The 239,706-nt window shown below is 40.5% G+C and overlaps 8 protein-coding genes across 12 annotated transcripts; 7 read left to right on the forward strand and 1 right to left on the reverse strand.

Moving 5' to 3' along the window:
- The first annotated feature begins 11,136 nt into the window (after positions 1-11,136).
- stk17al (serine/threonine kinase 17a like) lies at positions 11,137-24,533 on the forward strand. Its single transcript, XM_044331913.1, has 7 exons — positions 11,137-11,505; positions 15,217-15,429; positions 20,102-20,246; positions 21,139-21,265; positions 21,381-21,429; positions 21,730-21,909; positions 22,704-24,533. The coding sequence occupies exons 1-7, from the start codon at positions 11,381-11,383 to the stop codon at positions 22,987-22,989; spliced, it is 1,125 nt and encodes a 374-aa protein (XP_044187848.1). The 5' UTR covers positions 11,137-11,380; the 3' UTR covers positions 22,990-24,533.
- A 9,633-nt stretch (positions 24,534-34,166) lies between these two features.
- On the reverse strand, positions 34,167-48,979 carry atp6v0a1a (ATPase H+ transporting V0 subunit a1a). Of its 2 annotated transcripts, XM_044331020.1 has the most exons (21): positions 48,848-48,979; positions 47,449-47,606; positions 46,713-46,791; positions 46,528-46,625; positions 46,315-46,443; positions 45,374-45,456; positions 44,599-44,725; positions 44,385-44,467; positions 44,207-44,300; positions 41,970-42,182; positions 41,199-41,349; positions 40,778-40,917; positions 40,467-40,633; positions 40,276-40,366; positions 39,890-40,008; positions 39,564-39,780; positions 39,332-39,439; positions 39,112-39,219; positions 37,738-37,855; positions 37,419-37,590; positions 34,167-35,283 (listed from the first exon to the last, which is right to left on the reverse strand). In XM_044331020.1, the coding sequence occupies exons 2-21, from the start codon at positions 47,563-47,565 to the stop codon at positions 35,190-35,192; spliced, it is 2,508 nt and encodes an 835-aa protein (XP_044186955.1). In that variant the 5' UTR covers positions 47,566-47,606; positions 48,848-48,979; the 3' UTR covers positions 34,167-35,189. The 2 variants fall into 2 exon arrangements, with proteins under 2 accessions (XP_044186955.1, XP_044186956.1); XM_044331021.1 differs by lacking the exons at positions 46,315-46,443; positions 46,528-46,625; positions 46,713-46,791; positions 47,449-47,606; positions 48,848-48,979 and adding an exon at positions 45,681-45,686.
- Positions 48,980-51,638: 2,659 nt separating this feature from the next.
- cavin1a (caveolae associated protein 1a) lies at positions 51,639-70,394 on the forward strand. Its single transcript, XM_044330854.1, has 2 exons — positions 51,639-52,519; positions 67,124-70,394. The coding sequence occupies exons 1-2, from the start codon at positions 52,019-52,021 to the stop codon at positions 67,889-67,891; spliced, it is 1,269 nt and encodes a 422-aa protein (XP_044186789.1). The 5' UTR covers positions 51,639-52,018; the 3' UTR covers positions 67,892-70,394.
- A 992-nt stretch (positions 70,395-71,386) lies between these two features.
- Positions 71,387-84,495, forward strand: stat3 (signal transducer and activator of transcription 3 (acute-phase response factor)). Of its 2 annotated transcripts, XM_044332279.1 has the most exons (24): positions 71,387-71,629; positions 75,164-75,313; positions 75,952-76,195; positions 76,379-76,471; positions 76,579-76,660; positions 76,836-76,936; positions 77,104-77,255; positions 77,563-77,721; positions 78,088-78,180; positions 78,326-78,385; positions 78,496-78,525; positions 78,611-78,704; positions 78,798-78,845; positions 79,053-79,136; positions 79,955-80,053; positions 80,206-80,341; positions 80,436-80,488; positions 80,584-80,678; positions 80,824-80,963; positions 81,058-81,279; positions 81,382-81,424; positions 82,400-82,459; positions 83,042-83,139; positions 83,287-84,495. In XM_044332279.1, the coding sequence occupies exons 2-24, from the start codon at positions 75,186-75,188 to the stop codon at positions 83,325-83,327; spliced, it is 2,355 nt and encodes a 784-aa protein (XP_044188214.1). In that variant the 5' UTR covers positions 71,387-71,629; positions 75,164-75,185; the 3' UTR covers positions 83,328-84,495. The 2 variants fall into 2 exon arrangements, with proteins under 2 accessions (XP_044188214.1, XP_044188215.1); XM_044332280.1 differs by lacking the exon at positions 82,400-82,459.
- A 3,770-nt stretch (positions 84,496-88,265) lies between these two features.
- stat5a (signal transducer and activator of transcription 5a) lies at positions 88,266-145,397 on the forward strand. 2 transcript variants are annotated; one of them, XM_044332277.1, is made up of 20 exons: positions 88,294-88,417; positions 125,198-125,261; positions 128,303-128,440; positions 128,682-128,838; positions 130,216-130,305; positions 131,318-131,492; positions 132,134-132,264; positions 132,440-132,591; positions 132,996-133,151; positions 135,619-135,798; positions 136,750-136,837; positions 138,479-138,601; positions 138,932-139,024; positions 139,657-139,863; positions 140,628-140,722; positions 141,049-141,191; positions 141,690-141,845; positions 141,978-142,029; positions 142,910-143,020; positions 143,140-145,397. In XM_044332277.1, the coding sequence occupies exons 3-20, from the start codon at positions 128,313-128,315 to the stop codon at positions 143,261-143,263; spliced, it is 2,361 nt and encodes a 786-aa protein (XP_044188212.1). In that variant the 5' UTR covers positions 88,294-88,417; positions 125,198-125,261; positions 128,303-128,312; the 3' UTR covers positions 143,264-145,397. The 2 variants fall into 2 exon arrangements, with proteins under 2 accessions (XP_044188211.1, XP_044188212.1); XM_044332276.1 differs by lacking the exon at positions 125,198-125,261 and having other exon boundaries at positions 88,266-88,417.
- Positions 145,398-153,656: 8,259 nt separating this feature from the next.
- plcl5 (phospholipase C like 5) lies at positions 153,657-220,259 on the forward strand. Of its 2 annotated transcripts, XM_044330997.1 has the most exons (6): positions 153,657-154,452; positions 189,697-192,183; positions 199,645-199,848; positions 204,626-204,701; positions 214,311-214,420; positions 218,281-220,259. In XM_044330997.1, exons 1-6 carry the CDS (start codon positions 154,150-154,152, stop codon positions 218,731-218,733), a joined length of 3,633 nt encoding a protein of 1,210 aa, XP_044186932.1. In that variant the 5' UTR covers positions 153,657-154,149; the 3' UTR covers positions 218,734-220,259. The 2 variants fall into 2 exon arrangements, with proteins under 2 accessions (XP_044186932.1, XP_044186933.1); XM_044330998.1 differs by lacking the exons at positions 214,311-214,420; positions 218,281-220,259 and adding an exon at positions 206,691-208,457.
- A 170-nt stretch (positions 220,260-220,429) lies between these two features.
- On the forward strand, positions 220,430-223,429 carry hcrt (hypocretin (orexin) neuropeptide precursor). The gene is made up of 2 exons (XM_044330999.1): positions 220,430-221,660; positions 222,854-223,429. Exons 1-2 carry the CDS (start codon positions 221,577-221,579, stop codon positions 223,211-223,213), a joined length of 444 nt encoding a protein of 147 aa, XP_044186934.1. The 5' UTR covers positions 220,430-221,576; the 3' UTR covers positions 223,214-223,429.
- Positions 223,430-226,208: 2,779 nt separating this feature from the next.
- kcnh4a (potassium voltage-gated channel, subfamily H (eag-related), member 4a) lies at positions 226,209-238,561 on the forward strand. The gene is made up of 14 exons (XM_044331145.1): positions 226,209-226,284; positions 231,038-231,271; positions 231,589-231,720; positions 231,918-232,101; positions 232,723-232,973; positions 234,099-234,256; positions 234,494-234,701; positions 235,066-235,260; positions 235,350-235,549; positions 236,789-237,038; positions 237,146-237,360; positions 237,509-237,547; positions 237,981-238,348; positions 238,440-238,561. Exons 1-14 carry the CDS (start codon positions 226,209-226,211, stop codon positions 238,555-238,557), a joined length of 2,628 nt encoding a protein of 875 aa, XP_044187080.1. The 3' UTR covers positions 238,558-238,561.
- Positions 238,562-239,706: the final 1,145 nt, after the last annotated feature.

Consider the following 239,706-nt stretch of genomic DNA (forward strand, 5'->3'; position numbering starts at 1 on the left):
TGGCTGTGGCTCAGGAGGTAAAGTAGGTTGCTTGCTAATCACAAGATTGGAGATTCAATCCAAAGCTTTTCCCTGTCCGCATGTCGAAGTAGATTGCTGCTATCAGTGTGTGAGTGTGTGTGAATGGGTGAATGAGAAGCAAAAAACGCTATATAAATGCAGCCATTTAATTACTCCAATGGACAGTTTGGCCACTTAAATTCTGGAAAAAACAGCTCATTATAACATGAGAAAGATCACTTGCTTAATGACTTACTAACTCAAATATAACTGCAGTCACAATGGCTAATTGGAAACTGTCATCACTAAAATTTGCAGCTAGCTGCAATGTTAACAAAAACAAAGAAAGTTATGGCGGAGGAGGATGAACATCAGCCAAATGGATTTTTCACAACCCGCCAACCCAAAAGTTGGTTTTACAAATGGTTTATTAACATAACATATTAACGCAAAAATGATTGAGTTGCAATTGACAGGGCCACTATAATGTATGCCTTATGGGAAAACTATTTGTGGTGACCAAATGATATTTACACTACCTTGTGCTTCGGCTTCGATGGTAGCAGGATGTAATCTACTTACACTTGTTTTCACCTGATAAATCTACCGTTGAATACACATGTGCCTTTAATTTTCTGAGAGATTAAGGGGAGGAAAGTAATGTGGAAAGACTCTGCTTGGCCTCATCCTAGTAAGCTTAGAGCTCACTTGTGAGTTTATTTAATTCATGACTGTCCTGGCTGTCTGAGTCTCACAGTGGACTCAGCCAGATCATATGACTGATCTGTCTCAGGGGTCTTTGATCAGTGCTTCGGATCACATACTGCAGTGGACATATGCTGTTCTTCTCATTAACATTATACTCCAGACAAAGGTGAAATGACATCAAAGGTGCTGGAGAACTCTTACGTGACAGATATGTCATGCTAGATTTTGGGAGGTGATAGTTTTTATGGGATTTGTAATCTAATTTGTATGGCAGGAGTTTTTGTTTCCTGTGTGAGGAGCTAAATTTTGTGCTATTGTAAAATCATTACCCTGAAAAATGTGGACCTTGTCAAATATTTCAGTCAAATGATGGTATTTATTTGCTCAGTCTCAGTCTTGTCTCTAGTTTAACAGGGATGTGGCAGCAGATTTCTCCGGCCTGGCCTTGCGTCAGCAGGGAGATTCCTAGAGATCCAGCATCTGAGTGCTGCATTCTTGCCGTCCCTACACATTGCCATTGCGACCCTCATGAGACAAAACAATAAGACAACCGCAGTCACAGACAGAGTTGTTTCCTATCCCCCAGCTGGAGTGAGGGGTGTGAGAAACATGCCCGCTGAGCTCAGAGTTATGGCCAGAGAGGCGAATAGTAACACACAACCAAATTCCACGGCAGCGATGGTCCCCTCTCCTCCACAGACACTCCACTCAATAGATGAGGAAGACAGACAAAGGAGCAATTCTCTTGTTAACACAAGAGGCCCTGTCTATAATAAATACGAGGCTATGAATGAAGATAGAGATGTGTGATGAGGCTTTGAGACCAAACCTGAAAATCCAACTTCAATTCAAGTTAAAGAACTTAAACCCAACACACCACATACTCCACTCCTCAGATTGAATCATTGGAATTAATTAGGAAGATTATGTTAAAACCTAACAGATGGCGCTGACCCTTGCGTTTATGAGTGGGGTTTCAGGGTTTTCGAATTAGAGGAGGGCCTGTCAGGGGCGGGTTTCCCATCAAAGTGGGGACTCGCCCTCAGCGTGGCCACAGACGTCGGGCTGGAGGGCGGCTCTCAGTCTGAATCCCTGCCAGAATGTTTTATGTTCGCATTCAGCCCGAGCAAGGCGCTTCAGACCACTGGAATCCAGACACTCTCCAGCTCTTTACATATTATTTAAAGGGTAATTTATTTTACTTTACATTTTCTGTCGCCAGTTCAGGCCAACATTACTTAAACACTTAAAATCCTACATAGTGTTGTAAAACAGGAGTGTAAAAATGTTCACTTCTGTTTAATTCACCCAAAACAAACTCCTTCCTGTGGAAAATTAGATTGTCGGAGTGAAGTATGCTGAGAAATGATTCATTGGTGGCTGCGGGTCAGTTGTCTGATTTGTGATGCGATCAGCTGAAAAGCTGAGGAGTATTATAAAGAAGGCAGTTTTAACGCAGAGGCCTGAGGGGACGCATGAGTAACTAGCTGTCGACTCGAGCTATAAGTCATAGCTGTGGGGTCCTTGAGTGCTAAGCTAATGGAAACTTATACACTTTATAAGGATACACACACTTGAGTCTAGGTGTCTCCCTGGGAGGTCTTGCAGGGTTAAAGAAGGTACTGGGAGCAGAATATAAAATTATGGGAGCGAATGAGCAGCCAGATTCTCATTTAAGTTCATGGTAGTGTCAGGCCGCCCGCTGGATTTATTCAGGCTGAACGGAGTATTTTTTTGTGTTTGAATGAGAACAAAACACAGGAAAACAGTAGCAGGCTACTGGGCCGCAGCCATGCAGCGCTCAACAATATGGGATGAATGATTTCCGTAGGAAAGGAGGGACAGGGTCCAAACCCACTTCATCATTACTTCGCCTCTTTGAGGCAGCAGGAAGTCAAGAAAATAAATTTCTGAGCTGTGGATTTGATTTATGGTCATACAAGAGAATGCAGGTGAGGAAACATAGGTATGTGTTTGTGTAACAAAAATTAGCTGTCATGTGTTAACATAAGCTTCACCATGTGTTTTTTTATACTTTTTTGGTGAACTTCTTGTCTTCTGTGTTAGTGTTGGTGAATGTTGATTGGTTGCTTTGTCCAACATTTAATCTCGTCCACAATAAACCAACCATATTGCCACGAATCTTAGTTTGGCTATTTATGGTTTCCAGAGGACGACTGCTATATTTTGTCAGGATATATTTAAAACTTTCCATGAAATTTGATTATTATCGGTCTCTAAAAATAGGAATAAAAAGTGCTGAATAACAATAACAAATGATTAAATGATAACGTACTGCACATACTGTACATACCGATCAGATTAGTGCACAAAACAAAGTACATTGTTCCCTTTATTATTCACTGCACCTGTTCACAATAAGAATAGAGGATTGGCCACGAGGTGTGACAGTTGCAGCTAAAAAGAAGGTCATCCACTTTGTCTGACCTTTGACTTAAACCTCCCCTCCACCACATTGGATGGACATGCAAGTCAAAAAAAAAGAAAGGGCCACACAGTGACAGAGCAAAGCTGCCCCTCAATTACATGTGGTCAAACACAAACTATCACCACAAACACACACATGAACAGGCAAATCACACATTATGCATAAGCAAACAAATTTGATGCAGTGTATCTCACGCAAAGCTGTGACCTTTTAGCTCTTGAGATCTACCTCGTGCGGTCTTCACCTCACAAAATTTTGACCCTTGTATGTTTTATGAGGTATGTTATGATTTTTGCCTGTCTTTCACCTCTTTTGAAGTTGAGACCTTTCCATAAACCAAAACCACAAAGCTCTCCCCAATGGCCTTGTGGTGGGATGGAAATAAAGCCGAGCCTAACCCCTTTAAAGATCTACTTGGCTATGGTTTAAAGCAAACTTCTCCTCCCACACATATTTATTCTTTGTGGGGGGAAAAAAAATCAAGTGCTATTTAGATTCTGAAGTCATAGAACTCTTAGTCTAGTTATGTGTTGTATTCATCAGCAGTTTTGAAAGTCTTCACATTGTTTCTCATTGTATATTCTTTACTTGTTTGTCTACGTGCACTTGCGTTTTTAACCCGGCAGCTTGTTGCACCGTCACCACGGCTACGCAAACAAACACAGAGAACCAAAGCAACACGCTTCAGCAGGTAATCATTAGTGCCAAGTTGACCTTTGACCCCTGCAATGCCTCAGATGACATATGGCCACATCTACCTGCTGTTACTGGAGTCACTGGGCCGCGTCACCCAGCAGCAGGAGGTGTGGTGTAAATGCAGTGACTTGCGTGCCAGTTAGATTTGTTTTATGTAGGCTGTTAGCTCACTGATAGAGCATGCCACGTTAGGTGGTTTTCAGGTACAGCGGACGGTGTAAAGGTTGTTTTTTTTTAATTCCCAGAGGTATCACGTGTCAGTCTGTCATCTCCGATAGCTGTGTAAGGGAATATTTCCTTTCTCTTTTATGAAAGAAACCCACTTTTTTTAAAGATGATCAGGAAATTCCCTTGGCAAAAGCCAGCCACAACATAGAAATGTTAGCAAACGACTATTGCTGATTTCCTTGCAGACGTTCATCCTGTTTACAGTTCTTAATTTATGGGTGTTGGGTTTTACAAGAGGTTTTTTTTCAATAGAAAAGCAACGGGAGTTTTCTATTGTCTTCATTCTCCCTTTTAATTTGACTTTGTTTCTTTACATTTCTATTTTTTTTATCTCACTGGTATGTCTGTCTGCTAGACTACCCTATTTCTAATACTTATACCCCCACCTCATATTCTCAGTTGGCAATTAAAACACATTTTTTCCATTTCTCTCTTGAGTCAGACATTCCAAATGGATTTCTCTGTTTCCCCATTTCCTCCGTCTCCTACGCTCATCCTTCTTCTACCCGCTGGCATGTCTTCTTCTGTCACTTTGGAATTCTTCAGGTTTACACTATTATCTGACCATTTCAGACAGAAGTGAAAAGTCAAACTCCTCCGCCACTTGTATCTTGGGTTGTTGGGAAATCATGTTTAGTACCGTCAGGACAACAACTGCTATTTTTTACAACTCTATTTTTTCTGAGTCATCAAGTCCCTGAGACAACAGTAATTTGTTTTTCCAGCCAACCCACACAGATAAGCTTTTGATGGATAGTAACGGGTGCAGTACCGTTGTGGCCAGTATTTTTCATCTAGTTTAACAAGCTGTCTGTCATTAAAGTTGTTGTTAATCCCATTAGATACTATCTGAATAATAAGAGTATTATGTAGACATAAGGCATAAATGGGGCTGTGAAAGGCTTTATATTGCCTGTTGTTGGATTAATGATGTGGTTGTGAGGGGGGATGGAGACCGGAGACAGAAGCAACCCACAGCAACAGCTGACAAAACCCTTTCAGTTTCTAAGTTGGTCTGTCTGTCTTGTGTCTGTCCTTGGTTAAGCCTAGATGCATCTGTTGATGCCCACACCCCAACAGTCTTTAGGATAGTGTAATATCTAAATCTGTATGTAGCTATTTTGGCCAATCTAGACAAGTGTTGTTAAGCTGTTTGGAGACTTCCTGCATGTGTAATCAACCAGAAAAAGCCCAACAATATGCTGCCTCTATTCTACACTTTGTTGAGAAAGATGAAAAGATGGTCTAATTATCCTATGTGAATACATAGCATTTGTCATAATATCACTTACACAAGTCTTCCTAAATCATCCGCTTGTGTTGTACAAGTTTATGCAGTTTTGTTTTTTTTTTTGCCTGAAGCAAATAAGCACTTTACCACAATCACTGCCTTTAAGTGCAAACAGTGTCTCACAGACATGCATACAGCTATAGTTATGAATTCCTCCAGTCTGGGAGGTCATACAGTGCCAGAGAGCAAAGCAAAGCAAAGCAAGGCAGGATGTGGCAAAAAACATCTCCTCCATTTCACTCTACCTGAGTACACTTTCATTTCACTCTGTCTCATCCTTCTCTTCCTGTGTGTGCTCTTATCTGCTTTGCAGCAAACCCACACAGTGTGAAAACAAATCAGTTGCTGCAACCCAAGGGGAAAAAAAAAAGTCTGTTAAAAGCCTTTTTTCATATTTGTGGGCAAGAAAATGTGCAGTTCACACTCAACATTTCCACTGCAATCAATGGGTCTGAAATTTAAACACAAGCATTCCCAGTGCTCAACTCTGTCTTTCCTCAGTGTTTCCCATCTGTTGCATTTATCCTTAACATCTTGTCACTTTTTCCCCACAGATTTTCAGGTCAGGAGAGATGAACCAAAACCAGCTGTTCAAATTTGATTAACATCCATGCCTGTGTTGCCCCTTTGAGAATATTAACACACTGAGTAGGCGACTGGCAGTTGCTCATTGCAGCACCCAGGGAGTCAAATAGGGTAATGTTGATGACTGATTTGCAATCAGAGGGGTACATCTTATATGTATGTAAGCCCAGACGAATGCATTTGATAAATGAAGCCCCACTGGGATTGAAAGTAGTTGAAAAACATGTTAACTTCCTCACTTAAAACATCAGGGTGTAGGGTTTTTTGCTGAAACAGAAGCTTGAAACAGAGGCAGTGCCCTGTTAGTTCACTGTGAAAAACCAGAAAACAAATTATTACGTACAGAAACATTGACTGTTTCTCAACTACTGCTAATTATGTCAATTTCTCAGACATGAGACTAAATACTCACATGCTATAATTCACTAAAGCCATATACGTCTGGAGACTTATTTGCAAAGGTTAGGCAAGTCACAGTCACAGTTTAGGATGTTTGTTCTCGCTAGTTTATTTATTTATTCTTGATTTGGTTGGATCAATAAAATAACTGTGAAAGACTATGCTCATCCTCAAAGCATACGGAAGAAATAAATAAGTAACATACTGCCAGTCATTTAACCTATAGTTTAATCTGAAATTGCAGATGTGTCTTAACCCAATAAAATGAACAAATAAACAGAACATGCTAACTATTCATTGAAAAAAGACTGTATATACATTACCCTTAATCTTTTTTTTCTTTTGTAAAGTTTTGTAAAGTTTTTTATCTTTGTTCCTCAACATCATCAGCACTGTTCAATCAGAGCATCCAACTCTACCACACATGATAAGATAATGTGACTGCCTGAAATCCAAATGGAGGATTCTCAATGAGGCCACACACTGCTTCCTCTCCAGGCCTGTTTGCCATGTGTTGTCTTTAGATTACAAACAAGGCGATGTGATCTCGAGCCTATTCTGATGACTTATTTTTATCCCTCTTTCAGTCCTTTCTCTGTTGCCAAAAGGATTAGGAACTTATCTTTTAATACCGTTCGAGCGTCAGCTCTGCACGTCATCCTGCAGTCTAGAAGTGAATGACTTCCAGCACCGATGTTTGGGAACCCACTGAGGAGACGTCTGTCCTTTTTGTTAACCACAGTAGTTGATGTGGCAGAAATACCAGCAGTAAGAGAGAGAGAAGGAGTTAAGACGTGGGTGGTGCGTTAAGCATCTAAATCAACCGAAGCTATTGGGCTGTTTAATTTTATGAGGTGTGAGACCTTTGCGGCTCCATTCACTGAGGTCAGCGCAAACAGATTAGAGATCACACCAGTGTGTGACCTAGGCTCGCCATCATTACACCACTGCACCAATGATTTATAGAGTTGATGAAAGCATGACATCATGTATTAAATCAGCCTTCTGTTAGTCTGCCCTAACCCTCTAAATGGTGACATACACGCTATCCGACCAAGCAAATTAGGGTCTGGTCGTGCAGAGACATGGGGCCCTTTTTGCCAAAACATCAGTTGCTTGTTAATTACAAATTGCACAACACATGATACGATACGACAGATAAGATGTGTATTGAAGCACTGTATAAGCAACCAAAGAAGACAGGGAACACTTATCGACTGAGGTGAGATTAGCAAGTAGCCCTCCTGAGTCTGAACCCATTCATTACATGGAATCCTCTTTCTGCATAAACAATGGTTTATAACTAAGAACCATAAACAGAGAATTTAAACAGCTACCAATCATGCTCTGGAAGGACTCAGCATTCAACAATTTTGCAGATGTAGTCTTTTAGACCTTGTTAACAAGGAAAATTTCCTAAAAAAAAAAAAGGTGGATGGCGTTATCATTCTCATGAAATGTTTCCTGTGATGCTATCAGATGGAGCAAAACAAAGGGAAGAAAGGGAAGGGAGGTAAAGTAAGAGACTCAAAGAGACTCAGTAAGAGCTGTTTGACTTTATTCTTCATTACCTCCTCACAACACCTCATAAGTCAGACATTTGCCGGTGCCGGATGATGGCATACTTCCTCATTGATACCGCCTCAGTGTTATAAGCACCGGGTGGAAACAGGTCATTGTGGTCCTTCAAACAGAAAGGAAAAAGTCTGGGATGTTATCAGGAGATCCTGACATGATTCCACGGGGCCTCCAAGCAGACTCATAAAGGAGCTGCAGCAAACATTTAACAGCACTGTGTCACAGAGTCACAGGAGAAAAACACTTACATAATGAGGAACCCCCCTCTCTTTTTACACACCCATAGGCAACAAAAAGGAGAGGAGAGAAAGGACATCTTTGAAAATGTGGACAAAAGACTGTCTGTCTCTCTAACACATTTACCTAAGGGAGTCATAAGAGAGCTTAATAGTGTACCCTGATCCTGCGATGGCTGCCTCTTTAACTCCACATTGCCTCTGCCCCTCCACCCACAACCTTTTACCTCTGCTGGCTCTTTTTAGCGGCTCTTTGTAAGAATAACTGCACCTCTGATTATTCATCCTGCATGAGGGTGAGATGCCTGCTGCCACAATGAACGGAAGACGCATTCATTGGACTGGAATGAAAATCACTTCTTGTTTTACAGTTGAGAAATTATATTGTTATTTCACCAAATCGTCACATTTAACCTATCACATATCCTTTACGTCAGTCAGATCCATATCTTCAACACTTTATTGGAAGGGATCCAATCGTTACTCTACAGCCGAGGTCTTGTTAAAAACATGAGCTGTGTTTTCTGACCCAGTCATGACTAGGCCTGTTTGTTCCAGTGGTTCGGAAAGCGTTCTTGCTCCCCAGGTCATGGCTGAACTTCTCATATTTATGTTAGCTAAACTGCAGGCTGGCAGGCTAATTCACTGGTATGTGTTTTCATTAGGTCTCTGGGGCCGGGTAGAGCTCCCTCACTAACGTGGCTCCTCTGAACTCTGACCTCGGCTTTAATGGGATGGCTGGCAGAGAAAGAGGGTCATGGCTTCAGCGCGGGCCTGCTAGGACTTAAGGTAACAATTTGAGGAGGCGTAACAGGTTATGTAACCTTGACGCTGGATACTAATGACTCGGTAGGGTTTGTGGAATGTCCACTCTCAATAGGTCTCTTTTACATCAGTTGCTGTTTGTGGCAACAAAATTAGCTTTGGTATGGTAAGATAGGACAAATCCTGCTCTGTGTGCTAGATAACAGCTATGTAGGGCATGTGATCGACCACTAGCAATGTGCTAAGCCACGGGCAATAAAATCAGTACAGAAGGACCTGTCATTCTGTCATCTCCTCTTTTTCTGCTCGCTTCCCTCAAGGCAGCACAGATACCCATCTCCTCATTTAGAATCATGAAATATAAAGGCTGGTATGAGCATCTGCCTTCTTCAACAAAGACATGTGCCCAGTAGAGCTGTACGATTAATCGACTCATCGCCAACTACTTTGATAATCAAAAATTTATTTTAGTCATTCGTCAAGTCAAACCTTTGCTGGTTTCAACTTCTCAAAAAGTTGAAGCTTTTACGTGCCATACATGATAGTAAAGTGAATATCTTTGGATTTTGGACTATTGATCAATCAATATGAGACATTTTTGGAGCATGAAGAAGCATTTTTCACTATTTTCTGACATTTCATAGCCAAAACCATTGATAAATTAATCAAGAAAACAATTGTCAGATTGATTGATAATGAAAATCATCTCAAGTTGCAGCCCTAGTGCCTGCTATTATGATGAAAAGAGTGCCGAAACACTTACTTAAACAACGACTACACAATTAATCTCAAAAATAAATACAGGAAAATAATCATCAGATGCAGCTCTAGATGGCAGTGACTGATAGCACGAGTCCAGTTATTGGGTACAACAAAGCATTTGAGGAAGGAAAATGTCTCATATTGCCTTGTGTCTGATATTACCTCCTTACACAAGGCTATAACCACAGCTCCTACCACTGGTTCCTTTATTGTCTGGGATTGGCTCTCAGCTGGGGAAGATTTGCTGTGTGTGTGTGTGTGTGTGTGTGCTGTTTGCTTGGGGTCAGTCGGGGCCTCTGTCTTTCTAACAGCTTCACAGTTTCACAGTTTTAGCTGCAGCAAGCCCCTGGAGGTTAGGTGACACATTTCCCATGGAGTACAGGTCATCGTCACATTGGTCCACTCTGCAGGCCATAAATACCAATCATCTTCCCTCACAGGCTTGCCTTTATGTAAACTATCCTGACAACAGCTCCGTTATGATAGTGCGTCTTCTATTTCTGACTCGAATATTAGATAACAGAGAGAGAGAAAAAAAAAAAACTGTAGCACCTGGGTGTAAATCAACATCACTGTACTTTCCAAGCTAAATATCTTGCAATGCCTGATGAAGACTTGTCTAATGGGATGCTTTGAATTCTTCTTTAATGACAGTGCAGCTTCAGTAGGCAGACAAACAACTCTCCCACAGATGAGATAGAAGACGCTATGCAGAAAGCTCCCACACCTCAAGGGCAGCTTCACATTCATGACTAAAGTTGTGTGAGAAAAAAAAAGGCCAACTCTCACCTGAAGTACAGCCAAGCCAAACCCAGTGCAAGCAGCAGGAAAACAGATACCAATGTCAAACATGCCTCAAATGCTTGTGAGCGCATGTGTGTGTGCACGTGTTTGTATATGACTCTGGACATATTTTGCGTCTTTATGGGTTGTTTTTTTTAAATTTGGGAGCAGGTGGGTATCATGCAGGGTTAGAAATAAGGGAAATGAAGGGTCAATCAGCTTTGAGGTTAGGTTACCATTTAAATGCCTTATTGATTAATCTCAGCAAACACATTTTAATTCTTGCTTCACTGTTTTAGTGAGACTTTACTCGCCCTTAAAGGCTGACATATAGCTGCAATTCTAAACTGATATTGTACATCATAACATAGAAACTGCTGTAAATTATGAGGGGATAAAGTGCACAGTTCTTTACGATGTCATTAAGGATGTTTCATATTTAATCATTGCTACAATTTTATTGGTTTAAGTCATCATAATAAAAAAACTGCTCAACTGAAAGTAACGATTAAAGTGTTTGTTTACCTGCACCAAGATAAATTCCTATCACTTGAACGCACCACTGCCAGCTTGCAGAAGAGGACGGTCCTGAGTTGCAACAAGCTCCATTGGTTTCTACTGCTGAACGTCATCGCAGGGGGCGGGCGAGGAGTTTTCATGTCAAGAATTTGTAGTAGCACTCAAACCAATTTGCCGCACCGACGGTGTCACACTCCTGCAGGGCATCATCTTTTGTTTGGGATACGCGTTTAACCTGGATTATCTCCCGGTGGTTTGACACAGCTCCTGTAGGCTCTAGACGACCCTTTTTATCATGCGAGTCTTTACTTGATCGGATCATAAATCTTTGTCTTTGTTTTGGGTTTTTTTTTTTTTTTTTTGGTGAAAGAGAATTGTTTCATGCCAACTTCAATGCCAGATTCAGCAACGATGAACAAGAACGGAATCGTGACAAAAATCCACACGAGGATTAGAGCTGACCCGTTCACAGCCAATTACGACTTGGTCGGCAAAGAACTGGGCAGGTAAATCTGTTTGTCGCATGAATGGTTTCCAGCATTCATTGATGAAAAAAAAAAACTAATCTGTGTTGCTGACTTTGTTCGTGTGCTGGCTGAGTGGAATTTGCAACACCATGATGATGTAAATCGGGTAATCATATTAGATGTTAATCTCTGCACTTGGTAACGTGAAGCGTGTTGATTGAACATTTCTAATCTCGCATTCCATCTCAGAGAAAAGCTGCTGATGGAGTCGCGCATTTGGCATCCCCGGACGCGCAATGGTAATGCGCTTTCCGTGCGTCTTGGATGAAAGTTGATGAATAGTTTTAGGACTTTCTGATCTTTTGGATTTAAAAAACTTGAGTTGGACAGAGTTATGTGAAGATGCAGGGGGTCCAGAAAGCTTTGAGAAAGTATGAGTTTGCATAGTTGTAGAATGATCACTGAAGAGAAAGCGTGATATTGTTCTCTGGGTTTAAGTTCACCAACCTTTGTTATCGTTTCCTCTTATGCCCACCTGCGTGGTTTAGTAGATCCTCCTACATGAGGTGGTGAAAGTGTAAAATACCACGAGCTGAACTTAAGTATTGGTTTGGAGTCGTATTTTGAATGAGTCAAAGTATTACAAGTGTGAGGTAATGTGGACTAATGAGAGAACAGGTACAGCTTACACTTGGTAGACACTGTAAAGTCAACTATAACTCAATATAGTGTGAAGACTAAAGACAGTTTTCCTGTTTCATACCGGTTTCTCAAGAGATGCAGCGTCAAATATGCCATCTAACGTCATTCACTTCTCCCTCTCTCTCTCTCTGTCTGTCTGTCTTTCTCTCCAGCTGAATGCATTTTGTGGGTCACATTTAATGTGTTGGACTCAGACACTGAAGTGCACATTCCAGTGGTGTTTAGGCAAGGATTCCCCAGTATATACCAGACAATAATGACTTCTCACCCCAATTCAGAATTAAGACAAGTCACCAAAGTTGACAACCTGGATTCTGCTTAATGTTAACAGCTGTTTGATTGCTGCTTGAGCCAATTTTTGCATCTGTGTCTATAACTTTGCCCCTCTGCAGAGTTTGGGACAGGCTAAATAAAGAGTCAGTTGGTAGCGGCCAGTTTTCCTTGTCAAACACTCTGGGACATCCTGGGACAGCAGCCAGGACCTGTGTGTGTGTGTGTGTGTGTGTGTGTGTGTGTGTGTGTGTGTGTGTTGGGGGGGGGGTTGGCTGGAGGCAGCTGATGAAGTGTAGGGTACAGCAGCCTCTAAACACCCTCTCTTCCTCCCCTCTCCCTTCATCCTCCTCCCCTCCTCTTCCCATGACTTTGACCCAACAACATCCTGAGATCAGGCTTCATAATCGTATTAAGCGCAGGAATGTACATAGTGCCGCTTGCCAGGAGATCAGCTATATAGTTTGTACATTAGGAGGGATGTTGACCACATTATAACTTGTTGGTGCTTGATTTGATTTTTCCTGTAGTTGTTTCAGCTCTCTTGATCAAGTTGAAAGAAGCAATAAGGCTCATTGGCCTTATTTTCAAAGCCTTCTAATCAACAAGTTTTGCATTATGAGTTTTGGTCCCCTGCAGAACTGTGCACAAAAATATGTTGTGGTCAACTTGAAAGCAGGAAGCAGGAACCCATGTGTGTGTGTTTGTGTGTGTCTGTCTGTCTGTGAAGCAGGCAAATGAGAGCTGTAAGGACTGTCATTTCTCATCGCACTTCAGACATGAGTCAGTGACCCGCTGAGGGAGACAAAACGCAGACTCCACAGGAAACCAATTTCTCAATCAAATTTTCACCATCTCCAGTACTGGAGAGGAAGAGGAGGAGAGAAAAAGAAGAGAGAGAGAGAGAATTAGTTTTATGTGTCACAGTAAAAGCTGATTGATGACAGACTAGTTTCACACAAATTCTACTGAGAATAAATCTGCAAATTAGCTGTTTGATCTGTATAATTGTATTTGTGGTTCCAGACAGACAGCATGTATGAGAAAGGCCTCATTAGTTGTAGTTTTTCTACTCTAACAGAGCCTGTTGTCACGCGAAAAAAGAAACAAACTTAATGTGTAAAATATTGCATGAAAGTGTTGTGATGTTGTCACATTAAAGGACTGTATAACCAGCAGGTTCTATGCCCAGTAGTGTGAAGATAGCTGACTGGAAGATGGCTGTGTTTAGTAACCTCTGACCTGTTGTCAGCCTTTTAAAAAAAGGCCTCTTGTTGCTCCTTTCTGTGGCCAGCGGTCATTTCTTTTCACTCCATATGTAGTTCCCAGCCCACAGTGAGCTGCTCTGAACTTGGCTAATTAAGGATGAAAAAGCTCTGACAGGTTTTGCCTTTTCATTCTGAACAATGAGTCGTCACCATTCTGTGAGAGTGGGAAACAGCAAAAGAGAGGGAACAGGCCTCACAACGCCGGGGCGGTAGCCAAAACAGAACCAGGCTCCGGCCAGAACAGTTGCTGTTTTTGGTCCGCAGCAGAGTGGGCTTGGGGTAATGTGTGGGAAAATGACAGGCACCATGCTGACTGGACCTTTCTGACTTGGCCACTTCATTCAGATTCTGCCCAGTTCATAGTCATCTTTTCACATCCCTTATTCACTTTTCCCAAGCCTTCTGCGGTGTATCTGTATTGTGTGGCTCATAAAACGTGGGAATGTCAGTTAGCTGGATATATTTGTTAAGTTTACAGTATCCATTTTAGCATGTTGTGGCTCCAACCTGACTGTGGCAGCAGTGACCCCCTGCTTGGCCAGCCTTGGTCAGGTGGGTGGTCTTGGTCTCGGGGCTGCTGCGTTAGCCGACTGGTCAGCTTTTGTACGACTGTCAAAGGAGAAACAGGCTCTAGCCGAGGGTCTGGGTGGAGGCGTCAACACAATTCCATTTGTCCCTGCTGCTGTCAGCTGTGAAGAAAGGGAAGCGGACAAGGCCTCATTATCAGCCAGGGAGGGACTGCTAGTGATTGTGGTCAGCTTGACACAGAGAGGCAATTCTGCACACGTCGGACATCCTGCCCACACCCACAGCTGACCCTCAACACCTCCCACGAATCCATCTGGGTAGATGCAGGAAAATTAATGATAGCGGCCAGGTTGTTAACGTGACTGTTGTTTGTTTTTTTTTAGTCTCATGTTCTCCTAAATGGAGTGACACCCAGTAACAAAGTTGTTGCTTTGTGTTTGCTTGACCTATAAAGTGGCGTTAGCCTTATCAGGTCCCTGCATTGTTCAGGAGTCCTTGCCAAACCGTCAGCCTTATCTGCCTCATGTCAGACCCTCCTAGACGCTGGAGAGAGGCGGGGAAATCGCTCTACCTAATGTCTAATGACGTCTCTTCAGCTGAGCATGTCAGTGGTCAATAGCAGTGCTTGTATTTTCAAATAATGCCACTTAACCGTCTTATCTCTGAAACGTTCTTTAACCTCGCCTACAGTGTTGCACTCGTGGCCGGTTGGCGGGCTTTTCCAAATGTCTTGCACTGTAATCTAGGTTTCACCTCATTTAACTGTCTTGGGCTTGTCCAGTAATTTTAGCCTTCTTCTACTGCAGTTTGAATGACCTAAATTTGATTCAGTAGTCCCATTGGCTACTTGCATACAGAGCAGAACCATCTCTGACCAACTATTTTTAAAAAGCCAGTAATGTGGTTGTGATTATTCTGCCTCCTCACTAATCACTCTCTCGCTCTCTCTCTCTCTCTCTCTCTCCCCCTCTTTGTTTCCCAGGGGAAAGTTTGCGGTGGTGAAGAAGTGCATTGAGAAGGCAACGGGGAAGCAGTATGCTGCCAAGTTCCTGAGAAAGCGACGGAAGGGCGAGGACTGCCGCATGGACATCTTGAACGAGATTGCCGTGCTGGAGTCAGCCAAGGCGAGCCCCTATGTGGTGGCACTGCATGAGGTTTATGAAACCAACACCGAAATCGTCCTCGTTCTGGAATGGTAAGACAGTAGACGTTACAGAAACAACAAAAAAAGGTCTTTTTAAAAGTTTACTCAAAAAAAGAGATTCTACATCACATTTTGAACAGTCATGTCTGACTGTCTCTCCCGAGTTTGTTTGTGTTCAGACTCTCGTACACACACACACAGCTCTGACTTTCACTGCCCACAGGAGAAAAAAGGGATGATGGAACTCAAAATGGCCTTTTGAACTTTCATCACTTGTTGGTGTTTGAGCCATGCCAGGAAAACTAGGATAAAATGATCTGGTGCTAAATTACTAGGCAGATGAAAATCCATTAATCATCCCTTTAAAAACTTTCCATCATTGCAGTTTTTTCTTATGCAGAATTACCGAGATACGTGAGGACACCAAACTAGCTTTGAGAAAACTCCCTGATACTGTATATTCATCCAGCTCTACTTGATAACTTAATAAGCAGAGATTTAATCTTCATGGAAATTAGTTGGGGAAAACCTCACGTCAAATGTTACGTACACGTCATGCAACATCCTGTATTTTGCATAATGACAATGTCAGTTCTCTGATAATTTGACATGCATTGTCAGCCTTGTGCAGTTTATCTGTCTGACCTATGAAAAAATCCACCCACCCCATAGCTTACAGTTATGTTGTAGTTTCTGAGAATACTGTTGCGTGTCACTCAGGTCTTTCTCACCTCAAAGAAAAAACAGACACACGTGTGAAATGCATAGCCTTGCACTATTGTTACATGAGTTCTACCTTAAATGGAAATTCTCTCGCTCTGTGTGGTTTGTTTCTCGTCACATCAAAGCCTCAGCGCCTCAGTTCCTAGCGAAATGACTGTTAGTAACTGTCTCTTTAAATGCCCGCAGTAGCAGAACCGCATCATGTGTACTGCGTGTGTGACAGTGACAATATTGAGCTACAAATGAGTCAATCTAGACCCTGCTGTGAGAACTTAGTGCTCACTGCCAGACACTGTGTTGCCAGCATGCAGGTGAACTGGCTGGCAGCTGAGTCGAGCTGCTTGCTGACCCAGCAAGGTCAACTTGGCTGTCTGGCTCTGGTCTGTTGTGGTTGGGTGTTAAATGACATGATGCATATCCACTAAGTGTCCTCTGACTGCACTAATGACGCCGTCTAATTACGATTTGGAAAGGACACTTAGCCTCTTAATTACCTCCCTCGCCTCATTTCAGAGAGATAACACTGGGCAATTACTCTTGAACCACGTTCCTCTGACCCTGTTCCTGGACCGCTCGCTGCTCAGGCAGGAAACCCTCTCCTGCAGAGTTCTTGCTAGTCATCCCCATCACAGACATGGAATGCCTCTGCAGAACAAAGACTTCTCTGTAGGGGGGGGGGGGGGGCTGTGTTTGACCTCTGACTGAAGTGTGAAAGGGGAAGTAGCACCACAGTTCACCCCTGCATGCCTGCAGAGAAAACATAGCAGGAGGTCAGCTGACAATTGTTCAAGATCCTCTCCAGCTGCCAAATGGAGCTGCACTGAGTTTTTTAGTATGCAATTAAGCAGCCCGCACATGTGCCCGTTATAATATTTTGGCATTTAAAGGGCTCGGTTTTTAAATGTCACTTCATGCTGTTGTTATCCATTCTTCTGTACATTTGTCTAAAAGTTGCAGCAGCACTCACAGAGCGAAAACGGTGAATAGCTGCATCTTCAAACTGACTGACCTCAGCATGAGTTTCAAGAATCGCAAAAACCATTTTCCATTTCCTGTGGGTTTCAATGTAAGCGGCAAGCAATGCTCCCAAAAGTAGCACGCCACCGCGCTGGTATAAAGTGTTGTGTGCTCACATACACACACAGACACACACGTCTTGTAGCCGCAACCACTTCCTTGGTAGAAATGGAAGCGAGAAGTTGAATTCTATCATCCTCTTAAAGTGTAATGCCAGTGTGCGTCAGTTACACAAAAACCCTCAGCATAATTGAGAGATGGTCACTAGATGGAAAAATGAATGCATCACCTCTGAACTCCTCAACTTTGTGACCATCTGATAATCTAACTCTTTTTTTGTGCACGGCATAGTCCTTAATTTCCTGGTCTCTAGATACACTGGAGTGTACTGTAATAAAGCAATAAACCCATTGTAGCTGTATACAAGGTTAAATATGAGGTTACCTCTGTAGATAAAGAAATCCTAATGCATCCTAATGCAAATGTCAAATACTCTTTAAAAGTTAAATGGGTTGACTATGTATTAAGTTGCAAAAATATTTTCCTCATGAATCTTATTAAACACTCAGATCATCTCATTCATGCGTTTCCTCTCCTGTTGATATCACAAGTATTTACTTGACGCATGCTCATTGCACGCTCCTGACGGCATCTTTTCAAAACCCAACACACTGCAAGAATAAAATTCATTTTGGTTTACCACATAATAACCCTTGCTATGGCATGACTTGAATTTAATTTAAGATTTTTTTCCATTTCCCTATTTTGAATTATTTTGTTTAGAGAACATTGCCATGTTTTATGTACATTTAATTTCAATATCTCCTTGCGTTTAACCTAACCCATAGCCCTCATGACCTCACCAGTCTTAAATTGGACAATACTGGAGTATGACTGCTGTCCAGAAAATGTAGCCAACAGACAGGCTAAGCTTGTGGAAACTGGTTGACGGGGTGCTGTTAAGGTGACGTCAATGAATGAGCACCCGGTTTGGTGGTCAGCCAAGAAGGGATTTGACCAGATAGCTTCTCCTGCAAATGTAAAATGAGGTTGACTTGGTTTACCGCTTAAAGATAGAGAAATATTTTTGTCTCTTTCCCACTTAATAACCCCTTATTCCGAGTTTGAAGCTCATCTGTTCTCGGCTCTTGTCTTCAAATGATTGTTTAGCTTCACTGTGCCTTCACTTCACTCATGTTGACTACAGTAGGTTTATTCTTGCGTGTCAGTACAAGGGAGGCCGTCTGCCCACACACTGAAATAGTGAGTACATTAACTCTCTTGGAAGGAGGCAAAGCATGGAGACCATATTTAGACTTCAGGGAAGTATCAGATAATTCTTAAGTGCTTGGCCAGAAAGTGTGCAGTCTGTTGAATTTAAACAAGATGGTCTTTATCAAGATTTTAAATCCTCTCAGGCCCTCTGCTAACAGCTTAATGAGGCCATTTAAACACTTTGTCATTTCAAGCCTTTAACCATTCAGACAGGTACAGTAAATGCCAACAAGTCAACTCAATGTCTCTGTCCAGTTGACAGATTCAAGTTCAAGTTCATTTTCGATGTAACACAAACTCATACATGAGGACTTTTCAACACTAAAATCAAGTGTCCATCAAATTACACTCGTATGCCTCTCATTTCCTCTCCCAAATGTAAACACTAACACCAAGTTTGTTTGCCTTTTGGTATACAGTGCAGATCAGTGTAAACAGATTTGAGTGCAGAATTTCCTCGTCCATCTCCAGTGCTTCTAAACTCTTTAGGGGTTGTAAGGTGGGATTGAGCATTTTTTTTGCAACAAACGGGGTAGGTGGCAGGTCAAGTATTTGGTTCTAGGAGCGAAAAGATTATATGGACCAATGACGGATATCCTCAAAATCCCAAAAAAACATGAGTGCTATTTTCACAGCTGAGGATAGTAAAGGGTGCATGGTTAGGAGGCTAACGGGGGATTGGGTGGTGCTGGTTATGTAACAGACATGCCCAGGGCCTGGTCACAAAGTTTTCTTCTGAAGATAAAAAGCATGTGTGCGCAATCTAAATCCCCCACACATGGTTTGAGTTTTTTTTGGGGGTGAACTGTCAGCTCCAGGCATTGATCTGACTGATGGAGCATCCAACGTAAATCCTCCACTTAACTCCACTTTACTTAATGTTGTTACACAAGAACAGCAAGACCAGGCAGGAATCTGACTATTCCTCTCGCAAAAATGTGACAAGTCACCACTGAGTTGTCTGATTACTAAATTCCAAAAAAAGGATTCTCCCTTTAGTAGTTTTTAGGAGAATGAGCAAAAAACAATGCAGGCTGAGGCTCATATAGTATCTAGTTACCAACCTGACACTACTCCCCTGCCTCCCTTTATTCTCCCTCTTTGGCCACTTTAAAGCTTAGTATCAGTTCCCTCTCACTTTAAGAAAATATTTAGGCTTTGATTAGTTAGCTGTTGTTTGCCACTGCTTCCCCTGTTTTGATTTAGTAAGTGAACTTGCAGCATATCATGCTGTATGAGGCCTTATCTGAACCTGCTGTAAGCTGATATGACCGTTCTTATCTGCAGTAATATTCCTGTGTACGGGAAGGTACATGCAGAGGCGGGGTACCTAAAATTATACTGATTCACGTTGGACTCGTATGCCGTCTGTAGATGTGGATGGACTTTGTTTTTTCAAGCCAAAGTACAAGGATATGGGATGTTATATAATTTTAAAGAAAATGGAAACGACTTTGGGTTTGTTCAGTAAAATTGCACTAATGGGATCGGTTGGAATTTGCTATTGTCAACGTGTGCAATTCAAAATGAAAGGAAGGGTGTATTTGTTCAGTTTAAGGCAATTTATTATGATAAGTTAAAATGAATAATCAAAAATGAAAGTCAGCCAAAGTAAACTCTACTGGGTGGCTATCCATGTACAGGTCTTTTCTTCTCATCTTATCCTTGTTTTGTTTTCTCAGTTTTCCTTCCTGTGCTTCCCTTTCAGCGCTGCCGGTGGCGAAATCTTCGACCAGTGTGTTGCCGATAATGATGAGGCCTTCACAGAGAAAGATGTGGTGCGGCTGGCCAAGCAGATCCTGACTGGAGTGGCCTTCCTGCATCGAAACAATGTGGTCCATCTGGATCTGAAAGTAAGTACACTGAAAGATTATATGACAATATAGGACGGTCCACCCCCCCGAGTAGCAGACTGAGGCAGATATTATTTCTGTTATGCAACCTCACCTCATTCAGTGTGTCACAACCCAGTTCCCACAAGACATCGGTCAATAAAAGAACCTGACTATCATGTTTTCTTTATTGGCTCTTAGGTAACAAGGTAGTTAATATTGAGGGTATTTTTTTTTACTTAAGCATCTCACAAATTAACCAAGTGTTTGTTTTCTCTTTGCTCATAAAATTTTATTAATTTTTTAAAAAAATGAACAAGTTACAAAAGAGCTGCATAGGTTCTAGATAAAATGATCAGTTCCAATACACAAAATGCTCTGTTTAAGAGTATTGATTGTGTAAAATATTTGGGTGTGTGGCACTAAAGTATTTCCAAGAGAATCTCATGTACTCTTCAGCTGCTCTTGTGGTTTGATGGACTATAATGGTCCAGGCTTTATAGTTAGCCTGTCTTTTCCTCTTCTGTTTATCTCAGATGTTCCAGCCAACTCTGGCATAAGTCAGCCTCACCCAGAATTAAGCACAGTTGTCCGCACACTAAAGTATTTCCACACACTAACCATGGAGCCATCTAGCCAGTTGGCAGGGATACCCTACCTGTTTTCAGTCTCGTCTGATTGGATTAGTGAGCATCTGAGCTGAGCTTAGAGGAGCAGCTAGATGCTGACCAGACTTCAAATCCTCGTGGGGCCATTCACAGCAAATGCTCTGACTCATTCACACTGACTTGTAATCAGTGACGAAGATGTCAAATGTCAAAAGATGTTCAGATGTCAAACCTCAAGCTTCTCGAACGATCATTAGTCATTATGTAACATACCACTGTCTAATCTGTGTGTTTGTCCTCTCCAGCCCCAGAACATCTTGCTGACCAGTGCCAGACCTTTAGGGGACATTCGTATTGTGGACTTTGGCTTGTCAAGACGCATGGACAAAATCACAGAAGTCAGGGAGATCCTGGGTACTCCAGAGTATGTGGGTGAGTCCTGCATTCAGCCCTTAAATACCCACAATCACCTGTGTCTTTTCAATTTGAGTGCCATTTATCATGACTAACTATGTGCTTCATAACTAACTATGTGTTTCTGTTGCAGCACCAGAGATCCTGAATTACGAACCCATCAGCACTGCTACAGATATGTGGTGAGTGTGCTACTGTAGTTAATGAGACTATTTCCAGTCATTTCTGCCTTGTAGGACTCATTAAGTACTTATGGGAATAACGACACATTCAAGACAGTGACGTCACCTCCCTAACGAGCAAGAGATAGTTTTATGTCAAGACCTTTGAACACAAAATAACCTTTATTTCATACTTGCACATTTAATTAATTAATAACCGCCACATCTGTTGTGCTACAGTGTGTTGCAAAACATTCTGTAACTCTCAAAGATGACAAATGGCCTTATTAACTCCCTTCCCTTTCTTCCTCCCTCTTCCAGGAGTATTGGGGTCCTGACCTATGTCATGCTGACTGGTGAGTCTCCCTTCCTGGGTGACAACAAGCAGGAGACATTCCTCAACATCTCCCAAGTCAACATAGACTATTCACAAGACACATTCGAGGGGATCTCCTCCCAGGCTGTTGACTTCATCAAATCCTTGTTGGTTAAAAACCCCAGGTGAGTCTTTTTTACGGTAAAGATGCAGATGAGCAGATGTTCTGATTGTGGCTCAAACTGAAAAGTTTCCATCAGCATCACATCGATCTGATTTGCACACCGAGGATGTGAGTCAGGTTCACACCGGTGCGGAAGTACATCCGCATGCGTGGTTGTGGTAACATGATTTGCGTCACTTGTGCAAAAAGTCATTTCCTTTTTGTGTAAAAATCATGTCTATAAACTCACCCCATTTAACCCCCTAGAGAGAGAAAAAGAGGAATTTATAGGCCAGTGCGTTTTGTTTTGATATTACACCAGACACTACGCTGCATCAGTCGAAATTTCACCACATAAAAAACAAGAAAATTTAAACCAAGGTGGATTTCAAAGGAAACTATCTAACCATATTACTGATAAACTCACTTCAAACTCTAATTCAGACTGACTGCTCCAGCACAGAGCCCTTAATTTGTCAACACAATTTGTTGATGAAAAGTAGCAGTAGCCTCTGACTCTTGTCCAGAACCATAATCTCCCATAAGTATCGTTTAATTGAAGCAGATTAGTTGAGTTGTTGGAAAGAATGGAAGATTCCTTAGTGTCAGAGTAATAGTGAAAGATGGAGGGGAAAAACCTTCAGAGCAAACACTGCTTTTTTTTGTGGTTTTCCAAACCAAATGTTGAAAAGCAATATGGCTGACGACTATGAGGGAACGGATTGAGTGAATCTGAATATCCTGGAAATCCATTGGTTATGTAAACTCTTCGGGAATTTCCACTCATCCACAGTGTTATTGTGTTTGTATGTACAGGAAGAGAGCCACGGCAGAAGAATGCCTCAGCCATGCCTGGCTGAACCAGCTCCCCCATCCCCACTCCCACCCGCACCTCAACACCAGGTCATCTTTGGATGAGCCGGAGACGAGCCAGTCGGAGTCTGAGCCCGAGAGCCCGGCTCCCTCCCCTGAGATGGACTTGATCGGGTCGTACCTCATGTGCCCGGGAAAGGGTGAGCTGAAGACGGGCCGTGACGCCTTCTCCTTCAGTGAGCCTCCCTTCCCCACGCGACCTGAGATACAACAGGAGTTGATCTGCTGAACGACATCTGACAGGTGGAGAGACACTTAAGGAACTGAAACTCCACGGAGCAGATGCTGAAAGCCAGTGAGCCTGCAGCTTCTCGGTCTTGATTTGACTCAGGGCCGTGCTATATGGATGCTGTATGCCTTCTGCTGGCTGCTTCTACTGCTGTGATGTCTGTGAGCTGGGCTGTGTGTAGTTTGATACCTGTGTGTGTGTGTGCGTGTGTTTGAATAATGCGTGCTACTCCGTGCTGATTTTATATGATGACGGGAGGAATGTGAGAGGAATGAAGATGCAGGAGAAAGAAGTGGGAGAAGACACAGCACTCGACAGCGAGGGTTTTGTCACAGGACTGCACTGCTGCCTTAAAAAAGTGACTGAAATGAACTGGACGCAGCTTAACGCTGTGGCTAGTTCACTCCTGTGCGCACACTGGTTTCTCTTTTTCACCCAATTAGCCTTTTGAACTGGGTTCCAGAGGAGAGGCAGGTCTCCCGCTTCCTTGGGAAATGACTTCACTCACATCAAAACATGTTATGCTTCAGCTGACCCAGTCATACCTTATGTGATGAGTTTTGTTGAAGGAAGTTAAGGGTTTTGACAGATGTTTCTGTTAAACAAAGGAATTAAAGTAAAGGACAGCACCTACGCTGAAGCCAGACGTTAACTGTTCCACTGTTTTATATGTTAATTTATGTGTGTTTGTTCTACCACTTCAGCCCCTTAAATACACAAAGCCACATCAATGCCTGACTTAAAGATGGAAATAGTAGCATTCTTATTTTTTTTCAGGACAATCTTGAGCACTTTTTTTTTAAATTTTTGTTATTGGACTTTCATGTAATAATAAGAAACCAAAGGCTCATCAAGTACACTCCGCTGTCACACATTGTACTGTACATATTAACTATTTCCCACCAATCACAGTCGTCACATGATCTTTTTTTTTTTTTTTCACAAAGTGCCACTTCGTCAACCTCACTTCTGTGTTAATATTACAGTCAAAATTTTTATTTTGTTCGCTATTGCACCAGTTGCACAAATTTATTTTTTTTTGTTTGTAATTAATTGAGAGGTTGCCACTCAATTTCATGCTCTTCAAATATTGTCAAAACGACAGTCTTGGAAAGAGGGATCGACAGGGGTTAAAAAAGTCCGGCTTTGCTATTAGAATAGTAACAGATGAACAATGATATGGTGAACTGAAGGGCTCAGAGTTGTATACATATGTGATATTTGCCTTCAGATGCTCGGGAGCAGAGAAATTAGGAATAATTTCTCAAAAGTACTGAAATGTATATTGTGAGTTAGTATTAAGATTAATATGTAAAAATAATTGTTTTTTTTGTTTTTTGTTTTTTTTTACCAATGTATGAATGTTAACATCATTGTATCATGTCTTATTTTGTACATTAACTTCTACTTATTCCTTTTTTTTCTGCTCGTGAATTTCAGGCAGGTTTGCACTTCCCTTTGGACATTATGTTAAAATGAATAAATGTTGATGGCATGCATTGCAAAAATGTAAAAGAAAAAATACATGTACGTTTTGTATCAAACTCCTCTGTCTGTGTCTCATGTTTTATAGCAACAGTAACAATGACATTTTAACATTGCAGCATGAGTTTACTTTCCATAGCTTATCACTTTCTAATTTAATCAAGTTTAATCCAAACTACAGCAGTGAAAATGTATGATTCTATGGTTAGGGGTTAGTGTACAGGAATTCAACCTGATCCAGGCTTGTTTTTCAGACTACATACTGTAATCTCTGTCAGTAGAAGGCACACAAGTAATAGAATATCTTCAATTAAAAGTTTTCACATTTTTATAAACCCAAATTCAAGACTACAAATGAATCTTAGGTGGGAATGTACCCATTAGGATATAGAGCGAATGTCTGCATTTAGTTGGTCTTGAAATACTTCAGTAAGTGCTCAAAAACAACTGAAATATTCTCAGAATTTATATTTCCAGAACAAGGAGGCAGTGGACATCTCATCGACGCTCATCATGTTCACGTAATCTACTTGCACTCTCTGGAATTTAAGAATATAAACATGCGATGTGAGCAATTTGATCAAAGATATACAACACTGAGATTGCTTCATTTTAATGGGCCTGAGTTGGTATAAACTCTCCGGTATTTCATCATGAAACAAAACAAAAGACAAACGTCAGACTTGGAGAATTTGTTCTTCCTCTTATTTCCGTTCTTGTTAATCATCTTGTGACCCCTCACATCAAGCTGATGACCCCCTGGGGAGTGGGGAAATCTACACTCAAGGATACATATTTCACATTTTTGACTTTCATCTCTTAGTTTCATGATGCATGTCGTTATATTTTTGTCTCATCCCACCATACTGTTATCTCCCCTTATAAAAACCCCACGTTTTCATCATCTCATTTCTCACTTTCCATAGTGCTGATGATGAAGAACAATACCTGTCAGTGTTTCTGTTGACTGGTCTTGAGAATTCACCTGTGTGTGTGTTTGTGTGTGTGTGTGTGTGTGGTCAGTAGAAAAGTATATCTCATACCAAAACAGATTACCCACACTTGGACCACATTGCTCGTGAAGCATCTGCTTTTCTTCTCAGTATGTCTATTTAGAGAAACAGAGTATCATAAAGAAAATAAAAGTCCTCTCAAGGGCCAGTCTTCCATAAATATCCAGCAGCCTCTCTGTACAGGAAATACCAGCATCCTCTGAAGAAGAACACTCAGTAATGCTTTCCACTGTAGTAAAGTTTCTTTCTCTTTCTGCCTTTCTCTCTCAAGGGCACACATGTGCTTGTTTACTTGTCTCAGGTTAAACAACATCCTTGACTGCCAATATCCTGAATTCTTGCTTTAATGTGCTCTTCCTTGCGCTCTTGGCACTGAGCCAGTCCGGCTCTGCTTCGGCCAATAAGGAGAAAGCAGGACTCCCTGCAGGGTCCTGCTCCGGTGGCTCTTGGCTGGAGTGACCGCTTCCCCTAAAGAAAATCCTGCTGCTGCATGGAGCTGAGGAATGCCAGAAATGTTCATAACTGGCCTCCTTCCTTTATGCTTCTCTTCCCTCTTACTCTCTTTATGGGGTTTGTTTTCTCACTGGAAGGTAGTATTGTTTCCATACCGCAGCGCACACACACACACACACACATAAACATACGCTGGAGTGGTTGATTAAGTGGATGTTTCTCAGAAGGACTCTTTGGCTCAGTTGTTGTCACTTTGATATTTAAGGTGACCATTACGGGATGATTTAAAACAGATGTGGAGACAGTTAAGTAGAGAAAAAAAGCACTCGGCTCCTACAGATCCAAACAAATATAGAGAGTAGACCAAAGCTTCGTGTGACATCCAGATAACCTGCGCTCAGCAATCTCTGCGAATTGAAGCTAATGTCCAGCTTAATGGTTTTTGAAGGTTAACAGGCAACAAATTGCTTAGAAACATCACAATGAGGTACATTACTTTGCAAAAAATTAATTTGTCTCCCTTCAGTCTGTTGTAAGCAAAAGAACATAACATTTATATAGCAAATGTAGATCAGGAAAGTTGGAAAAGCTACACGTCACAACAATCAGTTATATAACCAGAGATAGTTTGATAGCAGACTATAGAAACTACACTACACAACTGGCATCACGACAGCAACCGACTGGTGCTCAAATATTTGTTTATGTAAAGCACTTTTCCTCTTCATAGTCAAATATTTTCTGTTTTCTGAGTGGACGAGAACAACATTTGTCTGTTTTCTGAGCCATTGAACAACTTAAAATAGCTTATCAGAAAGATGAAGGTTACGTAGGCGCTTTAAGTGAGTCCTATTAATTTACATAAAGTAGTGCACAGAGCCAGGTAGTACCAAAAATATCACAATACAAGCAGTATACAACAACAGCACCACAGTGTGTGACAGAGTGCAAGTACCATTGTGCCTGCAGTACTACAAATTCTCACAATGATCCTTTTCAGCACTATAGAGCATACATTTACCACTATGAATAATGTTTTTGCTTGGAAGAAGAGAACTTGAGACATCTTTTTTTTATTGGTACAAAGCGCATCGGGTATTTCTTGGTACATACTGTGGTACTTTGTGCCTTGTTCTACTTTACAGCTCTGTGTGGGGTACTTTGGAGGAAACAGTTGACTCTTTTATGATACGTGATTCATGATTCATGCGTCTTTGTATTTGATTAGATGTTCAGCTGCACAGACGCCCATGGTGCATTGCAGTTTGAGTGTTTGATCCCTTGCTGAAAAGCGCTTCAATAGATCACACATCCTCCTGGTTTGGCCTGTGGGTTTCAGTTGAACCCTATTTTTCTAGGCCATCATGCCGCCTCCATCAGTTGTCTGTTTCAATCACCGGTAAGGATTGAACGGAGTGTTCCCATCCCCTCGCAGCGTCTCTCTCTCTCTCTCTCTCTCTCTCTCTCTCCGTCGGCCTGACCTCTCGCTCCGGTTGTCTCTCTCTGCCTCCTCTAACTGATGTCCTTTCACTCTCCCTGTCTCTCTCAATCTCACAATCTCTAGATCTCTCTCAGTGCACCAGATTTCTCAGAAGTAGTTCCTCTCGCACCTTACATAATGGGGAAATTCCTTTACGCTTATGTTCCTGATTATACTGCTGTTATGGAGATATCGTTGGAGTCGGTGGGGGGGGGGGGGGTGGTCAGAAAAAAACAGTTCTCCAGGGTTTGGAAAACCTGCAACCTCCAACAGCCTCTCCAACTCTCTCTCTCGTTCAATTTCAACTCATAGTTTGTTAATAACCTCAGCTCACCTTTATATCGTAGACATATACCATCTTGATGATCATGCAACGTATGGCTAATCAAATAATTTTCATTTCATCACTTTTGGAATGTGCTCAACAATATCTTTAACACTCTGACCTCTCAGTCACTTCCACTAAACTAGTTAACTCCTGCTACATTCCAGTGTTGACCTAAAGCTTTTGGTGTAAACCTTCGCGAGGACCCTTAAGATCCACAAGCCTGCAATAAGTTCAAGCACTGCTGCCTGTTGATGCTGATGGATATCAGTGGCTCGTAAAGTGTACCGAAAGAGGATAAAAACAAGATGTCCTCACTGTTACCTTCTAAAAGACAGGATTCTGTCTCCAGTCCCAAAATCCTGAAGTAATTCATAGAGATAAGGCCAATGACAAATCAAAGCCTGTCTGAAATTCTCCATGCTCGCCTGCTAGATGCTGACCGGGACAAACGATGGAGAACATTTCTTTCACATGTCTCAGCAATGCTTGCAAAAGAAAAACAGAAAGAGGTAGAGAGTTTCCAGAGAAGGCAAAACACTCGTAACCACTGGTAATATGTTTCTCATGGTGGTGCATTCATTGCAGTGAGGGAGGCAAATGCCTTTGGTTAGGCAGAGCTATTTATTCTGTCCCTGGAAATGCTTGGAAAAACAACAAAAGCATTCGGAACAAAGAGTAGCATGACCTGATGCCGCTGCCTGTTTTCCCCCGTCTGCGGTGACTATATCCTCCCTCAACATGGGGGCACTACTGGCACAGATCACACTCAAAAAAAGCCACACAATAGTCACACTCAGCTAAGGGAGAACTTTTCAACTCAAAAGCGGTGTGAGGAACTCAACCAAAACAAGGGACACTGCAAGAGTTGATCCTTAAAAGGCTCAATTTCATTGAGGGTAAGCTCATGGAAAGAAACAAAAACACTGCCAGTTCTGTTGTTTGGGTTTGCAGGTTGCGGTGCGCACAAATGCCCGCTCACATGTACTTGAACTGTGGTTTATACACACACACACCTGCCAGAGAACACACAGTGAACTCCGTCCTCTGGCTTGGGAGGGAGTCCAGGTTTTCAGACTGACAGGAAACAGATTCTAGTGGTCTGGATCTTAATGGAAATTTTTTTTATTAGGAATAACCCCTTGAGATGATCTTGTTTACAAGGGGGTCCTCAACAACAATGATAATGAGACAAAACATTAAACCAAAAGCAAAAATAACAACAAGATAATAAATGATACCAAATGTGGCAAACAAACAAACAAAAAAACAATAAATATCAAATAATAAGACACACAAAATCAGATCATACTCCAGTCAGAGCATGAAAATAAATCATCCATTCATAGATTATAGAGAAGCATTGTCAGTGATTGCATTAAGTAATAAAGTTATAAAACATAATTACAGAGGTCTTATTATGGACATGCACAACTGATCCTATAATAAGAAGAGAGGGCATTTTTGAACAAGTGGAAAGATGTTATGGATCGAATATTTACAGGTATATTATTCCAATCAGAGGGGGCTTTAAACATAAAGGCTTTCTTAGCTATTGACTTAGAGGCTGCAGGAACAGAAAAAAAGCCCCCAAGGAAGAGTGTCTTAATAGATAATTAGAGGAGAAAGGTACCATAAACAGTTTTAAATAGTGAGGGTAATCAAAATGTATGCATTTAAAAGTAAGCTGCAGTCAATGTCAATGTATTCTTATGATGGGAGAAGGCCAGTTATGTGATTAATACTTTGTTCATCACTCACAATGATGAGTTATGAAAGGACAGCCAAGAATAAATCTTTCTGAGCTCTTGATTTGCAGCCCACAGCGCTCTCCTTGTTTACTACGCTACAGGATTAGGGAGTTATTTAGAGCACACACACACACACACAGAAAAGTACCTACATGGATCCAGACACGTGGTCAACTCTAGGGAGGATAGTCTACACTGATACTCTTCTTTCGAGCAACTTTAGATGATGCTTTCTGCCTTATCTCAGCATTAAATTCAAACATAATTAAAATACAAATATGTCAAACTGTTTTGGAAAGAAGTGAAATAAAGGATACAAAATTAAGATGTTAATTTTAGTAAATCGCTCTGCTGTCAGACTAAAACATAGTCTGCTGTCAAAGATAATGAGATTGGTGACGATCTGACAGTGATTTGTACTCAAGCGTTTCTTACACTTACTTCTTATATTTCTATATGCTTGTATTTTGGGTTTCTAGTCCCAAAATACAAGCCCATTTTTGTGAGCCGCCACCTGTTGATTTGTCAGTATTTTGCATTTTTGCACTGAAGATTTTGAAATGAGAGAGAAGCAGACGTCCTTTTCTGGAACTTGGTAACTTGTCAGTGGAACTCCAACTCCTCCAGACTCCAAGAAATGTTTTCAAGGTTTCCTGGAGCAATTAATTAGTCAAAAAGTCAGCTGTCACATCTTTTTATGTGATTGTCACTTGTTTTCTTTTTTTTTCTTTCTTCTCCTTTTCCCTCCCTTTTCCATCTCTCCTGGCTTTTTTTTTTGCGTTATGTAACTCTCTTCCACGGAGGTATGTGGAGGTGTGCATATTTGTGTGTGTGCCTGTGCGTTCAACATTGTCACCGCTGGCAGATTTTCATATTGTCTGAAGCTTCCTGATGTAATCGGCCAAATCGTCGTGTGAAAAAAGAGCCTGGAAACAATGGCTGGGGGTCAGATGGGTCGTGGAAAACCGTTTGAAGAACAATGTTATCTGGAGACCTGGTAATAAAATCCCACTGGTGTGTTAAGATACGAGCCCTTTGAGAAAAGAGAGTCTTCCGCTGTCCCAGACTCACCTGTGCCGTCTATTAGGCGAATGGACCTGCTTGTCAGTCAAGTCTGAATGAACATTTTTATCCTCTCTGTCTATCAGACACCATAACTCCTGATGTTGACAGCTTATGGCAGTCTGTCTTGACAACAAGACAGGCTTTATTTTGGCTGTGTTGCAGCTGAATGTCAAAAGGGATCAAGACCTAGAAATATTAGTGAGGACAGATTGTGTCAGACAGTTTTTACACTAAAATCAAACAAATTGAAGGTTTGGAAGTCTGCTGTTTGTGTGTGTGTGTGTGTGTGTGTGTGTGTGTATGTGAACTTTAAAAGTGGGCTAGAATGGAAAAAAGGGGTCTTTTCATTGTCCAACTTTTCCAAGCTCTTGTGAAATACTTTTCCAGTTGAGATTTGTTTATACACTCGCTGACCAGAAATTACTTTTCTTGTGGGTCTGATTAAAAAGGACTTTGTTTAGTCTGTGCCAAAGATGTGTCAAAGATATCGCATAAAAGACAAAATATTAGCCTAATGATTTCTTTCATAACAACAGCACAGAAGCACGAGCTATATGAGCTGCTCTTAAAATGTTATCATTTGTTTGTCTGAAAGTCTAACACTGGGCTTGAAAGTGTGTGTGTGGGTGGAAAACAGAAGAAAAGAGAACATCAATATTATTCCACAGCTGCAGAGTGCACAGTACCTTGGAAAGGATCTTGAGTCTGTCATCCCACAAAGATGTGTAAGATGTTTGAGTCTTGATGTGTGCCAGCAAGAACACAGCGAATCCAGATTTCTTGCAGATTCATAACACATACTGTAGTGTGGGCTCTTCACATGGTGGAGCCTGTGGTCAGCCACAAAACTATATAAACAACATTGCAATATTACACACAGTAAGGTATGGATTGCTATTTGTAGTTTATGAAAAAGTAAAGCAAAACATGACAGTAATACGTGGATCTTTAGTTGTTACCAGTGTAGCTGTTTCTAACTGGCTAATACATCTAAAACTCCTGTTTTCTGTGCCTGGATCAAGACAACACCGAGGCCTGCAGCACTAGAACAGCTGCAAAAGCATCTCTGTTATCCCAAAGAAAAATCTACTTTAACCTTAGAAGAAACACAACATTCCTTGAGACAGTTTCTGCCAAACGAAAGTGCACTTAATGTTTGCCTTAGATAAAGGAGTGAAATAATAAGCTCAGTCTCTTCGGGGTTTATGCTTTGAAACTGCAGAATAGAAGTCCCTGGAAGTGTAAACACAGCAGGATTTCTGGGGCTCTTATGCAAGCTTGCTCTCACCCCTGGTTCTACATGACACTCTGGGAAATATCAAATTAAATGAGCTTGCTCGAAAAAAAAAATTGTAGGATAAATAAAGAGCTCTATTATTACTTTGTGGCTAATAGCAGCCACCCCCCTCGACAAAATACAAAGGATAGGGAACATGATGTTCCTCATCTTCATGGCTAAAGGTTTTTATAGTAGGCCTCCCAAGGTGCAAGTAGGATGAGACACTGTGTTAGACTTTGTGTTGGCAGTGACCCATCAAAAAAAACCTTCCCTTACATGCTATGTGTTAAAATGCAATATTGTGTAAAGCTGGATGTTTCTTGCTGCTTTTGACAGGACTGAATGAGTCAAACAAGCCCTTTCAAAACGGGTGGAGGCACAAGTGGATACTCATTATAACATAATTGCCTGTAGACGGCTAGACTGAGCGAAACCAGTCGATTACACAATGATAACTGACATGTTAAAGAAAAGGCCCATTATGCACAGAACACGCAAGTGTACATCAGTTTCCTATGTATTCAATGTTCTTTCGGGTAATTTCATTTTAGTTTGCCAAATAAATCTCTGGTTTCCCGTTTCAGGCACAAAGTTCAGCAGTGGAGCAGGTAATCAAAATAATTAATCTGTCACAGACTACTGTAGGTGCTTTTATAAAAACTTCTAATATGCAGTACAGTGGGAAAAACAAAACTCTTATTTCTCAGGGACTGCTGTAACTGCACAGCCTGTTCAATAGCACCACCAAGAGGAGCGCTAACAGAATGAAACACTACAGTTTCTGGAGCCACTACTATATGTACAGAGATATGAGTTTACTCAGTATCATTACAGCCTTGAGTGATTTATTGCACTATGTTAATGAGGTACTTTTCTTTTCCTCCACTATGTCAGGAAAGCAACATTCAGTACACAAACACACGTACTGCTGTAACAGCCTGTACACATATATACGAAACAAACAAAAACTAGAAGAGTGCACTTGGTAGAGTGCAGGTTTCCACCAGGTGTGTCTGTTGCCAAGTATAGTCTCAGTTTTCTTTAAGATGCATAGAGTAGTGTAATGGTATTGTAAGTGAGAGTCCTGCTGTGTTCACTTAAACTTAATACGGAAAAAATAAACGGTACAATAAGTCCAAACTTCTCTATATTTAATTAGAACATTTTGTTGTAACACACCACACATATTAAAACTTCTCCCTACCTACCTAAGAAGAGAAATTAAGAAACTAAGAAGAGAGAGAGAGAGATATCTCGCTCAATTGTCCCTCCCGGCTCCCTTACAGTCAAGATGACGGCAACGCTAACAAAAACTGGGATTTATTCATCTTGTATCGTGCTTAACTGTAGTAGACTATAACATATCAGTTATGGAGTTAATCTGCAGATACTCCGGTTCAAGATGAGACTAAACTTTTCTATGGATGTCGGCTTGTTAGCTACGACAAAGGCCGAAACGTGGCCTGCAACAGACTTGTTTTTAGCCTAGCCGATTGACAGAAATGACTTTTGCCGCAGTTATTGATCACTTGCGTCCCCCACCGGCCCGTTAAGAGGAGTGAGGAGTCAGCAGTCAATGGCGGTATAAAACATGTTATAAAATAGGTTTTTCAACAAGTGTGAATTACTGCAACCACGAGAGGTCCTTGAGCATACAGTCATAAATGTGCAAAAAAAAAAAATAAAAAAATTAGGCTGATGGGTCCAGTAGTCTGTGAGAGTCGCTGCGGACAGATACACGCACGACCAAACACACGATCAATAAAAAAAAAAACCTCTCCATGGATCCTTAACTATTTTAATGCCACACAATTTTTCATTCTCTATTTGAATAGATGACAAGAAGGTTGATGAACACATTAGATGAAAACAGGTTGCTTTTGGCACATCTGGAACATGAATCATCATATTAACTATGTATCAATCATCTTATATTGTGTTTCAGGTGACTTTTTTGGCATTATACAAAACTTTTGTGCCAAGTATGATCATCTAAAATAAGTGAAGGCCAAAATCCTGTCCCCAACTATGTTTAATATTGAGCTTTAAAAATGTAATGCATAATATTGAGATTTACCTAATAATGAACACCACTGTGTATGTGTATATATATATGTGTGTATATATATATATATATATATATATATATATATATATATATATATATATATATATATATATATATATATATATATATATATATATGTTACATATATGTCCAGCCCTGCAGATTTGTATATAAACATCATACTTTTTAATCAAACATCTCCTATTTTGGAAAATAAATTCCATGACAGAAACAAAAAAAAAAATCCAAAAACAAAAGTTAAACCAGCTCTTTCCACTTTATTGACACCGAGATGCACAATCAATGTTGGTGCTTCACAATTTTAGAGGAATTCTCTATGAGCAAGTCTTCTGTACGCCTTTCGTACTCCCTTCTAAATGTCACATTTAACATTTTAAACAACAAGTGAAACCAGCATATGGAACAACAAAAATATGAAAGACTGATACTGTCAAATCATTTTTAGTATGTTGGATTATTAGAGAACATCCACCTTTACATCCATCTACAGATTCCCCTTCATTCTATCCATGTATATCCATAAGAAACAGATCAATAAACACAAAGAGCATCTATGGCAATGTTAGAGCACAACACAGGATTAAACAGTCAGTTCATCTTAATTTCCAAAGAACTGTTTAACTGTATTCCCTTTGGACCTTTACAGCTCTGTGTGCGAGGTCAGTATGCAGTCTAATAGCAGTGTCTGCATGTGCAGTGCGTTTCTGAAACCGAACAGATGAACTGAACTGCGCACGAAGATGTCGATTGAATAACAATGCCGATACAGAGAGAAAGAGACGACCTGGATACAACAATGTGGAGAAGATATAAAGAAAGTTAAATACAATGTTTGCTCCTGTGTGTAACTTAAGCCACTTTACTCTGAATAAGCATCTGTCAACATGTAAGTAGATCTAATTTATAATGATCTGCAGTGCAACACTCCCACAAATGAAAAAAAATGCAGGTTTTTATAAAAGGACAAATTTGCATAAATAATATTAAACTAAATAAAACACAGGTAAAACAAAAAGACTTCACTAAGACGAGACATATAACAGATTACAGATAATGCTATTTTTCTGAGGAATGAATAGTAATTTCTGAGTAGATGTTCCAGATTTAGATACTGATTCTTAAAATGGTGAGAAGTTTAAAACAAAATGGCATTTTTACAGAGGTCAACAACAACAACAACAAAAAAATCACTATTCATCACCACACTGATTCTCAAGAGATAAGTGACTTTAATAGAAGAAGAAGAAGAGTAATCAGATCTCAGTCTTCAAACCTCCCATCCAGGATGCTTTCAAATGTGAAAGGGAGGAACTTGAAGCCCTGGCCCGAGTAAAACTTGTTTTGGAACTCAACCCTGTAAAGGAAATAAAAGATGCAATCAACAAACAATGATCAGGACGCCTCTTTCACAACAACACAGACACATACTGTGATGACAGGCAGGCTTGGGTAATGCTGAGCGGAGCAGTTGCGGCTGGCTGATGATGACCTCTGCTCTCTATTTCACAGTCTTCCTCTGTAACAGAGTCCACCTGCACCCGCTCATGTCTACATCCCCTGCTCCTGGAACTGGTCCTGGGACCCAGACATCTAAGCCTCTTCCCTTCTGGTAAATGATCAGGCTCTATTTTTAAAAAAGGCCAATGCTAAGTGACAGCCGGATGACCTTTTAACTGAGGAGTCGCAAATACTCGCCATTCCATCAGTCTGTCTGGTGTAGGAAAGTAGACGAGGGGGGGAGATTCTCGTTTTAAAAAATTACTGTACATCACTTCTTCTTTCAAAAACGCTCCGACGTACGTCCTCTGTGTCTTGGGCTGATCAGAGTTAAAAGAAAATTCAAAATGCATACCAGCAGTCTTGTCTGTACTGATTATCCTAGAATTTCACAGGCTACATTTGTTTTAATTTCAGAGATATATTTTTATTCTTTTTAAAATACAAACACCAACTCGGGACATTTTTCTACATATATCAGAAAACTTTTTCTTTCTGATGCAATCACTGGAAATTTTATGATTGTTGTTTTTATTATTCGCTTCTCCGTGTTCAAAATTGATTGTCCCCGAAGGCCGTTTAGTGAGAGTTGACTCACCGAGTGTTCTTGTGCAAAAAGGACAGTTTACAGAGGAGACCCGACTACAACGTAGGCGTGCTCTGTAAATGTGCCAGTGGATTATAAAACCAGGATGACATTCAGCACAGCCAGACAAAGACACTAATGAGGAGACAACAAAGGCGTGTCCGTGCCATTCCACAGACTGTTCTGCACACCACGCACACACGCGGCATTAAATGGAAAGCACAACGCTGACAAGAGCCAGACATGTTCCAGGCTACGAGCCAGGAAAGAGAGCGGGAGATGGGAAGCCACAATCTGTTAACTTCTAATTGGGACACACCCAGGTTGACTTGCACATACACCCTTGCTCTGACTGATAACGGCGTTGCAGTGACCCCTAATAGACACAAAAATTTGAACTTTTCAATAAAACACTGGAAGTACTTTTAAACATTTTTATTCTGGGCTGCATGCCTAGAATATATGCAAATTGATTTTTAGACTGTTTATTATTATTAGTTTATAATATTTTCAGTATAGTAGGTCTTTTACTACAAACACTGATAATATCTGATGCCATGTTTGTTAAAAAAAGACAAATTCCTCTCCCTGACACCCTTTTTACACTCCCGACTTGTGTTCAAACGGACCAATTTTTTAATTTTATTTGTTTACTTTTCCCTAAATAAATGTCAGCAACACTTGATCTACAACTTCAGGACAAACTGTGACACTTATTCATTTGCCCCCTTTTAAATGCAAGAAGCTGGTCCTGGTTCTTTGCCCTGAAAGACAGACTGATATGTTGACCTGCTGTATTAAATTACTCACAGACTGTTTGTGTGCAACCTGAGATGGTCCACTGAAAACCAGTGAGGTCGGAGAAAAGCTCTAACCTGCAGATGGAGCTATAGCACTGTAGTTTACAGTGCTTGTAGTCATTTGGCATTCCCTGACTACTTCTTTTAAAATAGCAAATTCGATGTATGGGAACTAGGTTAGTGTTAATAATTATGTTATTATGTCTTATATGTTCTTTATAATGTAATTCAATCACATTATCCAATCAACACCCCTTTCAAACCAATAAAAACTGAATATTATAGTGCCATGTGCATTATGTTGTACATGTGTTGATGTAGTTCACCCCTCTGTATACACACAAAAATGTAGACACCTGTGATACCATTGCTTGTATCTTAAGTAGCAAAACTAAAACAGCCTTCATCAGTCAGACTTAAGATGTTTCTGTATGTGGTATGCTGCACTTCCTTTTTCGTAAGTATTGGTTTTGTGCATCTGCCTGCACGCGTGTCTATGACAGGTAATACGCGAGAGTGTGGCCGATGTTAATATCGAGGTGACAAAGACAGGAAGCGACACATACTAAAACAAATGCCACAAAACGAACACATTACTCAACTTACCAGTGCAGTCGCAACGCGTGCAGGAAGGCTGACAGACCTTCCATAATGAGAAGAATTGCCACTGTGAGAACAGCGAAGAAGAAAAAGACTATGGACAGGAGGAAGAACCCTCCGAGGCTGCTTGTGGAAAGGCCGATGTGCATCACCATGGACCACAGCACCTCTGACAACTCTGTGCATAGAACGGAGGAAGCACACAGATTTTACTGCAGTGATGAGGAAGGTGTCCGTTCGTCTTAATAAACGTGTCCATATTTATACTTAATTTATGCTCAAACCTTGGGGATAAAGGGAGGAAAAAATGCATTGTATAACTTACGTGCATGAGCCAGACTGAGGGCCCAAAGCCTCAGATAGGAAGCAGTGTTGGAGATACAACCCAGGCAGTACTCTATGGTGTGGATCGCCTGGTGCACTGCCACATCTGAAAAGTTAAACTGTGGGACAGAGACATGACATTGAAATGTAACTGCGTGTCAATGTGGAACTCACAACAACTCTACGACAGGTCCTGAAGTCCACATAGGAGGAGTCTGGTTCATTGTGTGTGCATGATCATTCAGGTAATTAAAAAGGAAAGCCATTTGTAGAGCAGCACACCCTCAAGATTAGAAGAGGCATTGTTGTCTTAGGACGCTGTGAACCCATAAAAATCAGTTGTGCTGCTGATGCCTCATGCACATCACTGCAACTGTAAGGAAGCACTGGCCAACAAGATGCTGCGCCCCCTGCTTGAGGAATCCCTGCAACCCATGTTTCAAAAAGACACCGACCACACACACACACACACACAGACTAACACATACATACGCACAACACAGACACGACTAAGAGCAGCAGGAATAGGTTGACAGCATCCACAGTCAACAAAGCTGAGGGGCGGAAAGAGAAAGGATTGCTAAGACATGCACAGGGAGGGATAGATTGCAGGGTGGAGGTGCAGTATGATCTCCTGTCCTACCTCTTCCTCCTCGCGGGCCTTGAAAGCAGGTGACAAAAGGCAACGCTTGGTTATTGACAACACACACACACATATATAGATGGACAGACAGACATCAGTAAACAGGAAAAGTAATGAAAGAAATCAGTTACTTGCTTAAAAAAGGAAAAAAAGATGAACATTAGATGATGACAACAGTCAAGACATTTCAGAATTCAATTGGGGGATTTAATCAGTTTAATGTAAAACAACTCAGCTTCTGCTTCCTGGTTGTATATGAAAAAAACAAAAACATGACTAGTTTGAAGTTCACAAGAAGTGAAACAAGGAACTGCACACAAAAGTGGATGGTATATGAAGCACAGAACTGTGCTACAAAGTAAACAGGTAAATGATGTTTCTTAATTTAATCTCTTAATAGCATTTATAATAATCTAAGGGTGGAATAATAATTTAGAAATTTAAGACACATTGGAAGACTTGTAAATCCTTTGTACCAGACCAGACCTTCATACATAATTGATGTGTGTCAGCGGCACAGGAGGAGTGGAAACATACAGGTATTGGTTTCTCTTTACAACTGTGTCTAAATGACTAAATTATTAAAAAGATGTGAGTAGATCATATAACCCGTTTTCCCTTCTCCTCTCTCACCAAACCGCTGGCCTGCCGTTACTGTAGCTTTGTAAGTAATGGGAATAAAACACAGTCAGGTAGAGGACAACGTTGTTGACGTGGACGTGTCTCTTTTACCTCAGGCTCCTCCTCAGAGTGCTGCGAGAGCTGGTCATGCTGGATGATTTCCGCCTCATCCTCAGTGGGTCCGTTGCCCACCCTAATCCCTCCAAAGTTTGCTGTGCCCTGTCAAAAAAGATGGGTTAAAATAACAAAATCACTGGAATTAATAATCACTTATTGTGTTTATAGCTACAGTACAATTATTGATGGCACTTGCAGGTCTGCTTTATCTTACCAGGTTTTTCCGCCACAAATACTGTCTCCGCAGAACCAGAGTTTTCACTATTAACATACAAGGAACACATGCCAAGGCGATGACCACCAAGAGTGATTGTAAGCCCATCTACATATTCGGGGGAGAAGAACAAGACAAGGAAAAAAAAAAAACACAATAAAAGGACAATTAGCTTGCAGAGGTTCATTTAGGGACAAAGAGATGACATGTAGAACTAAAATGTGTATCTGACCTGTCCTCTGTAGAGAGGTTTGTTACTGGGGTCATTGTAGTTGAAGAGGAACATGTTGATGAAGGCAATGAGGAGACTAGGCGCATCCTTAGAGGTGCGTGCATCGTATGACACCCACTTATAGAAGATTAGAAGGACTAGGTAGCCAAACAGACTGGACATGAAGATAATCTCTGGGATAAATCCCAAATAGATATTTAGTGGCTTCTTGAAATACCTGATGAGAAACACAAACAGCCAATTTGTCACAATCACATACAAATTCAAAGAGAAAGAAATACAACGAGAAGTGTGGCGGCATAAATAGAGATGAAAAAAAATCTCACAAGTGGTTGAAGAGACTGAGAGTGACTCCAAACAACATGTGGATGACTCCCAGGATAACAGACATCTTCATCTTGAAGGAGTTCAGGAATGTCAGCTTGTTGGTGGCAATGTTCCATATCTAAGAGACAATATGGTCAAAAACGGTTGCAAAAATCTGATATTTTTAACATTACACTTTGATAATTAATGTTTAAGTGCAAGTTTATGTTACCACTGCTACTATTCATTGATAGATTTTTAGCAATGAGTCATTATTGATCATTTATTTTCAACAGACATATAATAATTTGCCAGACACAGCTTGAAAGAATGTTATCATTAGCAACTAAGCAAATTTTTACTTGTCAGAATTATGAGACCACAGATGTGAAAGAAAAGTAATCACCGGATCAATGCCAATAGGATATGGCCCATTGAAAACTCCATCTATTGCTGGGTCCAACTGCAAAATTTTATTCCCCTCGAGTGTTTCGAACCTGAACAGGAAGAGAACACAGATCACTTTTCAGACTTGAGTTACTACAGCAGTCATAGGGTTAAAGCTCCAGTCAGTCAGTGATTACCAAAGACACTTACGTCCAGTTGCCTCCCACTCGAGCATCAAACATCGGCCTGACGCTCCAGCCGGAGCCGAACAGATTGAGGGACTTGGAGAAACAGTCGTTGTAAATGATGCCCGTATAGACTGAGAAGATTCCCATCAGCAGGATTATGTAGCGCCCTGCAAACACCATGCTGAACATCTGTCGCAAAACATTAAAAATTACATTAAAATCTCAAGTATAAACTAAATCCATGGCAGCAAGTCATGTGTAACTTAGGGGCTGGTATGTGTCACATGTAGGGAATGTCTAGGGCTGGTGAGATGGTCATGATGGGATCCGTACCTCGTTATCGTTCTTCTGGGCCATCAGCCTGCTCTCTCTCAGCACAAGGTATAGAGCAGCGCAGGTCATGAGCATCCCGTGGCCCAGGTCACCAAACATAACCGCAAATAGGAAGGGGAAGGTGATGATGGTGTATGGAGCTGGAGACAAGGAGGCAGGCATCATATGAGGGGAGTGTGGTGAGGCAGGGGAAACGACACATGCGTGAAACAACGTCATGATACACAGCATGTCTCAACATGGTGATAATGAATGATGACACAGATGCTGAAGCAAAGCCTCAGCTGGGTAGATAGATGTTTTTAGGAAAGAAGTTCAGTTGGCTTTGAAGATAAAGGTCAAAACTGATGGTCTAGGTAAGATAGACTCAGGTCAGACTTTTAGGGTAGTACAAAAAAATAAGGGTGTGACACATGTTTACCTGGATTAATCTCACGGTAGCTGCCGATCCCATAAGCATCCACAATGTTTTGAAAGCCTGAGGTGAACTTGTTTGTCTTGTTATAGGTGGGTGGGGTCTGCTTGGTCTGCATTCTATTGAGAATGGAAGGCACAGTGGAGCCGCTCTTCTCCTGAAGTGCACACAAGATTATGCCACAAATTTATTTACTTTCACTGAAAGTTGAAACTCTTTCTAACTGAGAAGACATGAGAGGTATCTGCTGCTTTCTCAGTAAATCTGATGCCCACCACTGCTCTGAGCTGTGTGTGAAGTGTGTGCACCTGGCTAGCTTAACTTGTAAATGGTGTCATACATCCTCAACTACCCCCCTTTTTACACCCACAGTAGCCTGTTTTGTTTTTTTCAAATGTTTATACAACTTTTCGAACAACTGTTTACTTCTTATCTGGAAGAACTTGCAAGTGGTGTCTGCCCCCGCCATAACTTATTAGCTCCTCCAATTCATGTAGACACAAGTAAATAAATATAATTTAAGTTGTGGAGAATATATACTGACCTTAAGTACAAACAAAAGCTTAAGTATGCTGCTGGCTGAACATCCTGTTTACACTGACCTAGTTAGTTTCAAACTGGTTCTGCTACATTCAACATATAACGAGGTAAACTTGAACCAAAGTCCACTTTCTAAAAATAAAAGATGTGTGTCTGTGTCTTTGAGATGTGAAGTAAACCCACTAAATGTTGGATAGTTTCCATTAAACATATAGTGCTTGGTGTTCAGTTACTCACCGTCCCCCTTCGCAGGGCAAACTGGATGGAGTCCAGGTCAGAGACAGGACACCACACCTCGGCGATCAGACACTTCTGAGTGACATCAATGTTGCAGAGGTTTAGGGTGTGGTAGATGGCCTTCATCTTCCTCACCTTGATGAACCACACTCTGACTGTCTTGGCTGCAGCCTGCAGGACCCTCTGCCTATGATCCTCTGTCTGGTTCAGCACCTTTAGGGGCAGACAAGAGTAGAGGTGGTCAAATCCCTCCAAGGTAAACTGATTAACCTAATCATCACAGCAACAGTCCCTGAGCTGAAAGGTTACACCACAAATGCTCCATGTGACTGTCAACACAGTTTCAGTTCATTTTGCTCCTTGTCATCTGTGACAGTGGTATTTGGCAGCTTGACATATTTTGTTTCTGCAGTAGAGACAATGGAAGATGCTTTGGACTCGCTTTCACTTGTAATTAATCTATATCCTCTGCGGCAGAAAAACACATTACACAAGCCTTCAGAAACTCCTGCAGGTTAAATTGGACTGACAAAACACTTTTAGGGCTGACTGACTAACACACTCAGTATAAAGACTTTAAGACACTCGCCAGCCTTGCAACATTAATGCTACAAACAACCCATAATGCAACCCTCCGTGTAGAAGTCATTTTATACCAGTACTTTATCTATTGAAAAAGAATATCTGACGTTGTGGACATGTAATTGTCTAGCCGTTGACGGACTGTGTGTGCAAAACCTATAGACCGACATGCATAACTGGTCAGAAATATTCTAGGCGGTTCACTGATTAACGGTTAACTATTGACATCCCTAGTCAATACCCACCCACCCACTTTGGATCACCCTGTGCTTTCCTAGAACTATAAGCGACAAAATGTAGATCCATTTCTTAAAATAGGAAATGACAAATTTACAATGTCCAGTGTATAGTAATCATCACCCAAAATGATATTGAAAAAGGTATGAAAGAAATCAGCATGTTCAAATTACATGTATTATAAATCATATCAAAATTACTTCACAGCCACGTGAATGATAATGGATCAGAAGACTCATAATGTCATAACGGGACACTAAAAACAGCAACATTTAATCAGACATACATTTATATTCATAGAGGGTTTAAATTTACTGGCGTGATCAGTTGAGTCATATATGGAAGGGAGCGGGCTGTCTAATCCATTAGGTTCTCCCATAAGAGATATAGGATAGTCTCAAGTGTGCTGCTGTATGACTCACATTTAAAGCCAACTCCCATGATCAGCAAATAGCAGGATATATAAGCTCTATGCTGTCTGCCTATAGAAAAACTCTTGCCTGCTGTTGAGAGGCTTAATGGTCCACATGCAGCTGATTGCTACTCAAATAGCTTGACATTCTTCCTCATCCATGCCATCCAGCTCTCATGCCCACGTAGCAACAAACATATATACAGCTGTGAGAGGACATCAATCGAATTGTCGGACAGGATGCATGCCATGAATGAAGTATCTGTCTTGTGCTGTAACTGTCAATGATCCTCCAATATTTGAGCACATCTATCTTGAACAAAAGGTGAAGTAGTATGTGAAAGACTCACATAGCAGTATAGCAAAGTTGAGCTCTCTGATATGCAAGTCTGTGCGACATGATGTAATACACTCCTGTGAACAGGTGTATCGTTACATGATAAAGATACAGGAGGGTTCTCGTTTGCAAAAGAAACAAAAGGAAAGGAGGATTCCCTGGGGCCTCTCTACCTTGCACTAGATAACAAGTCACTGAGGAATAATGCAACATGGCAGACACAATGACAACAGTGTAGTTTCTCTGTACAAAGATCCAATAGCATTTCAACTTATCTCCCTATCCTACATCATGGGTCACTTACAGTACAGTTATGATTGCAGACCACCTTTTGTGACATCTTTTAAGTATCCTTCTCCCTCCCATCTTTGAATTAGATCAGTGGCCAATGTATGTAACATTTTCTATGAGCTGAAAGGAACTTAGATCTCTACTGCTTACAAAATATCTTATACTTGGAGGCAATGTTGGAAGCTGAGAATAAATTGTATAGAACAGATGTGTAACCGTCCTTTAACTGACCTAATGACTTATGAAAATTTCTTTACCAACACTTTCCAATGAAAAGAAATTTGCTGACCAGGCAGACACAAAAAGGGGAACTAGCTGGTGTGAGCCAGTGTTAATGAGTCAACCGAATGTGGGTGCTTTCTCTGTCAACGTATTTACCATTTGTAGGTCATCAATGCGAGCATTCACCCCTGCTAGCATCTCTTTCCTCTCCTGAGGTGTTTCTGGACACGGGTACAACGTTGCTCTGAACCTGAGGACAGATGAAGAAACACAGATAAGTATCTGTTGGCCAAAAACACATCAGAAATCATACAAATATTGCCCAGTCACTTACCCCTCACAGATCTTCTTGACTCTGTTCTTAAGCTGGTCTCCTTGGAAGAAAATGATGAAGACAGACTTGTGGACCTGGTCCCCCTGTGGAAACATTATACAGTCAAGACTTTGGTCAGTATAGTTCTGTACTCCACTTGTTCTAAGTGTTAAACAATTAGTTTAAAAGTTTTTTTTAGAGACCACTGATTATAAGTTGGGTTTACAGTACTGACCGTGGCAGGGTCCTCCAGAGGATCTTCAATGTCTGCCTGCCTCAGGAACACATTTCCTCTGCAAACTCTCCACAGCATCCTCTCAAACGTGGGGATACGTTCCCTTCCAATAACTCCAGCCACAAATCTATAACAGAGGGACAAATTCTGTAACTGTTGGTGACGAAACATCTTAAGAAATGCCTTTGAGAACTTGATGACAAACAAAAATTAGGAACTACAATGTCACAATTGTCACTCATAGCCTCAACAACATAACAATTACTATGTAAAGCCTTGGTCATTTTTTCTACCTGAACAACTGGGATGGTCTTTATGTGAACGCTAAGCAACTTCAATCTTCACCCAATAAAATATCATATGAAATACAAAAAAACTTTATAAAAAATGTACATTCCATAATGTTTAAAGACAGCTTAGATTATCTTCATGTAATTAGTCAACAACACAAATTTGCTGTATATTGTCTGTCTAATAATGAATGACATTATTCTTTGGTTCTGTCTTAAAGAAGAGCTGATCATGGTGATAACATGAAGTGAAATATCTACACTAGTAGGATTTACACTTGTGAATGTGGATTCTGAAAGGATTTCCGTTTCAGATGACCTCTGTTGCCTGACTAAGCTGGGCAGCCTGAGCTGGTGTGTGGGAGGTGATTGGCTAGTTGTAACACTCCGGTTTCAGACACAGATGGCTGAAGTGCACAGAATGGAAATCTACAAGAAAGGCTTAATCCTTTTAAATTAGGGACAACCACAAAAAACAGACTCACCCCAGTCTGAGAGGAGCCCCTCGATTAACCTCATTGGGGTCCAGAAGGGTGGATGACTCCTCCAATAAACTGGGGTCCTCCATCTGCATGAGAGTCATTTTACAAATCATCAGCTACAATAGCAACATAATCATTCATTGCCACTAAATTACCAGACACGCATACTTGTAAACATTGCTGTTATTTACATGAATGTGACAGTTGGACAGAAGACAAAAAGAGCAACGGCCAGGGATTGTTTCCAACATAGACAGTGACTTTCACTAGTTAATGACTGACCAGCTACATGTTCTGCTAAATAATTCACCTCAATCAAAACTCATAACAACTTGTTAAAGATGACTAAACATCGGAAGTCAACCCAGTTTTGCTTGTGAAGGCAATGAAGTGGAATTGATGTTGGGCAAAGGTCGACAGGCAAGGAATTTGCTCTGGCAGATGAACAGTGTGTGCACAACTGACTCTGTGCAAAGTATTATACAGCAGTAACATCACAGCATATTGACTAATGTGAATAGCTGGTGTAAATGTGCCAAGGCCATGTGAGCAACTATAAACGGTCACGAGTGGAAACACCTTTTGCCAAATCAAGCTGCAATAAGCACTCCTTTGTGTATGTGTGTGTGTGTTTGTGTGTGTGTAAAATCCACACAGAAAGCTTTTCAGCAGAGTCTGTATAACACCACTACACTGAGTCTAGACTGAAACGTTTTATCTTGCCCACATCACAATAAATATATTAATGAATTAGATGGTCTATCAATAAATATTAGTATTATATAGTTCATTTGCCCCTCAAACTGTATTTAGTGGTTTCAGATGTCACAACCATAGACATTAACAGTTACAGTCCCACTTCTCTTTAAGGTCCCTGCAATACTAGTTAAATGAAAAACCTAAGCACATTGTTTTGCAAGGCCTGCGTGCACAATCAAGCTGACCTCATCAAAAAACTGTTGCGTGCGGCGCAGTATGTGCTTGAGCTCAGTCAGTTCCAGGAAGTTCTTCTTTAGGGCTTCTTGGTTGGTGTTTATTTCTTTCAGCTCATTCTCAAGCTTCTCAAATGTGGCCTGCAGGGAGACAAACAGAGCGGTCAGCTCAGGGAAGCAGCAAATAATAGAGCTCACTTTTAATCTTTAAGAGAGAGAAGTCACCTCCAAGTCGATCATGTCCCTTGGGAAAGGGACTTCAGGGTTCTCTCCTGTGTCAACTATCGGGATGTTGGCCTTCTTAATCTCTTTCTCCACAAACCCTGCGAGAGATAAGGAATAGTTTTATTTTCATGTAACTAGTGTACAACTACTTCCAGCCCTGGCAAGAAATATCTAAGCTCACTTACTTAGTTTGCGATCCATCTCTTCACATCGTCGTACTTCATTGACAAACTTTCGTTGGAACACATTCACATCAGGATTTAACTGCATGAAAAAAACAAAACAAAACAAGAAACATGGGTTAAGCAACAGAACGTAGACTGTCATGCTTGCAGGGACATTACATGAAAAATTACAAGAATTGTGCATCAATAACCAGAATGGATACCAAACCAAGTACATGCACTTAGATCAGCAAACTAAGATGCTGCGATATCAATAATTTAACTATGAGCTCAAATTCTGCATAGCCACATATCAATTACCATCATTCTTAAGAGTCTGTGAATAAACCTTTTGCGATAAGTGTGAATAAAGCTCTTTTCTATATCATTGTTTGTAATCTTTTATTTGTTTTTAATTGGTGGAGGATGTCAGTGTATAGCGTGATCACATGAATAAGATACCACTGTTGAAGCAAAGACCTTCTCTGTTAAAGCCCATCCTGTATTCTAGCAGAACGCTTCCCTCAGGGATTGTCAGGAATGGGCTTTCTCATGCGTGGAATGAGGGATCAGCTGTGAGCACATGATTAACATGATGCAGAAGGCATGCACTTTCTCAGCAGATGACAATGACCTACAGGTACCCCTCTTAGATAGCAAGTCTGAGATGGTAGAAAACAGTAAACCTAAAGAAGTCTGTAGATATTAAAGCAATCATGATTCAGAGGATAACGGGATGGGACAGAAGTTGACTTACATCACGGAACTGCACCATCCCAATCTCTCCCAGCTCACTGACGCAACAGTAGGCAGCTTCTGACTGGAGGAAGAGCTGGGCCAGCGTCATCTCTTCACTTCGGAAGAGTTCCCCCATGTTGTTGGAGGATGTCAGCACCCCTAAATCAACCAGAACCTCTAGAAGCGAAACATCGATATTGTCCATTAGTAACACACAACCTTGATTATCACTTTTAGTGAAGGCACACTACATACTGTATATCAGTGTACGTTCTATTAACATATGAAGGATCAAAGAAGTTCTACATTCAACACTTTTCTCTGCATGGCGCACTACAGTTATGGTCACTAATGAGGGAGTCCTTCCTCAGTTGTGCGCTAGTTTCGCACATGTGTGAGAAGTTGGCATGTGACAAAAAGAGAAAAGAAAAAAAATATCAGGTTGTCCCCATGCTGATCCCATGATCAGTGCAGGAATGTAGTTACGCTGAAAGAGAGTTTGCTGTGTAATTGCAATATAACTAGAGGACTTTTAAATGGACTCAATTTCTACTGTGGATGGAAAGCACAGGTTAAAAGCCAATGCAGTTAGTCTGCAGTTTCTGTAATTGCTATCATTTAAAACCAAAAAGGTGAAGATTTTCTCAGAATACTTAAAAGCTAAGCAGCATAACCTCCCACTGTAAAACGACTACACAAGGCTTATCTGTGGATTATGAGGTAGCATGTGACCTGTAGCTCTAGTAAGCCTCAATACTCTCACTGCATCAATCCAGAGTGCACATTTACAGATGTAACACAACAAAACAGGTTTCTCTGACAAAACTACCCAGTGTGAACACGTATTTATCAAATGGATTAGCTAACATGTCAAACAGTAACGTTGGCTACGGTAACTAGCTTAGCGACGTTCCCTGACAGCTATAGCTTCACCTGTCAAAACTGGAGATGTCATACCAATAAACCAAACTGACAAGCAATTATTATAGCTATATGGCCATTGATCCAACAAATCTATTAACATCGCTTAATGCAATAACGTAGACATAGCTATTAAGCTAAAAAAAAATTTACGTTAGCAAAACAATATTGGTTGACGGTGCTAACTAGTCAGAGGAGCAAACGTTAGAGTTTAACATTAGGAGCAAAATATAAAACAGGATATTAACTGTAGTGATGTTGATATTAACTTTTTCTGACATCAAGTAGTTGGTTAGCTAACTCAGATATCAGTGAAACTACCGTTAGCCCTCTTTGCAATTTAGCGATAAAGTGTGGCTAACAGCACAGCTAACGTAACTTAGCGCACCTGTTGTTCGATACTTAACTGACACCACAATAATAAAATAAACATTACAGTAGTTTAAACCATTTCTCATTTCAATGTATCTTATCCGTAAGTAATAGTTTTCACTCACTATTTAGGTGGAGAGTCCTTCCTCCCTTTCCTCTTTCCTTTCCTTCGTAGTTTCCTCTGTGCTGTTTATTGTGGACTCGGCTGCTTGAAGCAGCCAACTCGACTCCCTACCGACCTTTCAAAGCGGAAGTATCGCGTCAAACTGTGAGATTCGCTATCAGTGTCACAGCCAATCAGAGGCGGAGTAGGGGCGGGTCTTCGCAGAATTGTTGTCAGAGTGTTCAGCGCTCCCTACTGGTCACACTGCTTAACTACAATCCTCTCTAACAAAGATTTTATTTTATTCAAGTATTTATAAGATTGAGTTTCTTTTTCACATTAGTTTCTTTGAGAAGAGAGAAAGAAAGAAAGAAAAAAAGAATTGTAAATGAGTCAGACACCCCCCCCCCAAACAAACAAACAAACAAATAAACAAATTATCTCATAAAATTCATACATACAATATAAAAAGATGGACAGAATAGTATAGTACACATTCACCAGTAACACAATTTGTAACACATGGCAGTTAGCAAGGATAGGCACACAGTTTATCCACACATTTGGTAAGGCAGGGCAAGGCAATTTTATTTGTATGTACTGCTGCAACTGTCCATTATTTGCTTGATTAACCGATTAGTTGTTTGGTCTATAGAATGTCAGAAAATGCAGTGTGTAGAATTTAGTGGCATCTAGTGGAACGGACATGGCAGAAATGGAATATAATATATATAAGTACGTTTTAATTAGTATATAATCACATGAAAATAAGAATCGTTGTGTTTTTGTTATCTCAGAATGAGCCCTTTATATCTACATAGGGAGACTTCTTACAGGGGTGTTTGGAATGCATTGCAAGGTCCATGGATTTATATTGTCTTCAAAAACACTGGTAAACGTGAATATCTTTGATACTTCTAGGGTAAGAAATAATAATCAGTATAATTATCTGTATTATTTCCATTTATGAATGTAGAGCTGAAAACTTTAACAGCGACCACTTGAAAATAATGAGAATGATAAATTCCTGACTATTTTTCTCCATGAATTGTCGCTGACCTGATACGATGTTGCGTTGCAGTTCCTCATTGTGGCCACTTGAGGGCGGTAATGATTCTGAATCAAGCGGGCAGCTCAGGTCTGAAAATTGAAGCCAATGCGGAAGTGACTTAAACCTGCATTCTCTCTAATGGCCAGCAGGGGGCGACTGCCTGATTTATTACGTCAGTAAACAGTTTCCTAATGAGTTTATGGTCTCAATCGCTTGTTTCTAGTCCTCTTCAATACAGCTGCTGTTCATTTTGTAAATTATGGCGCCATTTAGAGTAAAATAAACAATAAAGCAGGGTATGATTTGGGGCGTCGCTACGTTGTGACTGACAAGTCGTTACCACGGTGACAACGTTGGTTAGGCAACGTAACCATGGCGTAACCCGCGATTCACAGAGTATACGCGTGAAATAGCCGTCGCTATTTCAGTGTGTTTTCAGCTCAGGAATGTTACTTATTAAATACTGGTCGTCCGGTAAGTAAGCCTGTTTTTTGCTAAGGAAAATTAGCATTAGCATTAGCACAGTTAACTATAGAGCAGTCATTTTCAATATTTCTTTCAAAACTGTAGCTCTACATACAGAACTCATCACTCCAGGGATATAACCAGGTAGTATCCAAATAAATTGATAAGGTATATTAATAAATAACATTTACATAAACTGCAGTTGTATTCACATATTGAAACGTATTCTAGGTTGAAATGCTGGTTGATCTGAATGTGTTGATGATCGGTTACTGTCCTCTAGTGGTCACAGTGAGGAACTGCAACACTACTGGTGAGTACTTTTACTTGTGGTAGCTTAAGATTCTTGTTTTATCTCATTTTATTTATAGGTTGTATTTTTTTAACTTGCTCATTTCAATCAACAAATTTGTGAAAGTATAAAGAAAATTTCTCCCCTTACACATGTACAAAATTTTGTAAAGCAATCACTATGTCTCACATGACCAAGTTTGTTTCAGACTTAATGAACCAAATAGGTGATTAACTGTAGTTTAGTTAGTCACCTAGAATACTACCCTGAGAATACTATCCAGGCTATCAGCTAATAGAGCAGTGTCCAAATTCGTTTTGTCAGAGACAGTAAAATTCATATTCACTGGTTTTGATTTGTTAGATTTAAAGTTCCCCTCCAGATATATTTGAAGATGAATATAAAATACTCTACTTTGAATAATAATTTTGTCTATGTTTTCCACAAAAAAAGTTCAATTATCTTGTTAAAATTCTTAAAATGACATCTCCTCCTTCTCCCTCATTACAAATTCCAGAATCTATGAATATGTAAATATTGTTCATCTTTGAAAGTTTAACTGCTGGACACAAGATGTCTCCTACTTCACTGTAAAGTCTGTTCTCAGTGTTTGTGCACTGGAGGCTACAAGTTTCCACATCACACTTATGTAAATTGAATATTGGACCAGAACTGGTCTAATATTCACAGCAGTTAAACACACTCCCCAACATCTCTGTTTCTTCCATAAAGTATTATTTTTCTTTAAAAAATAGAGTGTACATGCAGAAAGTGACCATGATTTCAGAGACTGGGAAGTATAATAATTAATGAATAAATAATTAATGACATCGTGCTGGTGGGAACTGATGTGTTTTATGGTACTGGAACCCCCCCCCCGGTGGCCCTCACCTTTCCCAGTTAAAAGAAGAGTGAGTCATGTCACTGGAGGAGGTGGAGTTTGGGACTTGGAGATATGCTGTCTTGTGCTTGGGGACAGAATGGGGTGGAGCCCCAGCAGAAGGGGGAGCCGTGGGCAGGGGCTGGGTGTAGGAAGGGAAAAGTTGGACTGGGTGGTTTCACAGGGAGCAGAGGCATTTGAGTCAGGGCACACATGCCTCAGCTGTGAGAGGCCCTACTCCCCTTGGCTGGCTGGCATCCCAGAGCAGAGGCAGAGAGAGACAGAGGCAGAGAGGGCTGAGAGAGAGAGACCGAGGGCGAAGAGAAAGTTAAAGTGTTAAGTAGACTGGGAAGAGGCAAACAAGTGGCAGAGAAAGTTTTCTGCAAGAAAAGAAAAAGGATCAGAGACTGTGTTGTGTGCAGCGTTGCTCCTGTAGGTAGTTTGTCAGTGGTGTATTTTTATCTGCAGCGAGTGTGCAAGTGGTTTGTATTTGGAGTTGACAGCTATGGCGGATACAGGTGTCAAAGAGGAGCATGTAGCCCTGGTAGAAGTGCCTTATGATGATGATGAGGTCGCCCTGGTGGGTGCTGCCACCGAGCCAGCGGTAGATGATCATCACCATACTGAGAAGGTGGACATGCTACTGACCACTACCTCTGGAGACAAGAGTGAAGCTCAGATGAATGGGGTCATGGTTCTGTCTCTGCTGGACAAGATTATCGGGGTGGTAGACCAGATCCAGCAGACCCAGAATGGGCTTGAGGCCCGGCAGGAGGCGATGGAGAAGTCAGTGTCAACCATCCAAGGGGAGCTGGCTAAGTTGTCCAAGAATCACGTCGGCACAGCCAACACCGTCAACAAAATGCTGGAAAAGGTACGCAAGGTCAGCGTCAACGTCAAGACAGTGCGAAGCAACCTGGAGAAGCAGGCGGGCCAGATCAAGAAGCTGGAGAGCAACGAAAACGAGCTGCTCAAGAGACGCAACTTCAAAGTCCTCATCTACCAGGTAAAGTGGGAGGGAGGATACTGCAGTGTGTGTATGAGCTTGTTCTTTATTGTTTTTGACACATAGACTAAGTAACAGCAAATATTCCTTGCTTGAGAACGTGTTGATAAGCAAAAGATGAAAATGAATTTACACGTAGCTATTAACACTAAAATTACATTGACAGTACATGTTAGTCCCGAAAATGGGTGTGTTGCATTCCCCGCATCACAAAGGAAAGTTGAAAGGAGGTGTGAAATGCACCTGAAAAGTAATTGGTGCGTCAAAGCAACCTTTTGACATCATCTCACCAGAGAGAGTTAGAGTCACACTGTGGCATGAATTGACCCTTGTCAGTGAAACGGGGAGTAATAGTTTCTTAGACGAGAGGATGCTGGTCAAAGCTTCAGCTCGGTGGTTTCCATGACATAAATATCTGAGGCACTTTTTCCTAAAACCGAACTGAGTCTTCAATGTTTACAAAGAATCAGACACTTCGGTACTCTTAATAGAAGCTGTTGTACAGTTTATATTTACGCGCAGTGTGAGGTAAAATGAAGACCGGTAGTGACCTCTCCCACTCCACAGGGATTCATGATTACCCAATGAAACTATATAAAGAAGTTGGTGTAAATAAAAATATAAGGCCCATAAACACTGGCATGAGGGGCTACTTGAGACAGAAGCAACGCCCCACTTCTAAGCACTCAGAGGACAGATAGTTTGCAGGCTGCTGACGTGTGCGATTAAGATGTTTTTTTTATTGTAAAGATTTCTCAGAAGTGAGACACACTTCATAAATGGTGCACAAACCTGCACTTGAGTATTCAAAATTGTATAAAGTATTGGGGCAGGATCATTTGCACTTCTCCTCAGGCCAATGGAAGAGTGTACAACAACAAGGACTGTGAATATCTTGGAAATGAAAATAGGAAGAAAAAGAAAAAAAAGGACACAATCTGAGTTCATGTGTGAGAGTGTGACAGTGCAACTCTGACCAGTCTAACTACCATTGTGAATTTGAGACTCATCTCTTTTTTTAGCAGGACGTGCATGCTGTCATGTCTGGCTGGTAAACTTTCAGTCTACAGCGTGCACGGTAGCACTTCTGCTTTAGTTTACTTTGTGAGTAAAAAAGGTCTCAAGGCCTCTAGAACCAGGAATTCGTCATAAGAACATAAATCAAATGAAAGCTCAAGAAAATGTCAGCCACTTGATGCGCTGCATATCTTAACCTCTGCAAAGATTTTCTTTCAAAAACATTAGTAAGAGTGACTCTGAGGGGTGCAAGCCTTGCATGAGTAGAACGTACTCCAGGATCTGTATCGGTAAGCACAAACTTTTTCAGATCCCCCCTCCTGGGATGTCCACTGTGGGAGCAGGTTACACTATTGGCATCTTGCAGAAATCCAATCATAGACGCTAGGCCTTAGTAAATTACACTTGTAAAGCAGGTGTCTCCTGCTGTTTGGGACACTGCACAGTTTACTGTAAGCCTCCTTAATTACATGTCTGTGTGCATTTGTCAGTGTGGAAGATACTGTGCATAAAAGGGGTGAACAGTCTGCACCTCTCCTCAAGAGCTTGCACCGTTTTATAAAGCTTTTATAAAGTGATTTTATATGTTTTTTTGATTTTTTATTTTGAGTAACGAGTTATGCTTGCGTTTCAGCAGACACTATGAATCAGTCATTTCCTTTTGGTATTATCACATCCGTAATACCCTTATTACTGTCTAAACCTGTTCACCGTCACATTTTCAAAGCAGTCGTAGGCGTCGTAGCCTCCATGTTGCAGAAGCGGTTTTGGGCTCCCACGATCTATTTATTTCCAGAGAATGGCTGCACCGTGTCCAGTTTAATTAGAAAGGCTGATCAGATATTGGCAGCATTTCAAATCAACACTGGCTCTCAGTCAGATTTCATTGCTTTCAAGCCTCTGTGTGTTAATGTGTTAGAGTAGGATACGTTTAGAAGTAGGTTAAGGATGGGATAAAGGTTAGGGTTAGGTATGTAGAGGTTATGGTTAAGGTTACGGTAAATGTCCATGGAATTAATGAAAGCTAGCTCAGTGTCCTCACAAGTAATACCAACATGTGTGTGGGTGTATGTGTGGGTGTGTGGCCATTCCTCACCAATATTGGCTTTCACCTGCAGTGTCAATGTCAAGCAAGGCAAGCATTTGAGTAAGACAAGTGAAACATTTTCGTAGCATTACTTTTGCTGTGTAGGACCATGTACTCTGCTTTGTTAAGCTGATGTTGGCTTTAACTGTGAGTGCCGTATTTTCCTCGTATGTCACTCTGTCTCCGCGCCCTGAGAATAGCCGCATACTTCAAAGTTTCTAACCGGAAAGATTTTGACACTGATGCTTTATAATTAAACCTGCAAAGATGGTAGCACGCAGGATCCCCTGACAACAGCTGGGTGTGGCGACGAAGACATATTTATCAAATGCTCATTACATATCAGATATGCATCACAATATCTTTAACATCTTCAATTGTACCCTCTCAAATTAGATCTCAGTGAGTAATGTTAAAACAATGGCGTTGCTATGGTTTCCCATGAAACTGACATATGAAACAAACTCACTGTAGTCACACAAGAGCAAAGAAAACCCCTCATTAGAATCGCTATTCTGCAGCTAAATTTTAAAAGATTGTGCTTACATTTTGGGAGTTTAGAATGTGAAATTCATGCTCGGGACAAATTTCATCAATAGGTGGTCTCTTTCTGGACTTAACAGGCTGGGGTCTTACAATTAGAAAGCACTGACTGTCCTTGCAGCAGCTGAGGGTCTTCCTGCTGCACAAGGCTCAAGCAGCCTGTCACCAGAGCTCTGCGGTCCACAAATGGCGCTGCTTTTATGCCCCCGCTGCGTGTTTCTCCCTTGACTGTACTGCATGTGATATTAGACCACTAGTCTTTCTAGGAGAGGCAAACATATTGACCCCAAATGAGTCACTTCATTTCCTTATTTCCTGTCAGTCTCATATAACCAGACAATTTACTATTTAAGTTTGGCCTCGTAAGACAAATTTCCTGTTGCAGTGTTCGCCAATAGCAATAGCTGTCAGGAAATAAACACGGACCCTAGATGTTTCTTAACAACACAATTCTGATTAAATGTTTTATAGATAATATTGATAATATTTCTAACTGAATTGTCACAATGGTTGTAATAAAATGGTTGTTAACATTTCAAATGTACCTCTAGAGGCCTTTCTGTTTCTGAAGCAACTCCATATTCAAGCAATAAAGAAGTTGCAATTGTCTTAGCCACTAACGGTGTTAGCCACTGTTAGGCATGATTAAAAGTGAAGGAGAAACCTATTTGCTTCTTCCAGTTTCTCAGTTGCCTGACATTACGAGAAAAAAAGAGGTATTGTTTTTACTAGACAACCACACTAGTGGTGCTGCTCTGACGGCTGAGCCTCGTGCTCATCCTCAGGCAGACCATGCACATCTATGTCATTGTTTAGCACACATTAATTGTCTTGGCCTTCAATTACTATCTCGGACTGTTGCTGGCTAAAAATCTTTAGAGCACTCTGGCTCTAACTTGGCTCAGCCCTCCACATGTTCCATATGGTCTGCCCAGGTGACAGAGGAAGACTTGTATGGTAGGGGGGGGTCCTGCCATAAGAGAGTAGTTTTTATAGTAATCCCTGCACTTTTTTCACGGCTGTTAAAACAAAAGAGTTCAGATGAGGCAGGCTTTGTAGTGATCCTTTTAATGCAAATGCAGCATAATTTTATTTTATTTTCATGAATTTATACAAAGTTTGGTACAAGGCGAGGCCAAAGTTTATTTGCGTAGCATGACCCAGCCCTTAGTGCTCAATGTGGTAGTTCTGTTAGCATACCTAAAGTGAGCTAGCCATTTGGAGACAAGTAAGTTATCCCCTAGAAAACAATTATACTTGAAAATCAGAGCTCTGCTAGTAGTGGGATTGAACTATAGACTGTAAAAAAAATAATGGACATAGCTATCGTGACGTCACCCACTGGTTTGTGGACTCCTGTTTTGAAGCCTTGAGTTCAGCTTGTTATTTTTTTCCCACCCGCATTCTGCGAAGACCTGCCCCAACTTTGCTTCTGACTGGCTCTGACCTTGATATTCTTACCCTACACCTAACCATCTCCTCATGCCTGAACTTAACCAACAAAGGCAACAAGTACTAGCCGATCAGAGGCAGAGTAGAGTGAGTCTTGCGAGTGTGGGTGGGGGAAAAAAATAAGGCAAGTTTGGCATTTTGACCATCGCCATCTTGGTTTTTTAGAGCCAGAAGTGACCATATTTGGACAACAGGGTGGGGCTGACCCTAATGCTAACTGCTAGCTTGATTAGCACTGTGCATTTACAGTCTATGTTATTAACTGTGATGTTCATAATGCTAATGCTAATTTTGGCTAGTGAAAAACGGGCTTAAAACCAAATGTACTTACTGGAAAAACTGAACAGCTGACTCCTTAGAGGGTTTAGTGCAACCAAACGCTGAACAAAACTTTTTAGGTGACCAAAATGTTACAATTAACTTTCATGAACTGAAAATCCACTAAAATGGCAACAGCTACACCTATACTCCTATTCTAATCTGGGGTTACGTTACGTTACGTAACGTATGTTACCAACATTGTCGCCATGGTAGTGACTTGTCAATCACAAGGTAGCCACAACCTAAAGCATACCCTGCTTTTTTGTCTATTTTACTCTAAATGGGACCATAATTTACAAAATGAACATCATGCTGTATTGAAGAAGACTTGAAAGTAGCGATTGAGACCATAAACTCATTAGGAAAGTGTTTACTTTAACTAAGTGTTTTAGTTATTGGCGTGTGTGTTCCATAATGCACGTTATCTATTAAACTATGCGGATTAATCCACTTTATGCAACGTGATATTGTCTGTCCATCAAAGTGTGAGATACTACTGCAGTGTGTCTGGAATCGGGGTGTGTTTGGCTGCAGCTCAAGGATGGTGATAGCCATGTGGTCACCTCTATCAGGGAGATGTAAGCCTTCTCAGTTACAGACTGCTTCTTCTATGCCCACCTCACAGACCTTGCAGAGCTCAGATCACAGCCAACAAGCTTCGCCACCAGCCACAGCCCATTTTTCTTTAATAGCTTTTAATCCTGCCCAGACTATATAACTCAATTCCACTTACTCCAGACGCACTTACTTCAGCTGCAGTTTTTGGCCACTACAGCTTACTGAATCTTTGTTTCCAGGCATAAATCAGATCTCTGCTTCATTACACAGAGGATAGTTATGAAGCACTTAACCAACCCCTTACACGCAATAGCAAACAACTGAGGAGCCCCAAAAAACACTCGACCAGCAGCACCAAGTTAGTGTTGTGATTCATCCCGCCAGCATTTCTCTGCCACTCCTGCCAGGATGCCAACTGGGTGTCCTCCCTTCCTCTAAGTTTCTCTCCCCTATCACTCCCACTGTCTCCCATTCTACTCCCACTCAGACCTCTAATCCAGAACCAAGGGCACGGCTCATTCAGTATTTCCTACAGTACTTGTATGTACTGTAGTATGTTGTTCACTTCCAGTCTGTCCTCGCCGTCATTCTCCCTCCCACGGTGGTCCTCTTTTCCAGGCTGGTGGAAAGATATCTGGCAGGCTCCACATTTCACTGTTGCATGTCATCTACTATGTCGAGCCAGTCCTGAGTTCCAATGCTTGGAGGCGTGTGAGCCTCTGCATGTAAAATGTGGTCCAATAGTTACCTTTTTAAGAGTGCATTCATGTGTTGCTTGCAAGGAATAATGCATACAGCAGCAAATTGCATGATAAAAAAGAAACATTTCTGATATATAGCAGTAACTGTTACATAAAATGTTTTTGGATGTAAAGATAACCCATATTATTTTATGGCAACACTCATTTTTGAGGACTGCAGGTCAGAGAAAACACATTACAGTGTCAGTGTGAGACCTGCCCTGCTTCTCATCAAGAGAGTTTTGTAAAGGTTTTTAAATAAGGCTTTTATTTCCTCATTTTCCTCCCATTTCCTATGTTGTGGTAAGAAAAGTGATATCATGAAGCCAGATCTAGGGTTTCTTTTGGCATGTTTGACCAAATTTGGGAATTGTACTGCTCTGATCCTCTCTATCTCACACACACACACACACACACATTTTGTACGCCTCAAGAAACAAGTTAATACAACACAAAGCAAAAACAATCCCTTTTTCATTTCGTTTGTAATTATTTTATATTTCAGAAATAGCAAAACCATTGTCCTTGCTTTAGAAGCCCTTCCGTCTTTGATATCACTTGTTGAAAATGAGTGTGCTCTGAAAACAGGAGTGTACCAGCCTGTATCCTCTGTTATTGTTCACTTTGTTTTTCTGTTTCCTTTGCTTTTCTAAAGCGGAGATTAAATTTTCAAGCTGACATGGTCAAAAAATTGTGCATTCATGTTGAAAGGATCTGCCATTTAGAACAGTTAAAACTCAATAAGAACTAAGGGTTGGTGTATCATAGTTGGACAGGTGTCATTTTACACTTACAGTGAATTTGCTTCCTGCTCTGGAGATGCATTTGCTGATAGTGTTAATGTATCCTTTCCTGTGCACCTGTCATTAGGATATACAGTTTGTACAGTAGAAAGAGAATCCCTGCTATTCCAACACGTGGAAACACTGCACATGTCTGTATGTGACAATTATTATCGTCTGTTAGATGTATCTGTCTGATATGGTTGTTTGTGTCTTGGTTCTGTAATGTTTTACTGCAATATTTTAGACTACATGTGATTCAATTTAGCAATGCATTTTTGTGAGCTGTTTCTCCGGCTCTACGAGAGGACACTCTGAGTCACTCCTATTAAAATAACTACATTTTATGTGTCCTGATGCCTGATCTCGGGACCCAGTTGCCTTCCCGTCTTACCAAACATCCCTATCCCACAGCAGCAGACAGATTTACCATCTGAGACTGATCAGGTAACCCCTCGATTTCAACAGTTGTAGTTGTCATCTAGCTTATTGGCCGGCTAACAGAAATGTGTCCTCATACCAAATCACAACTCAGTGGAAGCTGCTCTTACCCTTCGTGCTGTTTATTCCAAGATTTGTAGGCACACCCTTCATCTACGAGGCCAAAATAAAAAGTTAGCCAAATGATCTGAGTTGGTATATTAAAGGAGACTGCTACGTTGCTTTTGATTATAAATACACCAGCAGCGATGCAATGGAATAGTGTAGGGTCCTGTTTCATTGAGTGGGTCTGAATTTAGCAATCAGTAGCACCAATTGATTGATTAATTGCATACATTTGTTTGTGTGGGTTTATTTTCAGATGAAAGTGCGTGAGTATAAGGCTATGTAGCCTTAGTTTTGGGGCACATAATGTACTACTACTATACTTTATATATATATAAAGTAACAAAAACACCAATACTGGCGGTGGATATCTCAAAATATCTGCAAATAGTTATACAAAAAGTGTCTCTTAAAGTAGCTTCCATACATTTACTATTAATATAAGTGACTGTTATTGCTGTAACTTAAGACATTGCATCTGAAAGTAAAACCTGGTCTGTGCAAACATTCAGTCTGAAGTGCAACAGTCGGGTTACCCCCGGTGGTATATTTCCCACTGCTGCTGTGGCGGCTCACTGTTCTTGTTACAAGTATGTGATTTATAGTCTTTCACTGAAACTGTGCCAGGACACGCCGTGGGTTTTGGGTACCCTTGGGATTAGATTTTGCATGCACATGGATGTTTAGAATGATTATCTATAAATAATGATACTTAAATTATGTTATCAGGCGTAAAAGTTGATGGTGAAATATTTGACCTATTTTAAAATGTTATCCATATTTTATCCTTAAATTAGCCCATTTTTTCATATTTTCTAGTTTTTTACGGCTTACAAATGTATAATATTATGTTTTAAGGTATGATACATATGTCTCAGATCAACAGACAAAGACAGAATATTACAGTCAGTTTTTCCATCTATAGTATGCCAGTTGCATTATTCATACAAGCGACAGCTCAATTCAGAACAATGTGTGGGTGACTGGTTTGATGCCTTCCTAACAGTTTCCCCAGGTGTTATTTGTCAGGAGTTATTTGCCATTTAACATTATATTGGTCTAATGTAAGCCAGTAGTTATAGTTTCCTAAAGTTTAGCCCGACACCGTATTCAAGTTGGCAGGTTATTCATGCCTTCGCTTGATCCACCAACGTCACATTATCCTGAAACATGGTGAATATATGAATGATTACAGCACACTCTTTCACTTAAAAAAAAACAAACTATTTTAAATCTTTTTAATCCTTGTAATATTAATCATACTGCTTCATACTTAATGCAGCAGAACGTATGAATTCGTGTTTGCTCCTAAACTTGTTCCAGCACTTGGAAAATCTGAACTGAGTTGTTAAATTTGGGTGAAACGCTACTTACTGTTCCAAGTTAGTGTCAATATGGATGGCAGCGATAGAGGGAAAAGGGATCTTGTTATGTAACATATTCCAGTACTGTTGCTGCCAATTGACACAGAGATGTAAATGGAAAAGTAAATTTTCTATCTTTGCATGGGACTAACCCTGGGATTCCAGTGGTTTCAGAGTCATGGATGTGGGAGGCTAAGCTGTGGAAAAGGGTATCCCCATTCAGGCTCCAGTGTATGAAATCACAAATCACTATGACAGGAAAACCAAGGAACTCCCTTCCTGTGGTGTGTGCACTGTAACATGACATCGCCTTGTTGGCTATGCGGTATACAAAGGGCTCTCTTTAGATGAATCTGTCTATAGACAGAGCAGGATTGGTCGTTTACATTTCCATTACTCGCAGGACACTTAAACATAGTGCCATCAGAGTACTTAAGGGGATAAGGGGGGCTTCATGAAACAGAATTTGCACTGTGCCCTTAGTCACAAGAGTCACTGCAAAATGCCTGAGGTAGTAGGCGGCTGGATTCGTCCTCTGTAAATTGTTTGAGCTTTATTTAGGAGTGTGTGGGAGGCATCAATATTAATGACCAGAGTACATTAGCGTCCTTATTTTAGCCTCGGAGCACTTTTTAGGGATCAAAGCATCACGATTCAGACCTACGGCTAACATGTGAACCTTCACCTCCGTTTCATGTCAATCTCTCGTTTGGCCTTCTCCTATGCTGCTGGAGGGGCACATGGGTCAGTGATATCACTCATTGTGAAAGCTAAGTGCACAGCTGCAAGAACTGGATGGGATCAGACAGCTGGTCCTGTGACTCACCGTAGAGGCCTTTCATCACACTGCCTGAAAAGGAATGGTGTGGGTATGTCTGTCTGTGGGAGTGTTTATCTACAAGCAAGCGGGTTGCTAAATGTCTGCATGTTCGTATGTGTATCATGATTGTGAGCGTTCGTGTGCATGGATTTGTCATCTAAATAAAAGTCAGCCTTTGTACACGTCCTAACCTTTCAGGTGTTAATAAACGTATAATAAGTTATATTTCATATCATATACAAAACAGGAAAGTCATTTTATCAAAAAAAAACAACCCTACCAATGTATGCAATCAAAGCGCACACACACACACACACACACACATATAGAGTATACATATATATAGAGAGAGAGAACAGTATACAGTAAAACAGCCACCTTACTACAATTAATAGTGGGTGTTGCCATGGAAAGACAGAGCAGATATCACGGTCATTTTTGAACATGCATAAAACTCAGAAAACTCTTTTTTTAACAGGCAATCTCGCCTGTAAAAAATTTTCACATATCCGCCTTGATAAAGTCACATGCTGACACAGCTATTGTATTATTTCATTGACGCTGCTAATTTAAATATTTAAATAACTAAGCAAGAATAGATGGAGCGGTGATGTCCCTTGCGTCATCAGATAGAGAGACAAAAAGGGGGGATGGAGAAAGGTGGATGCCAGTGGCTTTAGTCAGTAAGCTGCCGTGGTCTCTGTATATGGCTGATTGAGAACACTGTTTGCTCTGTTGTCCATGGTAACAGTTGGTGGTTAAATTTTTCCCCGAGCCCTCGTATGAGTCAGACAGAGAACATTCTGCGTCTCATGAAATTTAGACCACGAAAAACATTTGCTGTCGTTATATGAATGAGTTTTGAGGGATTATATAAGTTTCACAATAGCTTGAGAAAATTCTGGTTAATTATTTAAATATACCCAGTTCCCCCAAAGCAGGAGACGCTGCTGATCTCCCATAGAGATGATGATGATGATGATGATGATGATGATGATGATGATGGTGATATCCTGCTTCCTGCATCTTTGCCTGTTCTACATTTCCCTCTCTCTCTCGCTTCCCTCTCACAGTATGTTTTAGTCTTAGTTGTTTACCAAAATCTTTCCCCTCAGTCTGCGGGGACTTTTTAATTGCATCTCCTATGTTGTTCCTTCTCAGGCAGCTTAGACAGTTGTTGGCTTGTCTGAGCAAATTAGTTACACACACACACATGCACATGCGCACGCGCACAGTTCCCACTCAAACTTGCCAACTTTTCCATGAGGTATGATTCACACCACTCCTGGAGGGAAGAAACATTAGTAACAGACCCCCTTCTCATTGAGGAGAGCACACATATACTCAGTCACCATTCCCCAGGCACCTGTCAGTTAATACACACACACACACACACATACACACAAACAAACAGATTACAGACTTTTCCATTGCCGGAGAGTGGGAGGAGAAAGGAAGGTAACACGGGGACACTAATGGACTTTCCATCTTTTTCCTCAAACTCCAAGTCTCTTTGTTTGCAATCAGTCAGTGAAACCCAAACAGGGTTCGCTGATATTATCACAATTACCTCAGATGCAGAGGGGAATTGACTCAACTTTTCAGAATGCAAACAAAGAAAGGTTCCAACATGCAGTGTCGGTATTATTGGATATTGGTTCCCACAGGCCTTAAAGCTAAGATTAGATATCACCGAAACATTTCAAAAATGTGACAAAAATATAACCAAAAATCACAAGTAAATAATAATGCAATGATAAAACAGCAGCTTTAACATGTAAAAAAAGTTAGTTAAAAGTTAAAATTAATTAAAAAATCCTTCAGTGAGTATGGAAATTCTTTGCAACGTGTGTGTTTTGTTTTCCGTTAAATTTAAGGTATATGTCAGAGGACTTTTGTGCAGTGATGAGGCACAATATGGAACTGACGTGTTGTAATTTCCCTGTTTTGTATGACCTCAGCTGTTCCCAGAATGCTGCGTACTGTGTGTTTCCACTTTTGAAGTTTCCCGTTCAGGCATCAGAGCTGCTAGTACCTCTTATGAAAGGTGTTCACAGTTCGGCTTCATGGAAAGAACTGCGGGTCAGTGTTCCCGTGCAAGAGGGCGGGCGTACATGAATACGGTTGCATAATCATGCATTTGTATGTGTGTGTGTTTCTATGGAAATGTCGTTTCCATATTGTCACCAGGAACACAAGAGATACACTCTTAACTGGATAGAACTGGTCTGGATAGAAACGCCATTTTAGGAATCTATACTTTGCTTCCCGTTTTTTTCCCACCAGCCAAATTTACCTCACAGTCTTCATTTAGATCTGGTCAGAATTTCCTGTCTTTTCCTGTCTTGTGTTTATAATATTACATCATTCTGACAGAATCAATGGAAAAAATGCTGCTGCAAAACTATGCGCTCATGGATTCAAAATATCTCTAACGTTACCATATTACAGCTCGGCCTCACTTTGCTCGTCATGTTATGTCTGCAAAGCAGGTGCAGAATTTATTTTAGTTTAATTGTAACACACTCACAACAACTGAGAACCTAATGTTGGTATATTGTTGTAGAGATGTCAGCTGTTTATCCAGCTAAACTTCATCACCCACAGGAGGCGACATGAGGAGTTGGTTGCTATGGTGACAGAGCACTGTGTTTATCTGTTGCTGTGTGGGAGGGGAGGGTGTTGTGTGGCAAGGGTGTCGGTAGGACTGAACGCCGCAGTGGCCGGTAGCCAAAGAACGGTAGATGGAATCCGGAGAGAGGGAAAGGCCAGCCCAAAATAAACCCATACAGAGCAGGATGGCCTGGCCCACTCCATACACAGCACCAGATAAGGAGGCAATGTCCATTTTATGATAGGATCGAATGGCAATATTTGGACTGCCCTGGGAGATGTGCAGTTCATGTGATCTGACAGGTGTCTGTCTTTCAGATATCTGACTTTAGAAGTCAGATATCAGGATTAAAATCAATTTTTTCTATACATACTGCAAGTTTCAAATGACTTACCCATCTTATTTGCCTTGAAAAAAGGTATAGACATGTCTTGATCCTTTTTCAAGAAACCCTCATAACAGATGAAACTGTATCAGGAACAAATTTGACCAAACTTTTTGAAGACAACTACATTTTTTTTTATATATGCTTATACCATTTCTTCCCTCAAACGCAGGCACAGGTACAGTTTTCATTAAAATGCATGGGGACTAGAGTCAAGCCTTGTGTCACATAAGATGAGACTCGTGGAGGTGTTGCAAAATCAACCAGCGAGAACAGAAGCAGAAATGATCTAATCTGTAGTGACCACTGCGCTGCAAAGAGTAAATACGATTCAAATGAGATCGGATGACGAAGATGCTGGCTGTGTGTCAGGAGCAATGCGTAAATGTAATCTGTTGACATGGTGATGATGGTTAATTTGACAAGTTATTGTTGCCTTAACTGTTTGTTTTGTACACTATTATACAATGAATAGCTTATGGTGGAAAAATAAACAGACATTTTCCTTCAGCTAGCAGTGCTGCACTGTACTGTGTCTATTTTCACTGAGGCCGTGCTCTGCAGGAAAATCAGTCTGCATGTGGCAAACAGGCTGACTCCACTCTCTCCACTGGGGCAATTTTGGACAAAAATGAATAGGATACATATTTAACTTTTCTATAAATTCAGCACAAACATTTGTTTGGCTTCAAATTTCAGTTTGAAGCCAAAAATCAGATTATGATCCTTTTACTCCTTCCTCCTAATATATACAATTATCTGCACTGTGTTTCCATTCTCAACAACAACAACATGGTACCACTAAAACACAGACATAAATCAAATAATGCTTTCATTGTTTCATTGTTTCTTTTTTTTTTTTTTTTTTTTTAAATATTTGAGGTAATTTGTGTTAAAGATCTGCCAGTCCCTAAAGATTTTAGATTACACAAAAGTCTAAATGCTGTTGTATTTTAGAGGTATTTCCACCCTGATAAGAATGAATTTGGATAAATAAATTAAATACTTAAAAAATACCAGTATAAGTTTTTGCCTTCAAAAATCCCACATTGGTCAAACTCTAGTTCATATTATGTGGCAGGCTTCTGCAGTGGGAAGGTCATGGTGACTTAGTCTTACATTTCTATTAAAAGATTATTATTTTTCCAATGTAACAACAACAAGAAAGCCAGTGAGGATGGTGATGGTGCAAGGAGTGAATCAAAAGAGAAGCAATGAGGTGTGGCACAGAGGTGCAGCATGATGGGACTACTAATCCCTCTAGGGGGTCACAGACATGCTGTTCGGAGGGGGGGATAACATTCCTAGCACAGTACTGAGTCTCCCTATGTGGATATCTGGTACCATACCAACAGTGTCAAGCAACATGGAATCAAGCCGTAGTGCTGATTGATTGGCAGCTGTCAGCATTACAGAAGAAAAAAAGAATAAAGATAATTACAGATAATTAGACAGATAATTTACAGAGTAAATAAGCTGCTTTTCTTCATGGAAACCATTTAGTTACTATGTGTGCACTGTGAAATTGAAGGCTTTTTTCATGTTCTAGAGTAAAACACCAGGAACGGGTATGAGTCTGTACTTGTGGGTTTACACATGTGAATATGTTTTGAACAGGTGCAAATGTTCTGTGCTTCTGTTACATTGAAGTTAAATTGAAACTGTACTAACCACCAAGTATTTCCCGTGAAGTGAAAGCAGAATTATTAATTATAGATCTTTTAAACATTTTCCCAAGCATTTAACTGTAAAGTCCTCTGAAAGTCTCCTTTGTCTACTCTTAGAGTTGAAAGGCCCTTAAGTCACAACAACGAAAGTGTGTGAATTCACATTTTTAGAGAAATGATTGCAAAATGGCAGGAAATGCACCTGTGGTTAGATGTAACAGCGTGTTGGCTTTAGTTTCAGTATGACTGTCTAAACGCAGATACTATAGGCTTTCTTTGAAGACTCATAGTTGTATTAATGTTTAGGAAATGTATTCTATGCATGCAAACATATCAGCCTCAGTTCATATATTTTTATAAAATAACTGTGTGTGGACTTGTTGGCATGTGATTGTTCTCAAATGATTGACACCACTAGATGGCACTCCACACCAGCTACAAGCAGTCAGCTGTAGCGTGCACTGAATCTGTAAAGTATCATGCATATATTTTCAGTTTTATTTCTCAAGACTATGCTAAACAAATTGCCATAATTTACATTAATCATACAATACAATAAGTGTATCACATTTCTGTTAATATTGTAATATTGTAGTAAATGTCAAATTGAAAATGTTGTTCAATTCCTATATTGTGATCCATTAATATCATGCTGCTGAGGCTAACTAGTCTCTTGTTTTTCCTCCTCTTCCTTATTTTGCTCCTCAGGACCAAGTGAAGGCCCCAAAGGCATCCAAACAGAAGACAGCACAGACGGTAGCTGAAGGTGGATCCGTGGAAGGCCTTGAGCAGATAGTTGAGGGAGATGAGGGACATCCTGTCAATCTCAATTCAGATGAGGAGGTGGAGATCGAGGAGATTATTGAAGAGTCTCGTACCAAGCGCTTCCAACGCACCACCAAGCAGCAAGTGGACAACATAAAGAAAGCCTTCTCCAAAGAGAAAATGGAGAAGACCAAACTGAAGACCAAGGAGAACTTGGAGAAGACCAAGCAGAGAACCCGTGAGAACCTGGAGAAGACAAGACAGAGAACCCGTGACAACTTGGAGAAAACTAAGCACAACCTGGAGAAGAAGATTGGCAAGCTCGGGACCCGCATGACCCCCAACATGGAACGCAGGGCGAAGATGAAGAGCTCCAAAGACAAGGTGAAGAAGTCCCTTACCCCTGACCACACGGTGTATGCTCGCTCGAAGACCACTGTGTACCGCGTACCCCCCTTCACCTTCCATGTTAAGAAGATCCGAGAAGGGGAGGAGGAGGAGGTGATCCATACCACAGAGATGGAGGAAGTGTCAGAGGCTGAGGGCCAGCCAGGGGGAGAGGAGAACGGGCTGGGTGTGCATGTGGAGCTGGAGGAAGCGGAGCTGGTGCGTGTAGACAGCCCAGAGATGGAGGCTCTGTTGGAGGTGACTGAGGACTCTCAGCTGGTCACGGTGGACGCAGACCACCTAAAGAAGGCCCAAAGCGAATAGAGTGTCCCAGCTCTGCAGGGCTGTGAAAGAAGAGAAGAGAAGAATGAAGAGGGAAACGGAGTGTTGATGAATGAGTTTAATCACAAGGACACAATATTAGTCGTGGGGACTTTCTAGACGTGATCACAATTTGTTTTCAGTTCTCTTTTTATTGTATCCAAAAGGGATGCCTTTCATATTTGATCCTCTTTAGCATACAAATAACAAAAACAAAACAAAAACAAAGCTCGCTTTTGAAACGCGCTGCAGCCTGCTTCTTTACTCATGGCTGGCTAGACATGCAGGTCTAGGATATTTGCTGTTTGTTATTGGTTTGATAAATTGAGTGGCTATAAGAACAAAAAAAAAGGTATAAATAGTCTTTGCTATTGAGATGTAATGTATAAAATAATATCTGCCATGTATGATATGCACATTAATAAGTATGGTAAAAGGAAGTTGTTGGCAAGATTTATGTTGTAATGGATGGTTTCAGTGTTGTAATGTGCACATGTGAAACTAAAAGAAATGAAGACGTAATGACGTTTAGGCCTTCCGAAGAAATGATGAGGAACAGAGGACATTGGCCAGACGTTTCCATGACTCGATGTTTACAAAAACATTACCCCTGTTGGCACAAAGAATTAGGACATAAAGCTTATTTACTACCAATTACTCAGCACTTCTGCCAAATGTTACGATGTAATGTCTCTCACATGTCAAAGACTGAAATGTAAATGACTGAAAATAGCTGTTAATGTCTGTTAAATTATAAATTATATTAAGAAATGAAAGGAGTATTAAAATATTGTCAAATTCAATGGTATTTAAACACTTAAAGATTACACCACAGTAATCGACTAAAGTTACTGTTGTCAACTTGTGCCAATCATTTAAAATAATGATTTTTGAAGAATAGGAAGAAAGTCAATATCCTGTATGTACATTTTTTTTTATAGTACAGTGCTTTGATAAAAAGATAGTGACAAAAGTAAATATCTTTCTATTCTGGGTCCTTAATTGGTCAAAATTTCAGCCATAATGTAATGAAAAACTCATATCTAACAACAATGAAATTTTTTATGTACAGTAACTTTTGCTGCGGTGTATCTTTACAATGCATGCTTGTTAGCATGCTCACAGTTTGATCATCATTTACTGTAATGTTTTGATGTATATTCACCTTTTCATATCTTTTTGCATCTGGGCACATTGTACTCGCCAAGTTCCACATATCGCAACGCTGCACAGAGGAGAAGAAAAATGACTGTGTCACCATGGTCACAGCTCATCACAGTACATTTGCACATCCCTATTAAATTTTCCCCAAGGTAATTGCAGGCAGAAAAATGATGGTCTGAAGAGCAAGATGACAGTTTAATGACTGACTGTGTAACATGTGGAGATGCAAATGTCATCCTAAATGCAGCTGGAGAAAGACAGCAGACTGCCAGGTACAATGAATGGTGTGGCACTTTACTAAATGTCAGAACACCAGAACAGCATGATCCAGTCCACAAACGTTTTTACAGAGACCGGGTGCAATCTTGTGTACTTCCTCTGAATTATAGGAGGAATGTCCACACTGATGATAAAAAGCTGCCTCACCATGATTTCATAAAATGTTTTTATCATTGGAAGTTAGAGAAGACGATCATAGAGGATTAGAGGATGATTGGATAGCAATCAGTCTGAGTCTAACTGACAAAGGCAATGTTCAATCAATTTTCGTACATGTAAGGGAAGCACACAGGGCTCAGGACAGGAAGAAGGTGAGCATACGGCGTCCATTTTCCTCCCTAGAGACTGTGTGTGACCTTGATGTGGTTTAGGCATGCAGAAGCCCAGTGTGTAGCATGGAAAACCATTAAGATAATCAATGGGCTGGGGAATGCAATTAAGGAGAGTGCTCCCTCTGAGCACAGAGCAGGGTAGAGAACAGTGGGGATTGAGAAAAAAAGTGTGTGTATGTGTGTGTGTGTTTGTGAGGTCTACAGTGTGTGCATATCATATACCCACACTGATATTTTGGTGAAACTGCAAGTTAATATTAAGAAATCCACTGCAGACTTGTGTCATCACATAGACATATAATTATAACAGAAATGTTGTTGTTTTTTTTTTATTGAATTTTAGACAAAAAATATCTACATTGTCTTGCACACCAAACATTGAAACACTTGTAAGATATTGGTCCCTGTGTGTGTGTGTGTGTATGTGTGTGTGTGTGTTTTTGCCATCATGTACATTTTGCCCTGTTTTAAGCTACTGGTTTATAAAAAACTGACCCAGCCTGCTATAAGCATAAGGTAGTTCATGCAAAGTTTATGTAGAGACATTCTTATCAAAAGAATAAATAAAAAAGAAAGATTAGTCACACTTCTGCAACACAAGATGTGACACATAATTGCTCTTGGTGTTTATGATTCATACTCAAATAATGAAACTTGTATTTTCTGTTGTGTTTAAAAGGCATATTTTGCCTAACCACTTCAATATAAATAAAAGCTTGCTGATTAATATATATACTGCCTATTATTTTAATTTTGTTTAATTTTATGAACCTTTTATATACTTGGTTGTGTGCCAGCTGTGAGACGTAGCTTAGGTAGATCAGGCACTGAATTACAGTGGTGGAATGTAAGTAAGTACATTTACTGTATAGCATAGTACATAATATAGTAAAGTATCATTTTTAAGTGTAGTTTAAGTATTTCAATTTTATGCTACTTTGTAGCACCACTCCTCTACAGGGTAATAGTGTACCTTTTTTCTTCGCTACATTTATTTCACAGCAATAGTTTCTTTTCAGATCCATATTTTATACACAAAATATTTCATGAAATATCTACCTGGACATGTACATGTCAATGAATCAGTATTAACATTTCAATAATAATAATAATATGGCTATCTATCTATCTATCTATCTATCTATCTATCTATTTATCTATCTATCTATCTATCTATATAACACTCTAAATGGAACCATTTTGCACATTGAGTACTTTTACTTTTGATTCTTTTAAGTAAGTACATTTAACTACCAATACCTGTTAATATTAGTATTACTACCTTCACTTAGCATTTTGAATGCAGCACTTTTACTTGTAATAAAGTGTATTCCATTAAGCTAAGGTAAAAACATTCATCCACCACTATTGAATTATGATCAGGAGAGAGTTCAATAATGAACAGCCCTGGTGTTATTAAACTCTTGATGACGTCAGCACTGCCAGTAACTCAGATGACTTCCAGGCTGGCTGTTCCGTCGAAGTGCACCCCCGCCCTCCGCAGCTAACGGGCTCACGGGCCTTCTCTGCGGACTTTCCGCGGGGAGGGTTTACAGCGAGGAACAGCGCGGTTGCGACAGCAGTAAACACGACGTTCTCAACCAACCTCGCTGTGAAGTCCCGCCTTCTCTGCTAATATGCTGCTTTATGATTGGCTGTAGTATGAATACCGACTAGTATTGGCTGTTAGAGGTGTCAGTAAAGTAGCTCATGGGGTTTGTCTGGCTGGAAAAACTGCAATGTAGGGGATGGGTAGGGTGACAAGGTTTGCACATACGTCGAAGAAGTGTTCCCCGTGTGACAAGATACAAACCTGCGACCTATTCTAGTGTATTTTCCTTCGCTTTTGTGTGTCAGTTTTTTTTAGCAAAGTTGCTAGTGACTATTATTGTCAGTTTTGTATTGGAGAGGGTTAAAATACTGTACGGAGAAACTTTCCAAAGGAGTGAGATTCAAAACGAGACAGGTAAGCAACTAAGTTATAGCGACCTCTGCTTTTGGCATTTGTTTAACATTTTTCTTAGAACTGAGATTGAAGGTTGTTTTAATTATCATATAACAACAGAGCGTATTAAAGCATGCCTCGCTATATTGTCCATAACGTTAGTAAACTGTGTGTTTGCAGAATTGCCATTAGGCTGTAAGTTATTTATGATGGAGGAAGCATTCCGTGTCCACGGTGTTACATAAGTTATTAAAGTGATATTACTGTTTAACTCTCGCTTTTCAGTTTTTCTTCATCCTATGGGATTGATAGCGATCTTGTTAGTTATTTTTTTATATTGCGCTTGTGATTTAATTGTTTAGTTTAATAATGTTCAATCTGTCGAGCAAACAGGACCTGAGCAGGAGCTCAAATTTTCACTGGGATAATTTATTTGGACGCAGTGAAATCCAGGTTATTGTTTTGTGTTTGCCTTCATTTGTCACGCCCATCTCCATCCCAGCTGCAGGCCAACATATCTTACACCTGGCACTGGGATTTAAACCTCCAATTTCACGAATTTAATAGATTATAGATATTATTATTATTAAAGAAAAGAAATATATTTTTGAGATGATCAGTCCAAACCTTCATAGAATTGTATTTTTGAGATGTATGGCAGAGTTTGTTATTAAAAAAAAAAAAAAAAAAAAACATCTTAAATGCAACCAGGACCGAGCTGTGGAATAATAGTAATATGGTGTATCAGATGGGCTGATACACTATTGGCTGTGATCACTGTATTCATGTTCAAAGCATGATTGTCATGATACATACATATATTACTTTGCTTACCAACATACACTCAGGTACTTTTTTTCTTATCATCTGTGTTAACAGGAACCATAAAAATGAAACTTGGTAGGACTACTGCTTTCTTTGTTAGTCTAAGGAAGAACTTCCTGGTTACATGATTTAAGGAATCACATTGTGCTCTTCTTTTAGAGCCGCATGCCTGCCGAGCTTTGGAAACTGGGCAAACAGCACACGTCTGGCTGGTCTGGCATATTTAATTATATTGACAAGGACTGCTTGCAGACGATGATGTAAAAGATGTCCTGTTTAGGCAAATGCACTTTGATCAATATTTGTGAAATCTGAGCATCTTCCAAGGGGCTCTCAAGGCTATCAATTTATAATGTGTGTGTGACTCAGACAAAATTTGAAAAGTTCTTTGACCATCAGCCAATTTGGTTTAGACTTTGTGGATCCCATGAATGCATGAGCTTACCATCTAAATGAACTTGTTAGATAGTTCAACTCAATGCCAAACATGATTTAAAATAGATTTCTGTGACTTTGCACACTCAAGTCCTTGATAATCATGCATAATTCTCACAGAAGCTCTGTGCCATATGTCGGAGAAGTCCAGCCATTTGACACAGGTGGTGAGCTTATTGGATTGAATTTATTGGATTGGGGATTGTATGAAATTACAAACTAATGAGGTTTGAAAATTGAACTTAATGAGCCTTTTGGCCTTCATTTTCCTTTTCTGGACTGGGTTTACCTGAGAAAGGAAAATGAATACCAAGTTGAGGCATTGGCTCTAAATATGGATGCTCTTCTAAGTTTTAGTAAGCGAAACAGAAATCCAAAATTTACCTGCAATAGAAAGTAGAAGACCCTTATTCAGATGATGAATAAATGAAATGTGTTCTCACAGTTTCGGTGATGACTCAGCTGCTATTTAGTGTTGTTCTCTTAGGGTTTTCACATGCCCAGAAATACACACCATGCAGACGCACCTTTTTCACAAGTCAGTGAAAGAGGAAGGTTTGTCATATGAAAACTGTCACGTTTGAGTTATGTGCCTTGCGATGTCCCTGAGAATAATTGTTTTAACCAAATTGTTCTGGTTTGCTTCTGGATACTGACATGATTCAAATGAAACTTAGCAGACATATCGATGTTTCAGATTACCCTAAATCAATTAATAGATGAGATGGGACCTTATACTGAGTTACCAGTTGATGGGGTACACCTTTACAATCTTGTACAGTCTACTACAATAGACTGTTCTCACAGTGGACATTTAAAGTTGCCACTAATGCAACAGATGCCACTAATGACATTAATCGACATGGTACTTGTGATTGTCACAGGGCCCTGGGATAACGCATACTGGTTTGCTGGGATTGCTTACTGGCCCACCTAAATTAGTGAAATCATCATTAAAGTTATAAGTTACACATGTGCTTTTTAAACATATACATTTTCAGAATGTCTGCTGTGATGGAAAGCAGACTAAAACTTTGCAATAAATGCTATTTTTGTAAAGCTTTTTCAGTTTTGTTGACATTGTGGTGAATAAGACTTGATTAACTTTATGATAGTTATCAAGGCTGTGGTTAGTGGTGGTGTTGTATTGAATTGCATTATAGTGAGAGGAGTATCTAATAGCGGATAGCTCTAATAGGATTCTCTTAATTTATGGGGATATACAAAACATCAAGTGCAAACTAATCAATAAGGAGGTGGTAATGAGTACAATGTGAGTGATGCAGAAACATGGACAGATGTAGAATGCAAATTTAGGTCTTAACATTTTGAAAAGTGTGTGGAAACAGCAGTATATTTGATATTTGTGCTTTGTGTTAGCAAGAACAATATATTCACTCTTAGAAACAGAAAGCAAAGTCTAGTTTCTTGTTGAGAAAGTGTTTGAATCATCATTTACCAAGGATCGGAGCTTTGATAAATGTCTCTTCTTGCATCTAAATTCTTCACTGTTTACTGCACAGCACAGTATTGTGTAATATCATGTCACTGTACAACTAACTACGTCAGACTTTGGTTGATAATGCAACACTATTAAAATGTTATGCAAGAGGCTTAAATACAGGCTTCAGTCGAAATTATTTACTTGGTCAGTCTTTTTAAAATGGATGCTGAAGGTGAAGCATTCTGCTGGATTGTCAAGAGTGTCTGGTTATTGTTAGTGTACAGTCAAGAGCCCTCTGGGGGACAGCGTAGTCTGGTATTGGTAAGATGAGAGGACTAACAGAATCTGCCATGTGGATCTGATGGATAACAGTGTTCCATGCAAGCAGCTGAGTGAGGATTAATAGGAGTATATTGGACAAGTTGGATTTGGCTCCTCAGAAAATGATAACAACCGAGTCTTAAAGTATGTTTGGGGGGAATATGTTTCTCTTGTTTCAAACCCATACCTACCAGGATCTTTTCAAGAACAAAGAAAAGGAATTGTGTTAGTCATCGTTTCAATCAAACAAATATAGGGCAAGACCTCAACCTAAGATCTTTAACTCCTGCTCGCTTAGAGAGTTGACAGCTGTTTATGTCGTCTATATCTCTTGTGGGAGGCGTAGTGTTCCGCTGAACAGGAAGTAACTCTGCTTAATAGGAAGCCTCATAAGAGCCTGTCATCATTTTCAGAGAAAAAATCTAACATTTAGCCATTTCCCTTTTGTGAGTGTGAGAGTTACTCTGTTTAGGCAGTGTTACAGTGTTGTTGCTCATTATCAGTCTGTGCTTTTCACTTTTTTTATGTAGGTTTTAGGAGGTGTATGTCAGGATGGCCCAGTGGAACCAGTTACAGCAGCTGGAGACCAGGTATCTGGAGCAACTCTACCATCTGTACAGTGACAGCTTCCCCATGGAGCTACGACAGTTCCTTGCCCCCTGGATTGAGAGCCAGGACTGGTGAGAAATAATTAAATTCCTGGGCTCTGCTCTGAAAGCACAATTGTTGCTCCTGTTTTCTAACATAAACCATTACATTGCTTTTATCCTCCATTCCCTTCAGGCTGGCAGTGAGCCACTCACCATGACTTGCTAATAATTTACTTTGCAGAAAGCTATTGTGTTTTAGCATATTGTCCCTACCTTCCTTATTATGCTTTCTTCTTCCCTCATGATACCATTACAGGGATCTCATGCATATCTTGTATCACACTGCACCTGAACAATGCTGTGTTGAGTGTTTTTTCTTTTTTGTAAAAGGCCAAATTAAAAAAATAAACTAAAGAGGTTATGTTTGCAAATGTCCAGTCAGTTAGTTAGTTATTTATCTATCTCACAAAATGCCCAAAAGGTGTGACTGAAATTTGTTGCCTCAGTGAGGCCATAGGCCAAGTAACAAGTGATTAATTTATTGCAGATAGCAACAACATTTGGCATCCAGCAAAATGCTTTTTACCCCCGAGTAGTCTCTCTCATGCAGGGTACAGAATTTTTTTGAATGTCACTGGATGTGAAGTGCCGAGAGTTGAGCTTTTACCGACTCTTAAAAGGAAATATAAATCATCATAACCTGATTACTTTATCCTTTCCTTTACAAGGGCTTACGCTGCCAATAAGGAATCTCACGCCACACTGGTTTTCCACAACCTCTTGGGAGAGATAGACCAGCAGTATAGCCGTTTCCTACAGGAGAACAATGTACTCTACCAGCATAACCTGCGCAGGATCAAACAGCATCTTCAGAGCAAGTACTTGGAGAAACCGATGGATATTGCCCGCATTGTTGCCCGCTGCTTGTGGGAGGAACAAAGGCTGCTGCAGACTGCCACCTCTGCTGCACAGGTACAGAATGCTATAACAATCTAGTTCCAGGCTTTACATTAAATTTTAAAGAGTTTCAGTTTATGAATTGTGATGTAGTACACCTTTTTAAAGCAAATCATATACACATCGGTAATCAGGTCATTAACAGGTATGTGTTAGTACTCTTTATCTTAGTATACTGTATCTTTTGTTCTTTATCAGGATGGCCAGGCAGCCCATCCCACTGGCACTGTGGTGACAGAGAAACAGCAGATCCTGGAGCACAACCTTCAAGACATCAGGAAGCGAGTGCAGGTTAGTCTTAATTTAGTATCTGAATGTGCGGCACCAAGAATAATGAACACTACCGTACCTTGATGTAAGTTGTCTATCTTGACATATTATCATCTGCTTTTCTACAGGATATGGAACAGAAGATGAAAATGCTTGAGAACTTGCAAGATGACTTTGATTTCAATTACAAGACATTGAAAAGCCAAGGAGGTATATTTTAATTAACATTTTTTTTTTTTAGCTTTAGCAGTAATATTGATGTTGGGAACATTTTTAACTCAGTCTCAGATAAACATTTATGATTTTTTTTAAAATCAACCTTCTGGTATATATTAAATGCATCCAATTTGTTAGCTGACCTATGACATGGCCACTCTCTTTCCAGAGTTGTCCCAGGACCTAAATGGGAATAGTCAAGCAGCTGCTACCAGACAGAAGATGGCTCAGCTGGAGCAGATGCTCAGCGCCCTGGATCAGCTCAGGAGGGTGGGTGTCTACACCTGACTATCATCTTTGCAACGGCAGAGGGATTTACGGATAATAATTTTTTAAACTTCGATAAAAACAATAGCACAGTGTGCAGAAGTAAAAATACCAGGCATGTCAATCATATTTACTTCTACTTAATGTATGCTTTGCTGGTTGTCTTGTAGCAAATTGTGACAGAGATGGGAGGCTTGCTGACTGCCATGGATTATGTACAGAAGAACCTGACAGATGAAGAACTGGCAGACTGGAAGCGAAGACAACAAATCGCCTGTATTGGAGGTCCGCCTAACATCTGCCTGGACCGGCTGGAAACATGGTAACAAGGGAATTTTAAGTTTATTACACAGTTTATTCAATAATATCTGTTGACCACATATGGTCAAGATGTTGCTACAAACTGTAAAAAGCGCAGGAAAGTTTTCGTCCTAAAATCAACAAGAGTCATAATAAAAAGTGTGATTATGATTTAAGTGTCTAGCAAAGTATTCATGGTTGTTTTTTATTCCAAAAATAGAATATTTTGGCTCTTGCACTGACTCTGCACTCGGTCTCTTTTGGTCAACTATAAGCATGATTTATCTTGTACAATGTTTGACTGGAACTGGATATTATTTTCTATCCAGGATCACATCCTTGGCTGAGTCCCAGCTCCAGATTCGTCAGCAGATCAAGAAGCTGGAGGAGCTTCAACAGAAGGTGTCTTACAAAGGAGACCCCATCATCCAGCACCGGCCTGCCCTTGAGGAGAAGATCGTGGACTTGTTCAGAAACCTCATGAAGAGGTACTGCATAGGATGAATCTAGTGTTATTATGAGCTGCATGGATGTTCATTCTTGACCTTTGGGAACAATCAATGGTGAAGAAAATGTAATCTCAAAGTTCCATGCACTAATAATCCAAAGCTTTCAACAGCATATCATGGTCTTCATTCTGTAAATGGAATTGACTCTGATGTAAAGTTCACGCTTTGGTCACGCGATGACATCAGAGCCAACTCCATTTACTGAATGAAAATAGTAACATGCAATTGAAAGCTCTGAATCATTTGTAAGTGAAACCTTTGACATAAGATTCTCACCACCTTATTAGAATTGTTGCTGGAAATCTTTTCTGAGATACGATCCACTCTATCCACTCTTTCTTCTAGTGCTTTTGTGGTTGAAAGACAGCCTTGTATGCCCATGCATCCAGACAGACCTCTGGTCATCAAAACAGGAGTGCAGTTCACAAACAAAGTCAGGTAAGATGCTGGCTTTTAACACTGAACTGAACAGAAACAACATGTGTAATTTCATACCTTTTTTGTGATGGAGGGTGCAAGAGTTACATCATTGTGTATCCTAATTAGTTTTTTACAGAGAATATTTTTATTCTTACTTTTCCAGGCTACTGGTGAAATTTCCTGAACTCAATTACCAGCTGAAAATTAAAGTTTGCATTGACAAGTGAGTTTTTTTTTGTTGTTCTAACGTTAAACAGTAAGTCATCACATGTGTTTGACTGAAAACCTTAGAGGAAAATACTGATTTACTGATTTCAACTGTGTATTTTTCAGGGAATCTGGGGATGTCGCTGCAATTCGAGGGTAAACTTCAGTTTTTTTTCAAGCCCGAGCATGTACTGTACACTATTTTAGAACAGCGTCTCACTTTCTGCCTTCAATTTCTTAGGTCACGAAAGTTTAACATCCTTGGCACCAACACAAAAGTTATGAATATGGAGGAGTCAAACAATGGTAGCCTGTCAGCAGAGTTTAAACACTTGGTGAGTTATCGAGCTGAAACACTAAGTGCTAGACAGTGATGAGGTTCTCTGATAAAAGCCTGATACAGAGTACTGACTTCCTGTTTGTTACAGACCCTGAGAGAACAGAGGTGTGGCAATGGTGGCCGGACCAATAGTGATGTAAGTACTATTTCTATTGCTTGGTGGAATAGTCATAGTAAATGGCGGTAAATGTAAATCATTGCTCAAATTGCTTGTTGGAGATAGCTGTATTATATGTGTAAGAATGATAGGTTTTGGTTTAACTACTTCAAGAAAGATTTCTTGACCCCTGATTTACATAATCAGTGTGTGAAATTTGATTTTTGAATAATCTGCTCTGTTTAGGCCTCTCTGATTGTCACAGAAGAGCTCCATCTTATCACTTTTGAGACAGAAGTCTATCACCAAGGCTTGAAGATCGATCTGGAGGTCAGTACCACGTCTCTGTGTCTTGAACTTGGAGGTGTAAGTAACGACGTAAGTCACCAGACAAATTAGTCATTAATAAAATCCTCCACCTCCAGAGACTGTCACCTCCCCTGCTTCTAAATAGGATGTTACTTAAAGACAAACCAAGTTTGATTTTTACAACTTTCCCCAATCCTCCGTGGGCGTCCCTCAAACCTCTTATGTTCCATTCACAAGTGTGTGACCTGTAGTCAAAACACAACAAGCTCCGTCAATCTCAGAGCAGCATCTGGTGTCTGTGACAGAATGACTTTTCTCTTTATGGCAAAACAAAGACCTCCCTCAGATTTATGGTATTTACTTGTTGTGAGGGCAGGCTAAAAGACAAGTTAGCTTGCATTAATAGTCAAAAGATACAATATTCCCACTGTTGACTGGCTAACCTTTTCTATTTCAGGGGTGTGTATATCTACAGAGTGGTTATTCTGCTGCTTAGTCATATTTTTATTATTATATTATATTATTATCAGTTCATTTGTGAGTTAACTATGTCATACTTTAAATTCTGATCGGGTGTGATGTCTGCATGGGTAGCTGAAGACACGACAACCCTTACTTCAACTTCATCTTGTGTTAAGAACAGAGCAGAAGTAATGAGAGGATGTCCTGTAGAAGTAATATTGCAAGAAAACATACTGAAACATAGACAGACATAGAGGAAGCAGAACATTTTTGCATCAATATACAAGTGTAAATGTCGGCAAGGAATAACAAACACTTTTTAAGAGAAGAAGATACAATAAACCATATTGTTACTGATTTCCCCTCTGTTTTCGCAGACTCATTCACTGCCTGTGGTAGTCATTTCAAACATCTGCCAGATGCCCAATGCCTGGGCTTCCATCCTGTGGTACAACATGCTCACTAACCACCCAAAGGTGAGACAGCACCCTCTGGTGGAACGGGGCTGAACTCTGCTGACTTCACTCACAATGGGGAGAATGTTTTACACATTACAATTGTAGTTCTGTTTGTTGTGGCAAAATTAGATGTTTTAAAATATGTTGGGTGTCTGTGTGTCTTTGTACAGAATGTGAACTTCTTCACCAAGCCACCAGTGGGGACGTGGGACCAAGTGGCTGAGGTGCTAAGCTGGCAGTTCTCCTCCACCACCAAGAGAGGCCTGACCATTGAACAGCTCACCACACTGGCTGAGAAATTACTAGGTGAGGTGAAATGCCTCTCAAGTGTCCAACAGCTTTTAACCAGCCATTGTGTCGTATACTAATGTGTGATATCATTCTTTAATTGTCCACCTAGGGCCTTGTGTCAACTACTCTGGCTGTCAGATCACCTGGGCCAAGTTCTGTAAAGTACGTCACCTATTGTACCAACCACATATGGTTCAACCCATCTTATGCCATTCTGTTGCTTCGGTGTGAGTTTATTTGTTCCTTCCTCTTTGCAGGAAAACATGGCTGGCAAAGGTTTCTCCTTCTGGGTGTGGCTGGACAACATTATTGACCTGGTGAAGAAGTATATCCTGGCATTGTGGAACGAAGGGTGAGACGCCACCCTTTGTTTACAGTCAAGTATTTGAGTGGTCACTGGAACTGTCTGGTCAAGAGTGGATATAAAACTAGAAGCTCGGTAATCCTGACTTAAACATTTGAAATGTATTTATCTGACTTTCCTTTCCTCTCTTCAGGTATATCATGGGCTTTATCAGTAAGGAGAGGGAGAGGGCCATTCTTAGTCCAAAACCTCCCGGCACTTTTCTGCTGCGCTTCAGTGAGAGCAGCAAGGAAGGAGGCATTACATTTACATGGGTAGAGAAAGACATAAGTGGTATGTATTTAAGGGTCTCCTTTTTAGTATCTGATAACAATTTTCAGGATCTATTTTCTTTTTTTGACACTGAGCTACCTTGTGGTGTTTATAGGAAAGACCCAGATCCAGTCAGTGGAGCCTTACACCAAGCAGCAGCTCAATAGTATGTCTTTTGCCGACATCATCATGGGCTACAAGATTATGGATGCCACCAATATCCTGGTTTCACCGCTCGTCTACCTCTACCCCGAGATCCCCAAAGAGGAAGCTTTTGGAAAATACTGCAGACCAGAAGCAGCTCCTGAACCTGAGATGGGAGGAGACTCTACGAGCAGTAAGTCACTTGTTCCTGGTATAGATGCAGATTAACAGAACAATAGAGTCTTTATTGTCAGCATTTTTTTTTTGATAAAACTTTTTTTTTTCCCCTCAACAGCTATTCAGCCATACTTAAAGACAAAGTTCATCTGCGTTACCCCGTAAGTATCTATTATTTCCTGATCTTTCAGTTATCAATATATACATGGAGATCTCTTGCCACCATCGCCAGACATTGACTTATGTTAGCTTTTATGACTCACTGGCATGTTGTCTTTTATTAAGACAGAAGATTCTCTCTGTTCTCAAAATCTATACTTCCTTTTTAAGTTTTTTTTTTGGTGTGAGACAAGTGTTGCCAAATAGTCAAAAAAAGGAGAACAAACCGATTTCAGTCTGACAGTGAGTTATTATTGTTGTCTTAGGACCCATGAGCCTCTTCAGACTAAGTATTCTTTACCAAGATATATGTAAATCTGTAGTCAATTTAGACAGACTGCAGTTCATGTCTCATCATCTATTCTCAGCATCCAGCCGGAAAACCAACCTACTCAAGATGATACATCTACTCTTAATCTATATAACAAGGAGGTTGTGTATTGTTGCGGCTCTCGCTACCACCAAATGTTGCTTAAGCATTTAAACTCCAAACGGTGTGTTTTTAGTTGAAGTTACACCAAAATTTAGAGCTGTTCATGTGTGATCAGACACATAAAACATTTTGCTGCTAATATGAAAAAGTCCAATATTACAATAAAAATCAATATAGCAACAAAGCAGCAACCTCAACGCTGATTGTATGCAGAATATTATGTTTGCAAAATTAATATTTAATTTAGAAATGTAAAGAATATATGAGTTAGTATGGACTCTGAGTTCATGTAGCTTTTCTTAACGCCATATATTACCTGAAGGGCATCTTCAACTGTATTTGTATTGGATATCTGGACTAATCAATAATAAATGAGAAAGAGGAGGATCAGCTGCAGGTGAGTTTGATAGGGAGAGGTCGACTGAGATCATAAGGGGTGTACGCACAGGCCAGTCAGCCATGTGTGCTTTGGTTGGTAGTGGGTTTAATGGCGTGCTGGTGCGTTGTGAGGTTTGCTCAGTGAGATCCTGACCTGTCTCCGTAGGTGTCCCTCCGTGTTCATGGACTTGCCGGACAGTGAGCTGCTTGGGAACGGATTCCCAGGGTAGGCGCTCGGGGGGAGGTGGCATGTAGGGCTGTGTGTGCATCTTGTCACTTTGTCTGTGTGTTTGATGGGGTGGGGGGTTTTTCAAGGACATTGGTGCAGTTCAGTTCCCCCACCTACGTAATTCCTGTTTTTGTTTCTAACTCACAGGCACTTTTCCTCGTTCTAATACTAGAGCATCTGCCTGCCATTCATCAGTTTTTCATTTGGTTCAGGTCACACTCTTGTTTCCCAGACATTTTTTGTCATCATTTTCTTTTTTACTCATTAACCTCTGATGTGTGTATTAAACAATGCAGCAGTCCTTTTGTTTTTACTTGTGGTAGATGTGCGGTCGGTTTGATGAAGACAAACACTGATGTAAACAAGTTAATAGGTGACTGTTAAGATATCAGTTGTGGTCAAGTGGGATGACAAAGATGTTGTCACAGTAGTGACATTGAAAGTAAAAGTACTTCTTCTGACGCAGACAGGAATGTGTGTGTGATGTGTGTGTGATGTGTGTGTGTTTATTTCAGTTTGTAATGAGTAATTATACTTTTTTTTTTTTTTTAACATATTGTGTTTTTTGTTTTTTTACAGAACAAACTCTGGAAACACCAGTGACCTGTTCCCAATGTCACCTCGCACCCTTGATTCCCTGATGCACAACGAAGCAGAAGCTAATCCAGGACATTTGGGTGAGTCCATTTCAAACATACTACCCATACGTACGTATTTGTACTTCCTCAAATTTGGTCCTCTCAAAGATACAAGTACAAGAACACAAGCGTACACCGCAGAACCTGAGCTAATATTAATGGTTGGATTTGGATTTTCCTCCACAGAATCACTCACTTTGGACATGGATGTAGCATCGCCTATGTGAAGAGATTTTTCAAGTTTCTTTCTTTCGTAGATTACTGTGTTTGGATTTAATTTTATGTTCTGATAGAGGATTTGATGATGATTTCCCTCTGCCACTGTACACACAGTCTGCCCTGTACATTTGTACTTTTTTTCCCTGTTCTTGTGTAAAATGCCTCGGTCCTACAAGACACACAAAGTTCAATGATTTTGATTTTAGAAAGACTTGCCACTCCTTTAGACTTTCTTATAGTTTTATGTTATTATTACTGTTATTACTGTTGATACTGACTTATTGTATTTCAAGCAGCATCTTACTCTTATCCAGTACTTCATAGATGTCTTTACATACAGTACATTTAATTATCTGAAAATTTATTTTTTTGAAAACATTGTATTTTTGTGTTATTGACTTTTAAAACTGTTGAAAAATTTATGTGTTGTGCTTTTCTTTGCATGAGAAAAATGTAAAGAGAATAATTGTTATATAAGCTATGCCGCTTTGAAAATGTACTTTGACAGGTTTCGATGCATTTAATGGTCTTTTTCAATATGTTATTTTTAAATCCCTGCCAAATGTAATATCCTGTGTGTTCCCCATTTTAAATGGTTTCTGTTTCATTTATTATTATTTTTACACAAAATGGAGTATTTCTTACTCACAGCCACACATGAAGCAGAGAGAAGAATAGACAACAGAACTCTGGTAAAAAAAATTTATCACAGTATTGTGAGCAATCACGAGATAACCTGTTAAAGTGGTGCTCTTAAAATATTTTTGTCAATCCCCCCTAAATACTGTAATTTGTGATTACATGCATTGCACTTACTTTTGAAATTCGCTGTTTTAATCTTTTTTTCTTGTGCCTGAATTTACCTGATATGATCTGAAATGTGATGTAAATCATTTTCATGACAGTTTAATTTAGGACTGACTTGTTATTGAAAATAACCATGGATGTGAACGAATATTTCACTCTAACAGAGTGTACAGAATAAGGTGTGTAGTAGTTGAATTTTAAACTTTCATACTGTTGATTAAACCCCGTCAGTTTAGTTAAACCACACATTGCCTGCCATGCCATGAAATTCTCTTCTGTGATGTCATGGCAAAGAGGGTTTCTGTAAAATATGCTGTAAGTATTCATTATTTGACAGAAGGCAATAAAAACAAGTTAGCACTAAAAGTAGTCTATTATTAATCTGTGTAATTATTGACATTCAATTAAAATATACAGTACCAGCATCATAATAGCGTCTGACAACTAAGAAACGGTTTTTGCAGTTGTGTAATGCGATGGCAACATCACATTATATACAAATAAATAATGTATATCACCATGGCACTGTGTAAACAGGAAGATACTGTATGTAAATTACTGGTGGACTCAAACAAACAGAATATCAAATAGACTGGCAACACCGACAGGGACAATAATTCATAACTTATTAAACACAGCCAGTTAAAAACAGCTGTCTGCTTAACTCCATGTTTGTGGTCACTAGTATGAAGGGCAAATTAAGATTCAACATGATGGAACAAACTGAAGTAGAAAAGACTCCCTGTGATGTGTAACCTGGGTCATGATTGCTCGAGCATTATTGTTGCAATCGGTGTTGAAATATTGGATTTTTAAATGAGTCACCTAATTATGAATGATTTTTTAGTTGATATGCTAACCAACCCCTACACTTGGTATTTTAACCTTGAGTCATTCTTACAACCTTATAGAATACTTTGGCACTGCATATGCAACATGTTTAAGATGTTAGGTGCAGATACCAGATCAAACAATGCTGGATGTGGAAATTACTGCTTATGGATCAAGAGTCTGGACACTGTTGCTGCTCAACTGGATGAGAAGTGACAAGCTGAAGTTGTTGAGCCCAGCAATCTCAGTCTAGCAAACAGACATTAGAGGACTTTGTTGTCAAAAGATAGTGTAACAGAGTTAAAATACGGTATGTTTTATTGGAGCAAACCATTCTTAGGGGAAATAATGTGCTGAAAGGCACCAATTTAGATGAGAAACCAACATCAACAAGTGATAAAGATGTTATCTGAATGCAGAATTTAGGGCTCCTGTGGGTCTTGCGCAACCTATTCACTGTAAAATGAAACTTACAACAAAGCAAAGTTCAAAGTATAATAATATATGCTACTTTTTTTTTTGCACTGAACTTGTGAAAATAAGGCATTTGACAAGAAATTTGTTGGGTCCTTGCATGTGCAAAGATTAAATATAAATTCAGTGGAGAAGTCCCATTTTTAACTGTTGTTGGTGGAAACAGCGATCAAACATACTCATTGTTCTTTTTTTATTGGTATTTTAAACATAATGAGAAAAGAAAACAAGATCCTATGAGTTTGAAAGTGTGTCAGATGTGATGATGAGCAATTCTATTGTAAGTGGGGCCGGAAAACTCTCATTTCTGGGATTTGAATGTTACATACAAGAAGTGGACTGACATCACACTTCCTATTTTCAATTTGAGTCCAACAAAAACAGCATTGATGAGAGATCTCTAAACACATGATTACTGGACTTTCCTGACTGGAAACTCCATTTTTGTGTGTGTGCAGCTCCACTGCATCTTAAGCTCTAACAGCACTGATGTGACTGCTGGGATTCCCACAGGTCCTCTGGAGAGTATGTGACAGCTGAAATAAAGCAGCTAAGCAAACAGAGGCAGAAGGAAGCAGTTTCTGCATCACTGGGTCTCTGCCTTGCTCTGCAGAGCTTGCTTACTCTCGGTCTCGTGTGCCTTGTTCGTCTGGGTGCTAGGAAATGGTTTGAGAAGACGAGGGGGTGTGGAGATGTACAGCTATTACTGTCAGCAGCTGCTGACTCAGCTGTCTGAGGAAGCAACTGTCACCCTTCAATTCTGGGCTGCAGCCAATTAATCTGGAGAATCGATGAAGCTTCAACAGGGCACAGTGCGGTGACTGGCTTGGTTGGATGTGTGTGTGTGAGAGAGGGGGGGGGGGCGGGGGGGGCTGCTGATAAATGATTCCTTTTTGACATGGAAGTAGTAAAATGAAATGAAGTCATCAATTTCTGCAACAAGACGGGGGACTTTTTGGTTTAGTTACAGTCAGCAACAACATCCAAAATGAACTTTTACCTCTTTGTTCATTTGTGACAAAGTCATGACATCAACAGATGAGACATAGCATGACATATATTTCCACAAACGATGTACTTCACAGGTTTAACATGAGTATTGTCCTCTTCGCTCCACTATTATCTTATCGGCTTACTTGTTACTTTGCAGATAACCTTTTTACATTTAAAACATATGATACACTCATAATATGACAGCATGTCACAGTTTAAACTCCCCAATATGATGCAGTTGTCAGAATTACGAATATCTGTAGCCTATCACCTAAAACACTCTACTCTTCAGTGTATCAGCTATTTATTTATATCTCTTTGGGCTAAAAGGTCTTCCAACACTCATCATACCTCAAAATGTAAACTTTTACCTTTTCATGCACATTTATTGCTAATTTTCTTAAGCAAAAATATTGATTACAGGGTTTTAAACTTGTAAACGGAGTATTTTCCAGTTCTTTTATTTAAGTCAAGGATTAAAATACTTCCCCACCACTGCACAAAGCACCACTCATCAGGTCAATGAGGACTATAATAATCCTACTATAATCCTCGTGTGTGGCTGTATAGGTTCAGTGAGGTAACAAAGAAACAATAAAACAAGATGAAATATATGAATGGCTGATACATTTTTCTGCTTTTTGTTTTGTTTTGTCTCACGCAGTGAATACAGTATGTGACTCTCTTTGCTGGACGAGTCTCAGGCAAACATTTCATTTTGGCATGTTTATCTTTGCTCTCTGCCATTTCATTTATCTCTCTCTCACTCTGTCTGTGTGTGTGTGTGTCTGTGTGGTGTGTGTGTGGGTGTGTGTATGTGTGTATGTGTGTGTGCCTTTTTCACCCAACAAACTGATAATGATTTGACAATTAAATAAACTAATTAATACAAAATCAATTACATAATAAAACACATAACCATCTAATAAAAGCTTATGTACAGTGATGGGAAAACCCAACTGAAAAACACAAACCTTTTTCCTATGTCCATGCCTGAATCTGCGTGCATATTTATTTATTTATTTATTTGAACACATTTGAAGTTCAACAGTTGAATTAAACTCAGTTTTGCACCAGAAGGTGTCGCTATTCTCCAGATGGCGGAAGGTAGACAGATTTGGGAGCGATGCTGCACGACATGGAGTTGGATTGAAGATTTACTGAAGGCTACAGTAGATTAGACTTAATCTAATCAACCTATCTGCTCATAACTATGTGCAGCAGAGAACAGCTTTGATCACAGCAAGTCAGAGAAAAGTGAGTCCGAGCTTAATGACCCGCAGCAATATGAAAGCAATTCAACTCAACGCTCTCTCCCATGTGTTTATTTATTAGTAATTTATTCATTTATGTACCACATTTTTATCATTATTATTATTTTATTATATGTTGTTGTTGTTTTTCTTTATTTTTACTTTTGTATGAATGCATTTATCAATGTTTAGTATAGCCTACATAGTCTTTTAAAATGTTTTAAAATCAAAACATTGTGTATATGACATTAAGCATAGACTACCAGACAATGTGCACAGAAATCAATGAAATAAGATAAAATAAAATAAAACAAGAAGTTTCAGTAGGCTAGATTACAAGTTATAAATGTTTTTTTTTCTGCTGTTAACTTACAGAAATAGTTCATCTATTTAAAGACTGTATGCAGCATTAGTCCCAAATCAATCATCACTAGCACAGAAATCAACAACAACAACAACAACAACAAAAAAAACTGTGTTGCTCTTCACAGACATGCGAGAACCGCCGGAAGTGGGCGGTTTGTCAGAGAGAGAGAGAGAGAGAGAGAGAGAGAGAGAGAGAGAGAGAGAGAGAGAGAGAGAGAGAGAGAGAGAGAGCAGTGAAGTGTGAAGCGAACAGTTGGAAACTAGACGACTGACGGACTGACTGAGAGATTCCTGCTGTGGGGTTGCTCACGTCGCTGCAGCCTCTCCCTGTATTTTATGAGAAAGGACAGCAGCGCCACAGTCGCTCCACAGAGGTAAGTGTGTCCACTTTTTTTTCTCTCTCCTTTTTTTTTTTTTTTTTTAAATGTGTTTGAATGGTGTTTTGTGCTGAGTGTGTGTGCACACGGACGTTCTCGTCTCGTTTCTCTCTGACGGTCCCCGTTGCGAAAGAAATATTCTGACAGCGCTTTGTAAACAAACTGCGAGTGCGGCAGCGCTCCTCCGCCTCTAGACGCTGCACATACAAGACTAGTTCGGATTAATGTCATGACACAGGCTATATGTGTTGGATTTTTTGTCTCTGTTACTTTTAATTAAAATATCTTTGTAGTTTTATTAACCCAACGGGGGTGAATCAACAGGCAGGACACCCTGCGCAGACGAAGGAGTCCCTGTAGTGTCTCTATAGTAATACGTAGCTATACAGCGTGTCTGTGCTGCCTGTCTGTTTACTGTCACCTTTTCTTAGGTTATTTGTTAGCACTTTTAATCTCTTGTGTTGTCTATAACAGCCAAATGTCAAGCGAGCTTTATGGCATGTGGCGATACGGTGTCCTCACTGCTATTATTATTATGGAACTATATAAGGACTGACTGTCATCTGTCCAATATGTGTAAGTTTGTGTATAGCGGTAAGCCTCTGTTTCAGCCTTGCATACATCCAATCTAACCTACATGAGGCATGAAGTCTCAGAAGAGGTGAAATAAGACCATGAAGACAAGCAGAAATGAGCCGTAATAATAGGCGTTAGACTGCGCTCTGGAGTCTAATAAAGTGTAATTGGTATGTTTCAAAAGTGTCACAGGTGAAAGCCTGCTGAGGGCTTTTGTTCAGTGACAGACTCTCTGGTACTGCAGCATGTTCAAGGCTTATGTCCTGCTGATAATGGAAAGTACCTTACTTCTTTCTACCTTTGCTCAAATATTGTACTCAAGTGTAAAAATTTCAGGTACTTCAGTTGGGGATTTCCATTTTTCTGGGAATATTATACTTTTACTTTTTCATTTCAGAGAGAAATTTTGTACTTTGCACTCCATGACATTTATCTGACTGCTATAGTTACTTTGCAGATAAATACTTTACATGCAAACACACAATAAGTTCATAAAAGTTGCTAAAATTGTGGCATTGAGGCCTTTTGTTTAAACTACGTCACAGTTTATGAAGTAATGTCATGTGGACCAGCTACAATATAATTTACTGCTTGAATATTTTTATACACTGCTGATCTGTGTGTTACAAATGCCAGAAATAGAAATAATATATACATTCCAGGCAATGTTACACATATTTCTTAGAAAAAGCATGTCTATTAGAAGAATGTAGGGATGACTTCATACAAATACAATTTAAAAACAACTATAAAGTACAATAAGGTCACTGAGTACCACATACAGTTGCAGTCCATATGGCAATACTGGAGATTTCCAAAAAGATATATTGAATACTTTAGCCCTAAAAAAAATGTTCATTATGAATTTGAAAGGTTTGATTGATTGGTGACAGATCAGGAGTAAATTTAGTGATTCCGAACAGGTCTCACTTTAAATGTCCTAAATATATATTACTGTAAAACAACAGGATGAATTGTTTCTTTGCATTATTGCCTAGAATGGCGAGTTGAAAAAGCATGAAAATAATGGTTCATAAAGGTCATTACAAAGCCAACTGTCAAAGCTGCAACACCTGACTCCTGAATCAAGACCCTGGTGTTTGTGCTTGCTTACAAACAGAATTGAAATGTCACTAACGCTTTGATGCTTCTGTGTCATTTCCAAGAATACGGTGTATTGTGCGTGTATCTTTGTGTCCTTGTGTATTTGTGGGTGTAGAGATGAGCTCACCTGCAGCGATTGCAAACTCCCGTTATGCATCCTTTGTCATTATGTTGCTCTGTGAATGCTAAGTTGCTCCGATAAGACTTGTGTGTGTGTGCGTGTGTGTGTGTGTGTGTTTTCCTTTGGATACGCTAGCTATATTTCTTGCTGGAAGTGACTTTCTCTTGTTGCTCTTAGTAATTGAGAATTACATGTTGTGATAATGACTACTGCCCACTGGGATAACATCCCTCCTTGAGGCTGCTGTGTGAAAAAGTTCAAAGGAGCCTCTTTGAGTCCTTTCTCCTCAACACAGAAATAGGAATTGTGAGTTTGGTGACACCTTCCTGTGTTTGGCTTCAGGCTGGGTTTTCAGCAGTCCTGAAATTAGCTGATTAATAATAATAATAAAAAAAACAAATTAAATCAATTAATTCTATTGGTCATTTATGAATATTTGTGGGAATTGAATACCTTTGCGTTTTGGACTGTTTGTCAAACAAATGAAGCTATCAGAAGACATCACCTTGGACTCTGGGAAGTTGCAATAGGAATTTTTAGCTTATCTTTTGACATTGTATAGACTGATCTTTCACTTTCTTAGTTTATGACCCAAGAACCTAATTTGGCTCTTGTCACAATGACAAGCCTTAATAATAATTTCTCTTTTTCAGTTCTCTTTTTATCTTCTCTTTTGTTGGTCATTTATGCGCGCCTTCTCTCACAATCAATAAAACATCTCAGTCAAGCTGTAATCTACAGGAAATAATTGTCAAAGCCTTTTAGCATTTAACCCTGTTGGCAAGCACCATGTCACCCTGCATGCTCCCTCTGTCACTTGTGCTGTAAGTGCTGTGCATGGTGCACGAGAAGGGAGGGTTTTCCCAGGTTTCTGTGAAAACGAGGGTGTTTTGGGTTGGCGTGGGGACATTGCATGCTGGCCAGGCATGAATTGGCTGGCAGCACACTGTGTCCTGACAGAAAGACCCAGATGCAGGAGGAGTAGCGGCAGGGGAGATAGGGGAGCCCAATGTTTTATCCTACAAGCAAATTGTGCCATGTGCTCACAGCATGGCATGTCCTTAAGCTTGTCAGTGCTTCTTACTCTTTCACTCGCTGCTGTCAGACAAGTATAGGGTCCATCCAGCAAGCCTGAAAAAGCTGATGAGAACATTTCAGTACTGTAAGTTGGGGGGGCTAGTTGCGAAGCACATTACAGGAGGCATTTTCTCAGCATTGACATGATGAGTAGCTGGAAGTAAGCTGATTACAGGAGTGGTTTTGATCTGACTGAGCTATGAGTCAAAGGTGTCAGAATCATTTATGCACTAATGACTGTGCTTAGCATGGGGCTTCTCGCCAGTCTGAATAGAGGAGGAGAGGATGGACTGACGAAAGAGATAACTGGAAGGAGACCAACAGTTTTATTTGCTTGTGATCCAGCTCTTTGGTGAAAGTTTGGTGCAAATGATCAAAGCCACTCGACTAATGTAACATAAACTATCAAAGACAAACAGGGGGATGAGGAGAGCTTCAAAATGAAAGAAAAAGGGAAACATTCAAAGGGAAGTGATCAGGAAGCATGTGGTGACATGCACCCTAACCTCCTCCCCCTTTCAGTTGGGCTAACGCTAATCCACTGGTCACGTGACCATGAGCTTTTAGCCTGGTCTAGGCCAGGAGTGCTCTGATCCATCTGTCGAATAGCATTGCTGATTGTTGGCATCTACAGAATGCACTCCTGACCCATGATCACTGCCTGCTCCACACAAGACTCAAATTTGATTGCCATCAGCTAGTTACTTCTGCATGGTTTTATCAGCAGTTTTATGAAATTTCTCTCTCCCCCCCGTGTCAGTGTCTTTCCTGTCATCCGTTTTTTTTCTCTACTTCTCTTTCTGTTTAATTGAATTCCTCTTCTCTTCCCGTCTGCAGTCAGTTCAGTGAATAAGTGGGAGGAGGATGACAGTCAACCCTTCTAGACACTGAGAAGCATGATAAGGCCTTGGGTTATTATCTCAGTGACACAACAATAATAGCAAGAGCGCTCAAAGGCGAGTTTTCACTGAGCCATATGAAGGAAGTCACAAATCAGGAGACGAAAGTATGCGCTTCAATTCCCATAAGTGTTGTTAAGGGCGCTTCCTATTTTGTCGCTGTGATTTTAAATTGTGTAAGGAGACATTGGACAGAGGTCAGCCCAGAATGGATATACATGGTCTGGATTAATCATTTTCTCATGTTTACACAATACCTCTGCAAGACTAAACAGACAGGAGCAAAATCCTGTTGCAACTTTCTACTGTGGCACCACAGCACCAGGCTTGACTTGAACTTGAACTAATGCGACTTTGCATTCATCAGAAGCTTACTTGATTTAAAATGTTGAATAAGGTTCATTGATGTGACTAATCTGAGTATCACTATCTTGTTTTATTCAAAAACTGCATTTAAAAGCTCACTTAAGATTATAGCAATTTATGTTGCAAGTCTCCAACATTATCTCTTGTCCTTGATTGAAGTTGTTACGCTTCAGTAGGAACACACACGCCCAGCTGAGGGTCGGTAGCTCGGATTTTAGCAAAAGCCTGCTTGTGAGCGACGGGCAAGTTGTCTTTTTTTAGAATCCCCAGAGCAGTTTGGGGAATCTGAGTTAGAAAAGAGGAGTTGTTTTCCACCCCTCTCCAAAACTAGCATCACTGTGCTCTTTCAGCTGGGATCTTAACCCCAGAAATACCCCAAGAGTAGCTCAGTGACCAGTACTGTAGCTCTGGAATATGAACATTGTACAAATACAAATCTCCCTTTGGCTGTTGATGCATGTGTGTCTGAGTTCAACTGTTAAATAATAAAAGGATGACGTGCTGTAGAATCTTGGATTTGTCATTTGGTGAGTTATTGATCTCTGACTTTTTTTGGGTCATTTTCGTGTTGGAAAGTTACAGTGTGCAACCTTTTTTGTGTTTTATTAATGCCTTGGGCCCTGAGTCATGCTTGATCTCTCATGCGTGAATTATGTGAACGAATGGCTTCATCTAGGCCCTAAAGGAAATTGTATCATGTGAAGTCTTGAATCTGAAAAAGAAAGAGAGGCACTCTGTTTGTTAAATACAGAAAATGTGTGGGACATATTGTTAGTGACAAGTAGTGCAACTGTCAAATGTTGTATTATTGCAACTGCTCTTAAGTATGATTGACAAAGAAGGCATCAGTATACTTAAGTGCAAGTTAACAGAACTGATAGATAAAACTGTGTAAGATAGTAAATTGAAAAAACAGCTTTTAAATTCATTCTGACAAGTGGGGTAGAACACAGGATTATGCACAAATCCTTTTCATATTATCAAGTCAGATACAGTGATTCCTGTCCTGGCACCAAAGCTTTTACTCTGTTTGCAGAGTGTTAACAGTTAATGTTTTCATTTCACACCCACACTATTCACGCTGTGGGTCGTGACCTTATATAGCCTGACCTGCTGGCCTACTTCTTCTGGCCGTGTAGTTTATCACACAGTATGGAGTGACCAGGAAGTTGTACCGTATTTAGCACACTGTTATCTGACAATATGTTTCAGTTAGTTAGTCTATATTAATGCTGATAGTAACCAAATTTGAAGCATACATACATTTGGCAGCAATTAAGAAAAAAAAGTCCCAGACTTAGTGAAGAGATAAACGTCATTATTCTCTTGTCCTTGAATGCTCCCTCTGAACTAATATAAGCTCTTGAAATGGAGTAAGGAGTGTGATACTGTGTGCTAACCTTACTCGGCATAACACCACTGCAAACTCATACATACATTCCCATATGTACAGAAGTTTGCAGTGAGGTTATAAATTGTCTTATAGATTGCCATGATTTAACTGGATTTTATTGATAAATGTCAGATGTTTTATTGGTGTGGCAGATCCTTACTGCAGCGTGAAAGTGTGCTTGAACAGCCTGCATACTGTCTGTTAGTAATACTGTGGTAGAAATGCACCAGAGACAAATTATTCTTAACAGCTCTGTAGGTGATCAGTGTTGTAACTTTAACTTCATCAGCTCGATGGTCCGCCTTTCAGATTTTGTGCAATTGTGTAATTTCATTTAATTTGAACTTAAAAGTAACAACTTGCCTCACTCTGAGGCAATAAAGTGTTGCCATATGCTGCTCTCCTCAGCTTCATTTGGTCATGTTCACACCCCAAGACTTGTCCCTCGCTTTAATTAGGCTGCTAGTCTTGATATGCAGTGTAATCTGAGGCTGATGTAACTACATCCGCCACCACAGGTGTAAAAGAAGCAAACAGAAAAGAAATCCAGGAAGATTAAAAAAAAAAGCCACTTCAGTACATGTTGAAATTGTGAATAAATTATAAAACTTACAGTCAAGATGCAATCACCAACAAATAATGGTCAGTGCCTTTTTGTGTTTTGCCCTATTGGCATTACTAGTGTGCCTGGTGCACAGGTAGGGCAGGACTCCCAGATTTTTCTAAAAAAAAAAAAAAAAAAGGCTGTGTATTCAGGTTGACCCGGCATGAACTGGCTGCAAATTTGTGTCCTGATGACCCAGATAAAGAAGAAGCTACAGCAGGGAGATGTGGATACCCCACTTGGTGAAACTATTTTCTTAGTCCATTTTTATTGTATTATTAACTTTTCCGTTGGTGTCCATCCTGGTACCTAATGTAACCTGAGGCTGAGGTAACTGCATCTGCTGCTACAGGTGTAGAAGAAGCAGACAGCAGACAGGAAATAAACCTAGAAAAATGCCAGTTATCACTTACATAACTAACATAATTTTGTATGCAATTTCTTTGAATTTTTTGTCAAAATCTTTTACCTCAGTTTGTGCTGTGACGTGCTGTGTGAACACTGTGCTCCCTTTGCGAGCCACAACTCAGCTCGCTTGTTTTTTTATAACTTACTGTAGATAACTTGCAACAGGAAATAGGCCCCAAATGCAGACTCCAAGACTCAGCAGGTAGGGTTAAAGCAGTTTACTAGGTCAGTGTTCAGGCTTAAAGTAGGCAACAGACAGACGGTCGAATCAGGCAACAGCTCAGATAATCGACAGGCAGGCAGTGGAAAACCAGAATAGCTAATGAGGAGCAGGTGTGCACGCAAGTGATGACACAATGACAGTCAGGTGATCAGAGGAGGAAAACTTACTAATGGTGCCTCTTGACACTGATGGTGTGGCATCACCAAGTGGGTAGCTCCAGGTCTGAGAAGTGAAGCCAATGCCAAAGTGCCTTAAACTTGCGTTCTCTCTAATGGCCAGCAGGGGGCGACTCCACTGGTTCCAAAAAGAAGTCCAATTGTATAGAAGTCCATGAGAAAATGACCTTACTTCTTACTTGATTTATTACCTCAGAAAACACTTTCCTAATGAGTTTATGGTCTCAATCGCTAGTTTCAAGTCTTCCTCAATACAGCATGATGTTCATTTTGTAAATTATGGTCCCATTTAGAGTAGAATAGATGATAAAGCAGGATATGCCTTAGGGCGCGGCTACCTTGTGATTGACAAGTCACTACCATGACAAACAACGTTGATAACGTAACATAACCATGGCGTAACCCCAGATTCACAGAGTATAGGCATTGCTGTCGCTATTTCACTGTGTTTTCAGTTCTTGAAAGTAAATTGTGACATTTTGGTCAGCTAAAATAGTCTTGTTCAGTGTTTGGTTGTACTAAAAGACCCTCTAAGGAGTCAGATGGTCAGTTTTTCCGGTAAACACATTTTGTTTTATTGGTTTCAAGCCTGTTTTTCATTAGCAAAAATAAGAATTAGCATTATCAGAGTTAACCATAGACTGTAAATGCACCGTGCTAACCACGCTAGCAGCTAGCGCTATGGTCAGGTCCACCCTCTTGTCCAAATATAGTTACTTCTGGCTCCAGAAATCAAAGATGGTGATGGTCAAATCCAAGATGGAGACGGTCAAACTGCCAAACTCGAGGTTTTAAAATGGCAGTCCACAAACCAATGAGTGACGTCTCGGTGACTACATCCATATTCTTTATATATATATATATGTGCATGACTGAAATAGGTCCCAATCCAGAAGGCAGATCCTTTGAATGACATGGCTCACAAAGGTGTGTCCTTTGGAGCAGCTGAAGGTCAGGCTGTGCCCCACCCTCCCAAAGAGGATAGTCTAACCTCATAGAGCCCAAAATTTATGATGCTTTCCTCACTAATGGATAATGTCACATGCTGTATTTATAGTTTCATCAGCAAGACAATCCCCTAAAATGATCAACAAATTAGTCAATACCAGTGCTACACTCAGTTCATGATTACAGTATGAGCTGTTGTGTTTAGATTCAACACATTATGGACAACTGGTAAACCATTCCAGGTTAGTGGTAAATATAACTAAATGACCTATATGTCTCTGGAATGTCCCGTGATTAATAGCACACAGGCTGCTTACAAGAACAATGGAGTCCTGGCTACCATTATTTTTATACAATGCAATGGCTTTTTCATTTGAAGTGAAGTTGAAGTGACATACTGTATTCACCAGTGACTCATCACCATCTGAGATCAAGTACATGATAAATACAACAATGTTATATGATATTTCCTCCGGAGGCTGACAATTACAGACAGATTTCTGAGGTGGATATGATATTGATATTTGAGAGTTGTAAAAAAAATCTGATACAGATATATCAACTGATTTTGCTTTTTAACATAAACACATAACATAAACAAACATTTCTCATGCAGTGGAGACATATATAACATATCTTTGGTGTTCCTGTTCTGCTGTTGCTTATCGATTGGCATATATGCCGATACTGATATATGCATAACAAAATCATATTTGCTGATAATATTAACTGTGAAAATGTATTGGTCAGGCTCTAACAGACTCAAATGCAACCTTACTGTTTCACCAGGACAATTTCAGACAAATGGCCAGGCTTATATAGGGTCACAAACACACAAACTAAGTATAATTAATGTCCTTTATTGTTATTTTAATGTGAGAAAGACACTTTAGGCACTGAATGCAGATATATGTTCAGCGATGGATTTCTTTAGGAATACCAGTTTTGCTGCTTTTAGCACAGCAGCATCATAGCTTAAATCAGTTTTTGCTGCTGTAGGGTCTCTATAGAGACACTTTTTTGTTTTAATTGAGCAAGATGTGAGGAACAGTAGCTGCTACTATGTTGAAGCTTATTGCAGGTTTACAGCAAATGAGATGGATTGGAAAACCAACAGATGCCTCACAGACAAATAAATACCTGTGTTCATAGGAAGACATACTGTAGAGGATGAAAATGTGTTGAAATGCTAAAAACAGAAAACATGCTGTTTTTTTTAGCATTTCAAAAACAGCATTATTGTTGACATTATTTCATTATTAGCATGAAATAGTGTCACCAAATCTATCTACGCTGGCACAAACAGCCAGTGTTTGCACAAGGGAGGAAAAACATAAACAGTTTAGCTCAGTTGTTTGTGCTGTCATTATTCATGATCCTTGTAACGATGTGTGTGTGTGGGGGGGGGTGTGTGTGTGTGTATTACTCATGTTCTGGGGACATAAATCTGTTTACACTTTCACATTGAGGGGACTCGCTTCCCTTTTGGAGATGAAAAGTGTGTGTGTGTGACATGTATTCATGTGTTTTGTTCAGATAAATTTAGGTCATGGATGCTCTGTTATGTCTGGGGAAAGAGCTAACATCTGTGTAAGATTATTGTAAGGAACATCTGATTTTAAAAAAATGATTATGATGACATACCAGGGGAAAAAAAGATTTCTCAGTGATTGATTCTTATGTCTCATTCATAATTGGTTGTACGTTGGATTAAAGTATGATGGCTTAGAGAAGAAAATAAGACTGTATGATCAAACACAAATACTTACCTTTCTCCCTGTATTGCTATTGTATAAGTGCTCTATTTTGCACAAATTGACATTTTAAAAGATCATATCATATATTGATCTTGTATAAACCAACACTAAAGGGTAGTATGTGATCTCTAAGTCTCTCCATTGCTTGTAGAGGCACAGGAGCAATATAATGCAAAGTCAGAGTTTGGATTTGTGGAGCTGTTATCCCGTATTGATCCTGTGAGCTCATCTGTGTCCGCGGCAGCGTCTGCCTAACAAGGCTCTCAAATGAGCTCTGCACGACATCTCCAGCCATCCTGGCACTCCCACAACAAAACAACTACTCTTTTTTTTTTTTGTTTAAAGAATACTTCCTCTTTGTATTTTAGATGATATGTGGTTTGCTGGTGCTATATGTTAATGAAACAAAGATAAAGATTCCTCTTTTTGTAATAAGGAACTTGTCCATCGTGTATCTGAGTGCAAATGTGTGCACGTGTTTGTTTAAGTGTGTGGTTTCAGTCTCTACAATGAAGCTTACTACTGTTTGGTCAAAGGGGGGGTCTATGATGAGGTAAAAGTGTAACTATTCATAAAGATGTCTCAGTCATAATATCAGTGTAACTGCATATTTCAGGCTTGTGTAATGTTTGCTTACATGGGTTTAATCTCCACCTTTACATTTAAAGAAGCCTCCGGGATTCCAATCTGCCCAGGATCTTTGACTATTAGATCCCATCTGTTGCTGTGTTCATTGTCGCCTGCTACCACCCCTTTGAGGCATTTGGCCATGTGAGTCAATCACATGCGCTGTTAAATATACGCTGAGAGAGGGGGGTAGACAAGACATTGTGTGCATATTGTGTAAATATATTGTGCAGCATCACCATGGTTAACAGTATGTTCCATTATCATCAGACCTCATTTAACACATTTTGCATTCTCACACGATCTGCTATCCATGCCCTTTGTTTTGCAGACAGCAAGGCATGAGGCAGCATTTCTACAGAATGATGTATTAGAAATAGATCACACAGCGCTGGAGGGTTTCTATTGTTCTCTTCAATATTTACATTTGTTGGGATGCAAACTAAAATGCGTATGAAATGACCTCTTATAAATGCAAATGGCAACGCTAGCAAGAGAGTTTACCTGTTTAGATAAATACTACTACAGAAATGGCCTCAAGGCATATGTGACTGTAAGAGGAAAATGAAAATGCTTCATTTGCAATACAGTTTATCTTTATTTCACTGAATAGTTTTTTCTTTAAATGTAATTTCCCATCTCCTGGCTGCAGATGGTTGAATTGTGCTTGTCCTATTCTATTCTTCTGCTTGTTGGATATTATATTATCTGCATTCACAGATTGGGTGATGATAAAGTACAGTAATCAAGACTGAATAAATTATTTTGCTCATAGTAACAGGCAATGATCTGCTCTGTACACATTGCTTCTACTGGCCTTACTGGTGATTTAAGCCAGCCAGAATCCACACCATTTGTTTTATGCTGATTATTGGTGACACATGCATTTGGGAGGGACGCGATAAAAAGACCCAAAGGCTTTTCATGAAACCTAATATGGAATTAGATTTTGTGTGAAGAGGCCAGCAGGAGCATTGTCATGACACATTACTTGACCTCAAGCTGCTGTGCATAGATTTCACATGAATACACATTGATTTAGGAAATCATCTCATGCAGGGAAAGCAGGGGAATGAGGGTAAGGGGGTGGCTGTGGCACTCTGTGTTACTTCAGTGTCCATGCTCAGCTTATCCAGATTATCCCTGTGCCACTACCGTAATCACTCAGATGCTACCATGCATACAGCACCATAAGGTTGATGCCTTTGTTTTCCTTGTTTAATGTGGTAGAGATGAGAGCTCTGTCTCATTTTCCTGTCCACCCGTCATGAGTAAATCCACCACACCCAGCTCCAACCACATTACGACATTTGCATTTGGAGTGATCAGTTCTTTGAGGACACTGTTTCCCATGCTCTGTGTCTCACAATAATTATTATCTAAACTGAACCTATGAAAAGGACACTACAGCTATGACTTAGTTAAAACACATTGATACATTGAATTATGTATAAGTTCATCTTGTAGGGAATACATCTGTTTTAGTTATTCTGGTGGTCAACCAACTTGAATTAAGAAAAAGGAACAAATATATATAAAATGCTATATAACTTTGAAAAATAAAAACAATATTGGTGCATATCAGACAACATATACACTAATACCAATATATACCGATATATCTGGGATAGGCCAATATCAGCCAATAATATTGGCCAACCAATATATATTGGTTGGACTCTAATATATATTTACTGTATGAAAGTCATTAATTCATATGTTCTCAACCTTACCAACTGTGTAAACTCTGATGTTGGTGTATGAAATCTGGCCTCTGTCTTACAGAGAAGCCCAAATTGACCATATCTTGAAGTCCACAAAACACTTGAAATTACTCCTAAAAACTTGTGCTTCTGTTTTCTGATGGGCGCAGTCCCAAATTTACCAGGCATATTGCACTTTCGACTTAGGCAAGATCCCCAAAAAACTGACGGATTGACCAAGGCAATAGCTGGTTCACATCTGCCTACTAATCATGCATTACAAGAATGACTTCAATCTGACTTTCATCATGGCAGCATGTCTGTTGAATGTGCAAAAGTTTCTACCATCAAGAATGAATTGCTCTACTGTTTCAGGAACAACCGCAGGGAGCTATGAGTGTACTGCTGTGTGGCAACTGTGGTGACAATTGTCTCTGGCCATGATGTTGTTGGTTGACACAGACATTTTCAATCATGGGGATGTGGAGGCAGATTCTTTGATGGCCTTTAGTAACCTAATGGGTCGGATTAGTTTCCTCCTTAACCTGTTGATGTAAGCTAGGCCACCGTAGTTCAGTTTAGTGTGTCATTGTCATTTAGTAACAATAGGTGTTTTCAGACCAAACAGTTCTGGGGACGTACTGAGAAGATTAGGAACGCTAAAAGTAACGTGGCCTCCACACAGCTCTCACCTCTGACATCACATGTAAACATGGAGGTGGCTGGAATGGCAGCAGCTAGCAGTGCTAACAGTGCTAACAGGGGTTACCAGTGGAACATGAATAACCTATTAGCTGCTGAAGTGGAGTGTGAGGGCCTGCTCATGAAGTGGAGGCCAAGGAAGAGCAGGCCTCGGGCACTGCCTTCCCCTTATTCGCCTGACCTGGGAAGGAAAGGGGAACTTCCCCTCCAACCCAGATGGGGAGCCTCTCATGGCTAGTAGTGCTAATACCTGAACCAACCTTTGTGTGAGAGTGTGTAGTGCTAGGAAAAAACTCTCTCGGAGGCCATGTAACAGTTATTTATTAACTTTATTGAGGTAATGTTAAAAAGGTTGCTGGTGCAGTCTCCAACTGTGGTCAAGTGAACCACTTTTGAAAAACCGTGGTCAAGTCAGCCGCCTTTTAAATTCAGTTCAGCTTCTACTACGATAAAGGCAAAACCGAATGAGCACCTGAAGGCTACTGTAATTACTGCAGTAGCAGTGCAACTAAATTTAAAAGGCGGCTGGCTTGACCACTGTTTTGCAAACAGCGGCTCACTTGACTGCATTTGTCCCCGGCCGGAAGCAGCAGCACAAACAGGCCCAGCACCCCTGCCTGGGAACGGCTGAGCAGGCGCGGGATGGCTCACGCTGGCGATGGACCTGTCACCGGGCCTCTCCCTGGGGCAGCTCTGCTGCTGCTGCTGGTGAGGAGGGTGCAGGGGACTGAGGTGAGAGCCCAGCTGCTCTGACACCTTCCGTGTCATCTACAGCTGGTCAACCATTTGTCTGTGTTTTGTCGTTCTAAAAACTACAATCATACCCAGTTCCTGCGGTGCGGACATGATAACAACTGTTCTTAGAACTATGAAAAAGTCTGAAAACGCCTATTGGTTTTCCTACTCTTGTTGCACAAGTGTTACGGCTTTAAGCCTTAAGTTCTCATACACAACCATGCCAAACCTCAAGCACTGTTTGTGATGGTTTGTAAACGTTAGTGTCCACATTTTGCTCTTCCACTGGTTAGGCGAAGTGCTCTATCCCAGCTCAATCATTGGCTACCCTGAGGCTTTGCTTCCAATGGCTGAATAGAGGCTTTAACTAAAGATAAAGACAACTTAACGCATGCTTTGTGTGTCCAGAACGAAACAGTTCTCTGAAACGTTAACTCAGTAAAGTTCATTGAAGTAACCACGTTGCTGTCCAGATGCCTTCTAAGAAGTGAATGAAAATTCAATCGTGTAGTAGTAACAAGCTGCCTTGAGTGTGATGTTTTGATCACAGAGGAAGTGACTGCTTGAGGGATGTTTCTTGGAAACAGTCAGTAAACTAAGATAGAAACTTAGTCCAATGAAAGTATTGGATTCAAGTTCATCAGACCTTGTTTTTCTCACTTTGAATCAACTGTCAATCATTCTGGTCATAATATGTCTTGTAGCTGGTTGTCTGTGTCAAGGTTTATACCAAAATATTGGGATTTTATGAAATACCTGTGAAGAAAATTTTATTTGTGGGACACCAGATACATAGGTGGTCTCATTTTAGCTCTTAAAGTAACAGAACTTACTACAATACTCAGACAGACCAATGAAATATATCACAATAAACTGTTACAATAAAAAAAGATTATTTTATTCTGTCAAAAATGATTGAACTTTGTTGCTGTTACCAAATTAAGTGAGAAATTGTTGCAATTTACCAACCTGCTCTACCTGTTATGCTTTTAAGCATTGGTTGTACCTAAGCACTCACCTCTGGGCCCTGTTAATGCTTGAAATCAGTCCTGCCTGTCGCTGTGGGCAAAGACCTCTTCGGCGTAAAGGTGGGGTTGACCTTTACTGAAAGCAGTCAGCTTGCCATGCAGGGTGGGGAGACATGGTAAGCGGAGCAACAGCTTGGGGGGGGGGGATGGGTCTCGAGCTCTGGTGACTGGGTTAGATACTGTGTGTGAGAAACTGCAGCTATCTGACCTCTGACACATGACAAGCTGGGAAGATCAAAGGGCAGAGCTCTCATAAGCTGCCTGCATTGGTGTTTACAGGGGAGCCGATGGAGGAAAGGGGAGAGGATGAAAGAGGAACGAAAAGAGAAGAATACCAAAGTTAAAGCAGAGAGTTAAACTTAGACAAGCAACAAAGAAAGACTAAATATAAAGCAAAAAGAGCGGAACTAAAATCAGATTGTGACTTAAGTGCTCTGTCATTCAGATGCTCTATGTCACTGATGTTGTTAGACCAGTTTGAAGATGTTGAAACTACAAATAACCCATATTTGCCCTACCACCCACCCTCCCCCTGCCACACACACAACCACATTCACAGACTGTTCATACATGCGTACACGTCCTCTTCTTGATTCTTACAGCATGATGTGCTTCTCTGTGTTAGCGCAGAGACACGCAAAGATTGAGTCTGCATGACTAGAAAATGAAATGGATGAGCCCTGGAGGTAATTGTTAGAGTCAGGACATTCGAACACAAATGAATTAGGTGAAGCTTTGAATAGAATCTCTCAGGTTAACTTTGTTAACGTTAGGCTAACTAATGCAATCACATGTAAATGCCAAGTGATTGTCTCTAGTAAACTAATTTAGCAGCACATCCTTTTACAGCTGATGAAAAACATTGATTCAACTGCCTGAATCCAATCATTATCCTTATGGATGTGAGCTCACGCAGTGTATGTTCGTCTCCTCCCATCTCCTCACACAGCAGGATGGCAAAGTCCACACCAGCTACGGGTATGCAGCAGGATCCTCTTACCATACATCTGCAGGGCAATGGTTATAAGTTACTCACAGCAGTCTGGTTTTGCTCTCCGACACTTAGGTTTTCAATAGAGCAGAAAGCATAGAAATAGCCTGCAGGATAAACTATGTGAATGGGATTAGAAAAGAGCTACCTTGTAGCAGGCAATCAGCCGACCTCCTGATAAACAATGTTTTGGTGAAAATATTTTTTTTTTGTTGGCTGGCAGATCAATATAGAGTTTAATGTCCTCACAGACAGCACTGACAGAGTACATAGTTTACATTTGCAGTTGCACGTTTGAGCGGTGTTACAGTTTTTTATTAGCTCCCCCACAGGGCAGGGAAAGTCTTGCTCTGAAATCTGCCCTTGGCTCTTTCTTTAGCTTCTGTCTCTACTGGCCAGCTCCTTTGAAGCTTGTTGAGCTAAGCTTAAGGGAGGTCTGTAGCCATGGCTGCTCGTGCTAAGTTACCACTGAAAACCCTCCAAGAAGAGCCGCTGCTCTGACAGGACAAGTTGCAAATCGGGATGCTGTAAAAAGATAAACATTAAAAAGGTGCCATATCCTAATGACTACGCAAAAGTATCCAAGTGAAAATAATAACAACTGAAACAAAATAGTACAGCAACAGTGATCTAATAGAACTTCCAAATTCCAACCTTGATGTGATGGAAATTAATAGAAAGTCATATTATGTCTCTATTGAATTAAGCTTACAAGATCAAGTCAAGTCAAATTTTACTTGTATAGCCCAATATTACAAATCACAAGTTTGCAAATCAACTAAACAACCAGGGAAAAGCTAAAACTGACTTAAATGTATTTATTAAAAAGTGAAAATATATACAGCAACAGCATAGAAAACTTGGAGATTAAAATGAATACAATTTTGCTTTTCTTATTATTTGGATAATCTCATGCCTTTATATAATATTATGTTAATACAAAACATACGTGTCCTAATTACTAGCTGCCAACACATTGCACCATCGGCATTAGTACATTGTGAGAATTTTGTACTTCACACAATTTACAAGTGTGGAATAAACAGGGTAAAGGAGAGGTAGAGGAGTGATCATGTGAACACAATCTACCAGGTAAACAGGTGAGGGCAAGAACCAAAGAAAGAAAGACACAAAGGATTGATGCTGAGAGAGAGGAAGAGGAAGTATAGTGTCTGCAAGGGGTAGATAATATAGGGAGTTAGAAAGATTGTGATATCATGATAACAAAATAGGGACGGATGTTTTATGTTAATATAAATATTAGGCAACAATTAATCACAGAAAAAAGATGTCATTGTGTGGTAGGATGATGTTTCCATGGGACACTTTAAAAATATGAATATCTATCTACATTAGCATTAGTGAATCACTGTTACTGAGTCACTGTTCACACACCCCATCAGTCACCCGTGTGATAAAGGGTGCAACATTTTGAGCAGCTGTGGTAGCAAATAGTTGGTATTTGGCACAATGCATTTGCTTAAATCCCTCAGAAGCATCTTGTTTTGAAACAGAGATTTCTGACTGCAGGCATAGCTTTTTCCTGTTTTGAGAATTATTGTTTGCCATGATGTCCCCTCCCCTGCCTTCAAATCAAAAACGTGCATCTAATGTGCATGCATGCTGTATGTAATCATCTATTGTGGAAATCCCCTGTCCCACCCATGAAGGCATGACTGCCTGCTTACTTTCAAGCCTGGTCCAGCCGATGATAAAACAGCATTTTTCATTTTCTGAGATTTACCTTAAAGTTTCATTTCCCCTCTGTGTCATCCCATCAGACAGTAGCTTCTAAAAATCCAGTCTCAGCATTCTGTGAGCCCGGGGGGGGGGGTTTACAGGAAGGCCTCCTCATGTGCCCTACTACACGAATATGTAAACAACACCCTCATCTGGGCCCTCATCACAACTCATCAATGACTGTCCCTGCAATCCCCCCGAACACACACACTTCTTACGGGTCCTGTATGGGGCATCCCCAGCCCCCTGGTCCCTGTTAGACGTGGAGGGCCCCTATGGTGTTTGTTCACTTGTCAGATGGCATTTAACACACTGTTTGGGAAGATAACAAAGCTGGTGCTACAGGAAGAGGGTGAACTGTCAGGGAGGTCCGGTGGGGAGGAACTTGTAATCTGTCATTTAATCCTTAAAATATCATAGTCTTTTGTTATCATTACCTGTCATTATAAAACAGAGTTTTCAACGACTACTAATTCAAGTGGGATAGAATTCTGCAATGTTTTATGTGTCCTATCAGTATTTTAAAGGATAAACAGAACAATTTTTTTCTACCGTGAAATTAATGGAATATGTGTTATCATCAGATTATATTAATCCTCTTGCTTACATTGTTGGACAAGACTCTGTAAACAACGTATGAGCTGGCAGATAGATGAACAACAGACTGGGTGTGAGTTGGTCATGGCAGCGTGTAACAGAGGTGCTTCACTTGAAGGCCAGATTCTGCTCATGACCCCAGTGTTTTTCAGTGATTAAGTGATTTACCAGAATGAGCAAGTTCTAACCAGTGTGGATAAAGGTTAACTGATAAAAAGCAATACGATGTTGATGTGTAAAACAATGACGCAATGCAGAGATGTTCGTACACAAAATTAGTCATGTCTTAAGTCTCTATGTTGGTTTAGACTTATTACCAATACAGCTGTTTTTTAGATTTTCTTTCTGCCTATTTATATTATCCTATTTTTAAATTAATAAGGGATTAATAAGGGGTAATGTGACTTATTTGAAGTTTAAAACACATTTGACAACTGTTTAAATACAATTTTTCAGATTTGTGTTTGGAAAAAGTTTTTAAAAAAGACTTTTAACTCTATACTAAATAAAACAACTTAGTACAATGGACATTTGATCTTTGGAGTGGATCGTTCCATTTCCTGTACATTTCACATATTGTACATTGTAAACAATACAGACTATAACATACAACTATTATATTAGTCAAATAAAAATGTATTAGGCAAACCTCTCAGAGCCCTATTGTATGAATGTTAGGAAACTTTATATAGATAGCCTCTAAGGTTTTCCCTGCAAACTTTTGAAGCAAAGTCATTACAGTTTATCAGTATGGATATGAGAATATTGGATGTTTCAAGAGAAAGGAACAGAAGTTCTCTTTTTCAGTATTTACTTTGCTACTTTGGTTGCTGAGAGCTGAACTGAACTGATGTAAGAGTCTGTGTGTTTGTCTGTGACAGGTACTAATTTGGCTTGGTCTTCTCTTGAAGGGGCCCCGCTTGTCCAGGCCTAGAAAAATGACTGGTGGCAGGGGGCCCTGTGGCAGGTCTTGACTTTGAACAATAGCTTCAATGCTGATGCTTCTCTCTGCTCCACTAGCTTAGGAAAATAATTTCAATCTAATTAGAGGTACATAATTGTGACCTGGCATAAATGATATTGTTAAGAATTTTGTTGAAAGAGTTTTGTCTCCCTGTGTTGATTGTGTATAGATTCAACAATTAATACACCAAAAAAAACATCATCATTCTCAAAGATAATTATAAGTTTAGATTTGCAGACTTTTTTTTAGTTATGCTAGAGAGACAGGATAACTTGACAGTCCATTGGTGTGTCAGTCCACTGCTGTCATCCAGACTGAAATATATCTCAACAACTATTAGATGGATTGCTATGCCCCTATAATTATACAAGCCTGGTGGGCTGCCAGGCCAACAAGAACCCCCGCTAGGCAAAAAAATATTTTTAATGCCAAAAATAATGACAAAAATCCATTCATTCGGAAATCGAAAGCACTTGGGAGCCTCTGTGCAGCACTGTTGCGAAATATGACTCAACCTTTGTGTTGTTGCCTATGAAACTCTTGATTGTGTAGCTCCTTTTAAGGAATAAGGCAGTGCGTAATATGTGTGTAGTGGGTGAGTGAGTGGTTGAGTGAGAGTGAGTGGTGGAAAAGTGACAGTGAATGTGAGCGGAGCAGAGGAAAAGGTTAGCAGTAAGTTGTCAGCTTGGCAGTAAATGTACAGTACAGACTACATTGTGTCAGTTAATAAATGCTGCAGCTTGTCAAGACCATGAAAAGTCACGTCTGTTGTTTCCCCAAGTGCAGGAAAACTAAAGGGGGTTAGCTCCAAAGTTAACAATGGGTTAGCCTAACCTGAAGATGCTTAACAGAAATAGAGAACGGTGAAATATGTGGCCGCAGAGTCTCCTGACTTCTGCTCAGAAATAGAGAACAGTGAAATGTGTGGCTGCTGAGTCAGGCCAAAGCAGTCAACCTAGGGGAAACACTGCTATGAAACTTTGTGCAGGAATTCATGGTTCTTTGAGGATGAATCCCCTCAATTTTCCTCTAGTGCCATCAGCGGGATGACATATTTGATTTGTAGTGGAATATCTCAACAACTATTGAATGGATTGCAGTTGCATTTTGCACAGATATCCATGATGCCCAGAGGATGAATCCTAATTTCTTTTGTGATCAAAAATAATCACATTCCCATCAACCTCAGCTGTGGTTATTTCTAATAAGCAAATGTTATAATGCTCGTACACTAAACTAAGATAATGAACATGATTATACTCCAGCATGTTATTATTGCTGTTGAGTATGTTAGGAAGCCATTAGCATTTTGCCAACTTTGGATTTACTGTACAGCCTCACAGAGCCCCTAGCATGGCTGTTGACTCTTTATTTAGCCTTGGATAGCCATGATTATCCATTACACTAAGAGTGAATGACACTGACTTACTGATATTTAATATTGAGCATTATGTCAGCAAATTTATAGATAGTCTAACCTTTGTTTTCACGTGCTTTTGAGACAACAGAAACACCCAGTCATGCTGTACGCATGTGGAAATGACACAGCAGTTGGTGTTTAAAACATGATGTTGCCAAAGGTCTGTGCTGGGAGATTAGAGTTCCCACTGCATGTGTTTGGTTAAGGAGAGAAGGGGGATGGGGCATTATGACAATTACCCCAAATGCCCTCCGCTAACACATGGACCAGTGAACTTATTCCTTTGGATCTGTTGCATGTTCTTTGTTTACAATTCATGCTGGATTTAGGTTAAGCTTCTTGTTGGGTGATTATTTTAGAAAAGGTTTTTCTTTCTCACCAATGAGCCTAAAGCCTTTTGCTCCCTGCATGTTGTCATCCCAGAATTTGTTATTCAGATGGAAGAGCTTCTGGTGGATATAGTCGTAATGTCACAGAGCAAACCCAAGCACAGAACACAGACACGGGAGATAAGGGTGAGGTTAAGGTTTATTTGTAAAGGAACGCTGGTGATGGCTGGGGGTTGGGGAGCGATTGTGAATGGCGTGGGCAGGCAAGAGTGGCGCGAGGATTAGCAGGCGAGCAGGTAGGTAGATGAGGAGTGATCCTGAGCACAAGGGAAAAGACAAAGGACAAATCACTTAAACTAGAGGAGCCTGAGGCATGTCTCTACCACAGTAGCTGAAACAACAATCTGGTTAGGAGTCATGGTTGATATACTGGAGAGGAGATGGGCTAATGGATGACAGGTGTGTAGGCTGAGGGAGGTGATGAGGTGATTGAAAGCAGGTGTGCAGGTAAAGCAGGGATCCAGGAGCCATGAGAGTGAGGAGTGCCACACAAATACCACAGGAGACACAGGGGAAAAGGAAAACACACAGAAAGACAGGGGAAAGCACTGAGACACGGCCATGACAGTTATTTGCACTGGTTTATATTATAACAATGAATAACAAAAGATGTTTGTCACTTATTAAGTGAAGGCTGGAGGTAACAATTGAAGAACATGAATTTGAAGCAAACAATAAGATTAAGACTGAGCCCAACAGCAGGAAGCCAGATGAATTGCTGGATTGCTATGAAATTTTGTACAGACATTAATGGTTGCCAGGGGATGAATATTATTGACTTGGGTGTAACCCCTGACTTTTCCTCTAGCACCACCATGAGGTTGACATTTGTGGTTTAGAGTGAAATATCTTGACAATTCTTTGATGGATTTACATGAAATTTACAACAGGTATTCAAAGTCCCTAGAGGATGCATTCTAACAACTTTGGTGACCCTCTGACTTTTCCTGTAGCGCCAACAGTAAGTCACATTTTTCACTCATGCTCTGATATATCTCAACAAATACGGTACTTGATGGATTGCCTTAAAAATTGGTACAGACATTCATGTATTCTAATGACTTTGGTGATCCTTTGACTTTTACTCCAGCGCCACCATGAGGTTTACTTTTTAGTTTATTATTGAAATATCTTGACAACTATTGGATGGATTGCTGTGAAATTTGGTACACAGATTTATGGTTCCTGGAGGATGAATTGTAATTGTGGTTATCTACTGACTTTTCATCTAGCGCCACTATCAGGTCAAAGTTTCTATGTTTCCATGCTTTGGTTTATGACTACATGTCCACAAACTGTACTTTTTGTTTAGTCCTAATTGCTTAGTGTTTGCATGCTAACATGCTAAACCAAGATGGTGAACACGGCAAACATTATACTGCTATTTATACTGCTATACTGCTAAACACCCACATGCTAACATTATCGTTATGAGCATGTTGGCATGCCGATGTGAGCATGTTACACATGTACAGCCTCACAACACTACTAACATGGCTGTAGACTCTCAGTCTTGTTTAAATGAATTGATCATGAGAACTTTGGCAGAACAGCTCGTTTCTTGTTTGTCCAGGTCCAAAATTAGAAAGGAGGAGCAATAACAGCCAAGTGAGTGATGTATTCATCAGTTCAGGTATCAGATGTTTTCATGTTGATGTTTGAAGAGGCACACTGTTAATTATCCATGACCAAATACCTCTTAAACCTTGCCAGACCACGCTGAGCAAAGTAACATTGGTGGGCTGGCTTCACAGTGCTGTTGCATGTGTGTTGACAAGTATTGTCTTTATTGAGAGAAGAGGATTGTGATACTTTGTGAGAATGTCTGTTAGAAACATCCATTACATTGTGAAACTGAGTGAGCTTGTAAGTTGAAGTCAAAAAAAAGTTGGCTCTACAATACTAATAATAATAATGATAATAATATTAATACTTATTATTATTTGACTTAACATAACAATTTAGAGTATGCCTTTTCATAAAAAGTGCTTTAGATAATATGGTGGTGCATCCACTGCTGTCATAAACCGCACCCATTGCTCTTACAGCACTGAATGGGATAATTTAAGACTATAACTAATTAGCATTTAAGCACTACAAATCTGAAAATGCACCATGAACTAGCCTAGTGGTGGTTGTTATGTGGTTGGACATGAGTGGATGTAAAGGGTAACTGTTCAGGCTTAAAAAGGTCTGTTTTTGTGAGTGGACTAACATTATCCTGCACTGAAGTCTCATTGAAGCAGACTGCTGGACAGTGACAACTGGCTAGCTGGTTGTTCCTGCTGTCTGTCTCTGCTCAATGGTTTTCTGGCTGCAGGGTTCCACTCCTAAAGTGGCTCAACTCCAACAAGCTGGCATTCCTGCTGTCGCGGACTTGAGCTTCAGGCCATGTCCACATTTAACACTCCCTCCGGGCCTCACGTTACATAATGTCACCCACTGCTTCTCCGTAGTTGACACCAACACGCATGGATGCACACATTTGCGTAGACATACGTGCGTAAACACACACACGCACTTATACTGTTGTCTTCTGTGCATGCACAAATTCTGAAATATGACATGGGCCAGATTCGACATCTAAAAAAGAAAAGCAAAGGTCAGTGAGTTGTCACTGTCATGAACAGGGCAGGGACACGTAAGACAAATACTGAAGTAGCTGCTTTCATACAATACCAACTTAACTGGACTACTGCAGCTGTTTGGTGGATCAGAAATCATCTAAACCTTTATGATATGCTTTATAGAATGATTAGCAGTAATACTAAGTACATGTCATTTCAGGTTATGCATAGGTAAAATATGAAATAAATACATTTAGGGGCTTCATGCAAGGAGGTCCTGATATACTGCATTAAGATGTCTTGACTGTCTTTTGTGTTAACTGTGACATGCAGTACAGTGGAGAAAGGGAAGCGAAAAACAGATCCCAGCTGCTGACTTGTGTCATCTGTTTGCGTGATATCTTCATGTCTTCCTTTATGGTAAACAGGTGCGCACAAACACACACAGTGATTGGTTACTAGTTCACCTCTGTGTGCTTAGTTTTAAATCTGTGCCTCTGCAGATGTCTATCTGCTGCATGCTGTATATACAGTGTGCAAAAAAATTATGCTAGGTAACAAACTTCATACAGTACCACTCAAAAGTTTGGACACACTTTCTCATTCAAGTGGATGGGAAGATGTGTCCAAACTTTAACTGAGTGTTACTATATTTCAAGGTGAACTGTTGCATTTTGGTCAAAAAGCTCATTTATCAGAAAGTCTGTGCATTCAATGTAGCTAGCTATTCTTTCTGAAATTCAGACATTTCATATTTTTTGCAGTTTATTTTGCCTCAGTGAAACAGTTCTATTTTACACCTACAGCATGGATGCTGTGATGCACAAGAACAAACTAGAGCATGGTTCTCAAAGTGGGGTCCAGAGACCCCCATGGGTCCTTAAGGGGGCTCCAGGGGGTCCCCAGCAAAAAGGAGAATAATTACATCCATAAGTAACACAATGACAGAATGTGTGACTATTTTGGTTATGGGTTTCACATACTTTCTGTAATAAAACATCTAAAAGCAAAAATCTTATCAGATGGGAGACCCTGTGACAAAATTTTATGAGATGGGGGTCTGTGGTCTAATCTGTGTCAGTTTAAGGTCTTTGATATGAAGAAATTTGAGAACCACTGAGCTAGAAACTCAGTCTCATACTTGAAAGTATTTAAAACTGCACTGTTTCCTTTTCACATAGAGGCTGCAGCCCTTCTCACCTCAAATACCCTGACTTGCTCTTAGGCGTCTGTCCAGATGGTTGGAGAGTGTGAGCTGGGGGAACAAAGCAGATCATTGGTTGGTCAAGCTCTGGTTTGAAGGGCTTTAGGGCGGAGGGTTCAGAGGCTAGCAGGCCAGCTGAGCACAATGAGGTCACACTGCCAGGGACTCAGCGAGTACACAGAGTACAGCAACAGATCTGTAAGAGGCATTCATTCCCTCCCTGTGAAGCACTGAATGACGCCATATGCTGTATATGTTGTGCATTTGTGAGTTTCATTCCAAAATGAGACATCTGACATTTGAGATAGCACAACTCACTAAGGAATACTTACTATACTTACTACTGACTACTATTACTATTGAATAGTAATAGTGTTCTGTTTTATTCAAAACTACTCTAACAAAAACACTGGGTTGCGTAAGTGTACTAAGCAATTCTAAATTATGAAATATTTCCTGGACAATAATCAGTTGTTTAAACATGGATGCAGGTGTTTATAACCACACATTTGTTTTTATAAATAAACAAGGAGATTTTGAATTTCACCATGGTCACTGTAGACTTGAAAAATCCCCTTATTATCTTAAAGTTATGATCACAAAAGAATGAAATACAGCCTCTCTTTACCAGGCCAACTCCTTTAAATAGTCTGCTGCTCTCTCAAGGTTGCAAAAGGCCACCATTGCCACATGTCATCGCAAGTGAAGTAAGGCTTCTCTGTCACCGAAACAAGGCTCAGCAAAGACAGTAGCAGTCAAAAGTTTAGACACACCTTTCCATTCACTTGACTGAGAAAGTATGTCCAAACTTTTGACTGAGGTACTGTATACCTCCGCATAAAGTTGGATGCTAAAATGTTTGACTTGCTTGAGTCATTTCCAGCCACGTATTGGTTAGTTTGTCAGTGTAAGGAAGGCCGATGACACACATCGTTATTTTCCAGGCTGGATAGCGGAGTCCGGCAGGGGGCTGTCACTAGCAGTACATTATGACTCCCTGATTGATCCCACTTCATACTGACTGCTGCTCCATCAGTCAACCTGCGGGCTGCTATGCTCACTCACAGCTCCAGCCAGTGACACAGAAATAACAGATTGCTAAGTCTGGTGTTTCATCAAGGAAGCAGGGAAGGTACAAGTAGAAGAGCAGAGCACAGAGGCAGTAGTGGGACCACTATGAATGCGACAGCTGGTAATCTGGTGATCCGGTTACTTCCAGAGATATACAGATCAAGTGCTTGGATGCACTAAATTGTTGTTGTACTTAATGTTACTGGAAAACCTTGCAGCCAAGTGTACAAAAACACAAAAATATACAAATAACATAGCACCAAAAACATTAATCATAGCACAAAACACAGTAATGATAGATCAAGTGCATCACATAACAATATTTAAATAGACTCCATTAACATTGACCTCTTGGCAATATTTAAATGCCAGGGTTCAGAAAGTTAATGGGCCAGGAAATGAGAGTTCCTCAGCCTGAGTCTGTGGTCTCCTGTCAGAGAGAGGAACATTCCTCTTAAAGTAGAGGGCAGTATCACACTGCTATGGGACTTCACACTTCAAAAGATAATCCAGGAATAATAAAACATAACACAGTTCCATGATTTTATGTTTCCAGTAATAATGATAATTTATTTGGCAATACTCAAGTATCTTGGCTCATCCGTTAGCATGAAAGCAAATACATTTTCAAAACCTGGGAGTAAAATCAGGAATATAATATGTAAATAATTAGTTCACAGTGCAGTTGCTTATTCCTTTTTTTGTCCTTATTTCTCATTGCAGTCAACAAGAATATTCTCTCACAGTTCAATGATTTTGTTTTTTTGTTTTTTTTTCATTTTTGGCTCATCTGGTCTACCTCCTCTGAGAGTTTGTGTAATCCTCACCATGAAAGTCCAACATCCCTAGGGAGTCTACTGTAAGCTTGTGAATGATAACTTTATTTTCTCTCTGGAATAGCATTTCTGAGATGACCTTTACCGCACTTTTACAGTCAGTGGGAATCTGCTTACGTGTGTGCGCATGTGTTTACTGTTGCCAGTGTCATTATTAACACTGTGGCTATAATGCTGGTTATATCTTCATGTGTAATTTTTTTTGTCCTCCCCATCTGTCTCCCTGCTCTGTTGGTCAGAGTGTTGTGACTTCAGAGATGTTTATGGTAGTTTCTGATAACTTGCTGATTTGCACTGTTGCCTGGTCAGTCAAAAGTAGGCTGGAAATTTCAGTTTTGTATCACTACAGGTAAACAACTAACAACATCTGATGTAAAAAAACAAACAAAAACAAAAACTCTGCATGTTTGCACAAGGTGCTACATCCAACATGAAAGTTAACTTATTGGTTTACACTAGTCTGCTACTACACCTTTATTATTATGAGGATATTAAAATACATATTTGCTTTTTAGATTAGCATTCTGCCACCATGGAAGTAAGCTAACATTAGCTTGCATAGGTAAGCTAACAGTTAGCCAGGTTGCCATCAGCCAAAACTGATTTGCTATCTTCCTGGCTCAAATTCAAACAATGTTTGTTTGAGCTTTAGCCAGAAAGATAGCAATGCTCATCAGTTTTGGCTAGTAGCAACCTGGCTAACTGTTAGCTCACCTTTGCAAGCTAATATTAGCTTATTTTTATGATGGCAAAGTGCTAATCTAAATAGAAAATGTGCATTTTAAAATCCTCATAATAATAAAGCTGTGGTAACAGTCTCTTTGAAGTCTTTCATGTTGGTTTCACTTTGTAATTTGCGCCTCTTTGCACAGCCATTTTTCCCTCCTTTTTTTCTTTTTTTTTAAATTTTGCAGCCATCGGCAGCAGGGCTGGTTGTGATGACATCACAAACATTAATTGGCTGAGATAGTTGTTGTCCCAGGGCTATCATACAAAATGTTGGTCTCAGGACAACAACCACTTGGCAAAATCGGGATGTGCTGTTGGGACTGTTGTTCAGTTGATGTCTGCAACACTGGTGACAATATCTACACGATGCCCCCTTATGGGCCATTGATCACCTATGTGAAAGCGGCTATATAATGCCTGTCAGGGACTATCTTGTCCTTTTATTTGTAGTGGCCCATCATTGCAGCCTGCAGACAAAGAGTTTCCTCAGACCCCCACTGTAGCACTGTGGGTAACTGGCTTCCTGTGGGCATATATAGGCTAGTCTTGCCTCTTTACGCAATTACATTTGGTCTGCCAGCCTGAAGTGTGTCTATGTGTGTTTATGTGTCTAACAGCACAATATAAGAGGCAACATTTCAACTCTCTTGTACAGAAGTGCTTGTATTTGATGATAATGACAGGAAGAGTGGTCACTCTGCTACAGTATCTGTTTAATCAAATTGACTGAAGTATGTCGTTCAGGCTGATCCATGAATCCATTAGTGATTAGTTGTCAGTTGTTGTTGAGTTCTTCATTTTTCAAATGTGACATTTTCAAATCGTCAACAAAGCATTAACAGTTGTTGATGTGTTAACGATGTGTTCAACCCACTCAATGCAATTTTGAATTTGTGTTTATTCTAGTTGCTGTTGCAATTAGGACTGCTATGTTACTTATTTTTAGACACAGGAGAGTGGCTCATATCAGGTTTACAATGTCCCCTTGTTCTGCACCACATTTAAAATTCTGCAGCAGAACGTTACAAAGAGCCACATTTTGTGCTACGCCATGAAACACTTACTGCATTTGCCCCCCTCACCCCTCTGGCACTGTACCATGAATTTTTTACACATCTCTCTGTTTGGTATTCAGACATAATTAACAATATGACAATACAGTCTTACAAATTATACTGTGGTTTCAGGCAGAGGTTCTTTTGTTTAAACATGCCTTTTTATGTGATTAATTTTCATTTATCTGTGCTACTGGTAGTTATTTTCAAATTTAATGTGTGTGTGTGTGTGTGTGTGTGTGTGTGTGTGTGTGTATGTGGGTGTGTATATGTGTAAGCGCACAATTTTTCCAACTTGCCTCGAGCATTAAGTGTCTGTCTTTACTGAAAAAATATTCTCTCCTACTCTCAGGTCATCTCACCTGCATAAATCTTTGATGGTCAATGGACTTCAGCAGTTATCCTTCAATGTTTGTGTGTACTAATTTACTTTTGGTGCACCCTAATGCTTCCTCTTAATCTTATTTCTCTTAAGTTCTTCTTCAGTTAGAGAAAATTATATAAAGCAGAACCCAGAGTATTTTCACACTTTGAAAAATATAGACCTACTCCTCACTGTACAGATACAAAAAAAGAAGCTATTCAGCATTCATGTGAATCACCACCGTGTAATAGGTCTTATAGGGTGGAGTCTTCCTTTAAACAATCACTCAGTCTTGATCTTAAACTGTGTCACATGTTCGTCATGGAAATTCTTTTAGGAGCGGAGAGAATCAAAAGCACCATAACTCCATTAACTTACTGTAACTAATATGACCACATACACATAAACTGACACACAAAAACACACAATTTATCCTTAACTGCATCTGACTGGTGCACATTTTGACTGGTTATAGGTGGTTGCAACACAGTATTGGTTCATTTTGGCCAGTAAATTGGCTCATCTTGCTAATGTGAGAATGTGATGGTGACAGCCATATTCAGCTCTAGTTCTTCTTTAGCCTGTTGCATGGAGAAATAACCACAGGAGATGATACTTTGACTGATAGGAAAGGCCTGCAGGGCAGAGATGTTCAGCTCACAATGCGATTTACCCATCAAATGTGCTCCTTTTTTGTGTGTTAATTTAGTCTTGTGAGCCGTACTTAATTTAAGGGTCTCCGCATTCAAATGTGAGACAAAAGACAAGCCATGTGTCACCACCTGCACACTCAAACACACACATAAGTGCATTACTGAGCTAATGAGTGATCTTCCTCATGTTGACAGCGTGATGGGATGTGGGCTGGAGCATAGCAGCAGGACCTCAGGGCAGGTTGGACAGCACAAAGACCCTCTTGTAGTGTTTTGTCCCCCCCCTTCAAGCTCCTTGCACATTCGCTTGTCATGTGCTCTTCTGTGACAATAAGTCTCCCATGTCTTCTTCTACTTTCATGCTTTGATTTTGTGTATTCGTTGTGAATTCACTGCCACATTTCTTTGACCCTCTGTCAATGATTGTTGTCAGTTTCACTTGTGCATGTTACATTTTCAGCTTCTCTCCCACACAAGCATGCAAACGTCAACGTCCACAGATTATGCTGACGTGTACAGTAGTTCAGTGTTTGATCAGACTGACACAATCAGACTGATTTAAGTGAAATTGGTCCAGTTCCTGATTTCAAATTGAAAGTTCACTTAAATGTGGAATTTAAATAGTAACATATTTCAGTCTGGACATGCTTCACGATGATAATTGTGTTTGTGCTGCCTGTCTGCTGGAAAAGTTGATGAGTTGACAAGATGTACTTTGGCCAGCCTGTTGTGTTTGTATGAGGTTGAGCAGTCGGCCAGATCTGTGCTGGTGATGTAATGAGGATGTTTTTTGGCCTGGCTTGAATAATGTGTTTCACTCTGACTGCTGCTTTGCGCTCTGGTGTATTTCAAGGCTTGCTCCATGTTCCTGCTCTACCCTTTGACCCCTAAACAGTCCTACTATTTAAACTATTCACAAGCGTTGTCCTTTTCTTACTGCTCTGAAGATTTGTGGATTTTATACCTTGACTAGCCAAAGGTGTCTTGTAGCTCTTTTTAAAACTATCCCTGAATGGACCACAGTTGGTGTGAAAATATATGTGACCACATGCACTGGACATAACACCAGATGAAAGTTATGAGCTAAATTTTACACTCGGCAGTTTTAACTCTGAGATGTTATTTATATATGCTGGCACTGGGTAGGTGTGATAATGCATAGACTCTGTCATGGAGCAGCTGAACTGAGGGGGGCAGGTAGGAGGGCAGACAGTGGAGCCAGTTGTTTATTTTAGGTATCTTTTATATACCTCGGTAAATAACGGTATGTGATAATAATGCATTTTTCCTTGCTGCTGTCTAGCTCTCGTCAGAGGCCAGCATACAGTATGTTCCTTTTGTTCAGTCTTTTCTTTTTTTTGCACACCCTCCATTAACATTGTAGACTAATCAAAATGCATTCAAACTTCAGGTTCCAAGTGTCAGCATAATAATTAATTCACTAAGCATGCCTAATTTATCTTAATATTTATTCTTTGGCCCAAACAGATGATGCATCTGTAACTTTTTGTGGCTTTGTTGACAAATAATATAAAAAAATATAAATAATAAAAACAAAACAAACTAGATCAACTTTTAAATCAATTTCTACATCTAATCAAGTGCTGTTCTTTTCAAGTTGTGCCTGCACAGTAATGACAAGACAAATCAAAGGCTGAAGGAGTCAGTGAGTCAGCTCAGACCAGCAACAATACAACTTCTTCGTGTCATAATTTTTAAAAGACTAAACTAGTGGTTTGCACGTTTTGCACAGCTCTATACAGCTTCTATACTTTGCAAATTTTACTGGCAATTTTCCAAAGTATACCGCTAAAGCTATGATAGACCCAAAGATGACTGAAACCTTCTGTACAACAGCAACACAACCCACACAAAGGCAACTAATTTCCGACAAATTACATATTTCTTTCCATCGGGACTGTCAGAAAGAAGCACATACTGAACAATATAGAAAATACAATGTACAACACAGTGAATGAAATGTAAGAGTAGAGTCCTGTTATTACTGTACCAATACAGAAATTGTTATCAAAAAAAAACAAGTTTGCCATCCTCATTTAGTCTACAATTCTTATGGAAAAGACAAAGAAACATAGTCAAAATGAAAAAAAATTAGGTGAAAAGATGAATGCAGAGATGTGGGCAGTAAGTAAATTCTGCATAGAAAGCTTGAGGTGAGTGAACTTTTGCTGATGAAACCTGGATGAACTGGATTATGAAATAATACTCTGTAAAAACGTGGCATGCTGTTCTATTTTCTCATCTAATTGCCGTTTTTGGAGAGGGTTTTTTAAAATAATTTCTCCCTCTTTTACCTCTGATGTAATTGGTCCCGACTGCAACTCTAAAACTGAAATATGTCTAACAATCTTTGTAGGAACGACAGGCATCAGAAGATAAACAATCAGAATTGTGAAACACCCCAAACTGTATGATTTTATCTCCCGACTGTCAGCGGCACCTGGCTCAGACTACGACACAATGTCTAACTTGGTCCGATTTGTTGGAGTGTCTAAATCAAGGCTAATGCTATAAATAACTGATAATTCCCTAAACAGTTGTTTGCTCAGGTGGATGTTTTCCTACACAGCCTTCCAGGCTGCCATGAGTTTGACTTCATGTCAGTACAGTATAAAAATCAACTTGCACAGACTTCAGATCTGTTTGTTTTATGAAATTAAGCTGAAAGCATCGATTGGTTTAAAAAGTGTTCCAAGTGGTGGGAAGTTTCAACATCTGAGAGCAGCATGATGAGCTGCACTAAAAATTAAACCAAAAAAAAGAAGTAAACATGGGCACTGGGAACAGGATAATGTGAATTAGATTATTGTATTTAACAGGCAGTTGACTCAAGTCTTGGGTGCCAGAACTTCCCCCAGGCACTTTTAACGCATCTATCCAGATAACAGTCTGAGCTGTCAACTGCAGCACTGCGTAACACTGACAGAGGAATTAAAGACAACAAAAGCTTAACTGAAGTAGATTCCCCAAATCAAAACACAGTATTAAAACCTGGTATTACTACTGTACCAAACTGATGGATAGGTCTTTTGATATAATCTATTAAATATACAGTACCAGTCAAAAGTTTGGACACATCTTCCCATTCCCTTGAATGAAAAAGTGTGTCTAAACTTTTGATTGGTACTGTATATTTACATCAGTAATGTAATAAACATAAGATTAAAATGAGCGTATATTTTCAATTATTATCAGTTTAGACATGTTCTGAAGTGCCTATTTCTAATGTATAAATAATAGTCTTCAAATTCCGGGAATATTGTATATTTGTAATTTATAAGGTCAAATAAATACTGATATAAACAGAAACCATTGCCGCCTTGGAAGTATGAGATAAAATGCATCCATCATTCCAAAAGGCTACGCTGTGCTTTGGAAAATGGTCGGCATAATGTTAACTAGGCATGATTTTTAATGAAACATGCAAAGAAAACCCACCATTGTGTTCCCTTAAAAGCACTATGAAACTAGCTGCAGCAACCTATGGCATGTTGTTTGTGTGAGCCCTTTCGATTCTGGCATTTAGACGGCTTCTGTGTAAAGGAGAGCGGTAAGATTGCTTTGAATGGTGGGTGGCAATTCAGTTTCCTAACAGGAAGTGCTTACGTTGATAAATGGCAGTTTTTCCTCTGAGGAAAGAGTGGGTGATGTGACTTCATGTTAAATTTTCTCTTAGTTCATGTCAATGCCAGCATATTCTGAGGGCTTTGGGAATTGAAAAAAAAACAAACTCTCAGCTGAGCTTTAAACACACTCGTCACATGTCACTACTGCGCTGTGATAGTGGCAAGCTAATTGAGGATAACAAAGAGGATGATCAGGGCCAGTACAACAGGGATTATAGTGTTGTGCTGCTTGGACGGCTAAAGTTGCAATATAGCCTAATGCACACTGGCTCATAAGTGAAGATGATGGGAACATGTCACTCAGCAGAAGAGGATGTCTGCTACATAGATTGTTTGGTCTCTCCTCTTACAAGCACACAAACCAAGAACCTCTCCCTGTTTTGAAGCTCATAGTGTACTGCATGCTCTCTCCTTTTGGCAGAACAATCCAGTGAAGACTTGGCTTAAAAATTAAATTTCTTTTTGCTGACTTCTCCTAGAGAGATTTTCTGTCTTTGACAGTGAGAGCGGATTGGCGTGTATGAAATATCTGCAAGCTTTCTTCTCCATCTTCTGTGTTCCACCTGCTGCAGGAATCAATGAGTACGACCAGATGCTGTGATTTGGATTGATACATAACATATGCACCGTTTTCACACACTGTAAATCTGTGTCTCAGTCTACACAAACGTGCGGCATAGAATCACACTTTACAAGCTACTGTAGCTTGCCTTTTGAGGCAGAAAGTGTTGAATAATGATTTAGAGCCTGCTTTGCTGTTTTAAAACCGCTCTCAACAATTGTGAAATAGGAATTTTTCTGAGCTTTTCAAGGACAGCAACAACAGCTAGTTAACCGCTCGAGATGGAAGTGGGGCTGCTTATTGTGGTTCCACATCCTAACAGAGAGAGAGAGAGAGAGAGATTTTTCTCAGAAGTGACTCTCATCACGTCACCCCCCCAACCTGCGCGAAAAATGTGACATGTTATAAAGATGCTGAGGTTGTATGTTGGTTTCTTGATTGATATTACAGGAAACTGTATTCCGTAAAGCAAATGAAGGTATTGAATTTCTAACAAATTTGTGTTAATTATTTTAAGCTTTTTATTGATACTGTGCCTGTACACTTATAATAACACATTTACTTTCACCCTCTCTGGTTTGGTATAGAGAACCCAGTGCAGCTGGGTTAAGACAGGGTTTTGATTTGTTTGTTTTTAGCAATTGCGTAAGGCTAGCTGGAACTCATTCTCCTGTTTTCTCATCTAGCCATCCTCGGCTCATAAATTTGCCACGTTTCTGCACAGTGGGTGAAAAAGAAAACCAGTATAGTTGTTCCTTGCATCTTTGCCAATGTTGTGTGAAGGAACTGAGGGAGAAGACTGATTTAGCTATAACTTTAAACTGTGAGTTGTTTGGTATCTGAAAGAGTAGAACCAAAACACTGGAAGCCAACGTGGAATCATTTATTTAACTGGCAATTCATGAGTTGGGTGTCTGGTGTTACCATGGTGTTGAATTGGTTTAGCTGCATTTATTGTCTCTGTGTGTGTCTGAGAGAGAGAAAGAGAGAGAGAGGAAAAAAAATTCTGTTGGCAGTGTAGTTTGCAGTAAATTCAAAATGAATAACAAAAAGTATGAGTGAGTGTGAAAACACTCTTTGGAGATAGAGCCAGGGTCTTTCTCCTTCTCCCTCCTTTGGAAAAGAATGGCAATAAAGATAAAAGAGCATGACAACTGATGATCTTTGAAGGGTGAGCCAAAGTAGAAGTCAAGTGTTTCAATTTCAAATGTATGCGTGTGTGTGTGCATAAGCTCATAAATACAGGGAGTGGACAAAATACCGGGAACACCTTACAATGACCGTTGCAATCCAAATATAACACCATGAACTAAGGTCTCAAAAAGAACGGAACATTCTAAACTTGGCTTCACAAGAGAAGATCATCGGAATATGTCACTCAGCAGAGGAGGATGTCTGCTACTTAGATTGTTTGGTCTCTCCTCTTACAAGCACACAAACCAAGAACCTCTCCCTGTTTTGAAGCTCATAGTGTACTGAATGCTCTCTCCTTTTGGCAGAGCAATCCAGTGAGGGCTTGGCTTAAAAATGAAATTTCTTTTTGCTAAGGTCACAAAAATAACGCTCTAAACTTCGCAAATACTGTGTTTATTACAGGGTTTGTTGTATTTAATAGCACTGTAGTGTACTGTTATTTTGCCTCGTCTTTTGGGACATTGTGAAGATGTGTGTGAGTCGTCCAGCTGAGATAATTACCTCCTATGTAGAGTCAGAAGGCTTTCCCTCTGAAGTAGCATCACTCTGTTTCCAGAAAACAGAGCGACAGTGCTTCATAGTTTCTTGTATGGGAAGATCAACACATTAGTGAGCATTAATGTGATGCCTATATTGAGCTACAATAAACATCTTTGATCATTTCTTCAGTAAACCTCTCCAGTGAGTATGATCGATGTTTACTGTCAACGCTGGTATCAGTACACATGACTCATCCATCACTGGCCACAGAAGGATATTAAAATCAGATTTGTCCCAGTGCTCAGTTGCAGCTTAGTATTTTGTTCCTGTTAAGTGTCTTCCATCTATTTGTTCTGTTAAATTAGAGCCAGGCAGATCAGTATTTTGGTTTGAGATGAGACACAGGTTGATGTGGGCTCCACTAGGTGGATCTGTGCACAGTGCGAGTATGCTCGACATGCTGAGGAGATCGTAGGTTGCTCTCTTAGCGGGTCCACTCTTATCTTACTTTTCCTCTGCACCATGAGACACACACAGGATCTTGACAAATTCTAGACACAACGTTTAGATGAAATTATCTGTTGGGATGAAAAAGGAGGTAATGTTTAGCTCATCAGTCTCATCTGGAGGGGAAGTTTTGGTAGTGAGAGAGTTAAATTTAACAAACAAGCGGAACGACAGAGAAGCGAATAAGGATCGAGCCAAGGAAGACAGACCCAGACAGTACAATAAAGATACTGTAAAGATACTAATATTTGTCTGGAGACTTCTGCCAGCATGTGGGCTCCTGATGTTCTTCCTCTTCAGGGTCCAGCCAGGAATGAGCGCTGTCTCAATCACGATAAGCCCAACTTTAGAGTCTCTGGCTCCGTGCGCTTCAGGATGACAGGCATGGCCTTCTGTCAGGCCGTAGTTCAAAGCTTAATACAGCTGCCATGACACTTTCCAGTCTCTTGATCGGGCCAAACACCATAATGTCTCTTGAAAACAAACTTATTTGCGAAACAGAGAGAGTTAGTATAACGAAGAAAAGCTTTGCCCTTGATTATAAAGTGGATCTAGACTATCCTGTATATAGAGCTCTATTTTCAATCAGACATTCTTATTAATCCATACTATATACTTGTATATGTTTGTTATGAACACCCATTTAGTTTAGAGACCAACTTCCTGGTTCAACTTTGACCTATTTTACCTAACATTGTTGTGTGCAGTCATGGTTTTCCTGTGCTATGAGGTGCGTTTAACTCCCAATAAAGCGATAGCCAATCTGGATGACTGCTTGTGTTTCTTGCCCTGTTAGACCTCTTAAGCAATGTCACCAATATTCCAAGATCTCAGATCTAAGAAAATAAAACAGCAGTAGTGATGAACCTTTTTTTTTTCTCGAAATGTTATAGAATTGCAGACAGTCTGGAGTATATCTGTTCATGCATTTACATTTGAAACACTGTAGCTTTCTGACCACATCTCTAATATCTCTGTGGTTCCTGTCATTTGCCCACAAATGTCTTTTTAATTGCAGCTTTAAGATCCCTACTTATTATCACCAAGAGAGCTTTGTCTGTGTACTTCACAGCCTTGGGAAGAATGTATCCATTTTCATAAATTACGTTATTACGTTGACGTGTCCAAGATAACTGGATTAAAGTGAAATCTGTTCAGTGGACTTTCCCTTTTACCCTTTCGGCTCTCTCTCGCTCAACCTCTCATGCTTTTTGTTAGTGCTCCAGTCCCTGTGAAAAAAGATAGCTTCCTCAGAAGCACCCAAGGTTGACTCACTTCCTCCTTTTACTTTCTCTCTCTCTCTCTCTCTTTTTCTCTCTGATTCTGTCTGTCTGTCTCTCTCTCTGTCTGCCTGTCTCAGGTTTGTGGCTCTCCTCTTTAGAGTTTCCTGCTGTTAAATGGTAACACAGAGCTGAAGGCAAGAGGTAAGATGGAATTACTTCTTTCTTTAAATTTGTAGTGAAGTCGGTGGTTTGGATGGGTGATGTATGATGTGTGACAGCGGTTCAGTTTCTTGTAAAAAGAGGAAAGTGAACGAGAAGGAGAATTGTTAGTGTATCTCAGGTTCATGCCAGGGCATTTTGGTGTTGTGGTTAGTAAGGGTGAAACAGCTGCCGGGAAGCATCTCATTCTCCTGTTGGAGCGAGAATGGAGGTGATTATGGTTGGCAAATAGCGCCTGGGGCCACTGCCTTAAAGAGCTGTTAAAGAGACATGCAGACAGCCTGTCATCTTTTTCTCCCACAGTGTTTTTGCAACACAACAAACACTGTTTTAATCTTCAGATCCCAGCTTTCTCTCTGTGCCTGTTTGTGTGTCTGTACAATACAGGTTGGTGCAGAAATACAGTCCTGCACCCACAATGGGTGTCACAGAAAGAGGTGGTAGAAAAGGTTTTTGCTCTTCCTGTTAGGTTCCTCCCCCAATCAGCTGTGCTGATGCTCGCTACTGATGCTCTCACAGATAAAGTTTGTGCAGGTTACTCATTTGAAAAGCACTCAATTGTCTTTTGATAATACGCTGTGTATGACTAGTATTACAAAGTAGTTTGCCTCAGTACACACAGTCTGCACGTTCAAACTACAGCAAAGATGGCGGAACATCTAGTGTTGTGTGTCACCTTTAGTTTCACCTCATACTCACCTGATCAATATCTCTTCTTAATAGCAGAGGAAAGAAAACATCTCCAACTGCTGTCACGTATGGTTTAACACTACAGATGGATATAATAGCTGTATGTAATAGCTTGAAGCCATAAAAATCTGAAGGTATTTTGCAATTTTTTTATAAAATAGAAAATGACCAAATAACATTCATGATTGGTTAACACTCACAGTCTTTTGTTCCTATCATATTATGAACCAAGTCCTTTGTGTTTTTATTTGTCAGTACAAAGTTCCTTTTACTGTGACAATTACAAGTCCCTTAAAATCATCTGCCAAGTGCAGTTGGTGTGATTTCTGGACGCAGCCTACTGAAGCCATCTGTCAGGATTTATGGATCAAAGCTTTTGCTCCATGGAGAAATGAACGGTTCATAGGACAGTTTACTACTGTAGCTGCATGAATGTGAATGTGTGTTGTAGTCTTAAGTGTCCAGTGAATATGAACAAGCTGGAAGGTCAAAGGTTAAAGTTCAGGAAACATTCAGAGTGATATGGGTGCAGAAGCATTAGCATAGGCTGACAGGATTACTGTCTAAATACCATAAGGAGTGGTATTATCTTTCTGAGCTCATCTCACCTAGACACACGCACACATATAGTAGGTGAACATGCGCACATGTGGACGCAGCTATGAAGGATGATTCATACCATGACACACACCCACATACACACAGTTTGCTTGGTGATCAGATGAGAAGAAATGTTTGTAACAAGGTTTTTGAGTTTTTCATTAAATTGATTTATCATCCTGCTGGCTCATTGCGTCATTAGACAAATGACTGAAGGTCATTTATGCAAGTCATGGGATGCTCATGAATTTGAAGCAGTTTCTTTTTCGTGCAGGGAAGTGGTTTCCTGTTTTTTTTATGCAATACCCACGACAATGTGCACAGCCCCAAATTGCTGTTAATGCAATTACTGACTAGCTTTTGTTCTGAAAGAGGAAATAAAGGTTCAAAATAGGAAAAACAAAGGAAACCTCTCTCCAAGTTTAGCAGCAACAGCATGGAGAATGGCTTATTGGTATTGTGGATATTGTAATCTAGAGGTATGATTAAGGAAATGAGGCAGGGAGATGAAAGAGAGCCAGACAGAAAGATACTTTGCTTTCTTCTTCATTGCTCTGTGTATGTTAAGATGCTACTGTATGTGTAGGCCTGTTTGTGTCAATTACAGTCACAATGATGCATAAATAATGCTCACACATTCAAACAGAACCACTTATACCACAAGCACCTAAACATGCACACACACACACACACATACACACACGTACACACACATGCACTGCAAACTTCCCGCGCACTCATATCACTCAGTGTTTTACTGACAGTGACTGTGCCACTTTTGAGAAAGGTGAGTGGGTGTGTTGACTGGAAACAAGTAGCAGTAGCCCAAAACAAAGTCCTCTCAACCAAGATACACTAATACTGTGGAGCCTGTTAAATCTCTCGACATGTTCAGTGTAAAGAGACACGACTGACCCAACCACTATGGTTTGGAGCTGCAGTAGTGGAGGGAAACCAGAAACGTTTGCAAATGTTTCGTTTCAGATCTCTGTGAACTGGAAGTGGTGTGTCAGTTCACAATGCTGATGTCAATATGAGTGTTTTTCTATATAATGTGTTAAAGCCAGACAGTTGAAAACGAAAGCCTCATAATTATATGATGTAATGTCACCTTAAATTATGCCTACTTCTCATCACCTTACATCTCCCTATTTTTTTTATACTCTTTTCTTTAAAGGACAGGTTTACATTTTTTAAGTCTGACTAGTTGACATTTCTCCTGTTCACACTGGTCATAACAAGATCTCTTCCTAATGCAGTTCCAATATAAGTGATGGGAGATAAAATTCACAATCCTCGTTCTGCACAAAAACAAATTCCAAAGTTTATCAGAAGATATTATGAGACTTCAGCGATCTGAAATAGACAAATCAAGCGAGTAGTGAGCTTAGTACTAAATTCCCTCTTTGTGTTACTATGTCTAGACTACAGCTCAGCACAGAAACACTGTCTGAGGAAACAAAAGAGGGAAGTGTGCATTAAAAAGACTATAATGTTGGAAGATACCACTTGATTTCATTAAGTCAGACTGCTGGAGCTTCATATTAGCTTCAGATAATCTTTGGAATGTATTTTTGCACAGAATGATGACTAAATGAAACATACTAGGACATTCGAGGGCTCTTTTAATGGCCAGTATGAACAGCGGTTTCAATATACATATGGGTAGGGGAGTATTGCCTAGGGGAGTTCCAGGCTCTTTAATTGATTACTAACCCCTCCCTTACCTTCAGGGTGTTGAAGATGGCAGTGTGGATCCAGGCCCAGCAGCTCCAGGGAGATGCTTTGCACCAGATGCAGTCTCTGTATGGTCAGCACTTCCCCATTGAGGTGCGACATTATCTGTCCCAGTGGATAGAGGGCCAGCTCTGGTGAGTTGCTCTGCGAGGAAGTGTGTAGACAGTCATGCCCACATGTATGCCTCTACAAATGTTTATGTTGAAAGTTGGCCATGAGAACATATTTAGGTCTTTTCTTCTCATCTCTCTCTTTTTTTTTTTTTGCTTTTTAAACACATTTGAGTTAGTTCTTTAACAGTGTGCATGTACTGATGCATTGGTCTACATTTTTTGTATGTGTCTTACGTGCATATGTGTGTATGTATGTTGTTAGGGATGCCATAGACCTGGAGAACCCACAAGAGGAGTTCAAGGCCAAACGCCTGCTGGACAGTCTGATACAGGAACTGCAGAACAAGGCTGAGCACCAGGTGGGAGAGGACGGCTTCCTACTCAAAATCAAACTGGGACACTACGCCAGCCAGCTCAAGGTAAGTCTTTTGGAAAAATACCTCACCAAACATGAAAACAGCACTATATAACCCAGGAATATACAGTATCTTACTAGTTGTATTTGTTGGCTCACTTGCCAATGTCCAACAATCTAAAATATGCCAGTGTTGCCTGTTTGATTGAGAGACTTTCTGGCTTTGCATTTCTTAGTTGACAGTCAGAGAGGGCAATTGCATCAGGGTCAGTAGAGCCAAAGTTTGAGAACGCACAAAGACCAAAGGCAGTATGGATGTCATCTGTGGCATTCAGTTATTATTGTCTTAATTTTGTTGTCAATGAAAGAGACATTTTCTTGGCACTTGACCTTGATTTCCTTTGTCATAAGCTAAAGTGCCTAAAAAATATTAAAAAAAGAGCCCCTACTGTTCAGGCAAAAAAAAAATAAGCCATAAACAACCCCAGAGAAATATTTAAGGGAATTAGATCATAAAACTCTGTCACACAGTGACCAAATTCCACCTGCTCAGACTGTAAGCTTGTTTTGAGCAAATAACTCATATTTTAACTGTGTTGTGAGATGATGTTAAGCCAGTGTTTGGAAGTTACAGCTGTTCAGCTCCAAAGTCTCCCTTGCTGTGCTTCTTAGAAATCTTAGAAAGAGCACACAGTGCACAATATGTTTAAGAACAGGTTGTATCCACCATGAGGAAAACAAGAGGACAGCCCAAGTGAGGGCCTTGGTAGCCAGCCAGCGCTGCTATTTATGATTGAGCTCCCTGCTCACAGATCCGTTCTTCTGTTTGTTTCTCCCCTCCCCGAAACCAAGCAAAGAAACAGGGTGAAGGGGGGCCGGCTGTGCAAGATTAAACTGCAATCCCGAATTCCTAACGCTGTATTTTGCCTTATGTGATTGTAAGCATGCATATAAAGAGCGTGATATATTAAATCTGTCCTGAATGTCTTAGATTACTTTTCAGTAACACTACAGTAAAACAACTCAACTTTTAATGCAACTTCATTCTCCCACGTAAAAATAACAACAATAAGAATATCATCAACTGACTTTCAACAGTATTTTTTAAACTGAAAGTGAAACAGCAATTTGTTACACTGCTGATCAGTGGAAAAAATATTACTGTAACATGTAAACCGCTAAACTCTGGTGTGTGTGTGTGTGTGTGTGACAATGTGTGTGTGCATGCTAATGAGTCATGTCTGTATATGAAGTGCGCTGTGTTTCGAAGATGGGTATCATTAGGCTTGTCTAATGAGCTTTAGTGTGTCTGCGAGGTTGGCGCCAGAACTTAGCGAGCTTCCTTGATGCGAGTAAATTGGTGAGTCCTGTGTGGAGCGACCGTTCTGCTTGTCAGGGGCTAACAGGCCTTAACACAGCACATGTGCTCCTTGTCTTCCAGAGCACGTATGACCGCTGTCCTCTGGAGTTGGTCCGATGCATCAAACACATCCTCTACACAGAGCAGAGGCTCGTCAGAGAGGCCACCAATGTGAGTATAATGCATGTGTGTGTGATGTGAAAACACATACGCATGCTGACACTTGCATGAACACCTTTGATCATCCATCTAAACACACTCAAACACACACACCCACACCGAAATACGACAATTGTGGCTTCTCCATACATTATTCATTTCGTAGCCCATACAAAGACTGCAAACCGAAACAGAAGCTCAACTACATAATGGTGAGTGACTCACAGATGAGGTAATTGGGTAACCGCTATATATGTCCTCCATTTATCCCCAGGTCTGCAGATTCCCTTGCATTATTATAAATGTGATACCTACAAACAGCCGTACCTACACGTACCTACCCAATATTGCTCTAAAATTGCTTTTTTGAAAACAAACCTTTTGTATTTCCCTGCTGCAACACTGCAATAAGAAAGAATGTCAAAAATGTCAAATATTTCACGGTTTATAAAAAGCAGGGAGTAATAAAACCATAAAGCCAGCAGTGCGTAAAACATCTGACTCTCAACAACTCCTGGGGTGAATTGATTTCCAGTCACAACATGCCTTTTCTATTAATGGAATGCATATTTGGACTGATTGAATTCCACCCTGTTTAGTCTGAACCTTTGGGGCACTATAGAGCTCTCGTTCAGAGTTTGAACTGATCACGCAGTCTGCCTGAGTATGATAAGCAAATGCATTTCCTCCTTCTCTATTTGCAGTGTTCCCATCAGGTTTGTGGTCACTTGGGATTTTACAGTCAAATAGCCCAACTGACACACGCAGGGGTCATTGCATCATGTCCAGCTTGGTTCCATATCTCTGCTCCATCCCCCCACGGATAGACCTGGTAGCTCAGCACTCAACTTACCAGTGGCCAGCCATTTCCCTTAACAACTATCATAAACAATTCAGTGACAGACTATATACGGGCTATGCGCCACCCAATGGAAAAGCAACCCTACCAATTGCTGTTCCCAAATCCGCCATTTCCTCCATCTCTCTCTGCGCCTGTCTCTCAATCACACTTTGTAATTGACAGTCAAGCTCTCCGGTGGGCGGGATGATGGACAGCATGTCTCAGAAATACCAACAGATCAACCAAGCTTTTGAGGAACTTCGCCTGCTGACCCAGGACACCGAGAACGATCTGCGCAAACTCCAGCACAACCAGGAGTACTTCATCATCCAGTACCAGGAGAGCCTCCGTATCCAGGGTGAGACCAGAGGACTTGCATCTAGTTGTTGCTGCTCTAAAGTAATGCAAGAAGACATTTTTCAGTGACTAGACTGTGAGAAATGAATGCAGTGCTGAAACTATGAAGGAATTCTTATTTTTAGACATTTTGTTAACTAAATTATGAATCAGTTAATTAGAAATATAATCATAAATTCACCACTATATGAAAATAATCATTAGTTGAAGCTCTAAGTTTGTTGTTTCTCAAGTGTGCCATTCAAAAATTATTTGACTCTATTATATTTTATAGGTTTGAAATATCAAGGTATGAAATTGTATAAAAATGAAAACGTCACTTTGCAAATAGTTTACAGCTGTCTGAAATGTTATGCTGGATTCTGTAGATCAACAATGGAAAACGAGCACCTGGAGCCATAACTATAACCCAGCAACCTATATGTTACATCATTCAAAAAAAAAAAACCTTAGCTCCAAATGACGTCTGCATAGTGCTTGAAGAGGTTCTCCTGAGTAACTCATTACTCCTCTCAGGGGATAATGTACACTGTATGTGCACAGGTTACAGATTCAGATTTTCACCTCCTCTATCTTTTCCTCCCTCCATCTGTTCCCACCCCTCCCCCCTCTTTGGATGGCACCAACCCCACCCCTCCTCAGCTCAGCTGACCAGCCTGGCCACGCTGCCCCCTGCTGACCGACAGGTACGGGAGCCTACCCTTCTCAGCAAGAGAGCCACTGTGGAGGCATGGCTGACCAGAGAGGCCAACACACTACAAAAATACAGACTGGTAGGACACAAACATGCACTCAACAAAAACACTTTTCATCTTGTTTTTATACATAATATGACTTTTGTTTGTTTTCTTGATGTGTGCATATGCATAACTGCCAGTATGTTATTTCAAGTCAACCTCTCCACAAAGGGAAAATAAAAAACCTCACAATGATTCTGTTTGTGTCCAGGACTTGGCAGAGAAGCACCAGAAAACACTGCAGCTGTTAAGGAAGCAGCAGACCATCATTCTGGATGACGAGCTGATCCAGTGGAAGAGACGGCAACAGCTGGCAGGCAACGGGGGCCCGCCAGAGGGAGGCCTGGACATCCTGCAGTCCTGGTGAGTTCTCTTCCACCTCCCACCAAGATCACAGCCACTAGAACTCCCTCACAAACCAGAGGTCACAGGTTTACAAGCTTGCAATTGACTACTGCTGGGTTTATTTCCAAGGTTTATTGGCTCCTAATCAGAGAAACATAGGTGGACCAGTTTGACATGTCTGGCTTCTTTTCCCTTATTTTCAAAATGTTCTCTTTGCCTTTCTGGAGTCTCAAATATCCCGTCAGGAATTTCACAGTTGTTTTGAATTATTCTGAATGGATATTGTTCTGCTGCAGTGGAACCTTTTGCAGTACAAGTTTCTAAAAGCAATAAAGAAACACAATGTCCATGTGACTATGTCTTTGCATAGGTCTGATACTTAACTTTGCTTGTCTTGTGTGCACATCTATGTGTGCCATCAGGTGTGAGAAGCTGGCAGAAACTATCTGGCAGAACAGGCAGCAGATTCGGAGGGCAGAGCACCTCAGACAACAGCTGCCCATCCCCGGCCCTATTGAAGAGCTCCTCAATGAACTCAACAGCACTATCACAGATATCATCTCAGCGTTGGTCACCAGGTGTGTATGTGTGTGTTTAGGTTTATATTTATTTTTAAGGACTTGTCTGTCTCAGTTGCAAGGATTTAAAGGAAAATATATAAGTTAGCATATAAATATATCAGCCCCAGCAATTATGTAAGTGGATTGTGCCCTTTACTGCTCTCCATGTTGGCCTTTATGCAAGCAAGTCCTACTTACACGACTTTAATAGTTACTTATGTGGACAACAGAGTGAAAGAAATCCTCTGTTACAAGAATTTAATTACTTTGGCATTCAACACACATGAGTGGAGCTGCTGTAAATGACTGTTAAGAATGCGTGGGTGTTTGTGTGTATCTATTTGTGTTCTCTTATGTCAGTGCTTACTGTATTGTAGTAAGGAACATTATAATTTAGTGAGATGAGACAAAACAGGTGATACAAGACAAGACAGAACGTTATACATTGGATGACATGAGACAAGACAAAACATGCATTGAGGACATACAGCGGTAAAAGCAGAAAAAAAAAGAAAAAATTAAATGTCAGTACTAATGATATGGAATGTGCATAGGACAGTCTGTTGCACAGGATGACTGTGTGTGTGGGTGTAAGTGTGTATCTAAGTGTAAAGGAGCAATAGAGGGGAGTGGTTATAAGAGCAAAGAAAAAAATGATAAAAAATGAATAATAATGATAATAATAATAAGTAAATAAATAAAAATAACTTAATAAAGAGAGAGAGGAATGGAAAAGGAACAAAGAAAGGAAAAAAGAGAAATTTTAGAATTAAAAAGAATAAGTATGTTGAATTTTCTTTGCAGGGGTGCTCATGATGTCCCAGTTACAACCACTTTCCTATTCCCTCATCTCCCACTCCCATCCGCCCAACAAGCATAAGGAACATTTGCTGAAAGTGGAGGCATTTCACTTTAGATTACATCTTGTAAAAAATTGTATTTTAGGGTTTGGATCTATCTCGGTCCAGGAGAAGACTAAGATTGTAGTGGTGATGGGGTCCATGGTTAGAGAATAAATTTATTCAAAGAACACACGTTTAGTTATATAAAGTTAAATGTGTGTCCTGTCTACATGGGTGAGCAAATGCCCCCTTGATGGCTTGGCTCAACTAGAGTTCACATTTTACACAGTACATCATCCAGCCTCATTCAAACCCCATCAGTACAGAATCAGACATGGACAGAGTGCGAGATAGGGGTCAGGAGTGAATGCAAATGTGCTCAGATGCAGAAGGAACCTAAAGAGACAAATGGCATGAAGTGTGCAAGAGTTTAAAGAAAAGCAAGGACATATGCAACTTGTTTTAAGTACATTATCTTGGCCCCAAAGGCACATCTGCCAGGGTCTTTTAGCCCTCTAGAATCTCTGAACAAGTAGTCATCTGAAGATATGAGAGCTTTCTCTCCCACTTTCCTAGAAGTTTGTCCCTGCAGGGACTCATAGTACATTGAGAAGCCATGTCACTGTCACAGCGATTTCTGATTAGCCACAGACTGTGCCCACTCTGCTATCATGCACAGTGCAAACACAGGTTAGGTTTCCCCAACAACAGCCGCTCTATATTCTCCAAAAGCCCCAGGAGGTTGTAGGCTGGGGATGGGAGAGTGTTGTCTTCTCATCACCACTCAGCTCAGCTACAGACCAGAGGGCTCGAAGGCTCATAACAACATGTGTTTGCTTCCAAGCTCCCTCTGAGTTCTCTCTCCCTCTCTAGTTCTCTTTTCTGTTAACGTGGAAATTGGAAGACAACTAGGCAGAAAAGCAGAATAACATCATCAGAAGAAAGTAATTGTTTACCATGTTGGTTGACTGATAAGTGATTACTTTCATGACCTTCCATTAGGGCGCATGGTTACAATTAAGGTCATTTTCAAAGGCTAATGTTCTTAAATCTGCTAAGGTGAAAAGAACCTTGTGAAATTTTCAATGTAAATAAACTTTTACCTTTTTTTTTTACATTTAACATTTCACACCAAAACACAGTGTATGAGTTTTAGTGGTAAAAAACATTTTACTGTATGGTAAAAATGTTTTGTTTTTTTTTACCACTAAAACATAAAAAAAGACTGCACATTGTTTCATTGTGTTCATGCCAGTTTTCCAGCCTTCTGCAGTCTTTGTTAAGATTCAACTATTAATACAACCCATTTTTTGTTTTAAAATGTATGCTGCATTGTAACTAGCTACAGTATATTATGTGCTATATGAATGCATCCAAATAATTTATGGCTACGAACAAATACATTTGATGTGTTTCACACCCTTGCAGAACACAATCAGGTGGTCAGAAAGTCTTAAAAACATTATTTTTTACATATTTTTGGCTACATTTTGTAAGACGCTTAAAAAGAGTAGAGTGGGACATCTTAACCTAACTTGTTGCTGTTACATGATATGCACTTAAACTTAAACTGAGGCTTCAAGCCACCTAATCAACAAAGCTTTGTTCTGTTGTTAAGTCTAACTCTCCTGTTGTCTCCACAGCACCTTCATAATTGAGAAACAGCCTCCACAGGTGCTAAAAACCCAAACCAAGTTTGCTGCTACAGTGCGCCTCTTAGTCGGCGGGAAGTTGAACGTGCACATGAACCCTCCACAGGTCAAGGCCACCATCATCAGTGAACAGCAAGCGAAGGCCCTGTTGAAGAACGAGAACACAAGAAAGTAAGACTAGTGTCCCATTAGTCCCAGTTAGGGTAGAACTTACAATTTCAGCCAACTATAAGGCAGATATTTTAGATTCTTTTTAGGTTCAGACTTCTTATACTTGTGCAAACATGTCAACTTTTTGTCAATACTGCACTGCTTCTCTTTCCTCTTATTTCTTTTATTAGTTTATTAACAGGGAACATACAGATAAACATTGCTACATAGCGTGCAGATAAGCAATGCAACAGATGTAAATAGGGCGTGTAGTTGAAGCTAATTTGCAGCCTGCGCCAAGTGTGGTCAACAAGATTGTATATGACTGTATACACAGTTGTTTATTATACTGACTCCCTTTAGTGGAGACACTGCACGGAGCTCCCATGGTGCCATAAATATAAGGAATCTTAGTTTTTACAGGAATTATTGGATCACAAGATGAACTCTGGCCTAGTGTGTTTCCAGACCTCACCACAGAGACATGGCTGGAACTTGAACAATGCCTCTGTGGAATCTATGGTGTGGATGCAGAATCCACATTTAGCCTGTTCCACAGCCTTGTTCCACATTCCTTCTGACTAATAGAAACTTTCCAAGGCTGCAGGTCAGCCAGAGAGCCAGTGGTTAAATTGGTGAACAATTTAACAGCTCAGCCATTATATGCTTTTTTTCTCATTTAAACCACTTTGTATGACACCCAATCTGCAGCCCATAGACATCTACTTGATGTTTTCTCATTTGGCAACAGAGAAGTTGGAAATGGTGGTGGTTAAATAATACCAATTATATAGAAAATGAGTGTGAACGTCATTCCTACACCCTGCATGTTTTTCACTACGTTCCTGCCGTCCAAACATGCATAATTTTGTTTTAATTTGTTCTGAGAAGAAGAAAATTCTCAGTACTCAAGTGCGTCACAGCAGACAGTACGTCTAATTGACTCTCTCCTTGATTGTCTCTTACCTTCAGTGACAGCAGTGGGGAAATTCTCAACAATAACTGTGTGATGGAGTACCACCAGACTACAGGCACCCTCAGCGCTCACTTCAGGAACATGGTGAGTGGGACCTTGTGGGCTAACTGAGGAGATGAGTTTATGGTTGGTTTAAGGTAGCAATAGGAAATTAAATTACAAAAAAATATCACGCACCACACTCCAGAAAGTGTCAGAACAGTTCATTTGAAATCATATTCAAGCATAGATCTGCACTTGTCAACCTAGCTTCCATTTTTATGCCTCCATGCCAGCGACAGCCATGGCTGGAGGCATTATGTTTTCGAGTTGTCCATCCATCCGTACGTCTGTCCATCCATCTGTCCCATTCTGGTGAACGCAATATCTCAGGAATGCCTTCAGGGAATTTCTTCAAATTTGGCACAAACATCCACTAGGACTCAGGATGAACTGATTAGAATTTGGTGGTCAAAGGTAATGGTCACTGTGACCTCACAGAGCACATTTTTGGCCATAACTCAAGAATTCATATGCTAATTATGACAAAGTTTCACACAAATGTCTTATAGGGTAAAATGATGACATTTTATATCCAAAAACACTTTTCTGGCCATTATTCAACGCCATAACTCAGGAACAGAAGGGGAGATTATGACCATATTTCATATTTGGTCGGATACTGAATTGATGGCACTAATCTTGGTTCCCACCTTGAAACTGTGATGATTGTATTGATCTTCTGTGCTGCCGGGTTGAAGATGTGTGTGTGAAGCATCCACGTTTTAGAATTTGTAGCTTCTTTGCAGCAACATCCATATCTGAAGCTTTGTCTGTTGTCATGGCTACAACTTTGCGTTCTATCAGAAACAGCTTTATTGGCCAAGCATGTGAAAACATTCAAGGAAAATACACTTAATACCTTTTATTTAATTCCTACAAAATCTTCACTACAAATATTATATGAGTCTGGACAGATATGGATGTAAACTGCAACTTGACTGGTTGGCGAGGCGGTATTTCTAGTTTTGCCTCAGTGTGAATATGAATATTTAACTATCCTGAGTTAAAAGTCTTGTTTTCCATTGGTCTGTGCCCGAGAGCTGCTCATCCAGGCAAGACAAAAGTAGCTCTTAAATAAAGGAGTTGTCAGGATTTGTGTAATCATTCGGTCCATCAGTATTATGGAAATTTATGGAAAAAATGTCTCTAGAGCTATGCTTAAAATGATAATAACATTTTTGTTTTTTCCCCTATAATAACTAAAAACATCTTTCCCTGGAGTGAAATAGCTTCATTTGTTTCTAGTGCAGTTCTCAGTTTGGGGATTTCTAGAATAAAGCTACAGTATATTGACATAAAATTTAAATAATATCTACTAAGATATTATTAAAAATTGGTTAAAAAAAATGAAATAAGTTGATCTGATCTAGAAGCAGCAGTGTTGAGCTGCACTGCCGCACCCAGTTTCATAGTGTACTGTAGGTATTTTAGTATGTACTGCACAAACCCAACGCAAATCATCAAAACCATAGAGGATTATTCTGAAGCATCAGTGGAGCCTCTTTCTACATCCCATGTGTTGTTAGAAACAAGCCCTCCATAGATTATTTACATGACAGCTCAAAGTGAATTATGCATGCATGTAATATATATATGATGAATGCATTATCAGCCTGACTTTGTAGGCAACATGTACAGTATATCCAGTATTCCTCATTTGTACACATGTCATCCTTCATGTAGTCTTTGAAGAGGATCAAGCGATCGGACCGGCGAGGAGCAGAATCTGTCACAGAGGAGAAGTTCACCATTCTGTTCGAGTCCCAGTTTAGTGTTGGAGGCAATGAGCTTGTCTTTCAAGTGAAGGTAAGAGGGCGCAGACAGACGAGGTAGAAGAAAAGACTACATTAGGCTTGATAAATAAAAATACTATCAATTCTTACTCCGACAATAGTGGGAATCAGTCCATTCTTCCACATCCACTCCTACATATACTGTAATTTTCAGTTCGACACTACTTTACTCATGCCAATGCCTCATCTGTCTTCTGAGCTGTGGTTTTATGATGTTTCAAAATCCCTTCTTTGGCAGTAAGTCCATAGAAAAACTATATATGTCGTTTTGTTTTGCAGTTCAGTATGTGCAGAATTTATTGTTATAGCTTATATTGATGGCCTCCCTTCTTTCTCTGAACAGACATTATCACTTCCTGTAGTGGTGATAGTCCATGGTAGTCAAGACAATAATGCCACGGCAACTGTGTTGTGGGACAACGCTTTTGCGGAGCCGGTACGTAAATGTCTGTGTGTTCATGTGTGTCTACGGTCAAAATGTAATTTAGAGGTGGCTAAACATTTGAATTAGCATCAGTTTTTATCACATAGACTTTAAAGTTTCATGCACAGTAGCCACTGAACATTTATCCATCAGATTTTCAGCATATTTTTTCTAAAGCTCAAAGCACACTTTTCATAACCTTGACACGTAGAAATAGCGCCAATCTACATAAAATAATAAACAATTCTAATAATTCACCAAACACTTCAAGAAATTCGAAGACACAGTGTGCTCAGGGAACCTTCAACTTTTGTCATTTTTTCTCATTTCAATCAAGAATGTAATCAATTGGTTAAAAAATATTTAAAATAATCATTAGTTGCTGCCTTGCATATGAGTATGAATGTATATATACATGTTTTTAATTAAGAAGGTGAAGTTGGTTGTTTTATTTTAGTCTGGATCATTTCATGAAATATCTGCTTAAACTCTACCACTCTGTATATAGATAGCTGTGTATGCTTTAGTTTATGCGCTCATGTTTGCACATTTCATCTATGGCGGCGTTATGCATTCTGTTGCTGCCTCGCTCGCTTCGATAAAGCTCATGTAAATCCTCTGCTGTCTCCCCCCTGTGTCTACAGGGACGGGTGCCTTTCCTCGTGCCAGATAAGGTGCTCTGGCCTCAGCTGTGTGATGCCATCAACATGAAGTACAAGGCTGAGGTGCAGAGTAACCGAGGCCTGTCTGAGGAAAACCTGGTCTTCCTGGCTCAAAAGGCCTTCAGCAGCTCCAGCAACAACCCCGACGACTACCGCAACATGACTATGACCTGGTCACAGTTTAACAGGGTCAGCAGCGGTTTCTTTCCTCGTGATCCTCTGTCTTTCCAGATGAATATAAACACACAGCTATTATATAGAGCATACTAATTATCTGATATCATAAGTCAATGTACAGATTCCTATCATGCCGCACTAAGAATGGGTTTTCTCATCCTTACATTTTTAAAATGCCCAAAGGCCAGTTTCAGTAAGCCATTTCAGCTGCATGCTTGTTCTCCATTGAGTGATTTACTATTGGTTATTCATACATAGAAATAATTCTTGCTCCATTTGCAGTGTCCCTACAGCCCTATTCTGTAGTTGACTTGAGTGAGGGGAGCCTCATTGGTAGCCAGGACTTCCATCTTAATGGGCCTGTTTGTCCACACAGTGAAAGGCTGGAGGCTCATTTTCTGGCTCAAAGCAGCTGGCGATGGCCGAAAACGCACTCACATTCACCACACACCATCAGTTTCATTAGATTACGGGAACATCAAGTTTCAGCCGCTTCACAGACTTGTGTATAGGCTACACACATACACACAGTTTAACCGTCTTTTCATTTTCCACCTTTCTCACACACACACACAACATACATACACATACATATCATGATTCAACCAAGTGTGTAACATCATGATACACGACTGGAGTGACTGCAGAGGTCGAGCACACGTTGTTCTCTGTATTTATGGACGGGATGGACATGAGGGAATTTGAAAACCTTTTAAAAGATGTACATGTGTGTTTTAATCCTTTTTTTTTTTTTCCAAAACCCCTTTCCTCTACAGGAAAGCTTGCCAGGGAGGAACTTCACATTTTGGCAGTGGTTTGATGGTGTGATGGAACTCACAAAAAAGCATCTCAAACCACACTGGAATGACGGGTAAGGAAATTGTAGAGGTTTTTGTCTGTTACAATATGAAACTGAAAAAACTTAAAAAGAATTTTAAAAAAAGCCTCTCTTTTTTCAATCTGACAGCTGGACTACATGTTCTGTAAAAGTAAATGTTTTCCTGTCCCCATTTTGTCAGTCTTAACAACGGCAACGGTTCGTTTTCATGATTTTCCATGGCAACCTGGGGAGCTGGATGTGCTCTCCCTCTCTAATAAACTAGGATTGAAATGAAGGAGACAGGCATGAGAGAAAACACATGACATTTTTTTTTTTATGTCTCTCTCATTCTGTATTTCTCCTTCTCCTCTTTTTAGTGCCATATTGGGCTTTGTGAATAAACAGCAAGCTCAGGATATGCTGATGTCCAAACCCAACGGCACCTTCCTTCTACGCTTTAGTGACTCTGAGATTGGAGGGATTACAATCGCTTGGGTGGCAGAAAATCCCAACAAAGCAGGTATGACGTGTAAATGCTTGTTATAACCCCAAATTTGAGGTTTACATAACCAGAGGAGAGAAGCCAAATACAATTTAAGGTTCTTATCGTATTGCTAAATTCTAATCTAGGTCTCATTGGCTTCCTAATTATTGTTTCACCATTTGTTAACTCGCCTCTGTATGTGTTCAGTCAGGTTATGTTAGCTTACATGCTGCCAACAGTTTTATAAAATGGGTTTTGGTGAGAGCTGTTAGACTCAACTCTATGAACCAGGAATTACAAACAATGAGCTTAGAGTGGCCTAATGGAGCTTTAAGTTAGATCAGTGTCAGTACTTTCACAACATGAATTTGCTGCTACTTATCATCTAAGATAGCTTAGTGTGTGAGAATGGTATATAATTTGTAGATTATTCAAGTCAAAACTACATATTTTTGTTCGACTGGTGACTAATGATATTGAAATTCAAAATGTTCTGGGGAAACTATTATTGATGATACTGTGGTATGTCTCCAGGGGAGAGAATGGTTTGGAACCTCATGCCCTATACAACCAAAGACTTTTCCATTCGCTCTCTGGCTGACCGCATCAGCGATCTCAATCACCTCCTGTTCCTCTACCCTGACAGACCGAAAGATGAGGTTTTCTCCAAATATTACACCCCACCACTCTGTAAGCAACCATGTGCTTGTACAGGCTGCTGTTACTTTCAAAAATTTAATATAGCTGCTTAGTCTCCTTAGTGGACAAATGTCTTGATTGTTGTGTGATGATTCTCTCTCTCTGTGCTTGTTTGTTTTAAAGCCAAAGCGGTGGATGGCTACGTGAAACCACAGATTAAACAAGTGGTGCCCGAGTAAGTATCTAGCTTCCTGTCCACCTTTCCTCCTGTTCTCTCATCCTTGCTCTTTCTCTCCTTTCATTCCTCTCTGCCGTCCACCCACCAGTTTTTCCTCTGTGGCAACATTTAGAGTTAATCACTAAATATTGGACCCTGAATTCAGATCAGCAATTAGTTAGCTGTTACAGTTGGAGGAGGCCAATTAAGGATGAACAGGGTTCCTGAGCGAGCCTGTCTTCCACTCATCATTAGAGTTAGGCTTGTTAGTTAGCAAGCCCCGCTCCCTGCCTGTCTCTGCGGTTGGTTCACCCGCAGTACAGAGAATGGCCATAATGATGCAGTGAGGCCTGGAAAACACGCTGAGGGTAGTTGCTTAGGCAACTGCTGAACATAGACTCATACGCTTTTATCTTGGGTTAATGTGTGTGTGTGTGTGTGTGTTTGTGTGTGTGGCTGCTGATGTTCTACAGCACGGCGGCTCAGCGGTTAACACTGTTGCCTCACAGGAAGAAGGCCCTGGGCTCGAACCCTGGCCATTCCAGGTCCTTTCTCTGTGGAGTTTGCGCGTTCTCCCCATGTTTGCATATGGAGAACCCTTTCATTCAAAACCCCACCCAAGCTACACACCACCTATCCAGTTACCAGACACTCAATTTACGTGGTTTCCACTGGGTGCTCTGGTTTCCTCCCACCATGTATGTAAGACATGTATGTTAGGGTTAATACTCTGTCAGCGCCCCTGACCGAGGCACTGGCAAAAAGAAATGGAGTTGGTCCCCAGGCGCTGCACTGCAGTTGCCCACTGCTCCTATTGTGTGTGTGTGTGTAAAGGATGGGTTAAATGCAGAGGATCAATTTCCCCATGGGGATTAATAAAGTACTTCTTCTTCTACAGTTTTGCTACAGCCAATCCAGATCCAGCAAGTGGAAACCAAACCTATATGGATCATGGCGCCTCTCCAGCACCTGTCAATCACCCTCACACCTACGGCATATACCCACCTATGTAAGTCAATAAGCCATTTGACCATAATGAGCAGCTCTGTGTGAGCGTGTATGTACACTTTGGTTATGTGCTGCTGGCTTGTCTGAGTGTGGGTGGCTTCTCTCTGTGTCCTGTGGCAGGAGTGACCCTATGTTGGATGCAGACGGAGACTTCGACCTGGATGACACCATGGATGTTGCGAGGCATGTAGAGGAGCTCCTCCGGCGGCCTGTAGAGAGCCAGTGGGGCGGCCAGCAGTCCTGACCTTTGACCTGTTAACTTGTGACAACACCAAATGAACCCTGCCTCCCAACTTGCCCCACTCGCATTGACATTTCTCATGGTTTAATTCCATTCATTTGTCTCTTTTTCAGATAGCTATAATGTGAAATGTTAATAATGGTTGTGATTTTTTTCTTTTCAGCATGAGAGCATGCATGTCTGTGACTTCCCTTAGTTTTATTTGTGTCCATAAGTGTTTGTAAAACAGACTAGGTTTAATGGAAAACCTACAATGTTACAGTATTGTGAAAAAGAGAAGAAAAAATAATATTCATTCACATTGTGCATGCATTTCCAATTGATTTTGAACAGATTTTAAAAAAAAAAACATATGCTACTGTATGAAGACATTTTAACAGTTGAATGTTTTTGTTTTATGTTTCCTTCTTTGTAAATGGGTTATCAGTATTTTCCGTGACATTGAACTTGCCCTTTGCCACATAAAATGAAACTTTAATGAAGAGTTTTGCTTTTGCTCTTAACAACATAATCCGAGTCATTGCTCTGCAGAGTTTCAGTCAGTTTTTTTGTTTTCAAATCCATATACACTAACCTAAAGGCAGAGTAACTCTTAGCGCTCTGCAACTGAGAGCACACACATCAGCACACGGTACACATGCGCAAGTATATGATGGATTTGTTCTGATTTTTTCACCAGCTGTAACCCAGAAAGGGGGGTTAATGCACCTCCCTCACTCTCACAGGGCTATTTTTCTTCTGTTTGTACACAGAAATGCAAATCTAAGCATTTACCCAACGCTGCCTGCTTGTCCTCTCAGGTCCCTCTGTTCCCCTCATAAATGCTACCTCGCATTATTCTATTGTCAGTAGTTGTTGCTATTGGTTCTGTTGTTGTTTCTGCACCACATTCACACCAGTAGGTACGCTCATTGGGTTTTGTTCTCGTAATTTGTATTAATATGTGTGAAAAAGATCCCTTTCTGCCTGAGGGTTAACTGTCTTCTGTTGGCCGTTTTTATGCTTGAAACCACTCACCTGAGGAAGTCCAGAGGCATGGAGTGTCATAAATCTGGTCGTATGCCTGAATATTATGAGCTGTGCTTATTTTGCCTATCCGTCCGCTTGTCCCTGTCGCTGTGTCATGTCACTGTGGCATAACCGACTTGTGCATGTGTCTATGTGACCACATGACCCGCGCCAGCAGCTGAAGTTGCGAGGCATAGATAGATAGGCGCAGGCTTTGAATGCCTGCACAGACTCACCATCCGCTGCATGGGTCACATATAGAACTCAAGGAGATGGTGTCATTTGTTTTCATTGTGTGTCGCCTTTTTGCTACTCACGTAAAAGATAAACAAACAAAAAATGAGTCTAATAGAAAATATAAAAAATATTGAAACTATTACCCTACTCCCTCCTCTGACACACATACACACACACACACACACATACAACGCTGGATTGAAAACATGTTGATACAGCCTTGCACCTCAGGAATGAATCGCTTTGCTTAGCTGATGCACAAGCTAAATAGAAAATGATCTATGTATACTGAATATATGAATTTATTTTCTCTATCATAATTCTATTTTATTATTGTTTCTCTGGCACTCCCCTATTGAATGTAACCCCTTTGCATGACCCTGTTGAGGATTTACGTACAAATACCTCCTCAGTCTGACCAGAAGTTTTAAGTCATGTGTCACGAGAAGAACCAGTTGAAAAAGGACACAGAGCAACTGGAAATCGGAAAAGAATTAATGATGTAGTTTTTTTGTTTGTCTGACAGACATTACAGTATTTAAACTATTCCCTCGTCTTTTCATTTTCTTTCTTTTGTATCTCTTCTATCTCCTGTTTTTGAAATCTCAAGCTACATGAGCAGTCTTGTGATATATCCTTTATTTCCATTATCCTCATCATTTTGAGCTTTGTTCCACTGTAGACTGTGTATTTTTCAATGATGTAGATGACGCTGTGTGTTGTTCGATGTATGTACCATGTTTGTGGTTTGGGTTTATCACTTGGAGGTTTTCCAAGAGAAACAACTGTTGAGTTGAAAAGAGGAAAATAAAGTTTTATAAATAATTTGAACTCAACCTGTAGAAGTACAGAAGATTTTGATGCCACTACAAAATAAATGCTATTTTTTTTATGTGTGAAGTCACCACCATGGATTCAATCCCCGAACAGCAGAGCCAGAGACCTGGCACAGCCTGGATTCAACAGGAATACGCAGAGTAAAAGTATTAAATGCATTGTATAAAATATGTCAGGGAGATCTGGCATACACTTAAAACATCCACAAAGATTCTTGTACATGGAAGTAACTAATTCCACTATAGTAAATATTACTTTTACTTTAAAGGACGATACCACCAGACTATCTCCAGTGCTGTCAGCCATCTCATTTCATACCAATTTAGAACAACATAAATATCAACTTGTAGACTGCAATAGCTCATAATACGTAGAAAATAATACCTCCTTCTATTATGAACACTAAACTGAATGTGACCTATAATGGTTGTGCCAGGATGGTACTAAAATGTATCATTTTATATTTGGAATTTCAGTTTTCAATTTTATTTACCTGTAGTAAATGGTAAATGATCAAAACAGAACAATCAAAACATCAATATGGTAGTCAAATTTGTCAAATTTCAACATCTGCGCTTAAGAGAGGGTAAGTATGGAAAGCCAGCTGGAAAAATAATGCAACAGTTTGTGTATGTGCATACCTGTTTTTACTACATCATTCAACCGCACTGCCCTTTGGCAGCAGTAGTTTTTCCAAATCTACAGTAGCAGCACTAATCTCAGCACAACTGTCTGAAATAAGCACACTTCTGCCATCTGGTGGAAAGAAAAGAAACAAGCTTTATTTCTTGTGCGTTAGAGCTGTTGCCTAAATGCCAATTATCTGGCTGGTGTCATGCCTGGGAAAAGTGATAAGGAAATCTAATTTGCACGGAATTCAATAAAATGTGGCAGTTAATGCCTAAATAATTTTAATGATCAGTTTGGAGAATTAGAAATTGACTGGCTGCTTCCTCAACAGGAAAACTAATTATTACAGTTGATTAGAATGTATTGCATGCCTGTTGGTGCTTTATTATTTATACATCATCTGCAGGCTACTGTGTCAAAGGCTCAGGATGAATTGTGCTCTGCAGCCGGGTCCCTCTCAAGATTATTTGCTCGTCAGTGATAGTAATTCAATGAAAAGAGCTCCTAGAGGTCAGTGGTGGGTTGTTGCTTGGATACTGAACCGTCATTCATTACAAGGGCTTTAAAACAGAGGCATGAGCACAGCAGCTCGAAGTTGAAGTGATAATCAACTCACAGGAAGGTTTTTCCTGCAGAAATTTAAGTCTGTATACAGAAGATTTGTTAATATCCTTTGTTCATTAATACGACGATGAAGTCTTAATTATGAACAAACATATTTTAAATTTCTTAAATAAAACTTGCTTTAATTGCATGATGGTAATTAAGAATCGTTTGGCCAAAGCAGGTTGTACAAGCCAATGTTAAGCATAATGATTCAAATATTTTTTAACAGTTACTACATAGTATACTATAAGCAAATAAATAAATAACAAAAGCTGCCCTGGGCATATTTTGCTGCTTCCATGGCAATGTCAGTTTTTTCTTTTGCTCTGAGAATGTAAAATGCCATGTGGCCTGCTGTTTATTTTGGTAAATAACTTGGTCCTTATGCAGTATCTTTTGCAGTTCAGTCTTTGGTCAGTCAGTCTGTTAGTTAATTTCTGTCTCACTTTCTGTCTCACTATAGTGCTCAGATAATTTGATACTCACATTACCTGTGGCTCAGGAGGAAGAGCCAGTCGTCCACTAATCTTAGTGTTAGTCCCTGGCTCCTCCTGTCTGCATGTTGAAGTGCCCTTGAGGAAGACACTGAACCCAAGTCGCTCTTGATGGGAAGGCTAGCATCTTGCAGGGGTGTGTGTGTGTGAATGGGTGCATAAGAGTGTAAAGCGCTACATAATGCAACCCTAAAAAACCTCAAAGTTTATTATGAGTTTTTGTAAATTATGACCAATAGCTGATGTACCTTTGTTTCTCTCCATTCTCTCCTCTTGGTAACACAGCGCTTTGTGATTGTATAAGGTGGACTAGCTTTAAGGTGTTCATGGAATTGTATAGCTCTTTTGGGGGTCCTGATTATTCCTTTAAATAGTTATAATTGACAAGCATGTAGTTATGGACACATTTGCTAGGCAGTATCTTCTACTGAGCGAGATAAATCTAGCAGACACACAGGTATGGCCAGCCGAGTATGAAAAATATGTCATCCACCATTTGACATTTAAGATAAGATAAAAAAACATTTTGTCATCGTAGGCATAAAACAAAATTATGTTTGGTAACTCTCGGAGACCAGAAGCAATAGAAAATGAGATAAAAACAAGATACCAAGATAAACACAAGATAACGAGATAAAAACAAGATATTAAAATGGTATTGTATAACAAGTTACATTAAGAACAATACAGAGACATGTGAGTGGAGAGGTACTGTCCTCTATGTATACAATACATAAAAGGCACTTATGCATGGCAGATAAACCATAACAGTGCAGTATAACAGGGATTTGCACAATGAATGAGGTGCTCATTATTACAACATTGATACAATATAGTATGAAGATTTGAAGATTTTTTATTCAGATGTAATATGTATTGTAAAGTGTTGGAATGCATTGGCAGCAGCACAATCTTCTGTGCCGTTTTTACCACCCAGACCAAATCCTTCTGGCTCTCGGCTTGCAGCTGGCATACCACACCATGGCACACTGGTACTTCTGTAAAAAGTTCACTAGGAGCTGAGAGAGAAGTTTCTTTCTTTCTTCACCAGGTGGGAGGAATTAAGGGATTATTTCTGGGGGATTATAATATTAAAAGCGGAGCTAATATTGTTGACATTAGCTCCGCTTTTAATATTATTATTAATAGCATCCTGACATGTTTGTTTGGATGCTCCAAGTGGGACAGGGCTGTATGAAGTGTGATTGAGACCGAATCCTCTGTACATCTGTTTCCTCAATAAGCAAACTGGTGTCTGTCCAGATCAGTGATGGTGATGGTGTATTAAGTTTGCACTGTTTGCAAAATTTTGAGACATCAGTGCAGCAGACAGTTTAAGAATACAAGAAAGTAATTAACCGGCTGAATCATTCCTGCAGTCTTTTGAAAGAACCACATATCTAGGTTCTTTATTGTAGTTTATCTAAGCTATAACACCACCAGGTGTCAGTGAAATCTCATATATCTAACAGGAAGTCATGCACTGATTGGTTAGATTTGGGTTTAAATCACAGCAATGATTTTCACATTAAATAGTATCATTGATTGAGAGCAAAACGTTCAAATTAAAATACAAGTCATTATAAGATATGCATGTAATGTGTTAGTTGTCCTTTTTATCAAAGTGAATAAAATGCACTATTTGGATTCATACTTAACATGTTGTCATCACTCTATATGCAGCAAAGATTGCTGAATAGTCTGTCCTGCTTGTTATGTCTTCATCTTGTCACTGTTGGTGTCCAGTTATAATATGTCACCTCACTTCACAATCCTGTCAGTCTGGACAGGATTGTGGACCCCAGGAAGAGTAACTGTTGCCTAGTGTAATGGCTAATGGGGATCCTAATAAAGTAAACTAAACTAAACAGGTGTGACCCCATCATCCCCCTAAACAAAGAAATATATACAATTGCTATTTAATGATTAAATAACTTAAAGGTACCCTATGGAGTTTTTGGCCTATAGTATTGCTATGTAGTATTGTTTGTGGGTCCCTGTTTTGTTTGTTTCATGAGGACACGTATGCATGAATGCACATGAAACCCGCCAGTGGTTTCGCGCTATTTCACTGATCAACAGGTGGTTATATGTGCTAAGAAATGCAACAATGCTTCAACAAAGGCAGAGAAGAAGTACACACAATGCGACTGTCTGACGAAGACCTGTCTGGAGTGACAACAGATCCCCATCTTGTCTTTTGTTTCGATCATGGATTGTGCCTTTAAAACTGAGAATTGCACAAGCAAAAAAGATACAAAAAAGATTTTATATCTGGTTTCTGTTCCTGTTGGACTGATTCTCACACGAGCCAGCGCAGGAAGTGCGGTGGCAATACTCAGGAAGACACACCCTTAGCTCCCCGGCTGAGAACAGCAGGAACTTCCTCTATAGATACCATCATTCGAATGTACAAATCACATTGTGCGTCTGTGAAAAGTTGAATGTTGTTCTTGCGGTTTCATTTTTGTCTCGGTGCCTGCCTTTGAACTTATACAATGATAATTATAACTCAACTGATGCTATAAAAAATGAGAAACAAAGGTGTGAATGAACAATTGAACAATGGCTTTCAACAAAAATCTTGTGTGGTAATAAATCCTGAACGTTTGACTGGATGACCCCTTCTTCTTTTCCCCTGTAGCCAGCTGGGATTAGGAGACTTGATCAATAGCCAGCTGTCATCAATACGATAGCCTAGCTTCTGTTGATGGGCCCCGGTGGGAGGAGGGAGCCGTTAGAGCCCTGGAGGTATGGCAATGGAGATCCATTGGTCTGAACCTGACAGCTGCTGCAGCAGGAGGGAGAGGTGCCTTACTGTACACAGCCATAGCTGACATCCTGCCACAGGAAATTATAGCAAACCTCATTAGAAAACAACTGGGGTGTTATTTTATATTATGATCGAGAGTGCTGATACTTCGTATTTCACTTCCTTTCTCACTGTTTTATTTTAGCTCTTTTTACCCCCCGACAAACAAACAGTATGTTTTAATCTTCTCATCAGTCACTCATCAGGCCCCGATGTCTTCAGTGAGTAATGCAATGCTCTACAGCTCAGTGTAACAAACAGTATTTGCAGATGGATCACTGAGGGGCGCTTTCAACCAGGGTGACTGGTCACATCTTGTGGACTCATGTGAACTGACCCTCCTCCCCCCACCACCACCACTCTCTCCCTCGGTTTAGGTCCACGTGGAGCTGATGTTTGAGTTCGGAGACTGGTTGTCAGAGGCCTTTTCACATAAGAGTGAGACAGCTGGGCCAGGCGGGGAGGCTTTTAAAAGCAGAACTTTTGCTAAATAATTTCTGAGAATGCATAATACATGACCCTGAGAGATCACGAGGGAAAGGATGGGGGGAGGGAGGGCAATGAGAGTGCGTGAGGAAAAGGAAGGGGCATAAAATCTCTCCAACCTCCTCTCCCTAGACATTTACTGTCTCAGTCTACCAACAAGGCTTCCATTCCTTCATCCTCTTTTCACTCTTCTCCTGCGTTGCGTCACACATTCACAGATTTCATTCACTTCTCCCTCTCACTACCTTGTCCTTGAGAAGTAGCCGGGCTTTAGCTCCAACAGTACTCACGCGTCTGTAAGTCATTTTCATTCATAAGACTGAAAGCGATTAGGGAGGCTGTGTTTTGGCTGCAGATTATGCCACTTATCATTACCAAGGTCTGCCTCTTGTGAAAATATCTACACAGAAACACTAACACCCTTGAATAAGACCCTTAACTTCAACAGACCGTCCCGCCCTCTGACAAAATACATCAGATAATTACACAGAGTACGTAGTAATCTGCTGTGTGTCATGTCAGTGCTGCTATTTACCAGAAAGAATTTCCCCATTGTTTGCAGCATTTACATGCAGAATAACAATCTGAATATCAAGCCTGACCATGACGTAAAGACATTGCTTTGGCTCTGATTAGTCTGGCTATATTTGACAATTATGAACAGACAGTGAGCTCACACTCTCTGTTGCACATGACTCCCTTCATACAAATTGGCCATGATTTGATTTGCCTCCTTAGTGGGTTATAAATGGGGTTGCATTATCCCAGCTTATTGGCCATGTCTAGTCTGATGATGTGAGTTGGCCTGATGTTGAATATGCACCCTCCATTGTTGAAGTTTTTTTGGCCTAGACTCAAGAGGTATCAGCAGATGTTCAGCTTTATGGTATGTGAAACCGGGGTGCCAAGGTTAGCCTGCATGTAAGGATGTTGCACAACTACAGAGTGCAATCATAAATGACTAATATTCTCGGTCTCCTCTCTGATGTTTCCCCTGTTGATTGTCTTCAAATCAATATCTGTAAGAAGAGGGATGGTGGGGTGGAGGAAGAGCATCCCTGCATCTTTGATGAAGAGTCAAAGTACAACTGTTACAGGCCTTTGGATTGTCCACTAAGAATACCACTCCCGGGAACTGTGAAATATCGTACTGGAATACCTACTTTGGCCAGACATCATTTTTTTATAAAGGGAGAAAATGCATGTAATGTGCTACTTACTGAACTCAAAACAGACCGACATTGTGAACATTTTAAAAAGCCAATTAATTATGTAGGCATGTGTAGGGGTGGGGGTGAGGGGGTATGTATGTGTCCGTATATATATATGTGTATACCGACGAGTCGTACTGCTGTTCCTATAAGGTCAACAAAATGTGCTACATAGTTTTACTCTGTTGTCTGTGAGCATTTTTTATTTTGAAGGCCCTTCTAGAGATGGGCACTGGAAATTAGCAGTATCTATACATGCTGTGATGAATTGCATTGTATAATTGCTGTGCAATTCTCAATGTAGATTGTATCTGTCCCTACCAAACAAACATTAAAATGAATTGAAATGAGTGATACTGTGAGATAACAGAGGAATGTAATTTCATGTGTGAAAAGGTGCTTCAGGGACAGATAGTCAGCCTCATTATAACCATTATTATTATTCGTCTCTTCTATGCTCATTTATTTCAGATATATTCTAGATGTTACTGTAAGTAAAGTTACAATTTCAACTTTCTCTTAAGGATTAATGTGTTTGTATTATTTATTATTGTGAGCAAGATTCCCAACATAAACGCAGTTAAATTCTGGTACCAGCAGACTTATTGAACGAGTACCGGATGAGTCTTTTCTCTGTGCTGCATAGCAACAAATTACCTTGACAGAACAAGGACATGTTGTATTACTTATGCATCTACAGCCCGACTCAGTCAGTATCTGATCCAGGTTCAGACCTGCATTTTGGACCTGCAGTTCCAATCCAACCTGTGCCACTTATAGACAAGGAAAGTAACAGCTGCTGCAGTTTCAATAGTTGTGTTACTTGCTCACTTTACATGTTTATAGCGGTTGGTTATGGGGTTGTGGCTGTTTAAAATTTAACACACAATATTTAACAAGTTTGATGCCTAGAATATATTTTCTGCTGAATTTTAAGAAGGGTATCAAGTTCACCCTGCACGTTATCTGTCCTCTATCACTGTCTCTTAATTAATTTTTTTTTATTAATAGTGCAAGTGATTACCAGAATGACACAAATGAGGCAGTCATTGTCTCATAATGACTTTGGAAAGGGGTAGTTAGTCCTAGACAGGTTTTATTTGTGGAGAGGAAAAAAGAGGGGTGTAGAGGTCAGAAAAAATTAGGATGTCTGAATATCTAAACTGCAAATCTTGCATGTTGTTGAAATATTTTACATATCTCCTGTTTATTGGTGCAACTCTGGACATGCAGCCTTAAGACATTCCACATTTTATTTGCTTGTATGGCTGTCGAGTGCTTAAAAAAACTAAATGCTGGGTTGCAGATGTTTAGAAGGTGAAATAAATACTAAATTAATTTACACGTGTTTCAAAAGCTGCAGTTGTTGCCTGCAGATAATTCATTAAAATTGCAACAGCAGTTTACTTGCCTTTGGGTGGCTGCATATCTAAACTATTACTTTCCTTTCCTGCAAGTAAGATCCATAGTTTTTATTTTTTGCCATAAAAGAACGAGGTTTTTTATTACTCATCCAAAAGTGGTTTTGTTTTCCTTTTCCCAGAGGACACTGTGGCAATTTACAGTAAACCAGCTCTTGTAAACCAGCTTCCACTGAAATTGAGTGGAAGCATATGTGGAGAGAAAAGTGAAAAAACAACCATACGAATAATATTTTTAAATTCTGATTTGACACAGATTTTTGTATGGCGATTTAGTTATTTATGTATTCATTTGCTATTTTTAAGGATTAAAAACAAAATGAATCACCATACTTTCAAAAAAAAAAAAATCTCAAATAACAAGTCTCCTTTGAGCTCCCTCTTATGGAGAACCTGCAGCCTGCTAAATGGCAGAGTTTAAGTTTGAGTCTCAATAAGCTCCGTGGGATACTTCACATGATAAATAACGTTGATATTCCTGTAATATAAATATTACAGTTCTGCCTTTAACTGACTGAAATAGTCTACTTTGCACAATGCGCGCGCACGCGTAACGAATCAAACTGCTTGAGCGCGAGTAATTGGGTTTAATTGTACATGCGCGCGCGCGTGTGCACGCTTTTGTGGGCTCATTGCGATTGCGCCCTCGCAGTCTTGAATTTGTCCCGCGGATGCATGAGAAAGAGAGGGGAAGCTCTCCCGTTTGCAAGCACTGCAAAAGTGTGCAGGACGCAGAGCGATGCGCACAGCGAAGACTCCACAGAAGCGGACGTGGAGAGCGAAACAGATTTTTCAAGACAAGGAGACGAAAGTGCAAGCTGTAAACACATACGTCCGCAGCAAAGCCTGGCCATAAGTCCGTATTTCCAGTATTTTTACTACTCTAAACGTCTACATAAAGCTAATCGGAGGAGGTCGCGTGTGGGGAGGACATTGTCTGCTCATTATTTCACCAGGACGGTTCAGTCTGACCATCCGCTACCCGGCTTCAGAAGATACCGTGCGCTCCGAAGATGGACCGGCAGTGGTGATCCGGTGAAGAAGACAAACCGTCCTGGACGTCAACAAGTCCACCGTGCTTTGAGAAAATGGGTTGTTTTTACATTGTGGAGGGGAGGGCTTTGCTGTAGCCTAACACCGGCGGATCATGGCAGGGGTACACGCTTCAGATGCTGTGTCGGGACATTTTTTGGATCTTGCCATCGGCGCCCCGCCAACACAGGGTGAGACCAACGCTGCGGGAATCACCGGCGATGCGGCCGCGCTGCCTCCGACCGGTACCCGGGCTTACTTGGAGGTGTCGGCCTCTGCCCAGGGCTACGGGGCTGAGGGAGTTTACACCAATGGACGGTACAGGGAGCACGGCAGCCCAAGGATCGGGAGTGGCAGCCGTGATAATTCCACCGAGAGAAGCCAGGGAGGTGGAAACACACCTTGCGGCATCATGAAGGTTCGTTGATTGAAACACTTATTTCCCACCCCTTGTCATCGATTCTCAAGGTGACACACCGGCTTGTACCACATTATAGTCTAACTGAGCAATAGATGGAAATGTGTGGTAAACCGAGTGTTACTTAAACTGTGATCAAGAGACTTCCAGGGGTCGTTAGAGTTTCAGTGGTTACCCCAGAATAAATTAGATTTAAGCTACTTTACTAAATCTCCTTATAAGTTTGGCACGAGAGAATGCATTAGGGAATTAGACTTTATGTCCCCGTACAACAGATCTACAATTCACTAGTCAAGAAATAAATGCCAAACTCTTCCATCTACTGTAGATCTCCTGAGAACACAACCTGGCGGGCTCATATTCTGTTTTTTGGGTCCTTCACATGTCCCTGCATATTTTGTGTCAAACAAAAAACACACAGACACTTAGACAGGAAGTTAGCTCTATATGTGCTGCACCAGTCTTCTTGAAAAAACAATATATATATATATATATTTACCAAGATCCAAAACTCTTCATACAGGTTGCATCATTAATGTCAATTCAAACAGCAGCATGTTTAAAAGGAGCCTGACAATGACATTCTTTGAAGTCGGTTGCTATTGCTGCAGCTACCTTATTCCTCCCACAACACAGCACACAGTGTAGTTAAGCTGTGGTAATACAAATGCACACAATCAAGAAATTGTAGAGTTGTAGTGCATTTGTGGTTTGTGAGAGTTCACAGAGGCCGTGTAATGATTTATTTGGTGGGTTTGGTGTTTATAGGTTTAAATTTTCACTATAAAATTTCTAAAGTATTCTGCTGCTGCATCAATGTATTACAGGAATAATTTAGTTTGGGTTTCTTTTTTGGATGAGTTTATATTTTTTAACAGTTGAGAAAGTAAAAGCAGATCTTGAATTTTGGTGTGCTTTAAAAGTTTTCTCCAATATAAACTTGATTTGTGGGCTGGGAGCAGGCCATCTTTCTCCGTGTAGCTCTTTCATTAATAGATAGTGTGGTTTTAATATTTTTAATGGTTGGCTAGTTGTAATTAGTGCTCCCATTACTGGAGGTTAATTAACTGGTCTTCTACTTATGGACAATATTGTCAGTTCCTAATGATACCCCATGTTATACTTTTATTACACATGAATGCCTTGTTTTTGACAGACTGTATCACGGGGTCCTTGGTGCACATTGAAATATTGCGTAGGTGGGACACACTGGAGAGTTGCATTCTGTCATATCAGTCCTAGTTTGCTTAGCAACTGACACAAAACACTGGCTACTTCTTCGTTACCCCCATCATTGGATTCCCAGTGGTGGTGGGCAAACACAACCAGTGCTCGCTCCCTCAAACAACACACACACATCTATGGACATAACGCCAGATTAAATCTGCTGCTGGTTGTCATCTCAGTGAAATCCAAATAAAGGTAAACTTCTCTCGCTGTATGAGCCTTTCATCCTGAGCCTTCTCCTTGGTATTTACCATGAACACATTTATTCTTTCTATACAAAAATAAGAAATATTATATGAGTCAAAAGCCCCTAAATCCCTCCTCTCCCTCCACAACAATCAGTCCACCTCTGTGAAGCTCATGAGCAATACATGACAGGAAAGCTGGAGGGGATTGCGCTGTCTAAATATGATTGATATCAAAGCTTCAAAGGCTCATTCTCTGAATGCTGTGTTCATATGACGTTAGAAAGTGATCCTGCTGAGCTTCGCTGGTATAGTGTGATGAAATTCTCATATACCGTCTCCTAGAATAAACCAGGGACAGCTTTAAAAGTAAGTTTAAAAACAAACTCATGCTGTCGTGTGTAGTTTCCATAATTGAACCTTGTCCTGACTACATGATTTGTGTGATATACTGTATTTGGCATTCAGATGAAAAATCAGCATGCTGTGCTGCGGGTGTTTTAGTGTTAACCTCTTGAATGACATGAGGTGTTGGTGGACAATGTGTGTCACTTGAGTGTGACTCTCTACAGTTGCAGGTAATGACCCCAGTCCTGATCCAATATACTCTCCGAGAGGTAAACTGACATTTTCAAAGCTCCCCCTATGACTACGTGCACTTGGCTGCAGCCATACATGTCCTTGATGATAGAAAGAGAAATCTCCGGTATGTGAAAGACATAATTTTAGACTGTGTAGCTGACTAAACTGATGAAGTGCAGGGAAACTGTACACTGTTTAATTTTGCATGGCTTGTGGAATTCACATCTCTCATGTTTGAGAGTAAGCGAAACTACTTTTTGCTGCAATTTTAATAGATTGCAGTTTTCCGAACACTTGTCTAACGTTTTCTCTTTCTCTGGGGCAATTTCAAGTAGTCAACAGTACCTCGGTTATATCCAGGAAACAAATGTTGTTGCAGTCTGTTTTGTGTTGATCACACAATGGTTTTGTAGAGCAGCTCTGAGAGTTTAACATAAATATATTTAAGGCACAGAGGTGAAGCATTATTATCGACAAAGATTCAGAGCCTGAAGTATGTCTTGTACTTTTTGATACTTTTTTGATATTCAGCAGGTGTGTCCAAAGAGGGTTTATAATTTGTCTGGGCACCTCTAGAAGGATTCATTGCACATTATAGTCACGACATGATACACACTGTTTAAGCAAAGCAGGGTAGGAAACTGGGTCAGCCATTCAGTAGACTTGGTTCATGTATAGCTTTAGCACGCCCACCTACACTTGAGCGGCACTTTGCCTGTGTGTTTGAGTGGAGTTTTTAAAAGGTGAAGAGGCTGTGGGTCCATGGGAATAGGGAAGCAAATGAGCAATTACAGCATTGCATTACCTCATTAACTTGGCTCTCAACAAGCAAATCTTAGAAGAGAGGAGTTTGCATGTCCGTCCCTTAAGCGGGGCATCCAACTTTGTCCTCTTGTCATTTCCTTAGCAGGGTGACAGTGTCATGGTGGAGAGGCTGCGAAGTGGCTAGAGGGGGGTTTGTGATGCAGCCTTGTTATGTAATGCTGGACTGTGGACAGCTGCAAGGCTGGCTCCAGCCCGGCTGCTGGGTGGAGGGAACTGACAACCAGCAGAACTAGTGAAGGAGCAAACCAAGACTTGAATGGTGACACCATTGCACCTTAACAGAATCTCCAAAGCATTTGCCATGTTGTTTTTCTTTTTTTTCTTATTTCTTCTCTCCCTTTCGCCCTCTTCCCTTCACCCTGTAGAGTCCTTAACCTTAGCAGCAGATAAAAGGTCAAACATTTATTTTAAGAAAACACAGTTCATAGTCGGGTTAAAAAATAATCCAAAAAGAAGGAAAACACATCAGTGATGTAACACTGTTAATGTCCGTTGGGGAATAAAAATCAATAAAGATCACACAGTTATCAGTCTGGCTTGCATAAGGTCCTCTCTCCCATCCCCCTCTGCACTCTGCCTCCATGAGTGGCAGGATATCAATTCATCCTGTCATTCACGACCTCATATAACAGATTTTAACCAATCTGACCCAGTGTGCCCCTCATCAGATCAAGAGCATACTGGGATGCTTAATTAAGGGCTGACATATATGATTGGCTTATGGAGGAGCAAATCCTGTCGACTGAGAGCAGAAGCTTCTCTGCGTGAGAGAAAAAGAGAACATCCTAGAGGAGGAAGATGGGAAGGTGATACTTTGATTTTCAGGAGGTATAAGAGACGAGAGATTCAGGTTTTGCTCTCGAGAGTTCTTCACTCATTTATATTTAGGCCAGTGAAGTCTGGTATGTAGATTATAAGGAAGAATGTGAAAGGATGTGAAAGGACAAAACATGTTCTGTATAAAAACAGTAACTTGAGTGGTAATTTTGGCACGCTCGCATCTTCCAAGCTCGCCTCAGGTGAAGTGATGTAATCTGCTACATAGTTGCACCTTGGCAGTGAATAAATAAAAGGGATGTCAAATAACTACAAGCTCTATAATGTTCCTTCCAATCTCAAAGTTTTCCTCCTCCACTCACTAAAATAGAAATGGAACTGTGTTTGACCTCTTCTGGGCCTGATAACGGCTGCCACACATCACGCCGGTGACCAAACAGTTGACCTGTAGTGTCGACCATGCAGACCAAAGTGCCTTTCATAACTGCCTCAGGTTGATTGGTGGATAGTCTTTTTTTTATGGTTCATTCACGTTAATCCCACGGGTTCAGCGAGATTGGTATAAGGGATGGTCACTAGGTCATTAAAGTCATTTTACCTGAATGTTCCTAGAATCACTCCTGAGGGATTCTTGCTCTAGTAGAGGTTAGTGAAAATATCTGTTCCCTTGAGGGTTCATAATGGCCATGAGGGATGGAACCTGGGTTGCTACGGCTTGTGAAGGCATCGATTATACAGGTATTAATAGACCCTGTGAAAACAATTGGTCACTGTTGTCTAAATCTTTATTGTCAGGTTTACTGTCATGGCAACAATTGAGTTGAGGCATCCGTGACTATGCCTTTTCCTGTTGCAGGGCTCTGAATGTTGATCACGAGTTGTTTGGGTTTGCTCAGACTTCTAAACTTGGCATCTGTGACCAAATGATGACGTCATATCCTCAACATACCACGATGTGTTTAAAGTCACTTTAGGTGTAAAACAAAGACTGTATTTGTCAATGATTAAATGATTTGTCCAAGATCAGCCTAATGATGATGATTGTATGACCATTAATTTATTAAATGGTGCATTGAAACAGTGCCAAGTTTGTGTTTATGTTGTCATCTTCAAGCAGAAATAAATACAGCAGCAGTAACTTGATTAGTATCACAATTATTAGTATATATGCATTGTCTTGTAATGCCAGTACACCATCTAACAGTAGAAAACGCACAATAGTGACAAGTTATTAAAGGACTAATTTTTTCTCGAGTTGGTTTGATTTAGCTACAATATATTTAATTTACAGGTGGCCTACCGGTGAAAGAAACACAACAAATTAACATTTTGACATTTAAGAAGTTTCCTTAAAACCTGTCTGACACCTGGATAGAAACGTAACTGTAGAGGATCTGTCAGACAAGAGCACAGAGTCTTAAATTTCTGCCCCTTGATGGATCCCACTGTCAGGCTGCCTCCACTCATGGCTATTGTTTCCCTAATGTGAGGTTTGGCTGATCCTGTCGAGGACATCTCAGTACAAGCCTGAACTAATAACACTGATTACATATAGTGGGATCATCTCAGATGATGATGGTGATGAGAATTGGAATAAGAGCCTATCTACGCCTGACTGCTCATATCACGGGCTTTGCGTAGAATAAGAGCTCCCTCCAGAAATTTAATTTAAAGTAATGGAATATGGCCACAGATCTCGGAAGTTCGGGTAAAATGCATTTCTCTTTTAATTCCCATGTCTCCTGCAGCAGCACCATGTACTGAACGCTTAGATATTTTTGGAAAACAGAGATCTGCACTGCGTTGAAAAGGAGGCAGCAGAAGATGTGAAGTGGTGATTACAGACGTCTAGGGCTGCTGAATCATCGCTTGCTCTCTTGGCTGATTCTTTCAAAGCAGCAATCTGCAAAACACAAACATTTCTAATAGGCCTCTTTGTATTTGAATCCACTGCTTAGTGCTAAACAAGGAGCAAAAGCAGCAACAGTTTTATAAAGGTCAGTCACTCACAGAGAAGCTCAAGAGCCCCAAATGCATTCCTAGAACAAGAATGATTAACATCTCGCTGGGTTGAATTTAAACAAAGAAAAGCTGTGATTTATGTATGTTTTGTTTTTGTTTAACGTGTAATGTCAAGGGTATTTGATAGGCCTTATAAAAATCTCTCAGATCTCTCAGAAATCTGTTATTGCTTCTTTGCCATTTAACTCAGATAAGAGCATCCAGAAGACAAGGAATCTAAGGACGAAAAACTGAGCAGACAGAAAATTTGTGATCAAATTTAAAAGGTAATGATTTGAGGTGTTTTAGCATAGCATTGTAATAATATGCGATAATAAAAACTGGGATGAAAACTGAACAGTAATCACTCTCTCTTGGGTGATCATGGTCCTCCAGCTCTTTAATTTCAAAGCGCTAATGCTAATTAGCAAACACTAGACTACACTAACTGCTTTTACAGCTCTGACAAGGATTAGGTGTTTTTGACTTTAACTTCATTGCAAATTGCTAAGAGAAGACACAGCACAGTAGAGTTTTTCTTGTCCGTGTGGCTATTCATCGCCTGTTTCATGGGGATGGAGTTGCCCAAAGTTGTCTCCTAATCCTTCCTCCTCCTTTATTCCCTTAAAGGATAATGACTTGACCTGGAACCTCAATTAATCATGTGTCAAATTGGGTCCCAGGCTAAGAGAGGCTTTCAAACAAGAACAATTGATTTGATTGGACACCACCAGGGTGTGTTTGGGGTGATGCCTTATCTTGATGATCCTTGTGGGACAACAGTGCAACAGCGGTGATATCACAGCGGAGGCAGGCGTTTTAGTGTACGTGTGGTTCTGAAAAAAAAAAGGTCTGGTCAGGACATACGTTTGATGAGGAGATGATACCGCACTGTATTACGAGTCTTGCAGAATGGTCTTGGCTCTCTCAGGATAGCTGTTGTCATTTCAAGGACATAAGTAAGGATGAGTAATATTCAGATTTGTCATGCTGGATATTTACCAGCTTCATCTGGACGAGGGGAACAAGGGTCTGATGGATGAATAGGACAATCTGTCTGTGAAAGCTGCTCCACCGGGCTCTGCTCTGACATGTTTTTTACTGCCTGTAGAACATACGGCACTTCCTTTCAGTCACAGTTTTTCTTCTTCTTAATGTGCAGAAAGACAGGAAGGGAATGTAACAGTAGTCAGGTGACTTTGTGACTACAGACGATGAAGCGCTTTGCGATCATAAAAACAATCCCACCAAAATATTCTTTTTTTTGGTTGTTGTTTGAAAGCAATTTGAAATCTGTGTAATATCCCAACAATCCATTGTTTCACTGAATCCTATAATGTGGTATTTGTAACAATTTTAACACTGAGTTTCAGGCTATTCAGGAGGGACAAGTTTATTTTGTGCTACTCTCATTCTCCCACTTTTTCTGTCATGATGTGTACTGTAGAACTTGTGTTCATGTTTTGTATCCTGTTATATTACAGAAGTAAGTGTAAATCCCAGGTCTTCCCCAGGTAATCCCACTGATGGGAAGGAAACATAGCAGATAGAGCCGGGCCCTGTTTCTTCTGGCTTCTTTCATCACACAACTTAATTAAAAAGAGCAGAAAAGGGATGGTAAAAGGTAAGACCTGCGCCAAGTCCTCATCGGCCTTGCTTTATTTACTCAGACAGTCAATCTGTGAGGTTTGGCCTGTCGGAGGGAGCATGCTGTCTTCACGTCCGCACCATTTCATTCTTCTGTTCCTCCTCCTCCTCCAGCTGCCCAGGGTGGTCTGGTGGCGATATCTCCGTGCCTGAGATCAGAACACAGAGAGAACGATTAGCAGGAGGGAAGGCTTTGATGGATGAATTAGGATGAGACGTGTGCGCGTATGTGTGCCTTTGGTGCGAGCGCGTGGTCACTTTCGATATAGGAAGTGACAGTGGTGGATGTTGATGTGAATTTTGCAGCCTTCTTGCAAAGTGCGCAACAGCTTTTCTCACAGAAGCGGAAGGAAATCCCTAACAGAGAGTTAGTCGGGACAGAAGACTAAATCTTTCACAATTGCTTCCTGAGAAAATAAAATAAAATGACGTTAAACTAATAACGGCCAGAGAATCACAGAAGAAAGGAAGTAACCTTTGATTGGATTTACACCAAGGCATGTGAGAGGCGTATTACTGCATATGATATAATTATAATATATCTCATTAGCCACAGTCAGCACTACTTTAACTGAAAGCACATACTGGTGCATTTTTTTGGTAAATTCAGTGGTTATGCAATAGTGTAAGGTTGGGTTCGGAGGTTTGAACTCCCATATTTAAATGGAGACTTCTCTTCTGGAGCTACTGAAAAAACACCCCTCTGGCTCTCCTATGCCGTCTGGTTTCTATATTTTCGTCTCCCTTGTCAGTGTGGATGCCAGTGTTGTTCCTGGGCTCTGTCTGCTCTGCTTTGCTGTATTTGTTTTCGTTTTTTCATTGCACTCTTCCAGTCATGCGTTATGTCTAAGCTCGCACCATGTCAAGCTCCAGTCTACTACAGACCTCAGCTTATTTATAGATTTTATAATTGCGGGCTTGGTCTTATATTTATCCATGTTGAAGGCTGAACAACACAAAGTGCTTTTTTTTTTTTTTCCCCCTCTTGTGGGTTACCAAGCTGAGCAGTCTGTTGCATTTTCAAGTTGCCGTTGAAAGACAGCATGATGAGAATATTTCATGATCTGAACATGACTGACTTAACGTTATCTGATCAGACAGTTGCATCAGAATTTTGCGACTTTATTCCTCAAGTAGCAGGTATTATATCAACAGCAGTATCAAATATTTCAAATAATAACCAGCTGGGTGCCGAGAACTATTTCTTTCAAGTCAATTATCTTTGGTTTCTTTTTTTCAACAGTGGAACTCAGTGCACTGCAAAAAAAAAAAAGTATGCAAAGTGCACAATGCATCATGCAAAACAGAACATAACTCATACAGGTCTTTCGATTGCCAAATATAGTACTAATGTGACCAGGCTCCTTCCTAACAAGTGTTCAACTGGCAAGGCGCTGGTACACAAACCTTGCCAGGAATTCACAGATGGTGCCATTTTTCTTTTTGCCCTGCATGGCACAGATGGCATAGGATGAGGAAATTTTGGGGCTTTGAGCACAAATTATTTTAAAATGATGTCTTCTGTTTGTTTAATGATTGACCCTTTTTTGACATTTTAGTGTTAGAAGTCAATCTCACCGATTCGATTAGAAAATAACACTAGCAAAAGAAAATATCATCCAAGATTTAGCTCTTCCTTTTATAAAATACTAGTGGTTGAGAGAGCTGCCCACACATTAAAATAAATATCTCTTCTGGTGATCCATTCTTAAAGTCAAACACCTACACAAGTCATGAGATGCAACTGAATTTATCTCAAACCCCTCACATGAGACTTCCTCTTCCACAGGAGACATTGCTTTTCATAATTTCAGCAATTACTTTTCATCCCAAATCTTGCGCAGATGTTACTGAGCCCATCTGCCTGGTTTGTTTTAAACATCTGCTTGTTTGTGTCCTCATTCATGCCTCATGTGACGTAGTATGTGTTGCCCCGGGGGTGTCTTTCTGCAGGTATCCGTGCAAGCACAGACGTGTCACTCAAACATTCCACTGATGCTCTAAACTTACACACACAAACACTGCTAGCATTTCCCATGCAGCGACAGTTTGTTTCTCTGCAGATTAAACAGAACACGTTGACGGTTTCTTCTTCAGGGCTTCACTGAATCACTCTTTTACATTGAACAAGTGTGTTTTCAGCTTAGCGAGGGGAAAACTGCGTCTGTGTTCATCTTTACCTTCCTGTATATGTGTCTAGATGGTTCACAATGTGTGTTTTGTAATACTGTATTATGTGTGTAGTGGTAGTTACTGACAGAGAAAGGCTTTAGTCACTCTTGAGAATATATAAAATATGAGTTTGGGGATTGGAGGATTAGGTACAGGGGTCTCATGTGATCCAAGCTTTCTGTCTGCTCTGGGCCTCTAGTCCACCAGACCTCAGCTGCTGAATGTTCTGCAAATCAGTTTGTATATTTATGTTTTCTCTGAAAGTATACAGTTTGTGTGCGAAGGGGGGAGCAGCCCGGGCTTTGCTGTGACTTTGCACTGAGGGATTTCATGTTTGTTCTTTCCGTTGCATGTGTAAGGGTCTTGAGCGAGAGATAGATGCGGACTTTACAGTGGGAAATGTGATACTGCGCACTGAGCTCTCCCCCGGAGCTGGGAAAATAAGGGAGGGAGAGGGAAAAAGTAGGAGAAGCCAAGATGACTGAGAGGGAGTTCAGTGATGTTAGTTTTCCTGAAATGAAAAGGAAGAATTGTGGTTAAGAGAAGGTTCAAATTTTCATTTAAGGATCTCCAATTTTATGAAATACCCAGATTCTTTAAGTGAATTGCTAATCTGAAGTTTCATCCCATCTTTTAATGAGCAATGTGAAAAGCATTCAGGTAGTCATTTAACTAAATATTAATACAAAGATACAAAGAAAACCAAAAACAAGGCCCTCCATCTTGAACCGATGAACTGTTCCTCAAACATTTCCAAGTGCGGGTACGCTTCAAAGTAAAGTCATACAAAAACAAGAAAACATGATGACAAGTTCTCAACCACAACCTGCCAGTGCCACTGCGACCACATCATCTTTGCATAAGTGCAACATGGTGTGACAGTTGACGCTGGCTAAATGCTAGAGGGAATATTATTTCCACCACCTCATGTTTATTTCAGCTTCTGTGGCTGCTGCAGTTCCAGCTGAGCCTCTCAGCAAGGAGCAAACACCTTTTTTCCTCACAGCGAGAGGAAAAATGAGTCAGGAAAGGGTCGATAAAAGTCACAAGAGCAGTAACAAAACAAGTGGTAAAAACGCTGACGTCGTCTCAGAACAGTAGAATCCCTGAGGTTTACCCTTCTCCTCGTCCCTTCCAAAACCCTTTCCAAGTTTTCCATATTTTAGCCCTTACTGCCAACAATTTTTGACTACTGCATACTGTAAGATTGATTACCTACCTTCCAGACAGCCATTAATTGCAATCGGTGCCAGGATAGAATAAAAGTCAACTATCAAAGACTTAAGATGAGTAATATATCACAGGGAACATGTTGGCTCCATGGTTCTGTCAAAGTTTGGTTGTCATTGCGGGACAACACAGGATTTGTTTGATAAACTCTCCTGGGTGGTCCATTCAAGGACACCTCTGACAATCCTGAATATTTTTTATTCACGAGCTATGTTGTTTGACAGTCATCCCCAACAATAAAGATCAACAATAAACAAACGGATGTTGTGAATAAGACAGGACAGGATTTGGTTGGTCCTTAGAATAAAAAAAAGTTAGCTGTATGGCAGCCAACTTTGAAGTCTTGAAGGACGAGATTTCAACACAATCTGCTCGCAACTGCAGTACCATGCAAAAATAAGGTTACTAAAAAGTTACAAGGTATTCAAACTAGATATTCATAGCAGCGAATGGAAACTAATGGCTGCCTGAAACCCAACATGCAATTTGTAGTTCCCGTAATGGGCAGAAAACACGCTGAATGTCAAGGTGTTCTTTTTATGTGGGCACCTTATTAATGCCATTGCATAATGTCAGATTTCAATTAGCCCGAACAGAGCAGGTCAGTCAGAGTAAGTGGGTACAAATTCTCAGCACAGAGTGACCCAGTTGTCAACAGCCTTGACAAGGTGTGTGAGAGGAGCACTTGTTGGCACGAGCCTTTTTTTAGATGGAATCAGAGGTTGAGAGAGGGAGAGAGAATGGGAGAGAGGGGGAGACTGCTCACCGGTCTTCATCTGGAATCCAATTTTATTTGTGTGCTTGTGCATGAGAGCGTGTGTATGCATGTGTGTGTGTGTGTGTGTGGGGAGCGGATGTACACACATGAGTGAACGTAACCTTGAGTGCATGATTGTATGATTGTGTGAAAAGGTCAGACACTCATGCAACAGGGAAGTCGGTTTGGTAATCAGAGAAAATTAAGGTCAGTGTGTAGCTGTGATTGTTAGTGGGTTGGCTGGTGCTGAGAGGTGTGGGTGGCACACAGCACCGACCAAAAATACACATTAAGAATCGCAATTAAACTCATTCTGAGCTCGCCGCTCATCCTGTCGACGGATGCAACATGGTATCTGAAAGATTTATAGCTGTTGGATAGCGTTCAAATAAAAGTGTTACATGAGAGGAAATGACAGTAATCAACTTCACCCTTGGCATTGCTTGTTTACTGTTTTCAGTATTCAGTGATTTAAATATACCCTGATCTTTTAAAAGGACAGATTGGTTTTCAACTGGGTTTAATCTTCCCACACATCCAAAAGCTGTACGGTAAACAGGGGGCTGCCACTGTGACTATATTTTCATAATCACTGATCATTCTGACTCACATTAACAGATTAGAATACATCGACGTGTTTTTTTTTTTAAAGAACAAGAGTGAATAAAAGAAACTGCATGGGTAGGTATCTTTGAAATGAACAATTATTGGTTTCCTTGTACAAAAAAAAGTAGGGATGCAACTAACGACTGTTTTCATTAAAGATGAATCGATTAGTTGTTCGCTCTACAAAATGTCGACGTCCTCGAGTGTCTTCCTTTGTCCTGACCAAGATATTTAGCTTACTCTCACAGAAAATCAGAAAATATTAATATCTGAGAAGCTGCAATCAGAGAATTTGGACAGGTTTTTCTCAAAAGGTGCCACAAAATTACTTATCCATTAAAAATAGTTGGTGATTAATTTTCTGTTGATCGACTAATCACTTAAACAACTAATTGTTACAGCTCTGCAAAAATACTAATAATAGAATTTTGCAACTGAAAGTAAACAGTTTAAGTCATTAAAAACACAAAATAAAAATAAAATCCACTAAAATGTTGCTTATGCTTTCTTAAAATGCTGAAACCTATTTGAGTTATTTCAGTGTTTTATGCCACTAAGTATAAAAATAAATTATATAAACAGCGTCTAAACACAGAAAATTCCCATTGAAACCAATAAATTAGTGTTGGAATAAAAAAATCTAAAATAATAAATTGCTATTTATGAGGCTAAATCCAATTGTTATCTGATTACAATCAATAGTTCATCGCTGGTCATCTTTACTTGCATCTGGAGGAGAAAAATTGAGGCCGCTTGTTGATCGCCTCACTCCTATAGTGACTGCTGTGTGAGGTCCTTTCAGCACTTGGACATACGCTTTACTGCATACTGCTTATGTGACTTGGCCTGCATGTTAAGTGCCCAGTGATGTACCAGCAGTGAAGGAAAAAAAAACATACCGACATGTTCAGACTGCTCTGTTTAATGCCTCTCACCAGTGAAGAGAAAATAAAAGGGAAAGGAGGAGGAGGAGGAGAGAGTCAGTCAGTCAGAGATGGTGAGAAAGATAACAAGAAAAAGGTAGAGGGATTGATATGGAGAAATAGATGAACTGAGAGGGCACTGTCTGTTTTACAGCTATGGGCCATTAGCACCTTCAGTTGGCAGTAATCCTGAACAGGGCGGACTGCAGTCTTCTCCCAACAGCACAGTCACGAAGCACAAGGATGCAGAAAGAGAGAGAGAAGAGAGAGAGACGGGAAAGTGAGACACAGATGAAGGCAGAGAGTGAAGATGCGAAGCCATACATTTTGCATGTACATGCTTCAGTGAAGCCACGAGGGTGCTCCTCTTCTATCTTCCTGTCCTCGTTTAACCTGTGTAGTTCTCGTCTCTCGGTCCTTGAGAGGTTTGAAATGACTAAGGCGGCTTTTGCTTCTTACAAATGTGTGTTGTTTGGCAATTGTTATGCGTCGTCTTGAAATGAATAGCTTGTTAGACAAAGCAAGGTGGTGTAAGAAGTGTGTGTGTGTGTGTTTGTGTGCTCAGCAGATTGAGATTCTCTTTCATAAATGAATGCATTGTATATTTGTGTGGAAGTATGCCTCTGTGTATTTGTGTGGGTGCTCAATATAATCTAAAACAATTACACAGTGAAATGATTTATTCCTAGATTATATAAAAACAAGATGACTCGTAATTGTCTACTTTATTTCTTTATTAGGTTACAACCACCACAATATATTAGTTACACGATGGATTTGAAATCAAAGCTGCAATGCAGTAATAGTCTGTGTTCGTCTCTTTCTTAGTCTCATGTTTGAGAGACTTGCTGATGAAGGAACCAATTGACTGTTTGTCTGCTTGTGCTTTTAGGAATTTTATTTCTGTGCCAAATTCCACTTCTCTTTTTTTTTTTCATTTTTTTTTTTCAGTTTTCACAGTTTTATTCAAGTCACATGCTTTCCCGTCATTGTTTACCCAACATGCAGCGTAAATATCCACAACCTATTAGAAACCAAATCCGAAACAGAAAGCCCCGCTCTCTCATCTGACGCTCACAGGTATGAATACACATGTAAACAAACGCATGTGTATCTGTTTAAACACAAACAAACACACTCACATAATCACTAAAATATGTGTTAGTTATTGCAACTTTACATACTCCTTCACATCATAATCTTATAGTACAGTTTTATATTTAACTTTTTTTCTTTTTTAAAATAAACTCAAGAACCCCTCCGGACATATTTTATGAGATATAAAAATACTCTTTGAAGAATCTTGAATAATTATTTGTGTCTGATATGGTTTTTTCAGTAAAAGGTTCATTGACCTAGTTAGATATTCTTAAGATTGTATTCATCCCTTCCCTCTTTTTGAAAAATCTGTTAAAAATGTAACTGCTGAATGCAAGATGTCCTCTACTTCACTGAGAAGAACATTATCAGTTTATCTGCACCTTACACTTTCTCTTCTTCTCTCTCTGTCACTCTCGCTCAAACATACGCATGCATGCACACACGCAGCGTTATCATTAATTTGCGATTGCGGTTTTCATCAATGCTTGTGTTTCAGGGTGTTGAGGCTATACCTATGAGTATTTTCCCTATGTGGTATCTGTAGCTTACTTCTCACTCACTTTGCTGTAGCCTAAAGTTGATGGTTTGCGGGTTGGTTCGGGTTCGGGTGGTTGATAAACACATATTTTTGTTGGATGAGCAATGTGGAATTGCTCTCATAACGGCTCGGGTGGGTGCGGGTATTAAAAAACCCTGATCTGTGCATCACTGATGCACATACAACATTCTGCACAACGGAGGTCAAACATCTAAGTGAAGTAACAATAAGCAAAACACATTTTTGAGTGGAGTAGGTATTATAGAGTATTATGGGGTACTTTTTTCAGTAGACCGTAAGAGAGGACAGCAAATTAGATATTTAATTGTGCAGTGCAATTTGTTCCCGATAAGACAATGACGCTTTGAATCTTTGAATCTTGATTGACTAATTGAGGGCACTGAGGGCAGAAAACTTGACAAAATAACCAAAAAGCAAATAGAAAACCCTCATCTCTCTGAGCCAGCCTTTTTGTACGAATTTCTTATCGACAGAATTAATGCTTCCTTCATTTTTTCTTTGATAACGTTTATTTACTCAGGTTTGGTGAGAATGTGTTCAGAGTGTCTGTACCGATGAGCAAAGATCATTACTGTTGTTTCCGATTGAAGTTTGGGTTCTGAGAAACGCAGGAAGTATTTCAGGAAACCAAATCTGGTAAATGAGAAAAACACAGCAGACATATCTAATACGTGTCAGTCATCTCCATCACCTCAGGTAATTAGTATTCACACTGTATTCACAGGCACCTCATGCTGAGACTGATAAAACTCCCTCAGGCCTTGCATATGTGCCTGTGTGTGCTTAAGAGTGGGAAACAGGTGTGCCATTCCCCATTTGCCCGTCTTTGTTTACCTTGCTTGTGGCTGTGAGGAGGGTATAATGTGTGTGTGGTTGTGTGTGTTATTGTTTATGTGAAAGAGCATTCATGGTGCTGACGACAACGCCAACCCCTGTGGTGCAGCTTCTCTCATACCTGCCACTTACACTCCAGACTCCAGAGACCCATAGACCCAAAATGTGTGTGTGTGTGTGTGTGTGTAAGAGTGTGGTTGTACACACAAGTGCAGACTCACACAATGGCACCGCAGTGGAGCTGCCTACTATCACAGACAGAGCCGAGGGAGGGGAGGAAAAGAACAGAGATGACAGGATGAGAAGTAAAGGGGGTCTGGCTAAAGATGCAAGGAAAGTAAGCAAGAGAAAGAAAAAAAAAAAAAAACAGCATTGTATTGGTGGTGGGGGGTATTTTGATTTCCCAGAAATGAGGGAAAGGAAAACAAACAAGTTGGGAGAATGAGAAAGAATAATTCAGGTAACGCTGGGGAGAGAGAGAGAGAGCGCGAGCTAGCGTGAGTCTGGAGAGGTCAAGGTGAAAGCTAGAGGGGGTGATGGGTGTTTACAAGACAGAGAGTGACACAGAGGGATGGCGGAGGAAAACAAATGGGAAGGAGGGAGAGAAGGACTTGAGGGTGGGAGTGGGAGGGTTAACGTGATAGTCAGCTAAATCTTGAGGCTAGCCAGGCGCCATTAGATTAGCAGATAACTGCGCAGCAATCCGATTAGAGGCTAGTTTATCAAACAGTGATGCCAGAGTACTGAAGCGGAACACAGGTGAAGGCCAAAGTACACATCCCAGGACAACTTCAGGCTACAAGCACAAGCATACATTCAGTCACACACATACACGTGCACTGTTTGCTAATGTTGTTAAATGCTTTCCTGTCCGTGGAGGAGTTTGTCCTTGTGAGAGGATGTGCTACTCCTCCCTCTCCTCCTGTTCGGCCCCTCCTTCTTGTATTCCCACTCACCGCCAGACAAGAGAGAGAGATAGAGGAGGAGAGGAAGGAGGATCACATTTCCCAGAGTCAACGCTGCATAAGTGATATAGGAACCTCGCAGCCAGCTATCAGTCATAAGCATCTTCCAGCCGGGCCCGCGCCGAGCACCTCCACAATCTCCTCCCCCATTTCAAGTATTGATTTCAGACTGACGGGAGTTGTGATCGCCAGCGTAGATGTGACAGTGTGTTTGCCTGCCCTGCCTTGTGTGATACCTCTATATGTTATGGCTGTCATGTATGTAGGGCCATTAGCGTGCTTGCAGTATCAGGTCAATTGCTACATCCCTTATTGATGGAGCTCTTGACTGGAAATAAATTGAAGTAGAGGCCTGCACATTGGAAATGTGTCATTGACTCTGTTGGGGTCGTGAAGTATATCCATGCAGCGCCCATGAGGTAAAGGGGGCACGCATGCCTGGGGTCCTGGCATTTAGCAATGCAAAATAAAGATATGAATTACATTAAAACTAGATTAAAACTACATGCCACATTTACCTTTTGTTACACACATTATGCATTAGTGTGTTTTGGTGAAATTGAGACATCAGATGGCAAATTTGCAACGTACTGTTTGTTGGCAGTCAACATCAGCATAGAGACAACCAAACCGAAAAGAAAATACCAGACTGGTTCCCAGAATTGACACAATTAAACAGGAAACGGCAGAATTTACTGCCAATCTTCTTAAAAAAACATTTTTTTTTTCTTTTAGAACAGCACATCCTGTCAGCAATGGAAAATTGCAGCTAGAATAGAGATAGCAGGTAACTGTTGGCTTAATAGCCGACTGACAACTGAACCTAATATTATTTTATATCAGTCAATTACCTGAGACCCTGCTGAAAGAGTTGGATCCATACCACCTTTAAAACAAAAACAAAAAACAGCTTGTTATTTTTATAGTGTCCTGTTCAACATATTTTAATTCTTTGTGCTTTAGGAATATTAATATATTGTGGATATACTTTTTTGTTATATAGTGGTGGTGTGAAAGCAGTTTGTACACAATGTGTGCAACTATTGAAGTCATAGTCTAGCTCTGTAAGTACTGTTGCTACTTGCATATCAATGAGAAATATCGCTCCTAAATTTCTTCACATTTGCAAGATGTTTGATGGAAGAGACACATCGTTTCATGTCTCTGGTCAAACATCCATCGTGTCTCTATGTTCTTATCAATTCCCCTTAACGGAGACAACGTTCAGTGCCACCTGACTGGTTCAACTGGTTGGTTTTTCCACTCAAGTCAAATCAAAATTCAGTCTTTTGTTGATTTAAGCTCAAGTAGGCAGCAGCGTGTGACTGCGATCATCGATGATATCTGTTGGGGGAAAATAAGCCTGTGACGATGCTCATAAGCCTCGTCGACCTGAAGCCAGTCATATGAGCACTCCTGCATGCTCTTTATTACAGGGTGAAGGAGGCTATTTAATGGAAAATAGCACTGTGATGTAAAGCTGTATGAAAACTAGTGCTTTACCAGTCTAAGGTCATTATTACATAGTGGAAGGTTAAGAATCACCTGCTGTTATCCTTGACCTCTATACATATTAGTTGAATGGGTGGTAACAGGTAGAAGCTCTGTTGAGCTTAGAGTTTTAGAAATGAACATATAAAAAAAAACACTCACTAGACCTAGATGATATTGGAACCATCATATAAGCTCTTTTGTTATTTTTCCGTTCATATTTTCGGCACGGAAATTTTGTTTCTAGTTACAGAATCACGGCTCTGTCTGGTTTAAGAGCATGACAGAAAGTGAAAGAGGATGTGTAGTCAGAGATTGTTTTCTCTTCACTTTAAAAAGCAGAAGCTGAAAGCTGAACAATCAGCCGGAAAAAGTGGCGAGTCAACTGTTTAGCAGATCCCTCGCTGTATTTGTGTGTGCATGTTTGTGTGAGAGAGAGACACACAGAGAAGGCAAGACATCTGTGAGGTAATGCCTCATAAGGTTTTCTCGGTGCGTCTGGCTTTGTTTTTTCGGAGGGATGAGGGATGTGGCTTGCCGGGGAAGAGACGAACTGACAGCTGCACAGTGCCTGAAAGGACAAACAGTGACCTAAAGGCTAAGAGGGTGAAAAATGCACATACTCTGAGGCTGCTCAGTGTCCTTTGACCAACTAATGTGATATTGCAGCAGGCTTTGGTGAACGCTGCTTTATTTTGCATGCTTGCATCATGCTGACTCATCACTTAGAAAGAGAGAAACAGAGACGCAGAGACAGAGAGAGTTTGTATGCTCACTAATTGTTTCTTGCTGCTGTTAGACTCTTCTAAAGACAGCTTTCCCATCACTCCGTCCTCCTTGCATCCTCACTGATGTAACGTTATGTGATCGAACTATGCGTAACTGAAATGAATCCTGACAGATTGATGAGAACATTGACAGAGTGAGGAAAAAACACGTGCTTTTATTTTATTTTATTTTATTTTTTTTAACTCTCGCCTCTCAACAGAGCTCCATCCATGCCACTTTTGCGCTTTTCAGCACATCTGCCCTTTGTCAGAAATAGCAACCGTGCTGGAAAACGTACAAGCAAACACCTACAGCTTCACCTACCTTCTCTCACATTCCCATCCACCTGTGTATTGATTCTTCTTTGCATTTTCACACTGGTCGGGTAAACAGTTAAAACAGGATGACTCATTTTGTTGTGTGCATTGCTTTTCTCATGCACCAATGGTATACACTGAGTTTGGTGTCCTTCAGACCACCTCTGCACAGCTCAGGAACTGGATGTACTAAGCTCAGTGAGTGGTGCACAGTAGCTTTTAGCCCTCTTCCCCACTGTTAGTGAGCCGGGCTTCTGTTTCACCTGCTTTCGAGATATACATCTTTTTCTTGGCTGATGCACATCATCCTACTATTTCCCTGCAGAATCCATTTGATTTCTCCTAAGTTTCAGGTGCTGTGTGTAGAAATTATGCTTGTGAAGAATTTTCAGGTTTACAGCTGAATATGACACACACAGGTGCCAAAATTATAAACAAGATTTCCATATTCTTGTGTGCTGTAAATAACAGAATTCTGTTTATGGTGTGTGTGTAATGTATTGTAATGTTTTTAATTAAAATTAAAATTTAATGAGACTTCAACCTGGTGAGTTAAAGGTTAAAGGAGAATAATACGAATATCACATAGATGATAGAGGTTATTAAGGTAGAATATAAAGAGTTCACTCTTGAGGTAGCAAATGCTTTCAGAAATTATTATTATATTGACTGTACGTGTCCATATTTCCAGACTGTTCTTGTTCTTTTGTGCCAGATCACAGTCATTCCTTCTCTTGTTGGCCCTTGAGTCTCTGACCTTCTTTGAGTGTAAATTAACAGATGAAAGGCATCTTTGAGTCGCTAGGCAACCAGGCCACTCTATTAACCTTTTTACATTTCTCTCTACATTTCAAATTAATGAATTACAGTAGGAATGCTGGATGAACACATAAACATGTGACTGTTTATATTGTGTATATATATATTGTATATTGCATAAAGTCTTGGCAGCTCATACGTTGTTACAATTTAAACAAAATATGACATTGTCTGACCATATCTCTCAGACAAATCTGTTTTAGCTGGAAAGTTCATTAAAATCACTTTGGATAAATTTCTTGTAAAGAGTAAAGCCTTTATCGTTGCTGTGAAAACAGATTTTTTTTAGATAAGTTGCTCTTTTCATGTCTTTATGTGCAGATTCTCTGTCAGAACAAACTGCAGCACACTGCATTTGCCATGTGCTAATTGTTGCGACTCAGCAGCAGCAATAATACATTCAGATGATGATAATACGACCACAGACCTCAAATGTATCTAATCTAACTGCTATCATAACGGAAAATATAGACTATACATCCGTACTGTTACGCTTGACTTCAGTTGACTGTTTACACCTCAACTCTTATCAGTTATCTTGATAGGTTGTCTGATTCATATCATTAATCTGCCCATATGTACGTTGAAACATGTTTTGCTCGCTTTAATCATTCCTCCTGTTCATACCGGCCATTTAGAGACCCCCTTCCTAATGCATTTCCAATGTAAGTGATGGGGGACAAAATTCACAGTACTTGCTCTGTGATAAATTGCATTCCCAAGTTTATCTGAAGTTAATATAAGGCTTCAGCAGTCTGAGTTAGACAAATCAAGTGGGTATCCTCCAAAGTTAGCCTTTTTAGTATGAAATTAATAACTAATAACTGTGTGCGTATAGGCATTTGATTGTTGTTTTAAGACCAATGAGTTCAGTTTAACAGTTCATCATCGTTGTGTGTTATGCTTGCTGTTTAACCTCAGATGGAAAAAAAAGTTCTCTGTAGGTGAGAACAAGGTATTATATAGTTTCACAATACTTGGGGAGGAAGTGGGTGGGAATGCTGGCTTCTTAGTCTGCACAGAACATGTAAGCTCTTACATTGAATAGTTGTATGACTGTCAATAGGCTAAGCTTCTTCTACAGAGAAATAACAAAGTGTCTTATCTCAAAAGGCTTCTCTCTTCTCATGACGGAGGGAAGCAGATCAGGCCACTTTAGGACTCAACTCACCCCTGTATTTAACTTGTCTCCTATTTGGTCCATTGCCAGTTACCCTGTATTTTTGGATAGGGCCTTCTGGTGTCTGATGGCCTTATTGGTTTAGCAAGTAAGATTCAGGGATTCCCCAAACCAAGATCCCTGCTGTTTGTATGACCTTGTAGTCCGAGGAGGACTGGAACAGCAGCAGCTAAAGCCAGAGAAAAGGCACCCGTACAATATATTTGATAAAGTCCTGATTCTTCTGTTTTGTTAAATGTGGTTTACAATGTTCCTTTGTCTGAAATTTCACTCAGTTGGATTTAAATGAATATTCAGCATACCAACACATTACCTGCTAATATACCCCCTTTATCACATGTAACAAAGTGTTTTCATTCATCACCTGATGAGTCCGGCTATCTGCTGTTCCTCTGAACTCCATTAGCATGTCAAATAATGTCAGAATCTCCCCCTTATTTCTGACATTATCATTTAATTAATGTGTTGACAATGTGAAAAAAGAGTGAGAACTTTCAGTATGTGGTAGGTCTCATTTCCTTTTCCTGCTCATAATGTCTCTGTTATCTGTCACAGACAGGTTTGTGAATAATGCTGGATGCAGCTATGCCTAGCTCCCCTGAAGAAAGGTCACTGCTGATGAATTTCAATTACCTGTTCACCAGAAATTGGCAGTCGATTTTAATCTGGGTTCAAACGTAGTCAACTGCATTTTGATTGACAACGTTGTGCACTTGCAGCTCAAAAAAAAAAACATCTGTGTATGAAGGACAGGATGCAGATGGAGCCGGTTAGGGTGTGGGCACGGTTCGGGATGCATTTCTTAAATCAATAGAATGAAGCGCTATGATGAAAAGCATTTCGCTCGTAGGCACCCCCTGCTACAATCTGGTGCAGAACTATATAATATGTATGTATATGTATGTGGTTTTTTGCTTCCTGTTTTTCTTGAAAGTGAACAAATCCCTTGTCTCCTCTTCCCAGAGTCCTGCTTTAACATAGTGTTTGCACACTGATGACAATCTCAGGATTATGCAGCTGGTTGTTTTTTTTTTTCTATCTCCCTTATGTTTGATCAGATTAGCTGCTGAGCATTTGCATTATGTTGTGTGTGCATGTGTGTAAAAGTGTGTGTGTGTGTGTGTGACACTTCTTGTCCTTCAGGTGCCCCCGCAATGCAAACAGAGAGCTAAAGGAAATAGAGATTAACGGAGATAGAAGCAATGGAAGAAGGCCTTACATACTTTCTCCTAACATCCGTCGCAAACATGTTGTAAAATTCTCAGTGATATTATTATCACCTTGCTGCAGTGTTACAATACCGTTAAATTTCCTCCTGCACATTAAGCCTGTACAGTGGAGCAGTGCAGAGCTGGCATTGCTGTCGTCCTTAATGAGTGTGGTAAATCAGCCAGGATGCTCACGGATGCAGCATGTTAAATCGCAATAAGCCCTTTGTACAGGAAGTGACAAAGGAGCTTCCACTTTGCATGGCCCAGTGATTGAACAACTTCTGGTAAACAGCACAGGAAGAGGGAAATGACAAAAACACACGACAGATTATGGTCAAATTTAGCTCCGTTGAGGATGGTACATCCTGCAGATCAGTCTGTTCAGACGTGGAAAAGATATGCCAATAGGAAGGAAGGAGGGAAGGAAGGGAGGAAGGAAGGAAAGGAGGGGTCGGGGGAGAACAGCAGATGGATGAAGAGAGGAGTGCCCTGTAGGATCCCTACTGCATGTGACCATCCGGTGGACTGGCTTCATGCTGCTGAGTTCACTAAGCTGGAGAAGATTTTTCAGTGTTGAATTTTCAAGCTCACATAGGAATTTCATTCACTATATGTGTTAGCGTACAAGAAATAGATATTTTTTTTCAGGGTAGAAGAATTATTAGGTCTTCCATTGTTAAAAGCAGAATCTTTATTCTAAGCCATAGCGGAGTGAGATTTGTCACCGCAGGGGGAAATTGTTTATTTGAATTAATGGTGCTTTGTGTTATGCTGTTCTCTCCTGCTGCCCCCCCCCCCCCCCCCCCCCCCGAAGCTCTCAACAGCTGCTCTGACCCTGGTTCCCCCCTCTCTGCCCTTGTAACACCCACACACTCCAGCCTGGTATGTCAAAGCAGCCACTCCGCAGTGGGATTTTTATTTTTCATTTTTGAAGGACGTTGAGTTCCACATTGTGCACTTTTTTTCATTCCATAATTAAGCAAATGCACAACAAAACCGTTGTTGTCCTTGGAGAGATGTGACTAATGCTGTGACTTTAGGCATAGTGTCTACCTTTGAAATAAGGCCTCTGTATATGTTTGTGTGTGACCGTGGATTTCATATTCCATTTCTAAAGAGTCTCAACACAAACGGTGGTGGAGAATGTGAGGAGGTTGCAGGTTTCAGTGTTCACTTATATCATGCAGGTTGGGGCAAAAGTTGTCTCCCAGGCAGTCTTCAGGCGCCAGACGTTGGAGCTTCCCATAGAGAGGTGTGATAATGGGTTCTGAGGGCCCAACCGGGGCAGGTCTACCCTTAAACACCGATGTGGTACTGCTGCCAGAACTACTGCTTCTGTAGCTGCTGGCTGAATGCTTACAAGGTTTTTTGTGCTCCACAGGGGGCTGTGAAGTCAACCACATGAAGGGATAACGTAACAGAGGACCAAAATAACTTAATGATGCCTCACTCACTTATGACACTCATTATAGGTGCTTCCTCCCTTTGATATGGATTTCAGAATCCCTCTGAAGCAGTGTGGGATTGTGTGTGTTGTGTGTTGGGATCTGGGTAGCATGGGAGTGTAATAGCATTGAGATGATCACTTTTGAGGCTGCATTACAAGGCAGAACACATACAACCACAGAGGAAAAAGTCAATGATTCTTTCTCGAAAGACAGACTACGTGATTAGGTAAAATAAACCTATATAACAAGTTTTCTCACTTTTTGAAAAGCATACTGAAATTGTGGGACTCGTGGAGCCCAATCCTGAGAGGACTGTGGCCAAGACGCTCGTCTATCCACTAGTTTTTCTTCTTTACAATAATGCAGCAAGTCTTCATACAGCATTTTTTCATACCAAAGAACTCCAGAGGATAACACTGCATATGAGTATATATAATGCATAGATTGTTTCGTGCCTACCGCATTCCCACTGTGCTGAGAATAACAATCATGCCTAAGAAACAAGGACAGCATGAGAAATGACGCTAGTCATAGGTGACACAATGCAGTACTTGCTTTAGATCAGGATGGCTGAATAGTTGAATAGGGCTTCATCTTCCCACCAGTCCTTGTCTTCCTTCTCTGTGACACCTTCGCATGACCTTTAAACAATAGTGTGTCCTTGCATAGAAAAGATAGTTCAGTTTCAGTGGGGGTCTTGGCTTTTTAGTGAAACTGGGTCGGGTTGTAACATGGCATGGATATCAGCGTGGTTTTCTTACGCATCCTCATCAGATTCATCTCCCCCCCTGCTGTTCAGTTCTCTCCTAGGGAATCCTGACTCCCCCTCTTCACAGTAAAGGAGAGAGGCCAGACCTAAAAATAGGAATCGTTGTTCTCTCTGTTCTTCCCTTGCATGCCAACCGCCTTCTTTATTCCTGATGCAAGACACCCCCCAGTTTTGCACCCATTTCTTTTCCCCTGCCGAGCCATCAATCAACCATGCCCACTCAGATCAGGATGTACCTGATTTTCCCCACTGCAGTCCTGCCAGTCAGGCTTTCCGGGCAAACACAAAGGTCACCTTCACCCAGAGCTCTTCTGCAAAGTGGGAACATTGAACCACTCTGCTCCCGCGTCCTCCACCCTCCCTTCACTGTGCATTTACACAAGCACACCCCCTTCCTCCCATGTCCTACATTTGTGTCCACTTCTGGGAGTAAAAGCTAACTGCAACTGTAACTGTGATTCATCTCAGCAGCAATTCAGCCCAGTTCCACTCCCAGCTCTTACTAGTTAGCACTAGTCAGCCTTAACCAGTGGTGGAAGAGGTGTTCAAATCACTTGAGCAAAAGTAGCAATGCCACAATACGAAAATACATCATTAAAATAAAGGACTAAACATCTTGTTTAAGTAAAACCATGTAAGGATTATCAGCAAAATATTCTGAAGTTATTGTGCAGAGTGGATCATGGCAGTAGTGCAATACTAGACTCAGTTACCTTCCACCATTAAGCCCTAACTAGCAATATGATAAAGTGATCATGTAAAACATTCAAGGCATGGTCTAAGTGTGTTCAACCACACGATTATCTCATAAAAAAGAAGAGAGAAGAAGCTGTGTAAGAAGGCTCATCGTCCTGTAGATCAAAGATAAGCGAGTGCAGATACCACGCCAGGGTTCTTTTTTTTTCCACTGGCACTGGAACAGTCCACGAGTCGGTTTGCCAGCCTCTTGACGAGACAGAAGGAGCCCAGCCAAGGATCAGGCTCACGGGGATTATTTATAGAGTTGAGTGGGCTTCACGGACGCAGGCGTGGTGGAATGTGTCAGAGAGAAAATGCATCATTGATCAAAGCCTGCTCAAAGACGTAGTCTTATTTTTGCCAAACGCTGAGCAGAGACGGAGGTTTGGAAGAAAACAATAGCTTGTACCAAAGGCTCCATGTGTGTTGTGCTATAGTAAGCTTGCTTGCTCTTCTACCCACACAGAGTCCTCTGCACCTACACAGGTGACTGGACTTCACTGAACACTTGCCAATTTTAGCCTCTTTCTCTTCTTTCTCTACTCCAGCATCTAAATAGCTTTTCAGCCCTGGATGTTTAAAATACACACATGGTGGGTGTTTGGAAAGTGAATGTACTGCACTCGGAGGCAGGTGTGTATCTTCATAATGATATGTGGGTTTTGTGTGCAGAAGACAACACGACCTCTTTTGGAATTGTGTCACAAGAAATGTAGGTATTTCACAGTTGCGGATTTCTCTCCAATATATACCTCAAAAGAGATAGAAACAAACACGGAATCACTACCAAGGACAGGCTGTGGTTGTGCGTGTGTGTATATATGTTTGTGTGGACACCACGAGGCACATCTGTCAGAGGACAGTGCAGGATGTTGCTCCTCCTTTATCTCCCCCTCTCTACGGTCCCGTACAGGGAGTAGAGAAGAGGGGGAAAAAGAGAGGTGAGGTGTAGGGAGGGAGGAGGAAGGGAGGGGAATATAACAGAGGTGTCCTGTACTGCAGCAGCAGCATAGCTCTCTGGTGGCAGGCGGGGGCACTTCTCTCTCCCCACCATTCGCTGCAATGCAGACGATAGTCAAGGTTATGCCTGTGTGGCCGCATTGGCAGACTGAGGTATTGAGGATGCCTGGTAGGCAGTCCAAGAGACAATGATTATATTTTGGGAAACTTGCGGCCTCATTGTCCTGTAATGGCTGTATTTATAGTCAAAGAAGCTTTATTCTCAGACTTGCAGATCCCATACCAACTCCTTTAATAGTACCTGATGTTTCTGGGCCTTGGAAAACCACATTTTGCTTTTTCTTACACTGTACAGATAACATCTTTATTATTTGCCTCTTTGCTGCAGAGTTGCCTGTAATCTTTTGGCAGGCTGTCATTCCATACAAGCGTCGTGTTTGAGGTGGAGGGTAAATGCCGTGGAGATGTGTGGCACGGGACTGGCAGGGTGACATTTATTGTTAATCAGCCTCCCGCTCTTCCCTCAGCTTCCACTGTCTGTTTGTGATAAACATGTCAGTCTCAGCTACACTGCAACATGGAGGACCGCAGGCTGTGTGTGGTCAGTGCTTCAGCGAGGTCCTGTGTGAACTTTCATTAGAAGTGGATCAGAGAATGGCCACATTTGGCAGCGTTGCACGTAAGAGCTACTGAAACATGCTCACTTCCTGTGAGCTCTAGTCTTACATAGACACACTGAGAAGAAACAGGAGAGGATGACCAAATTTCCACATCCTGTGTGTGTGTGTGTGTGTACGTGTGCCCAAAAGAATTCCTTTGGCTTCCACTTTTGTTGCGCCTGAGGCTTAGGCAGACGATTCATTGTGAGCGGGTTCAAAACAGCTGCCTCTGTCAGATATTATTGAGGAAGTGATAGATCATTTCCCACAGGGTGGAAAACATTCAACACACCGTTAGTCTGACCTTAATTGTTTCCCAGTATCAATCTCATCTCTTTATTGGTCCTGTACGAAGGGATCTATGTAGCGAAAGAGACAGAGAGAGAAAGAGAAAGAGAGAAAAAAGGGAAAATTAATTCAGGAACCGAGACACAGAGATTGAGTGACAGAGAGAAACACAGAGTGAGAGAGCAAACAACAGTGAGAGAGTGAAAGGACAAGCAATGAACAGAAAGAAAGGGACCGATGACAAGACCCAGGTGTCAACGCACCACTGTCAACTATTATCCTTTCATAGGTCATCATCGGGAGTTGGGCAAACACACTTTCATGTCACACTCCCCCATATCCTCCACATCTTGAACAAACACAGCCAACATCCGGCGCCTGTCGCTGAAAGTCATTTGGGAAAATGAAAAAGAAAACGCTGTGGTAATGAATGTAATGAGAAGAAAGCTTTGAGATGAGAAAAACACAGTTTAATTAAGGCAGTGCAGACCATGGGGGAGTATTAAACATAGTTATATCTGATAGGAGTCAATGAGTGCCTCCAATAGTGATAACTGTGAGGGGCGTGGCGCTCAGCAGTCAGTTTGTTAGCAAAAGGCTGGTCTGCACCTTGCTGTGTGTGTGTTCTCACATTAGAAAAATGTAGCACAAGGCTGTTGCCAGACAAAAAACTCCTATTTTATTGAATTGTTTTGTTTGAATAGGAAGGTAACACAGTCCTCCTTGTCTTGTGAAATTTGACTAGTCTATGGCTTGCGGAAAAATTACTGAAACTTTATGAACCTTAAGACACTGTACCCACTCACCAAAAGAAGTTCTCCAGTCGATAAAAGCTTCCTATTCCTAACTGAGACTACATACTTTCAGCCTGTTTTCCCAGATAAAATTAAGTAGTTTTTTTTTCATCCACAGGAAGTAACTAATCCAAGCCTAAAAGCAAAATAATAAACTTGTTACTAAAGAGAAGCAAAGCAAATACTCACTAGACCTCTCTTGTTCCTTTGGTGCCTTTTGTATGAAGTGAATCCAGAACAGCCCATTTGGTAAATATGAAGATTTCTGCGAATTAAAGTTCTGTCAGAACTTTCAAATTATTTTCTCTCACTGTCACTCGCTTATCAAAACACCAATGTGCAAAAGTCCCAAGTGCACTATAAGTAGTGACAGATGCTTTAGGAGATAAAGATTTTTACTTGACAGCAACAGCATGCCATTTTATGGACTGTTTTGTCCAGAGTGCCTGATAGTGCCACGGGTGCATGCATTTTTAGATCTATGGGTAGTCCCGGTGAGAATTGAATCCTGTAATCTTGACACATTCTGTTCGGAGACAGTCAAACACATTAACTGAATGGGGACACACAGCTTGTGGTGTGAGTTAGAAATCATGAATATGGGCTAATAAAACAACCCTCAAACATCCTCCACTAAACCAGGGAAAGTAAAGTTGGCAGGGGATTGCAGGGGAATCCAGGGACAAACAACCCCTTCCTGTGTCTCGCCCTCTCATATACAAGGATAATTCTGTTATTATTTAACACAGCTTCTGCAGAATTACCAGCATGACCTGACAGACAGACAATCACTCAGAGTGGGAGCTGACCGACGCTGAGATTGACAGCGGACACCTTGCCTACGGAAGAGGACGATGACAGACTGATTAGACGTTGACCGTGAGGAAATCTGGAACTGGATGTGACTTGAACCTACAAGAGAATCTCTCTCTCTCTCTCTCTTTCACTCTGCCTCATGCTTAGCAACAAGCATGCACACATGTACACGCGCAAAAACTAACCTGAACTCAGCTTATGAAATAGGTAGTGCAGGAAATAATTGGCCCCATTGGTGGCGCGAGGCGATGGAAAGCATGAGGAAATCAGCTGGGGACAACAAGGGCAGTGCAATAGCCACAGGAGAGCCTGACATTGGTGTGCATGTATGCATTCAAATGTGCGGTGAACTCAGAATGGTGTGATATGATTTATGACCAAACCTGTAGATGTATTGAGTGGCCTCATGACTGATAAATCATAAGTAATAATAAACAAATGGTCTCTTAAACACAAATGCCAGTGTTTTCCCTACCATTGCCTTCCCCAACAGGACTCCCTGCCCCCCCTGAAAGAAACAAAATATGTTTATTCATGTCTGGAGAGAAACTAGCACAATGCTGTCATTTATGGTCAACCTAAGGACCGAAGCAGTCAACCTAGGGGAAACACAATGCGTTGTGACTGAAGTATCTAAGCTGGATGGCAGCACTTTGTGCTTTTTTCTGTGCTTCCACAGCTCGATAGCATTGACCTCCACTCTCTCTGTGGGCCAGTAATTAGTGAGATTGTTTGGTGTGTCTTTGGCTTGTTCAGAGTTCTCTGGGGGGTTTCTACTTATTATCTGAGCACGGAAGGAGTCTTAACAGCAGACTCAGGGTTTTACATTTGAGGTACAGGGAGCGTCATGTTGTAGGAGACCACCTGGATGAAAATGTAAATCCATTTGTGCATGGGACAAACGCGAGCATGTCTGCACACACTCAATTCACGCATCTCAAATTCCCTCTCCGACCTTTGATTTTCTCGCCTATTCACACATTATGTTCGTGCTCTGCAAACTCTAAGATGGTGCGATGAGTTGCACAATGTGCGGCTGAGACTACCGCTGCGAGAATTCAAGCAGTCGCCCACATGAGAGATTACTGTGACAAACGGTGACAGGCCCGGCTTCTCTCTCCCTCTGACTCTCTTTTCCATCTTGTCTCTCTTTTGTCTTCTTTTCTCTCTGCATCCCTCTCTCACCTCTCCTATTTCCAAAATCTGTATTCAATACAGAGATGCTTTATTGGCATGACAGATAACAATGCCATGTTGCCAAGGCAAATGTTACTGACATCTCTCTATCCATCTCTTTCTCTCTCTTTCTCCCCCTATGAGAATTTAGTTTTTCAATTTGATTTGATTTGCTTTATTGGCATTGAGGTTGCACAGAATTGCCAAAACATCTAAACAGATTAAGTTAACATTAAGCTCATTAAACTTGCTCTCTTTCTCAATCTCTGTCAATCTTTCCTTCTTTATCTCCTTTGCAAATACACAATCTTCGCATAGATCCGCTTTACCTCTCTTTCGCTCTCTCTTTCTCCCTCCCTCTCTCCCAATGGATGCCTCTTTCCACACAGTTTTAGGGAGTAGAGTCTGTTAGAGGCTGAATGATGGCTGCCTTAAGCTCTGTGTGGCAGGATTCAGATGTCAGTTTGTGTAACCGTCTCGGATGTGGGAAGGAGGAGGCACTGTGGTGCCTTGGGGTAGTGGTGGGCAGCCCAGACTTGTGGGGGAGAGGAGAGGAAGGGGGGGGGGGGTGTTCTGATGATGACCTCCCACCTACCTCATCCAAATAGACTGGGGCTCACTGAACTGTGAAATCCTTCAAGGCAAAAGCCAGAGCTCTTTGATTCTTCACATCTTTTGCCTCAGCAGGGAACTGTGTTTGGCTTGCCCCCAAAAAAAGATAATATACATAAATATCAGATGACCTTGACTTTTACTTGTTTAGTTTGTGAAGTAATAGATTCCCTGTTTGGTTGCATTTTTGTTTCTTTTGTTCCATTAAAAGCTGGTGAAAATCTTGGCCTACCTTATTTGGGGACAGTCAGGGAAACAAATCGCGATGATGCGTCATATTACTGTCATTGTTTAGGTGGATAAAAACAAAGAATGTATAAATAATTCAGCCTGCTCAAAAATTGCGAGGACAACAGCTGCTTTGATGAAAATGATGAATCTGATAATTAGAGAAGGACATATTTTTGCCTTGACTCTAATATCAATGAGATTGAAATAGTGAGTAGTGATTTTACCATCAAAAGACACAGTAAGCATGTGTCTTTGTGGTATCTATGTGTGCTTGATTTCTCAACCTTTGTCATGTGTGCATTTGATGTCTAATGTGGCTTAGCTGTGACTAGTTGTCTGTCAGGGCATTCTGTATGTGTGTAGACATTGATCCTATGATCCTCCAGCACACATGCAGGCAAACACAACGCACATACTGTGACTCATGTCGTGGAGAGCACATCATCAAGAGGGCCCTGCTCTGCTCTGTTCTGTCTTCACTCCCCATTACGCACGCTCCCCTGTTGCCTTATTCACTGATTCACATTGCACATACACAAATGACACAGTTGCTCTGTGGGTGAGAGGAACTGAGCCGTGCTTGACTTCTTTCTGCAGACAGAGTTGAGATATGAGAGGAGAAAAGAGTAGCGAATGGCAGGCAGCCAGCACAGCCATGACGAGGAGGTGGGATGGTTTGAGGTTTTGTGGGATGTGGAGAAAAGTGGGCCATGGTAGTGAAAGAAGCGGTATGTCCAGAGTCCCACAGGAAGACCTGTAGGGGAAAGATTCATCTTCCATGTGTTCAAAAGCAGGTTGAGTTGCTCAGCACTCTGATCATTTAAGATTTACCCTTTTTAGCCATCACCTGATGAACTCCAGTACAATGTTGCATTTTTCCATGTGTATCAGAACATTCAAGTTGTAAGCATTCAGAGCCAGAGGACTTTTTAGGTTTGCTTGTGCTTTCTGACATTACAAGAGAACAGATAGTAGGAGAGGCCCTTGAGGTTTTTTGTTGGGGTGCTTGTGTTGCACCCACACACTCACACAAACAGACACACTCTATAGAGATTAAGCAGACATTCATTTTTCTGACAGTGCTGCATTCCAGGATGTACAACAGACTAGTGGCGTACAGGAAAGCCAACCAGATGCATATGCATTTAAAGATAGTATACCATATAATCGGGAATGTATTGATTATTAAATTATATAAGGATAGGAAGTCTATAAAAATACTCTGTTTTTCCATTGCGCCCTACACTACCATTTGAAGGGGTTATTGTTTTGGCATGCCCACTCAGTAGGGTACTGCAGTCTAACAGGCAACCCGAAAGCTCATACTGCTTACGGCACCCAGCATCAGAGTGTGACAATAGTGATGGCAGGGAGAGCGAGTGTGACATACCGCTGCCCTTCAGAGGATGCTGGGGACCCGTCTCGCAGCCTGTCCATCCCCAGCAGCTTCAACCTTCCATCAGGGAGTGTTTGACCCAGCCCGAAGCAGCCAGTATCACCACAGGAAAGGGGATGGGGGAGGTGTAGAGGATTACCAAAATACTCTCACATCACCGCAGCAACAGCAGCAACAGCAGCAACAGCAGCAACAGGCAGTCAAGTGAGAAACACTCAAGCACACACACATAAACAGGGATACTGACATCTCTACTAAGAGAGACTTCTGGAGGTGTTGAAAAAATGGTAAGAGAGTGCAACAGAAGTTTGGTCGACCGAGGGGAAAAAGACGGCTGCATGTATGAAAACACATAGCAATTAATTGTATGCATGTGTCTGCAACACAAATATTGTTGACCAGGCAAGTTAATTCTTTAGGTCACTGTGTTTATGATTTAGCATTCAATAAATGGAATTTTGTTTCAATAATATGTGAAATGATTCCTGGAACACACATATTTTGACCATTTGGTTTTGATTGAGAGGCTGGAGCTGAGGGTAACAGCATGTTGTCTTGCCTGACTGTCTGGCTAATTGTAACAAAATGCTAATAAGACACAAGATTACCCCTCACACCCTTTGACCCTCTGTGGCTACAGCACTTCCCTAAAGAAGGGATGTAAACAATCAGACCTGAACAGATTTCCGCCTCCTGCCACTCGCTCAGTCTGCTTTCTGTCTCACAGAGTTTTCTTCACATACCCCCAATACCCCAGTCAATGTAGATGTCCATCTGGTTGATTTTGCAAACAGCCCCAGAAAGTGCAAAAGACCAGCTGTCTTTTTGGTCTGTTTTAAAAATAGGCCAGAGTTTTTAACTGCATTTTTCTGTCACAGGAGGCAAAAGGAGTGGGTTAGTGAGATTAAAGAGCACATCATTCGGGTTGAAATGTGATCTGTTGATTATGGCCTCGATATTAATCTCCCACTACAAGCACTATGATGGGTGGGGGGGCAGATGATCTTTTGGAGGAATCAGGGATGAGGATGACAAAGAGAGACAAAGATAGGGTCAGCATTAATGTCCTGCCTCTTATGTGAAGTGGTTGACAAGTTCATTTCACTCACCTAAGCTACTTCTGTGAAAGAGTTGGAATTGTATTACCCTCCAGCTGAACCAACAGCACTCTCCTCATCTTCACAGTCTTGGCAAGGGTACATTACTTACCATGTTCCTGTGGGTCTTGGCAACAGCTCTCACATCAATTGCATGCAAGTGTTTTTGAAGGGGAGAATATAAATGTTTGACTAAATCTGTTTTAACCCATAGTGAACAACACTTTTGACCTGGGTGGTACCAACATCACTAGGCCACAACACACCATCTGGTGTGAGGCCAGTGAAGGCACTATAGAATTTACAAAAGGTGTTTTCATCTACATTAAAGTATGAACTGTCTTTCTAATCAATATGATTAACTTTTTTTCCATATCTGAAGAATTATACATTTGGAAATAATGATATTGAGTGCTCATGTGTAGGGAAAAGAGATAGAGGTCATCAAACAAGGGCAAAACCAGAGAGTGATGATCATGTCATTTCTTCGGCTTTGCGTCAAGTGGTGCTCATTTATCGGGATGATGTGCCGGACGTCATCTGCCTCTGACCATCAGGTGGAAGATAGATGGCCCTGAGGTGTTTCTATGTGACTAGCGTTGAACCATGTTCTGGGGAGATCCATCAGACCTGTAAAGGCAGTCATTGTCTTGGGGGGAAGGCATACTTAATCCTCTGTAGCCCTGTGGCCCTCTGCCCTTTCTAGCTTACTTTGAATTAAAAAAGACCAACAGACATGAGAAGAAGACTGAGATTAGGTGGCTTTGGTTACATTCATTTCACATTAAGGGTGTTGCAAGTAAACACACATCTCTACTGACATGTCACCATGGTAATAGATGTTTTCAGAAAATTCTTTTAAAACAGACTTTGTCTTCTGTCCGAGTTTCAACAATGACAGTCTCACAGGCTTTGTGTCTAGAATCTTTGATATGTAATAGTAATTTGTGGATTGGTTTCGGTTTGACTTTAATGTACTGTTCTCTGTGGTATGCATTATTCAACAAGCCCATTTTCTGAGCCCTAAACCAGGCCATCTGCATTCAGGCTATCTAGCTTACCACAGCCCTGTGTGGAGATAGGGCAGCACTGTCTGTCTGCTGTCTACAGCTAGCTGCAAAAGTTCAGCCGTGTCATGGCAGGTGGTGTGTGGAGCATCTGTTTTACTACTTTCACAAGTTTGGCTTTTGCCTTGGTTGTTGTAGAGAGGCAGTCCACTTAAAGCATCAACAAACTTTTCAATGTATTTTGAATTGGCTGGCAGAAATTTATTTATGAGAGGTTGTCCACAGAATGAATATTCAACCAGCAAATCTAATTTGCAGTCCTAAGGTAATGTGAAACTGATTTTAAAACCCTTAACTTATTTGGGAGATGAAAAACCATTGAGACTTGAGCCAAGCCGAAATTGTATCCCAGTTTTGTAACCTATAATTACCGCAAGCAGCCCAGTTTTAAAAAGAAACAGACCTCATGTGTCCTGCATTACTGTATATTACGTTTTGTTTCAAGTGAAAACCCCAGAAGTTACTCTGCCCTCACTTGAAGTTATGCAATTTACAATAATAGAAGAAGACTTAGACAAAGAGATGTGTATTTTAAACAAGTGTGCAATTATCTCTCAGGCTATTGGCCAGTTGTAAATATATATTTATATATATATTTATATATATTTAAAAGACTCATGTGAAAGAAGTTCCTGCACGGTGCCCATCCACCACTGTGTCCCATCTCCATAAATATAGGCCCTAGCATGTTGACTCTTGTTTGGGAGAAAGAAAAATAAAGACTCCTAGCAGTTGATAACTGGGTGTTTCATTGCAGTACATTGATACATTGATGTAGTCATATTTGTGCAACCAGCAGCTCAGCAGTAAACTCATGTTTAGATTTAGGGTTTTTCTTTCAGGGGTCAATGTGTGTAGGTTTAAAGTTGCTCTGTCATGAGGAAGTAAACTAAGACTTTTGTCTCCTTTCTCCTGTTCTATACATTATCATCACACTGTGGTATTCACAGGTGTTTCCTGAATTCAGATATAAAGTGTAACCAAAAATTATTTTCTGTACCCCATTGTGTTCACAGGATGGTTCCAAACAGAAGCAGGTGAGGAAGAAGACGGTTTCCTTCAGCTCAATGCCAAGTGACCGCAAGATCAACAGCACAGCTGCTTGCATGGCCTTTATGATGGAGGGTTGTGAGATGAAGAAGGTGCGCTCTAACTCACGCATGTACAACCGCTACTTCCTTCTGGATCCAGACATGCACTGGCTCCGTTGGGAGCCATCCAAAAAGGATTCAGAGAAGGCCAAACTAGAGATCAAGAGCATTAAGGAGGTCCGTTTGGGAAAGAAAACTCCAGTTCTTCGCAGCAATGGTCTCTCAGATCAGTTCCCTGATGAATGCGCCTTCTCAATCATCTATGGAGATAACTATGAGTCATTAGATTTGGTAGCTAGTACAGCAGATGTTGTCAGCACCTGGGTGATGGGCCTGAGGTACCTGGTGTCTTATGGTCGGCACACCGTGGACATGGTGGATCCCAGTCAACCAAGTCTACGAACATCTTGGATTGGGTCAGTGTTTGAGCTAGCAGATATGGAAAAAGAAGGCCACATAGACCTGTTCAGGGCCACACAGATAATCAAGGGGCTCAACCCTGGAATGAAAGAGTCTAGGATAGAACTGAAGTTCAAGGAACTCCAGAAAGCTAAAGACCAATACGGAGAGGCAATTAACATGGACACCTTTGTGGAGGCCTACTGTGAGCTCTGCACACGGCCAGAGATCTTCTTCCTACTGGTGCAGTTCTCCAGTAACAAGGAGTATCTGGACAGTAAAGATCTGATGTTATTTGTAGAGGTGGAGCAGGGTGTGGAAGGTGTGACAGAGGACATGTGCAGGGATATTGTTCAGAAATTTGAGCCATCAGCCGAAGGCAGGGAGAGGAGCTACCTCTCCATTGATGGCTTCACACACTACCTCCTCTCCTCGGAGTGCCACATCTTTGACCCCCAGCACAAACGTGTGTGCCAGGATATGACCCAGCCCCTGTCCCACTACTACATCAACTCCTCACATAATGCCTCCCTTCTGGATGACCATTTCTGGGGTTCGTCAGATATCAGCAGCTACATCCGAGCACTAAGGATGGGTTGTCGCAGCATTGAGGTCATTGTTTGGGATGGCCCTGATAATGAACCAGTGGTGTATGTAGGTAGTTCTGTGGCCTCACAGCTAGCATTATCTAAGGTCCTGGACATTATAAACCAATATGCTTTTGAGAGCTCCGAGTATCCCCTCATTCTCTGCTTGGTGACCCACTGCTGCATCCCCCAGCAGAGGGTCATGGCCCAGCACATGAAAAAGATTCTTGGGGACAAGCTGTACATTGAACCCCCCAACAAAGAGGAAAACTACCTACCCTCTCCTGAGAAACTCAAAGGTAAAATCCTCCTCAAGGGCAAGAGGCTACCGCCCAGTTGCACTGATTCTGAGGGTGATGTGACGGAAGAGGAAGAGGGTCTGGAAATGTCCCGAAGAGTAGGAGCTGATGAGAAGGACCAGCTAAATGGCTTGGGCTTCAAAAGACTCAGACTGTGCAGGGAGCTATCTGATCTTGTATCTCTCTGCAAGTCAGTACAGTTCAGGGACTTTGAGATCTCTAAAAGGGACCAAAAATTCTGGGAGATTTGTTCCTTCAATGAGGTAGATGCAAACAGGTTTGCCAATGAGTTCCCAGAAGAATTTGTCTGTTATAATAAGCGCTTTCTCTCCAGGGTGTATCCCACACCAATGAGGATTGATGCCAGTAACATGAACCCCCAGGATTTCTGGAAGTGTGGCTGCCAGATTGTGGCCATGAACTATCAGACACCAGGCTTGATGATGGACCTCAACCTAGGCTGGTTCAGGCAGAATGGCAATTGTGGGTATGTGTTGCGGCCAGCCATCATGAGGGAGGAGGTGTCCTACTTCAGTGCCAACGCTCGGGACTCCCTGCCAGGGGTGTCTGCTCAGCTCCTCCACATCAAGGTCATCAGCGGGCAGAATCTGCCCAAGCCTCGCGGCTCCGCTGCTAAGGGTGACGTGGTGGAGCCCTACATATATGTGGAGATTCACGGCATCCCAGCTGACTGTGCTGAGCAAAGAACCAAGACTGTGTCCCAGAACGGTGACAACCCTATTTTTGATGAGAGTTTCGAATTCCAGATCAACTTACCTGAACTTGCGGTTCTGCGCTTTGTGGTGCTGGATGATGACTACATTGGAGACGAGTTTATTGGCCAGTACACCATCCCATTTGAGTGCCTACAGCCAGGCTATAGACATGTCCCACTGCAATCACTGACAGGAGAGTTCCTACCCAACACCACCCTGTTTGTCCATGTAGCCATCACAAACAGGCGGGGAGGAGGAAAGGCACATAAGAGGGGTCTATCTGTCAGGAAGGGAAGGAAGGCCCGAGAGTACACCAACACCAAGACTACAGGGATCAAAGTAGTGGATGAGCTCTTCAGAGCTTCCACCCAGCCCCTCAGGGAGGCCACAGATCTCAGAGAAAATGTGCAGGTAAGGAATTATGTACTTATGAAATGTAATCACAAAATTATCACAAGTGGTGGCGGAGGTTATGTTAAGCGGGAGTTTTGTTTGAGCCTCTTGCCTTTTGATTACCTTAAATTGCTTTGTGATGATGGGCTTTGTGTTTGGTTGACTGGCCAGTTCTGTTAAACTACCCCTACATTTTTGTATTTTTACAGTCTGGTGGACAAATTATGATGCTGATCTTGCAGAGCAAGTAAACAACATCATAGATCACTGTCAGTGTCAGTGTACTCTCTTGAGTGAATCTTGTCCTGCCTAGCACAGTGGTAACCAAACTATTATTACTATCTACTACGATCGGGTTAGCTGATAATACACAGATGAAGTAAGTAAGAGTTCCCTTCTTTGGATTGTCCTGAAATCGGCTAGAATACACTATTTACAGACACTGAAGCCTCATTCATCAACAATTTGGACGGCTGTCACAGACCACAGTAACAGCAGCTGAAGCTCAAATTTGGCACAAATGTCCACTTGGACTCAAGATTGAACTGATTAGATTTTGGTGGTCAGAGGTCAAAAGTCAAGGTCACTGCGACCTCATGTCCATCCCATTCTTGTGAACGTGATGTCTCAGGAATGCCTAGAGGGAATTTTGTTACATCTGGCACAAACATCCACTTGGACTCAAGGATGAACTGATAAGAATTTGGTGGTCAAAGGTCAAACTTAATACCTTTTCTTAAATTCCTTCCCAGTCCTCACTACAAATATATGAGTCTGGACAGACATGGATGTAAACTGCAACCTGATTAGTTGGCGGAGGCATACAACCGCAAGGCAATATTTCTAGTTTAGACTAAGCACTTGATCTAGGCAGATTGTAGCCAGCAATGTGATATATCTCATGTATGAAAATGGCTTAAGATATGACAAGGCAGAGAAGTCTGCATAACTATTAATTGCTTCAGTGGGTCCAAATTGATGTAAGTGTTTGTGACTGGACTCATTTCAGTTGCTGCTGTGGATAGAGGCTTGTTGCTAATTGTACTCTATTAATGTTGTAGAAGAGAACAGTAATAAAGTGACATTGTTGTACAATTATGAGTTTTATAAATAGTGTAATCATTAATGAGGGACAATTACAGCCCAGGGGAAAGGTCTGTGTTGCTAGGCACTTAGAGCACTACTTGAAAACTCCTTCTTAAAAAATGACGATTAGTAACCACGGTGTATATTTGGCTGTGCAGAAGCCTTTCAGTGCAGTTTATCATTTTGTTTTGATGACTGAAGAAGGAAGTAATACAAAGTTTATCTCTCATTTTCTTCACACATGAGCCTGTGAGCCTTTTATATGTCCTGTGTAGTGTTGTTTAGTTGTCATTTTAGGCTGGCAGCCTCTTGTCTTCTCTGACAGCTTTCAAAATAAAAATAATCTTGCTTGAACTGTTGACAGCACCATCAGCTGTCAGTGCTCTGTCTACCTTGTGAAAGATTGTGTTAATAGAATTTTGTTAAGCAGTAAAAAACATATATACTGTACATATAGGCTGTTGTCTTCTTAAAATGTATGTAAAAGCGCTTTGAAAATCAAATAAGCAAACAAGCTTAGCTTACTCACTTATTTGATAACACACTTAAAACAAGCCCCCCATAAAGGCAAAATAAATAATTGGTTATACATGTAAAAACAAAAACAAAAATCAAATAAATAAAAATCAAGGACTAAAATAGTGATAGTGACATTTTCCTTGTCTAATTGTCAAAAAGAAAATAAAAAAGGAAAAACCTGGCAGCCAAATATACTTGTGGTACTTGAAAAATGTGGAAGGTAGTTGACAATCTAATAACTGTCTTTGATATCCTGCCTTAACCTGATTTCTCCAGTAAACTGGTTCCTTTTGTGCATGAGTAGCAGATGATGGAAGAATGCAGGCTTAACAAAATCAATTGTAATGTTGATGCTTTGTAAAGGAAGACATAAAGTTAGACAGACTCATGTGTGTTCTTCCAGAAGCTAATGTAACACACTCCTCTTTGCATATCCAGGTCATAAATACCAACGTCCCGTCATGTCCATTTGACTGCAGTAAGCCGTAACCTCAGTTTAATGACACAGCAAACAAAAGAGCAAACCAAACTAAATAAGGAGAGATGTGATTAGAGATCTTGTGGCATGCTGTCATGCATTCTTCGGTTGTGGAAAAAGGCACATTCTAAAAGTGGACATCATTTCCCTCAAAAGGACCCCAATACAGAGCAAAATATGTTTGTGTTTGGGAGGTGAAATTGAACCTGTAATTTTAGAGGTAGTAACATCAGTAAATTACAGCTTGAATGGGATAAGAGGAAGGTAATTTCAGGAAAATCATCGGAAATAAAAGTGTGAATACAAGCAACTAAAGAATGAAGAATCCTGACAAAAAAAGTGTTTCCCCACTAGACAACAGATTGTTTCTGGCATAGTCAGTGTTACTTGTTCGAATGATGGCCACCTTAATAGTTTGTCATGATTAGGTCCTAATGTTTGCTCAGGTGTGAGTCAGCATGAACATCTCATGAAAAGACTTGAAATATGGCTCACTGTGAAGTAAGCCTTGTAAGTCTGATAGACTAATGAAACACGTCCTAACCATGGTGAAACTCCAATCAAGTAACTCCAAGTATGGAAATAATCACAAGCATGCCATGTGTCACAGCTGACACTCCAATCTGTTTTGTAGCTTTGAATCATCTCTCATCTCTTAAGAATATAATTTATAGGCTTACATGAAAAATGGCGATAGGTTGATAGATAATCGTATGTAAATCTGTGTTTTTTTAACCAGATCAAACAACTTTTGCGCCAAATTTTCCATGGGAAATGTAAATGTATCTTTTTGAAATGAAAAGATAAAAGTTGATGAAATAAATGAAAGAGGTGGAGTTGAGAGGAAGGCTTTAAATAGGATATATAAAGGTGTTTTGGAAATGAGGCCTTTGCCTTTTAAATGTAAAAAAAAAAAAAAAAGACAGTTGTGAAAGCTTTGTAGAGGCCATCTGTGTGGAGCCTGGCGCCTTGGATCTGGAGGGAGCTGCAGGGCAGCAACAGGGCTTGTGGCCAAAAACCCACAAGACAACAACCAGGGCAGCTCTGGAAGCTTCGCCACTCTTGACTTGAAGCCAAAATTAGACGTTAACGTGAGAAAGAGAAATCTTTTGTACCCACACTCATGAAAGTTTTCTGATATCATGGCATACAACTATAGCCTGAAAACAGAGCACACACACGTCAGATGATCGCCATCAAAAGAATCATTTCACCTCACCAAGCTCTTTTAAGACTCCTTTCATCCTCAAACGGCAAAGCTTCCAGGTGGTCTGCTTTGAATAATAACAGACGGACAAGTGCATCGGACTATTAAAAAGACTGAGGTGATACGTGAGCATTGACCAGTAGGCAGTTGGATTGCCATGTTTCATATGTAGATCTAGGCAGCAAATCAATTATTCTGCAGGAGACTTGAATGAAGGCCCATGAACTTTATAACTGATGGAGCTGCCAGCTTGGGGGTTTTTGTTTTTATTATTTAATTTGCTAAAAAGTGTGTGTGCCCTCATAGGCTCTTTAAGATTTACCACTAGTCAATACTGTTGCCCAGAGAGAGGAAGAGGGAGATACACAGATAGAGACAGAAAGACAGAGAGAGAGAGGGGCAAACAGAAACAAAAGCAGTGTTGTAACCGGACACGAAGCTCTCATTTGGGGAATGTTGGAAGGGGAGTTAAGTGGGGGAGGGGGCTAATTAAAAACACAAGCTTCTCATTGGGTTTTGTAACACCATGGCTGGGAAACAGTATGGCTTTTATTGCACAACAATTATCGAAAAACATTTATGCATGTGGTCCCATGCACACATGCTTGGAATTATACAAAGCATAATGAATGCTAATAACTTCAGCTGAGGCTACACTGGGACAGAAACACATGCAGTCACACACACACACACATAATCACACACCGGATTTTAATCCAGAACCCCAAAGCTGTCCCGCTTCCACCATTGTGTTCAGTGGCTGTGCTCAATGGCCCAAGAGGTGTTAACTACGGCTGAGGCTGAGCATACAGATGCCGACTGTGTCCCCTGGCCACCCTCTCTGTCTACAGGAAGGTCGGGCCCCGCAGTGACAGCACATCCTCTAGGGTAGGGGGTGGTGGGGTGGATTTTTCTGCAGGCCTGGAGGTCTAGCCCAGGGAGACAGCTGGTTCCCACACTGTGGAGTGCTGAGTGTGTGGACTGCTTCCTAATAACAACACTGGCTTGTTCTCTTTAAAGGCAAACTATGCAGAATTTTCCTAAAAAAACAAGTTATAGACTCATACAAAGGTAATCCTTCTTAACCATCACTTATGACTCACTAGAAGTGTGTGTCGGAGTATTTATCTGCACAGACGGTGCTCTCTGTCTGTATTTTCTTATTATTTTGCTTTGTTCAGGACGCTTCTGGGTGTCAACCTTTAGGCAGTGGGTGTGTAGCCTCCAGCCAATGACAGCGTGCATGGTGTGAGGTCGGACTCATAGCGTAGCAACCAGGTTACATCGCTGTCTCCGTCTCTCTCCTCTGCTCCGCTCTGCTCTCTGTCTCTGCCTGCTTGACTGAGGGTGGGGTTGAGCTACACACACGCAGACCAGAGAGGCTACAGTGGACAGGTCAAAGCTCTACATCCACACAAAATCTGGCAATGCCATGGCAATATTTGGTGCGTGACCGGATGAGACTGCCCTGAGTAATAACTACGTTATTGCATTTACAACCCTATTGGCAAGAAGGTTAATTCTCTTCAAATGCAAACACACATTCCCTCCCACACATAGCGGATGGGTGTAAGACGTGATGATTCACATCGAACTAGAAAAGATAAAATACTATTTAAGAGGCCCTGTGAAGAAGTATCGCAAAGTATAGTCTCCTTTCTCAGCTTATTATGATAGACTCCAAATGTCAGTTTGGGATAAGGCATTGGCTGATAGCTTATAGGGCATTGCACATGCAACAGTTTGATTAGGATGAGATACATCATCATACAGTGATATAAATTCTTTGCATTCTCTATTTGTATACTTTTACCTATCCTTAATTTCTCTCTTTTATTATTTATGTATTATAATTATGTACAAGGAAGGGTGGGATGGTAAGTAGTTTGGGGTTCATAAAGGGCATAGTTGATTGTAATGTCCATACTCCCCACATTGTCATCCCGTTGTTTTTACATTGCCCAAAACAACAAAAAGATCATTAAAAATAAATAAATAAAGTTGTGGACATGTTTATTTGTACATTAGAACGTGACTGCCATGAAACAATCTGAAAATAAGGTTTTATTTATCTAATTCATTGCTTTGTTCTTGCCAGCGCCACTCGCTCTCCTCATTCTCTCTCTAGCTTGTCCGACCACCGCTGCTATCTATCTCTCTCAGGAGGGAGGAGGGGCCAGCTTTGAATGTTGTGTGTTTACAAACACACTGACTAACAAATTCTGCAGTGTACCTTTAAATCGTTTTTTTTTTTTTTTTTTGCCTGTTCCTTTTATGCCCCTTGTTTTTCCTGCATTTATTTCTCTCTCTCACACTCTCTGACCTGACTTATGTTTCCTCAATACTTCACATCATTGCCCCACTACTCTTCTTGTCTCTTTGCAGTTTCAGACTTGCCTGTTCTTGCCTCAGTCCAGATTGCTCTTTCGCACTCTTTCACTGTCCCTTCCTCTTCTCCCAACTCACTCTGTCACACGTCCTTTCTTGCTGTCATTTAATCAAGCTAACTGATGGGATTCCCTGTGAAAAGCAGTGGGCCCTGTTTAGTTGCTTAAATGTCCATGCTGGCAGAAGAATGAAACATTGAGAGACAGTTACCTAGTTTCAAGAACTGCAGAGCCTTTAGACCCAGACATGCAGAAACTCTTAGCTGGCAGAGAGAAAGTGAGGCTGGCAGTGTACTCCTGATGAAAATTGAATTTAGTGTCTTTCCAGAGGCTGCCAAGCTGCTGTTGAACATGATGCTGCCAACAAATGACAGTATTCTCCAGACTTGAGGTGTGTCAAATGTTCATGCTAGATGGAGGGGTCTGTGAAGAGTTTGTGAGTAAGGCAGGAGCAGATGCAATTAGAAGAAATCATAAGAGGGGAAAAAATGACATGACATTATTTACCAATTTCAGATTGATGTAGGACTGCAATGATGGCCATGTAGAACTCTGAGTGGACAGTAAATTGAAAGCCATGTTCTGTGTTTTGTTTCGGTGCTGAGTCTTACTACTCAAATATGAACAATTTTGCAAATTAATCAGCTCATAATGCTGGCAGATTTCTCTCTGCTCAGATTTTTTTGATGACATTATGTTACATTCGTTTTGCAGATGTTTTCGTCCTTAGTAATACATACATTGTGAGTAATTTGGATTCTGTGTCTTGCTCAAGGACACTTCAACATGAGTAGGAGCTCAAGGTTTGAATCACCAACCTTGTGATTGGTAGCTGACCAGCACTACTAAGTGAGCTACAACTGCTCCTGATGAAAAACAAGATTTGCTATCAATACTAAATTAAATAAAAAGGACATGAAGTATCTAACAGCATTGAGCTAGAATAGACCATTCTTGTACCTTATGATCAGTGGTTGATGTAGGTTTACAAAACACAAGGATAAGAATGCTTTGGTATTTACTAGATCGCTTTTAAGCTGGATATTTGCAGCAAGAGCAGAAAGATAAACATGTGTGGAGAAAGCAATAGAGAAAAAGTGATAAAAGAGAAGGAGAAATTATGAAAGCGAGGTATGAGTGACTAAATGTGCTTAGCACCTCCAGGCTGTGGTCAGAGGTTTGGCTCCAGAGCCTCTGGGCTGTTGAATGAGCAGACTGACGTTATGGGAAACCGATAATTTTACTGTCACCAAGACAAACACTCACTGCTCTCTTATCTTCTTTTTGGTCTGAGGGGAGTATCATGATCCCACTCATTAAATCTCCTTACTCAAGGTCATCTGCAAAAATTGGTTGCAATATTTGCCATTCCACCCGGACCACAAGCAAGTCATTTGCCAAGTACAATAACTCTATAGGAATTTGCCTTAGTTGGTTATTTCGGAAGTTGGAGTTGCTTTAGTTGGTTTCATCGAAACAGAGACATACTGCAGAGGTTAAGGTTGGGTTAAGAGCACAAGGACACACAAAGATAAAAAGAAGCCACACAGATTATTTATGTGTATTTATTTATACTGGACACTTTCAACTGATTAAAAAGAGTGAACAGGAAAGGGTTCAGTATCTTGGAGACATGTGTCTGTAAAAACATTCTGACGTAGAGATAAATGACAAATAGTGTCCATTCTTTACTGAGCAGTGTCTATTTAATAAAACCAAGACACAAATGTGCCACACAGAATGTTTATGTATGCTTTATATGTTAAAAATTAGACCCATAAGAATATCTGTTTTCTTCCCAGAATGCCATGGTGTCCTTCAAGGAGCTCTGTGGCCTGACTCCTGCGGCCAACATGAAGCAGTGTATCCTGACGGTGTCTACTTGGCTTATGAACAGTGAGCGGTCACTGAGGGTGACAGTGGACCTGAGCGAGACGTACCCCACCATGGAAGCTCAGGGTCCTGTGCCTGAGCTGCTGCGCAAAGTGCTCAACGCCTATGACATGGTAAATAACCTGCACACACATGAAAAAAAATGTATTTACTGCCATATGATGCTTTCAGGCGACCAGAAATATTCATAGTACACCTGTACCTCAGTGCTCTTGTGAAAGATTGAACATTATGATGATTAACAGTAACAATATTTTCAACAAATGTGCTCAGCGGAAATTCCTCTCCGCAGTACAGATGCATACATACCCACTTAAATGCATCTTATACTGTGTTCATGTGAGACAATAACACTCTTATTATAGTGTGTTACATCTAATGTCTACTTTAGATGAAGATAAAATGTCAAAGCACTCAAGCTTTTAAGTATAACAGAGGTTGCACTGGGGTGCTGTGATAAGCACTTCCTGCTCTCTGCAGATCTTAGGTGCCGCACTTACAAGAACAAGAAAAAAAAAAAACACACACACAAAGAGAATGGTTAACTTGCTCCCTCCCTTAATACTAGTTTGCTTAGCATTTAATTCAAGCATTCACACAAGTTGAAGTGATTCACAAGCCCTTTAAACATGGCTCAACCACCTATTTTATGTCAGATTGTCAAGTTGCAGCTACTCGTTTTATAATTTCAACATGTCCTTCTCCATCCCTCCTCCTCTCTTACAAGAACACTGCATTTTTCACCACTTGACATTGGAACGGCCAAAAGGGGGCTGGAGGACTCTGTAATTAGTTATCACCTGCTGTTTCTACTCCCTTCCTCCTCCCTTTGAGGCTTGGTGGTAGCTTGTAAAGTGGGTCATGAGGGAGGAACAAGGTTTTTGCGTCCGTTCTGCTTAGGTCGGTGACGCTCCTGCTGCTGACACCTATAGGAGCGCACTGACATCAGGAGCGATGCAGCGCCAGCTCCAAATAGAATCTGCTTTGATTTTTATGAGGCTTGGTACCAAGCGGGAGGCTTGGCACTGTCAGAGCAACTCTCACGCTCCAGTCCACAAAACAGTTTTGTGGGAACAAGCAGAAAAACAAGGTATTTTAGAGCTTTTAGAGATGATTTTGTGTACTCACGGTACAATCCTTTTAAAGCCAAAAAATGTTTGTCACCCATGTTACCTCATTGGAGTTTTTTTTCCTTTAATATTTAGGATAATTAGAATGGTTTGCTTTTCAGAGACTGTTGAAAAAGTGCATGACAAAAAAATCCAAGACATAGAAAAATGAATGTCACCTACAAATTTCTTCTTCTCACTAAGTTATCCTACAGTACCCTGTAATGACATTTCTAGACACTGTCCTCAGCCTGTCCCAGCACATACAAATGCTTTTGTGTGTTGTATTATGTCAGTGGCTTGCAGTTTTTCAAGGGTGATGTTGAGGTCTTTTGAGTGATTAAATAGGCCTATATGCTTCCCAAAGATTGGCCCGTCGGCACACTCTGCACTGAAGAACAAAGGACCCAGTGTGTGTGTGTGTGTGCACGTACATGTGTGTAAATGCATATGACTTCTTGGGAGCATGACTGCCAACACCGGGCCATTTACTGTAGAATAGTCATTGCATAGCCTGAGTCACCCCCATGTGGGCTGTTGCCAGCCAATGTTAAAAACCATGAGCTGAACAAAGCGTCAGCACGCTGGAACTCTTTCCAGAAGGCAGGCCAGCCAAACGCATATGCCCACATGCACGTACATTTATATGAAGAGTTCATTTGCAAAAACAGATATCTCCATTTTTAGTCATTTAATAAATCATGTTTTTTTATTGTGCACCCCAGGTAATATCAGTCAAACTGCAGTTGTTGTTTTAATTAAGTAAAAATTGCTCAACAAAATACAAGTAATTTACAAACTTAAACTTTGCTGAAAAATTACTTTTTTTTCAAATTTAAAGTTTTTTGTTTTTTTTTTTTGTTTGGGAGGGGCAAAAGCAGATAACTCCAGCAGTCTTTTTTTTTTTTTTTACAAAAACAGATTTCATGTTTCAAACAATGCCATGTAATGGATTTACGTTTCTTCTAAGTGCTATATTTAACATTCACTAACATAAAACAAGTAGATAAAATGCTGAAAATTGCAACAAAAACAGCCCATTTATGGGCTGTATTACATAAGATCATACCTTGGAAAATCCCAGCCAGAGTACAAAACCCCTGAGCATGAATGTGCCAGTGTTTTAACCTGCAGAATGCTATTAAAGACCACAGCTGTCCTTTTGTTAAAGAGTTACCACAGTGGTGGTTCAGAACTGACTCATTGAGCCTCAAGTTTGCCAGTTTTTTTAAAATCTACAACCAATTCTTTAGAAACTACACTAAACTGTAAAAACAACTATTTTACAGTTTAGTGTACAATTTAGTATTCAGTTTCACAGTATTCAGTGTTACTCAGTGTTTCACAATATTCACTTTAACTCAATATTCAGTGTTACTCAGTGTTTTAAAGTATTCAGTGTTACTCAGTGTTTCTCAGTATTTATTGTGTCACAGTATTGAATGTTTCATAATATTCAGTCTTTCACAGTATTCTGTGTGTCACAGTGTCCAGTTTTAACTCAGTGTAACTCTGTATTCAGTATGTTTCCCTATTTAGTCTCAAATCAGTACTCAGTGTGACTCGGTATCTCAGTCTTTGGTATTTCACAGTATTCAGAGTTTGACACTTAAGTGTTTTCCAGTTTTTGGTATTTCAGTGTTTAAAGGCCCAGTGAAACAGAAGTTAGAGCGTCTTTAGCTTCTGTACTGTGACGTAATTCCCAGTGAAATGGAATATTTGAGTGGTGTACAATTACAAGAGGGATTTAAATCAAATCCTTCGCATTTGATTGGACTGCTGAAAAGTGGGCAGGTCTTACAGAGTTAAGTTTGATATGCAGTTGCAGAGAGAAACGGAGCTACAGAGGACTGTTGGCTCCTCACACACCTCCCTCACCTGTTGTTAGATCAGGAGGAAGATGAGGGAGAGATGAAATGAAAACCACTGATATCTAAACACACATCTCTTCCTATCTCTCTCCATATTGCTCTGTTTATACTATGACCCACAAACTGTGAAGTGACGTTTCATATGACTGGCGGGGCTAGCTACGTGCCCAAAGTCACACTTGATTGGATGAACTTTTATAAACGTCCCTGAGTGCAGGATGAGTCATCAAACATTTGAAACTGTTTTACAGGGAGAACCGTGACAGGCAACCACGCACCACTGTCCAAAATAATCATTAGCAAATGTAATCATAATCATAACTAAACTTAACAAATTGCCATTAATATTATTACTACCAGTTTTCCTGCAGTTCTGTGTGTGGTTTGTCCAAGTGGTGTTGCTGTACCTAGCTGTCCAAGATGGTGGACTCGCTCATGCATGCACTACTCAGATCGGGCTGAACGTAGCCGCTGCCATATTGCGTCACCTTACCTGAATACTGTGCACTGATTTGCAGAAAGGAATTATTGGGTTCTATTCAAAAACAGCACTGGCGTTAAATATTAAAACATGACCTTGCAATGCATTGACATTGGACAAAAACAGTTTTGTGACAAAACGTATGTAGGGTTAAGAATAACTCATGACAGTCAGTTCATTTTTTTAAAGGATGGCGTTTTTCAGTTTTGCAAATGAACTCTTCATGGTATGTGCACACATACATTTGTCTTAATCTACTTGTGAGGTCCCCTTTATTATTTAAATTATTCCCTAACATTAAAGAGTCACACTCTCAAGAAATCCATCTCAGGTTAGGCAGAGGTGCCAAGACCAGAACATAGTGCAGCTTCAAGAAATGTTGCATTCGCTATTGCTATAACTCTCACCCACACATACAACTCTCTGTGTGGTTTGGTGAAGACATTCTTGCATATGTAGGTTCACCAGATAATGCAAATAAAGAAACACTTGATGCATTAGACATAAAAGATTCTGCATATTTATGATTTTTCATGTTCTCCTTAATGAAGGGACTGTCCAAACTTTTCTCATAAGGAGAGCAAAACAAGAAAGGGAATGCACATATACACACTGTACACACACAGTATAAGAGTGTACTTCCTGTCTCCCTGCTAACAAGAGTGTGAAACTTCATTAGCTTCTTCCACAGTTCAGGGATGGCCCAGCTGGTCCTCCTCAGCCTGTGGGAAGATGTTTAGGTCTCAGACTACACAGCAGTGGTCAGACGTAACAGAAGAGGTGAAAATAGGAAGTTGCATCTCTGGCACCCGTAGTTGCCCTGTGGTAACAATACACACATGATTTTGATCCAGATACTAGGTGACAGGCCACAGTAGAGGTGGAAAGACAGGTCCAGTCCAAATTGCTTACAATTTCAAGTTTATCTAGCTTTCTTTGTACTTGGAGAGAATAGAAGGCAAGGCAAGGGAAAAGAAATCTCAGCTATGCTGTTTGCATGTCCAATTAATTGGGAATAATCTTCTCTGATTATTATCTTACCCCAATTAAAATAAACAGATAAAGGCATTTACATGACAGCTATATTGTCTTAATTGGGTTAAGGGTGACTTGTTAGTGTCTGTGAAAACATAGCAGCTCAGAGCTCAGTTACATGCCTGAATACCTCAAGAGGACCCCTGGCTATTGAGGGGATCGAGTCTTTTAGGTTGTAGCCTCTGCTAGCTTGTCTTGGGTTAATGCACAGTGTGCCAAGAGAGACATCTCTCAGCTATTTAATGTCTCCCTCTTGGTATTTCTCTTTGATTCATATTGACGTAATACACCATGAAGGTCTGCTATGTATGGCTCTGCTGAAAGCTTTTCAGGAGACCCTGATATGACACTGAGATGCAACGCAGACTAACCCCGTGTCCTCTTTGTCTTCTAGATGATCCAAACCAGCAGAACACTGATAGAGTCGGCTGACGTGGTTTACTCCAAGCTTACACAAGCACAGCGGGCAGGTATGCAACAATATAGGATGAGCAGCGCCCTCATCTTCAACATCCTTGTCCTTCCTCTACATTCTCTACATTTCACAACCTGTTGATCACAACTGGACAGGGACGCTGGAACGCATTTTGAGTCGGGGGTGCTATACAGTGTATAGTACAATGTCACACTGTATGCTGTATTTGAACTAAACAGACAGGATAATTTCTTTCTAATGATTTTAGCCAAAGAACCTCACACAAGGCAGAAAGAAAAATGATTATATAATTGCACAGTGCACACCAAATGACATGAAAATTGTGAAACCTGGCTTGGAATACCAGTAATATAGGCTTATGCAATGTGCAAATCAAAAGAAATCATCTTAGCTCAGTTATCAAAAACTGCATTAACAATACATGCATCAGTTTAATAACTTTAACTCTTACTACTGCTGAATTAAGAGGCAATGGTAAATGTTTCGAAGAGCAGATAGAAAAGAAAACAGCCAACTTAAACTTCTTGGTAAACAGAGGAGAGGAGTGAGATTAAGGAGAGAGAGAGAGACAACAACCCGTCTCATTGCAAGTGACAGATACAGCAACCACCGACACGGGCTAAGCCAGGTTACAGTCAGGTTAAAGATTTAAAGCAATGAGTATACAGCCCTACTCTGCAAACCCCTCTGCTGTTTTTCAAGATTCTGTCACAAATCACAACCAGAGAGGCTAAATATTAAACAAACCTACTGCACAGTGGCAGTACTAAAAAATAGCATCTTACCTCATGAAGACAATTTGAAAAGCCTCCTTTCACAAATTAGGCATCAGCTCTTCTCGTCATTAATTAGTTTCTTTGCTAAAGCAGAGCAACATGTGAAGCACAAGGCTTTATCCATCTCTTTCACATAATGAAGCCATTTCCACTGTTGAAACCAACCTGAGTTGAATGATCTTGAAAAGCCTGATGGAAAGTTCAAATCCTTTGGCTGGAAAGGCTCCATAAGTGTGCTGACGGTGGTGTTAGCAGCTCCATCTTCTGCTGGTTCTGTGACTGTGGCTGCAGGTTTAGCTGAAGGTCTCGTGTTAGCCGGCTGAATAGGACGAAGGTCATTTTCAGGACCGGGGTCGCCGCTGGTTATCAGGGACGGACACCGAAGTGGCTGAAGCTGAATCATCAACACTCGTCATTGAAAGTTTTGAGTTGGTAGGGTTTTAGAAAAAATCCAAAATTTTCTTTTTCAACATTTTGAAATTCACAAGCTACATGTGTGTTGTGTGTGTAACAGAAATTACGTCCCTCTGTGGATGCGTCAATCGCAATCAGCGAAGACAAATCTGATTGGTTAACACACATTTTCAAAAATAACTAAATCAAACATAAAAATATTCTCATAGTCTTACACTAAAACCAAAGTATCCCAGTATAAAAAAATCATTTAATAATATATATTTTTAATTGCCATTGCAGTTGGGGTGCACATCCTGCGCCCATGCAACTGGACGTATAAAAAATGAAATAACAAGTGATCATTTCATATATACAGAACCAAAAGTTCGGACACACCTTCCCATTCACTTCATTCACATTCACAGAACGTGTGTCCAAACTTTTGACTGGTACTTTATATTCATAATAGAAAGTTTTTTCCGATGTAGATTCTTTCATTTCATGACACTTAAAAAAAAAAGAATAAATAAAAAAGCAGCAGTACAATGAAACAAGGCAGGATAAAGTAAATTTCTCTGCTATTGTAATGAAAATGACAATTTAAGGACGAGATTTGTATTAGACACAAATGAAATTACCTCACTTACTGGCATATTTGTGTAATTAAAGAAACAAAAACATAACACAGCTACATTAATTTCTCAAATATCCAAATGAATATTATCAACTCGTCTGCTTTCAGGTCCAAACGAATCATGTACAGTAAGTACGCTCATCTGCAGCCCTTCAAACACATTATGTGTCGTGTCCTTCTGCCTAATAGAATGAGCGTAGTGTATCTACTCCTACAGCATCTCCATCAACATCAACAGTGGCTGTTGTCGATAGAACGGGCCATCGTCAGTGAGTCAGCACCGAGTCATGTCAGTGGGCAGGTGAAAACAATCAGCCAGCCACACAGACAAAGGGCTGCAGGAGAAAGAGGTCAGAGAGCATAAATATCCTTTGAGAGGATGAGAGAAATGAATAGATTTGACAGAGTGTTGAGTGAGAGGGGGAGGGATGGCAAAACAGAGAAAAGGGTGGAATTAAAGAAGCATTTTGTCTGTACAGTGTTTTTTTTTTTTTTTTTTTTTAAGGGGTGCTTGATGTAAGAGCTCCAGCCTTTTAGGAGAGAGGATAAAATTGACCATAATAAGATCATTAGAAGAGAAATGGCTTCAAATCAAGAAATTTTGTGGCTTGTCTTCTCCAGTCTCTTTTACATTCAGCACTAATTGTTCCTCATTTGCATCACCTCTCTACTAACGCAGCAGTGCCGCTGCTGAAGAGTTCCTCAAATAGAAGCACATAGATTGAATACCGACAATTTCATTTTGTATGTCTATGTTGCACAATCTAATGCCCTAAGCAAGCAAACACATTACTGAAACAAACATAAAACGTACAGATTTAGTCATATTATAGACTTTATAGTAGCTGGTGTAAAGACATTTGCAGTGTCTGTGTTGTTGTGTGTTTTGTGTATGACAAACTCAAAGAAGACTAGGAAGGCTGGCTCACTGTCTCATGCCAACCCAATTTCCTGAGTCCGATAAGCCAATTTAAGCCTGCTATGCCCAGCTTTACTCCCTGGTGTCACACAGAGGCAAGCATATGCCTCACCCTCCCCCCCCTTTCACCACCACCACCACCACCACCACCACCACCACCACAACAAGCCAAGATAGTGGTGCCGTGCAATTATCCAGGGATGTAGGTTGAACGCTGGGGCTTCAATCACAGAGCTGTCCCCTGGCTCCAAAGTTCCCCAGCCCACAGCTAGAAGCATCTTCAAAGGAGATGACTGCAGAGTTAAGCAGTTAAACACCACGCTGCCACAGCCACACTCACAGCAGTGTCAGCAGCCAGATACCGGAGGCTGATGCTCAGCTTAGCGCTGCTGTCAGGTGAAAACTTAACACTTCTAAAATGTCACGTTTTGATGACCTAAGGATATCAGCATCGTTTTGTGCCTCACATGTATGCTTATTTCAAATAAGTGAATTAATATGAAAGGGCCTGAAAAGCCCAAGGGTTGATGCATTTTCTCAATGAGATCGTAATCCTTCCAATCCAATTGAAGTAAAAACATGGAAATTCCTAAATTTGGAGTTACTAGGTTTTCACATAAGTGCAGCATTATGTAACGGCAATACAATGAGGCAGAGGGCTGGAGCGACAGCCCTTAGGGGCCTCAGCTGCATGCCAAACATAGCACTTTCCCTATCGGCCACCCCCGCTCCCTTTCCCCCAGCGCTAACACACATGCCTCAATCCATTCTCAAATGTACATAACTCCCATGCCTGTTCATTCCTGCTTCCAGACATTTGATGTAGTTTTGATAGCGATAAGTGAGGTGGAAAAAAAAAAGAAAGGAAAAATGTATTTTCTTTGGAAAAATACAAATGGTAGCTTTTCCTCTGATACACTGTTGAAACAGTGTTTATGAAGATCCAGTAGCTTAGTTTTTTATCTATATAAAAGGTATAATTTGCCAAATCACAAATGGAAAATACAAATTATTAACTTTAAATGAAATGTAGCACTGTTGACCCAAGGAAATAAGGCTGAAGTAATATTAACTCAGATTACAGAGGGAAGTGAGTTATTTAAGTACATGTGAAGGAGACAATATTACAATATTGTGTGTATAACAGCTCCATCTACACTGACATGAGCAAGCAGAACCCCCCAAATCCCCCCCCCACCCCCCACCCCCCTCGTTAATAAACTAATTACTTGCTGATAATAATGCAGACACTTCTGTCCCGCTCCTACACCCAGTGTGCTCTTTGTCCTCTCCATCTGCTTCCTGTCTCATCAGGTCCCTGTTGTCTGTTTTTGCCTGCTAATGGGACAGAGTGACTGCTTTTTCTCTCATAAATGCAGTTTTTATGTGTAGTTTTTAACTGCATGATTTAGTGCAAGTTAAGAATTAAATACATCTATGCAGTAATATTATTACATTAAAGTTAGCCTAATGAGGAGAATTCGATTGATTGTGGTATGTCAGTCTTAAAAATTGCTAAGCTACTGGAGGACTGGTGCTGCTCTAAAATAAACTTGATCTTCATAATGCTGGATATGTGACAAAAAGAAAGGTTGAGAGGGTTGAAGTAAGCTACTCCAGTGGAACTTTATAATTGAAATTAGTGTGGCTAATTAAATGCTTCACAGACTAACCTGTCTCCCCGTACAAATGCTGCAACACAGTCCAATCTCTCCTAAACCCCAAATGGGCTCTCTCCCTCTTTCTGCTATCTTTGTCTTGTTTAGTCTATGTCTCGGTTCATTATAAGCATTTCTTATCCCCTCGAAAGCAGAAAACCCATGGAGAACATTTGGATGTAGTTTTAGGTCCCCGACAAAATGCTGCATCTCTCTGATGGCTCGGCAAGCATGAATTTATCTCTTTTCATAGACTGACAAGCACTGAATGCACCCTTCATAAGCCATCTCATAAGCCACCACATGATTATGTACGGACTGATGTTGACAATAGCAACAGCTCAAAAAAAAAAAAAAAAAAAATACAGAGAATCAGAGAGTGGAGGCATACGAAGAGCGAGATGGCGGATTTGCATGGAATTGAAGGTTTTGCCCCTGTGATCGATCCGGAAGCCAAAGGTATAATTTTGGTGTAATGGCTGTGTGAGGAACAGAAAAAGGTGCTATTAGAGGACAGGCTGTCAGCGATGGAGAGAGAATATGGGATGGAGTAGGATGTGCATGTGTGTGTGTGTGTGTGTGTGCTGCATCTAAGCTTAATTTAAGGCCGCTGATTGGACCTGACACTTTTGCCCTAGCAATGAAAAGTGTGCTCTGCTCATCAGCTAAATGCTGTTGTGACAAAGCCATAATCACAATGACGCGCGAGGCTATGGTCTGAAAAGAGGGACCTGAACTAACCTCTTACCTCCTAACTTGCCTTTCATTTTAAATCTGAGCAATATGAAATGACTGCACGTTGACAGATGCATCACTCATACAGTAGGAGGCTAGAAACGGCAACGTGGGGTTTTTTTGGGTTGCTATGGCTCTTACTTCCCAGCAACCCCTCCTCCCTTTCCTCTTTCCTTCCTGTGTTCAGTTTATGCCCAGTCATTATTGCAGCTAATCAGTTTAATTTGGGCAGTGAGGCTGACGTGTTGATGAGGATGGAGAGGTGCTGGATGATCCCCCCTGGGCACTATTGATGGCTCGCCATCACACACACCATTAATGGGGGGGCCAGATAGACAGCTGGGATGCACACTCTGGTACCTCCAGATGCTACCACTGTGTGTTTGTGTCTGTGTGTATACTGTGTACACTGGCTTATGTGTTCACATGCATATCTAATCTGTTTGTGTATGGAGAGCCCACTTCTACCCCTTCTCGCCTCTGTTCCGCTAGCTTCTCTAAGTCAATGGGTTTTCTCAAGTAACGATTTGGTTCATCAGTTTTTCTGATGATGTGTCTGGGCTTTTGTATCCATATTGAGTAAAAGTGTATATGCTGGTGTAGTGGCTGGTAGGAATGCAATCTTTTGTCGTTTTAATAAAGATAAAATGATGATCATTGAATCAGCTTTATTGGCAAAGTATGTTTATGCATACAAGGAATTTGACTCTGCTTTTAATGGCTCTTAATGTACTTACACACAACAATCATCAGGGGATACATATGGACATACAGCCAAAACAAAGACAATGAAGCTGAACAGAGATATGTAACATTAACATATGACCATTATATACAAGCAAGCAGGTGAAAAATTAGATCTTTACATATAGAATCAACAAATGGACAACATACAATATCTATATACAGGTGAAACAGTTTCTGTAGATCTTAAACAAGGATACACGTAGTGCAAAGGTGTGTAATGGTGCAATGAGTGCTGAAATAAATATTGAATGTCTAACATAATAAGTTACTTTATATACATACAGTAAGTGGTTATGTACAGTATATGCATGTATACAGGTTTGTGTATAGAAGTGTGCACAGATGTGTAGATGTAATTATTGTGTCAGCATTCAACAACTGCAGCTCCCACAGCTCAACAGTGTGCCAGTAGCAGAGAAGAGGCTACATATGTGAGCAGGCAGGATTTAATTAAGACATTTACACAAAACGCATTTCTGTGTATGTTTCACGTCTAGCCTGTGGGGCTTTCAGGTGTCTGGTTTGAATATAGCCCTGCATGCTGCATGTTAAAGCAGGCCCAGGAACAAGTGTAAGCTCACTGTATGGGTTTAGGAGACACTGCCTCCCTGCCCACCTGACAGCGCTTATTGATTGATATCGCTGTCAATGCAACGACTCTGTCTCTGTGTTGATATGGTTCAAGGCCACTCCATATGGATTTCATTACCATGGAAATCCAAGGGATACAGACATCTCCCTTGCTTTGTCTGCCTTTGTAAAGCTACTGTTGTTGCGGCTCATCAGCAGCTGGAAAATCCCAATGATGATATTCTGATTGAGTTCTGCAGTGCTCACGACTTGAGATAAATTAATGAAACACTGCTCTGACTGTATGTATCTCCCTTTCACCCCTTTTCCCATCTTTGTTTTTCATCGTTTCTTTTCATCAGCGCCTGTTTGGAGATTGTGTTTGATTTTATCATTTATGCACCTTACACTCTCCGTCTGCCTGTAGCTGTCTCTTTTTCTGTGCATGTGTATTTGGAGCATTAGAAGTGCTGCTACAGGACTCGTTACAAAGGCAAAAACCTTCTCTGCTCTATGCAGAGACTGTAAGCCTTTCCTGAGGTGTGTGTCTTTGTGTGTGTGTGTGTGTGTGTTTGCCTGGGTGTGTGTCTATATAGAACAGAAATGTTGTTGTCCCCTCCGTTACCCTTTCTCTTTCTTCTTTTTTCTGTTTCCACCAGAGAAGCGAAGCATAAGATCCCGTCTCATCAGAGTGTGCCATGGGGGCCACATTTTGTTTATTAACTCAAATTTCACAGAGTTTAAGTGACAGTAAGGAACAGCAACTGTGTTGGGTGAAGAAAATGCTTAATAATTAGGAAATTAAATGCTTGAAGAGGCTGTATTGCGACAAGCCGCCTCCAGCTAATTTCATCTCTTATTCAGCTCCCTGTCTGCCTCACTCCCCAAGTCCTGCAATCACAAACCGCCTTGGCTCAGCTCTGCACTAGCAGCAGCCCATTAACTACACCAGATTACAAGATCAAATCATCCCTAAACCCTGTTAACACAACTTTCAGGCCTTGAAACGGATATTCTGCAATGGCTTTACATCACCAGTTATATGGAAATTGAAGAACAACAGGGGTCCTGGCTCTTTTTTGCAAGGTTGAGTCTGATGTGCACTGGAGACCAAAGATCATATTTTCTGTATTTGCTCCTTGATCTCTTGATCTGTTTTGAATGCGCTGCAGATTATTTTAGAAAAATGTTCTTGCGGTCAGTCTCCTGTTGTCCTGAATGACATTTGCATACATTTGGTGTGCTTCAAGATGGACTAAAGCTAAGAAAAGACTATATACTGAACCCTTTTGTTTCCTTTTAGCACGCTTGACTTGGCTATCAGTTATTTTATTGTGTGTTCAAGAGCCATATTATTGTGCTACCTTTTTTCCGACCTTGCCTTGGTGCTTTAAATCAGATGAGGAGGTATACATGTGCATGCATGATTGTTGGCATTTGTGCATTTGAACCCTGTTGCATGTGTAGGGATAGGTATTTGTGTAGTGGCAGGTGATGTAACTGCTTGACTAGACAGAGAGAACATGGCATACACTCACAGCACAAATTCTTTTGTGATTCTGGTAAGTTCTCCAATATTATATAGCTCTGTACATACATACATCTTATCTTTACCCTTGGAAAATTGCATTTAGGATAAAGTCTCACAGTCGTTTCTTTAAAAAACAAGCAAGAGAGTCTGCCACTGGATTGAGGTAATCCTCCTCCTCTCCAATGAAAATCAGATTGATTAAAGGCTCTTGAGGTGCTGATCTGCCTACTAGTTACTGAAAAGAGCTGAGAACTAAAGAGTGAATGCCTTGTGATGATGGGATTTTTGTGAATTATAGCAAATTATGTTTTGTCAATGTCACGGCAGTGAATCAAAGCTGGGGTGGCATAAGGCCAGTTGTCAGGGACAGATTGAGAGGCTGAGACTTACAGCTTTAGGAGGAGTTTGTTCTTAAAGCCCCAAGGATTAGTAATGGTCTGCCTGGGCTAAATGAAGCCAGACCTACTGACTAATTAGAAGTTAGCCTGCATTGCACTACTTCAATTTTACCCCCATTAGCAATGCAGCACATTATATAGTGATCTATTACAGGGCCCATTAAGGTGCCCCTGAAGAGCTGGCTAGATGTTTTTTCTTCTGTAGAATTTGTGTTACAAAAGTGAAAAAGTTACCATAAGAGTAAGCAGTTATTGTATTATTACCTTTATCATGGTGAGTGTTTCCTGGGTTCTGTTTATTAGTTAGAGTGAAAAGTTAAATACATGTTATTATATTTCAGTTAAACGAAGTGGAAAGTTATGGAACAAGTGATTAATGGATTTTTACCGATGTGCAGAACTGAGAAACTTTTAGGGAGTTTTTAATATTGGGAAATGGGGCATTTCTGAACATTTTTGGTATTTAATCAAGAAGTTGATGTATCCATGATTGTCTATAAATGTTTGGATTTTGATGTATGGGCAATCTACATGATTGAGAAGCTATTTACATTTTGACTTAAAACTCTTAACTCTCAACAGGAATTTATTCTTGTATAAGTCCAGTGATTGTCCTCATAATTCTGTATACTTCAAGATATTTGCATATGTTTAAAGACTATTTCTGCTCTTAAAGAAGCAAAGACATAAAAATGATCAATTTGTTAAATTATTAGCCATTGTCCAGATGTTTAGTTTTATACAAATACAATACCTGACTGGATAAAATGTCATTTTTGTATTGCAGTTCTTTTTAGCGGGGAGCTTTACTGGTGCACGCTTTACATCGTGTATTTTATTTATAATTACATAAATGGAGCCTCGCTGTAGTTCAGGCAGGAATGGAAGTCAGTTATAGTCACATGCTTCATACAGCCTCCCATCATGTATGTCCACATCCTACTTCTGTCAACATGCAGTCTATATAAACAGTCCTGTCTACAACAACGCAGAGTTCTGCCCTCGATGTTACATGCCTGCCTGTGTCAGTTTGTCATGAATTTTTAATGTTTCTTTTTCCTTTTTAATATATTCATGTTCATAAAATGTTATGTATCTCAGGGTTGTGAACTCAAGGACAGTCTGTGTCAAGCTTGCTCATACTTAGTCCAGAGCATCACATGAGCATAGCCACACTGCCAAACTGAAGTGCATGTAGCAATAAATGGTTAAAATCTTGACATGAGTGTCCTGACTGAATTACATTATACAGTAATTTATAATGTATGTCTGTGTCAAGGTCTGGACTTCCATGAGGACCTGCATCGCATTGGCGCAAAGGAAGGTCTGAAAGGCCGCAAACTGCAGAAGGCCATGGAGAGCTACGCTTGGAACATCACTGTGCTCAAGGTGAGACGGTCTGAAACAAAACACCCCATAATTGTACTGTCACCTCCAGTGTGTATTAAGCACTGGCTAATATCATTGGTTGATGTTCAGATGTGAGACTATAAGCAGCTGGATAAACAATCCCAACCCTCTTGCTGAGATTAAACTACATGGTGTCTTAAAGGGAAACTTCTGTATTTTTCAACTTGGACCTTATTTTCCCATCTTTTTGTGTCTTAGTGACTAATGGGGATGATGTGCAATTGCAACCTGTTGGATTACATTGCAGCCCGTTTTGTGGCTGCCAGCTGCAGCGCTCTTCCTCAATACTGGACCTATTTCAAAAATGATCGTTTCCATCAGTCACTTAGACACAAAAAATGGGAAAATAGGGTCCAAGTTGAAAAATACTGAAGTTTCCCTTTAATAAAGCTCTCTGGTCTAATTGTATTTGCCTCTTCTCTAATCTCTAAATCTCTTAATTAAGTACTGTTATTTCCATTTACTGTTTTGTTTATTTGCTCATGTGACTATCTTAACAACACACGATAAGATTGCTGACACTTGTTTGTAGACACACACATGCTGCCCTATTATTCGTCATAAGGGGATATGGGGCCCCTCTGACATGCCTTGAGGATGATGCTCAGCAAAATGCATTCTTGTTTCTGCCTGCCCCATGACACACGAGATAAGTTTGCCCAATGCCCTCATCTCATTGCTTCTATGAATACTGGCAGTAATACCACCACTGATAAAACACCACATGCTGCTCAGACTGTGCATTGCACAGTGGGCCTGTTTGGCTAAGTAAGGATAGAGCAGCCAGGATATTTTTATCTCATCTCATCACCCTGAAATCATTTAGTATTGAGTGAAGAAGCTCCCTTGGCTGAGCTTTTTGCTTGAGTGCCAGGATAGGTAGGTGATTGCTTGATTCGTTTTTTGCCTTCCCATGCCTGCCTTATCAGACGGGAAACACCAAATATTATGACGATTAGGGCTGCAACTAACAATTATTGTCATCAAGGAATAATATAACTGATTAATAGTTTAATCTATAATGTCAGAAAATTGTGAAAAATACCCATCACAGTTTCTATTCAGGTTGCTTTTTTGTGCAACTAACTGTCCAAAATTTTAAAAACAAACCAGCAACTAATGAAAGCAGCAGCAAATCCTTATATTTAAGTAGCTGGAAACAGCAAATGTTTGACATTTTCGGTTGATAAATGACTTAAATGATTAATTGATTATTAAAACTGTTTCCAATAAAATAGTGACTCATTAATTAACTAATCTGAAGTGAATGTACTGGCCATAGCAGTAGTGGATCGGTGTTAAAAGTTTTTGTGTTCTTGTCTTCCTTGCACTACTACAACAGCAGTGTGTGCAACAGCCAGATTTATCTTAGTTAAGCTTCATTACATTATCTGGATGGGGAAAGGCATGTGCATAAGTAGCATAACAGGTGGACCTAATTCCTGTCTCACCCTCCCTTCCCGCTACACCCATTACCCCTAAAACCCAGCCAGCTCCTCACATCTCTGCCTTGTCTCTCCAAACGCACACTTCTCTCTTTCATCTGCTTCATCTTTCCCAATACTTTAATTTCTTTGATGAGCCACACTGTCAACATGAAGGGATCTTGGCACGCACAGGACTCCTCCTCCTCCCCTTCTTCCTCCCATTCTTCAGTAATAATCTGTCTCATACTGAACATTTGGTGAAAGCCTGGTGCCGATTTGCCGAGGCTGGCAGCCATGCCCAGTTATTTCACCTGTCACCCTCTCCATATCCTCAGCAGGGCTAGAAGCACTCGCTGATAGATAGTATGGAGCTGCAAGGGAGTGAAAAGAGAAAGAGAAAGAGTCTTTGCTCTGTCTCTCACTCTCTGTTTCCCACCCTCTCCACCCTCATTTTGACAGTTATTGTCAGATCAGAGCTGTCATTGTGAATAAGGTATTTGCCCATTTCTACCAGTGATAACGCCCCGTCATTCATCGTACCTCCCTGTCAAAAGAAAACCAAAATCAGAGAGACAGAAAAAGAGGCTTTGAAGTGAACGTCAAGCATAATGAAATCCTCTTTAAGAGGAATAACCAGCTCCAAAAACATGTTGCATTTTGTTTCTTCCCAAATCACTCACCATTGTAGTTTTTACAGTAATTGCTGTTTGGGACATTAAATCACATAATTAATTGAGCTCCTGCTAAAGTATCTCAGATTTTGGCAATAGGTGGCCATCTGTTGCAACTCTGGCCCCTCTTTGTTTTACCAACTCTCATTTTGTGCTGCTTCTCTCCAGATTTCATATATTTGTATTGTTCTGTACAGTAGAAACACACTGAATTCATAACTGATAGTTTGGATGGAGATACATCGCTCTCAGTCCGGCTCCTGCTCTGCTGTCACATACTACTCTCTATCTGCATCTATAACCTTAAAATAATATACTCAATGCAGGTTATTGACTGCCGGATTTCTATTAAGGGGATGGACTGATTTTGACAAGCAAAGAGTAGATTAAGATTGAATTTAATTAGGATATAGTGGTGGGATTTGGTGGCTGTCCTTGTTTGGGCTTAGCCCCCTGTGGATAGGTTTAGGCCAGCTGCAGGGGTGAATGCACCCGAATAACAGTGCATCGTGATTTGGTTCTGGAAGCGCAAGACAAGCTTTTCGCTGTCTTATTTTATGCCTGGTGAGTCATGACTTACATAATTTGTGTTCTTCAAACATATGACTTATTCATGCCTATGGTTTGCGTGCTCAAGTGGCTCAGGTAAAAGGCCATTTGCAGCGTGTTAACATCATTGGAGTAGAAAGTTTTGCACTGTGTGCAGGGCAGCACCTTTACTCATCCCACAATATGTCAGACTGCTATGTCTGCCTTATGGCATTGAGAACATTACCCATTTTACCATTCATGCTTCAGTCTGGTGCAGAATGGGTCAGCCGGTGACTATATTCTTTGGGATGTTAGCCCAACGAGCTGTCACAGCAGGTCAGACTGAGTCCAGACTGTTCAGTAGGAGGGAGGAAAAATATGCAGATTCACAGTTGAGAGGGCAACTGCTTTCAGCTTGCTTGTGAACAGATGTTGGAGGAATGGTGGTGTAAAGAAAGTGTTGGAGCAGACACGCTGGAAGAGAGGGGCTTGTGGTGAGACTGGGTGGCCTGAAGGGAAGAGTCAAGGGTTTAAAGACTGTACAAGTGAAGACAGGTTGTAAAAACATGTGGTCAAATTTGTTTTTCTTTTCTTCTTTTGGCCTGTGCTAATAATGCAAGCACCTCACACACACACAGAAAATACCGACTCTACCACATTTCCACATGGCAGAGAGCTAGCTTAAGGAGGCAGGCAGCCATGGCGGTGGCCCAGATTGACTTGACAGTGCTGTATAACAGGATGCCCGCTCCGACCACTTCCTCCACACATGGCAGGGATTCTTCTCTGGGGTGCTCCCACATAACGAGCAAAAATGTAGTATAACATTATCACCATATGACAGCACTATTCACCAGCTGAGAACAGTTTGAAGGGCTGGCGAGCAACCAAAGGCCTTCAGTCAGTGGCTTTACACTGCCCCCTTCTGTACCTTATTAGCTAATGCACAATTTTTTTTCTATACTACTTTACCTGATTTTTTCCCCTTATTTAAGCTTTATTTGACCAAGTAAAGGTACTTTTAGGATTAAAATATATTTCTTAAAAGAGATCAGGCTAACAAGGTATCATAGAACTAGATGATGTTATCTACCGCATGTAGACTTCAAGTTAAATGGATATCAAAGACATTTCTTGCTATTTTTTGTTGACTTAAAATCTGATGTTCTTATATGTTCGCTCTCTCTTTCTCTCTCTCTCTCGATCTCAGGGCCAGGCAGACCTGCTGAAGCATGCTAAGAGTGAGGCACTGGACACTCTTCGTCAGATCCACTGTGCAGCTCAGTCCTGTGGCCTCAGTAAGAACGGAGCAGCTTCTCCTCAGCTTCAGCATCATCCTCTTCACCAGCCACAGCAGTTGCACATCCAGCAACAGCCTCAGACCAAGGCCCACCCACAGGCTCCACCACTGCACCAGTCACAAACTCAATCCCAAGCCCAGACCGTGCCTCAGGCTTATCTCCATCCCCAACCCCAGCCACATCCCCAGCTACCAGCTCTCCCTCTGGTTCAAACTGTTTCAAAGCCACCGGCCTATCCTCAACCTCCACCCCTTCCCCAGCTTCAGTATCAGTTCCAGACTCAGCAGCAGAGGGCAGCAGGACCTCTGGACTCCATCCCTGAGAAAGAGATGGTCAGTGATGATCCTGCAGGATCCTGCTGACCCGCAGCCTGTGCCCACAGAGAATCCTACCCAAAGAGAGACAGAGAGAGTGAGATAGCGATGGAGAACAATAAGCAGAAGGATGTAGAAGATAAGAAGGAGGTGGCGAGCAGCGCCAGTAAGGAAAGGGAGATGGAGGAAGTAATGGAGAGAGTTAAAGAGATGATGATGGTGAGGAAGACTCGTCGTGTTAGGAGTGAGACACAAGTCTGAAGGGAGGTTTTAAGCATTGAGCTGGCCAGAGGGCTGAAGGAGAAAAGACAGAGAGACCTCACACTTCATACACACATTTTTAAACGGGATGGAAAACTAGAAAGACAATGTTTATTTTTCTCCATTGTAAATTTGGAATAAACTTCCATCTGAGCCAGAAGGTTTAGGTCTCTCCTGTCTTCTATAATCTTTGGTTCTCTGTTGGGAAAGTAAAAAAGTTTAACAGCTGGTATCAAATTTGTTGTCTGGACCAGGATGGCGTTCGGTAGTTGGATCAGTGAGTCACATATCCCTGTCTCTCTCTGGGCAGTGCTAGTTACATGCCCCTACACTATGTACTCTAGCTCTGTGGGTACAGGCTTTACCTTACATCGGCATTTTCTGCCACAAATTTGCCTTTTCATTTCTAGAGACTCCTTGGCATGTCTTTGTGCTTTTATTTCTTCATGCTCACGCTTTTCCTCTTCCATCTTAGACATATCTTAAAGCTAAGCGCAAACCACTCCTTTCAATAAAGAGGTTGCCATTTTCATTCAAGTGCACCAAGTTGAGCAGCTCAGCTAGGCCGAGCTCTCTAGGAGTCATAGATGACCATTTCAGAACAAACCAGGGACCTGTAGAGATAAAAATACATAAAACAAACTGCAGTTGTTGATGTGTTCAGTCACACTGACGCTCTTGCATCCCTTGCTGGTGTCACCCTCCATCAGACCCCACACATCTCCAGTGTCATTCCTTACGATTTAAGTTCTTCATTATTTCAGGACTCTCCCCACAGGGTCTCCTTGTCTCCTCCCAAGGGGCTATGTGTGTGATGTTATGTGAGTTGGTGTTTTGGCCCCCAGGGGGGAGCTAGCCCACGTCCTTGAGTGGCGGAGCTCACCAGCCAATCACAACTGGAATATTTGACTTTGCCTGTTAGAGGCCAAACAGGAACATGGTACTGCTGTCAATAAAAACACAAAATAAAGTGAATATAGATGTAAAGTGTATGTAAAATGTACGAAGGGAACATATATTGCTATAATAATTCTTGCAGACACAGATATTAATAATTGATATTATGATTGTTGTTAGTTCTATTGATATTCTGATTCTTTTTTAACATTACTTCCACATATACAGTGATTTGACACCTGTTGTTCTGTGGTGCAGATCAGGACAACCAGTGCATGTGGGACTGGGAAGAGTGGTTATGGGTTGGCGCTACAACATGAGGGTCAAACAATAACCTGACATGTGTTTCACTGCAAAGTGAGTGTGGATTCTGTAAGAGCTCCTTTAAGTGGCCCATTAAAACTGGCTTCATTGTTTATCTTGTCCATGTACAGTATTTTACAGGAATGTTAAATATGCATTTTCTTGGCAATTAGAGATGAATTACAATAACGAGTCAATACCTGGACTGATATTTTGTTGAAAATGTTTCAGTTGTGCACGGTTCTGAGAACGTCTATGAGTGAATTTTTTTGGTTGCATTCATAAATACATCGCTAGCTCTTCAAGCAAGCAAGCAAAACTTTTATTTATATAGCACATTTTATTCCAGGTAGAAGCACAATGTGCAGCACAGAGCCTTAGCTACCACAGAAGTTGCAGCCACAAGATAAAACATTCAAAACAGTCTACTGATAACATGATAATGCATTCACAACTCAAAGCATTTTGAAAGCAGCTTTCACAATGAGTCAAAAGCAGTCAATAAAGCTTTTAGACAGCTTTATTGATGTGCTGTGATGCTCCATTAATTCCCCTGATCTATAATTCTTTTCTTTCCAATAAACTAGAGGTAGGCGGTTTATTTTTTATCATGAATGAGTGTGTCCAAATAAAGCAATGCTTCCTGTTGTCCATGAGGTGGCAACAAATATTAAGTAAACGGCTGTAAGGACGAAAAAGATGAAAGTCTGAAAGTAATTAATTGCTTTGAGGTGTGGCTGAGCCTGTGATTTTCTTATCTGTTTATGTTTACTTTTGGGAGTGCCAGTATTCTACAGTTTATGAAGCAGATCATGTGGGACAAGGGCGTAGCAAGGAATTAAGGGCAATTGTGAAGGGCCTCTCCTTTTTCAATCAAAAATAATAATAATAACTGGAAGTTTTTGGACTCTTTTCAGCTGTTGACACCCCACTAGTGAACACTCTGTGTAGGAGCAAGAAAATGCTGTTACTTTTTGGTGTGTCAGTATAGCACCTTTTGTATTGAAGAATAAAGCCCAAAGAACCTCATTAGCATGACTTTTGAATGAGCTTGTCATTAGAACTGAGAAAAGGGCATCTGGGTTTTTTATTTTCTTATTTCAGAACTCATTGGGCCCATTAGCTAATTGACTTCTGTCTCTCACCGCTCATCAAAATGGTATGTGTTAATAAATCATTGGCATGCAGCCACAAAGACATACCTGTAGTTCATCAAAGGTCCAGAGAAGTGCCTTGGAGATGCTCTGCCACAGAAGACTAATGAATGGCAGCTAGCATGACATCAACACTTCAAATGAGCAAGGAGCAGAAACAAGAGAATCGGTGATTTTATGGCATGTTTGTGGTTGGCTTGAATGACGTTCACACAGTGTGGACAACTCAAAGCAATATAAAAGACACTTGCTCTTCACCCGAGGAGATAAGATCAGATGACTCCCTCTCACACGAGCCAAAAGATGACGTTGTTCCCCACCAACTTCCAGAAAGCTGCTGGGATGGAAACACCTAACAGGGTAAGGCAGTTTAAGCTTGATCTTTTATTTGGAATTGAAGTGAGCGATATGTTTAACATTGAAAATTTGTGGTTTTAACAGTTGCATTAGGGCCGTCAAGCAACTTTTAGAGGTGTCTTCTCACTTATATTTTTTATTTCTAAATGTTTCTTATCGTTACTTGTTGATTTATTTTTGTTGATGGGTTTTTGATAAATTTGTTATATCAGATATTAAATTAAAGTATATGTGAGAGAAATTGTTATATTTGTTATGAATATTATATACAAGTGGGTATTCTTTGTCTGACCATGTTACTGAGATCATAAGGTGCTTTGTGACCTGGAGAAATATTTCATTTGAGGTTTCAAATGAAATTAAGTACGCAGGTTCCTTCTATGGGCAGGCACGCTTAAAAAAACATATCTGAGCAGACGGCTCTCCCAGTTCAGACAATCAATATATAAACCCAAAAAATTTCATTATTTTAAAAAGCTGAAACACTTACTGAGTTGTGATCAAACCTGAAGTGATGGGTAATCAATGTATTTCCAGAATATTATTTCAATAATATTTCAATTTTTCATTTTCTGAAATGTTCATTTTCTTTGTAGTGTTTGTGTTAATGCGTTTTGTACATGCATTTCATTATACAAGCCCATCTAAGGACAAGAGTTGCAAATTAGCTTTGGCTATAAATATATATAACATGCAAGGTGCTTGATTGGGGTGTTTATGTAAAATAACTGACTAGAGATTAAGGTTTTATTATGCACATGTAGAATAAATGTCAGTGTCATATCATTGGAGATTCAGTGATTCATAGCCGTTATGTATGGATAAGTAGTTAGTTATAGTGATACTGTGTGTATCCTTGATTAAAGGTTATGGTTTTATTATTTACATATAGATTAAATGTCAGCATCTTCTTGTTGGAGATTCAGTGACATATTTATTATATGTAGATAAGAGTTTGTCTTTTCATCCTTGATTCAGTTGAATCAACATTAAACATACATTTTTTTAGATTTAACTAGCAATATGTCGTGCACGTTGTAAACACCAGTATATAAAAATATAACTCAAACATAGCCATATTTCAAAGATAAGTGGATAAATAATTATAATAAAAAATGTCACATTTTGTGTCTGTATTGTATCCTGGTAATTTTATCAGTTCTTTTCAACATTAGCTACTCTTTTTTGCCCAGTAGAAAGTCCTGGTGCTGGTCTTGATGTTGCTGCTGTCTCAACTGGCCTGTGATGGTCACAGCGTGTCCGCGTGCTGCAGACAACCATCCTGTCGCCTCTATGTGTTGCTGTGTCGCTCCGGCAGCAAGGTCTTGGGGGGACCTCTCACAGACGATGCCTCAGCCGGGATTCTCACTCTGGGTAAACGAAAAGAAGACGAGCATCGCTTGCAGAGTCGACTCCACCAGCTCCTCCAAGGCTCCAGGAACCAAGCGGCAGGAATCCTGACTATGGGGAAGAGGACTGAAGAGAGGGCTGGAGAGCAGTACATGGACTGGATGGCTCAGTCAGGAACCACCATCACAACACCCCTACCTGTTTGAAGTACCTCATGGTATAAATATACTGGGACTCCTTTAAAATGTAGGCAGAAAAATCACACTCATCTGGTGATTTCCCAAAATGTATATTTTTTAGCTCATGTGGAGACAATTTAGTGATTTTCTTTCAATCGTGCCTGTTTGAATGTGATATAAGGTGCATTTGTCTGTAAAACAGAAACTTGGGAAAATGTGTAATATTGTACATAATGTGTAAAAGATCTGGTGGTGTAATAAAAAAGCATAAAGCTGACAACATGCCTTAAGTCATTCATGGGTGGGTTTCCTACAGTAGGGTCGAAACTGTTTAGTTTTTCTTAAACATTTGATAAAATGCAGTAATAATTCCATCATGGCTAAAGCTAATGTTGCATTAGGTTTCACCAAAAGAACTCATATCATGTTGCTTACTATGATTATTTATATAATCTATCCATCTAACAAAAAGGCTGTGATTCAAGCAACTTAAAGCAGTAGGTATGTGTCTTCAATGGGCTCCTCTTTCAAACATCATTGGTGTATAAATCAATATTCTTACTGCAGCTAACAAAAACAGAAGACAGAACTTACCTACATGAAAAGGAATAACTTCATGAAGGAGGAGAACACAGGTTATTTTATCCTATAATATTATCTTCTTTAAAAACAGAATTATGCTGAATCAAAGCCCAGCCTTTCTCAGCTCATGCCAAGAGTTCAATCCAGTTTGATTGAATATGACCTACACAAAGGAGGGGCATTACAATGTAGAAATAAATTGCACCAAAAGATGGTGCTGATTGTAAAAAGTGAAGTGATGCTTGTGATACAGATGATAGCCTGCCTGCTGAATGATGTAATTATAAATAGGATTCATCAATTCTGTTTACTTTGATTAACATGTGAGCCAAAATGTTTGGGTTTGATTCAGCATAAAACTATTTGAATGAAGAAATAATATAGAAATAGTGACATCTCTGGGTGATACTTTTCAGCAGAAATCTATTATTTTTCACTTGGTAACTACAATACCACAACTATACATGTAAATCTATAATCTAGGGTCAAAAAATATGATTAAAAACAAGTTCTCTCCCTCACACTCTCCCTCTTTTATTAACTTTCTATCAGATGTAATCAAATTTCTTTTTTATCACTCATCATTTGTATGTTCACTGAATAAAGCCAGAGTCCTGCCCCTCTTTGAGACTAGTTCTGTTCCACTTGCTTCTGCTGCACAATGTGTTTTTTAGGAGGAGTTTTATAATGCTAAAAGATACTTGGATTACTCCTCACATTCTAAGGTAAATGGACAAAATATTCTGATCATTTTAAAAGTGGATCTTCACATATAATCCCTGTGAAGACAGAGACCATTTTATTTGACACAATGCAGATTGCAATCGCAGTGAAAACAACCAAGTGAAAGCTGTCTGATTGTACTCAATAGGCATCTAAAACTAGTCCACAAATTTGATAGATTGCAGAGTAAAACCACGCACATTGAATGAGGGATACATTCAAAAAAGACCGCTGCTCAGCAACATGGTACAACATGCACTTTGAATCAAACTGAAACTGTCATTTTCCCAAAACCATTAGATTACTGCTCATGTAGGCTTTATAGATGCTGTATTTCTGACAGAATAATGATTCGTTGTGTGGACCAATTAACAACCAAAATATCTTTTGAGCAAACTAAAATACTTTTAATATGAAAACTAACATTGATTGTAATAGGCTGTGTTTTTGAACCTGCCACTGTAGAGAAAAAAAAGTCTAATAACCTATTTATTAATGAAATGTCCGGTCTCATTGGATGTGGTTGCACAACAGTTTCACATTCCTACAGGGAACCTGGAAGAAAGTGGTAATTTGCAAGGATGTAATACAAAGAGCCAGTGTGTGTTATTATTTAGAAATGCAATCAATGTGTTGTTTGTGTACATGTGTATACTGTATACTGTCTTTGTTACAGCATCCGTGTGTGGGGGTGTTTGTTTAGGTAACAAATAAAATGCGATATAGATATGGCGATATAGACATCACAGAACCGGAGGCAGCCTGATAGATCCTCCAAGTGGCTCAAGAGCTGTAGAGTCCTTGAGCCAGATAGTGAATCACAACCCAGTGTTCAACCTGACCTCTGACCTTCACGTGTCCATTCTTACTGGACACATTATTGCAAACAACATGTGCTGTGTCTCTGTTTTCTCTCTCTCTCTCTCTCTCTCTCTCTCTCTCTATATATATATATATATATATATATATATATATATATATATATATATATATATAGTCTTCTGTATATTCACTCTCATTATACAATTGATATAAATTGTACACAATTCAAAGCAATTTGGAGAAAGCAGCCTAAGCAACAGAGCAGCATCTTGTACATCCCAATAGGGAGATTCAGAAAAGGTGCAGAGGAAGATAGGGTGTGAGGGAGAAACAGAGAGCACATAGAGAATGGTAGTGATTTCCAATAACTTCTCTGGGGAGCGAGAAGTAGAAGGACACATATTATGTATGAGAAAAAGAGAGAAGGCAAGAGACAAGACTAATAAATCCACAGTGTGCAGGAAGGGGATGGTTCAGGCTTTTGTATGAGAGACAGAGGGAGGGAGAGAGAGAGGCAGGGGACTCGGAGATGGCAGGAACCACGGTGAGTGGAGTTAGACTGAGTGAAAAGAGGCTGAGGCTTCACTGTGATACTGGAGCAGTGCTGGGAGCAGAGTGATGCGCAACTGAAACCTGAAAGCTCCCCGACTCAATACTGAGAGAACTGCAACACCTCCGAGCTCTCTTCTGAAGGAGAAATTAGTTTTCTGTGTGATGCGAGTCAGTGGTTTCCTCTCAACAACATAGAATAGACACAACTTGCACTGCGTTTCAAGCTTGTAGAAGAGTTAGGAGAGGCACCGTGGTTCTCTTTCAGGTCTTCTTTGGGGAATGGTGATAAACCACTGGAAACTGCTGTCTGAGAATCTGCAACCATCTCTTATTGTAGAGCAAGATGCCTGTGATGAAGGGCCTCCTTGCCCCACAAAACACCTTCTTGGACACCATTGCAAACCACTTTGATGGCACACGTAAGTATATTTTGGAGAACAGATTTTCATTATAATTCATGATACTAATTGATGATTTTAACGCTCTTCTTCTGCAAAACTTGGTTTGAACACACTCTCTAAGTCTACCTTCATGCCTCTGTACATGAATAGCACATATGCCAGTGGTTTTGTGTCCAAACCTTTGACTGGTACCATACATAATGTATATATGGTGGCACTGGGTCTTTGTGCGTTCTGTATCATCACTATACTGAAGCCAATGTGTTTCAAACTTTTTCTCCTGAGACATAAATTATTAAATGACAATTGTGTTGCCAGAAAATAGGTTTGTCTCAGTCTTGAGGCTGCAACTCCACCAGTTAACCTTAGCTTTTAGATTTTTTTTTTGCCTCTGGCATTTCTGTAACCTAGTTTTGGATTGTGACAGACACTGAAGAACACTGCTGTAGACAAATGTGTCCAACAGTAGTGAACTCCAATTATAAGACACCAAGTTATGACCACGAAGACAGACAGTGCAGTTGAGGATGATGTATTAGAACTGAAGAGCCACTTGTTGAGCCGTGGTGTTGCTTATAGATGCAGGTTGTTCCACTGTTAGATCAAATATTTTTCACTCAGGGTATTTCTTTAAAACAAACAAACCAAAAGATATTAAATTAAATCCATCAACAGGAAATTTAATGGCTCTAATTTTAAATCTAACAAACAATTAATACCGTATCTTCACACTTGTGTGGGGATGTCTGCATGTTTTCAGTGAGTTGAACATGTTTCTCTCATATTGTCATTAATATCAACCTCTTTAACATTCAGGGCTATATATATTTGCATGGAAGGAGAAAGACATGTTGTTACGTTGGTATTTTCCTGACCCTGATGTTTGTTTTGCGCATCCTGTTGGTATGCCCGGTGTCAGGCATATGGTGTAAGGAGGAGAGTTGCCAGGAGAGGTGCGACAAAATGGGAGTTGTATGCAAATGAGGCAGCTGAGGGATTCACATTTTTTACTTCAAATATTTTTATTGGAAGCATTTGTGCAAAAAAACTGGACATTTATACAGAATAAAGAACTGCTTGCTGACGGATTAATATTTTGGTGATAATTGGCTATTTGACATTGCTTAGAATAGACGTCTCAAGACCAGGTTAGTTTAAGCAAAGTGTAAATGTGCAACAATTGTAGCATAAAGCCAAATAATATGAAAAAACTTTTAATTAAACACTCGACAACCACAAGACATTTCAGACCTAAAGAAATATAGCTTATTCTCATTATTATTCTAATAGATCTACTATAAAATGTAATAACATTTTACTTTTATTCTTGCTAACTAACTTACTCACTTACTTACTTCTTAGCCTCACTTACTTACTTTATTTTAACAGTTATTGTGTGCAAAGCAATGTGTCGAGGCTAAGGCTGATTTACACAGTATTTCACCTCACACAAGATTTTTGTGCATAGTGCATGAACAAAGAATGTTTGGGAATTCACTTGAATACACCTTCACAGACCTTGCATATATAAACTTAACTGGTCTTTGCTTTTGTAGGTTGTATCTTCATGCCTTGACAGCAATGTTCACCCACTGTTAATCTGTTTTGACTTTGTTTTGTTGGTTTATATTTTGTTCCTTTATTTTACTAGTCCAAGCCTGTTGATCTGCATCAGAATCAGTAGACTGAAAAGTCATCAGCAAGCACTGGAAAGCTCTTTCCAGAACCTGATGAAAAGTGTGTGTGTGGGTCAGACTGTCCTTAACAACTTAACAGATTCTGAAATTCAGTGTGATGACACCGTTGCACACACAAATCTTCCCTCCGGTCTTGTCGTGCCCTTGCTTTCTGTACGCACATACACACACACATCCATATATATACACTTGAGCTTACACATATTAGGGTGGCAGACATTTTCTCAATCTCAGCTGCCACACTACCGCTGTATCAGATGTGCAAGTGGGCGGATTGACCAAGTAGCTGAGTGGGAGGTGAAGGGGCCAACCAACAAGAGATGTCTTCGGAGCAAAGCACTGTTGAATCTAAGAACGGCCTTGAATTTGTCTTGTTTAAATTGAAAAGCCTTTTTTGTGCAAGGACAACTCTTTTAAGACAAGGGGATAACTGCAGGGCTGAAAATATTTTCAACTCATATAATACAAATACCCACAGTGGGAATGTGAATTCAAGCTGGGCTCAGGGGAATGGACGTGGTATCTACATGACGCTGAAATGTGAGCAGGGAAATGAATTAAAATTAATTATACAGAGGCCAAAAGTCAATCAAATATCATTGGAGGTCTTGTTCAGTCAAAACGGCTAAATTATTCATTCATTCAATAGCCACCTCCCAATAATTGGGGAAAGCAGGTGGTGGCGAGGTATCCAACCAAAATATACCTCTGTTAATAAAGATTACAGATTTACATAAATATTGGTAGAATATGTGTCTGTTGGTAATGTAGTTGAAAAGAACTGAACACAAGTGGTTTAAAGGGCTGCAGTTATAGCTGAGGAGTTGTTTTATCTGTATTAAATCCTCACTCATTCATGATATAATCACTTAACAGAGTTAGTCAAATCCGTTAAATGAGCTGCAATGAGTTGTGTATGAATCAGAATGAGGCTGATATGGAGATCCTTTATTGGCTGCATCTGTGTTTCAGAGGGCACAGTGTCTCGGTAACCTCATGGATGCAAATTGCAGCATTGCCATGTTTTTTTCTTCTTTTTTTGAACAAATTGCTATGGCAACACGAGCGTGCAGAGCTTGCTTCTTAATTTAGTTTCTTGTGAGATTAACTGCACACATATCAGGTAGAAAATATCCACATATCACTAATTGCATGTCTTTTCCTGTAGAACAAACACTTGTTAACATCCCCTGATGCTGCCTGCTTGGTGATTGTGTCTTGGTTTAAAAGTTGTACTGTATATATCAGAAGAATCTATAACGACGTGCATTTGAATAAACTGTGAATTTTAAGTATGTGTTTACTCTCTTAGCTTTAGGGAGAATACAAAGCATCACACTCATTAAAACTGGCCGCGGCACAGGTGTCCAATGTTGTCCGATGTTATCATTATAGTGTTTTGCAGCATAGTCAAACAAAGAAATTTAATCTGCTTACATTCAGAGAGCAACTGAATAAATAAATGGAAGAGACATCACTCAGGCTCAGTCTATCTATCTAAATATTGAAGGGTTATTTGGGGTTATGTGGAGACAAGTGAGAGCAGACATGCATTAGTCAGTGAATAATGGCTGAGATTTGGCTGTTGTTTCTCTTTACAATAGAACCCGGAGAGCATGACCCCATATACTTTATTTTTACAAATAAGTCTGCAGCTTATAAGTCATGGGTTAAAATGGGAATGGAAGTAGGCCACTTTATTTCCCAGCTTTATTTATAAAAGACTTACTCACACAATTTATATTGGAAACCTTTATTTCTGTGGACAGAAAACATGGAATTGAGTCTGCTGTTTGTGTCCTATAATAGTTCTCATATTACATTATCTGTGCTGTCATAGATAATGGTAGTCTGTCACAACCCTTCTCATCGATTAGTGTGAAGAAACTCTTTGGTATTTACTGCAGAAGAGACTGTTGCAGATTGAGTTTAGTGCTTTGTCTCAATTCGGTGTTATTTTCATGATTATTTTCGTCTGCTTCACCACCTACACTTCCTGCCCCAAAATGACTCTCCACTGCTCCAGCGGCAGCATATCATCTTTTCAAACATTCCATTAATTTTCAGATACCTATCGGAAGTAGTTTCATAAAAGATCTTCTCCATTCTCCATTATTTCTCAGGCATAAAAGCATTCTTTTGATACATAGTGTTCTCTCTTTTACCTTATGAGTGCATGCGAGAAACTTTTATTGTGGGTATAATGGGACTAGCTGATCTTCTGTGTAAATAACACCTTTTTAAATACAAAGGGATGTCACATTACTTCTACTAAATGAATTCCCAAATTACTGTTCAAAACAAACAAAAAAAATTGCCTACAAATGTGTGTGGAACATCTTAATTAGGCAGCACTGCACCTATCATACCTGCTAAAGTATAATGATAATTTAATAAACATAAATCACTTATGTTATTACAAAACATCAATCTGGATTTTCCTAGGCACCGTTTTGTCAAATAAAAGAGTTTTGGCTTTCATAACATTTTATGATTTTTAAAAGAACAATATTCTTAAAAATTGTGTGTGTGTGTGTGTGTGTGTGTGTGTGTGTGTGTGTGTGTGTGTGTGTGTGTGTGTGTGTGTGTGTGTGTGTGCAATCCATTGCACAACTGGTGGCAGGATGCCACCATGCCCCAGATGTTAATTAAGGGCCAGAGCCTTGCTCAGAGGCACTGGTCCCCCGTGGAGCCAGCTGGGCCCCTGCATATATCTTTAGATTTCATACACACCACCAACAGCCCTCTCTGATGTACACTAAACTATTTTGGGGGATCTCAGCTGGTAAACAGAAAGAGTGACTATGATTAAAAAAAAACAACATCAAAAAAACCCAAAAAACAAGATGTTTTCTTTTGGTTCACCAACAAACGAGAAGAGAAAAGGCAACCAAAGAAGCTGGTTGCCATGTCTCAACATTACATTCAGAGCTGCATCCATCTCAATGTTAGTCACAGCTTTGCAGCTGGAAAAGCAAAAAAACTATTGCCTGTTCCTCAATAACACTTTTCTATTCTTCACTGTCATGTATGTAACACAGTACTGTTACATTCCTCTTTTATCTCCCTTGCAGACAGTAACTTTCTACTGGGAAATGCTCAGGGCCGCTATGGCTACCCCATTGTGTACTGCTCTGATGGTTTCTGCGAGCTGACCGGCTACGCTCGGACTGAAGTGATGCAGAAAACCTGCACCTGCAGCTTCCTCCATGGAGCAGAGACCAGTGAAAGTTTGATCCAGCAGGTAGACAAAGCCCTGGAAGGCCAACAGGAGCACCAGGGGGAAGTCTGCTTTTATAGGAAAAATGGTAAGCATCCTGTTCACATGATCACCCAAAGGTTGAGTAGACCATGGACTCAAGAACATACACTTTCTTAATTATAATATTACATTTAAACCTATGCGTCAAACCAGTTAAAGCATTTTCCTTACCTTGCTTTAATTGTTGTTGTTGTTATTTTTAAGAAAAACTACTCAAAACCAAACACACAGAGGGGAGTGAGGTGAAGTTAGCTATTAGTGTTATTCCAGTGTTACTAGAAATCCAATCATCACTTTGGGGGAAGAACTGTCTACCGGTACTGTTGTGTAATCTCAGTGTAATAACTTTTTAAATTTCCTCAGGAAATCCATTTTGGTGCCTCTTGGATATCGTGCCAATTAAAAACGAGAAAGGTGAGGTGGTTCTGTTCCTGTTATCCTTCAAAGACATCAGTGAATCACATGGGAAAAGCCATCACTACGCCCACGGAGACGGTGAGGCCTGCACATGCATTTCCTAGCTGTTAAGAATTTGAATTTTAGCTTTTAGCAAACTATTTTAATTTTAAAATATCATGCTTCCATTTTCATTTAAATAATTGAAAGCTAAGTAGAATATGGCACTTAAGGGACTGACTCAATTTGCATTATTCTGTGGGTTTTGTGCTTTTTGCAAGCAGCTATGTCAGAAGCTTCTCACCAGAGCAGGAAAACCAAACGATCCCACTTTTCCCAAGCTCGAGACAGGGGGAGGACTATTCTGCACCACCTGACCAACCTGTTCACCAAGAGGGGCAAGAGGAAACTGACCGATGTAAGTGTAAAACCCATTAAACCAACAAGATACAGCAACACTTTATCATTCATTATAGCTAAGTGATGTTTGGCTATTCTCCATGAAACAAAGGCATTTGCTTTTTTGATAGCTGAACTGACTACTTTTAAAGTTCCATGTGTCATTTAAATGTAAGTACAGATGAAATTTTATGGGCTTCATCAGTTCAATATGAAATCCCAGTCAGGTGAGCTTTGAGTCGAGTGTTTGACATCAATCTTTTTTTAATTCATGTTGAATGAATATCTCACATTTACTGATATTTTTCAAAGGAACTTGAACATGCGCATCTGTAAGCATCTTCAAACAAATCAGCAAGCCTATTTTGCACATAAATAGTTTATTCAAGTCTATTTAACAGCAATTCAAAATGTTATGATGATGATGGATGATCAGTGGCAGCTTTACTGGCTACCATCAGTGTTTCATGTAAGCACTGCCTCAGTAGGAAGTGAATAAATGCACAGAATTGGCCTTTTTCATTTTCAAATTTGTAATGTTTCATTTATCCTACAAATTCCTCAATCGAATTAATTGAGTTCATCACTTCTGATTCAAATCTAATGCCTTCTCTCTTTCGCAGAATGCAATTTCTAGTCATGCTTTCAGGATTTTTTAAAATGTAAAATGCTTGTGGACTGTCCTTCTCTCCTTTGTCAGAGTGTGTTCCAGAAACCGTCTCCGCCTGAGTACAAGGTTGCAGCTGTAAAGAAGTCACGTTTCATCCTGCTTCACTACAGCATCTCCAAGGCCTTGTGGGACTGGCTAATCTTACTGGCGACCTTCTACGTTGCTGTCACTGTGCCTTATGACGTCTGCTTTGTCAGTCATGATGAGGGCAGTGACCATCATTCACTTGTCAGTCACAGCACTATAGACAGTGACATAGCAGTGGAGATGCTCTTCATACTTGGTATGATTACTATATTTTATGAAAACATTTTTTTTTTACTCATTGTAACCAAGAATTTGTGTGCAGCCATGTAATTTTATGACCTTTCAAGAAAATATATGCAACTTAATCTTTTTTTTTTTTTTTTAGAAAACAACTGTAGTCTAACTTCTGTCATTGAAAATTAAATGGTAGCTTGCAGCACTATAATTTTAAAGTTGCATCTCCAACACTGATTGCATGTTGCACACCAGTTGACCTTTCAAGCTGAGGCATCTTGAGCAGCATTATGAAAAGACAACAATGTTTAAATTAAGAACAACTATATTTCCTGGTGCAGCTGCAGTGGTTTCCCTGGTGATGGTTAACACAAATAAACTTCCTACCTTTCCTCGCCCACTCAGGGTGTCTCTGTTGCCCCAGGTTACGGTTCATAATTAGATTTCTCTCACTTCGTCCCACTTTTCCTCCAAAGGAAGTGTGATAGCACATCTGTCATGAGGCTCTGACTTCCTCTCTCTCCCTCAACAGGTTTGTCTGGGGACAGACGTGCACAATGATATTCATGCCCAAAATTAGCTCATCTTGTATCACATGCTGTTGCTGTAACTTCTTTTTGAGAAAGTATATCAGTGTTTTATGCCAGGTCTCAGTGAAGACGTTTAAAGTGGAGTACTACTGAATTTCTAGTGCTTCTTGCAGAACCAGTATCATTTACATTCAATGAACAAGAGCCTGTCAGTGCAGGAAAAAATGAAAAATTAGTGCCAGGAATCACAATAATTAGGACATTGTACTTGTATTAATTTTGGGTTTTTTCAAAAATATAATTGCCATTTTTTGAGCTATTTTATATTCTATTTTAGATTTTATATCATTTTTAGCTACTCCCCTAATATCCATATAATCATTTTACTACTTATGTTTATTGTATTATGGTTTAAACTGTTTTTTATTTCACTCTCTCGCTGTAAAGTAACTACCTGTCTTATAATTCTATTTACTTATAAATCATTTTTGTATGTAGTCCCTTTAAAACTCCCAAACTGCTCATCTTAGAGCTGAATTTAAGTAATTCTTTAAAAGTATTTATTTTCTATTTTGTGATCATTTTCCTTCACTTCCATTTTCACTGCTCTGTTTCAGATATTATCCTGAATTTCCGTACCACCTATGTGAGTCAGTCAGGTCAGGTAGTGTACGATGCCCGATCCATCTACCTCCATTACTGCACCACCTGGTTCTTCATTGATCTGATTGCAGCTTTGCCCTTTGACCTTCTCTATGCTTTCAACATCACAGTGGTAAGATTATCATTTTATATAACTATGCCAATGTCATACTCTCAGTGTCTGCCTCTCTCTTTGCACTGACTTTAAACTAAAAACTTTCCTGCTGATAGGAACATTAAAGTCAGAGCAAGTGCCTCACAATGGAGACAATTAAATAACCCTTAATCAAGGTTAAATGAGAAAAGAGGATGAGTGGAATAAAACTACATGTGGAAAAACAGGTGTTCTGTTTCCCCTCTCCTGGTCCAGACCTCGCTGGTGCATTTGTTGAAGACAGTTCGTCTTCTGCGTCTACTGCGCCTGTTACAGAAACTGGATCGCTACTCCCAGTACAGTGCTGTGGTCCTGACCCTGCTGATGTCTGTGTTTGCTCTGCTGGCTCACTGGATGGCTTGTGTCTGGTACGTCATAGGACGCAAGGAGATAGAAAGCAGTGACCCCGTTACCTGGGACATAGGTGAGCACATTGCGTTTGTGTGTCTGACTGCTCCCACACCGCTGAATGAAAAGGATAATGTTCTTTCTCACCCATTAGCTTTGCTTTGCCGTATTTTATGTCCCTCCTGGCAACCCCAGTGGGCCAGAGCAGCACATTGTCTATTTTTCTCCTCAGTCCAGAGGAAGTGTAGGTCACAGAATAATTTCATTATATCACCAGTAATGCATTATATCATTGTCTATTATATCACCCATTACATCAAAAGAGAAAGGGTCGTCCATTGAAGCAGAACAAAAAGTAAAAACACTTTCTACAATTAGTTTAGTCACTGAAGACCTCCCACCTTAGTCTTACCCAACCACCCTCTGAACTCATCCATCAGGCTGGCTTCAGGAGTTAGGAAAGCGTCTGGAAACACCGTACATCAACAGTACCATGGGTGGTCCCTCCATGCCCAGCGCATATATCGCCTCTCTCTACTTCACACTCAGCAGCCTCACCAGTGTTGGTTTTGGCAACGTGTGTGCCAATACAGATGCAGAGAAAATCTTCTCCATCTGCATTATGCTCATGGGCGGTGAGTTTATTGACGATCACAGAAAATTCACAGAATGATGACAAATGTTCTCAGATCATCATAATATTACACCCTCTCCCACCCTCCAGCCCTCATGCATGCAGTGGTCTTTGGCAACGTGACAGCTATCATCCAGCGCATGTACTCACGACGCTCACTCTACCACACCCGAATGAAGGACCTAAAAGACTTTATCCGTGTGCATCGGCTACCTCAACAGCTGAAGCAGAGGATGCTGGAATACTTCCAGGCCACCTGGTCTGTCAACAATGGCATCAACGCCAATGAGGTTGGTAAAGGATCACAAATCAGCAGTGATCTTATTGTTCATTTGACACCATGTGCCTGTTATATCTTCAAATATTTCAACCCTAATTAAAGGCTTTGTAGTTAAAGTTTGTCTGTGTGGGCTAATCTCCTTTTAATGAAGAAACAATACATTCTGTGTTGGTGCTAGTTTCTAGATTCAGAAATATCATCCTTAAAATGTGGGTCGTATCTAATTCTCTGGAGTCTTATTCCATTTCCTTAAGTGGATGGCACTTTATTGCAAATAGAACTTTCGTTAACAATGCCAAATCTGATCTAGGAGAAGTTCCCTGTAATTACAAGAGTAGAAGTAGAAATAGAGAGAATACTCATTAACACCCTCGCCACTACCATCTGTAGATAATTAATTCACTGTTGACAGACACAGCCGCTGCTTTCTGAGAACACATTGGCTTTAACACCTTGTGTCTGTTTTTACTGTGCAACTTTGCATATCAGCAGAGTTGGTTGTTAATTCTTGCACGTCTTTCAGCAAAGTTTTTTCAGTCAACTGTCTCAAGTCTGTTTGGCTGCCCTATGTTGAATGTCATGCCCCTCTCTTGACTCCTGTTTTTGTCTCTCCCCAAAAAAAAAACCCCAAAAGACAAAAGTGTCTCTTAGTGTATAACAGTATACTGAACAGATCTAGCGTGATACTGATGTTGGATTGCAGCTGCTGCTGTTGTCCTGCTGATGTGTTGCTTTCGCTACGCGGTTGGTGTAGACAGAGGTTAGTGTGTTCGACTCCACTAGTGACCTTTGCAGATTACATGGAGTCATTTGATTACGTGGTACTACAAAAAAATTCCTCAATAGAGATTCAAAAAAGATCCAGAGCCTTACAGAGTATGAAATCACGACCATCATGATAATAAACCTTGGTCATTTGAACAAGCTTTTATTCACCACACAAGCTCCACCTACAGCATGTCAGCAAAGCCATCAACAGAGGAATCATTTTGAAATAAGACAGTATACAGTCTTTTGCTATTTTAAATGTTTGAAGTGCTGTTGTTTAAATAGTTGTTCGCAGATAATAGTTTTGGGCATGTAGTTGACATGGTGATGAAACACATGTATTTATGTTCATCAATAAAAACAAAGTGATATCACTCAGAGAGGTGGGGGTATTTTTATCTGCTGAAGCAGTGTAGCAGACTGGACTATCAGATGCACTGCAATAGTCATTAAAGTCTTGATTTTCCCCATCCTCTCTTAGCTGCTGCACGACTTCCCAGATGAACTGCGAGCTGACATTGCCATGCATCTGAACAAAGACATCCTGCAGCTGCCTGTATTTGAGCGAGCCAGCAGAGGGTGCCTGCGCTCCCTCTCCCTGCACATCAAGACCTCCTTCTGTGCACCAGGGGAATATCTTATTCGCCATGGAGATGCTCTACAAGCCAATTATTTTGTCTGCTCAGGTTCCCTGGAGGTTCTGAAAGATGGCATGGTTCTGGCCATCCTAGGTCAGTGTGGACCCAAGGGTGAAACATTTCCTCTCTTACTAATTTTTGCATCTTTTAGCTGTCTTGCACCTTGTGTGACTCATCTGTTGAACCGACAATCCCTACAGGCAAAGGTGACCTTATTGGGGCTGACCTGCCAGAACATGACCAGGTGATCAAGACCAATGCAGACGTGAAGGCGCTAACCTACTGTGACTTGCAGTACATCAGTGTTAGGGCTTTGAGGGAGGTCCTTGGGCTGTACCCAGAATATGGCAGCCGGTTCAGCTCCGACATCCACTACAACCTCACCTACAACTTGAGAGAGGGCTGTAAAATTGATGTAAGACATTTGCTACTTAAACCCTGACAAAAAAATTCAATGTACCATTTTTTAATTTCTTTGCTTTGGGTCATTAGTAGAAACATACATATACCAAATATAGAATGTGTGTATAATCCCTTGTTAATTTTGACTTCAATACCTCTAGGGAGTTACAAGGTTTCCATGGTCTCCCAGGCAGTCTCAGGTATGTGTGCCTCACTAAAGTAATTACTTCAACCTTGATCTGCTTGATACATCTGACAATCAGTTACAGTAAAAATCTGTCACAAGGCTTTAGACTGCTTTACTTGCAATGTAGAATTGTTATGGTGGAAAAATGGCACATTAACGGCCTAAATTTGTTTAAAAAGAGAGAGAGAGTGCGAGGGAGAAAGGAAAAGTGAAGGAAACCTGTTTTGCATGATTTACTCTTACATTTGGCACACTCTGTACACGCATATATCTGTTATTTTACCATATTAGACACCAGAAATTAAACACCAGAAAAGTCACAGCATGATTTCTGATATTGAATTGGATTTGCTTCTATATTTAAGTTCCAACTGTGAATTGATATGATAGTTGTATGTTCCACAAATTAAAGAAAACATCTAACCTTCGAACCGTCTTCTTCTAAGGGTCAAGTTTCTATCGACCATAAACTACCCTATATTATTGAGGCAGATGACGCAGAACATGGAGAAGACATGAGACGCTCTCAGCAGAGGAGAGTGCCTCTTCTACATGGAGTGGGCAGCCCTGTACGTCAGAGCTGCCTCAGCACCCTGTTAGGGGAGGAACTACGCCACATCAATGCCCTGCGTATCTGTCGGTCACCTGTTCAGGGAGGGGGAGGCCAAAGCCCCTCACCTCAGCCATTCACCAATGAGGATCTCTCTCGGTGTCCATTGCCCAATCTTAGCAATGACCCAGTCTCGACCCATCGGCCAGCTAAGCTATTAATGCCATCCTTGCCTTGTGTTAGTCCACTGAGCCTTAGCCCCAGGTAACACATTCAACCTGTTTTATCCAAATATGAACTGTAATCAGTTAACATCTATTTAGAATTATGTAACAGTGATTTGTGTCTCTGTCAGGGTCGTGGATGGAATTGAGGACAATGATCACGCATTTCAATTTAATGTAGAGCAGAGCGAGGCAAAGACTAATGTAACAGGTAAAGTCTCTTTGAGCTGCATAGTGGATAAAAAATGAATTACTGAATTGGGACAGCAAATCTTCTACATCTTGATTAAAAACACTGTAAATTAAACACAGTAAATTATACAAGGTTGAATAAACATGAGCTTTGTGACTAACTTTGTTTCTCTGCATCCAACCAACACCTACATTATTTCCCTCTCATTTGGAATTAGATGTCATGCCACATAGCATCTCATTAACCAGTGAAGGGTGTAATCTCAACTCTTTGCTCTATTTTTTTTTTTTGAATCCCTTTTTCAGACCGGCTCCAAGTGAGTGCTAACCTGCTTCTGGAGACTGAGGAAGTGAGACAGAACATCAGCAAACTGAACAAAGAGGTATGTTCAATATGGAATATATAAATTAGCCAGCTGTATAGTATATCAGTGCATTTATTTTTTTGATATAAATAGTATTTAATTAATTAGGCTATACTTTTTTATTAATATTTGAACTTGTAAGTATTTTTGCTGCTTCTTTGGCACATGCAGAATTAACAGGCCCTGCTTGTTCACACAAATTTAATGTTAAGTGCAAACCTCAAGCGGTTTTAACTGACTCTGCTGCAGGTCCTGTGAGAAGTGATCATGCTCTGACTTAAACTGTGGTCTTTGAGTCAACTGATTTTTATCCTTTCCCTCTAAGTGTATCTCTGATTCTTGTAATTGAGGAGTTTTTTTTTTACTTTTTCTTCTCAGGTGAACAACCTAAACCAAGAAGTATCCAACCTTGGCAAGGAGCTCCACGACATAATGCATTTTCTACAGTCCCATATGGCCATGCTCCATTACACTCCTCCAGTGTCCACGTATTCCTATGGCATACAGATGATTCCCAGTCCTAGCATAACTGCTTCCAATGACTGGCAGTCCCATGTCCCTTTAAATATAGCCACTGGCCTCCACCTCCATCATGAAACAATTAGTCACCCTGCCAGAAATGTGTGGGGCTGCAGTGGGATACCCTCCCAGGGCAGAAGTCCCACCTTGCTGCACTCCTCTAGCCCTATGTCATCCTGTTTACACCTGTGCTGTGGCCCCTTCCAAAGCTCCAGAACAACTCCTAACTCCCCCTATATGACCCACTCCCATGCCCAGGGAGGTCCATCACTCCTGGGCCTCAGTTCAGCCTTCAGTGGCTTTCCAGGCATTTGTCAGGCCC

This window comes from Thunnus albacares, chromosome 17, assembly GCF_914725855.1.
Source record: "Thunnus albacares chromosome 17, fThuAlb1.1, whole genome shotgun sequence".
Classification (NCBI taxonomy): domain Eukaryota; kingdom Metazoa; phylum Chordata; class Actinopteri; order Scombriformes; family Scombridae; genus Thunnus; species Thunnus albacares.

Excerpts from the sequence above, each read along its gene's own strand:
- cavin1a (XM_044330854.1), top strand. The coding sequence starts at position 52,019 with ATGGCGGATACAGGTGTCAAAGAGGAGCATGTAGCCCTGGTAGAAGTG. Across the intron at positions 52,520-67,123 it reads TCAAAGTCCTCATCTACCAG|GACCAAGTGAAGGCCCCAAA; the intron begins GTAAAGTGGGAG and ends TTTGCTCCTCAG.
- stat5a (XM_044332276.1), top strand. The coding sequence starts at position 88,380 with ATGAGAAAGGACAGCAGCGCCACAGTCGCTCCACAGAG. Across the intron at positions 132,265-132,439 it reads CACTACAAAAATACAGACTG|GACTTGGCAGAGAAGCACCA; the intron begins GTAGGACACAAA and ends GTTTGTGTCCAG. Across the intron at positions 139,025-139,656 it reads ACAACGCTTTTGCGGAGCCG|GGACGGGTGCCTTTCCTCGT; the intron begins GTACGTAAATGT and ends CTGTGTCTACAG.
- hcrt (XM_044330999.1), top strand. The coding sequence starts at position 221,577 with ATGACTCCCTCTCACACGAGCCAAAAGATGACGTTGTTCCCCACCAAC. Across the intron at positions 221,661-222,853 it reads GGATGGAAACACCTAACAGG|AAAGTCCTGGTGCTGGTCTT; the intron begins GTAAGGCAGTTT and ends TTTGCCCAGTAG.
- stat3 (XM_044332279.1), top strand. The coding sequence starts at position 75,186 with ATGGCCCAGTGGAACCAGTTACAGCAGCTGGAGACCAGGTATCTGGAG. Across the intron at positions 76,472-76,578 it reads ACATCAGGAAGCGAGTGCAG|GATATGGAACAGAAGATGAA; the intron begins GTTAGTCTTAAT and ends GCTTTTCTACAG. Across the intron at positions 80,054-80,205 it reads TGCTCACTAACCACCCAAAG|AATGTGAACTTCTTCACCAA; the intron begins GTGAGACAGCAC and ends GTCTTTGTACAG.
- plcl5 (XM_044330997.1), top strand. The coding sequence starts at position 154,150 with ATGGCAGGGGTACACGCTTCAGATGCTGTGTCGGGACATTTTTTGGAT. Across the intron at positions 199,849-204,625 it reads TGCTCAACGCCTATGACATG|ATGATCCAAACCAGCAGAAC; the intron begins GTAAATAACCTG and ends TTTGTCTTCTAG. Across the intron at positions 214,421-218,280 it reads GGAACATCACTGTGCTCAAG|GGCCAGGCAGACCTGCTGAA; the intron begins GTGAGACGGTCT and ends TCTCGATCTCAG.
- stk17al (XM_044331913.1), top strand. The coding sequence starts at position 11,381 with ATGCCAACTTCAATGCCAGATTCAGCAACGATGAACAAGAACGGAATC. Across the intron at positions 21,266-21,380 it reads GGGTACTCCAGAGTATGTGG|CACCAGAGATCCTGAATTAC; the intron begins GTGAGTCCTGCA and ends TTTCTGTTGCAG. Across the intron at positions 21,430-21,729 it reads AGCACTGCTACAGATATGTG|GAGTATTGGGGTCCTGACCT; the intron begins GTGAGTGTGCTA and ends TCCCTCTTCCAG.
- kcnh4a (XM_044331145.1), top strand. The coding sequence starts at position 226,209 with ATGCCTGTGATGAAGGGCCTCCTTGCCCCACAAAACACCTTCTTGGAC. Across the intron at positions 234,702-235,065 it reads CCCCGTTACCTGGGACATAG|GCTGGCTTCAGGAGTTAGGA; the intron begins GTGAGCACATTG and ends CTCATCCATCAG. Across the intron at positions 238,349-238,439 it reads CCACTGAGCCTTAGCCCCAG|GGTCGTGGATGGAATTGAGG; the intron begins GTAACACATTCA and ends TGTCTCTGTCAG.
- atp6v0a1a (XM_044331020.1), bottom strand. The coding sequence starts at position 47,565 with ATGGGGGAACTCTTCCGAAGTGAAGAGATGACGCTGGCCCAGCTCTTC. Across the intron at positions 46,626-46,712 it reads AGAGATGGATCGCAAACTAA|GGTTTGTGGAGAAAGAGATT; the intron begins GTAAGTGAGCTT and ends TATCTCTCGCAG. Across the intron at positions 39,781-39,889 it reads CTCAGTCTCTTCAACCACTT|GTATTTCAAGAAGCCACTAA; the intron begins GTGAGATTTTTT and ends GTTTCTCATCAG.